This window comes from Channa argus, chromosome 18, assembly GCF_033026475.1.
Source record: "Channa argus isolate prfri chromosome 18, Channa argus male v1.0, whole genome shotgun sequence".
NCBI classification, from domain to species: domain Eukaryota; kingdom Metazoa; phylum Chordata; class Actinopteri; order Anabantiformes; family Channidae; genus Channa; species Channa argus.
In genome coordinates, this window is record NC_090214.1 from 9049248 (window position 1) to 9293159 (window position 243912).

A 243912-nucleotide genomic window follows, 5' to 3' on the forward strand; every position below is an offset into this window, starting at 1 on the left:
ATTCATATCATTCATTTATTTATACAGGTTTTTGTTCAGTTTTTTAATCAGATTTTCTAGACTCAAGAGAACCCTAGCTCTTGAGGCTTAAACAGGTTTGTAGGAAACATGTTTGTTTAGCTTCTTAATTACCTTTCTCAGTGTGGCTGCTTTGTGGACATAAAATATGAGGACACATTTGCACATTTGTTTCTTACCCACCGTTTCTTGTCCCTTTTGCACTCTAATCACTAAACAGCTAAAACTTCTAAAACAGCTATTTGTATATCTGATCATGTCCTGCCCAGGATGCAATGCAAACATCAACAACAACAAAAAAGAAAAAAGTATGTATTTAGTCATAGCATTAATTATCAGTTGCTTTAATTGTGTTCGGTGCCCATCTAATTATTTTGAAGGCATGGGTGTTATAGCAGCCAGTGTGTGGGAGGGTCACGTCAGGAGCTGCAAATTAGGTCTGGGGTCTTTCTGATGAGCCAGGGACGTTAGAGTAGATACCAGAGTGCACCGTGACCAGATGAAAGAGATACAGTGGCTCTCTAATAATCTCTGCTGCAGCATTAGTAACTCAGGTCCTTCCCCTTGCTGTCATGTGAAATCCTGTACAGTACTTTCTTTCTGCTCGAGAGTGCTGCTTACATAACCTGATCAGGGCGCAGAAGGTAAGCAGCATGATGTGCATTGTTAATTGCAGAGCTCAGTTTACAGTGAGGTTTGGTTCTTGTGGATCCAGATGATGACGGTCTGCTGGTTACATACAGAGTATTTTATAATGTAGTGGCTTCGTAAATCAAAATGCAAACTAGCATTTTGCACTAAGCAAAACTGGAATTCCTGAAAAAATCTCTCATCTTTTAAAAATACAGATAAAGGAACGTCTTTCACATATTAACTTTTCCTCAATTTCTTGGCATTTACAGTTTGATAAATTGGATCTACGAGTTTCACGTGAGTTACTAATATAAAATCAATTTCTAAGTATACATTATACGTCATCCAAAAGTTATAATGTATAATATATACAGGTAAAACAAAGTTTTAAGATTCTTCGATACATGTTTCAGTGATAATAAAATATGAATAGTTATGGAATTTATGTTGAAAAATACTGCATAATTTAAACCTAGTGAGAGATTGTAATCTATCATCTAAGTATGAAGTTAACTCATCATCTCGAAGTTAACACATTACTCAGACTTTTAATTATAGAACCAAGGGACTAGCATGACTCAGTTATGGGATTCTAAATTAATATTACATGGATAGTAAGGCTCACATATGTGTGCTGGGGATAGTGGCCTTCATTTCCATTGGTAATCCTCCACACAGATTATAAGAAACATGCTACATCTACAGCATTAATGCGGAGTCTGACTTCATCTCTCTGTAGTGGCATTCTGTCATCCAGAGATGCTGATTTAATTTAAATGTTCTCAGACATCAGACACTGTTTAAATATTTAGTACCGTAACACAAGAGTTCAGTTTTTAAATTGGGAAACAAAACAAAGAAAGTTTCCCTAAGTAAGAGAATCATTTGTCCATTAAATAGTTTTGTGCAAATATAATCATGAGAGCACTCATCTGACCTGACTTATTAAAAGTAAGAATATGGTCAAAATTCACTCTGGTATAAAAGGTTGGTATATGGCTTTTCAAGTTGAGTTCCTCAAGCTGAATGATTAAATCCAAATTTACTAGAATTACTTTGGAGTTTGAGGTATGCAACATCTCAGGCAGACTCTTTTTTATAAGTCTGATTGTTAGTGCTGCACAATTTCACTACAAATTATATCAGGGCAATAACTGACAGAAATTTCATGTCTAGAGGAAATAGAAGCACATAGAAACAGAGTCAGCTGAGAATAGTCAACGCTGAAATTAGCTTTATCAGTTATGTGTAATTGTCAGTGTCTGACTTAATGTATAGAACTTTAGTTTCTACTGCCCTGCACTCCTTTTTTGTTTTCTAATTCTAATTACTGAGTCCAGAAATGCTACTAAAACCAAGCTGTGATTTTGTTTTTCCTTTTTTTCTTGTTTTGTTATTCTCTCTAAACTCTAAAAACAACTTAGTAAAGTCCAAGTGAAACAGCTTAAAGGATGTAAAAATACATTTCTGAGGATGAGGAATATATTACTCTGCTCTTAATGCTGCTGGCAGATGGACTGGGGGGAATTGGAGAAGGGGAAGCTAAAAGTAATGGCAGGGAGCAAGGCCGGAATGATGAGAGTGAGGCCATACTTCTGACCTTGCCTGACTGTCCCACATACCCCGTCCATCACCAGTGGGACTAACAGATGGGTGAGTCAGTGGGCCAGTGCATGGACAGTAAATGGGGGTGACAGCTGACCTGGCAACACTCAGTGGAGATGATGAGGGAGGTTACGAGCAGGGTTCGGGGTCATTCAGAGGTAGATTTGGGATTCTTGGTTAGTTGGAGTTGTTCAGAGAGCTACAGGCCTGTCAGTGAGGTGGGACGTGGCCCTGAATGACAACAGTCCATTTCTCTAGTGTAGCAGACACATGAATCAGTTCCATGGTTAAAATACCAGTGGATGCAGGCTGGAACCGGTCACTTGGTGTCTTCTCAGAAACATTTTACCAGATTCGGCTGAGGGATTAAACACAAACAATATTTACCTGACAGAGCTGCTTATGTAAATGTTTCATTCCAACAAACTGCTGTTTGCTTAAATACATGAAATCGTGCAACAGCTGACTCAACCAGTTTTGTTCATGCTTGAACTTTTAGTTTATTTGTTATTTAAATAAATGTACATACTTACTCACATAGTAATTTTATTCTACTTATTTAAACTACAGGTAATGGTAAAATACCCAACATATTCATTTTCATTCATGGACTACAGTACCTCCTGGTACTTTGCAGGGTACAACCATTAAAACAGTGACTAATTAGGATTTATTTCTTATTGCAATCGGCTGTTGTATTTTAGTTCAGGGCCATGAATCTTACCAGTCATTCAGAGCTAAGCACTGTCCTAAATATGAATAAAAGCATAAAAAGTAGAAATTTTCAGTGCTTAAGTCTCGTCCACTACTTCTTCCTCAGTCAGACAGCCATCTCCTACATTATTGTGAAATAAATAGTACATTTTCATGTCCTTCATTAAGGACGAGAACAAAGAGAAACATTTTTGGTGAATAAAATGCAAGCGAAAGGAAAAAAAACCTCACCTAACTATTCCTGAGGTGCTCACTCTGAAAAAGAAACCCACAGATTATACAGAATGATGCATAATTACATCCCAACACAGTTATCTTTCTTTATACAATGCACCAGTGCTGACAGAAGCCATTTTGAAGAACGATGGAATTAGTCAAGGTCCAACCCCCTCACGTGTTACATCATTCAACAAATTAGGGGAACAGATTTGAAGTTGCAATACTTTGATCTAAAAGGACTTATCAGTAGTCTGCTGTACACATTGGTTGGAATGTGTGCTCAGCTCCCACTAAATCAATTTGTTGATGATGTGCTTCTGTGTGTTATGTGGGTGTCTGTGGTTGTGTGTTTGTCCTCCAGGTGTAACCCAGTTTCTAATTGAGGAGCTCCTTGTTTACACCTGCACAACTGGGGCAGTCTCCAGATAAGTTAAACCAATCAATTAACAAGATAGCAAAGAAAAAAAAATTCTGCCAGTACAGCATACTTCCCAGGACTGTCTCTATCCGAACCAGCTGTGAGATTCCATGACACAGTATTTTCCTAGTCATGCAGGTAACATGGTGCAGTGGACGAGTCTAATTTTGGTGATACCTGATTTTTCCTTTTTTTTTTTTACAAGACCATGAGGTAAATGTTTGCGGATTCAGGAAGCTGTACACAGTGTTTTAGAGCACACTAGGAAATGTTAACATGCTAACAGGCAGCCAAGCTTCTCAGGCTTGTAAAACTGCAAGAAATTCAAACCCCCTGTCAAATTCTGGTTGTTTCCTGGGCTGCCTGCAAAATACTGTGAACTGCTGTAAAGCTACATTTCCACTGTTTTAGTTTTAGTGCTGCTACTGAAGAAAAAGTCTAAAAAGCTGCAATATACGCTGCTTTACATCTTTTAAATACCTGCTCCATATGAATAATGTGGGGAGTGGAAATAGTTTCCAAGTACAGCTTAACCACACCACCAGCATTGCTGTACAAGCTTTAGTTTAAATACAGATTAAAACAAAATGCCTCAAAATAAAACTGTCAGCTGAATTGCAACAAAAAAGTAAAGAAGCAAGTTGGAATAGCTTCTCATTTTCATCCTCATGTGCTTAGTCCACAAACCTCAAGCTGAGGCTATTCCTGTGTCACCCACAGGATCTAAATCCCACTGCAGCCTTTTGACCTGTTTCTAAAATAGTAATTATAAAAAAAGATGGTGCTGCTTGCTATAAATGCATAGGTCATTAAACTGTTGGACTCCCACCTGCTTATTTATGTACGTTATGCAAACATACAGACTGCTGGGTACGTCCATGAGTGGCTGGCCTGTGCTCAGTTTTGCCTAAACATCGGGAGCTTTTGAATGGTATTTTTTTTTTAGTCTAAAGTGATACACTCTTTCTGCTAGAGGCTAGTACACAGCATGTACCATCTAAACACAGAGAAAAGAGCTAAAGACTGTATTTTCAATCATTTGCTGACATCAAACAACACTCTACCAGGCCTGCTGAAGGAAGCAAGGAGGGAAAAGGTCAGGTGCTTCGCTCATTATACCGCAGAAATCTATTTAACCATCTCTGTCTAGGTGCAGCGGACGTTAGCTTGTTGTCTATCAAATTCAATTTCGAGAGAGTCAGAGGCTGCCACGGCATTCAGGTCGAAGCAATTTCCTGAGCAATAAATCTCATATAACCAACCACAGACTGTTTAAAAGCTCTCCATCAGCTAATAACAATGCAGTTTTCCTTTCCATACCCTTGTTTAAGTTGCTACTTGCAGCTCCCCGCCACCTCACTGAGCACACCAACATCAATCAGTTCCATCTGATGGCTCGTTATTGTTTGGCCATTAAAGACAGACAGTGTTCAATACAATCTATCAGTAAAAGAGGTCACGTCTGCAAAACTATGGCATATGCTCCATGTGTCCATACTGGACCTCTTTTAACAGTCAGCACTTTTGGTAGGGGGACAGCAAACCTTGTCAGATTTGCCCTTTAGGCTATTCTTTGCAGGCAACTGTTTTATCAGGAAATCATTATGACAGACTGACTCAAATGTCAAATTATCACAGAAGAGAAAGAAAAAAAATATCCAAAATGCAAATTATTGTAGAAGTGGTGGTTGTGGTAGTGACTGTGGTAGAGATGAGTTTATTTAGATGTTTGCTCTTCAAAATATGGACTGAACATTGTCATCAACCAACCTAAAACAGTGATTTCAAGATACCTATTGACTTACCTATTGGAAACCATAGGCTACAAGTACGTACTGTAAGTACTGGTGATTTTTGATCTGTCAGGTAAATGTGGCAAGTTGCTGAAAGTTAAATGCTGTATTTTTGACAAAGGTGATGTGGAGCAGCTAGAGATAAACACGTGAGAGCATTGTCACTGCAAAGAAACACCAACACCAGTATGGCTACGTGATTAAATGACCAGACAAAAAAGAAAAAAGAAAAAAAGGATTAAGAGTTAAGCAGTATGGCGTTTGAATTTCTCATGATTGGAGATTTTAGGTTTAGGACTATTGAGAAACAAAAGCAAGAACAAAAGCATGAGGTTTATCTCATTTGTCTTCATTTGGTTTTGTCATGTCTTTGTTTATCAGTGTCTTTTGTCTTAGCTTCTCTGTTTTAAAATGGTTCAGAAAAAAAATGCAAGGAAGATGGGAAACCAACAGAAGAGAGGAAACACATCTTTGTCTTTCATGTGTCATTAGTAAAGTTGATGACTCACAGTATGACAGTTGCTGGCTGGGTCAAGTGTCCTGGAAATGGGACAGAATGTGTAAAGTCATGGGATATTGTCCCTAAAAATGAATTCTTTGGGTAGAAACTTTCAAATTAAATGGCCAACATTATTCCAAAATCAGGGGTGGTGGGAGACACTCAAAGAGACCGTCTTAATACCCACCTGCTATACAGCATTTGTGAGTAAAGTCCTGCTTGTGACACATATTTGGCGATTACATTTGTTCGGACACAGTGGGAGTGACTTTGGTAATTAAGTTCCTTGTTCATTCAGCAAACTATGTCTCAGATGTTTGTATTTAAATGTATTTTGTGATCTTTATTTTCACAAAAATATAAATAAGTCCAAAAAAGCAATAAAACAACAATAACTCAAATAGAAAAGAACCGAAACATATCAAGGCCATACAAGGAACAATGTAATAATTTAATTTAAGGATTTGCAAAAATATGTTTTTACCCAAATAAAATATCAGCTGATTGTTGTATGATTGTTCTTTCAATTCGGGCCAGAAAGGTCAACATTGGACTGTAGGGATTGATAAGGTGATGTTTTGGGTTTATATCGTCTCTCTATCTCTTTGGAATTCATTGGCCATTTGATTTCTATAAAAGACATGTTGCTTACCATTGAAGACACAAACTGTCTCATACTGGTTCGGTTAATCAGAAATAATCCAGGGACCATCGGGTCTCAGACCATGTCATGAACTGGAAACTTCTGAAATACTAGCGTAACTGTCTGTTTATCTGACCACACACAAAGAAAAAAACTTCTGGAGGGAAGTTTTGTAGTCAGATGATACATATATCGAGTCCTTTGCCCACAATGACCAGAGGTATGTTTGGAGGAGTAAAAATGAGAACACTGTACCTGTTGTTAAGTATGGTACTGGTAGCATCATGCTCTGAGGCTGTTTTGTTGCAGGTGGACCTGGTGAGTTTTATAGAGTGGGTAGAATAATGAAAAAATAAATAAATAAATAAAATTAGAGCATTTTCAGCATTATCTCAAACTATCAGCTACATGGTTGAAACGTGGATACACTCAGTGGTTCCAACAGGACAATGACCACAACACACATCAAAGCTGGTTGTGGAATTGATAAAAGAGCTTTTTCAAAGTGTGGAGCACAGTCAGATGCATTCAACCAAATGTTGCGTGTGCTTTGTGAATTTGTCATTTTGACAGTGTGTTGCTTAAAAACAAACAAACAAACAAACAAACAAACAAACAAAATGAACCTCATGCACCATACAATTATTCAAAAAAAAAAAAAAAAGAGCCCAATTTAAACATTAAAAGCCCAGTGTTGCCCCGAAATCCATGTCCATGCAGAGTGTATGTCAGCATTTGACCCCAACTATAATGGAACTCAATTTCAACTACCCAGTTTACCAACTTGCTGATTTTGTTGTCAGGCTGGGCAACTTCTGAAACTCTTAAACATTTCCAAAAAGAAGGCTTAGAAGGCTTATTACAACTTTTAAATCTGGCATTAGCTCGAGGTGAGCTACCAATCAGTTCCTTCAAAATTGAAGTCCTTTCCATTTTGCTAGAGCTTGGTCCCAACTGTGAGATTCACTCAACCGCTCAGCAGCCAAACGGACCCAGGCGAATGATTGCACAGTATCCACACACGAAACAAACATGGGTTATTTGTGGCCTGGAAAAGTAGACTTGTCTAGTCTTTTTCAGCAGCAACACACGTGTGTGTCTGCCTACCAGGTGGCATGTGAATGTACAGCTAAGTAAGTGCAGGCACAGCCACACACTGTAATTGAATGTTTCAGCACCACGGAGAAAAACAGAGTGTTTCTGAATATTTCAGCACCTCGGAGAGAGACGGAGAGAGAGAGAGAGAGAGAGAGAGAGAGTGAGACGGAGAGAGAGAGAGACACAGAGAGGCTGGTACACAGAGGTTTCACTTTTCCGTATTAATTCTAAACATGTTTGGAGTCAGAAATATGTTCAGTTCAGAAAGGGGACATGTAATAATAAGTATTCACAAAGATGGCAGCATGCGTACAAATGTGTTGCCTTTATTTTTTTAATGTGTTGATGGACTCAGCACAATGCCCTCGACAACAGGAAATAAAGGAGCTGCTCTCAGCTGAGGAAAGAAATAACAAAAACAAGTTGCTTTTAAGACAGCTTCAGGAAGAAGAAGCTTTTATGAAACATTTGGTCAAACAATTTGCTTTCTCTTTATTGACAGTTGTGTTCCAAAGTCACTGCCTGATTGATGTATTTTGGTGCTCGGCTGGAATTAGTGCTAGTGCTAGTATTAGTACATTGAAAGGTTTTATTCAATCTGGGAGTACTAATAAAAACTGCTTGGTATTAGACTTGGTTGTGAAAATAATTACAAGTGCTGCATTGTAGTATTTGTATGCTGTATGTAATCTGGACAAAGTTTTAAATGTTTTCACTCCATTACTGGAATAAAAGGAAGCTGAATTTCTATTATGTCTTTAGATGCCAAATGCAGCAATGACAGAGGCACAAAAACATGGAAAAATGTGTTAATATGTTTGTGTGCTTCTTGTTTTTCTTGTTCTTTGGCCTTTCCAATTAATTTGTATTTTGCACATACACACAACAAAACTGTCTTGAAGCAATAACATGTAATGAAAATTTGTCAATTTGCTCCATCGCTTGAGGCCTTGGACCAAGGTGTGTACGGCTCCAGCTCTGGACCAGTCTGTCTCCTTCATTACATCGTCAAATACAATAGGCTTTTTTTTTTCTTTAGTAGAATGTTTCATTTCTTTAATTATGTTATTTAATTTGTTTGTTTGTAATTTGTCATGTATTGTCACCTGAGGAAGGTGTTTGCACTGTTATATTTCAAGTAACATTTCACTTTCAGTTGAAGCAGTAGACTACATGTAACATTTGTAGGAGTTGGAAAAGATCCGTTTCAACAGTGAATGAATTAAGGTGTGTGGATGAATGGAAATCCTTTGCTAAGCACTTGGTGCTGAATCCGTTATTGCACGCTAAGTTAAAGACCTGAGGCCTCATTTATAAAATTAAGGGGGCAATCACCAGTAGTGCTAATGTGTCTCTTTGTATTTGTCTGCTGTTAGTATTACTGATTGAGGAAAAATCCATATTTAAAAACACTGTGTGTGAGTTGATTGACTGCTGTGCTTTTACTGGCAGGACTGCAGGGTGACTGCTGAGTCTGTTCTACTGGAGAGAAAACTTTCACATACACTTGTTTCATATTTTGTCAACTACTGTTTCCAATTCAAGAAAAATGAATCTGAAGCATCCATTTCTCATTCACCAACAATCTGATACTAACTCCTTTATTGAATACAGAACTTGTACTTGTAGTGGAGTTTGATGTAGAAAAACTTCTCTTGGCTATAACATGAACCTCTCTAACATATACATACTATTAGGAGAGCTGTGTAAACCACGTGGTTTCATTGTTACATTCACCAATATGTCTGCAAAGCCCCCCCCCCCCCCTTTTTTTTTTTTATTTTTTACTCCTAATTGTTTATCTGACATCCAGCTTCCACCTGCAGCGCTGCTTTAATGATAAACTGGTGAAATTTAAAATCATGTGATTGAGTGTCACTCTCATTCTTTATAACACAACAGCAGCAAATATTTCTTTTATGATCAAAACATGAAGCCATGAAATGCCTGCTGAAAGTCTAACATCGTGGCTCCACCTCATATTTGTCTTTAAAGGGGCGCTTGCATATTGAAGTGATTTGTTGTCCCGCCGTGTGAACACAGATGGATGTGAGGAGTCGAAAGATGTCATTCTCACTACACCTGTGCTGCCGCCTCCTGGACGGACGCGACTCCTTTGCAGCGACTGTACTATAAGTGAACGGACAGCTTATGAGCCCCACTCAGAGCGAGAGAACCACACACAGGGAGCGGGATGGCGAGGATCGTGCTGCTGCACCTCCGCGTCCTTCTCGCGGGGCTCTTGATAACAGGGACCTGGACGGTCCGAGCAAACAGAGGAGCGACATCGGCCGACGAGGAGCGGGACAAAGAGAGCGATGCTGAGACGCCATGTGAGGTGAAAACCGTCACCGTGTCTACCCTGCCCGTACTCCGGGAGAACGAGTTCAGCTTCAGCGGCGGAGCCTCGAGGAACGCGGTCGGAGGAGGGGGTGCTGCTGAAGCAGGTGGTGCTGCTGCTGGAGGAGGAACTGGAGGAGGCACTGGGGGAGGAGGAGGAGGAGCAGGAGCAGGAGCAGGAGGAGGGGGGGAATCCCGACTCCTTTTATTCGTTAGAACAGACCTACCTGGGCGAATTTCCGTAATGGATGATCTGGACAACACAGCTCTCCCCTACTTCACACTCGGTAAGAACTGCTGTGATCCTGTGTTTCCCTTTCATGAAAAAAAAAAACAAAAAAACACTCCAACCATTGTTGTGCATAGGGGGGTGGGGGGTGGGGGGGCACGCACACCGGTGCTGTAGGTTGTGTTTACTTTGAGATTCTGCGCCCATGTGCGCATTACCTGGCGCATCATTACCTGTCCTGCTTGAATCACCTTGTTTGGATCCCAAGGTAACTGTCATCTCCGAAGCACGTGACAAAAGAATCCAGGTAGATGAATCTGTGTATAAAACACCCTTAAGCACCACTGGTGCTGAAGTGACATTTCTCTCACCCTCGACTTTTCTCTGCCCCACTTTCTGTCTGGCTCAACTACTCTGTGGTTAAGCGTGATTAGCAGTTTAAATTTCATGCAGAGTCTCCCTAATGACAGAGTGCAATTTGGCCCTGCAAATATGCATGAAATTGGCAGGTTATTCTCCCTCGAGCACATAATTCATAGCACGCATGCATTGCTGGTGTCACACGGGTTTGCATCGCTGTCACGGTTTGGAAAGTTTCAACCCGAGTTCTGACAAGTCATCTAAACTTCTGTGCGAAACAAAATCACTTTCTGATGGTCTTGAGAATGGCATCGCTGATTAGATGAGGTGAAAGTACCTCTGTGTTACACCACCTCAAAGCATATTTGAGGAGTGGACTCTGCATTAAGGGAACTTGCTTACCTTGCTTTCCTCATGCTTTTCTCACTTATGTCACAGAGTCCTGTGAAGGATTAATGTTCCTGCCCTTGCCCCTTTGGTTTGTATGGGAAGTCAAGCAACTTCTCTGTCCTACTGCATATTGCTAGAAGCACAGAGAATGTGTGGCACGCAGTAATGTTTGTTCAATCCAATAAGCCACACAAGGTGAAGCGTAATTGCAGAATGCTGTGTGCTTTCCAGTCCCCCATCAGTTTCCGGTGTCTGTATTGGCTCAGCACAGAAAACCGGCTCCTTGGCATAGCAAAGATAGAAGAGGTCAGACATGTGGGTACTGACTGAATCCCCGAGAATGCCTCATTACTAGTTTTCACGTTCTGGGTTCCTGTCTTCTTTTGTCTACTCCGTCACCGGCCTCATTTTTATTCCCTGTATGAAGAGCGCAGACTAAAGTGGCTGCGAGGAGCAAAGGCGGGCAGGCAGGCCCAGGGCCGTTGCATTAAGCTGGTAAATCACTTTCTATTCTCATTAGGGACAGCCGTTGACTGGTGAGAAAGGCCTCTCTGTCCTCCCAGTCAGCCAGCTAGCAAATTTGCTGCTTCACCTTTCCAGTGCATGACTGCATGCTGCGGAGGGGGGAGGAGAAAGAGGACATAAATTGAAAGCATGGCATGTGTGGTGTGTGTTCTTTGAGGAGGCTTAGATAACAAATTGTTGGGCATTATTAAAAGAAATTAGGAGGTATTAGGCTGTTTGGCTCAGCAGAAAGCACGAGACATCAAAACAGAGGCAGTTACTGTACACTGGCTTTAACAAGTCTGGCTTTAACATTTTACTGAATGTTGAGACAAGGTTGACATTGAAAACAGTGCGTTGAATTATTTGCTCTTTACTCCAAATGGTGTGTTTTTCTTGTCCTTGAGAGAATTGTTCACACGTGCTGCGGACCACATGTGTGCTCAATAGCATCTATGATAAATCATGGTGGAATTCATGGAAATGCAGGGACATGCTCTCTTTTCTGTCTTCTGTATGTTGAATATGTCAAACTCTTTATCAAACCCTTTCTTCTTTTAGAGATATATACATTTTCAATTTATGTATTATTGCATACTTTTTCGTGGTATCCTGTCTAATGTCATTACACATCCACATAAAGGAAGCAAATGGTGGTGTGACGCCCCCTGTCCCCATTTTATTGTTTATTTTAACTACGTTACAATATGTTATGATTCTGACAATTGCAGTCAAGTCAGACCGTATTCCACACCATAATGCAGAAGGTCATCTTGACAACTTTTCTCTTGACGGTTGTATAAATGGTAGAGTTCTGCATGGAAAACAAAATGTGGCACATAACATTATAAATATATGCAGTGTGATTTAGTGGAACGAAATGCTTGAATTGTATTATGTAGAGAGATTTTCTCCTTTTCTCTGAGTTGCATTTGTTGCATCAATATTCTACATTATAATTTCCTCTCTCCTTTGTAAATATCTGCATTCTGATGCTCTAGGATGCTCCGGAAGCCTTCACAAATACACACACAGACACACACTTGCTGGGCTAAAGCATGGAAATGGTCTTTTCATTTTTTATTTATTTTTGGTAAATATTCATTGTATAGTCCTTTTTTTCCATTTTATACCGATTGTCTGTTGTTTGGAAGCTTTCAGAAATGTATTACTGTGACAGATGAGTGCAGACACAAAATGTCTGAGATAACGTGGACTGAAGAACAGAAAATCTTAACAAATAATATAAATGACTCAGAATTGAATCCAACATTTTCTCACCAACTCTAATCCCAGAGAAATAACATACTAAAACCTTAATGGACCCATTACTGGACACCTGCTTCCTTGTTTTTTTATTTTTTATTTTTTATTGGTGAAGGACAGTTTGACCTCTCAGTCTTAAAATAGCTTCATTGCCATTTCTACTGTAGTAACAGATTAACAGACATGATTTTTTCCTCTCATGTACTCATTACTTTGCATGTGCTGTACAAATTGTGCCACATCACCCAGTGTTTGCCACAATGCTACACTTGAATGACCCGTAGAAAAGTGAATAATGCATTACATTATTAAACATCAGCCGTGTTTCTCTCCATTTATAATGAACAACACTTACTATCATTTTTGTCCTATACGATAGTGAAAATGGCACCACAGAGATTTGAGAATGCTGGCGCATACCTTATTAGCCAAAGGCCATCGCAGCCGTAATGTGCATTGTCTTGCGTCTGTCTTTTCGATGCTGTCAGATGTCCAATTGTTTTGTCGAACCAATGTCAGAGGTGAGGAAAAGAGGGGGAAGGGACAGCGAGTCTCTCCCCACTGTGGCCTGCCGTCTCAGCTTTGATTTATTACCATAAGTGTCATGGAGATTGGATGAGCGGAAAGGGCAGCGCGAAAGAAATCTGCCCAGCTTCTTCCCCCCACCCCTCTTTTTCATATTTGTTTCCTTACTCCTTTCCTTGAGCAGTGTCATGTATTTTGGACTGAAGAAGCTCACAGCCTATATCCATGTTACAATAATGTGCATTTTGTTTGCTGATATGATTTATTGTTTATTGCATGGGGACATTTAAGGATGTTATGCGTTTAAGCCACATTGAGGGAGAGTTAAACTTTTCAGCTTCAGGGTTTTCCTTGGAGAAAACAGTAGTGCTGCTTCACCATCATTTTCTGCTGCTGGATTATCAGTTCACTTTAAATATAGAGTGCTAATGCAAATATGTGCAAAATATATTGTTAATGCAAGCCCTATAGCATCACTCTTAGAAATCCAAGAGAAAGAATTCTATGTTGTTGTGCTTTATCACACAAGATGGTTTTCTTTACTTATTTTAAGTGATGTTGTGGGACTGGGTGGAAATCGATATGTTTAGCGACATGGCTGACTCTGTAAACACCTCATTAGGAGTTCCCCTTTTTGAAAACCTCCAAGCATTCATTGCAGGATCGAAAACATTCAGATACACTCTCCCTCGTCTTTTACCATCTTTGTTCATCAGATTGGACTAAATCTTTACACTTTTCATTTTCCGTGGCTCCTTAGTCTTTTTTTTTTTTGTATCTCCAGCACGTCAACCAGCTTTTCCCCTCTCTCCTCTTCTCCCCTCTCTTCCCCGCTCTATCTTTCTAAGCAGGAGTTAGAGCAAGCCCCGCTTGCTTAGAGATGAGAGATTAAAAGCAACAGAGGTAAAGGGGAAAAAAAATAAAAAATCAGTGCCTGCACCGGGGCACTCTGTTACCTGTGGCACAGACCATGTACACACTGCACTACGTCTCAATCTTATGTCAGGGGTTGAGCTTAGCACTGCAGGACACGCAATGAAGAGGGAACAAAGGTCAACAGCAGAGATGTGAGTTATTACATGGTGTGGAGATGGAGTTTCCTGTCCCATGAGATTTCATGGGGACTTTTGAAAATATATATTTAGGAATACTATAAACAAGCTCCTTCCACTGATGTGCAGAGGGCTGTTAAGTGGGCGCTGCAAAGATGATCCATGGTGGAGCTTGGACAGGACACCAGATGATCTATTCATCATTATTTGACCTGCTATAATGGACCTATAGCAAGCTGTCTATCTGAGATCAATGTTCGAGTATGTGCACCCTTATTTGTAGTGTGAATTCTGTTGATAACAATTCTGTTTATCTACATCACCGCCCTGTCTACACACATTTAGATTTGATCATTGTGTAGTGTTTTGGCTTTAACCATAAAGAAGTCAAAATCTCACACATTAAGGTTCCATTGTCATAATTATGATTGTTGTGTCTGAGTAATGTGTTAAATCGCATAACACGCCCATAGGTGTTAAAAGTTTAGTTTATCCATGCATCCATTATGTTTCTCAAATATTCAGGTCTTTCTCTCTGTTTTTCAACACATATTGGAATTAAACCATACGTTTAAAGTACAGTCGTTTATTCAACATCAATTTGCAGCTAATTGTGGAACTATAACTCCGGCAGTTTTATAATGAGTATGATTTATAAAACACAATAATGAATAAAACCATCTTCATTATCTACTTTGTCTATTGTGCATCTACAGTTTTCATTTTCAACCTGGCAAGATTTTGGTGCATCTGGCCCCTGCAGCCCTAAGTGTAATGGTTTGCATGTTTTACTCTGGTGTGAATACACTAAATGCTGTGTGTTTATAAAGGTTGAATCTGGTCTTTGTTTCAGAAGGAAGCACTTTTAGAAAATGATCAACAGATTGTGAGGTTGCATGGCCTCACCCAAAGGGGAACTTGTGTGACAGGCAGAGAGTGAAGAATCATGCTCATTTAGCTCAGCGCTGAAAGGCCTAAGCGATGCCATGGAAAGGATGAATGACTTGCGGTCACTGACCCGTGCTGGTGGCTATCCTTTGCAGGAACTGTATTTTCAAATGGCTTTATTATTTATTTATTTTACCCACCACTGTCTCCATTCTGTTGCAGTGGGGAATGGCTTTGATCTCAACATAATCATCTGATCATTGCTGAGAGGTGCACAATCTTTGACGGAACGAACAAAGAAGTTTATGTAAATAACCCTAATGAATGCACAGGCTCAGATTGACTTCTCTGATCTCTGAAAGGCAACAATAAGCACAATTGTTCATGCGTTTTCTCTGTTTCATTAATTGGCAAAACAGATCAAAGATAATATTTGGCAAATGAGTTTATGACAAATTTAGTTCATGGTTTTCTTTTCTGTTCATCACTGATTGTATGTTTGCACTGAGTCAGCTAAGATGCAGCTCTTTTAGGTGATTTACTGTAGCAGGCAAAATAAAGTGCTAAACTGCTAGATCCTGATAATGTGTTTACCATTTCTCATCCATAAACATGAGATGTGAGCTCTGTTTGCGTATGTACCGAACTACTTAGTTTGTCTGGATGTACATGTAATTGCAGAATCTCAATGAAATATAAAGCTGAGTCGGAAATTTCGAAATCTGAGCTGAACATGCTGGTTATAGATGATGTATAGTGGATATATGTAGTCCAAACAATTACTGGTATTAACCTGACAGGCCATTAGAATTTCACATACAGTAGGATTCTCTCTATATCATTTCGAGAGCTTTCAGAGATTTGGTGACAAGCCCAGGGATTTTCCCCAATAGTATCATGTCTCTTTATGTAAACTGAAACCAATAGCCTATTTATTTAGACATTAGCTTTGAAAATAGAGACTCTACCCACACCTTTTAGATAATTCTATCCCTCTGCAAGGGTTTGATTGTGACATTCTGCCTCCTTAATGGATTTCTGCTGAGCTTTGTTATAGTACTTACCATATAATGTAGCCCCACTGCATTGTAACTTTCAGTGTAAGTTTCAATTTAGCCCCAGCATTGCTTTATGTGGGTGTCCCTCTATAATTCCAAGGCAACTTATCTTGATATGAAAAGCTGAACTATAACAGCTTAGATGCTGTATCTAACAAGAAAGCATGCTGCGAGCGGATTCCCAAAAGAATCGTAAACTTTTTGCTTGTATACTATAGAGAGGCTTTCTAGTCTGTGCACTGAATGCTTAATTTGACACTGATTTATAAAAGCAATTCCATTTAGTTGCTCTTTTTGCTCCTCGAGCTCCTCTGGTGTGTCCCCTACCACATAATAGAAGCCCCCATGTGACAAAAACTGTTTAATGTATTTGCTCTCTTAGTAAAATGCATTTTTGTAATGCATGCCAGACATTCAGGCCACGGGGAGTTGGTGTGAAATCCATCAACTTGCACGCAGTATACTTAAAACCAAACATGATATGTCAACCTGTTGAATATTTTACAAAGTTCAGATTTGCCTTGAAGATTTGAGATTGTCACCCGTCACCCAGATTGAGCAATTTCATCAAATGAACATGCGTGACCTTTCAAATTAAGCTCTAGTTTGATTGAAGATAGGAAAGAGAAGGGCATTTTCTTTCCACAGAAGTTTCATTGGATAAAGACTTTAATGAAAGAAGAAATCAAGGTTTCCACCAGGTTTCTGAAATGGTTACCAAATAACCACCAGTCTGTGTCTGTATAACGACCAGATACTTGGATTTCACAGAATTTCACTGAAGCTGCACAAAATGGAAGCTATGCTCTGAAAAAGATGAAAAACTCCATTTCCACCATTCTGTTATACAATTTGATTGGTTGTGCTAAGTTAATAGTGACTCCAGCAATCTGTATTTAATATGTTTTTCCTCTGCTGCTTCTATCAGAATGTGATTTTTTTTCCTCCTTCTGCTATTTCACTATTAAGGCCAAGCAAATCAATAGTGATGCATACCATCCTGACGTTTAATTTTAAGAATTGATCCTCATATGAAAATATTGAGACCAAGTGTTTTGTGCTATAAGAAATTGCTTTATATTTAATAAACGTACATTTGTATTTGAGGACAAAAATGAAACAAGTAATTCAGCGCTTATATAGGAACTGTGCATTTTTTCTTTTAGCTGCTTTTTCACAAAGGCATAAAACACACACACAAGCAGAGGAAACACACAGACAGTGACTAACCTGCCTCCTAACAGTTATGTTCCTATGTAATAATTGCAAAAACATTTTTCAAAGGAAATGTAACGTGGAATTTATTCTAATGTAACATATTTTTTGTAGGAAATGCTACATTTATTAACATTACCATGGTCCCAGAGAGATGTCTTCCATGGCCAAAGGCATACAAAGCACACAACCGTCACTCCACAGAGTTCAATTCCTGGGTTCTATGTCTGGTTAGGTTTAAGTAGCAAAATCTATTTGGTTTAGGTTATGGAAAGTGTGTTATATTGTTTGGGAGTTTGAGCATTCAGTAGAATATACGTTCTTTATGACTTCCTTCTTGTAGGGGACACCGTTGAAGGTACGCTAAAAGGTGAAAGTCACAACGAACTACTCTGCTAAACATGTTTTTAGCTTGATTCAGTTGGATAGACAGTTATGACTCAAGCATACAGAAGACAAGTGGAAGCACATCAGTGAAGAAAGTCTATTCGTGACTGTGTGAACTGAATGAAACATAAGCAGAGGAAAAGCTTGGAGAGCAGACAGAGTAATTATGTTTATGGAATGGACTGCTATGTTCCCTCCTTAAGGAGGTGTGTGCTCACATTTGGATTTCTGCTTGGAAGCATCACGTTGCTCAGAAACGTTCATCCTCATGTGAGAGCCAGCAGGGTGCTCCAGAGCAGATGGAATTTCCTTTGCCTGGGCAATGCTCTTACTTGTGTGCGTGCTCTAACCTATCTTGTCGGAGTTGTAATGGAAATGCTGCATACCTGCTGATACTCAGCCAGTTGCAGACTGCTCTGCTCCATCTCTCTGTGTGACACGAGAAAAGTTGTTTTTCAGGAATGGTAGCGCTGCTTACATCTTATAGCTTAGAAAATTCTATGGGGCTTCTGTATTTTTTCTATTTTTCTGAAAACTATTTATTGATATGTTAACTTTAACAATTTCCATGTATAATTAATTTATTGCAAACCAAAGGATCAGTCAGTCATCAGTACAAGCAATTTATTTTCAAAGTCTCTTCACTTCTTGCCAATAACAGAGATGGCAACAAAGACCAATTCAAGCTTTCTGGATTAAAAGGACTAATGTGAATTACAAAACACTCCATTGCCAAAAATAAGATGTAACGTGTTATACTTCATTTTTGTAGCCTCAGCTGTCCATTCCTTTCCCCTTTCCAGTTTTAGCAGTGTTTTATGTTGAAATGTTCACATTTTTTCCACTTATAAATTATTCCTTTGGGTGGTTGATGTTACAAAGTGTCCTTTTTCTGGAAAAAAAAAACAAAAGAAAAAACAAAAAGATATCGCTCTACAAAACACATACGCTGCTGTAATTAAGACCAGTGAGGAATAAGATGGGAGTGATAGTCAACTTCAAACTGTCAGTAAAATGTATCATTTACACACATCCCGGTTCCCTGGACTTCAGTTGCACCCCCACCTCTTAAATCAGACTGTATAAGTGGTCTGTAATGTCCTCCTGCTGGTTGACAGGTTAGATTTCCAGATCACAGGCAGGATGAAAGCCTAGTTTCACGATGTTTGGGCTCCCTGTTTGCTTTCTTTCTCTTGTCATTGCTTCTTTTGTGCACACTGTATTGTTCAGCAACCTCTGATTTTATTCTGAACTTGTCATACTCTGTTTTATTCCCTTCAGCTAACAGAAGACTGTTTATGTTTCAGCAGCTTGGGGATTCAATGTAATTTTTTGACAGACACTTCCAACAAAAATAAGTTTTTCTTATCGAGTTGTCTTCTTTCACCTTGTGCAGCAGTGATGTGGTGTTTATCCTGTAGTACCAATTGTGTACGCTGGTTCATTATCCCTAGAGCAAAGTGGTTAAATAGACCCGACTAACCTAGTTAATGGAATTATTGAAATCACATAAGGGTTTTATTTTTTCAGACATGACGAGCAGTGTGTGTGTTTCATGAAGGAAAAGGAGAGTCATTGTTCATATAAGCTGGTCACAATGATGTTTAAGACCCATAAAATTTGATTCCCACCAGAATTTGCTCTGCACCTTGGAAATGTGCCAGCTCCGCACAGCTCACTACCATCGTGTCCCTGTGCTGTGGTTCCTACAAAAGATTTTAAACCTTTTATCTATGCTGGCGTGTTTGTACCTATTTGCATGTCCTCCAAGCTGTACAGTCTGTGAGATTTTCTTGTAGATAAAGAATGTGCACCATTAATCCCCCCCCCCCCCCCCGCCCAACTGATGGGTTCCCTCCCACAAATTATTGTTATGCTTCATCATGCACCTCTGTCTAACTTCCTGGTGGAGCTAGCTTTATCTGCACAGGGACACATGTTCTAACGCTTCTTTCTTTCCGGTTGTGAGTCTGGATAATATCAGCCCATTGATTTCAAACAAAACCAAATCGTTTTCGCCACTCAGTCAGTAAGATGTGACAAACATTCTGTATGACCTCAGGTTGTGTAGATAGTGTTATGCTCAGCCAATGTTGCTTTGTTAGATAATGGTTGGCTGGTCCAAGTGTTACGAAACAACCTACTAGAAGCCATACTCTTTATAATTTTGCCTGTAATAACATCTTTTGAAACTTGTTTATTGCTGTCGACAGCTTCGGTGTTCAATAAACGTGCACAACGCTGGCTGTGGAAGCCATAGTGTTGGCTTTAAGGTTTTCCAAATTAAAAAAGTGCAATACGTCTCCATGTCATAATCATTTAATAACCCTTTTAAAATATGTCTCAGTCAGTTTCAATCTTGTATTTATTCAGCACAAGTAAAGCTGAATAGAGGTGCTTTCAGCACAACTATACACTGCTTATACAAGGCTTAAGGAAAAATTGGCATTTGGCCTCACACATTGTATGCTTATCCCGAGGAAGCTCATTGGTATGTCATGGCTGTATTGCACTTGCCTCTATTCAGAGACCCAGCACACAGTGTGCATTTTTTTTTTTTTCAGGTATTTTGTCTGGCTTTGGATTAACTCTGATCTAAGAGCAATTACCCTTAGAAGTGTAACACAGCAGAGCATGCTCTCCCGAGGTCACTGGTAGGTGACGTGTCTTCAGAATGGTTAAGAGCATTGTCAAGGTGAAGAATAGGCACGCATGGATTTGCAACCCCTTTGTTTTAAAGCAGGTTTGTGCTGGTGTATCCAATGTTTAGGATTTTGTGTATAGGGATTGTCCATCATCATTTTAATGTAAGAATCTTTAATAGGATGAACCAATTATCTGTAAGTAATGCAGCCATGCGTAGATTCAGTGGTGATAAAACAAGTGCTGATAGCTTACAGGAGCAGAAATGTAGACATATCTAGTGCCATCTGTTTCACAGTATTTCAGAGTCAGAGAGAGAATGAAAAACACATGTAGCATGTCTGGTTTTAATGTTAATGTCATATCTCCTAAATAAATAACTCAGACATCAAGCAATCAGCGAGAAAACCAGGGGGCATATCTTTCTAGCTGCAGCCCAGACGAAGGAAGGCATAGATGGAGATGTAAATGAAGATGACATTTTGTGTCTTTTTTTATTTAATTTTATTAATATATTTTTTTAAATTACCCTATGTTCCAGTTCTAAAAAAACATGTAGAGCTCCATCAGGATGCTTTGCTGTCTGAGTACTGAGAAGCAGGTGTTTGGGTGGCTGATTTTAGATCATCCCAAGCAGGCAGAAAACGTTCATGCACATAAAAAATGATCACTTGTGCATCGTGGTTTTTCTTTTAGATCCATACTCCTATCTGAAGCCGCATCCACAAGACGTATTACTACATTTGCCTTTTCAGCAGTGTCCCCTGTGTGCTCAAATGCCCAATCAATCGGACTGTTAATAAAGTGAAGAAATTACTAGAAATGCGATATGCAGACACATTAAGTTCTAGGAAATTGGATTTTATTTTTTACTTATGACGTTTTATAGCCCTAATGAATTATCGAAATAACCAACAGATGAAGCAGTAATGAAAATAACCAAGTGGAAGCCTAAATCCCCTGGTTAAAATTAAGAAACCAACAACTCCTGCTTCCTTTAAAAAAAAAAAAAAAAACACCGCGAGGGAAGATGATGTGTGACTACTGGCTCTTCTGGTAAAAATATTTTCACATCTTTGTTTGGACAAGATCCCCAAAGGCAGCAGCATATCCGTGTGTGATGGTTAGGACCGTGACTTGCTTCTGAAACCCATTGCCAGAGGGTGAAAATGATATACTGAAGCTAGTGTCATCACTCTATATTCACAACTTCGAAGATTAGCTTTCGAAGAAAAGTGAAGCTAAGCCAAATAGGGGTTCTCATAAGGTGACATCAGACTCACTTAATGGAGTACAGCTCTATGATTTTAAGAGATTCTTCCCATATATAGTTTGTTTTTCTACATTCTATTTTATATATAATTGTAACAGAAACTACAACTGTGTCACCGTTATTTGACCTCTATGAAGTTATGTGAACGTCAGTATTTTTGAGACCTTTGTTCCTTTCATACAGATGAATACTTAGGATTAGTTCAGATCTGCTGCAGCTCGTTACACTACGTACACAACTTCCTGTAAACATATAAAGACATCACTATTGGATCTTGTAACTTAATGGGAAACGTTAATTATTGTAATTAATGCCCATCTAGCAGAAAGCAGAGCAAATGATTACGAGTGGCACGGCCCAACTCATTCACCCAGTGACATGTAATTACTGATTGGATAAAGCCTATAATTTATTTACACATGATTAGCATAATAATATATGTGGAACACATGATGTTTTGTTTTAGTGGAAGTTTGAATAAGCATGAGAATTCTGTAGTTGAACATAATGGATTGTTTCATCTATAGCTGAAACCCTTCAGGACCATACATACCTGTTGTCCTCTGCTGTATGTACTGCTGTCATGTATTACTACCTCAACAAATCTATTCAGTTAAAAACAAATCAGTTTAGACTCATTTGCAAAATTATTCACGTGTTATTTTAAGAAAAGAGACACTTTGGTTTAAGGTAACTAGACAGATCATCATACATTGCTGTGTGCGGTGTGACTTCCACCCATTAGTACAACAGTGTGATCACTGTTCTGCAACATGACCGCAATCAGGACAAATGCACTATTAACTCTGTAATGAGACAGCTCAACAAACAGAATTAATGGGTCCATTCAAAAAAAGGCACTCTCCAGCGATGAACACTTAGTTAGGCTCGTAACTATGGCTGTCAGAGTCGGGAGAATACTCCAGCTTGGCTGAAGACAGAGCTTTATAGATAGATTTAGCCATTTCTTGTTTACAGGCAACTTTGCACCACAAAAACTGGAACTCTGGCTTTCTAATTTATGCATTTTTAAGTTAGCTCTGCTGTGAACGACACACAAAGTTGGGTTAAAAAAATGCAGATCGAAGTTTTTTATTATTAGAAGCATCACTTGTGACTGATGATGTGGTCAACTACAGTTAACTATACATCTAAAGTTAAAACGAAAACTCTGCAACAACCCAGTGATGGATTTATTCTTCAGCACTTTGACTTTTACATCCACTGATCTAATGGGATTTGCCAAACTGACTATTATGATGAAGTAGGCAAATGATTGTCAGGATGTTGCCACTCATCAGTCATATTAATTGCATTTATATGTCATTATTACAGTGTCATAATGGATGGTGTCTGCTCACAGTCTGCCTCTGTCCTCCTTCACTTAATTGAGTTTGAGCCCATGTTTTTTTCTCTCCCAATGCAAACTGCAACTTGAGTGCTGCGTTTTCTGGTGTCTCCATAAAAACCATTGCTTCCTTTGACTACTTAAGGCTATTTGTCAGCGGATTTGAACAGGCTTCTTAGTTTCCAACCTATTGATCCAATGACTGTTAAAGGTCACATGGCTTAAGAAAGTCAACATCTAATATACAGGGATCAAAACAAACATATTTTTAGTGTATTGATTTTCCTTTTTTTTTTTTTTTTAAACTGCAGTGATGCCTCCCAGATTGAAAAAAGGAAGCAGATTGCTTGCTTTCCTTATTTTCTAGGCCATTTTATGACATACTAAGCTAACAATGAGATGCATTCACAACTAAACAATGATAAATACTTCAGAAAGTCACACTGAAGAATTTGAAGAACTCCTGAAAGGTCAGCAGACATTATTGAAGGCATTCAGACAGCTGGCAATGGATGCAAAAATCTAATTAGATCCAAGAAGTTAAATCCTTAATCACAGAAACAATGCAGCATGCCATTAGTGTCTTCTCAAGTTCCACATGAAATGTTATTTTCTGAATGCCGGAGTGTGTACAAGGTTTTTAGTTTCCAAACAGCACATGCTTTAGCACTTTAGCACTGTGATTCAAAGCCGAATAATTTTATTCACTCCTTGTGCCATTGTGCTATTTAAAATGGCTTGCTCACGGTTACATTCCTAGTATGGCGTTTAGCCTGTTTGACTGGCAGACGCCACTTGATTAGTTGTGGGGCCATATCCCTGCTAAGGTCAGACAGATTCCTAATGATGTGTTGTGTGGTTTTATGGACTCTTCCCATGAGTGCTGCATCGGCTACTGTAATAAGCTGTCACTGAGGCAGAGTCACCCATTAGAGGCAATCTCGTAAATGTCCATATTTTCTCCACACATGGAAGTAAAAGTGCTGCAATCATGTCACGATCATGACATTCCAGGGTGGTTTATTTGCCTTGCGAACATTTAACCTTTCCAAGTCAAATGAGCTTGTGAAAATGCACCAGAGATGTCTCGAATGCATGCTCAGAAATATTGTATCAAATGGTAAAACAAATTAACTGTTTATTTTTGACAGTTCCACATTTGCTCATTTTGTTAACTTCTGTAATACGGCATTGTTGTCAGAAAACCCTTAAAAATGTGGTGTTTGCCACAGGCACTTATATTTTAGAGCTGACAGGTTGACAGTACAAAAGTACTGACTTTTTCTTTGTTCTCAATTAAATTACAAGCCTGTTTATGTTTGCGACTTCTATTTGTTTAGCTAATTTCTCACTCTGGGTGATTGGCTCTCATTTAGAAGTCCACAATCAATTTAGCTGGCAAGACCTGTGGTGCTATCTGCTTAGTAATTTTCAATCCAGCATATCTGTCATGTTCTTTCTTTATTACTTTGTTAAGTAGGTAGATAGATTAATGGTAAAAGCAAATGGCAAGAATTTTGAATTTGCAAAGTTATTAATTGTTATTGTATGCGCGTCATCTCACTTAATATAATTAGAAGTCAGATTAAATTTTTTTAAATTAACAACAGCAAAGCATCAAAATGAGGTAAACCATATCGTGTGACCAAAAGAAAGATGTGCTTCTGTCACTTTTTATTTTATTTTTTTTGCCATTTCTCCCCGCCAAAGTTTACAAGGGGCGGCTGTAGCTCAGTTGGTGAGGCAGTCGTCTGTGGACCACAGGGTCAGTGGTTCGCTACGTGTCGAAGTGTCCTTGGGCAAGACACGGAACCTCAAGTTGCTCTCGCTGGGTCAGGTAAACACCCTGCATGGCAGCCACCGCCATCAGAGTGTGATCGTGGGTGTGTGAATGGGAGAATGAGAAGCTACATTGTAAAGCGCCTTGGATAAAAGAGCTGTATAAATGTCCATTTACAAGGTGTTGTAAAAACCAGATCTAAACCCTAACCATTAACAGAAGATGCAAAATTGAGGTTATAGCTTCTTAGAAAGAAGTTGTTAACTGTGACTTATGTTGCTGTCTCATTCCTGATACATATATAAATTAGGGGAAAATTAAAGGGTTCTGTCTTTGTTAGTTTAGCATGGTGTGTGTGTGTGTGTGTGTGTGTGTGTGTGTGTGTGTGTGTGTGTGTGTGTGTGTGTGTGTGTGTGTGTGTGTGTATTTATACTTTATTCAACTCATAGATCTTTACATGACAGATCAGTCTCAGTACACCACAGACATTGTAATACCTGCTTTTTTGTTGTTGTTTGGTTGTTTGTTGTTGTCCTGACTACAACACTATCATATCTGAGGCATATGGCATTTAGAGCTGATTGCGGAACTCAATAGTGCCACATAAATGCCTATGATATCTTCAAACTGTGAGTTTAAACTCGTAAAATTGCATCGTTCTGTTTGAACTTTAAATTAATCTCTAACTAATTACACGCAGAACTCGTTATATGTATACTGTGTACTTAATAGCGCATCACTTTAATAAGCTTTTTCAAGCAGCAATCACAATGACTGTTGCTGCCAGTGGGGAATAGTCTTCATGTTTGCCGTCATACAGTGGGACTTGTCCCTTTTGAAAGTACAATATTTTTGATTTAATGTACACATGACCTTGAGCCCTTAATATTTAATTTGTTTACTTCTTGTTCTACAACGCAAAAGAGTGGACCTGGTTTGACAGTGTTCAGATGCACATAATGTAACATCACGTCTTAAACAGTGGGACGTGAGACGATTTACAGGGTCTAAATTTACAGGGAAACAAACAAACAAAAAAAAGTTGTGTCGGTGGCGTCCACATCACCTTATGCTAACATTTCCACAATGCGATGTGTGACATTTTACAGACGTCAACATTAATAGCTCTGTGACACTACACCCGTCATGGATGATGATGATGATGATGATGATTCATAAGTGTCTGAATTTACTGCTCTCTATAGAGAAATTTCAGTGTCTATTAAAGAGTAGTAAATGAGCAGTAAGGGAGTGCTTTCAGACCTAGGTCTGATTCTGTATGATGAATCATTGTGGCCAGTGATATAAGTCTGAGATGTTTAATGAGGAATTTAAGCTTAAGAAATATGTTTGTACTTGACTATGTTTTATCTAATTGGTGGTAGTAGGAGAATAATCATATTATATAAAAATGGGTGGAAAAATAGTGTATATGTACTGCTGGCATCTGTTCTGCCTATTTATGAGACTGCTACTGGGTCCAAGTAACATTCAGGGACTGACAAGCTCCAACATGTACATCTGTAATGCATGTTTTGTGGATGAAAGTTTCTTTCATGGCTACATGTCTCAGGGACTAATGCATAATTTAGTGGTCTTGGGAAGTGACCTCATCCTAGTTTTGACAAAAAATGAATGATATTGATGGAGGACATCTAGTCTAACACCATATCTACTTTTTTCCTTTTTTTGCACTGATGGACAGGCTTGCCAACACATTTAATTTCAGCATTCCTGTCTCAAATCATTTTACCACAGGACTTGTCTAGCGTTTCATCACTGGAGAGCTCCTTCACTGAAAAGAAATAGGAAACAGAAATTCAAAGTCAGCACTTTTTACTGAACAGCCCATGTTTCACATTGCAGAAAAAGATTATCGGGAGAAATAAAAACCAAACAAAATCAAATGACAGTAAAACTTCGCTTACTATAGTTCTATCTGAGCTTATAGAAGGTCTTATAGCTCATTTTATAACATTCATGTAAAAATCACTTTACTGTAAAGTTGCGAAGGTCCTTTTCAGACTGAGGTAAGCATGTGTAAATCTTGGTTTGTCGAAAACGTTTATCACTTACCCTCATAGTGGTACTTAGTGCAGCTTTAGGTTTTATTTTCTCTTTTATTGTGAAATGAATAATGTAGGTGAATTTTGATTTGTTTCTGCTGTGCTTAGAACATTGGAATAAAATACAGGAAAAAGAAACTGTATTCATTGTTGGCTCTAATGAACCTTATTGACACAGAGGTCTGTGAAAAATTGGAGTTGAGTTGAGTTTTTCAAACATGGTTTTTCAGTACTTTGAATAAACTCCATTGATTTTTTACAGCAAGTTATACTGACAGGTGTTTCAAATAACTACAAAAATACAAAAATAACTCAATTTCTTGATGCCACAAAGCAAGTATGTTTTGTTGCTGGTATTTTTTTTGTGTGTGTGTGTGTGTTCTAGGTGAGGTAACCCTGTTCTCTTTGAAAGGATTTTGTCTATATGTCATGGATTTAGTAAAGATGTTTTAAATCTCTATCAGTGAGACATATCTTAGTGTAATTCATATGGCTATTTTTTATTTTTTTAATTATTGCTTTTTCGCACTTTGTAAGATAGATATATATGTTTCCAATCTGACACTTTGTCTAGCTAATGCACTAGATATAGGAGCTGTCACCAGGATGGATTGGTCTCATTTGATTTGCAGTATTATTTGGGGGATTTTGGACGTCTAATTTGACTCTAAGAATGATTGCTCAAAAGGCAGATAATCTAATGACTTCATCATGTGGAGCACCTGAAAACACAGAGCATCTATTACCACTAATGCATATTTAATCATTTTCTTCAGCCTGCTCTGTGCGGCCTATAATGATCCTGCAATATCCTGGCACATGAACAGCAGGAAACATTGAGATTCCTTAATTGTAGAGACGTGGTTGAGAGATTCTTAGGGATTTGTGTGAACATTTGGCCTTTAAACATTAGAGCTATATTTATATTTATATTTAATATTTGGTATGTATTTTTTTTAAATACTACAACAGGTAACCTGTCCCTCGTGAAGGAAGTGGTTTGTGTGTATTGCCAGTTTGGAGATTTTTCAGTAAGAATGTGTTTGGTAAGCTTGGCCGATCTTAGAAACAGCTAGGCTGTTTAATAATCCAGAAACTTGTGCTTCAGTGGAACAAAATTCATCGCTGTGTTTCAGGGGGAAATATGCTGTTGGGCAAACTGATATGCAGTCCTTTTTAAGATACCAAATGAATTACAATTTTCACTTTTCAATGTGGAGGGAGTGTGGAGGTGGCAACACGGAGTGCAGAGCAGAAGGAGAGGGATGCAGCCAAGAAATCACTGGAGCCAACGGAAGGAAAATTCAAGTGGTCAAAAGTAGACAAGTTGGCACTTGAAGAAAATATGTTGTTTACAATGTATTTGAAATCCAAATTACACACACACAAAGGTATGCAAAATGTTTATCTAATGAAAAAGTTGTTAACTTAAGGTCTTTTCATTGCAGGAAGAAATACTTTCAGAAACACATTCATATTACCCTTAAATTTCCAAAGGTTTGCCTTAGAGGCATTTATCAAAGATATCAAAAATGAATCTCAATGAATGTCATGGGCAAAGTAAAGAGTGTGTGTGTGTGCGCGTTTTTATGTTTGTGAACACCAGCGGCTCAACATGCTTGGCAGAGTAACCGTACTCATAAAGGTCTGAGTCCCCTCAAATCAGTTCCTTGGACTTAAGTTTCCAAAAAAAAAAAAAAAAAAAAGCTGCTTCAGGCTTTACTCTATGCAGCTAACTTAGTAATCCTGCAGTGTGAGAAAGGCCTCTGGGTGCTGGCATGAAAACAGCTGCATGTGTAAGAGTACGTACATTTATTCTGTGTGCTTGGGGCCTCTGGCATCTGTGTCTCTTCACTTGCACTGTGTGCGTCTTAACACTGTGTGCTGTCTAAAGGAAACAGAGTTGCTGGCTAATGACATCTGACAGAGGCCGTCTGTTATGGTCATGTGATACGGTCTCAGAGAAGCAGAGGCCTGTTTAATAGATATGGTCCGACTATGAATCCATGGAAGACAACAGAGGACTCGAAATGCACGGTGTTGCAAGGATGGTGTTTGCTATATGACTTTGTTTTTATCTCTCTTGGCTATTGCTAGCGTGTCGCCTATGTAACATCAAATGCAATATAAACTTACTTAAATGCCCCTTAGATATTTTCTGTACATTTTCAAATAGAAAGAAAACAAACAGCAAAATTTTCATTTTTCCAACCTCATTAGCTACAGATGAAGCAGTTCCTCTAAAATTGCAGGACATGTAGGAACAGAGGTGTAATGTTAGCAGGCAACATTGTTTGTGTGTGTGTGTGTATGAGAAAACGCAAAAATAAAGCTCATATCTTAAACAGAAATGTATCACAGTGTCACTCCAGTGTAATAGAATGCAAGGAAAAACAACAGGCGACCCATCTCGTCACACTTAATTATTACGCTTTATTGGACACACAAAAAAATACATACAAAAGCACTCACGCAGACCTGTGCAGTGTTTCACTCACCCATCCATCACGTACGCCTACAACCCCTCATCTGGAACTGCTTTGACTCAGATACGAATCAATGTACCAGTCAAGTGAATCCAGGTGAGATAGAAATCCACTTACAGACTTGTGATCACAATCAGTGGTGAAGAAACCACATGGAGTCAGATTTACCTTAGCTTCAAAAACACAGGGCCATGGCACAATGGGGGACAACTGTGGAAGGGAAAGCAGAGGAGATTACATCTCAGTCTCTGCGTACTGCTCTGTGGGAGGTAGTGGTGGTGCACAGGAAAGAACACATGGGGTTGAATTCAGAGAACTAACACAGACTGATGGGGGATAGTATGTGGTCGAGGGTGGATGATGGCTGCTAGAGATGTACTGTTAAAGGCACATTCTGACTGATGCATTTAGTGCTGGTGTAGGTGTAAGAAACCTGATCTCAACCACAAAGAAAGCTAAATAAACCGCATAATTTTTTGCTACGAGACACATTCAAATGTCCTAAATGAACACTGGTACATATTATTTTGTGACTTGTGCGAAGAGTGTTGGCACGACGCAAATAATCCTGTTTTAAAGTCAGGGAACATGAAGAGTTATTACTGCCTCTTTTATCATATTTTGGCTTTGTTTCAAATTGCACGTACATGAAAGAGCATTGAGAGTTTGGAACCTGGGGTGTGCTGTCCTACATTGTAAAACTTGACATAATTTCAGAGTAACATGTAGGAAGAGCTAATTGGAAACAGTATGGTAGACGAGACAGATATCATTGGTAAGTAGGGTTTTGAAAGACATTCATTTGGATAACATAAGGGTACATTTGACAAATGCAATACGTCATGTTTAATTACAAGTATGCTGTTGTTTGTTTTCTAGCCCAGACGTAGGCCTGTCTAAGCTCCAGCCCATACGCTGCCTCTCTAAAGGGAAAGCATGTGGAGTCTCTGTACTGTTTTCACTTATGAGCCAGACCACTTAGCCACCTTGGCTAGTGAGGTCTGCTGTCTGCTATAATCAGAGAGTGAGGCAGCGTGAGAGAGAGAGAGAGAGAGAGAGAAGGAGCGAGATCTCTTAAACTCTGTTGGTCATAGAAAATAATTGATATCATGCTGTAATAGAAGAACAATGTAGGACTAAAAAGAACAGTGGAGACCAAGCCAGGAGTTGACAGATTTCTTAGACATTTTTTCGTTTTTAATTTAATTTTATGTTGCAAACAGCTGGATTTTGATTGACACCTTATAATACCTAATACACAATTGACTAATTTCCCTCTTTTGAAAAATCCTGTTGAAGTGGTGTGAAGGACAGGTGAAATGAAAGAGGTGTGTCCTTGTGATCTGAAAATGTCACTACCCTTCATGTATACTGACTTCTCATTGTAGATATTTGAATTTCACCCAAAAGGCACATTCACAATTCGCTTTGTATGCACACATTTGGTTTAGATAACCCATGGAGAGTATTTGAAAGACTTCCTAAGTTGCCCACTTCAGAATCTCATTCATTCATATCCAATCAATGCTCATTGCCCTTATACAACTCCACTCTGAACCTACTGTCTGCTGCTGAGTTGTTCAGGTGAAAGTCTTTGTATGTCAGCACATTTAATATGAAATGTCTATCCAATGCAGACTGCAGACAGGCTGTCTGCCTGTGTCAGCATGGCTTTTTAAGTGCTTAATTATCATGCAGACGTGCTCTTTCCTCATTTCTGCGAAATGGAGCAAGCTGTCAAAATTTCTGTCTCATGAGGCTGTCCATGTGACAAGTCTGGTGGCGTGCATGGGTCAAAACACAACCTGTCGAAAACCTCTTGTTAATCGAAAAAGGGTGACGGATAAGTGAGACAGAAAATGGACTTTATACTTTTATGTACATTAAACAGTTTATATTTAAATATCGCAAAGAAATTCAGTTGTTGTGTCTGCGTAGTGTAAAAAAAAAAAAAAAACGTAGGGTTTTCAAAGCGTAATGGCTTTAGTTCAGTAGTTATTCTGGTCCAGACAAGCAGCAATGGTCCATACCACACTTACAGTAAGAAAAAAATGTAGAATTTGGAAGTCTGCATGGACATGGAAGTTGGCACCTGATCCAATAACACTAGGATACATTTACTTTTCTTACCATCTTAAAATCTGAAAATCTTGAGATGAACCTCTGACATGTGTGCTTCATTAAAAAAGAAATCCCTGCACTGCCATTATCAGGCTCTGGGTAAAACCTACATGAAGCCTTAGCGTCTTTTTGAAGGAAAGAAAACTTTATGATGATATTGAAGGTATTATTGATGGCACTGGTTAAAGAAGTCTCCCTCCTGTTACACCTGGACATAGATTGTGTAAACAGTTCAATTCATCGCTGACCAGTAGACCAGATGATTCAATTATAGTATCTGGACAGTAAAAGGAGTCTATGAACCAAAGCTCCAAATACCTTTAGAGCTTGGGTGAGTGTTATAAAACGACTTTCCAGATTTAGAAATCCTCTCCATATATTGAATTTTCTTCCCCCGTATTTGTCTACTGTCTTTGTGTCTCCACTGCGAGGGGAGCTAACTTAGCTTGAGCTGCAGCCACAGGTCTGTAACGCTGTCTATTCCGGCTGTTTCAGTACTCCAAGGGTAATGTACAGCTTGAAATACACAATAGCACTTTTCACTTAAATCCATACTAGCATCTGCCCTGGCAAAATGGCCGCATACACACAATTAAATGGAAAACGTCCACAGCCTGACAAGCTGCAAATGTATTGAAGTGACCACTGTATAGACTGTGTGTGTGTATTTGTGTGTAATGCTACTACTCTCTAATGAGAGTAGGTATGTTTTCTGTACATTTTTTATCCATGAAGCTGTTTTCTGTGCTACTATGTGTACAGTCTTCTAGGGCTCCTAGTGTGGTTATAGACACACTTTTTTTCCGTTAAAGTCAGAAACATATCATTCTGTCTCTAGTAGCTCTTACCATCAAAACATGTCAGGTAGCCTGTTAAAGATACTAATCTGAGTGCTCCCAGCACCGGTGCCACGCAATACAAATGTAAGCGAGAAAAGTGAAAAGCAATTGAGATATGCACGTGATTGCTGGTGTATTAGTTCTGTTTGTTTCCATAGAGATACAGTTGCATAGGAAATGTGAAACAAGTGATAAGTAAATGATTGCAGCAGTGGCAAAGATGGGTTGGGACTGTAAATTAGGAAGTGACCTCACATGACCATGAGATTGTTAATGATTATTTTCCTTTGGCTACACAAAAGAGCTAAATGAATAGATGTGAATTAATCTTTCCTCACACTCCCAATAAGTTACTATCAGCTGCAATGAAGGGGACTGATATGGAGCAAGAATAATACTAGATACATTGCCTACAGTGAATCTGTGACAGATATTTTCGCAGTTCCTCCCCCAGATGTCAGTGTGAATATTCATAGTAGCCTAGTCTGTCAAGTGGACCTTTCTTCACTCTTCTACATTGCGTGAACTTTTTTCTGATGCTTCTGTCACTTTCTATCAGCCATGTCGCTGTCTGCAGCTTTTCCTAATCTTCTTTTACTTTTCATTTTCATTGTCAGTGTCACTAGTATCCTGAGCTGAAAGCATATACAGTGCAGAGTGATACTGGAACTGGGTTCATATGCTGACTATAAGCCTCTTACTCTAATAAGTATACCATGCCAAGTTAACTCCAATTCTCCACTTATTTATTTAGCTAGAAAGGAGAGGAAAAACAAAAGAGAGGAATTAGGTGGAATTAAGATCTTTAGAGATTTTTATTCATTTCACAAGGAGGTGGACAGGGTGTTGGGGATGGTTGCTAAACAACTACAGTTGGATTATTTGCTATGGATTAATCTATTTTGGAAGAGTTATAGAATATTAGCTGCATCGTATTTACAGTCAGTTTCAATGGTTAAGTCTTCACATAATTACTTTGTTAATTAGATCAATTAAGTCAAGCTTTGAGCGCTTAACATTTATCATTGTATGTAAGATTTTGAAAGACCTAAGTGCAGTTGTTGCTCATTGGAGTATTTGATCTTCACTTCAGAACCTGAGAATGTCCTTTACAAACAGATTTTCATGTGTCCATGTGTATGAATCTGGCCACCTGGATATGTGAGAATTGTTTCCAACACTGGAGCACATTCAAATGCTGGACGGATGCCATCTGATTGAATCAATCTGGGACCATAGTGACTATGGGTGAACATGTCTACAATGTTTGAAATTACAATAGCAACTCAATGTTTTTAAATTCAGCTTGTTGAGTATATTGAAGACTGAGTTTCCTCCTGAAATTACACACCCTGGTAAGCACTTCACATTGTGAAAGCCTCTATAGAACACAGTTTGATTTGCCTGTGTGCCCTTGTATAGTACATGGTAACAGTGTGGCTGTGGAGTACTTTGTCTTAATTGTATTTCAGAAACTTTAGTTCGGAAGCAATTTGCTCATTTGCTATGAACCTATCGCATGACCCTTTATCTGTTTTTATCAGCCAATACATAAGTGCCAGTAGGGACATGAGGTCACTATCATCACCAGACCTTCTTAATATGGTTATAACACTAACGAGAAGGGATGCGTTTGTTACATTTAAGCAACAACATACCTGCAACGTACCTGTAAGCCATGCATTGTGAACTACCTCCAAAATGGAAGTCACTACAATGGGTATTAGACTGGTGGGGCCTCATAAAGAATTAATTTATGTGAAACTGTGCTTCACCTTTTCCCTAAGGCTCATCCGAAACCCCAAACGCATGACCTTGTACTTGTATGGTTTAAAAACTTTATTTGTTTTCTTTAAAACAAACTGTGCTTGGTGATTATCTGCACCAAAAGTCTACAGGGAATTATTATGGTTAACATATGCAGTCTGTTACTATGTCTCAACTCCTTGGTTGATTGTAGTTATGACTTTGCCAGACACGCCATGTCATGAATGAATTTGTGCTGTCTTGACCAATAACATTGTTTGTGTGTCTGTGTTTCAGTCTTTTATTTTCTATGCTGTCTAACACTCTAAAGTGCAACTGTTTCTTTTTTTCTCCCCCAAAATACCAAATCTAGTTTGCTTGAGTTCGATCCAGGTTGTTTGACTGCAGCATAATTAAACTTTTTCCATGGGCATGTGTAAGCACTCATAGCACATTGTTTATGAGTGGGAAAGATTGTCTGCCTTATGGGAGAAAAACTTAGAGGGGACCTGGGGGCTCAGTAGGAGAGCATTGGGTTGGGATACAGAAGGCCATGGGCTCGAATGCTACCCCACCAGGCGTGGGAGGGTTGTGGCAGTAAGGGCATTCGACGCACAAGCCGAAAGCTGCTGATCTTGTATGGGAGAAAAACGTAATAGTGATTTATAGACAAAATGTTTTTCTTCACAAAAAACACAACAAAACCTCAACCTTTCCCTGAGCTTAAGCAAAATCCTTGGCAGAAGCAAAGTTTACTTTTCTGAATTTGGTCTTCAAATTAGATTCCATCACCACATATTCTTTCTCCAGATAACTTTCAAACTTATTTCTGTGTGGCAGCGTGTCATTGCTCTTTGTGCGTATTCCCAATAATTTTATTTGCATCTTTGACAGAGATAAATGGCAGTATTTCCAGTGGGCGAGAGTATGCTTCTCTGGCTCAAACCCCATCCTTCGTGTGGCTTTTTAGCTAGTAGTCAACATAAACCTGTCCACACTCACAAACACACACACACCTTGAGGTAGTCAGGATTATATTATTTCATTTTATGAAATAACAATAATATTATTACCACTATGACACTGGCGTGTTTTTATCTGTAGTAATAAGATATGATAATCATAAGCCTTTTAGGACAAAAATGTATCGTGTTCACATAGTAATGCAATATTCCATGGATTACTACCTTTAACAATATTTAAATTTAAGTATTGTACTTGTTACTGAACACAAGTAATAGTATTACTGTAACATGTTTCTCGTAAGGCCTTACTGCCCATCACTGGAAGTATACTACACATCTCATCATACTGGGATATGTGCTATAAAAACAGAATACATGTCCAGCTATTTCAATTGTGAATCCAGCCATACACACTTGTCAGTTTGCCAACGTCATTGTCTCATGAGTAACAAATTACTTGAATTATGATCATATACACCCGAAGTCACCACCTTATAGTACTGTAGGTCGGTGAGCCAGTTAAGGTGAACATGTTGCACACAGCTGGGGCATGATGCTTTACAGTGCACCGCTGATTTATCTCCAGTGACAGGGGACCCAACTCAGCATGCCAGTTGCATTACCATCATTAATCAGGCGAGACATAGTCATGACCACAGGAAATTAATTAACTCTTAAAAATCAGCAGAGAGGTTCATTATTTATTGTGGCCAATATTTGCAGAATTGTGCATGTGTTGCAGTAATATAAAGCCTCAATTAAAGATTAACTGAGTTATTCAAAGACAGTGAACTTTGGAACCAGAGGAAAAGAAATAACAATCGGAGCGAGTCTGAACTACTGTTTTCACTCATTTTAATACATGACATGAATGAGTTCAGAATGCTGGACCCAATGAAATGGCACTGGTTCTTTTAAAATGGCCAGATTTGGTCCTATTTCCTATTTCTAAATCATTTTAAAATTTGTTTTTTTCCTAGATAATTACATTTGGACAGAAATGCTGCTGTTTTAAGCTTTTAGAAAACAGGTGGTGAAAAACACAAACACAATGCACCTGACCACATTTTGGACAGCCACAGCTGTTGATAAAGTAGTTTTAATAAAGTAGCACTTAAAAATAGTTTCATATTGTTATTATACTGTAGGTTAGTGTGTAGAATGAGGGACACACATTGTGTTTGTTTTGCTTTGTTTTGATTTTTCTTTATTAAAAAAAAAGAAAAGACAAATGTCCAAAAAGCAACAAGGTCTAAATCCTTTCAAAACCAATTGTAGATTCAGTGATTGATAAAGAATGAATTTGGTTTTACTTTAGCTACCACAGCTTGTGCAGCTACAGCAAAGTCTCCTTGTATGGAAAAAAGAAAAAGAAAATGGGTCAGAACAGGGTTAATGAATGTCACAGAGAAGTAATGCACGATGTGGTGGAAGTCTTTCAGCCCTGCAAACAGAGCAGGAAGTTCATGGTTTAGATTTGATACTAAATTGCTAAAGTTTTTATCATCCAAAGTCATATTTGTCTAGCAATTAATCCTTAAATCTCTATAAAAATATCCTGTTGGGTTAACGTAATTAGAAAAGCTGCATATTTCTTTTATGTACAGTACCTAGTAAAATTGTGTAAGTTATAAGTACACTATACACATTTCATAAGGGATTCAGATTTAATAAAAGTACTGACAAAAGAAAAATCGAAATGACTTGAGAGATGAGAAAAGGGTGGCTGAGGCAGTGGGTTGTCAACCTAAACAAAATAATTTGAGAAAAGGAAACTCATATACAGCTATACACTGACAACAAACATATCCCTGGGGAAATAGGAGAGGGAATAAAAGGTCCTCCAAATCCAGGGTTAACATGGTAATGGACAAGAAGATATTAGGTGCCTCAAATGTCAGCAATTTAGAATAAAATGGAAGCTACCACAAGCAACCCATCACTTTGGGTGTTGTATCAGGAGAGACAGAGAAGAAGCCTGATCTGGAACCTTAAAGTGGTTCAGTCACCTGAAAAGAAATTAATCAACTGGCTTCAAGATTACCGATGGCAGCAGAGGTTGTACCCTGGAACCAGCAGCCAAGGGAGGCGTGGACGCGAGACTTTCAGCAATGACTACTCATCATGAAGTTATAACAGATTTATGAAAAAAAAAAATGCCAGGAAAAAAAAAAGCTGCACGTAATTCTCAGGGTTTAGCACTGTGCAGGGCAGAATGGCAGTCTCTTTGGTTCTGTACACATTTTTCTCAGGTTGCAGAATGATAGCCACATGGAAAGCTTGTAAAGAGAAAGTACAATTATTCACTAACTGCATCATAATATTAATATTATTACATAATATTATGACATTTGGTGAAGTGCAACATTTTGCTTAATCATACAAAATCAAAGGTGGCATTTGCCTTTGGACAAACTACTGAAAGAGGAAGGTTACAGTATACTGTAGTGCCAGAAGGCATATGTGAAACATGCTTCATCTTTTGTAAATGGATTAAACTCAGTAATTTATATTTTCAAAATTAATATTATTTCTGCATAATGTTTTTTTTGTCAGAACTGTCTTTAAATCGGTGGTGTCTCAGTTGTACACAAGATTTTTCCTTCACTTTGCTGATTTATGTAATAAAAAAAAGTTTAGTACAAAAGGCACAGCAGTAAACTGATGACCGAGCCAAGCACTCAGTCTTCCTATCCAGCATACTAATGTTGCTTTGCAACAAGCTGATATGGAAGTCATTAAAGCATGCACTATAATAGTAGACATGCTGGTACAGGCTACAGAGCCAGAGAGCAGCGCTTCAGAATCCACTTCCTGTTTAAGAATGATTAAGACCTTCATGTTGGTCACCACAGAGTCTGTGCCAGGCAGAAGATGGCTCCTGCAAACAGCTGGCGAGGTGTCAACCTCACCATGTCAAGTTAGACTAATTCCTGTAAAGGAAAAAAGGCACAGACTGGTTTCTGTTTACCTTAGTAAAGTAGCCAGTACCATTTCAAAATTCATCATGAGGCGAATACATGAGAGACACAGCCAGAATCCAGGGCCTGTATAGCTGGCTAAGTGACATATTAACGCGTATAGTACACTGTATGGTGCTGGAAATAAGCTCAATTGTTTGTTTGGAAACTATTTACTAGAATGTATATCAGAATTAGACATACTCAATTTACCAGTTCCAACACCAATATTGCTTTAGAGAGTCAGGCATACTGCCATTACCACAAAGGTTCCTGATGGGCCAACCAAGAAGAATTTCTTAAGCAGAAACAATTGCTTTTCAAGGGGGTATTGAGAAATTAAGGAAGGTACTGTTGGTACTGGGCCTGAGATATGAGCCTTAAAGAAAACAGAGAAATACTAATTTCAGTCTTTCTATGCAATTTCACATTAATAGCAAGAACAAGAAATGCACTAAAACAAACTTGTATTCAGGTAAAGGGTCTTTTATGCTCTTTTTATAACTACCTTGTATACTGATCTCTGGAAAAAAGGACAATGAATATGCACGTGCATGTCTACATCATACACAGCTCTCGAATGTGGGTCCATTACTGAATCTATTGTCCAGCCAGTGGCTCCAATTCTTTGAGAGTTTTATTGTGAAGTGAAAAATAAAATTCCTACTCTATTGTCAAAACAGTCCTGAAAAGACTTGACTTTGCAATTTGTGTTGGAATCCTGCTGAACTAAGGTCTGAGTGGATTCGCATTTATAGAAAATGGAAAAAGTTGTCTTGGTGGTTGAAGGAGGAGGTGCTGCACATGGCCTTTCTGTTCTGTGTCTGTATGGTCCTACTGTGAACAAAACTAAAAGTTTAAAGTAAGGCTCTGCCAGCATGGGCTCACCCAGATTTGAAGTTGTCCTGCCTCCCCCTGCGAGTTTTGTTGTCCAAGTAGGCGTCTCAGCAGTGGAGATCTTTGATGCTTCAAAGCACTGATTTCACTGAGTAGCACCATCTGCACATGAGCAAGCTAAGGTGCTTCTTCAAGACCTTGCAGGAGGAGGTTGCATTCACACATATAATATAAAGTTTCAATGTAGGGGCAACCCAAACGCATCTAAGAGAGACAGTAGTGCGAATCAAGTAATTAAAATGGTTAAGACAAGGTTGGAGTATGCAACTACTAGAGCAGGAATGCATGTCAATATCTGATATTATTCTGGAGCAAGGTTAGTGAACAGAGGCTAAAATCCAGCAATAGAATGGGGATTTACTGCAGTAGGAAGGTGCCTGAGCCAAGTCGGAGCTGTAGAAAGAAACATCCCATGTGGAAAAACCCCTCACAGGCAACATCCATTATGTATCAAATCCTTGACCAGGCTCCTTATGATTTTATCCTCGTCCCCAACCCCATGGTGGCATGTGGAAGACATACAGGAAGCCCGATAGAAATCCAACTTCTCTTTTGACAGTGTGTTTTCAGTTGATCAAGTTTAACACATCATGATCTGTTGTTACAAGGTTATAATTCCCTGCTTTTACAAGGCCACAATTGTTGCAGGGCCATCATGAAAACAGTCCAGCAAGTGAGATGATCCAGTTCATTAAGGAGGCTAGCAGCTTCAGCTAAATCTCCATCTTCACAATCCAAAATCTCTAATGGTCTGGTTTTAAGCACCATACCGCAAGAAGTGACAGCTTCTGTTCAATGAGGGATTCATTTTGGTCTCAAAGTTACAAATATACAACCTCCAGCTTTAAATGGCTGAGATCCACAGGGTTCATGTCAAAACTATTGAAGCAATCTTGTAGTAAATAATTACCCACAGTGGCTTATCGATGCCCTGTTCATAACTCGTTCGATCATTGATGTCGACGTTGAGTGGCTGACATTTTGCCGTTTACCTGGTATCTATTGACACATGGCTTTCCTCTGTGGGATGAATACACTCTAGCACAGATATGTCTGTTCTGCAAGTAGTTTCTGTAACTTTATCAGCAGAAAACGCTTTCTTTTACCAAACGCCCTGGTGCTTTTCAGACGTGCAACATGTGTCAAAACAGACTGTCATCAGATATTATTAAGTGGGACTTGCAAAGCAGATGAACTGTGCCTGGCCTCATTTACATCTGTAGTAGTAAATACCTCACTAAATTGATAAGTTGCATTCACATATTATTATGCCACAGATGGTAATTTAAATGTTATGTAAATATCTCCCTGATATAGCAGAAGTACAATTACGCTGCATTCATTCAGTGCGGCCCAGGCCTCTCAACTTTACATACCATGAGAGCATAAGCTCTGTTTATTGGTAGCAATATTCACGAGTTTACGATTTATTTGACCTTTCCTCGACACAGTGTCGACATGAGTGCTGTAAGTGTAGTTTATAATCACTGTAACAATGCACTGCACCCTTCCCATTTTACCAAGGTCTCAGCTGAATAAGCCAAAACAAAGGATTAGTAAATCTTAATGTGTGCATTACTACACACAGACCTCCCACTTTGGCACTTGCAGAAAACACCCATTGGTGGACAAGCCTTTATTATAGTAAAATAGAGTGAGAGAGATGTGAAATCAGAATAGGTCTTGTTAATGGGATTGTAGTGTTTTAGAAGAAGCCTGTGCACTCAGCAGATAAGGGGACTGTTTATCCCATTAATGTGTCACTTTAAATACATTAGGAGTAGGAGGGCTCTTTTTTTTTTTTTGGCACTCTGCCTCGCTAATCCTGAAGTGCGCAAGGGACAAAGCATTTATAGATCCACAGATAAAATACAAATTAATTGTTTTTTTAGTGGGTTAATGTCCTGACAAAAAGAAAAAAACAAAAAACAAAAAAAACCCTAAAATATATTTTGACTTATTTGAAGAATCAAATGGCCTTGTTAAAATGTGTATATTGACTTTTATTTTAAATTATTTATGAATGAATTATCACTTGTTAAAAATAGAGGTGTGTTTATGTGCAAAGGCACATAAACAGGTGGAGGCGTGAACAATGGCACACATGACAGATTGTATTTACTGCTAATGAAAGATAATCCAGGTCCCACTGCAATTAGTTTATTCTATTCACACTGTCATAAAAGGGTCCCAGAGGTCTCCTGGGTCTCACTTTGAAAAAAATATGCTATTGTAGTAATTTATTGCTTATTGCACACTTGTATATGTTGTTAGGCAATATAGGGTGATGTCTCACTGTATTTGTGGATCACATGGATCAATAGTTTTGTTAGGTCAGTTTAAATTTATGAATTGTTTTTCTATAAAAAAAAACTTATAGAAAAAAAAAACAGAAAGATGCATTATTATGACTGTGACTTTCATTTAACTTCTGGGATGTTTGTTTGGGTCGGGGTGAAATATCTGCTTCCTTCAAGCCACTGCCACTTTCTAACACTGTTACTGCCACACCTTGGTTGTGTGTACTGAAGTCATAACTCACCTTCTCCTTCATGCTGGGAGGCTCACCGGCGGTGTCTCTGAAAATATGATTGGTTTTCTGTAGGAGGTGGTCAGTGCACAGTCGAACAGCTGCCACTGTGATTGAGCACAGTAGGAGTTAGCATGGGTGTGGACATCAGCGATAAAGTCTGAGTGGCACTGGCAGGCCCTCTCGTTAGCAGCAAAATCTTCCAAAGACTCAGCTCAGAACTTTTAGAACAAGTCTCACTGTCTCAAATCCACCCACACAGCGGTTTTATCTATCACAATTTGAGATGGCATTGCAATCATAAACATCATAAACATTTAGACAATCTGGTTCCTGGTTCTCACTAATGTGTTAAAGACTTACATGAAGTGAGTGCCTTTGAAACAGGCAAACTTTTGAACAAATAGCTCTTATTCATAAACTGATGTAATTTAGTGGTAAGCAATGTCAGTGGTGGCCTTAAACTTACATATTTTATCTTCAGATGTCGTTTGGAGAAGTGTCTAAAGTGGCATCTGTGGTGGAGAGTGCGGTTGGAAGTGAGGTGAACAACAGGTCACCCAGAGAAACAAATGCTGAGTCAACAGAATTTGATTCCACAGTGCTGATTGAGCAAGGGCACTTAGTGACAGCGGCCTACAGTTCTCCCTGTCCTGCAGAAGTCTGAAGCAGTATACATTACTGTGGATGTATGATTATGACTACAGTCTCCTTTTTTTCTTAGTGCGACTTTATTTTAAAGATGCCTAAAATGTGAGATGTTTCTCCCAAATGAACATAGGTATGATTCACAGATGATAAGAAAACAACATGAACCAATGTACTGAATGTTATACTCGAGTATGCAAACATATGCACTCACACACATACACACTCACACACAGACACACACAATGTTATAATTTCTCAGTTTTTAAGTTGAAACTATCAGAAAGGTGATAATTCTACTGTCTGTTTATTATTGAGGCTGACGTGGGCAGTGGCGTCGTGCAAATGTAAAATTCATGGCAGAGCAGTTGTATTGGGTTGCATTAGAATCCACAGGTGTACCTAATAAAGTGGCCAGTGAGTGTATATGTGTGTAATATCCCGCTGCATGGCAATCCTGTGCAAATAACATTCACAATTCTTTGAAATTATGAGGAAAAAATACTCTTGATTCATGTTTAATTGTATTCATTTTCATTGGTCTTTATGTGAATGCCAGCTATTTCATTAGTGTTTGTAATGAGACACCAGGGTTTAATTTAGTTGCATGGGTGTTAAATTGGAAAAGGGAACTCGCCATGCATTTTTGGCTCATCCTGTATTTGCCTAAATATTCCATAGCTCCCATCATGTCATCATACAGTAAATGGTAATGACACAATTAGCATTTGGGGAATGGGAAGACAATTTAGGAGCTAATCATGGATGTATTTTTTTTCTCAGCCTGTTTGCTTTGCTGCTGATGGGCAGCTCCTGATGGCAGTATTTTAAAAAAACAAAATAAATAGAATTTTTCATTGTAACAACTGACAGAGATTAATGTCCTGGAGTTATATTAATATTTTTTAACACTTTTGATAAGTGTCAGACTGATAAAATCCTGCCTGCCTCTTCCTCTCTTTCTCGTTATGCTTCTCTTTCACATACTCTTATCTCTCCTTACTTCTTTTCATTTTGAGCAGAGACATTTCAAGCTAAAAAAAATCAATCCTAATTTATGATATGAAGTACTGAATATAATATGCCTTTTGTGTTGTCACAAGACTTCCATACTGTGGGCGTCCTGTACATATGTGCAGCACTGATGATACCACGTATTCAGGTAACACTGTGCCTTAAGGGTGCCAGCTCTCATCAGAGTAAATCTTGATGACACAGGCTTGTTGAAGAGCTGACAAACTGTCATGGAGCTGTCAGTTTGCACAATCACTGACTCTGCACTGCTATTATCACCTTTATACTGATGAATCCCAACCTTTTGGGAAAGCATGGATATTGCAGAGGACTGCTTATTTATGTGCATGTACCATATGAATATTAGTCAGCTCCATGACAGTATATTCTAATGCAAGAATGTTTTGAGCCCCTGCCTGCTGTCTCTAAGACCTTTGGAGGCAGTGTAACCTTGACAGTAATTATAATTATCGACACCCAGGCTGATTGGGCTATAATTGGTAGACATAATGCTTCAAAAAATGCAATAATAAGGGTAATCGTGTAGTATGGATGGTTTGGTTTTAAAAATCCACCTCCTTTTTAAAATATTCTTTCAAACTGTCAATTCAGTATTTCCACAGACTACCATCTTACAAACTGGAAATAATAGCAATGAGGATTGAATTGAATTGAAAGATGTATTCAGGTAATAACATTTTGGAGAGCCTCCATTGCCAGTGCATTGGGTTTTGACTCTGTGGGCTCATACAATTTCTGTGATATTCTGAAACCTTCAAATGGGTTTCTGATGTGAATCAGAAAATAAGTCCATACTCCAGTAAAATCAAGATGGGTGTGGGCACAGTTTGTCATTGCTCGTGATCAGTGGAGCAACCTTAGGATTTGTCTCTGGGTGACATCATTAGGCTGCTCACCATAAGAAACTACTAATCCCTTCCAATCCAATTACTGATATTTTTTAATAAGCAAAGCAGCTTTCTCTATCAAATCAGGTGTAGGACAAAATAAATTATTATTACCTAGCTCAGTCATTTTAGGATATTGCATAGGCTTATTGTTGCCCTGCATTGCCAAACTCAGGTTGGTTCGGATAATTTAGTAATCTGAGACATTTCTGCTGTTACTGTTTTCTCTGCATCTATAGTCAATAGGTGCCTATAGAAACAAAAGCCTAGAGTTCAGTCATCATGCCCTGGAAGTCACGGACAAGAGCGGATCCAAGCCAAACATGATGCCACCACACAAGCATTCAACACAAAAGACAGAAAGGTCATCAGAGGCACAGCAGCTCCCAGCTCTGCTACTTTCTTACTACAGTCTCCAGCTGCTCAAGCTAACTTCACAGCAACAGCAGACATTTGCAAGCCAATGTTTTAACAGTTTTACATTTATGATAATTTTTAGCTAGGTCTCGATTTCCTTTTAGTTTTAGTTAGTTCCAGCTTGTTTCATTTTTTTATTTAGGTTTTATTGTTTTCAGGTGAGACTGCCCTTTCTGCCAAATAAGATACAATTACCTTGCCTGACCTATATTCTCTCCTTCGTTTACAGAGCCAGGACTGAATATACCTAAAGGTTTCCTGAGCATAAAGAAGAGAATTATGAGGAAAATGTTGTTGAAAATGTGTCATTTGCTGTGGACTGTACCTTTATTGTGGGTATTATTGTCTCTAAACAGCTACTAAGGGGTGGAACTGGCCCCATACAACTGTAGGTAAACATCACCAGTAAGCCTAAACTGGAAATAACTGATTATGGTAAGTGGGAAATGGTTTGCACATGTATAGCGATTTTCTACCCTGTCAGTACTCAAAGCGCTTTACATCGCTTGTCATTCACTCATTCACACTCAATCACACTTACACGCCGATGGGGGAGCTGGATGCAGCTGACACCTCAAGCAACTTGGTTGTGGTTCGGTGTCTTGCTCAAGGTCACTTTGACATGTGACAGGAAGACCCAGGAGTTGAACCACCAATCCTGGAGTTGGTGGATGATGACCTTTACCTCCTTAGCCACAGTTGGCCGGAAAATTATTCAAACTACTAATAAGCATGCTGTGCACAACACATTAACATTTATTTAATGTAGCAAACTGTTGGCAAGAATTAGCCTATTAACCCATATATAAGATGCAAATAATGACATCATTCATTTGGAGTTGTGTTTGGTCAGCCTGATCAATGTACGTACAATATTCAAATCTTGTCTCCACCTTGGGGGAAATTATCTGGCTGTTGCTGGTAAAGTCAAGTTGGTAGGCAGATAAGTGTTGGTTACTAAAAATGGCTTCAGTAAAAAATCAAAATAAAAAAAGCGACTATACCAAGCGGCCTCGCTAACATGACAGTTACATCAGACCTGCTCAGAGCACTTTGCCTTGAGCAGAGTGTTGGATGTCTATTCAGAGAAAACAAACACCTAAACATCAAGCACCTGGTTTTAACATATGACATCTCAATCTGCTAGCACATGTTTTTGTTGAGATGGTTTAATTAGCAATACAGCAGTTCTCTGATCAATCCTCTAGTAATATAGTGGCATTACAGTCACTGTGTCACCTGCAGCTTTTATCAGTATGAGTTTGATTCAGGTTTGATAGATGCGTTATGTTAGATTAAGAAATTACACCCATTTTCAGTTTTTTTTTTTAATCTGGAAAATATATAAATATATAATGTGTTGCATATGTTTTTGCACAAGTTGGCAAGCTGCATGAATTTAGGATGCAAGCATGATTAGGGTTGCTTCCTCTGTGCGGTGGCTTCCAGGCCTTTGTGTTCTTATTTTGTTGTTGTTGGCAACCTCATTTCATCAGATATCCAACTCGGAGAGACAGTGCTAAGTGGAAATCATTCTTTCTAAAAGCAAAATATAAAGATTTTGAGAACTACAGTAAACCTTAAATTGATCTCCGCACTTCTAGCCAAACGTTGAAAGTAATGAAGAAAACTCAAAAGATCTTTGAGAAGACGCAGCTGAAAGAAAACAACAGAGAAAAACACAGTAGGACGTGTTGTGAGCACTTAAATGATCACCTTGTAATAAAAGGTCTGCTGACATTGAGGGTTCAATTGATTTCTCTTACTGTACATCTTAAGCACCTAAAGAAGGGACTTAGCAAAGAGTAAGAAGGCATTATTAAGGATTTAGGAGAATCTTTTAATATCTTTCCCCTGACTATTAAGCAAACGTGACCAAGGTTTTCACACTGTTGTTATCGACTTGTATGGCTTGATTCTGTCAGCTGAATCACTGAATCACTTTTTCCAGCTGCATCATTCTACAAAGAGCAATTTCGAATAAATTAACAGTAAGATCTGACATTTGACTCAAATTACTTGACTACAAAAAAAAAAGACACTGGAAATAAAAGGTAGATCAGAGTGGAACTCATTTAGTTTGCTGCTCTCAGGTATCTCAGGTGGGGTACTGAAGCTTGTGATACTTCCTCTGTTGCTATCTTGTGCAATCGACTCCCCCTTCCATAGAAGAAAATGTAAGGGTTGTACAAAAAGCACAATAAAACAATCAACTTTTGAAACTAAAAGGTTAATAAGGTGAATCCCTTTGGGTCCAACTGATAATTTGCCACTTTTCAGGATTAGCCAAGCAAGACGAATATGGGTACATTTAAAGCCTTCTAACTTTGTATAGGCCATACAAGTGGATTAGGTTTTGTACACTTTACAGTACTGCTTGCCTGTACCGACCCTGCAGGTTGCTGATAATATATGCTGGCAGAAATTAAGTGCTGCTCACAACAGGAAGTGCGGCATTTGATGACCTACAGTTCACTGCAAAACCACACATAGAGTATGTTCACAACACACTTTTCTTCTTTAGGCTCTTTCTGGTCACAGTGCTGAGAACATGTAGGAAAAAGCATAGGCGCATTTTTCCTTTTGCAGTAAAGATCCACGGATTGTTGTTTCACAGTTTCTCAATGATGCATGGAGACATGTCTCCTGGGTATATGAAATGTTTATGGAGGCTTTCCGTTGGATTGGCCTTGGATGGTTTGGGAGACACTGCATTCCTAAAACCTTCAGCTCACTCATACAATAGACAAATACACTTATAATCATGCCCATGTACACATTAATAATGTTTCTCCTAATGAATTACAAGCAGACCTTGAGGCCAAACACCTATATCCCACTAATGTCTGGCTTGGTGCCTAGTGACAAGCCTCATAGCACAAAAGACAAGGACACAGACACAGTCCTTTTGTCTTTAAATAGCATGCTTACTGAGCGTCCTCATCTGCATAACAATTGTACAATGGTAGGTAACAGCTCTAGAAACTCTTGCTGTCCATCCATCCTGCATGCGATTGCTCATATTACTGCGAGACTCACTTCACAGTTTTTCACAGGAAAGTCACTTTTAATTAGGATCAAACTGTCAGTGTTGTGCATAAAGCGAGTTATTTAAAGCCACGTGAAATGCACATAAAGCATGCGAGCAAGGTTTCAAGGTAAGTTTGACAAGTGCTCGATAAGCTCTGTTTAAAACAGTAACATATGGCAGGAGGCAGCTCACTGTTGGCCCGGCAGACAAAACTTTATCTTCTGTCAAGGTGAAAGGTCAAGCTGGGTGTTTAGCTCACAAATTAAACGTACAGAGTTGAACAGCCAGCACAGTTATGGCATTTCCAAAATTCACACCAAAATTTTTACAAAAGGTCTCTTCCAATAGAAGGGTTTCAAAGAGTGGACAAAGATGCCTTCTGCTGAAATAATAACTAAAGCTATGTAGACATAATGGTACTTCATATCATTCATTTATTTTGAAACCAAATGTTTGACTTTTGGCCTTTTGGTCAGACAAAGACACCTGTATTTGGAACTTGTTTTTTTCTCTCTTCCATCACCTTAAAAACAGATATAATTTTATTTAACTAATGTTACTTAAACAGCCATTATAGTATAAGTGTCAAGAGTTCTGTAATTTGAGAAGGATTCTGCTCCCTGCACCAAAGGGCCTTTGGCAGCATTGAGCACCGCTCACACAACCCTCCTGTGACACCCATATCCCCTGACCCAGAGTCAGCGGGTTAATAACCAGCTGCACCGAAAGCCATTTGTCATTTGCTACCTGCCGCTGATAGGAGATGTCAGCGGACGTCTATGCCCTTGTCACCCAGCCACATGACAAATACAGTATCAAGCCTCACAATCTCAGGCTCTCTGAGGCTTCTCAGTTCTCGTCTACTGCACAACCACTCCTACTTGATAGCATTAGATTCTTGTGCCATGATCCATATCGAGATAAACTGGTGATCCCCCTGCTTTTTTTCATCTCCCTTTTCCACTGCCTTACAGTATAAATTGCAGTTGAGTGTTTTTTTTTTTGTTTTTTTAGTTTGCAGATCCCCTCATCTCGCTTGCTTTTAAATGTTCCCAGCTTTCCTTTGATGTTGGATACTTAATGCCAGCTCTAGCCTGGAGCTGAGGGTGTTATAGTGGTACAAAATGCAGCCTGATTTATGGAGGTATGAAAAGACAATGACTGGTGAAACAGGATTTGTACAACTGCTCTCAACGTATTAGTTTAATTGAGCTCGATACAACCATTGTCTTTCCCTTTTGCTGCATAACTTGTGTCTGTCATTCTTGACTGACAAAAGAAAAGTGTAAACAGATATTAACAGGAGCAAGACCTTCCCGTGTGGAAGTCTTTTTGGTTCGAATTGACTCGTGCTTTGATGGAATGCTTGTGTTTGTGAAGCTTGCATCTTAAGATGTTGAATATAGACTGCTCTGACAATAATAGCATGGGTGAAAAGGTTGGAGTCATAAAGGTTTTATCAAAGAACCTAAACAATGCAATGGCCTGGCAGTAATTGCTTCTGAGCCAACTGCACAACTGCATAAAATGAAGCCTAAGAAGTCTGTCCACCTCTTCAAACGTTCAGTGTGTCTAGTTGCAGCCCAGTGTTGGTGTGCGCTCAGAAAGAGCACTGCTCCATCCGTAGAATACTAATTCTTAACCCAGCAGTCACATTTGAACTTCGGTCTTTTGTTCACATTCTGTTTTGATATTTTTACTTATAGATTTTGGTTAGGAAGACACAAACTTTAACACACACAGTTTAAATGTCAGTTTCCCGTGGATTATACGTTGATCTCACAAACTGTCTCCCTCTTATCTCTGTCCTTGTTCTCTGCAGAGATGTCGGGTACGGGAGAAGATATTTCTCAGGTACACTGGAAGCAGCAGTGGCTGGAAAATGGGACACTGTACTTCCATGTGTCTATGACGGAGTCTGAGCTTCTGGCCCAGACAACACAGCCAACACCCCGGGAGCCTGCTCATGTCCTGCATGAACACATGCATCTCCTGCACATCTCAGTAATGGTAAGTTGTACACACTGATCTATACGAAATGTGGCTGTAATGATACTGTTTGTACAATCCAGTATGAATGTATGTGTGTTTGGTAAATGTATACAGAAACCCATTCTATGTGATCATCCTCTGAACTGTAACTGTTGCTTTCAGATGTTCAGAGCCTTCTTCTTCTCTCTGGAATTTCAAAGTTCCAGCATATGGCTCTTGGAAAGGACCGTCATATAATGTTAGACATAATACAACGTGTGCATTGTTTGCGTATACTGTACAAGACAAGGCCCTTTATTTAACTGTATTACAATGTTTGTCACGCTTTTCTAAATTACCCGTATTAGCCACACTCACCATTCCCTCACCAGCCTGGATTAGCTTGTCTGTGCAATAGGCCTGTTTTCTAAAAACTCCACTGGGTGATATGTTACTTTATTCCAAAACTGCTGATACCTTTTATTTTTAACAACCGTTCCATCACATGCTCCAAATTTGGATTTCCCTGTACTGTGGCCCGTCAGCTCCACATGCACAACCAGCAATTGTGAGCAATACTATTAATTTACACAATGGTTAAACTTATCCTTTAAGGTTGCACCATAAAAAAGCTAGATAAAATATATTTATTTGTATTTTTATATCGTGTTAGAAAAGAACGTGTTAGTGCTACTCACATGATGGTTTCTTTTTATTTGTACTGACCATTTACTGATTTTTTAAATTCTTGATCATAGATAATCTCATCCAGTGTTTTTTTTTTTTTTTTTTTTGAAAAGGGAATCACATTTTAGATGATTATTTTACACATTTTGTTTAAAAGAAGTCGTAATCGCTCCTGTTTAATATTGTCTGCGAACCATTCCTGTTTTTCTGGCTTATAGCTCATCAGAGAAGGTCAATTAAATGCTAATGAACACAGCTAATACCAATGACCAATAGCAAGCACTGACAGCTTGCTATTGGTCAATGACACATTAGCGTGAATCCGCTGATCACAGTGATGACATTAAAATAAACTGATGTAGCCATCAAATTTCACCCCTGTTTACGCCGGTGTGATCAGGACTTCACTGTGCTAATTAAGGTGGCATCCCACCATCAGGTATTACGGATCTATTTATAACTCGTGCACACTAATGACTTGTCCATCAGAGATCCACAGTGTGTTGCTGCTCCTGTTAAGCTCTTATTGTTAAGTGTATTGAGACACACACCTCAATTTGATTGTATGCTTTAGAGAAACAAAAACTTATATCCATGCAGCATAACACCATAAGCATGGTTTTAAAACTGAGGCTTTTTCACAGGAAGCTTTGCTACTGATACAGCACGAAGAAACACTAATGACAACGTGTAGACAATAAGTTTGGTTAGGACAAAGAGGTTAATATCTTCAAATGTCAAACCCGTCCAGTGAAGACAGCTACAGCTGCATTGCTTAAAAAGTGATGCACTTGATATATGAATCCCTCCTGTGAGGTAATGTTGTTTAGCTGTTGCTAGTTGGTGGAGTATGTGAGTTTTCTTTATATTTAATCTACAGCCTTGTGTCTGAGTAACTTTCTGCTAAACTGCTGCTTTACAGTAAAACTATGATGTGAAAGGACTTTGTAATGTATTGCATAAAATCTGCTGAAGTGGAAATCTGCTATAGCAGCTGGAGAGTAGTGGAGTCTGGAGTTGCAACAACTGTAACACTGGGGGGTCTCATTTGGTCACACATTGCTCATGTTAATTTGCATTTGGCTGCGTGTTATGCTCCTCTGCTCTATCAAAGCTGTCCTCCTGTAAAATATGACTACTGTACTGTGGGTCCTTTGTACATGCAGGGGAAAACAACCACCATAACCAGATTACTGTGAGGCCATGCTCAGTGGCTGCAGCAAACAAAACACAGACAGAGAAGGAATTGCCAGGAGGTGGTTAAGGTACCGTAGATAGATGGGTCAACAAAGCAAAGAGACACGAGTGACAAAATTTATGTGACATTATGTGACGAATGAGTGAATTGAAGCAAAAGCGCATCCTTTCAACTGCAATGACATTTCGATCCCTGACCAAAACACTTTGTTTGCACAGTTTTTGCTCATTTTACAAATGTATTTGGAAACAAAACTTATTATGCTTGTTACCTTAGGGATTAACTTGGGTCTGTCCTCCTCTCCCACTCTCTGTTAATGTCACTTCACCCGTTCACTTACTCCCCAAATTCCAACTTCTCTGGCTTCAAGTTTTGCACCTATTCTGTTGTTGACTTTTTCTGCCTCACCTCTCGTTGCACATCCCACCACCCCCTCTATTTCTGTCTCTCCCCTCTTCTCTGTGCACCATTTCTTCACTCTATCCACCTCCGTGTTCTCTCGAATCCTCTCACCTCTGCTGCTCACAGCCCTTCCTCCTCCTCCTTCACCCTCCAAACACTTTTGGTGACACCTTATGTGAAGATGTTTGCATAAGGCTGGCATAACACTTTCATGACTATGCAGTGGATACTGACATAAACACGAATTAAACACTATGACTGTTGTGTGCAAGTCTTGTTTGGTTTATGTCATGTTCAGTGGGGAAATTGACGCTGCAGCTTTTAGAGATATGTTTGTCCTGAAAGCTTCACATGAACTAGTACAGTGAAATCATTTTAAACATGACCTTTTTTAAAAAAAAAAATGCAAGTAGTTATTTATTTTTGTTCTCAGCACCGTCAAATGTCATATAAGCATTTGACAGTTAAACAACGTTTAAACCTGCCGTGGCATGTTTATGACAGATTATATCATTTATGTCAAGTTGTCAAAATACGATTTTTTTTTTTTTTAACAGCATCAACTTTGGAATGGATGCCTTCAACATTCAAGAAGTTTGTTCATATCTGTTTTTATGCCGTATGTGTATTGCTTAAATACAACACGTTTCTAAACTTGTACCTTTACTTCTTTCTCTGTCTTTTCACTCTACAACACAAGACTCTGCTTTCGCTGCTCTCTGGAAGAAAATAAATCTTTTTTGGAAAGAGGATTATGGTTAAATTTTGATAATCTTTCATTTATGACCTTGTAAAACTAGTTTGACACCAGTTACTTTCTGGCAATGGGTTTTTTTTTTCAGCACATATTTTGATTAGATTTTTATAGTAGGAACAGCACAGGTGTTACTAATAATGTTAACAATGGCTCTGTTCTCCCCAAGTGTCCCATAAACCGTGACAGTGTCAGTGAGCCAGCGTGCACAATGCCAGGATTCTGAAACCAATGCATCTAAATTGAATTCATACATTATTAATTTTCACATTTACACCCTTTTGTCCAAATGTCTTCTGTGAAGAAAGCCTATTATTTAATCTGGTGGTGTTCTTGCCAGCAGTGTATGATTTCTGACTGTGACTTTCATTAATATTTTTAAAAAATACTAACTAAGGCCTATTACATCTTCAAGTCTCTGATTTAAAGTGCAGCACTGAGTTCTCAAAGTAAAACTAATAGAATGTTGTTTTCCCACTGCTGACTCCGTGTTAAACAAATTGATGTTAGCATTGGCCAGTTCGACTTTTAAAATGTTGCTTGGTTGTCCATTTCAAGGTGTTTACACAGATGTAATATCCTGAGGTTTAAAACAATGTCACCGTTCTGTCAGGGACAATGGTGTAGATCAGCCTCTTCTCAGTTTTCTGCCATCTTTCACACATCAATTCATCGATTATAGGCCAATGTGATACTGTTTCTTCTGTCATTCAGCGAATTGATTCATTAATTGTTTTAGAATTGTTTTCACTTCCCCCATTCTTAGTTGTGTCTCACTGTCTTCAGCTCAAGAAGTAGTACTAAATAGTGTTCCATGAAGGTATGCTTTTTTAGCAGTGCAATTCCCATTTGTATCATTGAATTCAAATAGGTGGAGAGATGTCTGCTGCTCCTGCCCGTGTAGGTTGCCACCTTCATAAAAGAGTTATTGCCATATAACATGCAAAGAAGGAGTAAAAGGGGAACAGTCAGAAGGGGACAGGGGCAGTGCGGTAGGTGTGCTGGTTTGGCCACATGGCCCCAAGGTGTCTCTTGGCTCTATGAGTGAACATCATTATGTCTGATACTGTCAGCTCTGGGCCAGGCTGAAGTGTGAGCACTCTATTCTTCTGGCATTGAGCTGTCAGCTTCTCACTCACTCAAGCAATCATTTTCCCAACTCTCTCTGCTTTTGCTGTCTTTCCCCAATGCTCTCTCTTCATCAAACTGTTTCAACAAAGGCTAAAATGACAATTGAGTAATGTAGCGATCAGAAACAGTTTGACAATAAGTGACTCATGCTTGCAAGCAGTTGATTTGACCCTGTCATCTTTTTTCATCTATTTTATTTTATTTTAACAATTGAACAAGTTAATATGTTTAGTAATTTATTATTTATAGTGCTGACTTCTACATGAGCTATTTTCTTCACTGAAATCTCAATGTGGTCTTTACAAAAAGTCCCTGTCAAGGCTTGCATCAAGAGAAGTAATTCTTTGACTGATTGTGTATAGATTTCTACTGTAGAAAAAAAACTGCTTTATGACAATGCATATAGACAAAAATTCAGTTTACTGCTTAAAGAAAGGTGTTTCTTGAACATACAGTGCACTTAAAACAAGGTTTTTGACATAATGTTGTCAAACAAATGATTAGCATTCATGCTTAAAATGTGTCACAGCATCTATTGGGCAAAGCTGCGGTGACAATGCAGTGCAATTGGCCTTTTCATTTGACAGTGATAATGATTTAGCATTAGTTTTTTTTTTTTTTTTTTTAAACCCGACGCCCTTCCTGCTGCAAGCCTCGCATTTTATCCGGGCTGGGGACCGACACCAAGGTGACCCTTATTTGGGGTGGGATTCAAACTGCCACCTTCTGCATCCCAATCCAGTGCTCTACCACTGAGCCACTGAGGCCCCCTAATTGGCACTTGCAATGATTTACAGTAATTTATGACCAAGTCATAAATTGTGATACACTCTGTGCTTAAAATTACTCCCTCTAGACTTTAGAAAACCATATTTAGTTTTGTATAAAAATGTTAATGAGGACAAACTTTTTTTAATAACTTGAACAAGGCCTGTATGGGAATGACAAATTGTCATTGTGTTGTTCCCTACACAAAATAATTAACAGATTAAAGACATTATTTTATATATTTGTTTTAAGTTTGCATCCATTTCTCAATAAAAGACTACTGTAAAACACAGAATACATTATATTTATTTGCTGCACTTGGCTTGTTTGGTTTTGTACATTTGAGATATGTTGTAGCAGGAGCCAAACCTTAAATGCAAATATTAAAAATAATATTATAGTAATAGTAATATAATCACTTATAGTAATATAAGGAATATAGTATTACTGTAATCTCAGTCTGTGATGAAGAATCTTGTAACAACATTATAATCACAATAGTAACACCAAGTTCATTTTTTGGTTTTGCTTTCATCAGACAATTGCAAAATTGTGACTCAAAATAAGATTCAAAACTATCAAAACTACTTTTTCTTTTTCTTTCCATGTACATTGATTTTTCTGTAGTTCTATGAAAAGTCACTGACACATTGCTCCTTACCCTAACCTCAAGTATTGCAACTAAATACCTAACCCCAACCAATATCATAACTTTCACCTTAAACTAAGTTTAACTTTAATTTTTTTCTGAACCCAAACAGATCTTCAAGTATGAGTGAACTGCAAAATTGTCCTAACAAAGTTTTAAACTAAAATGCATCAATACAATGCCACAACCAAAAATTTGGATGCACACACACACACAAAGTAATAACTTGCATTGATTTTAAACCATTTCAGAAAGAAATTGGCAGCCCTGTGAAATGAAGAAAAAATGTGATTCATGAAATTATAAAGATCTAACACCAGACCATTTGCCTCCAAAAGAGGGTCGGCACTTTCTTGGTTGGATCAGACAGATGTACTTAAGCAGCCTTTAAACAAAGCCCCCATCCCACAGCTACAAAAGATTTCATGAAGAAAAAGCAATTTTCTCCACTCAGTGATACCTTTACACCAGACACCATCCATGATGCACAATACATGATATAATATAGAAAGTTTTTTGGGGGAAAAGAATTATAGGTGAGATATAATTGCATTTCTTCCTCATCAGTACTGGGGATGATATAATGCAGTGGGAATTTGAATATGAAGTTCAGGGGAAACAGCAATCAGTCATATTGTGTATGGTACAGTGGAGAATTTTTCAAAGAAATGGCATGTTTGAGTTCACTGGGAGGACAGGTAGTATTTTACCAAAATGAGATGCAATAAAGGCTGGCAGTTCAGAGCCTTTCATATGCCACATTACAGAGTATAATCATCTATGAGATCTGGGGAAATTCTGTAGCACAGCACAAAATGGAAATTAGACATGTTTCATTGACTATGTGGACATTATGTTAAATACAACAGTTAGCCAATCACCAAAACACAATAAATGTCTAAAAGTTGAAACGCACAGACAACATTTCATTTAAAAAATAAATAAATAAAAAAAACAGGCTGGTTCATTTCTTATAATTGCACATGTGTCTGAGGTCATTTAATATTTCTGAACTCACACAGTGTGAAAGCAGAACTACTATTCTTATCTCTGTCCTGATGGATATGCATGAAGATACAGTGCACTCTACACGGTTGAAATGGCCTCCTTATAATTAAGCAGTCACTGGTGATATATGACAATAAGTGCGGAGGGTCATCGAGGCATTTGAGGAAATTGTGGCTCCTGTGAAGTCAGAGGCTACAGGAATTAATTTTCACCATGCCCTGGCACAAGCAGGCATCATGCTACCGTGGGTGAGGACACTTTCAATTATTACATTAAAGACAAAGTGAGTTACAATTTAATTGCTCCTAGCTTTAATTATTTTAGTCACCTTTTGGGTTGTATGATTTTACACATGCATGTTAATGCACCATAATTACAAAATTAGAGCTAATTGAAATTACTGCTACAGCGTGAGAGACTGAAACGAAGCATCTACAACTGCAAATAAAACAATATTAGAGGGATTTTCAGAACAAGCTAATTGTTGTTCTGTACAATTAATAAAGCTTCTTCATACTGTGTCATTGCTTCTTAGTTTGCATCAATTGCACTGACCTATCACATAAAGGGGTTAAATGGTATCAAGTCTTAGACTTAACAGGCTCAGTTGCCTTATTTCACCTGTGTGTGTAACATGACTTTGTCACACACAACATCAGTAAGTTATTACCTTGCAAAATTGCCCACATGACACCTCTCAAACTAATTGCGTGTTTCCTGATCTTACCAACCCCAGTCACAGCAGCCTTTTACTCTACTGTGTAATGACATTGGCTGGTGAGCAATTTTGAGATTTTAAATTCTTGGTCAGTGGTGTGAGGTAACTAAGTATTGTAATTAAATAAATGTCTGAGGTATATGTACTTTATTTGAGCGTTTATATTTTCTGCTACTTCGTACTTCACTATTTTTTAAAGGCGAATACGGTATAATAATAATATTCATTGACCATCAATGTTATATTAACAACCTGCCTAAAAGTAAGAGAAGTTATTAAAATTATAATTATCAGATTCAAGACATATGAGCATCAAAGTATTGTATAATGCCATATAATTAACAGATGCACACAGTGATTAACACACCCAAATGTTAATATTTATAATCCAATAATCACATAATAATGAATAAGGAATGAACCATCCTTTTTATTACCTTTGCTACTTTAAATATTTTTTGAGCTATTTTTCTTACCTTCAACTAACTAATGTTTTGAATGCAGGACTTTGACTGAGGTGTTAAATTATAAGTTACTGGGCTAGTGCTCACTGTGGTAGTGTAACCATTATGCAACTTAATTGCGACTTCAATCTGTTAACAAACTCCATAAAAATGCTGCGGCATATGCTGGTAAACCACGGACACTGAGCCCGTGTAACCAGACACCTTTGACACATGTGCCTGTTCTAATGATAGTAACAGGATCATTGTGTTTAATGTTTGAGCTCGTTGCAGTTTTAAACCGAATTTAACCAGTTTTTTCAACTAAACAATCGTTTAGTTGAAAAAACAGGGAAACTCTCAGGGAGACATACTGTGTCAATTAAGTGGGAAGTCTGGGCAGAGTGAAAAGTGTTATCTGAATGCTAATTCCAGACAGCTAAGTGTACGACAGTCAGATTCTATAACATTTTGAGGAATTTGAATTGGAAAGTCTTCATTATTGTTATTTGTCCTTTTCTCAGTAAAACTGTAATAAACGCTGGGAAGTTTATGTCAACTCAAGAACACACATGCACACACACATGCACACACACTCACACACACACACAAAATCAGCTGTTAACTGTAGCTTTTGATTTCATTCTTGTTTGAGCATGCTCTGTGTGAACTGCACCGGGATTAAATAACATTCATCAGCTGCAGCATGATTAAAATTATTATGCTAGTTAATGAGCTAATTGGTGTAAAATGCTGGTCTGTCCATTGTTGGGATTGTGTAACTTAAGCAGTGTAGCTTTTTTCTGCTTCTCTGTAAGATGGATTACATGTTCCATGATTTAATTCTAGTTTCTCCACGTTCTATGATACTACAAATACAAAATGCAAATACAAATTATGATAATATGAAGAATATTTTTAATGTAATATATTATTTGTGGTATAACTTTGGCCACCTCAATGTAAAATTGAATCTCTCACGGTTTGAACTCTTGGCACCTGCTAAAAGAAATCTATTTCTTTTTTTTTTTAACCAACAGACCCACACCTAAAGTGATGATGTGCCTCAAGTCGAAAACACATTGCAGCTGCAGCACTGCATTATGTTATATGACACTTATCATTTGATGCCCCTGGCATACATCAGTCAAGCATGGTATGTCTACAGATGACAGATGGATGTCTTTTGTGTGTTATTTTAGAGGATTCTTCACTTGAAGACAACAATCTTGCCAGAACAAATGTTATTTGATAAAACTGGATTTTTAAAAACAGCCTAGAGAGATAGACTCCCCTACACCTGACAGGAGTTACAGTAACTAGGATGGATTTGCCAAATTGAGTATGTAAAAATGCTGCACTTCTGTAGCATCAAATGGCACATTAAAACAGGAGAGCATACTGTCCAAGTGGCTTATAGCTGGTGTCTTTTTATGTCTTACAGTGTCACATGCAGTAAAGTTTTAGGGTTCACTAACCACCAAACATAATAGAGAGTAATATAAATTTAACTTCAATTTAACGAAAGGCCCCTTTTTTAATAAATCCATTTGCTTAAACACAATTTGTAAATTTAAATATTTATTGTTTTCATTCAATTTCAGCTTTCAGAAGTTTTCTTTCTAAATATTTTAGTCTTCCGGTATTAATAGTAACTTCAGAGAATGCTACAGTAGACCGCGTGTTGAATATATATTGTTTTTCTTTCATTCCTTCCTCCCTCAATCTGGCCTGCTGCTGGCATGGTGTTCATCATAGACCATAAACGTCTCCCTAGTAATTCCCCTCAAGGCATCTAAGTCACTAATGTGGGCATTTATGTTATGTTTTCTGGTACAACAATAGATTTGTAAGAGGAATCCTTGTCTAGAAGCTCACACACAGCTCAGTTTTTCAGGAAGGTAAAGTACTTTAACCTGCTTTTAAGTGCTCACATGAAAACAGCAGTTAGTGTCCTCCCCTTCCTGCAACATCCAGTCACATTGGTGTGACCCTGTCATCCACCGGGACACTCTAAATATGCCATATTTGCTGGACTGGCCTCTGGTGTCCCTATTCCGGGCAAAGTTCCCTGGGTTTTTTGTTGGAAGTCATAGTTTCCTTTTTTTGAAAGACTATTTGTCCTCTCACCTGCTTTACCTTGAATGTCCTTTTAAAGACTAATGTCAACATTTTTTCCTACAAATAGAACAAAGCCCTTTAAAAAACACAGTATGATTTATCTCCTAAGTCACTTTTCCCCTACCACAATAACACATGTAATGTCTTTATATATGAGTACATGCAGCAGTACTGTATTTGCAGATGGAAACAGCATGTTTCAGGATTTAGTTCCACCAATAAAGCATAGGAACAGATTTCAACTGTTATCAGACGAGGACAGATTCACCTACATCCTGATCCTGCAGTACGTCCATCATATTTTTAAATGAGCTGCCTCACCGCCTTGTTAATTGTTCCTAACCAGCACCATTAGTGTCATGACATACTGTTGCTGCAATAAGGAAAGAAGGAGTGTGGTATTTCCAATTTTCTCCTTCTAGCTTTACCTCTGCTGCACAGGCCAGTCATCAGTTTATTGACTAACCAGTGTCTATCCTATCTAACACATTATATGGCAAATTACTGAAAATTGGTCTGAAATAAATGTTCTTTCCTTGTTATTAATTTTAACTACAGTAGTAAGTAATAAAGAAGATGGATCTTCTGATCAGTGATCTGTAGGAAGTTATTACTGTAAAGGTCTGCAACACAGTGCACTGAAGAGAGCAAACGACTTTGATTTTTCTAAAGTCCTGTAATTAAAATTAACTGTCCACAAACTGCTTTGTTTGTAATATTCATCATGTATGATTTTTATGCAGTTATAATACTTATTCATCTATCTATACAGGTATTTTCCTCTCACATTGAGAATAGAAAAAAAAAAGGCAGTAGTACACTCAAGAGTAAAAAGTGCAATTTCCTTAATTAGTCCTTGAGGAGGACAGAAGCTTGCTACGGACCACTATTCACACTACACTTCTGCACCACATGTGTGCAGGTCAAGGTGTTCTTTATATGTTCTGCTTGGCCCTGGGTCTGTATCTTAGCTGCATCCATAGGGGAGACCACAGACAGGAAGCTTTCTGGCACGTTTCCCACATGTACTCATTCATGGCTGCTCTGTTCCCAGATTTTAACAGGACACCAAACACATGCTCAGGTGCTCTGGTGCTGCTTCAAGGACTGTCATAATGGCTGGGTTCCAGACTTTTGGTAGTGACATAAGTGTAGCAGACAAAGGAATGTAACCATATGTCACTAACATATACATAGAAAATAATTTTTGACATAATTTTTTTGTCAAAAATGTCTCAGGACTTGAAGTTGGTTATTTGCATATGCTTTGGTTATAACCTAGAGCACGTTGATCCAAAGCCATCTGTGTTTTTTAAGCACAGCATGTAACGGAACTGCTTTGTTGCTCAGTATGCACAAACACACTCTTTCACATTTAGCAGGCGAAATATTCTCCACAAGTGTCATATACATCAGAAAAGTGAGCCTTGTGTTAAATGTGTGGGGTCATGTTTTCTTACAGTAATAATTAAGCTAAATTATTTTAATATTTTCTACATACTTTTTATTGCAAAAATTAAAGTTTAAAGACACAAGTTGGTCATTGTAATGAATGTGCCAACGATTCCTGTACAGCCTTTTTATGAATGAACTGTTGTTGTCTGCATGCTACCCTGCGCACACACAGAGAGAAGGTCATTGATTACCTGCTTTATTGTACTCAATCCCTCATCTCTTTCTGATTTTATATGGTTGTGTTTCATCCATCACTTTTTTGAACTGTTTATTGTGTACATGGTAATAGGTGGCTGAGGTTAATCCCAGCAAACATAGGACAAAAAGCAGTGTACACCTCAGACTGTTTGCCCATCTTTTTCAGAGATGTATACACACACATAATAAGGCAAACATTCATGCGTACTCACAATTAATATTTTACAAATTATCAACTTACCCATCTTTGGACTTTTGGAGACAGAAACTCCACACTAATTGTCCTCAGCAGGTCACTGGATTTAAAATCCGAATCGTCTTTGTCTGAGATGTCTTTAGATAACATTCAAACACTAAGATTGCTTTAATGCCAAAGTTCATTGCTACTGTCAGGTTACATTTTCATAAATGATCAGCAAAATGAATGCATGACTTTATGTGGGAGTTTCTGAGTTGCATGTGTGAAGATGTACATTTGCGTTTACTGAACTTATTGTTCTTGATGGATTCCCCGTGCATTACACTAACTCAAAATATAGTCTACAAATATACTGCACAAGTATTAAGTGCATTTTAATATGGTCTGCTGTTCTCTGAACAGCCGCCCTTTCTAACTGCCATTCAGAGAACATTCCCAGACACAGAACGTGCACAGACATACTGATGTGCAACTCATACACAATCTGGTTGTCCCTCTTTCACACACACGACATGTGCGTGCTTGAATACACAGAACGTTGTAATAGAGCACTTGTTCCGCTGGGCAAGAGTCATGACCAAAGCAAATTAGTTCTCTTCAGATTTCCAGTTCCAGGGCAATTGGATGAGGCAAGAGATTATTTATTGTTTACCTTTGGAGAAACATAACTCATATGAGGGGCTGCACTGCCCCGTCTTTTGTTTTTGTTTTGTTTTTGTCTTTCTTTTAACTTTTTTCTTTTGCTCCTTTACACACCTTTTTTTTTTCGTTTCTGTTGCCTGGGTAACAGTTACTGATGGAGACCAAGAGTTCAGGGAACAAAAGAAAGTCTGACGCTGAAGGAAGACGATTATTGAATAGCAGTGTTTATGCATGCGCTCTTGCCCACTTGTGTGTGTGCATGCATTTGTAGATGCTTGATTGATACAGTTTGATTATGTAATGCCATTGTATAGAAATGATTGTGCATAGTGTTATTTGTAGAAGGGGGATTTAGATTGTTCACAGAACAGTTTGCCTCTATGTTACCTACTTAAAAATACAACTTACTGTAAAAATTGCTGTGTTGGTTGGTGAGTGGATTCCTAAGTCTGATAAATCAAATCATTGTTTGGAAAATGCCAAAGTCAAAGTCTTGATTTGAGCCCCATGAAATTGAACAGTCAGTAATTTAAATTATATATAATGCCATCATATTCAGAGGCGGGGTACACCCTGGACAGGTCTCCAGAAAGACATAGTGACACAGGGAGACATACACAGACACACAACCATTCACAATAACATTTACGCCAAGGGCAATTTGGAGTCACCACTTGTAACATGCATGTCTGTGGTCTCCTCGGAGCAAACCGGAGTACCTGGAGGAAACCCACAGTTACTCACGAGCACATGGAGAAAATGCAAACTCAATACAGAAAAGCCATAGACAGCAGTGTGAGGCGGCAGCGATAACCACTCCACCACCGTGCTGCCCTGTATCACATTTCATATGAAACTGAGTTTTTATTTAAAGTTTTAATTATTTTTTTATTATGTTTGGTTTTGTGACAGGTCCTGCCCTATGTTAATAAGAATTCTATTCATTAACAGCTTAAAGTTTCCCACAATTCATGTTCACTTTTGCAGTTTAGTTGTATATAAATGTAATTTGTAAAACATAACGTAGGTTGAGAAGTATTTACACTTTACGCTTGTCTCAGTAACCTCTATGAATTCTAAAGATAACTCCGCCAAGCTTTGCGCTGAAAGACAAGCAGCTTTTTCCATCATCTCCTCATCTGCTTACATATCTCACTATTGATTCATCCCAATTCTTGCTGTTCTTTTAATCGCCCCTTGAAACACCATGATTAAAGTCTTGGGGAAATTTCCCATTAATGTATATTTGAACTGCTTGTTTTTCCCTCCCCTTACTGTTAATGACAGCAGATGTGTTTTGCTAGCAGCTATTAATGACTCAAGCACCAATTGGGAACATCTGTGCTATTTGAATTGGGCTTGGAAGTATTATTCAGACCTGTGTCATCTATTAGCATTTTCAAAGCAATCTCTATCTAATCCATTATACACTGTATACTGCAGGAATGTTTATTTCTAATTACTCCCCCGAACACCCAAGCCCAATCAAAAGAGGAGCTGACATGTTCCCCACAGACCCTTGTGTTTTTACTCCAGGCCTAACATAAAACAAGTGCCAAAAGAAATACTCTATACTGTATATAACATGAAATATGTGTTGTGGAGCTGCCAGTGAAATGAGAAGACATTTCTGTGATATGAGGAACAGGGGAGAGCACAGAGATGGCGGGTTTGTGTGGAAGAGCATGAGCCGGGGAGCGGGGGTACAAAAGTGAGTTTTTGATTGTATCTGGCACGGATGGACAAAGACTACCTTCCCCTTTAGCTGCTGGCGTTCGCTGACAGGTCTACTCTCACAAGCTGTTGTGGTAACACTTGGCCGACAGCTGCAGATACAAATAAAGGCCTCACTTCAAGCTAAACGACAGGGAATATAACAAGGGCTGAGGCCCCAGCTGCCTCTGATGGAGCTACACAGGCACAAGCACACTAACACATAAAAACATCTATTATCAAACATAGCTCTGTTGCATGCTGCTCTTTACAAGTATGCACCATTGTCCGCACTCTGATGCCTGCGTCTTCACAAAAGCAAAAATCCATTCTCCGCCCCTTTTACCTCTTAGACCTTCCTTTTTTTCAATCAAAGTCACCCCAAGGGCCTCATTGTCCAGGCCCTTATATTGTCTTGTTATCAACAGCTGTACCAAGCCTGTATTGGCCCCTTGTGGCACCACTGCAAATATTGGCATTGACTTTCTAATCACATTTCTTTCACTGAAATGTCACAGAGGAAGGCATTTGTGCTTACAGTTGCCTCAATGTGAAGATGTCATTTATCTCTTATAAAAGCAAATGAAAGAGCCATAACGTAGTGTGGGTGGGGAGGCGGTGTTACGGTGTTGGGGCATTGCAGTCTCTTCTTCTCCAACAGTACTAATTTGCCACAGTAATGAGCAAGCAGCGGTGCATGGTCATCAGGCAATTATATTTGGTTACCATGCAAACAGTGAGCATCATGGGATGTCATTATACTGAGAAATATACCCAAGCCCTATTACTATGGGGGGGGGATTTTACATTATCTAAATGCAGACAATGTTTTTACAATGTGTGTGATTTTTAAAATACAGAATGTATTTTACATTATGTAATGATTTTCATCGAGGGACGAACTCATGCATAGCAAACTGGAAGGCATCGAAACACGTAGTATTTGCCTTTTACCTATTGTTACCTTTTCAATTGCTGGTTATTATTATTATTATTTTTATTATAACTCAAAATGTTTTATTTAATCAAACAAAACTAATGAAGAGATGCTCTTGTGTCCTGTAATTTTTATGGGAAAAACTGTTAAAGACTGTCATTTATTAAATTAGAAAAATCCAAATGTGTTCTGTATAAACTGTATGCATCAGGAAAACAAAAACATTGGCAGAAATGAAAACACATTTATTCGCTTTTATTCATAGGGAAGGTCAAAACAGATTTATTTATGATTACACTTTGAAATGCCCATTATGTGGTATAATGGAAAAATTTTACCAAAATGATTTTGCTGATGAAGCTTAATTCCTGTTCAAGCTCAATGTTACTGATATTTTATAGAGAATACTATAGTAAATTCTACTGTAAACTAAACTAAAAGACACAATTTTGGATGGAAAACATTAAGAATCAGTGAAAATAATTTTTGGTCAGGTTTCTGTGGTGTAAAATCTCTTATTAAACAAATGAGCTATAAGCAACTAGCAAGAGACACATGATAACAGAAAATTGTACTGGAGCTTCGGATAAGTAAAAAAACAACCTGTGTGAATGTGGTGTTAACATTTACACTAATAACAATAATAATAATAATACTAATTATAACTTTTATTTAAAGGGACTTTTCAGGTCCTTCAAAGTTAACCTACACAAAAGCAACAAAGAGTATGAAGTGAAAGGTATGTTGAATCCATAACTGCAAAAACACTGTACGTCACACCCTGAAAACTCAGTCATGTTTTTTGTTTTTTGTTTTTTTTTAATCCCTCCGGGAATTTTTGATGTGATCGCAACAAACCACTGTAAATTCTGTGTAACCTAGCAAAATAAAACGTCATTTAAACATCTCAACATGCATCACAGTTTTTAGGCTGCAAAGTTGGGTATTTACTGTATTGACAAATTTGATCTCATAGAAAAAAACTAAAAAATCTCTCGACCTTGTGTTGAACACATATCTTGTTTAAGGCTTCGAAACCACCACCCCCAAAAAGCTATGGACTTTTAGACAAAGAAAGTAAGTGCATATATGCTATAGATGAGTGTTTATGTTTTAGGACACATTCCTATGCCTATATTCCATTTTGTAGTGGTTTTGTTGATACTTTGCTTAATGTGGACAACAATACATTTTCTGTGAAGACAGACTTTTAAAACAGCACCTTGTAAAAAATTACTTCCCTCTTTACATGTTGCATATGTATAAAGAACCCCCAGTGCAGAACTGAGATGTCATTTATTTCTGTAATCTATGGTATGGATGCTGACTCCATCCTTCACTCTAGGCCCTAAGCTTGGAGATCCTAAAACAGACTTATTGTTAGGCTGACTGAAATATGAAAATGGTGGGTGTGTGGCACAGGCTAAAGCTAGAAAAATCCTGTGAGAAAAGCATTGGGGAGGCAGGAGCGCCACACTAGCAAATCAGCCCTAATTCTCTGTTATAATTCACAAGGCCAGGGCTCAAGACAGCATTATCTTCCCTCAAATCTTTTCCCTGTGTGCGATAGAGCATTGTGGCATGTAAAAGGGGAGGATGGAGAGGTGGAGTAATGAAGGGATAGGACTCAAGGCGACATAAAGGGAATGGGGAGAAGATGATGGAAACATGTATTAGTTCCCATGGTGAGAGGGACAAAATGGAAAGGTCGACCTGGTGCTTTCCAGTTAAGCTGTGGGAGATTTTCATTCAGTTTTCAATCACGATGTAATCAGATTTTATGATTAGGTACGGGCTTTTGGTCAGTGTAATTTCTCTAGTGATTTACATAGCCGGGGCTGTGGACCTAAATGATTTTCCGTTACTTCAGAATATATTATTCCGCTTCGATTCAAAAACTTTACCTTACAAATCGAGTTTAGCACATACTTTTATCATATGCAATTTAAAATACATGCCTATTTATATTACATTTGTTAACAGATGAATACATGATTGAGCCGTATTGCAGAAGTAGTGAAACATCATCTTGGTTTAGTGAGTTTTAAGGTTCTACATCAGCAACACAGGCAGCAATTAACTGTATTATAACTGCATAAATCGTCATTTGTGCAGAAGTTACTTTTGCTATGTGTTTTTTAAAAACAAACTCATATGAACCTAATTGTAGCCTGTTTTAGACGCTGAGACCAGTTGAGTAGTACCATTTTCCAAGTGCCCAGGTAATGGACAGACTTGGTTTCTTCAAGGTGATTTAGCAGTGGAAACATTAACCAAGAGCCAAGTCCTGTCATTCACACTGCGACTTCCAATTGGACAGCGAGAACAGAGAGCAGATGCTAGGGCACATGCCACTTTAACTTCCTGCTGGGAGAAAGAGATAGGAGAAAAACATAAAACACGGAGAAGGAGGAAGGTAAGAAAGAGTGGGAGGATGACAAATAAAAAGATGGTGACAGAAAAAAAAAAGCTTGTGCAGGGAGGTAAAGAAATGCTCTGCCTTGAAAGTCCGTGCCTGACACGTAGTGACAACAGGCCATTAAAGGTGGTAGAGTATTGTATGTATGCATCTGACTGTGCTATTTAACGTGAATGCTGCAAGATATCTGTGTTTTGTTTTTGTTTTTTTTGTGAAACAAACCTGGACATTGTCTGCTGCTTTGGTTTCTGTGTTTGCTTAAATTCAGCATCGAGTATTTTTACAATTGCATTTGTGATAAAGAATACACAGAAGATGGAAGCAATTCTGCCTTCCCTTAGAGCAGGAGGTGGATGGTTACTGGGGTTCAGTGAGCCACTGTCACCACTGTGCACAGATGGTGGTTAAACCACAGAGCATGTGTTGGGTGTGTTGGTTCTGAGTCATGTTGTTTCACTGCAGAAGGGATCCTAATCAATTATTCCACATCCTAAGGCTCTACAGAAGCTATTGAACCAAGAGTGAAGAGTGGATCGATACGAGTGATCATCAAAATTCTTGGCTGTTAAAGAGAGTTTGATGTGGATGGTTGGAGGGTTTGATTGAGTAGTGCTTTCATCAATAAGATGTACATGTATATGCAATTACCCTGCTTGTTTTTTATAACCAGTCCAGCATATACTTTCTTTTCTTTTTAAGGATATGTTACAAACATGATGTTGATACTCTGTTTAGCAATATAAGCACAGTTGCATTACACCTTTTTTAGAAATGTCTGTTGCCTTTGATATTATTGATTACACATTAGGCCTTTTAATATGACACCAGACAGCGGAGACTGTCCTCTTGTGCAAAACCACATGCTATTTGTGCTAGAAGGTGATTGCAGCTATTGTCCAAACTGTAGTGTTTAATTAGACAGAGTCTTGCAGCTGTTGTAATTATGACATAAGCAAAGGAGAAAATGAGTTGATGTGGTAGAGTGAGAAAGTCCACAATAGAAGGAAATTGTGGTGGGTGGAGGGATCGGAAAACACAGGACTTTCCCGTATGAGAAGAACATTTGACTCCAGTGTGAAACACACATTTGCAACATGTGTTTATTGTGGTAAACTCTGGCTGTGTAGAGTTGTTTGCTTCGACTGCACCTTTCCACATTTAGATAAGTTTGGAGCATGTTTACAGTAAAGAAATGTTTTGGTTTAACCAATGTTTCCATGGTAACAACGACCCAGTACAGCAGCTCCCGTGTGTGTAATTTCAAGAGACACACCTGTGGTTACCTGGGACAAATGACCTACACTATGTGGCAGAGATATCTCTATCTGATACTATCTGTGACAACCCAGGCACATTTTCAAAAACTGGATCGGCTAAAATAAATCCACCTGATTCCGATCCGTATTTAGTTTTACTGTCCCAGCTGATTAAGGCTCTGAAGGCTTGCAAACACAACTGACTGTACTGTCTGGATGCCTCTTCACAGACTGACTGCTGTCTTATGGTGTCATAAGAGCCACAGCACAATCTACAGCTCCACCAGAAACAGCTGTATCACATTCTAGCTCCATCACGGTCACTGGAGCTGATCACTGCCACTCAAATGAATGAACGCGACTCTACCAGTGGCAACTAAATATGAATCATTTTGCATTTATCACTTCTCTATACAGAATGAATACATTTACAGTAATGTTGCTTTTGTGGATGGCATGCTGCTCATTTTTGGTTTGAAAATGAAAAATACTAAAGCTACTGCTTTAGGCTGCTTTTTTTTTTTAATAAATAGGCCAAAAAGAGGTGAGACATCTGAGAGATCCATGGTGACAGTACTATTTCTGTCCTCAACAGAAGAAATGCCATCAGAATCAGAGTCTCATGAATTTTGCAGAGATTAGATACAACAGCAGAAATAAATATGTTAAAAGATCACAGCAAAACACACACACTCAAGATGTTGCTACATCATTGCAAGATGTTGCTAAAGCAGACATTGATAAACATATTATGCCAAGTGGTCAAAACAGGCTGAGTTTTCATGAGAATATAGAACACATGCAATAACTAGTATAGGCGATTCTGTGGAACTCCGGGGCCTCTCCAGAGTATAAGAAGTAACTTAAATGTCATACTGTACTCGTTATTAAAAACTAAGTTGAAGGCTCAGCAGGAAATTGCATTGGAAGAAGCTTGTTCAAATAATCTAAGTTCTGTGAGAACATACAAAGTTGACTGACAGATGAAATAAATCAAAAGTCAGTTGTGTCAGCATTTTGTGTTTAATTTTGAACAAACCCCCTTCCTTGAATGTTGTTCCTTCTTTCATTAACACACACTAGAGGCTGTCTGCAATTAATTAGTAATTTAATAACTTTAATTTATTATTAAACATTTACTTCAAGCTACTTCAGTCAAACTTAATAATCAATTCTAATGGGGTTCTACTTGTAGTTTTTGAACCTCTTGACTCGGCTCCTCAGAACAGGTTGATTGGCTATAACCATTATTTGTGTAACCAGTATTTGTGCTCTTACTGCTTTGTGACAACTGTGGCTGTGTGTGTGTATGTGTGTGTGCGTGTGTGTGAATGTGTTCATTATGATCCTGAAAATTAGTACCTGCACTGTAGTGGATGCATATTTACTATAGGGACATTTAATGCTAAGCTACTGTTCATTTGCCTTGTATGGGTGATGTGTGATCGGACATAATAGTGAAATGGTTTTCCATTTTAGGTACCAGCACATACATATACAACACCATAAAAATGTTCTAATGCGGCATATTTACATTACGTCTCCAATTTCTCTTTTATTATATGCCAAATAAGGGCCAAAGTGTTATTTCTCTAATAAAATCCCTTGTTTCCATTTTATTGTAAACATAGGGGCAGTAATATAAGTGTAGCCAAACAAATATGAATTGGCATGTTAATCCCATTCATAAAACTGCATTTAGGTGTTTTATCCAGTGGGCAGCATACAAACCAATATCATATAGGAGGTGTGTGTTTGTATTTCCATTGGCCTAAAGTTTGTGAACATCCCCAAACAATGTGTTTGAAGTCTCATTGATTAATTCAACCTTTCTCCTCTTTGTGATGTGTGAGGGATGTGTGGGTGCAGGTGAATGTTGTCAAGCTTCCTATAACAGTGTATTCACTAAATCCTAAAGCTGCTATTCGGTGAATTAGCTTCAGCAGTATATGAAAACCCAGAGAATCTTAATATTTCCCTTAATCTCAACAAAAAATATGGTTCATATCTGGAGCATGACAGAGGGTTTTTGAAATGCATTTTGCATGTGCAAATTGACTACATTTCATATACAGTACCCATATACAGTATGTGTTGTATACACATGACATAAAATATCTGAATATGCATCATGCCATATATCTAGAATCACTGTTCATATCATATTTATATCAATACTCTGACATTCTAACCTATATTATGTCGTATGGAGCATGGAGATGTAACACTGAGTGATATCTTGTGATATTTTGACATTGTTTTTATTTATTTTTTATTTAATTGATATGAAACATATATGGCCCATATCAAAGGTGTAACTTTGTTATAGATCTAGGTGTGCTGAGTCAGTATTTGCAGATGGGTAATATAAAATATACCATGTGACGTATGCATGACATAAAATGCAACACAAGTCAAGTCAAAGAAAAATCTTAGCTAGATCTTTCATAATATCACAATATTACCCATCAGGACATCAGCTATAACTCGTGACAATGTTGTGATCATATGTGATTGGGTATCCAACCTAGATTTCATCATATATGGGTCATAACTAAAAGTATCTTTTTCATTCTGGATGATTTTGTGCAGTGCAAGTTTTTGAAAAAAGAGAAAGGAAAAAAAACTAATGGTATATTCCTCAAGCATAGTTAATTACACTGCACTTTTATCTAAGCCATAAAAGCCATATAAATGCTCCCAGCTTATTGCTTTCACATAGTGGTGAATATTTCAGTGTAATGTGTTCTGAATGTGGGGGGAAAACTAAATTACTAAAATGTATTGTGCTCATATTCACTAATGTATGATATTGATTTTTCTCAACCAGACCAAAACTGCACAGGTTTATAGTGAAAGCTAGAATCAAGTAGTGTAGTAAACACTGCTCCACTGTGAAACAAACACAAAAAAACACATCTCTCTTTTCCCTTATTACTCACACTGTCTTCATGTCTGTATCACTTTGAAATTCATTTTGATTATTCAGACAATTAGTATTGCTATGCACCAAGCAAAAAGCACAAAAATGCCGCTGTCCTTTTTCTGAAGTAATTTGAAGATGATCACGGTGACTAAATCAGGGTAACAGTTTAATCTAGGGAATTTGCTGGTATTAAGTGAGTAGGAAAAAAAACGACAAAAGTGTTAAATAATTCAGTGCTGATGTCTGTAGCCAAATTCTGCATTCAATCTGCAAAAGAATGAGGATAAGAAGTAAGTGAGAGGGGGTGAAATGGTAACAAATAAGCCTGGCGGAGAAACATGAAAGCAAAGCAGCAACATGATCTGCAGTTGAGAGAAAAAAGGGGGAACAGGAGGGCAGGAAATTAAAGGTAAAAATCAAGGACAACAGGAAATGGTCAGGACATTTACAGTTATGTGTTAACAATAGAAGGATGCAGAGGAAAAAAAACAAAATGCAGAAGCTAAAATAACCTGCAAAGTGATTCAGAAGGGAAATTGGGGCATTATTGGAAAAAGGCAAGGAAAATAATCAATGACTGAAGTAAAGCTACACTACAGAAACGAGTGGAATTATGGGGCTTCCAGCAACTCCTCTCCCCGTGAAGTCACTTAGGACTAAAGCAGCAGGGATTTGTAAGGTCTGAAGATGAACAGAAAACCCATTTTCCCTCATGGCTACATCTGCCACTGTGAATTTATATGGCTGTTGTACTGTAGAGTGGGAGAAAGATGTGATCAAACATGAAGGGGAATGTAGAGTGAGAGAACGGTAATCGAGAGGCAGAGCAAGAGAACAAAAAACGAGAATGGAGGAAAGTGCAGTGTTAAACGGAAGATGATACTGGAAAGGAAATTTGAGAGAAATAAATGAGGAAGTCGGAGAAGAAAGGGCACGAAAGAGAAAACAAATGGGACAGTGGTAATGAATTTCTAAAAACAGGATCCTGTATGTGGTGTGCTATGCTGTAAAGTATGAGTGACTGCACTTTGTTTTTACTTGTGTACCAAGTTACAGAATTTAAATCATAGTTTAAGGAGGGCAATGCACTTTGTGTCGACAGTAAACTGGCATGTTTCAGCACTGCTCAGATGAATAAAGACATCAGCGAGCTACAGAAAAAAAATGTATTTTGTTTTAGGCTGCTAAATGGACAAATATTTTAAATTGAGATTTCAGCAGCTTATCATTTTTCTTTGCTATTTTACATCACTATTTTTCAGTGGCACTGCAAAGCCATGCAATGTCACTCCATTATCACTCTGCTGCTAAAATGAAACATAAGCCTTGGTATGTTTTTGCTATTATTCAGCGGGAATTAATGTGGAAGTGCAGGCTAAGGGAAGTCGGTGGGACTGCATTTCTGCAAAAGCTGCCATCCTATTGGAGATTAATGAACAAGTTTGCTCGTGGTACTCTCTGCCTCCGCCTCTCCTCTCAGCATTGTTTGATTTATGGACACCCAGCAGTGCATGAGTTATAATTTGAAAGGGGTTTGTTTTTCCTCATGAAGATGGAATTTTAAATGTTGTGATGAATGACCCCTTGTGTTTTTATTTATTATTCTGTCTTGATTTAGTTTGGGTGTGAGTGTGTGAGAGAGAGAGAATATGCACTACCTCTGTTCATGCTTCTGTAGCTCAAGTTTGTGCTTGTATGCATATATACATCCACATGTATAATCTTGTGAAAATCACCACGTCTTTAAACAGCCAAGTGCTGACACATATTTTCTGTTTGACATGCATTTGTCCCCTAGTCCCCCCCCCCCCCCGCCCTTTTTTTTTGGGGGGGGGTGATTCAAACACTACATCTAACTCATTGAATGCCATTGTGAAAAATCAAAGATTAAGTCACTTCTTTCCTCCCATCTGTCCCGGCATATAGATTTACGTTATCGTCCAACTGCAGCATGTACGACAGGGTGTTTGATGTTTCCGTGATGGTGAGATACTAAATGAACCATGGAGAAATGTGATGCTCCTTGGTGACTTTGCAGGACCACAGTTAGGGCTTGTGGAAGAAAATGAGGGCAAAACAAGCTAACATGCATTGGTGTGTGTGACACTCCAAAGATAGGAGCCAAGATCGGCACTATCCTACAAGCCTGACTGCTGTGTGCATGTGTTGGTGACATTTTATATAAAACATGAACACAACACTATGGGGGTATTTGAGATGGTTGTTTATAATGTTGTATAGAGCAGCAATAAACCATATGGCGCTATTGGTGTTTATCCTGTGCAATACTTTATGTGAATAATGTTTGCAGATGTTAAGTGTATGTCTGACTGCAGAAGGTCCACAATAAGCTAACAAAGTGCTGATTTTAAGGATTGTAATCTGCCGTACAGCAATTTTATTGTGTGTGCCTGTATGTGTGTGTGTGCCTGTGTTTGGGTATGTGGATGAGTGTGTGTCCATATCCTTCCTACCTTCTAATTACTTGCTTATGTCATCACTGCTGCTGGGATGCCCTGTGTTTCATTAGTCTTCCCTCTTTTCATTAAGAAGTTTCCAAATATTTTGTTAAACTTTCTCACTTTTCTTTGCCTTATAGGAGGACTAGACAAAATCACATAAACAACATAAGAAAAGTGTCTTTGGGTTTCAAGCATCTAAATTCTCATTTATAACGCTGATACAATGCTATATTATATGCAGCAGAAGAGTTAGTGTTCATCAAGTTGCTAGAAACTGCATATGTCTTGCATTCAGATGCTCACTGATTTGTGATTGCTATTGGTGTAGGATGTAGTGCAGGTATTGCACAGGTTTGTGGTGTTTCATCTTTTTGTGTGTAATATTTAATAAGCTGTATACTTGAGCAATGCACTGGTGTCGCTCATCTTTTTGGTCTTAGACTCTTAGTGGGTCATGTGCTGATTGTCAGACCTCTTCAGTAGTCGGAAAACGGTGCTAATTGACATTCAGCCTAATATAACTGGCAGTGAAGCAGTGATTGGAATTATTAGAGCTACTTTTTCGAGTATTTGTGTGATTAAGTGTGAACATTGTCTTTATTGTTCTATTCTCTAAGGGTCTCTTTCTCTCTGTCCTCTTGGTTTTCTCCAGGGAGGTCTCATTGCTCTCCTCCTCCTAATTCTTCTCTTCACCCTCGTCTTGTATACCCGCCACCGGTGGTGCAAGCGTCGCCGCATACCACAGAAAAGCGCCAGCACCGAGGCCACCCATGAGATCCACTACATTCCCTCTGTCCTGCTCGGACCGCAGGGCCGTGATAGCTACCGGAGCTCTCGCAGCACTCACCAGCATGGCAGCTCTGTCATTGGTATGCCGATCCGTGAGACCCCCATTCTTGATGACTACGACTGTGATGAGGAAGACCCAGGTGGACACTCACTTAACTCCACGCCCAACCAGCTTCATAACAAGCTGAATGATGGAAGGGTCCACGAAGACCACAGTGTCATAGGAGGACACATGGACATCATGTGCAAGGATGATGAACTTAAGCATAATTTTGAGAAACGAGGTAGGTTAATTGTCTATGCACACTTTCATACAGAAAACGTTATTAATGATGACATTTTGAACAGTGAATGCAGGCAGTGGAGATTAATTTTGCAATACCTTTACATTTATTGACTGATGCTGGTGCTGTCACTATCATGCAGCTATGAGCATATTAGGAAAAACAAATGTGACTTGTCATAGAAAATCTGTGTTTCTCACTGCAAGTTGTCCTGGTTTTGCAAGCATGATTTATACATCCGCAAAGGCTTTCAGTGCCAGCTCCCCAGATGGCCCAGCCTGGACAGTTCACTTTGGCTCTGGCCACCTCACCCATGTTCTTGATAGCACAGCATGTACTGCATATATTTTATCAAAAATGATCATGTTTGTATGGTTCACTTTATCACATCCTGTAATCTATGATTTATATTATTCACTGTGAACTATACTTCCTCCTTTTTCATACATACCAGCTGTCATAGCCATACATTCGGTATTTCAAGCAGTAATCGAATGGACCATATATGTAATGTATATAATGTTTAAAGGTCAAATGATAACGGCCTTTGGTGTAGTTGAATAAATGTGGAGATTTTTTTAAATGAGTTAGCCGGAGGCCTGCAGCGACACATATTTGGATGATAGTCAAGCTAAAAAATGAATCAAAAAGTCAATCTTGTGATTAGTTATTCTTTTAAAAATGTGAAACAATGTATCTAAGTCTGACAATAGCAGACTACGTAAAGGCATTTAGTGACATCGTCTCTTTTTAAACCTGAGGTGCTAATCTGCAAGGTTGTACTTTAATAATTGAAGGCTGCTGACTGAGTTGAAGGATGGTTATTCATGTTATACTGAATCATGCATGATGTTTGTGGAAAAGCTGTCTTGCACCGTGGTATTTATTTCTCTGCAGAACCACATTTGCTCAAGCAACTTGCATCTGATTGATCGTGTATATTACTACTGAAACACTCAAAGTTGGCTCTAAACAAAATAAACCGACACTATTACTTTCTTCAATTTTCAAATTCAGGTTAACATAATTTCATTTTGTCTTAGTACATTCCTGATTCATGTTTCAGATAGTAAGTCTTTAATTGCAGCTAAGCAGCAGCAAAAACCAATTATATTTGAATATCATTTTATTAGGATCGGCCAGTTATTTGGATGGAGGATGAAACTGATAAAAGGATAAAAAAGAATTACATTTTATTTTAAAACGGGTCTTAAGTTCACACAGCCTCACAGCTCCTAGCCTGGACTGTAGCTGATAATAATTTTACAAAGCCTTGTTGTATTGCAGCCATGATAAAACATGTATAGACTGCCTCCATCCTAATGATTAACAATATTTTCTCTACATAATTCCCTTCAAGTTTCCCACTGCAGGTAAAAGTGGCTCGAGTAATCACCACAATTCATCCACCTTTATTCACAGTGACAATCCAGGTAAATTATTTTTTGACCAGCAAGAAACATTTGTTTGTCTTCACTCCCATGATAATTAGGACATACTTAGATTTTTTGGCCCCATTTTATTTTGTCTGTTGACCTTCTATTTCTTGTCTTTATTCAATACCGTCTCATTACTGTCAAAGCCAATACAGAAACATTTATTTAAATGAAGCGGCCCTCTATTTAAAAAAGGAAACAGAAGACTCTGCAACAAAGTGAGAGGATAAAGGTTAATTTCTGCTCCATCCCCAAGTGGAAATGCAGAATGTTGGAATTAGACACTAGGGGAAAAAGAAGAGAGCCACAGGGCAGAGAGGTCAAAGCTCTCACTCTACAAGCATCTCTCTCGGGCTAATCACAAAATGTACGCAATTGTTAAAAAAGAATAAAAAACATGTCCCCAAATGGCAATAAGTTGTGAGCCAAGAAAATTGGTTTTAAGCAGCAGAAACACACGTGCAAACACACTCTTACATATTTACATTTACATTGACATTTAGTCATTTAGCAGACGCTTTTATCCAAAGCGACTTACAAGTGAGGTACAAGGCAAGCAAAAATCTAAGTCAAGGAGAAAACATCAAAGCAAGGTCCTATCAGAAAAGTGTTCACAGTTCACGAGATACAAGTGCAAGAGAGCAGAAAGGTTTTTTTTTTTTTTTATATTAAAGATTTAAGTGCATAAGAAGATGCGGAAGAGTTCAGTTTTCAGTAGTTTTTTGAATATTGGGAGAGAATCAGCTGAGCGTGCGACTTACACACACGTTAGGCACAATATCCCCCACCAGTGAAAGGATCACTGGCGCTACTTTTATTAAACATGTGCAGGCCTATCAAGAGCGGTGTGATGTAGGATTTAGGATGTAGAATACTTCAAAAAATGCATTTTAAGTCACCAAACATTTGCCAAACACTGTTTACTGCCTGTATAGGCCAATAGCATTTACACTAACAGTGATCCCAGTGGCAACACCCATAAGTCCAATGTGCTTTAAAAACACATACAGTGGGCAGAATGTGCAGCACAGCAAGAGTTGTTGTAGTTTATTTGTGCATGGAATTCTGATCCTGAATGTAACACCATATTTGCTATGTTCTTTTCAGTTACTTTCAAGGTCAAATTGTATGTAGTGCTGTTGAGATGAATGCTGCTCTCCTTACAATAACAATCTTACTCTGTAAAAAAGTGGCTAATTTCAGTGAGATCTTTTGCTGAATACAGTTTTGTGACACATCCTCCTGTCCACTGCCCAAACAATCTGGCATTTTCCAAGAGATGGCACACAAGCCATTTCGTTTGATGCCTCTGCCTCCCCATCTGTAGTCTGCATAAACCAGCAACATTTGAATACAGGGGCGATTAACTCCTGTCCCACCTGTCTTAGCTGCTGGGCATCCCAGATTTCTCCAAATACCAATCATGCTTTATCTGTCTGTCCTTGCTGACAGATAACCCCATTCAACTGAACTCAATAGTGTTATCCTTAGGGATTAGGGCTATGCCTCTCAGGGTTGTGCATGGCATTGGCTTTTGTTACATAGACAACTAAACAAATGAGGCCTATCAATGTTATCATTCACCAAGATTCTCACGTATTTGGGAAGGCAATGGGCAGCATGGATAGTGTAAATCAGATGCATAAAAACCTGTGCAGCATGCAGAAAATCTTGGTCATTGACCAGTGACAGACTGGCAACAAAAAGCCGCCCAGGAAATTGCTATCAAGTAGCCTCAATATGACAAGCCAAATTAAAACTGTCACCACAAGTTTATCTATCAACAAAACATTAATTAACCAAACAGAATGTTTGGTTAATTAATGTCGAATTTGTGCGCAGTCTGTGTTGGGTTAATATGTCAAACAATAGATCTCATTTGCCAAGGTCTTTCTCACTATGGGTGAGTGTATAGAAAGCAAAATAAAATGTCCTTAGACTCTTCATTTATTATATGTAATATTTAGAGTACTACAAAATGCCAACAGGGACAAATTAAAACCATAAGTGGGGGATAATGACTCATAACGTGTGAGCTCCAAAAACCACCTGACATGGATCAGAGCATCTGTTTAAGAAAATCACTAAACGTCTTCACTGACCAGCTTGTACATTTTTCAGGGTTTTGCTTGTGTTTCCCTCTCTCCAATTTACTGTGCTCCTCCTCCATCTAATCTTGGACTTATCGGCCTCAATTTCTTTTTCATCAGCTATGTCCCACTCTTCAAGAGTTGAATGTTCACCAAGAAAGTTAAATGATTTAAAATTTGTTCATTTACAGCACGTGTCTTTGTTCAAAAGTTGTTGGTAAATAGTCATGTCAGCCGCTTGGTGGTGATGCTTGAGTGCTGTTTGTCTGGCTTAATACACACATAGGGATCTGAAACGCCAAACAGATTGTAGCTGCGCAGTAAACTTTACTTCACTTAGGCTGGTTCTGTGTCCTTCACGTCATACATCACAGTCACAGAACTTACACCTCATTGGGTTTTGTTATGACTTGCATAACAAACTACTTACTTTATTTTTTTTATTTGACAGGTTGCTCTTTTCATTTAATTCTGTATCATGTGTCTCCCTCTCAGCCCCATGAGTGCATCTCCTGCAGTGCTTAACAACTGTTATATTTATCATGAAGGAGACACACGTGGGCCCTGTTGAGAGAACGTAGTGTAGATAGTGCAACTTGCTTTGGTGTCATTTTGTCACGGATATCAAAGAACCATGCAAAATGTATCTGAGCTGTGCCTGAATACGGAGGAAATACACAAAGTACACTGCAGTTGAGATTAAATATATGTATAGCCTATATAATGTTTCTGGGGTTTTCCGTGTTTCAGAAAGTTTTCTGGTGAAGTACTACTAACTAACAGCCATTCCTACTATTATTAAAGTATCGGTTTCATCTCTACCTCACACACCTTTTTTCTAGTTGAGGGTAATATATCTCATCCTTACTCTAGTTACAATCAAATGTACCATTTCTCATTGTTAGGAGCCTTGTTTATGCACTGTGAAGGTTTCTTCTCAGCACTGTTATATACAATCAATTTTTCTTATTTACTCAGAGTGTTCGAGCGTTTTAAAAGTTGTGGAGGAGCTGTTTGGTTTAAAAAGTCCCAGCAATAATGGTGCAAATACAAAGGTATTCAGACACTTACTGTAGTCACTTCTTGTTCTGTTAATATGTTGAAAATTCAACTGCAGGTTAAAACCTGTTATAAAGATCAGTGTGAATCTGTGTACCAAGACCATAATAATATGAAATCAAAGTAATTTCAAGTACCAGAAATATTGAGACTGATAATGAGTTTATGTAACACTTTTGATGATTAAGTTGAATTGATTGGTACTTCTTTATTTTCTTTTCCACTGCAGTTCTAAAACATTTTAAAACAAGGTGCTCTATGTACTTGAAGACCTTGAGAAATGTGTCAAATTAAGATACTGTAATACTCCAATTTTGAAAGTGTACAAAATGTATAGTGTCATTTTTGATACATGTGCAAATATTGGGACACTATTGCTGCACTTTCTTCATGTCAGCTACAACCTGACAATCTACAACCACAGAAAATAACAAAATTATCTAATGTGAGAAATAATTAAACATAGAATGTCCTTCTGTTTCTATTGGTGCTTGCTGTTTCTTTTAATGCAATGATAGAATCTGTTTTGATGGATATATGAGACTGTTCCTGCAGGGGGTCTGACAAATCAAATTGTTGAAATTGGCCATGCAGATTGTGATTTTGTTTACTTGCATCAAACTCCCTTCCAAGTTGAGCTATTCAAAGTAGATGTTTGTTAAATTAGAATATATTTTTTTAATAAGTGCCAAAATGTATCTAATTTTGTAAATAATAAATATAGCAAAAGCAATTCCAGAACCCACAGACCAAATCATGGCTAAGATCTCACATTACAGTGCTTGTTTGTCACAGAGTGGAGCCACAGCAGCACAGACAAGAGCTAATGGCAGAAGGTGATAAACAGCTAATGCTGTTCTGAATGGTCAACAACATCCTCCCTCTGGGATGAAATATCCTCAGGCCTCAGGCTCAGTGTGTCTGTCTGAAGCACAAAAGGCAAAGCAATTGTATTGTGGTTCATTACTGTCAACAGTAAAAGCCTACATAATTTCTCCTTGGTCTCCATTCTTTCATTGGTTCCTGGCTAAACGACATGACTAGTTTATATATTCCTGCAGATGTGGTTGATTTATTTATTAAACCTAGTCTTGCATTTGTTTCATTGAGATAACAAACAAGTCTGTAAATTTATAATGTCTACATTAAGGTGTTCACAATTTCAGAGCTGTAAATTCTAAAATAAACTGATCAGGGAATTTTGTTTTCTTATAGTGCAACCAAATATAACAAACGTCCAGAGCTACTTTAGATTTGACTGGATATTCACTTCACACCACTGCTCTGCTGAAGATGTCTTGACCCTTAATTGGTCCTCACAGTAAAGACAAGTGACCCACCCTATTCCCATGAAGAATAAATCTTATGATGTCGAACACACTCTTAAGGGGAGGTGAGCAGCACAATGCATTTAGCTGTCCATGTTCATCCATGTTTACTGACAGTAAAAAGCTGGTTATTCTTCTGCTGACAATAGTATCTCTGATTCCAAAAGTGACAGAGACAAACATGGACATACATAAGAACATAGGGAAGACAGACAGACAGACAGACAGACAGACAGACAGACAGACAGACAGACAGACAGGCAGACAGACAGATATCTTACTACAAAGTTGAGTACAAATGAAACTGTCATTTTGTGTGTTTTTTTTTAGTATGTTCTTTTTTTTTTTGGCCATGTGTGTCTTATTGGTCATTCTGTGTCTGTCCTTGCTCATTTTTTTTGGTCATCATCTTTCACAGCTAATTAAGTGTTTTTGTGTCTTTGGTAATTTTTAATTTCCTTTTGATTATTATGCTGTCAGTTTTTTGCTTGTTTGTTTGTTTTTGTCTACTTTGTATTTCTACTTGGTATTTTGGTCTTTTGCTTAATTCTTCATGCATTTTTGATAATTTTGCACTGCTCCACCCAACCAGGCTCTGCTATGCTCTTCTACCATCTGCTACACTCTCCCAGTCTCTATAGCCCTCTAGGTATAAGTCATCATCAAATTACAATGAAAAAAACAACAACTTACTAATCAAGCAGAAATTGCCAAAAGTTCTCTGATTTGTTAGAAAGGTGAGCAAATGTTTTTGCCACACATAGCAACACTGCCAGTGTTGTTATGTGAGTCTGACTTCACAAGAGGTGTCAACAGCACCTCACACACTTTGGGGAATATTTGTTCTAAGAAAATATACAAAAAGGTAACAGAAATATTATGTACAAGGGTAATGGTGAATTCCAACAAAGTCATTATTACATCATTATCATTATGACTATTCTTGTGAATGCAAAATATTGTTCTGATAGGATTTCTGCTGCAATTACGCATTTCAATATCCAAAAGGCCTCTTCTACCTTTTTATCCCTCTAAGTAAAATTATGTTGTTTGCCAAAACTGTTGAACCAATTTCTGGGTATTTATTTTATATGTATAAGCACTGACAAAGCCCTGGGCACCACATGAAACCCACTGAGAATCTATGGAAAGATATTTACATTTTACAACTTTGAACAGTACATGTGTAACTAAATACTGCTTAAAATAGACAAAAGAAAATTATACAGTCGTACATTTTTAAATGTATGATTGAATAATCATACCCCCCCATGGAGCTACTTCTCACAGCTGAACAAAGGCACACATTTCCCTCCTGACTCTTAGATCTACTATGAATCTGCATGTTATTGTTACTTTTTCATTTTATTTCTAAAACTGAAGCATGTGGGAGGAAACAATCGGGAAAACATAAAACAACTTGACCAGAGAAATTATTTTGTCGGTCATTGATAATCCCTTTTTGCTTTTATCTGAGCCTTCAACAGCGCCCTTGGGGAGATTAAGGTCATGGCAGGGATGAATCATCCTGATTCTTACTTCTGGGTATGTTTACAATCGTTACCGTGGGGAAACCTTGGCCAAAATGTCAGGCCACATTACATATACAGTGTTTAATGATCTCTATGATGTGTGCCTAGAATCTCTCACTAGAAGAGGTTTACACACAAGAGAAATTAGGTAGCATAAAAAAGTGTAGTGTTTCATCATCCACAGGTTTACTCTCATTACCAAGCTTATCAAGTGTTTACTGAGGTCTAATTGAAGTAAAGGCTGGAGAGAAATCATCTAGTGTCAAGCTTGAGATCACTAATGTGACATCATTGATGAGAAATAGCTGCCAGCTTGGCACACTCACGCTAACTCGGTAATGTTTTGATTAATACTGAATCAGGCTTTTCGCCCTCCCCTTTGATAAATAGATGGGAGTTAATTACAGCGACTTCCCATTTTTCCTACTGCCCTGTCCACTGAAAGCTGTAAAGCTGCGTGCTGTCAATAAGGGCAATTAGGTAAGATAAATAAGTTGATTAAAAGATGCACGGGCAAATGTTCCCGAATATCAATGCATGGCCATGATCAAGCATGTAGACTCTATGTTAAAAGATAAACCAACTCAATGAACTTAATAAATGTGGACTGAACTGACATTTTAGGCAGTGCATCATCTTTCTTGCCCACTCCAGTGTGAAAACAGCTTGTGTCAGTTTCATCAATCATAGCTTCTGCAATCTCTAATGCATTGTGTTTGTCTGGAAGTTTCAAAGGAGCACTCAATGAGCAAACCCATCCATGCACAGTACAGAAGCTGATGAGATCATTTAGTGCATAATGAAATATAGGGAAAAAAGAAGTAGCAGCCAGTAAGTCCAGGTATAGTAGCTCATTGAAAAATGAAGCTTTAGTAATCTGATCGAATATGAGACCTTTGTCAGAGGCCTGCATAAAAATAAATAAATAAAAAAAAACTGAAAAAACAAGACATGCTTGTAGAAATGGGCTTGTAAGCACCAAGGCCACATCAGATCAATATGTGTGGGTCGATCACATGCCAACAATCTTTATGAGGCTGTTTTGAAATGTGGTTTGGGCTGCTCACCCACATGTAATGGTCAATATACCCCTCAATGTTTCTCTGCTCCCAGTATTTCAAAGACTTTTAGTTCATTAAACTTATTATGCTACTAATTCAAACTGTTCACATAGACAGTGTCTTTGAAGGGTTTAATCCAATTACTTTAGGGAAGAAAACAGAAAAGAGGGCTAAAGCACAAAAGCAGTAAAACATCAAATAAATAAAATAAACAAATAAATGTATAAATAATAATAACAATAATAACAATAATAATAATAGGGACCACAACTTCATCCTTTGACCTCTATATAAAGGATAGTGTTGGTGCATAATTATAACTTAAATTGTAACTTGAAAAAAATAAAGCTCCATAAATGACGTTTGTATTTTGAACTGAGGTTCTTTTTACCAAAACCATATGTATAATTCAGATATAAAATAATGACCAACTAACCCACAAACAACGACTTTAAATCAGATCAGTGTATCCCACCAGAAATCTAGAGGACCGCTAGACAGACTTAAGTCTCATCCATCAGTGAAACAATATGAATCACAAATGAAGTTAAATAACTACACAAGTAAACCTGCATTATATTAATTATATTCACAAAAATACTTTGTATGTTAACATTGTATTAATGTTTAGTATAAATGTATTTGCAGCTCACTGCTTATACATTATATGTCAACATATCCTTATTATGTTCATACAAAATGTAATGGGGTTGGTTTCATTTTGTAATCGTGTTTTCAGTTTAGTACATACATTTTAGTTATGCTGATACTTTATACAAAACCCAAGAGGGAAGCGATATGGGTCCAGACAGAGAGCAATGGAGAAGAGGACATGAATCACTTTCTGGTCAGTGATAAATGTTGCCATAAGTACACACTGGATACCCGGATAATGCCACCACTCTCGGAAGAACTAAATGATGTCTGAAGTCTGTTTGTCTATTAAAGCACTTTTCTTATCCTGTACCTCTTCAGACTGCTGCTTCATAGCATTATCACCTCCTGTATTGTTGCTAAGTATCAAATATTTAAGAAGAATGTCAACATTGTTTCAGGGTCTTGGGCATTTACACAGAGTGGACTTTGCAGGTTATGCAGGAGTAGTTCCCATCAAACTGGTTTGAGTTTCCTCTGTAATGATAACATACACATTTGACCCCAAATTACAGAGTTTAAATATCAATATTTAAATCTGAGAAATGGTCCTAGAACAGGAAACTTGTTGAGATTGGATGTATCAGTATTTTACTATCAGCTTTATTGACCAAGTAGGCTGACACATTCAAGGACATTGCTTCCAGTTAGTAACTCTCAAGGACAGCACAGTATGTCCAACAGTAAACAACATACAGACAATTTAGGAATAACTGAAAGAGAACAAAATGAAATACACAAGATGAGTCTGGACACACACTTGTGACAACAACTACCTCTGCCTTTAGATGCCACGTAGAACTAGGGTTTTTGTTTGAGCCACCATTTAAATGACTAACCTATTAATTTAGGGGTGGTGTGAAAGAATCCAGTGCTGGTCCTGTTCTCCTCCACCTATCTTTGGTCAATATGCAATTGTGGGGAAAATACTGCTGCTTGTGCTGTATTAAATTAACTGGATTGTTTCTGGGTGTGATGAATTATCTCGGGGTGTGATAAATTGGCACCCTATTGTAATTATATTTGCATAATGTCTTTTCTGCTTCATTTCTGCTCCTGCGTGTGCCGGAAATTTCCTAGTAACACTGTAGCAGGATCTGGAAATAATTATTAATATTTATTGTTGTCTTTGGAATCTGTCAAAAGTTTAACGCAGTTTAGCCACAAAGACATTAATCGGTGTCACACTGTGCAGTCGCTGTAATAAACTTGGAAGTGTCATAAAGCCTCATTAATAATCATAAAAAGAAAATCACAGTCTAACAGCAATTAAACATTTAGAAGTAATGATATTCAGACATGAAGAGGATCTTTTTGTGAAAGAACAGATGTTTTATTTTTCCAGGGAAGGAAGTTAACTCTACAGTAAGCAGGGAAATCCTGTAAGCTTCCATCCTACAACTTAATTACATGTAATTACAACTTAATTATATGTAAGTTAATGCAAACAGTGGGGTTCCCTTGAGCTCAGCTGGGTCTTCACTGTTTGTTCAGCTGCCCCCTGGATGAAGCATGTGAAATGTGTGAGGTGCGTGACTCACCAAAGAATACGAAAATATTCTCCCTGGTGCTCATCATGCATAAGGAGTTCATTTAAACCCCTGCCATGACTCACAAAAGAAATTCCGAAGTCCCGGCACAAGCAAAGCAGGTGGTGTGACTTTAAGGACAGTAGGCATAAGCTTGGAGCCTGGTAAGCAAGTCCTGTTTAAACGTCTGGTAAAAGGAAAACTGCTTTCCCTTTTGAGGTCAAGCAGAAGGGGAGATATGTCTCCTCAAATCTATACACCAGTGAATCACCAATAACTGTAAATCTTTAACAACATGCTTATAAAGTGGCACCAAGGTTCAAAGGCCAGAAGTGGCAAAGTTGTTTTCATTTCCAGGCAGCTAATGGGATGACGTTTCTTTCTGCCTTGTTCTATAAAAGTTATACATCGAACATGACACTCACCCATGATGCATTGTTGACCATGTTTCTGTCTTTTTCTTCTAAGATGGGACTTGACACATGGTCTATGATGCATCTTGAGAAGGGCTGATTGGTAGCCAGAAGATGTCAGGATCTGTTTGTCTGCCCCTTTTTCCCTTTCCGTGCATACTTCAAAGGTATGCGAGTGATGAGAGAAGGGCTTTGCATGCATTTTATTTTTGCATATGGGTTTTTGTTCCCCGAACCCATTCAAGATTGTTTTGAGCAAAATCCGAAGCCACTGACCTCAAATACAGATTTAACAAATCTTAATGAAGAATCTTAGCTTCTGCAGGAAATCTTCCTGTACGTTTTTGTTGTGGGAAATATAAAGAAAGCTTTTTTTTTTTAAAGTTGCTAGCACCATTTCCTTGGCTCAAAGGTTTTACTGCAGGTGCTTCTTGCCAGGAATAGGCTGCACATCATTGTGGCCTTGTTGCCTATTTATACAGAAAAATACATCCATACATTTTAGAGTCACTGTGATGCAATGCCACACCAGGGAAATGAATTCAAAACATCCTAATATCTTGTTCTTAAATCTCATGTCCTGGGCTTACTTGTGATTATCAGTCCAGAGTTAAAGTCTTTGTCTGGAGCAGTTGGAGGTCAGAGCTTGGCCTGCAATGTTCAGCTGGCGCAGCATGAGGAGACACATCCATATTTTATTTTCGCCCGTGGCAAGAGCTGAGCTATAGATAGCACTTTATTCTTGCTCCTCTGCAAACAGCAGAGGCCTTAAAATATACAAGTCGAGGCAAAAGCTAGCAGAAAGGAAAAGTGTCTGACTAAAGATGGGGCATTACATGCTTTCCAGTGGCTGGGAATGACAAGGCATGAAATAGTAAACGTTCAAATCCTGCAGAGAGCGAAAGGAGAATGGCTTCTTTTTTTCTGTTGTGGGCATTTTTCAGTCTTCCAGATGTCTTAAAAGGTTTTGATTAATCAGTATTATTTCTTGTCTTGGCAATTGCAATAGAAGAAAATGCAGTGCCATCCACGCCTTTGTTGCTATGATGGACTAAGAAGGAGACTGTGCAGCCACTTGTTTTAAGTTTGTTGCATCCCATAATTTCTTCTTCAATGTCAGGAATTATGTGCTGTGACTTTCACTGTGAAAAGAATGCCCTCAGCATGGCCTCTTTGGTCATTATTTTAGATAGAGATCTGTTGTCTCCTGAAGTCAAAGGCACAGTTTTCTTTTATTTTTCAGTCTATCCCTCTTGTATGTTGATTTTTCCTCTGTGATAATTTTCTTATCCCCATTATTATGTCCACACCCATGCTTTTTTTTACATTTTCAGCTTATCCTTCTTTATCCCTCCTGACTCACTTATCTGTGCCTCATCCCCATCATCATTTCCTTTCTCTGTCCTTCAACATCCATAGCATTCATTGTCCACTCATCCCCTCCGCACACTGCTCAGGAACTGTCTCCCTCTCTCTCATCCACTCTTCATTCATGTCAGAGTCCCTTGTCTTCTCTGACACTTTTGTCTTTTTCTTTGTATCTGTCGGACCCCTTACTCTCTTCTCATGTACCTGTCACACGTCCAGAAGCAGTGCTGTCAAAGCTTTCCTAGAAATCCAGACAACTCCCATTGAAACAATGGAAAAATTTAATAAATCACAGAGGAAATCAGAGTTGGGGGTGAACCCCCTTTTTCTCCTCATTGATCTCCCCTGTGCTCATTTGCTCCCCAAGCCGTGAAGGATAGGAGCAAAACTAAGGGAGAGATGTGAATAAAGTGAGTGTGTGTGTGTATGTGTGTGCATGGGACTGTGTGCATATGTGTTGGAAGTACGGGCAAAGAAAAGATGTGTTAAAGTGAGTAATAAAAGGAAATGTAATAAAAAATCTGCTGGAATTTAATTTCTTGTGCTCTCAGTTTCTTTTCCTCCTGCAGATTTGCTCCAAATTAAAACAGCAGGGGTTTGTAGGGTCCAAAGATCTACAGAAATGTTCCATCACTTCCCTTGTGGCAATTTCAGCCTCTGTGAATATGAATGCTGTTGGGCTGCTTGGCGGCAAAGCAAAGCGTAGTAACAGTTTGTGGCTGATTTCCAGTTAGAACTTGCATGTGGTGGCTTTAAATTGACAATGGGTATGTCAGTAATATCACAGCATGTTGAGTTTGTTATTTCATTTTTGTTCTGTCTTTGGTGGCCTACCTTTAAGTGGGTATTGCTAGGATGTCTGGTATAGTATTATTGTTCACAAATTCCTTATAAGCTGATGACATTAGCAAATTGTGCTACTGGCATATTTGAAAAATTTCCATTGCATATTTAAAGAGTTTTGGTGGAGTATAGTTTTGCTAAATCGATTTGACTAAATATGCATATCCATATCATTGTGGGGGCTGAGGGGTAGTGCGGGGCACACCTTTCCTTCATAGTGGCTTGCAACAGTTTGACGGGGATGACGTATACAATAATCGCCATTTAATACACTGAAAAGCTTTCACAATAACAACACACATTTTCATTACACATTATAGAGGTTTTAGAAATGTAAAAAAAAATTCAGTATTTTTAAAGCTAGAGCCCTAAACAGCTATTGTAGAATTTGGTAACATATTGAGTGATTTCCTCTTTACTACAGTGCCATATATTTAAAGTCAGAGCATTGTGATCCATCTTACAACCTGCATTGCAAACTGCGTCACCACCTGCCGGCATTGTTGAATAACCTGAAAATGTTTCCTACTGTCTCACTGACATTTGCTGGAAGCCTTGGAGCCTTGGAGAAATAAGGGTCAACACTATTTATGGACACAATGTCAAGGTCAAAGGTTTCAGATTCTGACAGACAGCAAATCCCATAGCCTATATGAGCAATTGTTTTGGGGAGTGAGCTTAGTCATCTGCCCTTTTTGGAGTAGCTACTACTTCAGTATACTGTAGTTTTATTAATTTTTTGGGCTGACAGATAAACAGATATTGATAGATATTGCCATTCATGATGCTGGGTTCAGTTTCTGTGCAGTTATAACTATGGAATCATGGTATCGGATTTTGTCATAATAACCATGTCATTTTAAAAAATGCTTTTGCAAATGAGCTTGGTCAAATGTTTTACCAGTGAATATGGTGGTAAAATGCATGGTATGTATTTGTTCTACATAAAATATTGCTATTGTCATTGGCCTATTTCCCAGTGACTGCTTTGACCAGCCATAGCAACGATGGGGCCCTTTAACAGGAAAGGCGGTATAGATAATGGATGGCTTGATAATGGATGGATTGATAATGCCTTGTAATTGTTTATGAAATCGGTTTTTCCCGTCACCATGAAATAAGTAGTATTGTATACCAATTCAACCTAAAAGACACTGTCAAATATACAAAAAATAAAATCTTACAGTTGGTGTTGGTATTTTGGCCTAAACTTAACTTATTAAACAGACAAACAATTAGTTTGACAGAATATGAATCCAGTATACAGTTAGATTCTATTTTATTGACTGAAATTCTCTCAGCAATGAAGCAATGGATAAGTAATTAGTCCTCCTGTTCACCATGGAGACATGTGTCCTACAGTTATGCGTGTAGGATTCATCATACAATTGTCCCCATTTTACATACACGTGTCTAGTTAACTTGCCTTTTTTAGTGTAGCATGTGTGCATAGCTAAAATAACTTATTCCCAATGTTTAAAATAGTTTTGTACAGTTTATAAAATTGCTGGGCGATGAGGAGCTTGTTATTGCAAAAGCTTTTTGTGTTTTGTATGACTAGTGATGCTTTTCTGTCACCCTAGTGTACCTTTAATAGGGGCACTGAGTACATGTCCGTCAAAAAGCAAGTGGCAGCAGATTCCCCCTCACTGGGACTATATGAGTGAATTCCCCACCAATGAGGTCCCAGGGGAGGAGAATAAGAGCTGCTGAAAGAGAAGAATGAGAGAAAAGCAGATATTTTGTCTTGTAGTTCAGATGTTCACTGTTCCATGCTCTAGACATCTAGACATATAAAAGTATAGACTATAATCATCCTGATTGTGGTTGTGACTTTGGCACCATTCACGTTAATAATAACAGTTATTTTAAATAAATTCATGAAGACATTAAATATTTGCTCAGGATTCTATTTTATGTACACTGCTGTGCTTAACGTGCAGTGTACATAAAATAGCAATGTTCCCCATGGACAGGAAGCACAGAATAAATGAGGAGTGGAGGACTTAAAAAATATGTAAAATATTTTCATAGACCAAAAAACAAGCACATATATTTACATCCACACATAGAAGACAAACACCTGTGTGAGCACACAAACAAGTGCAGGTGTGCAGCTGAACAAAAACAGAAAATGGAGTAGGGTTATCTTCCCATACTGAGCGCTGTGAGACCACCAGGAATAAGTTGACTGAGGCACCATGCTGTTGACATCCACTGCTTATGAGACACTGTTAACACACACTCAGCAGTGATAAGAGACTAACTGCAGATAAGGGAGATGAAAAAGAGAACATAAATGCATCAGTGCTTTAGCTGACATTGAACTCAAAATGAGAAGACAGTGCGGACTTGGGGTCTGGGGAAAAACAAATGTCAGAATGAAATACCCTGGTAGCCGCCTCTGACAGAAGAGAGAAATGGGGTAGACACCTAAATAGTGAGCGGGCTACTAGAGAAAGATTGTTGCCAGAGTCTGCATTTATTTTTGTCTTTTATTCAGAGCTAATGCGGACGGGCCTGTCTTAGGAAAATCTTTATCAACTGTAAAAAGTCTAGTGCTAACATGGTGGAACATCATGTTTGTATTCGATTCAAATGATTGCTGTGCATAAAGCATTTACATATCAGCAAAATAACTGTGATTGTTTAGCGAACTTTATTTGACAAACACACTCCCATCATAGTGTTTCATGATAGTTGAGATTTAAAAGTTAGGTGTGGGTTAGTGAGGAAGACAAAGCTGAATCCAATTCAGTGTCGTGACAACCTTTGGAGACAAATTATATTTGTTTCAAGGAGACAGTGGCTTTATAACACTTCTGTCATCACTCCTAACCTCTACATGGAACAAAGAAAGTGAGATGAAGAGAGTTCCAGGAGGCAATGAAATATGTATGCAGGCATTTAACGTCAAAAATGCTGTTAGAGACTCTTCTCAGTCATTGCAGGTCAAGCTTAAGTGCCAACCACCTGAGCCCTTTTTGTTTGTTTGCCAACCTTAGGTTCCTGAAGTAGCCTGGCACTACCACAAGTTCCCCCAGGGAGTGGCCCTCACTAAACCCTTTTTGAGTGTACGCATTTATTTCAAAGTTACCATTTCAGCAGAGTGTGTTGACACTACAGGTGAAGCCAAGGACCATTAGCATTTAAAACACACAGAAAATAAATGCGGTGAGGAGACTGAATGTGCATAAGCCTTTGGAGTCTTTTACAGTTAAAAATCTAGCGGCTCTACAAGGACAAGATACATTTATTGTGCCTTATAGGGAAAAATATTCAAATTAGAAACTACTCCCAAGGACTTTCACACATAAAGAGGTGAAGTACAGAGATAAATACAATCACAGTCCTTCATAAAATTCTAACATCTGATTATTTACAATTAAAAAAAATTTCCTGTTTGCCTTTGACTCTTGACAAGTATATTTTTCTAACAAATGTTTTTTTATTTTTAGTTTTTTGTCCTTTCAGTTTATCCTGTGAGTTCAGGGTGGGCACAGTGGATCATTTGTCTACATGTTGATTTAGCACAGCTTCCTGACACGACCCATCCAACTTTATACCGGGCTTCGGACAGGCACTGCACAGCTTGGGATGGGGATGGGCTGTTGGGGGTTCACTGTCTTGCCCAAGGGCAAGAGTGGGGCGCGAACTTCTGACCCTATGGTTGCTAGATAGCCATTCTACCACCTGACCCACTGTCGCGCCCTCATTTTTCTAACACATGGTATAAGTGGTAAATGGTAAATGGCCACGAATATAGCGCTTTTACCCTCAGCGCTTTGCAATGGTGCTTTTCAGTCATTCACACAAACACTCACACACTGTGAGTGTGAGGACCCTGTGGTCCATGGACAACTTATACAAACAACAGTAATTATTCAGTCTGTGTCCACTGGTATAGGAGTGTATTTTATTTAGTGACTGATCAGTGATCACTCTTTGCCTCGGTGTGGGAAAAATAAATATATCAAACTGAATTTGAAGAAAACAGGGATGGGAGATGGGAAATCCTAACAAGTTGGTGCCTTAAAATGTGGGGAACTCTGTTTTTGTGTTGTGTTCCAATACATTTCTGTAAGGTGGTAGCAGGAAGAAAGCATTCCTTCAGCAAAAGGTAGATCCTTCACACAGCCAACCGTTGGTTTAACTTCACTTTACAAAAACACTGCCAGGAGCAACCGCTACTGTAGCTGCTGCAGCATCAAAGGCTGTGTGCAATGAAAGCAGCTGCTATTTCAGACAGGATCATGTTGTTTTTATTTATTGTAATTTTAATGGGAACTTTAGTTGACTGTATGATGGCAGAGTTCAGAGCAGGTTCTCTGCCCAATAGGGCAGAATTTATGGCAATAAACATTTCTGATGTTACATGTAGACCAGAAAAACAGCGGAATAAAAAAAAAATGTAAATGTTTGTAGTTTGTGATGTAATGCCTATTTTCTGTTTGTCTACTGGCCTGTAAGTAGAGCACTGATAGCAGTTAAGAGCAGTAAGTAGATGGCATATCTTAAATGAAGCAAAATGGGGCTGGGGTGCTGAGTGATTGATCCCTCACAGCTTTCAGTGAGTTTCGTGTCACTGGGCACTTAACAGCTATAATATGGATGCAGCAACAGCAGTAGCAATCAGACATGGAGTTATACACACAAGACACTGAAATACAAATTACTTTCACATAGTAAAATTATATTAGTGACAATATCCAATGAGATAACCCAGAAAGAAAAAGAAAAATGTATAGGCCATTTTCCCAGAATTGAGTTGCTAGGAGACTATTTGGTTCCAAGTTTAATTTCCGTGAGCTTTATTAGCAAATGCTGCAACAGGAAATTAAACTGGAAACATTTGAAATGGTTATTAGGTTATACCGAAATCACATTGGTAGATGGCATCATCATCTGTGTGAATACACAGATGGGTTACTACCTGCCATTAAAGGTGTTTAATGTCACCAGACTAACATTGTGCTTCAAATAATCAGGTTTAGCCTGAGACCTATTGTGCAAACTACAGTTTAAATACTACAAACAATTTAGCCTATTTTCTGTTTGTCTATAGTTGACACCATAATGGCTTACTCAGTAAACCATGTGGTTCTCCCACAAACTCAATCAAGCTCTTTATCTTTGATCAATTCATGTGGTGATACTATACTGATTTCTTTAACACACCATTACAATGGAAATGCTGTATGTATTGAACAGTGGTCATCTACTCGGGGCCTCATAAACCCCTGTCCTGTTTGTTTTTCTACTGTCCCTCAGTCCACTGCTGATTACCTGGATCAGGAGCCCTCAGTCAATCAGATTCAAAACAAGCAGGACAAGGGCTCTCGAGGAGCACAATTGGTGACCACTAATCTAAGTTAACATCCATTCTTCTGGCCAAAGGGAAGTTTAGATACTTAAAAAAAATAATAATTAAAAACCAATAAATCAAACATGGTTGGAGTTCCTTGGTGCAGCTTCAACAATAATGCAGACTTTGTACCAGACTGTTGTGGTGAAAAGGGAGCTAAGCCACAAGGCAAGGCTCTCAATTTACCATCAGTCTTTGTTCCAACCCCACCTATGGTCATGGGCTCTGGGTAATGACCAAAAGAATAAGATCACGAATGCAAGAGGCCAAAATGAGTTTCCTTCATAAGCTGAATGGGCCTTAGACATCCATAGGGAGCTTGGTGTAAAACTGCTGTTTCTTTTCATCGAAAATAGGCAGGTGAGGTGGTTCAGGTATCTGGAAATAATGTCTCCTGGGTGACTCAAATTGGAGGTCTTCCAGGCACAGCCAACTGGTGGGAGACATGGGGGAGATCCAGAACATGCTGGAGAGATTATATATCTCAACTGGCGTTGGAATGCCTCAGAATTCTGCTGAACGAGCTGGAAATTGTTGCTGGGAAAAGACAGGTCTGGGAAGCCTTAGTAAACCTGCTGCCACTGTGACCCAACTCTGGATAGATGAAGATGGAGATTTATTCATTCTTTGATAAAACACCCCCATCAATTTGCAAGATTTAAGAATAATATTTTATTCACTGCTAGTTCCAGATTAATATGTTTGTGCTACATTGTTGAGCCTGTGATACTGTCCCGTTATCATTAGAAGGGGGAATCCTTTAAAGCTAGTATAAAACGGCTTTGTAATATAACGTGTGGATTGTAAAAATCTGTTCCAAAAACTATCAAAATATATAAAGCATAAAGATTTTTGCCGCTGGTTTTGAGCTTGCTTTTCTTAACAATCAGAGAGTTTCTGTGATTTCTGATTTTTAGCAAGTTTTGCTGCTTTGCTAATTATTGTCATTTCATAACGACAAATAAAGTAAGAGACTGTGCTGCAGCATAGTGGACTATTACTGAGTGGAGTTGGGACAGTGGCTGCTGGTAGGAGCAGAGTGAATTAATTACAATAATTAAAGAGAGAATCTATGTTGTAGTCTATGGTTGTAGAAAACAAGTGTCTATGTGACAAAACACATGTCTTTCTTTTATGTCTGCCTTTCAAAGCCCTTTGGGATTGAAAATTTGGGAAGTAGTTTTATAAATATGTATAAAATTATTGATTTATTAATTTTTTTATACTTGTGGTTAGTGAAACTGTGACAGATCTGTTATTCAGTCCCTCCAGGGTGTTGCAACTGCAAGAATTAATCACCCCCCCCCCGCAAAGTCTGTATGGCCTTGCAATTGAAAACATCATACAATCAACATGTCAACGTGAATCACACTTACAAACGAAAAGGCTGTCTCCAAATCAGACACTTAAGGCCTCAAAAAGGTCCACAAAATCTTAAAGGTACTGGGCATTGCTGGCTCTCCATTTCTAATATCAAAAACAATGTGAATACCTCTGCCTTTTCACTTTTACCTCCGTCCTCTGCACCTCACTCTCTTTCTGCTCTTGCATACACATTGGCTTGCATTACGAGCATCCACTGGGAACAACACATCGCCATTATTCACGGAAACAGTACACCTCACAGCCAGACTGACACATGAAAAGATGCTGATGATTGGTGGGGGTACTATAGTGGTTGGGGTGATGAATGGCCGTATCTTTTGGAGATGGCTATACTGCTGTAAATATAGGGACAGAGCTGTCTTTACAGTTTTCTATGTGATTGTTTGTTCTGCCACAGTTATCCAACTCTGTACTTTCACTGCAGGGTACTTTCACATATGAAACTATAGCCTACATAGAGAAAAATGATTACTCCTTGCAGATTCCATCTATTTACATATTTCACAAGCCATATGAAATAAGGTAATTAACAGAGGTTATGCATTCATATACAGTGTGTAAATAGATACAATTTACATATCAAATGTTTTGTTTAACTCGTTCTGCCATAATGAGCTTAGAATAATGTCTATTCCTACAGTAATTAGTCTATTTGCTGGCATAAATAAGCCAAGGCATATCTAGAAAGGTCAAACCATATGAATTTCCTGTGCCTTTGTTTTTACAGTATTAGTAGTTACTAACTGTAGAGAAGGAGAAGAAAATCCCTTTTTCTACTTCCCTTTCTTCCCCCACTGCCAGTTGTTTTGGAGTCATTCATCAGGAAGAGTGAGACTGAACCATCAGGGGAAGCGTTGGCAGGATCCCTGTAGAGATGAGGCAATATTGAATTGATGGAATTGTTTAAAGGGCACAAAAAAAAATAGAATAGAAGGAATAACATGGTGCTGTATTTTTTACACTGTCTAAATTGGACAGCATAGTGCCTCACGATGCATTTCATATGGTCTTTTCTAAGCAATAATAAATAAACCAAGCTATTTGGGGTTTATGTGTATTTTGCATTTTTTACCTTCAGTGTCTGTCACTCTTCAAAGTGATTTCAACTTTAAAACCTTATGACGTGCCTGCCACTTCAATATTGTGTATCTCTTTTTCTTAGCCATTGACCCAAACACGGAGTCAGTAGAGGATTTGATGCAGAGGTTCCAAGACAGTTTCCGTGTCCCTAACACGCCGACGGACTTGTCTCACTACCAGCATGTCATGCACAGCTCATCGACAGGCCGCCGGAGGGCTCCAAGCCACACCAGAGGTAGCACACAAAGTACAAATGATTATTTATATTCTTAGTGTGTTTTCTTTCACTTTACTGTTTTCATTGGGCAGTGTTTTCAAGCTGTGACTTTTTAAAAATGACCACAACGGAATATCACATTAACGTACATATTCTTTACACTGCTGAGTAATATTATCCGTATAGTAGTTTGCAAATTGTTAGTGCTTTTAATTCTCCAGGTGGCAATTAGTGTCAATTAATGCTGATGTATTCATTTCCGTGTGACCGAAGGGGCATATGCCAGTATCTATGGGGAATTTCGTCTTTAGCTTATGCCTGACCTGCATGTTTTTCTGACAAGCACATGCAAACAAAGCAAAAATAACTAATATTTGAATTTCTGACCTCCAGCTGTCTGTATTACCCTGAGCCAACATGGTACTGCGGAGAAATATGAAAAATGTTTTTCACAGCAATTTTCACAATTATTATTATTATTATTATTATTATTTAAGAATTTGTGCATCTTCATTTCATATCTCGTTAGAGATATAAACGTAGTAATATGTAAGTTGTTTTTTTTCCTTTGCTTTTACATGACGTGCCTCGTGCAGACACCAAGGCCCGGCGCATAAAACTCAGTGTACATTCACAACAAATTATTAACTACTGCTTTATGAACTACTTGACCCATGCATCCCTTACAGTTTAGGATGTTGTGTCTCTACCAATTTTGAGACCATGTTCGTTCCCTTGGCCTCCCGCAGTTAACACTACGTGGTTTAACTTCACATTTTTGTAACCTATGCAATAAAAATTTTACATAGTATTTCCTTATAATTGCCCTCAATTTACTCTTTGCGTTTTCTATGTCATTAAAAATCAAATCATAGTTTCATACTGAAAAACTGTGCTTTGCATAATGCAATGTGGCACAATGCACTAGCCTCTACCTAAGCATAAAGTCTACTCGTTAAAAGAAGCAACTCAGCAATTTTGCATCGTATGCATTCTTAAATAAAGTATGTGTTTATATTAATATTGTCTTTTGCATGAAATTCCTGGGAACAAAACTCAACATTACAGTACATATGCACAAAATAAAGAAGAATAACCTTTCTGTGAGGGTGGAGGTTAAAAGAGTTAATAATTTTACTATCTAAAACACATCACCATGGTTTCTACCTACCAGAGTTAACTGTAAAATATAAAAAAGAGTGCATCTTGCTTCAACTTTCTGAGCAGCTAATGCCTACAAAATTAAAACCATGCAGGTCAAGCTTCTCAAATCTCTGTGAAGGACACTGCTGAGAAATGTCCTTTCTGAGGTCAACAGTAAGGGAGTCTCCTTTGAGGTCTTTAATTAGTTGTGAAGTTTTGTCCACTGTGCAAAAGCATAGCCAATACTACAAACATGATAATGGGACAAACACTTAAAGTGAGGAGGAAACTCTATTAGTGGGAGTGAGGTTAAAGGGGAAGTTAATTGGTCAGACCCTGAAGGTTAGTGCTTGGTAAGTGAAATTAATGCATTGCTGAATTCCTTGCGTTTGGCAGGCAGAGCCCAGGAGGAAAGTGGATTCTTGCTCCTTTTACGCTGTATAATAGCAACAGTTCTTCTTTTTTTCCCCTTTGCCACTGTGTATGTTTTCTTGTTAGATCCGACCAAGGGTCTGTGCATGTGGCGGCAAGATTTTTCTGCAATGCTGTCACCAATACAAACCATTGGCAGTGTCACAAATACTTTTGCAAAATGAGCTGTGGGCCATATTATAGACAATATAGCTCACTAATACTGTGCATGAGAGAAGTCCATGTCATGTAGGTCTGACTGTGCAATAAAGAGAAGCAGAGTGGAAGACATCGTCTCTGAGCTTTATAAGAAGTGACAGGAGGTTTTTAAGCAAAGCTTCAGGAATTATTGTCACTGACATACACGGCATGAAATATGTGGGTTGGTCACACTAAAGTCATAGGTTTTACCATTTTCACATGTATTTTAAAAACATCTACTTGTAATGACAAATCCTGCTTACACGGAGGAGTAAATGTTAAATGTGTCCTTGCAAACATGGTGCAGTGTCAAAGGAATTACACTTAAAAACCCCAAATTAGCTACTTCAAAGAATCTCCTTTTTTTTTTTTGCTGTGTCCTTCTTGAAAGAGGATGGTACCACAGTGATTCTTAAAACACAGTACGACACATTGCTTTCAACCATAAAAGACTGAACCTGGGCTTTGGTTCCCAAAAGCTCCTCAAGGCCCCTTTCAGACAATGTTTTAAAATGTGTGAAAAGAAACAAAACAAAAACAAAGCCTTTGTCACGTATTTGGGTGGGTGAGTGCATTTAAGGAGGCCCAACAAAGTACTGCAGCCTCGTGCTGACATAAAAAAGTTGGAGTTGGTGTTTGTAACATCATCCAGTCATGCTTAACCCTCCAGTTGTGTTCTGGTCAAATCTGACCGATTTACAAGTTTCTTTTCTAAAAAAGTTTCATCCGTTTGTCATGAGGTCATTAACATATGGCATCTGAATACACAAAATAAATATGAAATATTTTAATTAAAAAATAGTGTGTTTTACAGAACCTGTATACACCAATGCTCTATACATATGAAACAGAGGTCGAGTGCATTTCTACACTCCTTTCCCACACCCCAACACTCAGGTGGTTTTGAGCAGAGATAAACCACATGTGAAGCTCTGGACTTGAGTGGACCCCAAAGGAGGAGGAAGAAGAAAAAGAAGACCCAGCTACAGTTGTGGTCTCCTCTCAGTCCAAAAATGTCTATTTTTCCTGGATGTCATCTCCACCTAAGAGAAGAGGTCGTCCCCAGAGCCAACACGATATGTGTGTACACCAACTTTGTGCAACATAAGAAAAAAAACACAATCTTTATATGCCGCAGATGTGGTGTATTTATTTGCAAACAACCTGCAACGACCTCAGAATATTGCCCAACATGCTCATGAGAAGACACAACTGAGGAAGTCAGTTTTGACTAGGAACACAAAATGGGTTATTTTGTGCAACAGATTAGAACATTTTACTTTAAACTTTACTTTAAAAAAAGTGACTTTGGCAAACATTTTAGTAAAATACTCTACGATAAATAGTACAATGTATTGTACACTGTAAGTTTTGTCCACTGTGCAAAAGCATAGCCAATACTACAGACTTAGTATTTGTTATAATCAAAATAAAATCTATATAATGTTTTTTTTTTTTTTCATTAAAAAACAAGTGGTATGAGCTCAGTTAATTGAGACCTGCAGGACATACACAGCAAATACAAGTTCAAAACTTGCAATGTTCTCAAGAGCTGAAGTTGATAAAAAAAGATCTGCATGTTAGCATTCTAGGTGGATAATCTTTGTGAATGTTAGATTTAGTCTTTTTATCTCAAGTTCATGGAGATCAAAGAACAAACAGCTGCCACAATGATAACTTTCCAGAGATGTTACTCTTTATTTGCGGTCTATATGTTTTTGAACACACTTCAACCCTCTAACTGGACTTAATTGTTTGTATTTCAACGGTTTTATGTCACCTTGACTTATAGCTCCGTGCATTGTTTTGATGCAAGGGACAGCACCTTAATGTAGAATGTCTGGACAACGCCTAAGGCTAAGGTTATCTTTGCCCTATTGTACATCTATAGAGTAATCTTATCTAAACCTCACAAATCGGCCTCTGCAAGCCAAGTCCCCCCAGACTTGAGTAACAAGGTAGAATGATGCTGCCATCAGCTTGGTCAGTTTCTCATGTTAGTGATGGCTATTGTCCTCAGAATGAGAGTGGGTGTAGGAACAATAGGTTCTGTGCAGTTATGATGCATAGGGGATCCATCTGTGCTTGACCCAACACAACAATTTTTTAAATCTTTACTTTTTTTTCCTTGAAGCCCGAGAGATGCGAGAGAACGCACGCCATAAATAGCTGATTGGACCATTATCCCAAACCTGTGCTAATAGTTTACTAAGGAAAACATATTAATTAAGTTGAATTTGCATTTGCAAAAATACAGGAAAAATACAGTAGCTCAGCTTGTGTCAGCTCAGCTAAACCCTGCAGCTGTTCAGCTTCTCCCGGTGTCCACAAGCCTGCTTATTGTAATTTTGCTTTGTAGAAATGTTCCCTACTTCCCCGTCAGCATGCACTGCCCTAGTTTTTTGGATCAAATCATACCTGGAGAAAAAGGTGAATGCACAGATTTTGAATTTATTGTCATTACCTTTTCTTTTAACTCTGGTGTCAACAGAGTTTTTGGTACCGTGTGGCTACGGTGGCTAGTTTATCTAGAGTTTCAGATTCAGCTACTATGGAAAAATGTACAGAGTTTAAAATCAGTTTCTTGTTTCCATGGGACAACAAGATGACATAATCCTCCGAGTGATGCGATCTGGAGGCATTTTTGAGTTAGAAGAAGAGCGATATATTAGTTTAGGGAAGTCAGAGGGAAGTTTAATGGCATTAATTTACATGTTGTACCCAAACTAGATCCAAAATAAGAGAAGACGACCTTTAAAGGATATCAAATTACAGAAGGGAAACAAACAAAAACTGGCCTTAACTAACCACAGTGATAGTCCAGTTATGTACAGTTTGTTCAAATGTGTGTTTTATTGCTTATCAAGTGGATTTGGATAGCAAAATAATTTAATGAGTGTACACTTTGGGTTTGTACATTTCAGTGCCCTAAAATAGTGCTGGGAGTTCTGTGGTATGAATGCAAATAAGCCATGTGCAAGGGTTAGGTATACAGTTCATGTTGTTTAACTAGTGAACAGCGAAGATAAAACAGCAACAGCAGTTATATGTTAACTGAGAATAAAAGGACTCTTAATGAAAAAGACTTAGCTCACTTGGCTATATTATTTTGTTTTGTGAGGTTTTCAACGTAATGTAGGCTGCTGCTTTACAGTGTGAACAGCTTGATTCTTGAGTCTCTTGCAGTTTATGTTAGGCCCTTTTAATGTTTAGCCAGGAAACCTGACAGTATCGTATTTGGAGACGGGTTAGACAGCTAGGGAGTGTAGTTCAAAGGTGTCCCAGACACACAGTATTTACTTTTATCATGTATCAGTAGTTTCTAAAAACAGAAATATATTTTCAAAGCTAAATCTGAACTTGATGAAGGCAGAAATCTAAACTGTCTTAAGCCGTAGAGTTGAAAGGTGCTGACCAATACAAAACAAACACTTATCAAAATGTATGAATGGCCTTAAGTAATTTTTTCTGCATCCTCAAACCAGATAAATTGTATATGGAAGCCTCTGAGAGCTGAAACATTGATGAACTGTCATGAAATGAATGAACAAAACATGGCTTGCTTGAAATTCCAGCTATGCAAGTTGAACATGTCTTTGTAACATTACAAAGTGATGTGGCATCATCCAGTAACAGAGGCTGCTGCAACTAGTGCACTGCATGCCTCCCAGTCTTTAGGTGCTTTTTTAGGTTCCTCATTACCACCTCTTTGACTGAAGTGCAACATTCACATCTAGTGCGGAAAAATGCTGCTTCTTCAAGATGCATACATCTGGCTTAATGTAATAGATAGTAAAAGCAATCTTATGAGGAGTTCATCTGGGTATGTGGCACATAAAATCATTTTTTATAAATGAAGCTTGTACTGTAAATCCACCGCCACATGGCAGCTGTTGTTTAAAGGATTTACCAGGATGGTGGGGTCATTTATGGGGACCCAAACTGGGAACATTGCCTCATGTTGACAGCACAATAGGCATGATGCCAGCACTCGGCCACGGTTTGAAGGTTATTCAGTTTTCAGAAGAACTGGTGGGAAGAACAAGGAGTTAAGCCCATGGACCACCTAATCAGTGAGCTGGATACATCTATGTCAACCTCCTCTGCTGAACTTGGGTCCGGTGTAGAAGTTCATTCTGTACTTATTTTGTTTGGTTCTGGGAGTGGCTGTTTTTGTTGACCGGAGATGGACGTTCCTCTCTTCCCAGACCTATAATCAGCATCTAGAAAACAATAAAGTATTTGTTAGGGATAGAGTAGAGTTGCTCTCTCCCATAGATTATGTTTTGTGCTGCCGTACTGTAGCTGCTGAGGTGCTGAGCATTTGTCGCTTATGACCTGAAGTTGAAAGATAGCGTCCCACTCATGCTCAGTGTATTTCAGATTGCTGTGAGTATTAAGAAGTTACTTTCTTGTTTCATCCTACAGGTATCAAGCCGCAGATTATAAAGTGAAAGAAATGTTCCCAGCCACCCAAAACTGCCACCAGAAACCACTTGCAAAAGAATTTTCATACTTGTGAAAATCAGGATTCACAAAGGACAAGGAAATATCTGTGTGCAATATCTAGTAGTAAGAAACAAATGTACTATTATGATAACTATGTCACTGTTGGTGAATGTAGGTGCCATTTTGTGATCTGTTTATATGTGCCTGTTACTGTGGTAACCATAGGTTACCTGCATATCTTTTGTTTGGCTAAAAAGTTGTTAAAATCTGAGTTAGAAAGGATGGAAAGAGGCCCTAGCTGTAGAAATTAAATTGCAATATATGTAGCAAGCAACATTTATGAAACACAATATTTTATAATCAATAAGAACATTAAGACTATTCCAGTGGCTTGAGGCAAGATCTGCTAATATGCATGCCAGCAAACAATCCGTATAGTCAAAGCAGCTTCTCTCTCCTGACCTACTATGGCAGCAGCACATGCTGTGGTGACACTCAGAATCACCATAGAACAGGGTCAGAACACAGATTCCATCTCACTGAAGCGAAGGCAGGAGGTTTCTGCATAAAAACAAAAGCAAAATTAACACTGGATCATGTCAGCTTCACACTGTTTATAATATATTTACTGTTTTATGGAATAACTGCTCTGACTTCAGACAAGGGTGAATATATGCATTTTATAACAAGCGGCACAACACTTACTGTATGTGCAGCATTAAACAGTGATTTCTGTAAAACTAGAAATACAAAATTTAACCATAATTTCTCTGCTGTAGCCACCATTCCAGAAAGACTTTGAAGTCACAACACATTGTGGTTTTGTCAAATATTAAGTTTTGTCCTTATTTGCATGCACCTCTGTGCATGCTATTCCCTGCTGCGGTATTAATGCATTTCCATGTGATGGCTAGAAGCTGTGGTAGTGGTTTGATGTGTCACAACGAATACTTTGGCTCATTATAGTGAGGATAACCTTATGGTTATTATCTAGCTTTTCTTATGTTTAATTGATGCTTTGAAGTAGCACATGAAAGTAGTTTTATGCTGTCTTATGTGTGTGTGTGTGTGTGTGTGTGTGTGTGTGTGTGTGTGTGTGTGTGTGTGTGTGTGTGTGTGTGTGTGTGTGTGTGCACGTGAGCACTCCATGGTTCTTAAATTCGTTCTGTGCTCAGCTCCACTTTCAGCAGTACTCAATCTTCACTGCAGACAAAACACAGTGATTACAGCTGTGGGTCTGCAGCCCCAGGCCTTCTCTACAACAGGCCATGTAGCTGATCTACTGCCAAGTCAGAGGAGCTTGTGACTTTGTTTTTCTATGTGTTTTGTGTGTGAGGGACCTAGAGAGACACAAAAAAAGACAGAGAGAAATCGCACAATTATCGATCCATCATAACACTGTCCTTTTAGAGTAGAATACAAATAATCATCAGTTTGATACACAAAGTTATTGACTACAATATCAGCCTTGTTAAACATTTTATACAAAAGTTTATTTCACACTGATTTACATATCTATGGTTTTGTTTGGGCTGTTGGCAAGAAGGATCTCATCACCTGTTTTTTTATCTAAAATAAAAGGTCATAAAGTTTTATATAAAACAATTTAAAAAGAGATGAACTTGATATATATTATATTGATTTAAACTACATTTGCTTAGGTAATGAAGTTCCAGACTACAGAGCAAACTCACACCAATATACTAAAGATATCCCAAAGCCGATACCAGTATCTTGAATCACGTTTGGTGGAAACTGTGTTTATGTATGAACTGTCTGTCTGAAATTAGTCTTCCAGCTTCACCCCTGCCATTTGTGCAAGCAGTGTCTGCCTGTAATTCAGTGTAGGATTGCAGGATTTGCACACAGTGTGTACTAATGTGTACTGAGCATCTGTGGCATAAGCATGCCTTTGATGATGAATTATGTTCAATCTTAGGACTAAGTAATTTTTTATTTGTTACTGAAGCTTGTGAACATGAGCTAAGCTAAGAACTGTTTCTGTTCTTGACCTACCAAATTTTGGAGGTGGCAGACTGTGCAGAACTGGGCCAAACCTGCAGGAGGCTAATTCTCATACCACCAGACTAAGTCAACATTGAAGAATTGATTTAAATACACAATACTATACACTTTGAGCTAAAATGTCCTTAAATATATTGTCTTTAAACCAAATTTAGGGCTGTTTTTTAAGATTTCTTAAGACACAGGCATCCTGTCAACTATCAAATGAAAGCTACAGTAAAGATGTTTTTATTAACAGACAAAAGGATTTTGTAGAAAGTTAGAGAGAGACAGCATGCCTTTGTACTTTGGAAATTGCTTTCCTTTGTACTAAATAACTCAGAACAGTAACAAGAGCAACTCATTACAAATCTAAGGTACACAGATGACAACAAGAAGTAAAAAGGGACCAATTACCTCAGTGGTTTAGAGAATTTCTTAAGCTGGAGGAGACCAATGACACACAATCTGAGGTGAGATTAAGCTCAAAAGCGGTGACATGCATAACAGAGATGTGTCTGTGTGGTCAGAGGTGGTAGAAGAGTTACCTCTTCAAATTCTTTACTCAAATGTACCTAAAATGTACCTAAAGTACAAGTACTCCACTTGCAATCAATCCATTGCTGTTGATAACATAAATGTGAAAGTCTTGTCCAGATGTATTTAAACTTTAAATACAAAAATAAAGCAAAGTTATTGTAAATATCAGGAATAAGGCCCAAAGTTATCTATGAACTTGGCGTGGTACAAAAATGACACAGCTGGTAAGGCCCAAGCAGATTTTAACCAATCTATGTACTAACAGGTGGTAATGCATAATAATACAGAACAGTTTGTTAGCTGATTAGATTTTGTAATACAAATGTTTATTTTAAAAAAAACTATCAGAGAAGTGTGTCAGGGTTTGAGGATGGCTGCTGGTGTTGACACGTGGAAACACTGTAGAGCAAACAGCCGTGCAATTTGGGATTATCCCCTACCTCAGGCAGCCATGACTCTCCAGTCTGGCGAGGAGGAGGGTTACGGAGCAGAAGTCGTCTTTAAACATAATTACTGGCAACAGATACATTGTACATTTAAGTCGTTTTTTAAAAACTAAATAGGAAAAGTTCATGCAGTTAAAGTTCCTGCTGGCAATTTCAGAATGATAAAGCCGACCGTATAATGTGTTGGTACTGTTGGGCCCTAACCTCAGTGCTTGATACACTGATTCAAAAAGTCTGGGGCTACTCTTTGACGTTGCCCACAGCTGAGGGTATTTCTACTGTATTTAGGTGGTAGGTAACTTTGGGGGTGGGAATGTTTTCTTTATATGATGTATTGGTATCGTAGCATTAGCAAAAAAAAAAGTGTTATAAATGATAAAGAAAAAGTTATATATAATTTAGGGGCTTATTCAGAAATGTACGCATTACATGCAGAAATCTAGGCCTGTCAGAATAATTATGTTTTTGAACTTAAGTTACAATATATGGACATAATGTTGATCATTTTTGCTGACCTTGAAATTGTTCTTCGTGTTTGCATTCTTATGTTTACATGAAAAATGAACGTCTCGTCTTGTCTTTGTGTCTGAGGCCGCACAGATTGCTCTGCACCGAAAATGTTTACCATTGCGAGATCCCTTGTTTTTGCTTTAATTGTTGCTTTAATTGTTAATTGTTAACAGTTGGCTGATAGGCATTTAATGCTATAAAATCTATCGATAATATATCTATCTGTATAAAGAAATTATTGTAAAAACAACACCGAACTTTTTATGTGCTGCAAAAATATTAAACATAAGGAGAGTTGTCAGAAATGTAAGCAGGCAAAATACATTGTCTAAATTAAATAGATGTCACAACAGGCCAACACAAAACGCGAATCGCCCTGAAAAAGTTGTTTGGCTATGTCCACCTTTCACATTATATCTAAAACAATTGTGATGTTTCTTTCACCTTAGAACAATTTTAAAAAGCTACTGACCTTGTACTCATTGGAGGCCTTTCACACATCCCTTTGCTCTTTTGTGAATTTCTCAGAATTCTCTTTGTTGTTGGAATTACCTTTGTGTGTACATCACTCATAAGATATCCGTAATGTCACCAAATGGATTTCATGGATACTTTGTCAGTACCATTATAATAACAGGCTTCCTGCAGTGGTTGCCTTTTCATTTTAGGATTGCTTTTAAGAGTTTATTTTATTACGCCCCAGCATGAATTATCCATTACTAGGTCTTACTCTGACCTTTTAACTCCCTTTGAGACAGACAGTAGCAGACTGTCATAAAGCGAGATCCACCATCTAGCGAAAATATGGAGCAGAGCAACTGAGAAGCCTGCAGAGAAGATATTATTCCGTAATAATGCATAAGTTACAAACTAAGCAACCAAACCTCACCTAATGGAGTTTTACAAATGACCCATCCATTTGCTTCCTTTTGGTAATGTTGTCCTGTGCAGAGAGCCAGGGTTGCTGGCTGAGAGCACCTGACAACGCCTATGCTTTTTTCATTGATCTGCTGGATGCTGAATGGACATGAGCAACTGGCCCACTGTTAAACTGAATTCTAGCCAATGTAAAGACAACGATACTTAAAGAGGACACAGTTGTCAGTAAATAAAAAAAAAAAAAGACTAATAGGCAGGTTGGGGGCAGTGCCATGCTTTTTTTTAATACTCCAGTTTGGATGGGTTCAGTGGCAATGTAGCTATCCTGTGTTATCTATCTATCTTATACTGCTGTATAAGCTGGCTGATAGCAGGTTAGAAAAAAAATGTGCAGCAGGTTGCCAGAGTCCTTTCCAGCAACCGCATATCTAAAACTACCTTTCACTTTATCATGTCCTTATTGGCTCCAAATTGGTGGGGATGCTCTAATGCAGGAGAGATAAAATAAAAAATATAGAGATGAGTGTACAAATACTGAACTCGCTTAAGTACAAGTGCCAAGCGGTGCCTTGTAAAGTCTCCCACCTTCTCAAGTCTTTTCTCTCCCATATAACAGGTAGCTACCCATAAATTTAGGTTGTAAAATGTGTTGGTGGAGCTTATATTGTGACGCCCTCTGTTATAAGTTTTCAGCATTTTGTTGTTTATGTGTATTAAGAATGTGCTTGTGTGTGTGTGTTTGTGTGTTTTTTAAAAAGACAGCGGAGTAAAACGTTATTGATTGGGATTATTTTGGATAAGCAGGGAGAGCACTGAGACTCTGGAACAGAAGAGAGAAATGGCCACTGTGACATTCCTGTGGACTTTCTGCATCAATAAGCAGTTTGTTCTTAAAAAGGATTGACCGACTGGGACAGACAGAAAGCAGAAAGTAAATTACATGTTACACCTCCTGAATCCCATCTTGTATTTCTTGGTTTCCCTGTGCTTTATTTTTTAATCATTCAAACACATTGTACATCACACCTGCAAGATTCCAATTTATGCATTTGGTTATTATCGTGATTTAAAACAATAAGATTAACAATACTATTAAAATGACAGAGGCCTTAGTGGTAGTTCTCTCCAAAGTTTTACTTTGAAATCCACTTAGGGGAACCTGCCTTGGGTGTAACCTGACTCAATGAAAACAACTTTGCATATTTGCTTATGCAGCCTCTCAGATGCTGTCTTGTGCATTATAAATGCCTAATTCTCATTCTCTCACTTTTGTATGAAATGTAGGCGCTAGTTAGTGTTGAGTTTGAGTTGGAAATATTTAGCTTGCTGATGTCAGGCAGCCTGACTGCTGAATGCAGCTGTGCCTTAATGTGATTACCAGTTGCTGGGCCATGTGGGGCCTAGTGTTGCTGTCAGCTTAATTTACTCACAACCATTGTCACAGAAACAGGCGCCTCTGCAGCACGAGTGTCTGCATACAAAAGCATATACACTGTACAGTAAACACACAAGCTGACATTTAGGTGTATGTCAAGCAAACTAAGTCAAGGCAATTAATCTTTCTCAGAGTCACAAAAGTCACTGAGGTCACTAAAGTTGTGAGTCCTATGCAAACATATGCATGCACTTAATTAGAGAGCAAGGACACAACCTTTTGCCAACATATATATTGGCACATATAAAGTCAGCTATGGCACTATTACTATTTTCCTCTAATACTGTCATGCTTTCACACACCTTTATTTATCCACATGTCTGCATAATAATAGGTGTTGTTCGGGAAAAGCTACACTTAATGTTTTCTTTTCTCAAAAGGATAAATATTGTTTGGCGGCTATGGCTGTCACAGTTAAAAAAAAGTGTTTCCAATGAGAAGAATTCATAAATGCACAATAAATCACACACACTGTACTTTATACAGTACATGATGCATAATGAACAGTAAGGCTACCTTTCAAATGGGCAGTGCACATTAAGGAACCTGTGTTAAGAACTTTTGTCCATCAGAGGAGTGTGTGTCCCGGCAGCTTGACTCAGTGGAGGCTGTTCTGCAGCTAACCTCTATATAATATTTTAATTTATTGTAAAATCCATACGCTATAAATTTCAGCCTTTCCACTGCCATACAATTTGGCACTCACGTAGAGTTATTGCATCAACCAGACCAGCATTCAGTGCATAATTCATATACAGTGCTACCAAATGAATATAGTTACCGTATGTGTGTTTGTTTGACTTGTCTATCAGTATGACCTGAACATAACAGCAGTTTCAGCCAATCACTTCTGGCCATAGCAAAGTGGATCCGCTAAAAACAGGATAGGGAACAGCTAGAATTCAGGATCAAATTATTTTAAATGATTTGTCAGTGAAAAGCATCCTGTATTTGCGTATGTAAAACATTTTTGCCTGACTTTGCATTTCAGACTCAAATTCTTTGATGAGTCATGATAAATGAGGAAAATAAGCCATTTGTACCATTCTGTGCACCCAGCTGTAATATTGCTTCAGTACATCTGAGGCACAAATTCTTTGACATCTGTATTTGCACAGAGCCTCTTCCAAGCTGTGTAGTTTGGTACATTAGATGCAAAATGTCCATCAAACCTTCCCTGTGAAATAATCAGATGTCTCATTTTGTGTGACTAACAGTACAAAAGCAAACAATAATTTGTTTGTGCTGATTATTTTACACAGGTTTACAGGTTTCAAAAGACTAAGAGCTAATAACCTAAAATAGTCACATTTCCACAACTGGACCCAATGACTTCTTAGAGATTTGAATAATTGATATACATGCACAAACACACTTTCTTTAATTAATTGGAATGAAGAATACTCATTTCACCAGCCAATTCTGCTCTAGCTGGCTCTTAACCATCCCTCGCTTTATTACAGTCATGTCTTTCCGAGCCTCTCTTGTTACTACGACTACAGAAAATATTGGAAATTATTAGTGCAACTGGAATATTATATAGAAGCACAGGTCAAAATGTTCTGCTTTTCCAGATATGTCCTTCTTAAATTTGCAGCCTTGTTCTAACCTTAGATGAACTGTCCTTACTGGCTACAGTAACTAGGCTGGTATTGTTCTTCTGGGATAACTGACTGTTAAAACACTTAAGTCATGTGTAAAGAATATTTTTTAATTTTGAGTTCTATTTCCTGAACTACACTTTGGGCTGCGTTTGTGCCATGATGATGCATCCACAACACCCACCTATCACTACTTTGGTTTAGATGGCCCCCCAGTAAATAGCTTGGGTCCAAATCTGGGTTTTCTCTACAATATAAAGTCCCAGCACCTAAGTTTTTGCAGAGCACCTTGAAACAAAGAGGTAGGCAGCCAAAATGAATAACCTGTCAGTCAACAATCACATAATTTGTCTATACTGCCAACTCAGGATGGTAATTGGTGGTTATGGAAATACAGTAGTTGTAGGACAGTTTTACCAAACGCAAGTACTGAATTGAACGCTATAGAGTAGACACAGCAGAAATTGTGGAGTGTAAATCTAAAAAAAAAAGAAAGTGAAACTCAAGTGGAGTTCAGACTTTTTGCTCCCTTAATTTTGATCCAAGATTTTCAGAAGATGATTAGCTTTTACTGTTAAGTTTGAACTTGTCACCTCGCCCCACTGCTTTCCTGGTAATCAACTGTTAATTGCTACAGGAAACCGTGGAAAATAGTGTACTTCCTTCTCTCTCCTGTAGACTTTTCTTTTGCTTCAACTCATGTCTGAGTCTTTTCTGTGTGTAACAGTCAACATTAACTAGTCTCTGTGCCAGTCTTACTTTCTCCTTTAACCTACTTTAACACCAAATCACAACTCTTGCTGTAGCATATTGTGACATCTCATTCTCTGTTTGCCTGAAGCTTTTGTTTAGCTGTTTTCTTTTTCTTTCCCTTTTCACCTATGAATGTGCTCCCTCTAACTTTCTTGCAGTTAGTTCTCTCCGAGGGCTCATTTCTTTATTAGTCAACCTATAAATAAACATCCATATCCAGCATGAAAATTGTGAGATTATGAGGATGCTTGGATTTTAGAAATAAAACTTAGAATCAACTAATTGTTGTTTTTTTAAATAATGTTGATGACAGTGATGGTTGTTTAGGCATAGTTTTGTTTAGCAGTTCTTTTTAATTTTGTATTTTTTGTAGTCAGATTCCTATGAGATGTGCAATGTCCTTTTTTTACATTATGCCACAGTAAACACTGGAACAATTCCTGTCTGTGACTAACTGATATGTCACAGTCTGTCACACCCTGCAGTGTCGTTCCTTTTCGCCTGCATTTGTAATTTGTATCCTGCACAATGCTATCAAGTAAAGTGCGACTTCACTGTCTGAGAGCATATGCATTTTTTGCACACAAAAACACACTGTTCTGATCTGTGAAGAAGACTCTTATTGGTTATTGGTGTTATTTGGTTTATCAAAATGAAGAAGTCAGCACAGGTGTAAGGAGGAAGACTGTAATGAATAATGTATCATTTTCAGAAAGCATTGCACCATTTGAAAGCACTGAATGAAATTAATTGAGATGCATTTATTACAGACGGCAGATTGACAGATGAGGATATGACAAAATGATCTAATAGATTTTAGGGCTGTGAGAGGAACTGTAAAAACAAGATGGGTTTACTCCAGTAATTGAAATTTGTAGTACAGTAATGCTGAGTTTAGTTAATAGTGTCCTGGGTGTTTTTTTTGGACTTCTGAAGGCATTACTGCAGTCGGAGAAAAAAAAAGATCAAGACAGAGGAGAAAGAAATGTAGTGAAAAAGCAAGGAAAGCCGTGAAATAGAAAAGACCTAGGGCTAGATTTCCAAAGACTGTTGCACCTTGTTTCACATTTATTCTTGTGTGTGTTATTTATCAAACCCATGCTCCCGCCTGGAAGCACAATTCACCTGTCATCTGGATCACATAAACACACAGTGCCTGTCAACATGTCTTTTGTCTGATCAGCGAAATGTTACTCTATCCTTTATGCATATATTTGTGGAAGGATCATGCAAATGACAGGAAGATATAAGTGTTGTTGACTTTATATTTCTCTGGATTTACCATCCTTCACACAATTTCTGAGTGTCTCTGTTACTTGCAAAAATGTGCAAATTGCTAAAGGCCTGTTTAAAGAATGTCATTAAAAAGAGGATGTAACTGACCAGTTTTCTGTTTAAATGACCACAAACGAAAGTTGAAGACACATCAAAAAATGTCCAGTGGTGCTTCACTAAACAACTGCTTTACAAGCAGAATAAGAGAGCAATAAATGAAAGCAGTATCTGAGCATTTTATAATACCAAACAAAGAGGGTTCAGAGAGTTGTGACTGTGTAGTTATTAAACTTGAAATTGATTTTGATGTTCACTGAGCTGCTAATGCACTGTGACAATTGCTCTCTTGATAATTCATTTAGATTTTGGTGGCAGTTTCTTTATAAAACCAGCCTTTTTCTTAAGTACATCCCACGTCAGGTTTCCATTGTTTTTTTTGTTTTTTTATCCCTATGGTTTTTTAAAATTTCTAGCATGTCTCTTAAATTATAAACTGCGGTCTTACTGTACATATGTTTTTGCGCGGAACCTAATTGCAACCGGATTACATTGTCTATTAACATAATGAGGATTAGTTGTTGATTTGCATAAATGGCAAGTTATAAATACAATACTATCCATAAAATGTTTTCCTGCCAAAACATTGGATCATGCTGTACAACATCAAGTTTGTGTTAAACTTGTTAAAGTTATTTTTGCAGCACTAGGTTAGAGAAATATTTAATGGTGACTTTAAACACATTTACTCTATTTACTTTTAAACAGAACCCTTCATAAGCCAAAGGATTTTTCTTGCCCCAGCTCTATGGTGAGAGTCATGTGCTTTGTACACCTGCCATCCACCTCAACTACCTCCTGGCAACTGTGTTTCTATTAATAAATGTAGCGCTTCATTTATAAAAAATATTATGTTGTGTTAGAAACTAATGTACAGGCAGGGGTTCAATGACACACAGTATGTTAAGATTCTTTTTACATACAGTCTATGTCCCCTATCTCTGTTTTGTCACATGAACTTACAGTGCATAAAATTCTTTGGTTTTATATGAATACACATCGCAGTTATATGAGATCAGTTTTGATCTACAGAAAGAAACAATTTACTTTTCTTTGTGTGAGTTTTTCCTTTAATCTCAAAAGCTTTTACTCCTCCTCTCAATGTCTTTGAAGGTCCAAATTAAATTTGAAACTAAGTAAGAATCGGGCACACCATCCAGAATATTAAAGAATGCATATTCAACAATTAGAGAATATAGACATTTATGACGCTTACATTCAGCTTGGTGGCTCAGAGTGTGTGTAGCAGAATGCTTGTAGCCACTCTTGCTGGCCAAGAAAGGTTAGTTGGAATTATGATTGTAATTAATTATGATTTACAGAACCAGGTATCTAATTAATCCTAATTAGTGCTTGCACAACAGCTCATTTGTGAACTGCATATTAAAGTTATTAGTTATGACAACACTAGGGTTTATGGAAGTTGATTCAAAGTTTGTGGAATACTTGGTTTTACCATGGGGAGTTTTCTAGCCTTGCAGTTTGATCCAAATAAACAAATTCCTTCTGGGCCTGTGTTGGAATATTAAGCTGGTCTGAGCACCCAGAAGCTGTGCCACTACTGATCACAAAGATTGCAGTGTCCTGGGAAAAGTCATGACCAGCAACAGGCTGGCACACATGTGAAACCTGTTGCACTTGTGCCTAAATACATGTATGTTATTCTATAAAAATGACATAATTTATTATTTAGCATTTTAACAGAAGAGTTTTATTACTAAATGTGTCTATCTTGACTGAGCAACACTGTAACATGTTGGTACACATGATAATTCCTATCAGTAGAATTAAAGTGTAACACAAGCAAACTCCATTTTGCTCCATAATTTCCAAAATTATAAAACTAGTCTACATTTAATAGTCTTTGTCAGTGTGTGTACCTTTTGAGAAATCATATCTGCAGTCAGTCTTAGGGGTCTTGGGGGAGTCATGGTGTTGGATCTTAATTGCCAAAAAGATACGTGGTCCTAAATCAGATCTAAATCTGTCTTAGAAGGCTGGTGTAGATGTCTAGTTGGGTATTTTAACTGACTTTCTCCAACAACCGCAAGAAGTTTGTTGATGGTTGATGGAGTTTTTGTTTTGAGTCACATTCAAAGTTGAGATGCTCACAGCTGGAGTTTTTAGATCAGATCTGAAGCGCCTTTGCACTCCTTAATGATCAGAGACCCCGAGGTAGAAAACAACAACATAATTTCTAAGAAATGCTTTTTTTGAGCAGTGCATTTAATGGAGAGGTAATGGCTGAGCTGGTGAACATTTTTTTTTCAATAACGGACGTCAGAATAATATTTAGAAAAGAAAAATAAGTCCAATTAATATATACATAGAATAATGGGCGTGTGGTGTAGGGGTTTACTAAATGTTCTTTTCTATAAAATATGCAAAGTTTTCTTTTTATTATGTTAGGAATTTAATTGCCTTCCCAGGTACATTTTCAAAAGGAGAACCTCTGGGGGAACATATCATAGACAAAGTGTGTGCGTCACTCTGTTATTCAGTACATGAAACCTGAGATGTAAAAACTACTTTGAACAGTGTGAACAGTTAACACTTTGAAGCTCATCTGTAAATTTGTCTTTGAACTTCCCTTTTAACGTGTTTGTAAGACTTTCTGTTTCTCTTCCTTGGTCTGACTTTGTTTCTGTCCACCACCTCTCTGGGCATGTTCTAACACGATGCATAAATTCAGAACCAATTTTCCACCACATTGCCTTGGCTTCACTCTCCAAACATTGCCAGACTCTCACACTCCAAATCGGACTCAACTCCCAACCTGTTTAAGTTCACCAGACCGAAAGAACGACTGCAGCTTTTTCTATGCACTTTTTCTGCACAGACTTAATAGAACTTTTAATCATGACTAAAATCTTTATGGCACAGGGAAATTCTTATGGGTTATGATTTAATGCTTATGAAGTGAGTAGAGGAGGCGGTTGAACCTAGCACTGCTCAGTATTTGCCCAAGAATTATTTCCAGTGAATAAGGTAGAGGAAATACAGCACATTAAAAGGACCTGGTAGTGTTAATGTTGTGGTGGACAGGGGGCAGCATGGGGAAAGTTTTATGCTGGCTATGATTGACAGATGTCAGAACACAGCAATAGACTACTTTCAGGATGAATACATCAGGCTGACAGTGTTGCTGCCATTCTATAGGCTACTTAAAATCCCTCTAGCTACAAGTCAAAGACAACTTTGTTTATTTGCCTCTATTTCACAATACCAGCTTAGAAACATTTCCAAAGGTTTGTAGTATCTATTCATTTCTGACCCTGAAAAACTCCCCAGTGCTTTCATATTACACAGTTTTGTAAACAGTATCAAGATTTTCAAAAAAGACAAATCTCTGCCATTTACAGTTATTGCAGAACACAGCAGCTCAGCTTGACTGATAATTGAATCAGTCGCTAACTTCTTTGTTAGTTACCGTCTTTTTTTCTGACTGTTACTGTCTTTTGGTGTTGTCATTTTATATTTTAAATCATTATATTGAACTCTCCCTCAAGATAGTTTTCACACACTGTAATAATCCTTTTCCAAATGCAGTCAAAACAATCCGTTGCACCTCATTGTTTATACAATTAGGCCGACCAGGACCTTTTTAACTGGCAACCCTGAGGAGTATCGTCTGAATCTGTAATCACCGCTGTGAGGTTAAGGTTACTGCCTCTAACACAAGAATAAATATTTGTGCTATTATAGACTGGTCCTACACATCCCATTGACCAGGGTATATAACACACTAAGTTATTGTACATTATCTTTTTCCATGCCTTGTAATTTTAATTTGCTGTCAACAGATAAAGCATTTCTTCTCAGACTCCCCTTCATAGCTGGGAGGAAATCATTGATTTTCTTTCTGTCCTCTATCCCTTTTCTACTCTGGGAGATTAGGAAGTGTAATCACCGTGATCCTGGGATTATACAAGGAAAGCAAACGTACAACCACGTGGAAATTAGATGGATGCTATTAACAAAAAGTAATTTCTTTAGAGTTTTACTCGCTCTGTTATAAGCTATGAAAAAAAGTTGTATGTGATTTTAGTAATAAACTAAATTCATACTGTATAAACTAGATATCAGTAGATGTATTTGCATTTATTACGTTTAAATTTATCTTTCAGTGACTTATCACAGCAAAATTCTTACAATTATCATGTTTTGGCAGCCTCTGTGCATTTAGCAAGGATGGGTTTTGATGTAGCAAAGCAGCAAAAATAAAACCCCTTAACTCTCACAACCTCGTTCTTAATCTCACCCTGACTTTAACACAAACATGCATAAATAGACACACACTCTGGGGATGTGACCCAGTATGATTAACAAATTAAGCTCCAGAGACTTGGCAACAAAGGACAAATTATCAACAGTGGCTAAAAGATCAAATAAGGGGGGAAGAGAGAAGAGTGGAGAAGTGAAAATCTAACTTCCCGCTTGCCGAGCTGTACAGCAATGACACTGTGAAAGACAAATGGGTCAAAGAAATCGTCTTATATCTACTCTAATATTATGGCAGCTTCCTTTTGAAATAATCTACATTGTGGCAACATTTGAACATGATATTATGGCAGCTTGGGTCTCAGGAAACATACCAATAAAATGTTTACTCATCATTTGATGAATCGGAAAAATTACACGGACAGTTTGTTATATAAGTAGAGTATCAACAGCATATTAATGGAAATCACATGTTTGTGTATGTCGTAAACTATTGAGGGGGCATGGTCATGAAAACCATAGGAAAATGAGGAAGCGAGCGGAAAATGGTTCCATATGCATTAGGGCAGCTCCTGTTGTAAAGATACAAATAAAATAAAACGTATAGAAATAATACGGTAAATATTCAGTTCAGGAAATTGTAATCATGTCTATAAAGCATTTCACTGTAATTATCTATAATAACTCTGGTTCACATCTGTCTGTAACATTCATACTTACGCTTTTAATTTAGAGGACAAACACACCTATCAACTAATGTCGAGTCGACGGGGGTCAGCATGGAAAAATGCAATGCTGGTTATGATCAACAGGTGTCAAATGACACAGTGCATTGCAGGTTACTGTGTTGGGCTGACCCCGAGTGACTATGACATTATAAAGTAAAGGAGATTTTCTCCCTTAAAAATAAATACATTTTTAAAAATTCTATAGATTTAGCATTTGAAAATAAGCAGAATTTGAAAATGAACAGAAATTAAATTGTATTAAACCCCTTTGGTGGCATAATCACAATAGGACTAGTTTCATACACAGAATGTGAGAAAATTTTCACATTGAATGAGATTTCTCTTCCCTGTGTTGCACATTATGTAGGTGTTCTAAGTGCTAGTTTTCTGAAAAACTGGCTGGTTATTAAGTACCATATTTTTCAACATAACATTCTAAAGTAGCCATTGATTGATTGATTGATTCTCCTCCTCTTTCTGTCCACCCTTACCCTCTTATCATCTCATTGACAGCAACTGGAGGTGTATTTGGTCCTCAAGGGGAATCAGGGTCAGAGCCTGAAGATGACAGTCAAATGAAGTTTTACACAGAGCAGCACAGAGGACGAAGGCGCAGCAGGAATGCAGGTGTGCTTCTTTGCATGCTGTTGTAAATGTCTTACACTTTAAGCATTAACTTGCTCGGAAAGGACCCTTCCCAGCCACTGCTTGGCACTGAGAAGGCAATAATGTAAAAAGGGACTAAAATACAATTGACCATTTGGAAAACAAATGAAACCCAACTTTGCTCGAGCTGAATATAGAGAGGAATTATGGAAAGATGGCCTATAGCTGAGTGAAATGAGGCTAGACATTTCTGGAATTGTCAGCATAGCTGAAAGTAAGAAGGAGTCATGTACGTTCCCAGTGGGGTTTAAAGTGCTGTTCCATAGCACAGCTCAATGACACTCAAAGATATATGAGCTGATGTAAATGGAGGGTCGGTGATGAGCAAAGCTGAGTCAAATAACTTTGATGGGAAGTATGATTTTTACTTCCCTTCCCACAATGGGATATGTGATAGCGAAGACGTATGTGGATTTTGCATTTGTGTATGTGAGTAAATGACCTAGAGAAAGAGCAACACAGAGAATCCTGCTGTGGATCCACATAAGTATCCATATAGTGATTGAAAAATAATGGAAATCAATGTTCTGATATATTCTTAACTGTGCCTAAAGTGTACAGACATGAAGTACTGTGTCAAAAGCAGAGGAAAACGTCGACCTTATACATAAATGTATTATTATGTTTCTCAGAATTGTGACCTTTTCGGCTTTTACAATTTATTGCCTTGAATTTCTCCTCTCAACCGTCACTTACAATCAGACTTGAGCTTATTTGGGGATCTTTGTATGTTAGATTCCACATAAAGAGAGACTTTTTAAGCGACAGCTTCTCCTGTACCCCTATGATGAACTTTGTGGTGACTGTTCAGTTTCAAATCATACAAGAACCATTGACAAGGTTCTTGTTCAGACTGCATGGCTTTGTCCAAACGGGCCCCTGGATTTTATTGGATAAAGCACTGTAGGTACGCAACTAGGAAAAATATACAAAGACATAAAACCCAAGCCTGTGATCTGAGTTAAGGTTTCTCTGAGGATGGATAGAGAAAAATAAATAATGGAAATGGGAAAAAGGAAGAATTGCTATGTTAAATTTGAGCTTTTAAGCTTTTTTTTTTGTGTGTTTGTTTTCGAGTTTTTTGTTGCTCTAAATTCGCTTCTGTATTTGTCTACGTATGCTGTTTGCCGGTGTGTCTTAGTTTGTTCAGGAGCACAACTGGGTGTTTGGTTTGTGGCCATAAAGTAAGTGTTTGCCATCGTGAGTGTACATGCTTTTGTCTGCTCAGTAGGCTTTTATAGTAATTGAGGGACCCCTTTCACAAGCCCGGTGACACCACCCACACCCCAGATGGATTAGCTGCTCTGCCACTTTTGCTGGAGACAGCTGTTGTTCTTGTCCCTTCACAATATCAGTGACTGTGGTAGACATTTCATTCTGTATGGGTGGTTTCATTATCCTTCTGCATCTCGCTACCTCCGGTGCCGTGTCGTTTCAGTTCAGATCATTTGACCATTTGCACATTGCATCTGTGATTGCTATAGTCAGGTTTTAGCTGAACAACCACAGTTGTTGAATAATGTAAAATGTCTGATTTTTGGAATTGAGGCACACACTGATCTAGTAGCTTAAATCAACAAACAGCATGTTAGTTCAATATACATCACTGCACCAGCAAGAGACTTTGCTGAAACCAGAGCTCTTCTGTTTAAACTAGGAAACAGGAATAGTATCCCTGACTTTTGTACCTAACCTGCACAGTGCAGCGTGCACACTGGGCAGCTCTCTACCTACCAGCTTTTTATACCTTTTTCTGAGCCCTGCACATTGTATGTTTTCATACAATAAATACATAAAATAAATAAATACATAAATACTACCTGTAATTTTGAAGAAGACTAAAACCTTTGTTAATAGTTCAAATGTATGTTTCCAAACAAGCACGTTCGCTTTTACCTTTTCCATCTCAAATCCCAGAATGTCTCCTTTTAACATGCCAGCCTCTCTCCCATGATAAATATCAGCAGACAGAGGTTAACCGGCTAATTTGATTCTCTATATTCCGGCTTGGAAATGGGAGCCCTGACAGAGGCAAAGGGCAACCAAAACAACCAATCTATAACCCTGTCAGTGGCAATGAGATCATATATCACACCGGAAAATGATTCTGGGCTGTTCTGAAGAAGCCTTTCTATTCTAAGTCATATTTTACCTACTCAGGCCAAACTCAAACCTGGGTTAGAGTCATAAATCAGGAGCCTAATTAACTGTATTTTCAAGGATTTAGGGAGGCTTGGAGGCTGTACTCTATAGTTTCACCTATGCATAGTGGTAAAGTGGATGATTTACAATAGTCTTCGCTTTGTGTTACATGTCTGTGCTGTATTGTGTACCTGTGTGCAAAAGTAGAACACTGTCGGTTCTGTCAAGGCCGTTAAAATACACTCATCTGTTTAAGCCTCTGTTAAGCTGTTCATCCTATTTCTTTTCTCTCTTTTCTCTAATTCCAGGCTACACACACAGTCCTCTAAATAAGGTCACCTTGACGTTGATTACCATCAGCACATGTGTCATTGCCATTGTCTATGCTACTCAGGATTCCTGCCCCCTCACCGTCAAGGTTACCCTCCATGTGCCGGAGCATTTTGTTGCAGACGGTAAGTGCGACACATTCATCAGATCAGCATACACAACTTAAGAAATACCCCCAAAATGGCCGCGTTTACTCAGTTAAGTACTCAATTACTAAGCTTAATTGAAACTATGAGATGTGAAAACCCCAGAAGAGCTCAGTTCTCCCAAGGTTATGTATTAAATTGACATTGAGCCTTTGCGTTAAACATAAAAAACAACGGTCACAAACAAGAAACCCAATTGTCAGTCAGAATTAAACTTGGTGAGGAAGATGGTAAAATCAGTTGTCAGTCTGGGGAGCGATTGTGTAGTATTATATGCTGTAACTACCTCAGCCATATGAAATGTTGAGCTTTGTGTTTGCTAAGCAAAAGTTTGGATTTGTGTAGCTTGTTCCTATAATAGCTGCTATCCATTATGGTCCACATTTTTGTTTTCCAGCCATAATTGGATACAGTTGTCCTTCAAGCAGCATACTGCAAGGGTGATTGTCGAGTAGCTCCACGCTCTTGTTGAGTGGTGAAAAATATTATGAAATTTATGTGTTTTTTGTTGTACGGACGAACAGCTAATGGACCCGGGATGGCTCGGCATGCATTCCCTGTTTCTATTTACAAATGGCTGGCTGTAAAATTTCCACCCCTTCAACCATGATTTGTGGTTTTCAATTCAGTGCTTTTCAGTGTCAGTGTCCCCTCTGCACAACTGAAAAAGTACAAAAGATACACATCCATCCAACAAAAAAGTTAATCATGTGCTGGAAACAAAAAAAAGGAGCAAAAATCAGGACAATAAAACCCACACACTGAAAGCTCCCATTGGGGGGAAAAAAAGATTTATTATCACCACAAACGACTGAGTGACATTTTGAGCCATCAGACTGATGAAAAGCAGTGTGCTGAAAAAAATGATTGTTTTTTTCTTTGTTTTTGCACAGGGAGCTTTCAGTGTGCAGACTTTATTACAGGAGGTTGAGGGTTGGAATACCAACCCGTTCTGTGGTTTCCACTTTTACAGATGACATGACACAATGTTCTGTTTAACTAATATGACCCGTTTTCTTTTATTTTATTCATGCCATTTAACAAGTTCGCTGTGTGCACTACAAAAACCAATATGTTCCACAGCCTAAATTTTATCAAGGAAGAAGATTTACCAGAATAGAACCCAGACTCAAACATTTTAAACAAGAGGTAGTTGGTATTAGTTTTATATTTATACTCTTTAATTAGAACAATAACAGATTTCCAAAACTAAATGTAAATTTAGGATAATGAAGTAAATAGACATGGGTGTCCTGGCAACTACTTAGAGAAGTCTGTTTTCAATTCCTTATTGGCAACAGGATAATTGTAAATTGGGTTCATGTATTGGCAGGATACCACAGTATAAATCGCACTGGGAGGAGAGAGAGGCCAAAATGGAAAATGTGCAAGAAGTTAAGTGAAGTAAAAGAGAGTGAAGAGCTGAGGCAATTTAACTAATGATTGCCATATCTCTGAAAGCAGTGCATTCACATATCAGTCGATCAGGTGCTCTTGCCGCTAGGGCCTCATTTCTAGTCCGCCCACACACCCACAATTTGTGGACCCATGGACACAATAGGAGTGGAACAGTGCACAAAACTTCCACAGAATATTCTCTAACTATATACTGTATACAAAGAGACGAATACCTGTCATATAGAGTAATTCAGCATGAGGCTATATACAATAAACAAACTTTGAGTCGTTTTGCAGATGGACAATGGCATTAGTTTTCTCCTTACAATTCTAGCCACGTTAATCAAATTACATACAAAGTTGCAAACAGTATCTTTGAGTAAACCCTATTTTTCATAATACCACTGATTATAATTGTCCATTTCTGGTCTACAACTACTGATTAGGCAAATTTTCACACAAAATGTTTTGTAAAAGTTTGATTGAGCTTTTTTTTCTTTTTTTTTTTTTTTTTGACCGGATGTTCAGTTATTACTTTTTTCAATCAAATGACAGACATCAAATGTTTGAATTTAGATGAAAGTTTCCAAATATATTCATAATCACCAGAGAATTAATTATTTTGATTGTGATGAATTTCCTTCTCCTGTTAGTGCCACTCTCAAAACAACACTACAGGTAAGGGTCGTAGACTAGGAAAATCATCTGTTCATTTTTCGAAACTCTTTTTTCCCCGTGTGTCACAAACTGGAACAGTTTGACATGAAGGAGCTATAATCAGACATTAGAAACTTTCAATGTTCTTCTGAAAACACTGTTCCATAACTGTATTGGAATGGGACACCTGACGCAGAGCAGATGTGATAAAAGGCAGCTTGACTAGTCCAAACAGACTGACAAGAAAATGGAGACTATTATGGTTACAAGTCATCACATGATCACATATGAGCTGTTGTTTGTTAATTACTCTATGTACTGGAGAAATAATGAGCGATGGGAGGCAGCTGAGAAGACAAGAGCAAGGTCAGACATCAGTTGGAGCAGTGAACTGAACAGAGGTGACTAGTAGACAGGTGAGACATGGCAGCAGATGGTAAACACAAAAAGCCAAGAGGTGAGCGTGCAGCAGGAAGAACTGGATAGCAGTCGAACAACGGGACCGTTTAGTGGACATCAAGCCAAACTCAATGCTAAATCACATATTAGTGGAATTAAATTTAGATGGTCATGCGTGACAGGTACCTTTAGATTAGATATTATAAGGTTATTATTTAAAATTGTCCAATTTATTTATTTACTTTAAGATTTTCTTTAAACATCAGATGTAGTAAGGGGACACAGTAGTAGTTTGGTAAATGAGTTCAAATTACACCACGAAGGTGTTGATAACATTTGCCAAATGGACGAATGCATAATTTATAAAAATGTAATACATAGTTGTGTGTCTAATCCCGAAGCCCTATTGTCATATAAACACAAGACAAAGCAAGTGCACGTTAAAGTGCGGAAGGCAATAACCAAACATTGTGGAAGCTGTTTAAACTTTTCTTGTTCTGCCTTGTTTTGCTTTTGGGGAGGGGCAGTTGGCGAGCTGCTGGGTGTCCACACTTTTAATGATCACTGCTGCCATGCCACAGATGGGCAGCTCTTCATATTAGTTGAAATAAGATTAATCCAACAAAGTAAATTTCGCTCAGGCTCTTACATTTAGTTCACGATATGCAATGCACAATCGGCAGCAATCAAGAGTGTTCTTATCGCTCAGGAGGGGTTTCTTTACTGGTCTCACAGAAACCGACCCATAATCCAACAATTGCCTTCTCGCTGTGTGAACTGAAGCCATTAGACTTCTCCACTCCGTCAGCAAATGAGGGCTACTGGCAGCTCTGTTCACTAAACTGCAGCACTGCAGGAAATGGCCTTGTTACACTCACCTTTGGTCAGCCTGACCCAGGAGATGCTTTTAGCGATGCTTTCTGGAGAATTCTGTGTGTGTGTCAGCCTTCTGGCATTTTGGTTGGTCTTAAATACTGTACTTCATTTTCAAAAGCAACAACAGCTATCTTTCTCAATAACTAAATATTCCTTGACATTTGCCAATTTATAAATATAAATTATACATTTGTAACATTATAAATATTAAATGTATAAATGAATGGCTCTTGTACACTGTTGCCCACAAAGTTGGAATAAAATATTTTTTATCTAATCTCATGAAAATATTGTGACATTGTGATTTATTCTTGCTAGATAAAGCGTATATCTTTCCACACATATCACATTGAAAATTAAACCACAATTCACCTTCTGCCTTCTGCTTAGCCGAATAATGTCTATAAGAATTGTAAGAATTATTTAAAGGCAATACACCTTTCATCTTATTGGTCCATTCAGTTTAAATGAGTGGGTCCGGCCTGCTAGGTAGTCAAAAATACAACTTTTACCATACAGTATGAAGGCTTTTTTGTTAGCTCGGTTTGGGTTAGACTGTCTCAGTGGTGTTTTCGCGTCAACTGAAAAGAAGCAGCTGGTGATTTTATGTGTGTAGGAGGAGGCAAACTGCAGTTTGAACTATTAGGAGTTTGTAACTCCCAAAATGTTAACAAAGAAGAAGCAACCAGAAGAAGCATAGATGAGGTTCGGAATATAACTTTATCTGTTGCACAATGTAATAGCTAAGCATTCTTTGTGGGACATTTCTCTCATTGTGGGAGCATTTTACTGCAGCGCACAGGCACTGTACCATTTCCTGTGACTTAGATTTAATTGCTGGCTACATTCCAAGCTTTTCCATCTGTATAAATTCTCTCTTTACAAAACCCGCCTGTAGAATATTATCACTAACTTTTCTGTTAAAAAGAATACATGTGCAATTCCATTTTAATCTAATGGTTGCTTTGTGCCCTGCATGTGTATTAAATGTATTATTTTTCAAATAAAATTAAAATCAGAAATATTTACTAAATCTAGAAGCTTTGGTACACTGTGTACACATAATAAAGCTGTAAAAGACTAGCTGTATTCACCAGAGAGCTGAGGTACAATCTCCTCACTGCTCCCTTTGGAACCAAAAGTCATTGGCATCAATTAGGGATAATCTTGTTCAGTGATCAGAGTTTAACGATTGGTCTGGGAGCAATAAGAAAGAAAGGTAAGTCAGCGTCAATGAGCATTTACTGATTGACTTGTGAAACCCTTTTAGCCCCTCTACTGCAATTACCAAGGAAATCCCATCAATACACACATTATAGGTCTTAATTTTCTCATTTAAATTCAGTCTGGTCAGGATGGGAATTAAAATTACAGTGGAAACAAAAGAATTAGCTACTTTCCAATTGATTTTGGAATAGAATCAGGAAGTAACCTCTTAAAAATGCCGAACAATCAGGTATTTGTGTGTTTTTTGATTGTGTTTTCTTTTCTTTTCTTTTATTCCAAGCAAAATAATTGTATCTTGTATTTTTTTTTTTTTTTTTAGGAAGTAGCTTTGTGGTGAGCATGGGCAGCTTCCTGGATGTCTCTAATTGGCTAAACCCGGCCAAGCTAACGCTTTATTATCAGACCAATTCGTCCACACAGTGGGTCCAAGACTACTGTGGCCAGAGGACCACTGAGCCCTGTGAGCAGATTTGTAACCAGGATACAGGTTAGTGCATACACAGCATCTGCAGACACGTGTGCACACCGGGCGCCATTTGTTGAGCCACTTCACCCATTATTAGATTTTTTATTACAAATACAGATACCTGGTTCTTTATTTTGTCCAATAACTGGTAAGCAATTTGGTGGGTTCAAAGAAGCCTAACACAAATAGAATGACGCAACAACTGGTCCATATATTTACTTGAGATCATACATGAATGTATATACAATATATGTCATTTATCATAACAGCCACATGAAAAAGTTCATTAAAACAAAATAACATAAATATTTTTGTGGAAAGCTTGAAATTCATAATCTGTTATTCATATTAGTAACATTGACCTCTGAATGCAGGTTAGAAACATAATTTCAAAGACATATTTTAGTATGACACAGCTTGTTGGGATTAGAAAAAAACACGGCATTTGATCCTCTTTTTGTTCTGATAATTGCAAGGACTTATACCCAGAATGAGGAGGAAGAAAGGACAGCACTATTTTCCTACAGGGTTAGTCTCATAAATGCATTGCAGTGTTTCTGAATTCAGAAAATGTTATTAAAGAAGCTTGATGGAAATGCTTTATGCACTTCTAAGGTGTATGGTCAAGGAAAATGGGAAGAAGGTGTTTGGGAGTGGTATTATTATAAAGGGGGTATTTCTTTGCAGTAATAACATCATTAATAAGAATGTAATCAAAGTTTTGTAAATTTTACAGTAGCTCATTGTTACCTCACACCTAAGCTCATGAGACTCGGAATCAGTCCTCCAGCTCATCCTCTCCCTGCTCTTAAAGAGCCTGGCTTTGCTCTCTACACTCTGCCTTCATGTAGTTGTAGTTATCAAATTACAATAAATAAGAATGCCAAAAAAATTACTACTTGAGCAGAAATTGTTGCTCTTTTCTGATCAGTCAGAAGGCCGAGCCTTGTTTCTGCACTGCTGCCGATGCTGTTCAATGAGTGTGTGTCATGGGAGGCTGCCACTGCTCTTTTCTATCTTAAGATGAGTTTCTATTAAAAGATATGTGGAAAAAAGTTGCACACTGTAAATTTACATGTGATCATACAGTTGAAAACTAAACACAAAGGTGGTCATATACAGCATGTTGTTTTTCTTAATAGATGCCTGCAGTAACTATTAATTTAACCCTAGCTTTCTTCTGATTCCACCTCCATTTGGTACAAATGAATGAGTGCATTATGTTTTAAAAAAATTGGAATTACTGTATGTTGACAGTCAATGATTCTGCTTGGTTGTAAAGGTTATCTAAGCAACAAAACCAAGCTTTTAGATGGAGTGTGTCGGCTTTGCTGATTCACTTCTTGGTAAATGTAACAGTTGGAGAGAAAGCTTAGTGTATAAACCTAGAAAACAACATTGCAGAGTGTAAGCAGAAGCCCACAGTGCCTGTTGCCCCACCCAGATAAATACCCACCAGTCACCAGGGCATGTACACAGTCAGCTCACACAGTTTTGCATCTATTTGTACTGACACTAAACCAACAAAAACTGAGAGTGCAGCATGGTGATGTTTATCTTACCTTGAGTGGTATAACTCCCTTGTGCAATACTTGCCCAACTAGATAAAGTCTAAGCACATTAGACTAAATGACATCTGTAATGCATAGAACATGCATGTCATCCTGGTCAAGGGCAAGTTGATGCATAATGTATTAGAGCTCCTGACACTCAAGTCATTTAGTACACATGTAGATGCTATGCGTTTCTGAATCTGTGCGGATCTGTGTGTGTGTGTTGGTCTGTGTGCCTTTATCGGGTCAGTAATAAGATCAGGAACAATCAGCCTGATGTAGAAAAATTAACTTTTTTTAAGATAATTAGTTAAATGTGGAAGCAAAAAATCAGAGAAAACAGTGAAACTGGTTGGGCAGGTAAAATGTGTAGGTCTCCTGGATAAATTGGATTGTTAGCATTAGCAGTTGTACACACTGCTGAGTCTGAAAATAGCTAAATCTGGACCTGAAAAAAAAGCTGCACAGTAAATCTTCTCTACATCTGTCTCTTCTGAATCTGCTGATTCCAGACAACATGGACAGGGATACTGAGAAATGACAGCCTTATTGCAAAATCCATGTTGCTCTAGATTAACCACAAAGGTGGAAAAACATGTAAAGTTTTGTTCAAGTGATTTAAGTTAAGTTGTATTAATTTAATACTGCAGGTTAATCTACACTTTCTGCACTAAAATGTACAAATCAGTTTAAAATTATAGTATTTTTCCTAAACCATGGCACAAAAACAGTATAAAAAATATTTCTGCAAACAAATTAAGCCATTAAAAAAGAAAGAAAGAAGAAAAAAAAAAGCACAAACAGACTAGATCCAGCAGTAATAGTTGCAATTCAATTTTGGAGTCATTTAGCCATTCAGATCTTAGTACATTCAGCATTCTAACTATATTAGCACTTCTGTCTCCCCAGGTCTTCGTGTCTCTTCTCATTTATTTCTTTTTTCATCTGTCGTTTTCAGCAGCAAGAATATTTGATCAGTAATTGCCCTCAAGTATGTTGTATCTCCTCAGGGCAACCACATCCATCCGGCAGCAAAATTAAAGGTGTTCTTCAAAAGCGCCTTTTTCCATTACTGTCCTCATGCATTACAAGACCTGCAAAATAGCTCTCAACAATAGAATACAGTTGTTTCTGAAGGCAGCATACCTGAAACAAAAGAAATTGTTTCATCTATAGTCACATGTACTGTATTTCAATTCCACTAATAGGGTTGTGAAATTATGAGGAGTAAATTGCATTGGGAAAACAAGTCCAGCTGCACCGTTCTCTGTGCATAGTGCAACAATAAGCAATATCCAAATTGGTGTCTTTACCTTTTGACAAGTGAAGGAAAACATTGGCTTGGGCAAGTGTTGTTCAACATGCATTTGGACTTGTGATTATTAAATGTCACTGGTACAATGCATCTGTACTGTCTAAAAGCTACATTTGTGAAAAACCTGTGTGACATCATGATTTAGTCATCACACTGTCTTCCAGGGATCTATGATAAAGTTAGTTTTTAAGTTGTTTGTTTCAAAACCAACCCACAAAGGGTATTAGCTGGAACTAATCCATTTTTGTAACTGGACATTGTTGTCATTTGCCTTTGAGTAAGGGATGCAGTGCTTCAACTAAATGTAAATATCAAACAAGTAATACAAATGTAATATATACTTTACACCTATAGTAAAACCTACCTCATTCACATGGTTGTGTGGGGAGCTTCCTGTTGTAATAAAAGCTGGTCTAGGTCATGGTGACAATGTTGCCTGTAGGTTGCTGGACAAAGGTTATAATTTAGTTTGTTGTTATAAAAGAAAAGTACAAACTACACACTGTTCAGACATTTGCAAGCATAAAATGGCAGTGAAAGCCATTTTAAGTGGTTTGCATTGCTGTCTACTGAGAGTGTTTTGTTTTTTTATGCTATTTCAGCTTCCAAAGTCTTTATGTAAGTTTAATATTGTGGCATTAAATTCTTTCTGCTGTCAATGATAAATACATACCAAGTTTCCTGTAGCCTGTGCACAAATACACAGCCAGACACACTTTATTTCATTTATTTATTTTTGTTTTGTACTTTATAATCACAAGCATTTCACCAAGTTATTTGTGACTGGGTAGTCAATTATCTGCTTTCCTTGCTACATAACCAGCTGAAGGTCAGTAAATGAATAGCCAGAGTTAACGGTTGGCATTGCCAGATTGCTTGGAGACTTTAATAGGACATTGGTTATGGCTTCCTCTGTATTAACCAGTATGGCAAGTATAAAAGGCACTTTAATTATTAAACTCCTATTTCATGTAATACATCAACATTTTTATGGTTTATTAAAAACCATATAAAATCATTAATTGTTTATTTAGCAATAATAATGCGACTCATCATTATTAGTATAATAATAAACAACTCATATACACCCTAGTAAGGGGGAACAAATAGCTGCAAGCACCTTTCCATCTATCACTGTAACTAACCTAATAAAGACCCCTTTACATCCTTAGGTGCCTTTGTTTTCTTCATATGAAATTATGCCTCCCTAGCTCCTTGAACCTCACCTACATGGAACAGAAACTACTGGGGTGTCAACATATAACTCAGATTTATCATTTCCTTCAACACATTTGTAATTGCACACGCACGCACACACACACACACACACACACACACACACACACACACACACACACACACACACACACACACACACACAGAATACTCATGAGAAAAAAGAAAACGCATAAGGAAACTGTTGTGCTGAATCTGCCCAAGGTCTTTGTACACAAAGTGTATACCAAGCGTAAATATGCATCAGGAAAACTGTCCGTGTCTTCTATAAACCATGAAATGTGAAACTCACCCACGAGGCCACAGCAAGATGCCAGAAATCATTATAAAGAATCGTGTCATTTATGCAAGAGGAAGAGAGATGATGTGTGGTCTCGAGTGATTGCCACTTGAACCATTTTACATTCCTGGATCTTAATTTAGAACAAAGGGATGGTAAAAGAGAGCACAAAGGAAAGAGAGGAGGATAATGTGGCCATGGTGGTGAGTAAACAGTGACAAATTTTACTGGTAATCTAATAGTGCTGATTATAGAGGAGGATCCTATCCCCCTGTGCAGTATCAGGTTGTGTGTCTATGTCCAAATCTGGATGGAATGTAACAGAAATTGGACTGAGTAAGCAGAGTTAGATAATTGTTGTCATCAAATGGCCATTTCCAATCACAGGCAATTAACTCTAAATTAGGCCTACAACATGTTCTAATCTGTCAACCATAACTTTTGGCATCACTGAACTAACCCAGTCACTCCATGTGCTCAGGTCCCCGACATACATGAGAACCTTCCAATTGTATTTGCAATCTGCTTAGAACCAACATCTGATCCATCACGAGAGCAAAGGGAAATAAGTAGAGCTCACAAGACACTTTAGTGGTGACATTTGTTTGAAATGACAAGTTCAAAATGCGATGCCAAAATATGAATTATCACGAACAAAGTAATAAGGTTGTAGCACATGTGCACATATTTTAGTCATGAAATCATAACAAGACAGTGGAGATAGATGAGATGATTTAAGTGGACTTCTAAGACATTAGTCAAAAGATAGAATTAAATAAAAGAACACATAAAAGAAAATGTGGCTTATAAAAATGAATAAATCAGTAAATCACCACATCAGATACCACTCTAAACTCATCACATTAACAGACTGATGGCACTGATATCTAGGTAACAGCAGCCAACACACGCCATTAATGTAAAAACAGTGCAGTTTATCCAATGCATTAGCAGCTCACTGAAGTTCAGATTTAATGACCATACAATCACGACTCCCCATCCCCTCCTTGTGTGGTGCCTTTTTCTTTTGAAGAAGTATTTTTATTACCTTATTTAACCTGACTCCTCATTTTCCTACTTTTTTCTTACCTCCGCTGTCACTGAGAATTAAAAAAAGTTTTGGTTTTTAACGACAAACCTCCCTTGTAATGTGAGTGAACTGCATCTGAACCAGGTTCGCATACACAGAAAAACTGTCAGACAAAACTAAGGCTTGCAAGTAAAGATTAGTTAATCCAGCGGAATGTGTAATCAACCAGACATATCTCTTCCTGTTAATGGCATGATCCCCCCCCTTAAATGCATTTGCATAAAGGAAAGAGCCACACTTTCCTGATTACTTGCAAGGTGTGTCTCAGATTACAGGCATAAATGTTTTTCCAGGCTGGTGAACTTTGTTAGAAACAAGGCGAAAATAGACTTTGTCAACCTTTCCCCCTACGGCCTCTAAGCTTATGGTGATACTGTACATGAACTATACCTCTCCTGGCCAGGCAAGTAGGAGATTGTAGATCGTGAAATATGCAGAAATGTAGCAGATTGCTGCATATTTAAATCAATTATCCACACTCCCTTGATGTGATCACACTTTTCTGCCCATGTTAAACATTTGGCCATTGCGTGTATGCAGTGTATGTCCCTGACTTGTAAATTAGGAGCGTTCAATTTTAAATAGCACAAAGATGCCTCTAATCTCTGATTCAAGGGATAAAGGCTGCCACTGTGAATAAGAGAACAGATGTAAGTTGCAAATTTGAACTAAATTATTAATGTACACTCACTACCCACTTCATTAGGTGCACAGGTGCAATCGAATGCAAACCTGCACAGCAGCTCTGCCATGAATTCAACTTTTTACAATGTTGTAATTTCACAGTTTTTGCTTTAAAACTGTCACGAAGGTGATTGTCATACTGTGTGTTTATTATTGAGGTCATACTGGGTGTTGGAGTTATACTGGAGTTAAGAGGTGGCTCTTATGTTTTAGCCACCCTGTTTAAAATGAATGAGGGGGCCAGTGAGTGTGTGTGTGTGTGTGTGTGTGTGTGTGTATATATATATATATATATATATATATATATATATATATATATATATATATATATATATATATATATATATATATATATATATATATATATATATATATATATATATATATATATATATATATATATATATATATATATATATATATATATATATATATATATATATATATATATATATATATATATGGTGATACATGTGCATATGTGTGTGACCTTTCATCACACTGCAACATCACAAGAACTAAACTAGAATGAGACAAGAGACTCCTCGTGATTCAAGATGAAACAGGAGGGGACATGTTTGCCTTCCACTTATGATCAAAGCTAAAACTAAAACAAAAACTTCAAGTTTGCTGACTTTCATTTTCCAGTCTTACAGTACTTTCCCTTTGATGCATGCTGTTAAGATCAAGACCCACTATGTTATTGAAAACAGGTAAATCAAAGCAAATCATTAAGATGCACCAGTCACTTATGCCCACCAAAATAATTACATAAAGTAATCAAATATCACCCAGATCTAATGTTTCTATAATTTCCATAATCTTTAATTGGGTTTTCTTTCAATTACATTAGGTTTTATGTTTGACCTACAGTAGATCTCAGGCATTGTCCCCAGCAAATCAGAGTTATCTATGTAAATCCTTCTCCTTGCATATGTAAGAAACAAAATCTCAAGTTAGGTCACTATTGTTAGCCCAACCACTTAAAGCCTACTAATGAAAATGCCAATTCTCGCCTGCAGCGGACATAAAAGAGAAAGAAAAGTGCAAAAAAGTTATTATTTTTCTTCACTGGAAACATGTGACTTGACTGCAGATTTGCAAGAAGACTTTTATTAAGTACTGCCTCTGGCAGTCAGGAAGAATTAAATATAGCTAGGTTAAATGTGTATGTACAGAGAAGCAGTGGGAAAAGGAGGCATGCATGTGCATTTGTGTGTGTATTTATGCTGTGCTTGAAACATAGACAGGATACATGTTTGTTTGCCTGGGAGTATGAGACAAAGATTTTCCTGCAAAACAATGCATCAGCATCAGATGTTTCAGCAAAAAGGCTGTTTAGCATCTGTAGTAATTCTGACTGTTTTTACTGTCAGGAGCAAATGGGAAGTAGTGATATTGTTTTAGAGCCAACAAGTCAGCAAAGGGGTGGGGGTCGGGGTGAACGGATGGATCAACAAAATGTCAGATATTAACTGCTCATATCATTGTTCCCTTCCCCTTTCCAACAGTGGAGACTGGTCTATAACATGAACCAAGTGGTTATTACTGCAACCATGACAACGAAGGACATTTACTCACAAGAAAGTCTTACCAAAGCTTAACCATTGTTGTGCAGCATCAAAAAACTTTTTTCACATTTTTTACAACTGTGATAGTGGAAAGATGTGATGGACAAATGATCAAATCAGATAATGTCTATGTGTTGTTCTGAAAGGCCATGGTAGCAGAGTGGATTTTCATGGACTCAAGCAGGTTACACTCAGCTTTGTTGAGCTTTATTAAGTATCACGGAAATGGGAAAACTGGTTCCCAAACTCAGAATAAAGGATTAGGGAGACTTGGTTTCCACAGGTAGATTTCTGTCAGAAAATGCAGATTTCGCTGCCATGTATACACATGACCAGGTTTCTAATGGGCTTTCTCCAACTATACATGTGTGTAACAAAAGGCTGCAGACAGTAACATGCAGCCGAGTGAAGGTTGAATGAAACAAAAGATGCCTCCACAAAGTCTGACAGAAAATGAATACACAAAAATCCCTCTTAGAAGTCAAAATAAGTCACTTTCCCCCATGGATCTATTAAATTCAAACAATTCCCATTGCGGATCAGCTACATGTGTCTGGTAAGAATTATTCTGTTATGGATAGAAACCAATAAAAGCTCCTCAATTAAACAATAAAAATACATTCTCAGTATGGTTGTAACAGCTATGCTGGAATCTCCGTCCTCACTATTCATCTAGTATTCACACTTAGTATTTATATTTTATTTATTTGTGTCCACATTTCAATCTAGAGCCATTTCAAGAGCTCTCACTTCTCATGTAGTCAGGCCACGTGAAATAGCCACAAGCAAATAAAAACATTTTGTTGCTTCTCTGTGGCTGAATCCTAGAGGTGCATCACTTCATGAGAGACTCTTAAGCCTATAAAGTCATCCAATAAATTATTAAACACTAGGTGATAAAATGTGAATTGTGTTTCCTGGGTGGCCATTACACATTTTTCCAGTGTTATGCCTCGAGATAGGTCAAAAGAGAGCAGCCAGTAGCATTTATTTTGGGAATGGTGCTTATAAAAAGGTTGGTAATGTTATCAGGGACTTACAAAGGCTTCCACTCACCTAAAAAGCAGAGTAAATATATATTTTTTTAATTGTTTATTTACCATAATGTACTTAATGCTATAACGGACATTTGTTTTCATGAGGAGATAGAATCGGACCTCATTTTCCAAACCAGTGTTTAATGTTACTTAATTATGAGCATGGTCACAATTTGTGTGTTTTCATTCCGTGATTTTTCTTTATGATAATTTTTAAAGAAAGAAGGAAATGGGTTGGCATGATGCATCCATCCACCTACTATTCTAAAGGCTTAATCTGTTAAGATTTGCTGTGTACTGGAGCCAATCCCAGCTGTCTTTGGGCAAACAGCGGTGTACAACCTTGATGGGTCACCAGTGTGTCTTAGGACTGACACACAGAGACTGATGACCATGCACACTCACATTCACATCTAAGGGCAACAGTCAGCCTGACACGCATGTCTTTGGACTGTGGGAGGAAACCAGAGTACCCAGAGGAAACCCACACAAGCACGGGGAGAACATGCTGCCAGCCAGCTGACCAGGAAAACAAATGTCAAAACATATAATGTTGACACATATTTCACTACTCACCTGACACTGTGGATAACCAGTCAGAGTCAGTATTATGACTTACTGTGGCTGCTGTTTGGCAAGCACAATGCTTTACAAGGGACAGTGGGCAGCAGTGCTGCACGGCTGCTGGTCGCCAGTAAAGCTGCTGAGCTCCTGTCTGAATGTTTCTTGCTCATTCTGCAGTGGGAGCTGTCCGGCCAACTGAGACGAACTAAGGGGTGATCTTGATTCTCAAGGACAAAAACATCTCACTGAGCATGCTAAGGACTTAAAGTGTGTTACTGTGTGGGAGAAAACAGAATCCTACTCACTTTCTGTCAGATCATAACTGAGAGAATACAGTATGTCCACTGATTCTAGTGGGCATCAGTGGGTGCAAATGTTTATGTCACTTTGCTGCTATTTTTCAGAGGTCTGTCGTAAAGACGTCACGCAACAAAATGTACTGTATGCGAACCTGTGCTTAATTTATTAAGTGAAGTAATTTTCCGTTAGTGTACTGTGATACAAAAATACATTGTACAACAACCTCATCTTGAAGGTGTGATGATAAACATTTTAAGAGGAGGACTGCTAGGTTTGGGAGAAAAAAAGCAAATCAGGAAACAGCCTTGTTAATATTACTGCTCTCATTGCAAATATGGCTTATTCACTGGAAAATTAGACATCAGGGCAGCCTCCTTTTTGAATTCTATACATATCTGATGAAAGTGCAGGCCAGGGTCACTTTCATGGTAATTTATTCAGCTGCTGGAAACAAATAAATATCGGCCTCCATGCCCCTTCTTGTTCTCTCTGTCACAGGAGAATGCAGCTGTCATGAGGGATTTTCCCCTGACCCTGTCCATAAACACCTCTGTGTTCGCAGTGACTGGGGTCGCAATGAAGGGTAAGTACTGTCAGCTCCTTCCAGTCATATCTAAAACTTGACTTGTACTCGAATGACCTTGTGGCTGGTTTCACAGTTTCTACTCCCAAATGCATTAAAGCACAATGTTACACAGACTAAAGGAGAATTTTTCGCCGTGATGGATCAGCTATCTGGAGCAGGTTTCAAGTCTCTGCAAGTTGATCTTCCAAGTATTTAAATGAATGGAAACCAAGGCAGAAAATCAGTGTGCTAATGTACTATATGCTTACAAAAATGGTCACAGTAATGTAAAATATAAGCAATTTGCAGTTAATGGACTGAAACATGCAAATGTACCTGTATGGTCTTTTAACTTGAACAAGTAGACTTTGAAGAGGGAATCAGAAGTACAGATTGAAGGAGGGGAAGGTAGGAGGAAGGTTATAATGTGTAATGAAACAGAACAGCAGTGGAGGGCAGAGAGCATAAGAGTGATGGATAAAGAGACAGATAACAAGGGTGCAGTACAAAATAGACAAATAATGGGGACTGGCATGATGGGGAGAGCAAAGTAAGTCGAATCAGCCATCTTCTGGCTCTGACCTTGTTTGCCAATTAGCTGGTTTGCCCAATCAGTGGTTCATTTGAAAGGTCACATTGTTATTCAGCTCCACCTGTCGTCTACACGAATCACTCCAGTCGCAAATCACAGTTGCCATTCACAGTTTTCTCATAGTATAGCAGTACTGCTATACTATGAGAAAACATTACCTGTGTAGGGTATGTTATTATGTACTACATACCATTGTCTGGTATGGAGTTGTATGTACATTATGTGCTTTGATTTAATGTTCCCTCTTGTCTGTTCTCTGTCAAGTCCTTGGCCGTATGCTAACTTGGAGAAGGGCTATGATCTAGTTACAGGAGAACAGGCCCCAGAGAGGATCTTCAGGTAAGTCCTTCACTTCTGTTACAGTAGCGTATCTCATGACAGTGCGTCTTTTGCTGACCATCTGTGACTCACATTGGGGATGAATGTGGTGATCTTGGCATTTGTTTGTTTGTGTGTGCGATGGCACATGCAGATGAGCATTCTGCAGATACACATAGACACAGTTGGCTGGACACACAAAGGCACCTTTTGCTGGGAAGAAGTTTCACCCATGGGCCGTCTTGTGGAGAAATAGCCCAAGGGGCAATCATGCACAGACTCCTTTCAAATGCTTTTACTGCCATTTTTGTTACACTTCTCATTATTGATAGGGTCATTGTGTCTGACATTTTTCAAGAAGTGCATGGCACAAAGGAGCCATTCACTATCGCCCAGCTGTTCCATTAAAAAAAAAAAAAAAAAAAAAAAATTATAATTCAGTACTTTTTGTTAAATTTGTATTTCCTATTTTTGCTATGCTTTCTCTGGAGTCTGTCCTTTTACCCCTTTTTAATGAAGCCAGATCAACCTGACCTTGTGTTTTACACACATTCACTTTTTTATACAAACAATCCCTCAATTAGGGTACAAAGCCGACTGCCAGGCTAAAATTTAGAATGCTCGCTTTGTTATCAGTAATTATGGACTATGGGCCCAGCATTTAAACCAAAATCCCCTGTGAATGGAGACTTTTTTTGTTTGCAAAAAATGTCAAAAAAAAAACCCAACAACAATTGAATAGTTTCTAATACAGGAAAAGCTCATTAGAAAATCAAAAATCCTATTATAGTTACCCATACACACAACAAGTAACCATTTGTCTATACACCTTTAATATGTTATTGTGTTGAGGTCACTTCTGTTTAGTTGTATCTCTAAAGTGAGCTAAAGGTGAAGCTTTGGTTGTGTGAAATCTGAAAATACGTGATTTCATGCTCGCAGCCCTTCCATTATGTAGGTAAAGAGAGGCTTTTGTGGTGCAGCAGTTTTTCTCCTCTTCACATTGACCACAGTTAACCTCTCAGAATTAGTCCACTCTAAGAAATGGACACTAAATTCACAATCTTTGTTGTGCACAAAAAGAACGCATTACATCTTTTAGCCGTCCATTGCCCGTTAAAAGAGTTATACTGGAGATGGGATGGGAATACAGGCATCCACACCCAGTCAGGCGGAAGCCAAATCTCCTGCTTCAGTGAAGTCTACAGTTAGTAAGGAAAGAAAACTGAAACACACACCTACACACATACACACATCTACGCAGCTCAAATGCATTCAGTGTACACACTGATAGCAGACAAAGTGAGTAAAGATGCTGCAAGTGGAAAGCTGAAGTGCGTTTCAATTGAAAGGTTTTTATATCAGTGCTGTGTTGGGAATGGTAGGAAAAAGACTGCATTGCTCTTCAGCTGGTCAGTGTTAGTGTTAGTATATTAGCAGAGAAAAGAGGAGCTTCATTGTAACAAGGATTGGTTTCACAGATGGGGAGCTGTGTTGGAAACCTGCCTCTAGCTTTTTTTTTAATGCAGGAGACAGTGAGTGAAAATCTGCCTAAACAGAAGGCATGAGGGCTACATAAACACTCGATTAGGTGTAATCTATGAACATTTTTAAATCATGTTGAATTTGTGTCAGATAATAAGGGGAAGTATTGCATTTGGATTCTTTGAGTCTAGTTAATGTAGCGGCAGCAGTTTAACTTGAAGGTTTTTAATGCTGAGCTTTGGCAGTCGAGGAAACACTGTTTTCCCACATCTTGTGCATAGAAAACAATGTTTGACAGTTTGAATGTCAGCAACATTTGACAGTGGACAAACTTATATCATATTACAAAGGTGTGAAAATGTATTTTGTGAAATGTTTTATGTGGGAGTTAAATGACTTTAAATTAATTTTAATTAAATGCGATGCCATGATTTTTGACATGCAAAGTGCCATTCAAGCTGGATTTCTAGATTTCTGTGCGTGTGTGGTCCTGTCACGCACCTGCCTAGACAGACTTTGGAAGCACATAATGCAATGCATGCAGAGCAGCAATGCTATGTTTGGGGCCTTAACAGGTGTTGATTTTCCCCAGTGACAAATCCGAGCATCCTGCAGGGTTTCCTGGGGATAATAATCTTTACTCAGGAGAAGCATCTCTTGCAAAATGAATAGTGTAAAAAATTTACACCAATGTGAACAATGGTTCAAAATGCACACATCACATGCATGCTGAAGCGTTGTGCTGTGTCAAAAAGGAAAACAGTAAAGGAAAATGATTTCAATTAATTAATTATTTCCAATAATAATTTAAATGCCGGGCCACCACAGACTTTTCTTCTTCCAACAGTTTTATGCAAATAGCTGTTAAATTCCGTACCACACAAGCTTGAAATTATTGGCCGTGAATTATGTTGGCTAAACATATTCCTTTGACTCTAACATCATAGCTTGAATCCATTTTAACAATGAATAATGTGAAACATTGTTTTTAAGATAAATAAATAAATGCAGTGAAAAGTGATTATTTTGGTTTAAATGTTATGATTCAGATTTGTTTTACACAGTTATTTTAATCTCGAATGTAAAGAACTTTTGTAGAATTGCAAAAATGATCTATAGAAAAAGACCAAATATTGACTCCTTGTGACCAAGACGCTGAACAATGTCATTGCTCTGAGTGCAAGGAGTTAATACAATGTCGAAGAAGATTCTCAGTTACCCAGATGAGGTTATCTGTAAATTAAGACATGGACATCTTGAACTTCATCCTTGTCACTCTGAGAAGTTTCACTGTTCATCCAAGTAGCTTTAGTCTGAGGAATGTTGGTTAAGTAAGGTCCCTGGTCCCTGGTGGACATGTGAAGTGGTCTTCCTAGGGAATGAATGAATGAAAGGGCAGTGAGAGGCCTCTACCTCTGTTCAGTAAAGGGTTTTCCAATGAACATGATGGCTTCTCTTCTCTTTAAAAAGATCTGTCTTCTCTGGCTATACCGCATGCATTAGTGTCTTCAAACGAGTGTCCTTCAGGTAAAGATAAACTGCTGATTCGGGTCTTGAGGTGTTGCTCCTCCTGTATATTGCTCCAATGCAGAGCTCAGAAAACTGTTCACTGCATTTAAGCATGTACACTATGTTGCCCTTCTGGTGCAATTGAGAGTCTATTGTCTTCATCCAGACTCAAAGAGCAGGTGTTTCTGTAGGATTATTCACCATTATATTCTAACTCGCCCTCGAAACTATTACTTTGTTGACCTAAGAAGCCTATTTAGATCAGCTGAGAAAAAAATCTATGCTAAAGACAAATTTAGATTCTTCAAGTGACTTTCCTCAGACTGAAGAAGCTACTCGATGAAAAGTGAAATGATTCAAACTAACAAGAAAGGAATTAGGTTGCCATGACTAAACCTCCTGATAGAAAGAAGACAGTACTGCCCATTAAAGAGTTTTTAATCTTGGAGTTTGGCTCCTCACCACACATTTAAGCCTACACATTGCAGTGTGCTCATTTCTTCAGCAGCTCCTCTCTACACTTACATATGTAGAAACTCAACATTATTTTGTTGAATGAAAAAAGTGACATGTGTAACTAGTTTGATTGACATTTGTGTCTTGTGGTTGTGCCAACACAGATCATTTTACAGCTTGGGCCAGGGGTTGTGGCTGCCAGTCAGCAAGAGCTTCGTGGTGCCACCGGTGGAACTGTCAATCAACCCCATCGCCAGCTGTAAGACGGACGTGTTGGTTACGGAGGATCCAGGGGAGGTCAGGTCAGTCTGACTCAGCACAAAGCCCCCCACTTCTGTCACAAGCGAAACTGCATAAAGGTTTCTTTGCTGTGTGGTCTATATATACTTATAGTTTCACTGACACAGCCATACCTTTAGTATTTTGTATCAAGGAGTGATTTAAATCCAAATGATTATGCAAATGTTCACCATGGTTTTAAAGCTGTTTTCATCACACTACTGTTCATGTTGACTATTTTAACTTCAAGAGGATTTCATGCTGTAGGCACTCCCTGCTGTATTTATCAGGCATTTATAGGGAAAGTCATGGCTGTTGTCTTATCACTGTTTATACAACTGGTTGACACTATACAAGCACATTTTACAATTAATAAATGCAGGTAAGGTATAAAAAATAAAGTATACTGTTTGTACTGTTATACTGTTAATTTTAAGCCCATTTCTCAAGAAGTATCAGTAACATACAGTAAACTATGTCAGTGTCAGAGCATCATCTCCAAATTAAAACACCCATCACTGCAGCCTAACATGGGTGACATCAGTCTGGGAGGTGATTTTCCATTTTTTGTTTTTTGTTTTTTTCTCATTTCTGCATAAAAGTTGTCACAATGTGAAAGAAAGAATAGTAATGTGATACAATTTGTGAATCACTGCAACACATAATTTATCTCTGTCATTACACAAAAGTTTGCACCACCATTTAAACATGCTCATCATCACAATTCATGCAACATAATATTCATGCAGTGATGCTACAACTTTTATTACAGTTCTAAAAGAATCAGGTTAGACTAAGAACTTTCTGCAAAAATTATCTTGAAATGAGTTTTTTTCCCTTGTACAACTGCTGAATATGAATTGTGTCTTTCAAAAGCTACAAAAAACCAAAACAAAACACAAGAATGACAAACACCCCCCAATGCTTTAAACAGAGAAGTGTTTACTCCTAAATGATGGCATTTTCCAAAAAATGCAACATTTCAAGTTGCTTTTGTATCTGCACCTCTTAGTTTTTCCCACTCAAAGCTACGACTAGATAAATCTTTGGAATGCGCTTAGAATGCAGAGATGCATCTCTCACGTTCAGATTTCAGGTGGCCCCGAAAAGAAAAACTTCCCACTGCGGGAAACCAAGGATGTCAAAGGCAAAGCAGATTTTGCTTAATAATAATCATCATCCTTGTAATAAATTCTTTTTCTTTGGAGTTACAGCTGTTTAATTTGGATGACTTTTACATGGTCTGTTTTGTCAGCGGGGAATATATCTCAGATCAGGGGTCATCAACCTTTTTATTAGAAGTCCACAGATTAATTACAAAAAGGTCAGAGGTCTGGGACAAACCCTTGCCAGTCTCATATATTTCTAGAGAAAAAGTGCATTTGTGTGTCATCTTTCTCTTGAACAATATTCCTTCTCAGCATTCATAAAGGTAGCACACACCTAAATACATAGAAGCTTTTGTTCACCCACACAAACAGCTATGTGTTATCACACACTCAAATATTATATTCTCATGAAGGAACATGATTCTCGGTAAGCAACGCTCAATTCCAATTTAAATATAAACACATTTTGAAAAGTTGCCTATGTAACATTATGTGAAACATAATGTGCCTTTATTGGTTCAGACAGCTGATTAAGCTGGAAAATGACCCTACACTGTAAACAAGTACCCAGACTGAATGAGTGGTCACAGCTGAGCTGGGCTTTGTGCCTTCTGATAAGGTGCTCTACCTTGGCAACTCAGTGTATGTGTCACGTGGAGCTGTGTCAGCACCTAGATTAACCCAAAAGAGGGTAATCATAGAAGTACTTCAGTGTGATGTCCTCATTGTAAACAGGCTTTTAATATTGTACACCGTGTTTTACCACCACAGGCTCTCATGAGCTACCTCAGTATGCTGAAACTAGGACAGGTAAATAGCCACTGCACTGAAAATCTATCAAAACACATTTACTGAGAAAATGGTCTCATTAGTGTATCTAACTGATGGATTCCTCAGAATGTTCTTTGCAAAAGTCTAACAAGTAATTTGTAGTTCCGAAAGCCTGCATCATGATAAACAAAATGCTGAATCCTCGTGTCCAATGTGAATCGCATAAATTGTTTTGCAAATGTCATACAATACTAAAAAAAAAAAAAAAAAAAGTTTTCGCACGCCTTTTGAAATTTCCTCAGGCACACAGAGCCCCACAGGGAGTTGTACACATCTTCTTATTCTGACGTAAATGGAATTACAGCAGGTCTTTTGATTAATTAGCCAGGAGGTGTCATATATTTTGAAATGTCGTAAGTGATGATGAGCTTTTAGCGCAACAACAGTTTATGGCAACTGTACACACAGCGACGCAGCTTTCTGCTACATGTTGATCTCATCCGATTCAGAATATTTATGACTCAAATCACAAAAGACTGCAGTCTCTTTACTTAGCTAAAAGGGAAAGCAAGCACTGCTTTTGTGCATTTTTTGTTTTTGTTGATTGTCATTTAAGAGCCACCATTAATGCATGAAACATAGATCTTACTGGGTTACAACACAGCTGCAGGTGCAAATTGACCACTTCAGCAGACAGTAAAAGCTCAGCATCCATTTACTCAGCATCAGAGGAGCTTCAATTGAATCCGACCAAGTTAGGGGATTCATCAACAAAAGGACGTGTCTTCATACTATTTACAATATGCTTTTTATATCTGATATGTGTGGAAATGTGACACATTGACTATTAAACATTGTAAAGATTTCTACTCTTGTTTGCCAATGTGACTTGAAGGATTCATCTTAAATGACCAGCAACAGGAAGTAAATAGGATCTTTGAATAGAATTGAAATATTAAATGCATATTGTACTACTGATTAAAGTCCCACTTTAGTTGGAGTAATAAGTTAATGTTCTGTATTTGGTTAATGATTAGTTCCTGTAACACAGGAGGATCTGTCAGATTTTCATGAATAATGCAGACAACTCATTATCCAAAGCATTTCTGTGGAACAAAGTCCCATGAGACCTTATGGCGTTTCTAGCTGATGCACTTTCCCAGAGTTTATGCCGGCATTGATGTAGTCAGTGAGTCATGATAGACATGTTGATGTGGGAAGTGGTGAAATGCACTATAGCTGTAACTTTTGAAACGATGCTTATCCCCATGTTACCTCTGCCCTTTTGGGTGACTGACAAGACCTGATGAAAATTATTCTATGAAAGATAAGTGAGTGTCAAGGTTAGTTTCTCCAGCTCAGCTTTCAAATGAAGGTATTTAGTTTTTGATACGAACATCACCCAACCTCACATTGATCAGTCTTTCATGATCTTTTTAAATAAGCTGCGTATAAAATTACATTCAGTATATATATTTTTTTCAACGTATTTGGCATTGCTAAAAAAAAAAAGACCTCTTTATTCATGCATACATCTGAGTTTCCCAATTTCCTGTGGTGGTATCTAGCCATGCTGATGAGTTTAGTTCTGTTTGCCCAGTGGAATTAAATTGAATTGTACAGTTTGGACCTTTGTTTCAGATGCATTTGGTGAGAACTAATGTCCTCTGTCACTTCTACCTCATGGTTGTAATTTTTTTCAGCTGCTGTTAGTTTAAAACATTTATTTTGATAACGAATTTATATTTGTTTCTTATGGTCGTGCAAATCAATGTAAGAAAAGGCAGTTCTGCCTTTCCTAAACTAATATTTCTTTTCCTGAAAGAAAATAAATTATGATTTAGGATACATTTAAAATACAGCCGGTTGTGGGAATGTTCATTTGTCATCACTTTGCTTAACCAGAGTACGCAAATATCACTTCCCTGCTTCACAGGGGCAAGTGTGCAGAGCTTATTGAAGCTTAAAACCAGTGTGAAAAAGAACACAGTGCCTCCCTGATTTCTCTCTAAGTACATAGCTTCTGGATAACGTCATCTTGACACTCAGTATCAAGCTGCTAGACTAAAGGGTTACCGGAAATCAATTTTTCTGTTATTTACCTACAAAATAATAACTCAGCCTATGTTTAAAATCACAAATATCAATCCTAAACCTTTGTTCCCTTCATCTACAGCATCTGTACACCTGTATTACTTTCCCTGCATAGTCTCTGACGTTATACCAAATCAATGAAGGTTCCTATCCACAATATTATGGCTTATTTAAATGCAACAATCATAATAAATGCAGCATTCAGCTCCTAGTTCGGGTGTATTATTACCTGTATGAAAAGTATAGTTTTGAATGTTGACTTGATTAATTTTTAACTTAGTTGGGCATCTACATAAATGGTGTCAAACTTCCCTCTTTCCTTCATGAATAAAAAGTCCTCTGGATGACATCATATGAAGGATTTTTTATTTTTATTTTTTTTCAGTTCTGGTGACATCATCTGGCTGTAAAGAGGTTGTTGTCTTGAATGAATGACTGCTCTATTTGTCTCTCTGCATTTCTGTGAGTGGTGAAAACCAGGTCTTAAAATGATGTGATGCTTGTGCATTGGCCTCCAGTAAAGACTTGCATTGAGTTACACTTAGCTCAAAGAAAACCCTCACACACTTAATAAGTTCTACATTTAGCAGCAGAACTTTTTTTTTCCGAATTCAATGCAAAAAAAAACCTGATGTATTTTTTACTGCGCTCAGTGTTTTGTCTACTTAACAAATCAATAAACAGGCTGGTGTCTTGGTAGTGCAGAGAAATAAGCGCCCATTTGGTACCTCCAAGCTCTTATAACTCATGGGATAAAAGCTTAACTTGCACTTGTTTAAAAAAAGTGTTTCCTTACAACTGGGTTTACTTTTGGCTCTGTGTATATTTTGTCTTTTCCTTAATATTAATTTTATGAAATGCTTATATTGAAAACATTAATTCTCTGACTCTGCTCAAGACAGTATGATTAAGAATCACTGAATCATATCCAAAGTTAGTCTTGCTGTCCTACTGATTTTTGCTGAACCTAAGCCAATATGTCAACCAACACTTCATCAATATCACAATATGCAATGATTCATTCACTCCAAACTGTGCACCGGGACTGGCATTTTTGTCAATAAGGACCTGTTACTAACCCTGTGTAATGGGTGATTAATGACCTCACTCGCTGTGATCAAGTGAACCACCAAAATGTCTCATTGCCCACAGTCCAATGCAACTGCATGAGGCTGACACCAAGAAAAATGTAAGTACATAAATCTTCTTCCCCTTACTCCAAATTTCCGTCAAAAATGTTTTCTCTACATCAAACCCAAGAACTGATGTATCAATCTTTATTTTATCACTTAGGTTTACCTGCTTTTTTCACCCACTAGATTTTCCCTTTGTGATTATAGCAAGCTTAAAGAAAATGCACTCTATTCAATGACAAAAGTGCTTGATGAGAGTCAGCATATTTGTGGGGAGCTGGAACAAGAGCATTAATCAAGTGCCGTGGTAGACCAATAACGGGCTCTGTAATCACGCTGGAGCAGCGCTCTAACTTTGGGCAGCGTCGGCTGGTCATTCATCATCTGGAAAAGCAAGAGGCAGAGAGGGAGATTAATAACAAGTACATTAGTCAGTGTTTAGATGCAACCAGTGTGCGTCTGGGTCAAACAACAGAGTCACAGTGCCAAAAGAGATGATCTTGATTTCCTTATGACAAGGATTTGATTCTCTTGTTGATTTGGTAACAGTGCACATTGTTTAACCAACATTGTAGAGTGATGTGTGCTTTATTTTTCTACATATACTGTTTTTGAACTTCTGTTAGAGAGTGAGAGGCAAACTTTGTTGAATTATTTCCATGTTGTGTTTAATGATTGAATATTTTTCTCAATATTTAAAAAAAAACTTTTCTATCTATACTTAAAATTTCTTCAGCATTTGTTTTACCAATTTCCTCCCTGCGGAGTCTCTTGCAACAGGCATCTTGCAATTGATTTTTTTTTTCCTACTTACTTTTTCCTCTATCCAGAAGTAGAGTCAGTTAGCATGCACCTCACAGCTGAGTCAACCCATTACTTTTGTCTGCCTCACCTTCCCCACAATCTGTTTTCCTCTGAATTAAGGAGTCATTTGTCAATGTTTTGAGTGCTTGGCAGAAAGAATTGATGCACAAAATGCCATGTGTTGCCTGTCTAATTCAGAAAAAATGAGTTTCCAAATAAAGAGAAGAAGAAAGAGAAGACATGGGACACTAAGAGAATGAGCCTTTTTTAGATGTTACAATACGGTGCATCATACGGTTGTGACTTTTCTAAGCAAGGGCACCAGCTAGACGCACTTAGAGAACTATAAAATGAGCTTAGACAATGACCAACGTATAAAAAAGCAAGCTTCCTCTTTCCTAATACTCATTTGCACATTTCTGTGGTGGGATCATAAGCTAAACCACACAGCTTGTATATACAATAGACTCTAAAGTCCTTCAAGATCAAACCACCTCAATGCTAACGTATGTCCTAATCAGAACCATTGATTAATAGGGCAAAAATTTAAGTTCCATTTTAGTTCCTACAAATGACATGATGTTTGGGTCAGACACACAATCCTAAAGCTGCACTTCCTTAAAATAAATAGTTTGATGGTTGTTTGAAAATGATAGAATCTGCATATGCAAAGGAACCAACACTTTTTACTCAGAATAGATCGCTTTTAATGAATACGTTTCTTTCACATGCTCATCCCATCGACCTGATGCTAGCACATGTTGATTGTGTTTGGGTTGCCCTCTGAACAGTTCAACAGATCAACCAAAGCATCTTTCAGAGTCCATGTTAGGTGAAGCTCATGGTATATCGAGAAGGCCTCCCATAAGTTCCTTTTTACTAGTTCCTAATACTCTCGTCCTCAATGGGAAGTGCCTTCCACCTCCAACAACAGAGGTCCCCAATGAGAAAGGGTGTTCTGATTATCCAGGACGCAATGCTTCACAGAACTCCTGATCCCTATTAGCTGTTTAAAGTCGTCCTTCTAAAATTATTCACAATTCTGATATTGCAAAATAGATTTGGTGATCACAGCATAAACCTCGTTCTTTTACTAACATGCGTTCCTGCTCCGTCGACCTTAAAAATAAATATGCACATTTTGTTTATTAAACATACCATTTAACTACTCTTGAACTCAGTCACTCCGTGTCAAATTTAGGCGAATAATTTTTGTAGCTTTAGGATTCACAGTGCGTGACAGCTTTCCATCCATTGTTGCCTAGCAACTAAAAACGAGCGCATATGCGCAAACAACAGTAATAGTTTTTCTCTCTGCATTACGCAGCCACATGATGGTGATCCTCTCATCCACCGGGAGAAAGTCCAACTGTGCAGCAGCCAGTCGGTGATTTGTCAATAGTCCTACTACCGCCTGGCACGTCTCACCATGGACAATTCCTGAGTAGGAGAGAGACCACCATCTATCAAGGAGTTTGGTTCCAGAGCCAAAGCTGTGCATAGAGGTGAGCCCAACTGCACTTTGTTGGTACCTCTCAACTTCACGCACCAAATCAGGCACCTTTCTTCCGAGTGTCCACAATGACTCAATCCGCTCCATTCCTTCCTTTTGCGCAGTCGGTACTGCGATGATTTTTTACCTTTTGTTTTGAGGGTCTTTGGCTCTGGAATAGCGGACCAGCTTGTAGTCATTAAGCCGATAGTTAAGGGGTCACTGAAATCCACCACACCACCTACCACACCTTTTATGAATGTTTTTATGTTAGGTTGCTAATGTGTGGGATGAGCTTTCATAGTATCAGGTGCTTTGTGAGCCATTCAGTGCCAATTTATTAGGGAGATATGGTCAAGCACATACATGAATGTGTCCGTCAGACCCAGACAAGTATGCACTATCTCCCTTCTCCGGCATATGATATTCTTAAAAGTGGAACTGAGGTCTTAAGACCTTTTAGTTTGGTGATCACCAATCATGGGTTGGCATTTCCATTGTAATGAAATGAAGATAAATTTGCTGTTATCTTTGTGGTGCAAGCTTGCATTAGTTTGGAGGTGATGGTGGCAGTTGAGGCATCAGCATGGCCAATTCTATGGCCCATTGGTGAAGAACTTGCTCACCAAGATTGCTATTGCAGCAGCCTGCATTTTGTTTTAAGAAACAGGGTAAATACATCTGCCACTATGGTTGCTGATACACTTTATTTCTGACCTATTTCATTGAGAAAATAGAACCAAAACCAAAAAGAAATTACATTGTAGACATGGTTGATTTGATGGGTCTTGGTGGCAACAATAATCATCACTTCTAGCAACTATCAAAGTGATTATTGAAAAACAGTCTTTTCACCATTTACTTTCATTTTAAGGATTCAGGGACAAAAAGCTCTCTTACTCCATCCTGTGGCTAGAAATACAAACCCAAAGAACATTGAATAAATATAATTAAACACATGAATTGGAGATACCCTCCAGTGAATGTGGACTAAAAGGTTAATTTCCCACCCGCTTACAAATGATGTTTATTTGGCCTTAAGAACAACATACATCTCCCCAAATGCTTAACTACAACAGAGCAGTGCATGTGACCCGCAAAATAGTTAATTGTAATATATTGCCTGAAAAAGTGTATTTAGTGGTATGAATTGGTAAATTGCTCTTGCATACTGGAAATTACTGGGTGACTTCAATACTATTTATGCTTAATGAGTTTGCCATAACTATAAAAACAGTGTCTCATGGGTACACTAATGCATTAATAATCTACTGCAAACAAAATATTGCATTTTATAAGGTAAATAAAAATAAATACATAAATAAATACAAACTTTGTAAATATTATTTAGATTCTACACACACCTTTTGTCCTGTTTGGGTGATGTTATTTATATCTGAATTTAAATGAAAGCTTAAATCAGATGGACCATGGGCAAAGTTAATTAGGTGGCCATTAATAACCCAAAGTGCAAATAGCTACACGGCTACCTTATAATGAAATTATAGTAAACAAAAACAAATGCCTGAGTCCATAAACCAAATAAAAATATTCACATGTTGGTCTAATTACTTGTCTGGGCTCCTTTGTTAAACCTTTTTTTATTTATTATTTTTATATTCATTGTGACAGCTTCGACAGTAAGTGATTAGCTATCCACACTGTCTTTTGGATTTCGTGAGGGACAAAGTCCCAGTGTGCAGTCAGTGAGCCATAATACTTCACCACTCACACAAGGAAGATGTGCCAATTATTGACTGGTCCGTTATAAATGTAACATGAAAACCGGATATTTCATAAAAGAATCCCTTGCTCAGAGCAGTGTGCGATATTATACAGCATTCCAAATGCTGATCACACATGTGCAGGCTCTCTAAACTAATACAAATTTTAAAACATTCTTTTTTATAATTGAAAAGATAGGTAGACATTATCTGCCTGTGTCTGCTTGCAATACACACCTGCTTATATTAATAAGACATGCATTTTGAAGGTGATTTTGTCAATGCTGTGCATGGAGCATTCCTACTATTTTGATAAATTTTAATGCTTTGCATTTCAACTTTGCCTAAAGCCAATGACAAGGTCAAAATATTTCACGGTCTACGCTGAGTGAATAGGAGTTTACTTTTCTCTTTTTGCTTGTTGAAGAAACTTTGTGAGATAAATTACTTTGTAATGATTTTTATCCACTGTGAAGAGCGCCTATTTAAGGACATTTTAATCAAATTACCAGCAACATAGACGGGTTTTATTGGCTCAGGTTACCTATTTTGGTGTCTTCTGTAAAACAACATCAAAAAAGTACTGAACTATGAAGAGACTAAGACACAAAAACATTTGCACAGCGGTAGTGGTAATACTCAAAAATTCTCCTTGCTCAGCAGGCCATATGTCTTCAGATCATTCAAGACATTGCTGCTGTTTGTACAGTCAAGTCACCCTCACAACACACTGTGGTCCCTGTGGTCCCATTGCAAAAGATGGTGTTTTTGTTTTGTTGCAAAGAAAAACACAAGACCCCTTCATTCACTCTGACAGTAGGCATGTAGAGCTCTGGGTATGGACATGGTTAAGCATGCTGAAGTGAACACAGCAGCTGAGCTACCGTACACAGCACTGGTCAAGATGAATTGTGCACACACGTGCACACACACGCACAGAACAATGGATGTCTGTGGAGATGTAATGCTAATATAAAGAGAAAAACTCACACACCTTTTTCGGTAAGGTTCTGGGGAGTGCAGTGACGATCCACTATAAACTGTGAACTGTAGTTTTGTTATCAGTTCATTTAGTTTTTGAAATTTAATATTTAGTTCTTTATCTGTCTGCTAGTCTAGTCTCCTTTATGTTTGCCTCTCTAAACAGGATGCTTTATTTGTCTTTTTAACTTTCTCACTTTGGATAAAGGGGTCAGCCAAATGATTAACTGTGATTTTAATTGTGTGTGTTGCCCACATTTCACTTAGTCATCAGATGTGCTGCTTCCAGACTGTCAAAGATTCAAAATCTGTGACAGTTAGTGGAAACACTCTTTAAAAGTCTGAACTAGTCTTCAGTTTTGTCCCCAGCTAACTCAGCGCACAAGAAGCAAACAACATGCAACATAATAAGTCACGTAATACTGTAAGTTATCACTTACTGGTTCAACAATGAGAGCAGCAATTGGGTGAACAGTGGGTTAAACCTTGTGGCACAGGCACAGAGCCCAGAAGAAACCAGTGTACACGGAGGAAACTTACCCAAGCACAGGGAGAACATGCAAACTCTGGCCAGCCGAGTTTCGAACCAGGGACGTTTCGTTGTGACACAGCAATGTGGACCTCTCCACTTCAAAAAAATCAGATAAATAAAATAAATAAAAATACTTTTACTTTGCTGTTTACCTTTCATTGTGTCTGTTTCTATTTATTTTATATTTATCCGTATGTTTATGCTTTATTTGTTCTTAGTCCTTTGTCTTGGATTAGTCCTGACATGAAAAACATGTCCAGTTAATGCCAATGTACTAAATAGTATAAGATGTGATGCATCATGAAGCCCTGGAAGTTTCGCATCAGAAAAACTTTTAAAGCAGCTGTTGTAAAAATGTTGTTTATTTTAAACTAATTTAAACTACTGTTAGAGGTTTTATTAAAGTTTACCTTTGCACTGCAAATCGGAAACTGAATATAACGCTCACAGAGAAAACCAGTCATGTACAGAAAAACAATAAATTAACTTATTTGTGTTCATTAACAACTACATTATTTAGCTTTTTTACCCTTTTTATTAAAAGACAAAACACTTGCCTGGACTAGCACACATTACATGTAGTCATTAATTCTAGTTGGAAAGGTGAAAACCACCAAACATCACAATTGTGTCAAATTATAAGCAAACATCAATCACTTCTTAATTGCAGCGAGGTTATGAGAGACAGCTCTCCAGGTGGTGAGGGATTATGTTTAGCTTTTTAAGCAGCATCCATTTTCACTTACTATTATTTGTACTGGTATGTTATTATTTACACTGTACACATTTACAATTTACAGTAAAAAGCATCTGCCTTGTCTTGTTCAACGTTTTTTTTCCCTTTCCTTTTCAGAGAAGAGGCCATGATGTCCACATATTTTGAGACAGTAGAGGACCTCCTGGCATCTTTTGGGCCTGTTCGTGACTGCTCCAAAGATAATGGTGGTTGCAAGAAGAACTTCAAGTGTGTGTCTGACCGACAGTTAGATTCATCCGGCTGCATGGTAAGTGTACTCGGAGGCATATGTACTATTTTTTTTTTCTACATGACATGCTGACCAGAAAAAGTAGCATGTGGTAAGTGTACTGTCCTGCAGTGCAAGGAGCAACTTTATGCAGATATGCTGGGATGCAGTTCAGCTAAAGTTGGGGGAAAGCCAATCAAAATCAAGTTGATTCCAGCAAAAAAACAAATAAAAAAACAGAAGAGTTTTCAAAAGTTTTCAAAAGTTGCACAGTGTTAGCTTTACATGGTTACGTACAACATGTTTTTAACATGATGATGTAATGTAATGTAACATTACCGGGACAGAAAAAATGAGCAACTTGTAAAAACAAATCACCTCTGTGACCTATGACAGAGACCCCAGAAAACAACTGTCCAGTCAGAGCAGAGGATGTAAAGAGTTATTGTGAGTATTTGTGTGTACTTGTGCATTGTGGTGTTTGTGGCGATAGACCTACTGATAAAAGGTGTAGTAGTTCCACCTGTCAGCCGGGCCTGCTGTCAGCTGAACTGGTGTTGAGCTGTAGCTAACTAGCCAGCAGAACCCAGAAGAATTTGACAACTGACTTCTGTGGGACAGCAGACCTGTGCCACCACGCACAGGTCTGTTTGTGCCATGTCTGCATTAAAGCTGCTACTGTTGGCTAATGTTGGCTACATGTTACCCAGGAGTGTGCAACTCACATTTCACAAAAGTTCAGGAACCATAAAAAAGAAGATCCTAACAAATAATAGTTTAATGATGTAAAGTGCAAATAAAACATAAATGACTGCTTCTTTTGAAGATTTAAACAACATGCGTAAATAATTGAATTCTCATTTTTTTAAAGCAGTGTTATTTAATATGCATTATAAAAAAAAGTTCTCTTTCTCACACACCACCGTATACTTTCACTCCATCAGACATGCACACGGTTGGTTAGTGTATAAAAAAAATGTGCCAACAGCAGAAAAACAAATTGAAACAAAAGGAAACAAATCAAGGATCCACCTGACTTCATTGTGAGAGTAATGTTCTCTGCATTACATGTGGGGAACTTTGAGGGTTATATCCATTTACTTAAGTTGTTTTGATCCAACTTCATATGAAATGATGCTCTCACACACTTCAGCCAATGACGCCTGTCAACTGATACCTGGCCTAGCTGACTCAGGTAGTGGCTGGAGGTTGCATTAGCAGATGCTATCATGATACTATCAGTCTGTGGCACTACTGAGTGAAGATCAGGATGCTTTGATACTGTAGCAGCCTTCAGCTTATCTGCGTTATTGGGTCAGGTGTTTCTCATTTTCCTTTTGACAATACCTCTTAGATTATCTATAGGGCTAAGGTCAGGCTGGCCAATCACGCACAGTAATATATTGGTCAGCAAACCAGTTAGTGATCATTTTGGCCCTGTGGGCAAGTGGAAAAGGAAATCGGCATCTCCACAAAACTTGTCTGCTGACAGAAGCACAATATGCTCAAAAAATCTCATGGTAGATGCTGCATTGACTTTTGGTTTGATAAAACCCAATTCACCACCAGCTGTGTAAATTTCACACTGGACTTGGACAACTTGGACTCTGTGCCGCCCCACTCTTTCTAAATGTAATGCAACATTTACTTTTATCTGAAAAGAGAACTTTGGACAAATAAGCAATGGTTTACTTCTTTTTCTTATCTCTGGTTTAGGGGTGGCTTGATTCTAGGATTGCAACAGATAATTCAAATAATCTTTCTGTTCTGACTACATGGATTTGAGACAAAATAAAAACAAGCCTAATTTTACTGCCTTGCTGTATTGCTTTGCATGTGACAATAAATCAAAATATTTTTTTTGCATATTGTAAACATTGTAAAAGTTTGATTTCTTTGCAACAACTAAAGTAACACCACTCATAATAAGTGCATATTGGGCTGGGAACACTTCCAAACTACACTCTGCCTTCAGGGACATCTGAAAGCAACAGTTACAGGGTAATGGTAGCTGATCATTGAGTAACACGGCTTCTGTGGAGACACAGTGATTTTCTTTTAATGTGAAGCCTTTTTTTTTGGTTGTCTTCACCTGCTGCAGCCACCATTACACCAGGTTGTTGACTGTCCAAGCCAACACACATGTAGTTGTCCCTAGGGAAATGGTGAGAGCTGGCATTACTGTAATAACTGCAGAGAGCTGCTGGCAGCACTGCTGATTGGGAATAATAATCTCGATTTGTCAATGAAGGCATTTTTCATATCGTTCGACTCTCGCCTCACTCTACTCCTTGTGAAGCTTTTTTCTTCGTACTCCTTCATGCAGCTTTGTTTGGAAATCTTCATTTTGGTTGATTGTGCACCTTTCCAAACTTCCAATCTTTGTTACAGCACTCTCCCTTTTCAGTGAGGATCTTTTGTGGATTAATGTCTTTGTTGAAGATGTTTGACAGCTGTCAAGTCAGCAGTCATCCTCACAGTTTTGTTTGTGCGTACTGAACTACACAAACAAATATACAGATATAGTTCGACTTGTCCCTTTAGGGGTTTGGCATATGTCCTTCCTGCCCCAACCCTCCCATTTTATCCAAGCTCGGGACCGGCACCAAGGTCGCCCTTGGTGGCTGGGTTGGGCACAGCATTGGTATGTATACTATATGAATAGTAAGAAATATTTCAATATTTTGTGATACAGGATCTTTCATTTTCATGAGCTGTAATACACTCATTATCAATATTTCACTTTACCAATGCGTAAAATAATTTTAATAGATATTCAAATTTAGTTAAGGTATGCACTAGTACATTTGTAATTAGGTTGTGATACAGTTTTTAAGGTTGGACAAGATTTGTGGTGTTAGGTGGTTGCAGCTTTAGCCAGAACCGTCTATCAGAATTTGTTTCTTCTCAGGCCGTTTTCACAAAGGTTAGCAGTGCCGAAGTTAAATTGTTTGTATCTTGAACTTTCTTTCTCCACTTTCACTCACTTCTTTTGTTGGTGTGTCTGGAGGTGAAGCCTGCGGAGCTTCTAGTGTTTCAAAAACATGCTTTAATTTCAGCTATCGCAATTTAAAATTTAGCAATCTGCTAAATTGCGATATTGATTGAAAATCAAATATTCTTCAGCCCTAAAATGTATGCAGTGTATGAATTGCACTGATGTAATAACCAGTGTTTGTGCTGCTCAGAAGTTACTGCAGAGCAGCTAGAAGACTGATAAAGTAGTGAAGTGATAAATTTTTTAAAAATTCATTTCCATAATCACCTCTTTTTATTGTTTCTCTCCCAAGATAATGTCACTCATTAAATTTGCATGCCATCTGCTATATTTTTACTTGGCTTTTGTGATGTTTCCTAGCAATCCATAATATTTCGTGCGCTGTTTACAGCCATCATTAATATTCTTTGGCATTATGCTCTTTAACTTAGCGTATGTATGGACACTATGTAGCCTGCGGTTAGAAGCTATTATGATTCATTGAAGTGCATGCCTTTGTATTGATTCCTACACCGATTTTTACATTTTTTATGATGCTGTATACTTTAACCTTGTTTAAGGAACTGGACAGTATATGTACAGTAACTACATGTTTAACATTTACCCAATTGGAAGCCATAGGGAAACAGAAATCCCCATGTGAAAAACTACAACATATTAAGTTTGTAACAGATGTAACAGCATTACTAATACTAATATTCTTTTTGTCCATTTGGATGCTACTATTATGTTCCATCTATTTAATTCCTCGACCGTAGTTTAACTTTAGAGGTAACATTGTAAAATCCAGTGCAAAGGTTTTACTTTTGGCATGTTTACAAGTGTGGGGTGACTGGAATCTTCTGATGCCAGGCTTTTGACAGCATGGGGCGGGCCTGGGTTGTAAAGTAATTAAATTGATGAACCATTCGAATTGCTGGAGGATGGTTTGGTGAGTCATTAACAGCTTGGACGGGGCCATAAATCGACTGGTCTTTTTGTTGTTTGTTTCGAGCAACGACGAACTTAAAAAATAAAAACACATCCTACATTATGCCACTGTGCTCTCTGTTATTTTTACTTGCACTTCTCACAAATGATGAACAACACTTTATTCTTGACATCTGTCATTAAGCAGACGAACTTATCCAGGCCAACTTGTAGACTGAGTTAAACACATACAATATTGTGTTGTTAAAATCTGCAGGAACACGCTTATTAAATAATTTCCTCTTTTTCTGTACAGATCAACATATTCTGTCTATGCCCTCTAAAAACTCATCCCCCACAATTTACTTCCCACAGTGTTACCATGACGACATCCATATTCCCCATTATTCATCACAACAAAGACAATTTTCAGCAGTGACATATTCAACAGTTGATGCTGCTTTTTTATGACCAAAGTAGGTTTGTTTGCTTATATGCTGCAATACCCTTTTAACCCAAACATGTTATATAAAAAATATAAGAATTTATATTTTTTATGTTGGTTTAATGTTATTCTGCTGTGCCACTCAAGGATAATTTATGCATATGAATTTATTACAGTTAAGTAAAAAATATGCATGAAACACGATTGTGCACTGAGTCACTCTTCCCTTGGTAGCACAATTAAATGTGGTGAATGTGACATTTTAATGGCTGCAAAGCTTTACTTAGTTTGCCCTGTTAAGAGTTATGTAAGTGGCGCTAATTAATTTTCTTACCAAATTCGTAAATGCAGTATTTGAACATATGTCAGTGTGTACTACCACATACTTTCTGTGATCTTATACAAATTGTTTATCTAACCCTTGTCATTGTATGTTTGCATACTGTAAAGGCTAATTCATGTTAGCATAGTTCATAACAGAGGTTCCAGTGATGTTTTATGCATTTGCACAGTGGTAGTTGAATTTGCATCTTATACAGCATTGAAATGTAACACTGAACAAGCAGTTTCTCATTCTAACCATATCTGCCCTCAGATGAATCCTTATTAGACCCTGAGGTGGAAAGTAGTGGACAGTGGAGAGAACGTGTATAAAATATGAATGAGTATGTGCTAATAAGGCTTTGGATTGTTGTCAAACTCCATCTCACCGTCAACCCATGGACATATGCTGGCATGCTTTGTTAATGCATCCCACAAAATGTGTAAGTGAACAGATATTGACATGAAAATCGTTTTGGTTTTCTACCACAGCTGGCCATCAGCCCACATGCAGAACCATATTTCACAACTGCCAAGGAATGAACATTTTCTATAAAGAAAAAACAGGGCAGACAGACTTGTGTCTTCTGCCTTATTCAAGCTTTTATTTCCTCATTTACAGGTATAAACAGCTGGGTAAGATTTAGTTTCAACTCGCACTTTCATAAAATATAAATGTTGTATGAAATATTACTCTAAAATCCATCTGTGTGTGGCTGATTAAAACACACACAGCATGTCTGACAAAGCTTTAAAGATTACCTCAGATGATCACAGACACAGTGGTATTAATTTCCTTTCCTACTCTTTTAGGTTGGTGTTATTTTAACCATCCTTGTCAGAGTGGATGCGAACACAGAGCAGTGACATGCCACACGGAGGGCTTAAAATCCATTATCAGAGTCAGTCCCTCAAGGCTGTCTGCTGCTCTTAAGACAGTTGAAATGCATTTGCAATAAATTAAATTCTAGTCAGAGCCAGTGCTGAAGTTTTAGAGGCATTGCTTATTCCATTTTTGCCTGTGTTCCCTTTCCGCTGCCGCTGAGCCAGAAGATGACAGGTGGCTCATTCGTGCTCGCTAACCTCGGCTTATAACAACAGCTGTTCTAAGCTCAGGTTAGCAATTTTTAGACAGGTAATGTTTTGGGGCTTGCACTGTCTTTTTTCATTGCTTGAATCATCAAACACCAGTTGTGTATATTGTACAGTACAGTAGCAGAGTGCTGTGTAAAACTACATATTGTTATGTTGTTTACAGTACTGAACATTACAAGCTGCATTCAGTTCTTTATCACGGTCATTCTGTGAAAAATAGGAAAAAGTCAGTGGAAATATTTCTCTTCTATTGGCTGTGATTAATGGCTGAAAGAGAAAGAAGCAATGAAAGCATAGAAAGTCATCTATGTGTTTAGTTAGATAATCCTAGATTTAAAGAAGAAGCCTCACTAAGATCATGATATTTATTTTAGCCTGGTAGATCAATGGGTAGAGCAGCAGGATGGTATGCAGAAATTGCGGGATCAGCCTACCCACCAGGTGTGTCCCTGAGCGAGACACTCAGTGCCAGCTTCCCCAGGCGCTGCCTTGTGGCTGCACACTCCTCCCCCCAGGGGGGTGGGTCCAATGCAGAGTCAGAAATCCATTGTCACATATATATACATTGTGTATATGTGCTCAATGAGAATGAAGGTTGTTCTAAAGAGAAAAAAAAACTTTTTCAGTCGAAATGTGTACAACAAAAGCAAAACCATCCAATTCCAAAACTCACTTGTTTTGTTAGTGTAGATTTTAGCCAGGATGTGGGTTCTCCTGTAACTGGACCTTCCAGATACAGGTGTTTTTTTTTTTTTTTACTACTACTCTTTAAACACATTTACTGCACTCCAGTGATTTCCATTTAATTAACTGTGTGACTTTGGAAACACTTGACTGCACCTGTGGTGAGGTGAGTTATTTTGAAAGGTTAATACTTATGCAGTTATTTATTGTAGAGATCTGTTTTCACTTTGACATGTTTTTTTTTTGTAAGAATTTTGTGTAATCAATTAACCATGATTTACTGTTGTAATAAAAGATGAAAGCTTCCAAAGGGATGAATGCTTGTCACAATTCAAACTCCCATGTTAAATTTAAAGTAGACACATCCATTCCACATAAAAAACAATATGTAAAGTTATAAAATATTCATATTGGAATAAGTGAGTTGTCTAATCTAATTTGCATGAGTGTTAATATTTAAAATTATTTTGCCAAGCTCAGTTTTGTATGTGGCACACCTGCATATGTTGTAAAACATTGTGTGATTTTATAATAACATGCTTAACCCTTATGAGGAAGCTCAGATAATAAGGCATATTTCAAGTTGAGCCTCACATAGCTTAGATAGAACATCTCCATCTACATGTACCTTATGTGATGTAGAACATGTATTAGACAACTCTCTGGCTACATTCTAATACCAGACAATGTGGTGACAAGATGTGCATCTGAACTAACCCAACAGGAAGCTCAAGGAGACAAAAGCTCGCCATCACCCAGGGGTTGCCATAGTTATAACACTGCAGTATTTTTTTATAAACCTCTGTTGAACAAAAAGATGCTTGAAACTAGGGTTTATGCTATTATATTTTTTATGTCGAGAAAAAAAAATCTATTCTGTCTTCCTAATGGAAGTACTCAGAGGCTGAGCAGATGGTAGGATATTAGTGGCATATCTTTCATCAGTTGATGTCCCCTTTGGGACATCTCTGGTAAAATTGTTTGGATGCAGGGTTGGCAAAGATGTATTTTTTTAACTTCATGCACAATCCAAAATCCTTCAAACTTCTGTAGTTTAGAATAGTTTAGAGAGGACAGATATTATTGTCTCCAAGCTCATTCTAAGACACTTGTGTATTCTCCTGGTATGTAAGAGTTTATTAAAATGTGTAGCACACTTCAGAAGTCAGGAATTAAATGATGAGTTGTCAGTGTGGAGCCAGATTATCGCTTGGTTGCCTCTAGTTTGCATAAAGAGTCAACAGGGAGGATAAATGGAAACTCCACCCAAACAGAAGTTTTGTGCAAAAACCGTCATCCCCACATCCCTCTGCCCACCATCGTCTATATGTCCCCACAGTCCCGTGTTCCTGACAAGTGAGCATCATGCTCCGCTGCACAGCTCAGTTTACCTAATTACCTCGGAATTTCATTGCTTTATAGTTAAATTCAAAATACATTTTAATAATTCTTTGATCCTTTTGCACAGGCCCTTTTGTAAATTCTGGATCATGTGTGTTATTTAGCGCGGAACAGAAGTTCACATTACACTGCTGCAGCCAATAGTGGGAATTAAGAACTGTCCACAGTGGAATAGAGTTCAGACAGGCATTGAGGATATTAGCTAATATTTTCATAACAGTCCAATTAAAACATGACATATTTTATTAATATAATCAATTATAAGTACAGTCACTGATTATCCAAGGCTCTTACAGTGAAGGAAGCAGCATAGCATAATTGTGTCATAACTTACAAATTTAAGGCAAACCTCCCCTCCATGGTGGGTCCAGTATCGTGTGTATTATTTGACCAGATAACTTCTTGAAATAAAATCAGTCCCTCCTAATTTTGGTCTGGCTGTATTGCGAACCAAAGCAATAACAGAATGGACTGTGATTGTGACAGAATACTCATTTGCATGGGCTTATTCTCACCTAACAGGTTAGATACCCTAAGAAGGAGTGGTGATCCAATCTAGTCCAATGTATATCTGTATATTTTCTGCATCATAGGCTTATTTCAGAAAATTCAGAGATAGTATACACTTTTAATCAGTATGTGTTACTGTAACTTTGACAATGCTGTTATTAAATCTCTCTCTATTAAGAAAGTTTATAAGTTCTATATTTTCTTTCTAAACACACACCAAAATCCTCATCAACAATCCATGTCTCATTGTCTTCCTCAAAAAAAGTAATTATTAACAACTTTCGTGATCAAGCTGAGATAGTGAGCCGCAGGGTCTGGTGGAGTCACAGAACAAACCAGTCTTTTAGCTTCAGTGTTGTATTGTCGCCACTAAATAAAGATACACCAGACAAAATGGTCTGTAAACAAAGTCTTGAGCGTGTTGAATGAGCTCACCCTAATTAGCTGAGCACATGCGGGCAGATTTTAACTGCAGAGATGTGAAGATGAGCGTTCAAGATTAAAACATCATGTTTGTGCAAGTGAAAGAAAAAAGTGTCATCTGAAACGGTTCCTCACTTCTGAAAAGCCTTTTTTAAATGAGAGGTGAAACATCTTCATGAATTTCAGCTGCCAGCGAACAAGCACCTTTGTAATGAACCTGACCCGGGTGAATCTCCACAGACAAAGTGCTGCATATTTTATGTATGTTTGCATAGAAAAGTCATTCGCACAAAAAATTTGGAGGATCAAAATCAGACAAATTAAATCTAACTTTCTCTATTAAGACTCATTTTGCCTTTGGGCAACATCATTCTAAATAGCTAAGGGAAAAATGGGTGTTTTGTGTGTGAAAATTAAGAATTCAACCAAAAGTGGCAAACAAACAGCTGGGATGAGACTTGTAGTCTCTCACTGGGGACTGTATCACGCCCTCACATTTTTTTGGTTTTATTTATAATTTTCTTTTTATGTGGGGGGGTTGGGGGATTCTTGCACCAAATTTAACTCATTTGAGCAGCAGTGAAGCTGCAGGACATGCAGCTCTGCACCTCCAAACCAAATTAGGCTGTCAAATATGCTTTTAGAGTATTTGATTCTCCCCCCTCACTTGTCAGTGTGAGTTAAAGCTGCGCCCTTTTGAAGACTTTTTTTTTTTTGGATATGTATGCTGTATGCACATCATGTGTACAAAATATCGTTTCCTTATTTGTCTCCATTGTTTCCATGATTTCTATAGCCATATTGTTGTTATTTCCTAAGGTGGCAGTGGAAAATGAGTACTGATTGTAATAGTCAGTAAAGATTAGTATGACTATTTCGTCTTTGTCTGAAATGTTTCATGGCCACTAAGTATAAACATTCAGCATTTACATTTTGACAAGATCATTAAGAACAGAATTCTTAATAGATTATGCTCAGTTACTGATTAGAGCTGAGGGCACTAATGGGTGATTAGGAAAATGAATAGCATTCATTCAGAATGGAACTTTTAATTTGTCGGGGTGATCTATGTGCAGTATGTATTGTGTGGGGTGATATACACATGGGCCACTGTATTTCATCCACATTTACATTTTTCTTTAATTTCTTCAAACCTGCTTAGCACATACTTTTAATCTCCCAAGTATACTTGAAAGTGAAATAGCACCTCTCTAGGATATAGTCCATCACAGTCCATCAAGTTTAATGTAGTTTTTTCCATTTTAAAGTCATATAGTAAAATTGTCGTTTTTGTTGCTACTTTTAAATATTTCACATAATAATAATTAATTGCCAAACTCTGGAATTTTTGTTGTCAATGAGTGATCGACTGCTAAGCTGCTAATCCTAGTAACAACTTCTCCGTCAATAAAATTCAGCTCTTCAGTAAGTGTATCACATCCCTTGGTCTGTCTCATTTTGCTGCCATGGTAGAATCGCTGCACAGAACTGAGTGAAATTCATTTATCTGAAATGCAAATCCTCCCCTTCACCAGCCCCCCTGTCTTTGGAGAGTTGTCCGAGCAGAAAGAGCAAGTAGCGTGGTGGGCTGTGCTAATGGCTAACCTTAGGTCCTTTCATTCAACTGCAGAGTGCTGCATGACAGTTCTGAAATACAGACAGCTATTCCCACGGCTTAGCCTCTGTGTGATGAATGGTTCTAATCTTGTTCTGCTGAGGAAGTTACATTCATGAGCTACAGTAAATGGATCTGAAACTGGAGCTTTTTTCCATTAAATGGTGAACATATGGGACTTTGTGCAGAGCACATGTGTGAACATTGTGTAATGTTTATTGCACATTCGTCCTTTTTTAATGTTTGGCAGTTATTTCTGTAAGAGATTAAAATGCTCTGCACCAATTTGTTTTGTAAGGTCTGAAAATATTTAGAGTGGTATATAATTTGTGTGAAAGTTCCATTCATCATATCTTATGAGTATGTTATCGGAGGATAATTAATGAGAAGTCATGTAAAGCTCATGATTGGAGAGACAGAGTTCAGCCGAGATAGTGTAGGATTTTAAATCACAACGTTAATCATCAAGTAAGTCCAAACCATCAAATCATAATACTCAGAAGTCACCCCTCCCTCAGCAAAGATGACAATTACTTACTCAGGATCCATATATTCCTATAATTACTTTGGAAATTTTGGGGTTTATGTTATAGAAAAGTACAGGCAGGCTCGTTGAGGCAAGAAGTAAATGTAGAAACCTCTGTGAAGAGAAGCCTGACCTGAGTGTGAAAGTATTCCACATGTCGAAACACATCATTTATTAAGCTTAAGGTGGCTTCCTCAGCTTATGTGCCTGTTCTTTCTCCAGTTTGTTCCCTGTCTGTATGAAAATCTCCTCATTGATCATTTTCACAAACGTTTTGATAGCTGGAGAACGGATGTTGCTCTGGGGGCATTCTAGGCTTTGGAGGTTTCACATTCAGGCGTGGTGTGCTTGCCAAGCAGTTTGAGATTTCACTGCTCATAAGGTGCTAAAATGTGTTGAACCTGAGAAAGGCGCTCCAAGCACCCAGCAACAGATGCTGTCTGGAAATTCAAATCTGACAGAATAGAGTGCTATCTGGCAGACTGGCTTTGTCAGCTTTGTCAGGATATAAAACATAAAATTAATACTGAAAAGTGTGCAGTGGAACTGCTGTTTATTCAAACAAAAAAACATCCATTCAGCTCATTTTCTTGCTGCCTCTTGCACTAAACTCAATAAGTTTTATGCCTTTCCAAATATTATCTTGTTTTTCTGGCTCAATCACACCCTTGTAGTTTCTCAGTTTTGTTCTTTAGATTCCTGACTTGATTTCCCTGCCTTTATTTCCATGTCTCCATGATGTAGACTTTAATAAAACCTACTAAATAAGGCAATAATTGCTTTTGTGACCTTTGTTTTATTGCAAAGTTAAATCTTAATATGTTTGCTGCAGATTTCAGGGAACAAAACAGAAACAAAATGTATAGATATAAAAGATTTGTTTCTCTATACGTCTATATTTAGTGGGTGGTTTGAACAAGGTGCTGAAGTACCAAAAAGATGTCCAGATGCAGCATTCATTGAATAAGTAACTGCAACTTACTGTGTGTGTGTGTGTGTGTGTGTGTATGTGTGTGTGTGGGTGGGTGGGTGGGTGCATGTGTGAAAACACTGCTAACTATGACAGCTTTTTGCTGCTGACTTGCTGCAGCAGTGTTGAAGATCTTTTACCGTTTCATTCAGCCATTCTTGACTTTCTGTACTTTCTATTTCAATTTCTGTTCTAGATTCTTGTGTTTGCACCCAACCTTGCAGTCTACTGCCTTTTTATGGGCACTGGTGTGTTGTGTACCTATGCTAACATTGCCATATTGACTCGTGAGAACAACATGATTCATCATTATAAAAAAAAAAAAAAAGGTATGAATTTGCAGAGCACATCATGAATCTAATATTAGATTGTCCTACCATAGAGCATTCATGTTGTGTGTTTATTAGACAATACTGTACTAATAAAACTATTCATATCTGGCATTAAGACACACAGTAAAATGTTAGGGGGTATGATGAGATATTGGCTCTCTTCCCATAAGCCAGCAGCACGTAAAGCATTTGTTTTACCACATACGCTGTACAGATCAAGGTGATAAACAACTGTAAGAGATAAAAGGAGGATGATGTTCAACACCTTTATACCCAGGAGGCAGAAATGTTCACATACATTTTTTTTCTCTGCATCGGCAACTCCAGTGAAAGTGAAGCATACTCCACCTCCCTGTAAGTTACCCAAGCGCAGTGAATAGGTCAGCAAAAACCACCTTTGGGTATCATTTTCTGTGTCACTCAGACTTACATGTTATCTGAAGGCATTTGACCACCACTGCTGTTATAGCTCCTATTTTTTCTGGTTCCAAAGGCTTTTTCTTTCTCACACTTACACCAATAAGTAGTAACAAATTGGTTATTTTCCTTGGAGAAGCACTATGCATTCTTTATTTTTATATGAAGCAGAAACACAACAACGCCCACTGACAGCATTTTACTGTACTGTATGCCGTCGTGCCTCTTACACCCACAATCAAATTTTACACAGGAATCACCAATGAGTCAGAGTGGCCTTCAGTGAAAGTGGTTAACAGTGCTCTACAAACTGTGAAACAATCAGTTTAAACCAGCAGAATTGTTAGATAAATACCCACAAAGAAACAATACAACAGCACTAGAAGCTTAAAGAAAAGTGATGGGCTGTTAAAAATAACACATTTCAGCATGTGGCTGATGAGAGTTGGAATTGATTGTTGAATTCTATCCCCCAGCAGGGAACATTTGTCAAATTTTTCTATAATGGCTATAAAATATTCAGTTACCTTACTGTCTATGCATCCATCTCTATACCATTGAAGTGAATGGGAAATGAGTGCCGTTTTTTCCTCCATCTGATGTCTCACCCCAAACAAGCTTTTGGATGTGTCTCCTTTATTTAAGTCCCCACTGCACCAATAACCCATATTTTATAGATTTGTAGTTCCTAAACGCTCACACGTACCTTCAGCTTGGTGCTGGTACAACCTGCAATAATAGTGCAGAACACAGTTTTTTACTGTAAAATCACTAAATGAGTGCAGTGAAGTGTTGAACAAAATGTGTAGCTCTTGTCATTTCCAATAAAAGGTATTCGATTGTAGTTTTAGGGGTTGATAGTGCTGTCTCCACCCCTTGGTTCCTCCGATTACATGGTTATCTTGCATTTGCCAGGAGCTCCAGCCCTGCACTGCATGCTGTGCGAAAAGCCTTTTTCACTCATTTATGTTTTGCACCATAACATCACAGTTGAGTAAATATTACAGAAAGTGTTTTACTTTATGATAAAATACAGAAAACAGCTAGATAAAGCAAAAAAAAAAAAAAAGAAAAAAAAAGAAAGGTTATTACTCACCAAAGTGCTGTTTAAATGGAACAGGCTGTTAGAGTGTTTAAAAGATGTTAGTGGCTAATTGTATAAGTTACTAACTCCTGCTCTAAGGGCTCCTGCGATTTTTTATGACAACACTCCATTTTGTTGCTCATAACACATACGCTGAGCCAGCAAAAAAAAGCCAATTCACTGAAGCCTTTTTGTTTACACTTGAGATTTATTATGCAAAACAAATCAACAGTATACGCTATTATGAATACTAAAAGTTAATAATGTAAGTAAAATGAGCAGCTGTGTTACAGAGAACATCTGCAGTTGTTGCATTAATGCCTAATTAGTATTTCTTATGTTATAGGAAATATAATTCAACAGTAAATTGAAGGTCTAAAGTTAGAAAAAACTTTTTCCTTTGTGATTTTTGTTCAGGCTGTGTACACACAGGAGCTGGTAAATGTGACTGGTCTTGTGTCATAAAAAGTTTGTGATGAACCACTGCCTTTACCAACAGTCTCTTGAGTCTCAGTGCTCTTAATCTCCCATGTACCGTGTGGATTACATTTCTCCTGTGTTTAGAATATCGAACACCACTCATTCACAACCGTTTATAACTTAAATGTCTTCTAATTTTCTCCAAATGAAAATTGATATTGGCCCATAGACTAAATTGCTTGCTTGTTGTTCTGGGCAGCGTTTCCACTGGTAAAACAAAAAAACGATCACACGGCCTCACTTTTCCATCTGTCATTGTGGTGTCTCACCAGGAGAGTATAACACATGTGGAGTTTTGTTCCTCACATGAAAGTGCCTCTCTGCTCAAAGAGTGAGTTGGAATGTAGTGTTTATTCTAAGTTAAGAATTGGCAGTGTTTCCCTCTTATTCACTAAAAGACTACCATGATTTAAAAAAGAAATCTGTCAAATAAACAACTGGCATCTTTCATTCTTCAATCCTTGAGAGCCTCCTGCCTTGAAACTTCTCCTGTCTCATCTTACTATGTTTGTCTCTTCAAGTGCTGCCTGATCCTGATTAAAATGCGCACGCTGACCTCTGTGACTTTCCCTCTTCCTCTCTCTTCCTAATCTATGCTTTCCTCCTAACCCTCTTTGTACATCTTCCTCCCACCACCTCTACTTCTGTCTCTGCGTCTCTTTTCCTTGCAGTGTCCTGAGGGGCTGAGGCCAATGAAGGATGGCTCAGGTTGCTATGACTACTCCAGGGGCATTGACTGCACGGATGGCTTCAATGGAGGATGTGAACAGCTGTGTCTCCAGCAGCTTGTGCCCCTTGAAGATGACCCTAGTTCCAGCAACGTGCTCATGTTTTGTGGGTGAGAATAACTAACAGTGAAAAACAGAAAGGTGTGAGTGAGCAGGCTAGAAATAAAGCTGCCTTGTGAAATTGGTTCCCGGAGTGATTTTTCAATCAAGATATTCTTTTTCCAGGAAATACCTAGATAAAGGGAACTAGTTTTTTTTACAGTAAATAAGTACAAATTGGTCATTAGTTAAACCACGTCTTCTTCTTCTTTTCCTTTTGGCTGTTCTCTTTCAGGGGTCACCACAGCGAATCATGTGCCTCCATCTAACCCTGTCCTCTGCATCCTCTTCTCTCACAAACGAACTTCACGTCCTCTTTCAGTACATCCATAAATCTCTTTTCATTAGTTGAACACGTGATGTAGGATATTTGATGAAGATCACATTAAACAGTGTGTCTCATATGCACAGAGGGTTATTTCTGCCAATTGCAATGGTATGCTATGATCAATAATTTAAATGTAATCTTAAAACGAAAACACTATCGATAGTATCCACATCAATATTGTATGTACAGTGTATTGTCTGCAGGTGGTTTGAATATTTTAATGCAGGCATTCAAAAGATTGGATCATGCTTGCCGCACACTCTCATCGAGGTGATAATAGAATATGTTGACTGTGGAAGCTGTGCTCATACTTTGATCGGTGATACAATGTCTCATTCCAACAGTCTCCTTTCTTCATAACTAAGGGATTTAATATAAGCCATGTCCCACACTATAATAACACCACTACCTCATACACCAGGTAGGATGGATCAGTGGATTCAGGCTGTTGGTGCCATGTTTGTTAGGGGTATTGTAGAGATCATGAACCATAATAATTCTGTACTTTCAGCTTGTTCCTAGAACTGCTGATTCTGTTTTGCAGTGGGGTTGGTTGTTGTGATACTGATCTGGTTACCAAGTCTAGATCCAGAAATACTGATACCAGATTATAAATTGCTGAAGACACTATGAACATGAACATTTGTATATATAAAGCTCTTGGGAACTTTCTGGTGTCAGGCAACTGGAAACTTTACAGACAAAGCAGACTGACAGGTGAGAGATATTAAAATCGTCTTTGAGATGTGCCGGATCAGCAGTGTGAATTGGCATAATTTTACCCAGGATATTAAAATATCTAACACTATGAACAGGCCAGTATTAAAATGTGATTTGTAGCATTGTCCATTTTCTAATATATTCAGTACTAACTAAGTTGGACTCAAGGTTAAATTAAAACTACTTTGGAAGATTTTTTTGTAAACAAAAAACATCAATATGATGCCATCAATGTCCATATTCTTTGTGACATAGCTGAAGTAGCATAAATAATCAGTGTTGAAGAGTAAAATGGGTCAAGTCATGAAGGAGGAGGTAAAACAAGCAGGGCTGCAGCCCTAAAGGAACATGGGTTTCCCACCTTTGTAATGGCCAGCTGCTTGTTAAGGACTGTAAAAACAAATGGACAACATTAATACAGGAGTTAATACAGTGGACTTTTCCATCATGATTTCAGAACTTTTAAACCCACACTGCATGGCATAGCTATGGGCTGCTCTGTGACTGAGTAAACTGTTGGTTTAGCTTTGGCTTTATGCCACGAGAAGACTCTGCTCCACCAGGTCTGCTGCCTTCTTAGGGCAGTTCTCCTCTCCACTGAGACCTGATCAGCTACATACGCCTGAACCTCAACATCAACTAACAGCAGCAGATACTCAGACAGAGCTGAGGCAATGTGATAATTGTCACTGATTGCAGTGTCTGCTGAATTCTGCCCCACTGGTATCTGCTTCCAGCAGAGCATTTGTGTCTGCAATCTGTAGAGAAATGGCAAAGACTGTACCTGTATGTCGCTATGTTACAACAATCAATACATTGTAGACAAAGCTAGAGCATGAGTCGAATTGATTAAAAACTAAAATTAAAGGCTCCACCAACATTTTTGACCAGCTAGTGCTTTTTTTTTGCTGGGTTGTTGATGTCAGTAGTTTAGTAGCACTGTAATTTGTGTAGTGATGGTAGTTTTCTGTTTTTGGTTTTTGTACTTTGTTGATTAAAGTAGCGCAATGGTTTCACAGTGTATCTAATATCCACATCACTTGCATTTAGTACCTTCACTTCATTTTCATATATTTTTCCCTCTTGCTCAGGTGCGTGCAGGAATACAAACTAGCAGGGGACGGGCGGTCCTGCCTCCTGCAGTCAGACAACTGTGAGGGACCCAAATGCCCAAGGCAGGATGTCCACTTCAATGACACTCTGTTTGGTGAGATGCTGCATGGATACAGCAACAAAACCCAGCAAGTCAACTTGGGACAGATATTTCAAATGACCTTCCGGTAACTAATGTACAAATACACACGTTTTACACGTACACAGATACGCAATTATTATACAGCAATTATAGAAATTATTAATTTTCTTTTGAAATGACATTTATTCTTTTACTGTTGTGATTATAGAATAAAGGATTTTTACATTGTAGGCAATCATAGTTAAAATCTATATTCCTCCCTATATTCTCTGTGAAAAAACATTGGTTTATTTTTTCCATCCACCAGTTTAGATTACAACACTGTCTTCTGCTGAGACTGTTGTTTCACATCTTAACTGTTTACATTTTTCTGTCTCTCCAAAGACACATCACAAGGAATAATGGTTGACTTTTCAGTTTTGGGTTAGGAAAGATAGAGCGGCCTGAGATCTCAGTGGAGCAGCTCTGAGCTTCAGTAGTCAGGGTTTGCTGTTGGGCTGCTGCATCTGTGTTTGTACAGATGTGTGCGTGAGAGAGAGAAAGAAAGGGGGGATGGGAGAGTGATGGTTGAGTAAGGATTGAGACTTATCCCAAAGGCAGTTCTTCCCTAAACTGTCAGCCTTCAGAAAACCTGGCTAACTCTGATAAGTCACATGCTGTTTGAGGTGAAGAGCTCGTATAATCAGCAAGAGGCGATGAGGGTCTATCTTTGCACAAATACAGTATGCACAGAAAAAACATTAAAACATGCTCAACCATATCTTACTTTCTTTCATTTAATAACACTCTGTCTCATACACACGCACACATTATATCAACATAGTTTTTCAAGTAACCATGAAATGCTTTCCATCTGTTCCGCCCTGTAGGTCACGATAGTTTTGCTTGGATAACCACAGCCACATGATCTTTGTGCTGTAGGTCCTCAGCGTCGGGCCCCTCATAATATGTTATGAAGCAGGATTCCACTGTATACATGGCACATTTAACTGTGTTAATTATTGCATAATTTCAGACCCTGAAAGATTTTGTCCGAATGTATCGAGAACTTGTTTGACCATAATCAAATTTGATAATATTGAGCTCTCCGGAACACTTTAGTATCTGAATGGTCAACACGCATGCCACAGTATCTATGGTTCTAATCCAGCCTGGGATGTCTTTGCCTATCAGACTCCCACTCTTTCCTGTCATTTCCTGTCTGCTTCCTCACCGTCTGCTCTCCAATAAAGGCCAACAATGCCTTAAGAATAACCTTCTCAAAACATTTATAGCGGGATATTTTTGTATACATAAAGGCCACCGGAATGATGATGGGGATTTTCAGTCTGCAGCACTGGAATAGGGCGTTTATTCTAAAAAGTGCAGAAGGAAGAAAAGACTGCCATTAAAGAAAAATCACTCTGATCACTCTGGAGAAGCTGCTAATTTGCTTTTGCAAAGTTTTCTGTAGGAAATGTACTATAATTCCGGTACCGTTTGTAGTTAGCATTTAATGTTAGTACTCCACAGAAAGTGCATAAAAAAGCTTTAGGTTTAATGTTATTTCATCCTTAATATAATGTATTTCAGATGTAGTTTAAATTTAAATTTGTTATGATTTTAATATAGAATAGCATCTTCCTGTTTCCTTGAACATATCTTTTGTATACAGATGCCCTTAACTACCCAAGAAGAAAGAGTCTAACTACTGCATGTAGTGATTAGCGTGAGTTGAAAGACACCAATAAACCAATAAATAAGTCTGTATCATAGGGTTAAATGCTAATACCTGTATGTCTTTCAGAGATTTTAACACTTAAGCAGAGCAAACAGAAAAAAGCCTTGAAGGTTACTGTATATTGGTTTATCACTTGTCATATCAATTTTGTACTAAAATATAAGTCTGAACCCCTTTTAGTATGAGCTAAAAGATTTGGGGGGAAATTATACATCATAATACACAGCATAATATTGGAGCCTATTTCCCAAAGGTTTATGGGACTAAACCCGTTGGCAAGTACAAGCAGGGCACAGCTTGGCAGATAAAACAAAGAAATTCAAATGGCTTTAAGAATTTTAAAAGTTGGGGATGAAGACCTTACTTGAGCCATTTGCCCTCAAGCAGTGGAGAGCTCAGTGGGGCTCCAGACTTACATCAAACCATGGCCAATAGACGGATTTGCAATGAAGCCAATGCTCCACTGGGGTTTATCATATTTTTAAACTAGTCCAACACCTTGGCAGTCATGAGACTGACTAGAAAAGCAATGACATATCTGAGTATTCAGGGAAAGGTGCAAAAAAGAAGATAGCATAATGAACAAATCCTAAATCTGTTCGGGTAATTATTTTTGACAGATATGTTTTTGTGATGAGGCAGTTTTGCATACCTAATATTATCATAATTAAATGTTTGATCAGTTTCCCCTCTGAAATCAGTCGTTTTGTTATCTGTAGGCTAAAGCAATGCGGCTACATCGCATGTCTCTGTACATTTACACTTACCGTAAAATACAGACAAACTAAACGTTCTCTTTCCCACCTCAGCAATGATTTTATTACACCTGCGCAATTTGCACCTGCTCCTAGAAGCTAGAAAAATTTCCATGCTAATTGCAAGATGCATTCTCAGCCACACTCATCATGTTCCCTGCAGTTAGGGACACACTTGGCTGATTACATGCAGATAACAGGAAAAGTGCACTTCCAGGCTTATGTTCCTTTTTGGATAAATAACACACATGTATCCGGGTGCGGAGTACATCTGAAACGAAGCGTGAAAAGCATTTATGGAAACCAGGCAAGAGATGGGCACCAGTTATTCTCTGAAACCATGATTAAACTCAGCGCTAAATTTTTTTTTGGGGGGGGGGGAATGTTTTATTTATTGTTCACTGGTAGGTATTTTGTATTCAGCTCCATTGTGGTTTTATTTTTTGTTTTATGAGTTTAATCATATTTATTTAGCATTATGAAAGTCATATTTTTCTTGAGCTATTCATCATTTGAAGTCTAACTAGACAAGCTAAGCACACAGGAGTATAATACTTGACTCCCTGTGCCTCTAATTAAACATGTGTATTACTGCATGTCATCTCAGTAAAGTGCTCATTCTGCTTAACAAATCCACATGTCTTTTGTCAAAAGAACAATAGCTTAGTCTTCCGACTTGCTCCCTTAAGAACCTACCTCACACTTAGTACATATACTCTATATATTTTTAGCAACACGTTACAATTGTTGTCCTCATCATTTCCTCCACTCTCCTACTTTGATATGCAGATGTAAATCCTATTGCACAGCTCTGCATTCATTTCTTCCTCCACTGTCTACTGATTCTCACACCTCACACCAGCTCTTTCCTCAAAGTGAAATATTCAGTATCTAAGATAAATTATGTGATTTAAATCAGGTTTACACACATGTGATTTATGAGTGTTTATTTCATATACATTTTTAAATCAATCCCAATTGCATATTTGAAATTGCCATGTAATACAATGCTGTGCATGCTTTAGGGTGATATAGATACATGTGTTAATGCAAATTTCACTGCTGAGAAAACTCTTATTTTAACGTGACTGCAATGTTACTATATATAATGATATGAAAACAGCATCTGCCCAACAGACAGTAGATATGGGGTTATCTAATTTTCATTTGTAAATATTTTCCTAGGGAAAATACAGTGGATGCTGTCTAATTACAAGACATGTTTTTATTTTATTATCTTTTTTTAATGCCAGCTCTTTATTTTCAGGTTTTCAAATGCTCACCAGTCTCATCATCCAAGTTTGATGGAAAAAAAACACTTTCTTTTTACTTCCCCAATTTCTCCTTAGAGCCCTATTCTTTTTATTTAGTCATTTGCACTCTTATAGGTAGAGTAATGACATCCTGCCAGTCGTAGAGACATGTGAATATGCGCACACACCCACACATACTCACAAACCAAATGACAGTCCCTGGAGAGGAGTGAATGTGGATGTTGGAAGGGTGGTTATAATCACCGTCCATCAGTCCTGAAAAGGTACATTTTGTCACATGAATCACATCACTTCATCTAACTGAAAGACACACATATGTGCTATACAGGGATGTAAAATGAGAGTGGCAAATATAGCAGACAAGAACCTTTCAGTAGTGGTGATTCAATAGAGAGAGACATACAGTATAGCAAGATACACACACACACACACACACACACACACACATAAATATATACTGTTTGATGCAGTGAGTATTACACACTATTTAAACCATGTAGAGGAGAAACAAATAGTCCTATTCAAAAACATCATGCATAAACATGCATAAATGCATTTTTAGAAGAACAAACACGACCCATAAAGGCACAGAGTTCATTAGACCAGATCCAAAATGTGGTCGACCTGAACAGACCCCACTAGACATGGAATACAAACACTGACAGCACGATGCACCACCAACTAACAAGCAACTGCGGTGGGAAAGAGCAGCAGCACAGACCATATCACCTTTCCCTGCACTCCACAGTTCAGACTCTTTGTCTCACCTCAGAAAAGCACATTTCACCACATCATCAGAAGTGATAAGTCCACATGGATGCTCTGCAGTGGTACAAAGGACAATCCATCTATTTTAGTATATTACAATTTACCATAAAACCATAATGAGAAATAAGTCATATTATTATCAAAATACATGTGTCATGTGATCCATGTGAAATGTTTTAAATAAATATAAAACTCTGTGAACAGTTGTTTGAGATAAATACCTTTTCACACCCATCTCCCTGAGGGCTTTGTCTTGTCCACATCAAGCTTGTTCATCTTGCGATAGACAGGTGCAGTTTCCTGTTTTCCTTCCCTCTAAGCAGTTGCACAACAATAATGAATCTCAGTGAATCACTGTGAGAAGTTGTGACAAACGAGACAGTGGTTGGGAGGAAAAAGTTTCACCTCTTTTGCGAAGGTGATTTTGCCACCTTTGTCACTCTGACATCGAAGATATTTTTTCTTTTTTTTAGAAAAAAACTGAAAAGATAGCGTGAGAAAGAAAGAAGACAAACTGCTTTTGATAGGCACTTTACTAACTCCTCATCCCTGCTCACCTCTCAAACTAAGACGACACCACAACATGAATAATTTGTGAATCTGGCAGCCCACAAGGCTCACAGGCATAAACACAGCCACATTTCCATGTTCCTGTGTAATTTTCAGTAATTATCTCCTTGGTGCACACACGGTAGCATCTACTGGGGAGTTGAGTCAACACACATTAGAAGGTAATTTCTTCCCATGTAATGAGTAGCCATGAGACAGTGAGGCAGACTGCTGAGGTGAAAGGTTAAGCTGATAAAGGTTGATGATGAGAACCATCTTAATTTTGTTTCTAAAATAAGTGGCCTGCTTGCCCACTTTTTAAGCTGCCAACACTGAATTTAGTGTTTACCTTTTTATACTCGCTTGCGTGCAGCACATGCTGTGTGTGTGTGGGTGTGTGGGGTAGATTTGTGAAATCCTGCAGAGAGATTTTTTTTTATAAGGTAGCTTCTCTAAGTAATTGGAACACTGTTTCAAATCTTTAAAAAAAAAACTTTTGCAAAGACATGCAGGCATTGAAACACTAATGATTATTATGATAATTAGTTAATAGGATTGCATGGGTTAAAGCCAGTCCTGCCTCCGGGGCAACATAATCAATGGATGATTATGCTAAAATGCAATGCACAGACTACAGACCTTAGCTCAACTCTAAAATCATGTATGTAGGTTTAGGCAACAAAAGCAATGTGGTTAGGTTTAGACAGAAATTTAGATTTTGTGAATGAATTTTCTTTCTTTTTCTCCATCAAGCCAGACCACAATCTTTCAGAACACTAAAGACTGGTACAGGACAGTTTACTGCAAGAGTACAGCTGCTGTGTAATGTGTTATGTTCCGTGGAAGAAGTTTTTCTATAACTGAAATAATCTCTGATGATGCCATCAGTGTAATCACTGCTCCGGCTTGAAATCAGTACTGCATTACAAACAGGGTCGCGACACTCAGTTCTAAACTACTCTCATACACTGTACTTAAACTTTAGTAGAGAACTTACCTTTATGTTACAGTTTCATTTTTTCCACTGTGTTCAGCGAGAGAAGTTGTACATTGAAGATACTCACAGTAAGACAGAATCAGCTCATTTATTTTTCACCAAGTGAAAGCTTGGTGTGGGAACTGGAGATACACATACTACTCCCTGTGCTAGAACCACAAAGCAAAGCTGTAAAATCCAACATCGTTGGAACATTTTAAGGTCATTTTAACATCAGATTATTGTCAGATTAAACCTATCACTCAAATGCTATTCACACCTAATATTTTCTGTGCGATAACATGAAACACGCTATAGCTTAAAATGCAGAGTTACCTGTTCCTACTTATGAATCCTATGAATATAATAATTTACAGTAAAATGTTGTCTTATGTAGATGTAAACACATGCATAACATTTTGCATGAGCGATGCTAGTTCACATGCTCTGGATATCCTCTTTATCATGTGGATACTCCGGTTTCCTCCCACAGATGCATTTTAGGTTTATTGGTGACTCTAAACTACCCATAGGTGTGAATGTGAGTGTGAATGGTTGTCTGTCTGTGTTGGCCCCGAGACAGACAGGAGACCTGTCCAGTGTGTACCTGGCCTCTTCCCCATCAACAGCTGGGATAGGCTCCAGCCCATTGCAACCCTGAACAGGATAAGCGGTTACAGATAATTGATGGATGGATGTACATGTCAATACCTGTTATAAAATAGGTTGGGATATTTCATTTCAATTAGCTTCATTTTTTTTTCTTTTTATGAATCTTCCCAACAATAAATAGACTTTTTTTACTTTGTTTTATATGCATACTACCTTTCTTAAGTAGAAAGTCTCGATTCATTGAATCCTGACTGAAATATTTTGCCCCTTGAAACAAGTAGAAAATATTTTGTATACGTTTCTGATCAATTAACATATAATTTAACAGCTAACCTTCCTTCACATATTACAGAAGCTGGCTTCCTGGAAAGTTTGGTTCTTATATGCATATTGATGCCTTTACAGAGGGAATTTAGCAAAACGGCTGCATGTGTAAGATGAGGTTCTTAAAGCCTCAGTGATTCCTCCATCTTTGTGAGTCAGTAGACATAAGGTAAGCACGTTTGGGAGATTGCACAGGCTTTGCATGTGTGTGCTCAAACATTTGTGTGGGTTTGTGTTTACCTTTGTGTGGGTATGTGTTTTCTTGTGTGAGTCAGTGCACATGCATATGCGAGTGTGATCATTCCCGAGGCAGTCACTCTCTGCTCAATAACTCACATGGCAAGGCAGGACCTAATGGACCCTAGCCTAATATCAGCTAATGTCAGAGAGGCTTATAGCTGGCTACCTGCTGTTTGACTGAAGAGTGAGAGGGAGAGAGAGCTGGACTGGTAGAGGCTGTGATAAGGGCTGAGAAGGAAAATGGATTGGGAAATAAATGGTAAGAGAAAAGGCTAAATCAAAAGAGCAAAGCTTTGCAAAAGTTAGAGAGTGAGACACTAGAAGAGAGTAACTGTGAGAGAAATGAAATAAGACGGAGGAAAAACATATAGCACTACTGCAATAAATGAGGCTTAAGCATATTGAACTGTGAGGCAGTAGTCAGACATCAAGCACAGCTGTGAGGGAGGGCAAGGAAAATGCAGTGTAAAATACAGGAAGTAAAAAAAAACCTCTTTAAACATATGTGTCATAAAATTAGTCTGGTCAACAGGAGGGGGGACAGAATGAGGAGGCAGAACAACAACTTAGACTTTTTGCTGTTGACTGTAATGTAATATGTAATTATGTACGTTTCTACATTCTATTAGCTTATGTTAGTCCAACAATTGGGGCTGATATTCATCTGATTTTATTTATCAAATACTTATTTTGTCAATGAATTCAGTCCTAATAATATTTATAGAGATATGAAGGATTCTGGAATATAGTACCATCACAGACAGAAATTCATGATTCATTTTTGATATTGTTTGCCACCTGTAGTCCAGTCAAAATAGTTTTTCATTGTCTATTTCAACTAATATGGTAATTAATCATTACAATGAAAAGGCATTTACATTGATTAAGCAGCTCCATAATTTCTCCACTGTGAGACTTTGAAATCACACAATGCTCTGTTGTATTATGCAAATGGTTTTTGCAAAATTCACTTCCAACTTACTTCTTTAAAACTGTTACTTTGTGAGGTTTACGTTTTCTATGTTATATAAACTATGTATTGCAGCTTTGGTGCATATCAGACACAAGGACACAAGGACACTGATTTTGTGCATTTAGTCAGCTTAGGTGGTGATGCTATTGTTGTGCTATTGTTGTGCTCGATTCTTAAATCTCTTGCATGTGCAGCAGCCGGTGAATCAATACCACTGTAGACTAGAGGGCGAAAAATGAGAATATGCTGGATAAAGCATTAAACTCTCAGAGTCTGATCAAGTTGCCTCACAGGGGGTTTCTAACTATGCCAGTTCACCAAAATGGCTTCCACTGCCTCCCGCTTTTTTCCGAAGGGAGACTACATGGGGTAATTTGTGGAAAAGTGCAAAGTCTTGAATTAGTGGCTCAGTGTTTTAGTATCAAATAATGAACTACTTCTTCTGCATTTAACCGCAGGGTGGCAGTGCTTGTAATTTTGTCTTCCCTCTGGACTACTATCCACCTCAACTCTTCCCCTACTCCATGCTTTTTCTCCCCATCCCACTGCCCTGCTTTTCCAAGATTGTTGCCTTGTGCTGTAAATTTACTATCCATACATTATTCATAATATATAGAAGTTCTGAGCAGTTTTTCAGTTTTATTCAGCTGTTTAAAGTTTGCTACATATTCACCCACACTCACCTCTGAAAGGCCCTGCTATAAAGTGGCAGCTATAAAATTACCATTACTGTGATTTTGGGACTACAAAAAAAAAACCCAGCCTTTTTTTCAGTTAGTCATATCACACTGATAGACAAAATACCAGATAACATAATGACGTTTAATTACTGTTTCATGCCATTCATATCTCAGTAATTACACAGTAATAAAAGAATACACACAGTATCTTTCCCCATTACTGCAGATGAAATAGAAAACCACAAAGCTGAGAAAAGAAATTGAGACTTTTAAATGTCCACTGAGTGTCTTTTATGAGTAAGGATGGCAAAAAACTAAACCAGGCTTTTACATAAGTGGGTGTGTTCGGGTAGATGAAGGATGTTGACTGTGGTGATGGATGCACAACTTGCTTACAAAGATACACACACCCGCTCTAAGTAGGTAAAATCTCAGAAAAACACGTGTGCATCAAGGTCTTTGATGTGAGCTACTTCTAGTCTTTATGCTGCTTGTGAATTTCTCAGTTCATAGACACCTTTCTGGCAGCATAAACCTTGAAGAAGCAGTTTTTTCTACTGTCTTGATCAAAAAGACATAAAATAAATAATCGGTTGTGTCTGTTGCCTCTTGTGTTGTCTTCCATTGACAAAATGCAAAACGGTTAAACTGCTCTGCTCTCATGAATGCTGTTCAAAATTAGGAAGAACCTTCCATTGTCTGTCAAAGTCTTGAAAGCGCTGCTCTGTTTTCAGTGTGATGGCACGAGAGTCTGTCAGCAACTGCTGGTTCTTCGTAACTTTGTGGTGTCTGTGAGGGAGCGAGAAATAGACAAGGGAGGCAGAAAGAGAGGGGGGAAGATAGAGAGAGACGGGAATTGTTAGGACAGATAGACGCCAATGGGGAGTTTAGAGAAAGTGAGAAAGTGCAAGTGGAATAATAAAAAGTAGAAAAGCAATGGCTCTAATCAGTTCCACAGTTAGCTGATCCGCATGCCCCCTCAGTCATTGCATTACCAAGCTTCATCTCTATGGTAATGCTCCTGGGCACCAGAGTTCATTTCCACAATTTCCTAAGGCAGGCCAACAGAGATATCAAGGTACAAAAAACTAATGTCTATGCGCACTCATGCTGTATTTCAATTGTATGCGTGACCCAAGGGAGTAAACGTGAGTTTGAGTGGTTTGTGTGTGTGTGTGTGTGTGTGTGTGTGTGTGTGTGTGCGTCTAAAGAGGATAGCGTGAACAAAACGATGAGTAATGTAATACTGTACAACCAGAAACACTTGTAACACTTTTCATATCATCTCACTCAACATGTCCCTGCTCCCCTGCACCGACGCTTTTCATTTTACTAACTTTTCTGGCTAAATTTGACTTTATATGAAACATGCTATGTTTGTAGTGCATCTGACAGGCACCAATTTTTGCCTGCTGGGCAGTAATCCTTTGACTCGTTAGCCACACTGAAGCTCCCATTCATACAGCCGGACAATCACACAGTCACTCACGTACATAATCAGAAGCTCTGTAGTGCATTTTCCATCAGAGGCGGTTTCATTGACAGCTTCAAATCCCAGGCTTAATCAATATTGGCCATAAAAAGTCAACAGTTCTCTTTCTCTCAGTGGAATCATTTATCAACTGAGCTGTGGCTGCTGCTGTAATAAGAGATTAGAACACAAGTCTCAAGATAAGCATCTTTGATTGTTTTATTACAATACGAATAAGCCAGTTTTTGGATGCTGTCCTTTTAATAACACTTTAATTCTTCATCTGGGGCCTGTGCCCTGGATGACACCGGGTGCTTTATCTTTGTTATGACTCATCCAACAGGCCCCACTCGCAAGTGTTTATTCAAATAACAGATATTACAGCTATTAAGCATATTACATGCAACTGGATCAGCTATCCACTCCAGCCCTCATAAATCTTTGATCGTGCAGTCCAACAAATTGGTGGATGGCTCTCAAGGGCAAGCGTGGCAGCGTTTTCTAAGCAATAGAGAAACGACAGGAGGAGAGCCAGTTGGATTGATTGATGATGTGAAAGTACACATTTAATGTTTAATTCAGAAATTATATGGCATACTAATATCATTCAGCTACATTCATTTAATAATGAATGTAAATGTCAAATCTCCTCTTTCTTCCTTTAGTTGTTAAAGTGTCAATTCTCCCAAATTTTACCCAATATGGCTCAAGTACTTAAACGGGGTGTCCACTAACCTGATTGACCTGCAGTTCCATTCCTAGTTGCGGGGTGCGACTGTGGCTCAGGAGGGGAAACAGTAGTCCACTAGTCCCAGGGTTGTTGGTTTGATTCCCGACTCCTCCTGGCACAAGTCAATCAAGACACTGAACCCTTCACTTGTTTCGATTGAGTACAGGTCAGCAGCTCCCTCATCAGATTGTGAGTGTGAGTGGGTGAATGAGAAGCAATGTAAAGCACTTTGGGTACTAAACCATTTACCGCATGACCCCAGGTTTGTCCTAGTGAATGTGTTCCTCACTTGAAGGTGGCTTTGGATAAAAGCATCTGCCAAATGACTAATGCATGGTGCAAACAAGATGATTATCAGGCCTTATTTAATTTTAAATGTGGAAGACCACAGACATAATGGCTTATTTAACAGTATTAACACTGTAATGGTAAGAACGTGCACACCAGATGATTCTGTCAAGATGCAGCATCGCACACTTAAACTCAGAGTGACAATTCCAGGACTCCTGTGATCAAATGTATATATTTAGAGCAAAAGAAACATGGAGGCAGACCATCATCGATAGCTTGTAGCACTTGTGTGTGCTGCACTGTATGTTTTGCTTTATGGGTAATGGTATCGGGTTGAACTAGGGCAGAAATGTTTGTGGAAAAAGAACAAACTGTTTGCATGAATAACACTAGAAGTTTAGAACAGAAAAGTGTTGTAGGTGATCCATCCTTTTAAATAATTGAGTAATGGCAGGAATAACACGGATAACAATAAACTTTGGATTCAAACTTAAATGAACATTCTAGACTGTGTTTTCAGTTCGTCGCTGTTCATACTGCATATTGTGTATATTTTGTGATGAAGATAACTGTTTTAAACAAAGCCCTGTTTCTTTTGTCTGCGCAGCCTTTTGTTGCACGCCTTTCTTTCAAATGCTGGGTAATTATCCCATTTAGGGATGAATCCAAACAGCATGGCAGCCATAGAAATTACAAACATGCTGTGTCATGCTGGATGTCACATTTTCCGTTGGTTGTTTTCTTGCTCTCGTGTCTATGTGGAAGACGAAGATTGGGGAGGGACAACTGATGAATGCACACCACATGAACATAACTGGCATTATGCACTTGCAGCTGTGCCATTGTATATTTTAAAAACTATTAAACCATTTGTGGAATAGTTTTTTTTTTTAGCTTAATATACTTTTTTTCCAGTATGTAGGCAAGTCAGGAAGTCTACTGATGCCAGCATCACTTTTTTCTACTTGGAGGCACACATGAAAAGCTGAAACAAGACCTGGTCCAGTTTTTGACCGTAAAAGATTGACATTGCTGTGTTGTGTCTGTCAAGCGAAAAAATGTCATTCTTTGTGTCTGTATTTCAGACAAAAGCATTTCCATCCGTCCCTCTGGTCTTCCTGGTCCTTTACCCTGACATTCTTTTAGCTTCTCTTTCAGCTTGCTTCTCCACAGCTGCCATGAGCTCTCTAACATACCCTCCCCACACCACGATCTGCATTGCACCGGATCTCTGTGGCCGCACACATACATATCAAAGCACTGTTGTCAGCCAACAAGCCCATCAAGGCCACAGCACCCCATCTCTTAGGATCACGATTCAACCCCTCAGCCTCATGCTCAGCTTCTGCCTCATTGTCCCTCTCTTCTCTGTGGTACAGTAAACTGGCATCTCTGTCCTGACTCTTCAACCCTTCATCAGGTTGGACTCTTTTCTCTTTTTTGCATCTTAGTAGAGAAATAATCTTTTCACCTTAGTTGGAACTTTAATGACTTCCCTTCTGACACATTCCAAAAGGTCTCTTCTGCCTCCAGCTCACCTCAGAACTCAGCTCAATGCCAAACCTGACTCTGCATCTGTGTCTCACACACACGCATATAGATATACACATAAGGCGCAGTAACTTAAACATACAGGAGGAACAGTGGTGCTGTTCCTTTGGCACAGAGAAAGAGCAGCATCTAGTGGATGAAGAATATATTTGTCCTCTCCCCTACCTTCCCCTTAATGAGATGAAGTGCACAGACTCCTTAATTGTACACACAAACACATACACGCACACGCACACACAGTATCAGAAATTCTCTGTATGTTGTATTATGGACTGTGTAAAAAACTTTAAATGGGAAATATTTGGGCTTCACCTCCAACATTTGTAGTTCAAACAGCTTTTGACTACTATAATAAGTTTTGAGGATTTCAAGAACAGTTTTTTATTTGACAAGCTCTACCACTATGGCTGTTAATGTATCTTATTTGTAAGAGTCACTTTAATCCACTCATTCTACACTGTTCCACCCAGGTCTTCCTCTTCCACCTTTGCTACGGTCTGCTGCACTCCACCAGACTGTTGAGTGCCCAACACTCAACAGTCATCATTATGAAATTGTAATAAATACGAATGCTCCAAATCATACTAATTAGGTAGAAATAATGGAAATTCAATGATTGGTTAGAAGCAAATATTTTCACACTGCTGGAAGTTTAGTTTTGTGAGTCACAACAAGAGGGTTTGACAGTTTTTGCCACATTAAGATAAGTTTTAGTGCCTATTGTCTACCTAGTGAATCTGTGAATTCCTGTTACTTTTAAAGGGCTATTTCCATGTTCAGCTTTCACTTAAAAAGGTTACACATGTTCTATTGGCAGCTGAGCCAGAACAGAAACTCTGATAATCAGAATATAGCCTTTGTAAGCTTGACACCAAAGATTTAGATTTATATTCAATACATATTTCCCAATGGGAATTACAGAGTCTTTGCAAGTGCTTGACTAAGTCCGCTAAGACAACCTCTACAGTAAGGGAGAGGAAACAAGCATCCTGCACTTTGCTGAAACAGTTGGCTTTCCTAATTGTTAGGGGATGTGTTCGAAGTCAGGAGGATCAATCATGTCTGAATGCACATATGGTACACTTTCTAAACTGACAGGTTGACTGTGTTTTTGAATGCCAGTGCCAGTGCTATTCAAAGTTCTTAGCAACATCTCACATGCATCATTATTGGTGTTTTTTTTTTTTTTTTCAGGTTGGTGTTAACCTCATATTTAGTTGATGAATGTGAAGGGAAAAAAGACAAACAAACAAAATAATGAGCCCAGTGGTGGATGTGATTTTTCCAGTGTAGTCACTAGAGAAAAGCACTATTATGCTATATTGGTATCAAGATGAGTGTTGAGGTTGTAGATAATGAACTGCGATGTTGTGCACTGTCAGTGCAGTTGAGATATATGGTGTGTCTGATCAGTGCCTCTGCCTGAAGATGAGATTTCTCCATGGACATTCTCTCTAAACAGCACAGAGGGCCAGTTACCAAGGACAGTGTTTAGATAAATACCGCTCACAAACTGACATTCACAAATATACACACTCAAACATATGCACGAACATAATTGTTCTTGCCTTTGCAACTTGTAGACAGCCCTCATTCCTATTATATTGCCTATTATAGACTCAAATAGACAGAAGCAAAGAGAGAAGCACAACAACATTTCTCTAAATTGACTTGCAGATAGCTCTCATCTGCGCCTATCAACAGAATGCATGCGATTTGGGAGGACGGAGCAGGTGTAGCCAGGTAAGTGAATAAAAGATGGAAGCAATTCAGGATGCAGAAAAGCAAACCAGCCAGGGTTACCGCTTGGGGCTGGGCTGAGCAAACAGCGAACAATTGTTACACTCTATCCAGGGAGGAATACTGACATTGACGTCTGGCTGTGAAACACACAAAAAAACTATTTGCATATGAGACATGAGCCCCAGTATGCTTTAATAATAGGATGTATCTTTACTGCGTTTGAATTGAAATAGTCCACACAGATGGCAGGAGGAGACACACAGACTGAAAGAAAGGGGAAGGAGAAGTAAGAGGGAGTGAGAGCTTTAATATATATATATATATATATATATATATATATATATATATATATATATATATATATGCATGAACTGTTCCTGAATATTTGTATTCATCTCACCAGATATAATTTTATTATAGTCTAGACTGTGGAGCTTGGGCTTTGGAGATTTTCATTCAAATGGTAAGAGTTTGCCACTTGTAGACTCAAGTAGGATAGGAGGCCCGTTTGGCTGGGAGGCAGCCCAGTGTCCACTGACCTTAATGAACACACATGGGTACTGAATGAAACATGAGTAAATACACAGTGTTGTCTGGCAGCTCCAGACATACTGCAGGTACGGTATGTGTTCCGGTGAATGGGATGTTGTTAAGTACACGTGTGTGAGTGTGAAGGGAACTTGTTGGGTAAAATAATTGGTTGGGTTCATGGGTTGACTGTAGTTTGAACCAGGAGTAGGTCTTAATGTAAAACAGCAACAGCATGGTTTTTTTGTTGTTGTTTTTTTTTTTTACTTGGCATGACATTGGTGAAAGACTATAACAAACAGTGTGACAATTTAGGAAAAATATAAAAAGTTGGGAATGGGGACTTGATCTCTGGGTCTCCAGCACTGCATCTAAAACAGACACAACTCTATACAGGAACTCACCGCATGGACTTAGGAACTCCTCTGACAAGCACTGTCAATCAAGGTAATTTGGTGCTTGTAGATAACCAAGCTCCTTTAAATAGACTGAGGCAAAGTGGCAAATCGCCCTGTGTTCATAGAAATCAAAATTTGACATTTATTTGTTCTTGTCTTTGTCTTCAAGCTAAAGAGGAGAGGGAAGAAAAACAAAGGCAAACCACATTCTGCACATACACCACAGCGTGACTCAGTGGTCAGAGTCTGAGTGCTAAACTGGTCCTTCCGCAGTCCAGACCTGTCACCCACTGAAAACCTTTGTAATATTAGGAAGTGAACTCGAGGCCCCAAATGCTCAAAAAATAAATAAAACTAAAAATCCTATATCAAGCAAGAATGTTAGTTTTACCAAACAATTACAAAGTGCTTCGAAAAAAGAAAGAGATGCATTATTACAGTATTATTACAGTAGTAAACATGTTGCTGTTCTACATTTTTGAGTTGTGTTCTTGGCATCAAATTCAAAATGAGCAAATATCTTTAAAAAAAATGCAATTTCTTAGTTTTAATGTTTGTTTTTGTGCTATTTTCATTCCAAAATTGGTTTCAAATATTTATAAAATACGTTTTCCACAAGTCCTGTGTAAAAATGCTGTGAAATTATAAAATTAGATTTAACTTAAACTGTATGTCTAATGATTTAGCATTAATGTGAACTTAATGTTACAGGGAAACCACATGTGTAACAATGATGACTGATGGATGGTTTTTCCACTATGTGTCAGTAAGCAGTATGAGCTGGCCAGCACACAAAGTTTCTATGACATGGATAAGTTACATCTGTGTTACACAAATTTGCTGTTTGTTGAGTCAAGTCAGTCTTGTCAATTTGTTAGTTTGACAGTAAGATGTGTTAGCCACGACTGGCTAGCAGCTAAATCATATTGTTATCATTTATGTAAGACAGGGACAATCTGTCTCGAAAGACAAGCAATTGAATTGGTCTGTTTTGGTTGTACTTTTGCTGATAAATGTCTCTTCTTTTAATGAGCTGTTGGTGGAATTGATGCTTCAAGCCCCCTCACCATCACATTCACACACACACACACACACACACACACACACACAGAAACCACATAAACAGAAGTCTTGACACTTTTTAACATAGATACCATTTCACCTCTGCAAAGAAGGGATGCAACAACAATCAATGTTTCTTCCTCAAGGTTAGAGGAAGGGGAAGGTCATAGATTTCTATATGCACTCTTCTATGTGCTGTTTTGATCCTTTATATTAGATTAGTTTTCAGTTTTATCTTTCAGCAACTCTGCTATGAACTATGAGGCACATCATACTCTGTGCATAGTGTCAAGGATTTTCCACATCTGGCCTTGGAAATCCACCATCTTGGTCCACACACGTCTGAAGGTTTTCTGAGCCTCTGAGTGTGTAGCTGGCTGATTTAATTTAGCAATCAATATATTTTCGTGAACATAAGCCACAGTAATTTTTTTTTTCACTCTACCTCCATCCTCTCATCATCTGCCCTTGAGTCAATCCTTCCACCCCTTCATTGTAACATTGAGGCTGTGATTACGTCTAACAGGCTTTGTGGTTAGAGGAAGCAGAAAGAGAGACAGAATGAGAGGTACAGGATGAAAAATTGATATCAAGAAGAGTAAAGCTACCCTTTCCCTGAGTCGCTGTGGCACAAGGTCTGTGCTTTGAGACTTGGTCCCATAAAAGTGGATTATGTGAAATGGGAAATGGGTTGCTGCAGTTTGCCATGCTCTCAGAATGCAGCAAGACAACTTATCTTTTTGACAGGAAATGAACCACAGATGCTTTGATCCGGCCAGAACAGTGTATCTGCTGAACAAAAATGAAGCTGAACATATAAGATCTCTCTACTTGTAGGACAACTGCTTTTTTACTTTGCATGTGATTTGAAAAGAAAGATTGTGAAGCATGTTTAGAGCTAATATGTATCAACTCTGTGTGCAATCACGGATTTTTTTTCTTACTTCTTACTATTCTGCAGTATGTGGGTTTTCTTCTTCTCCCCATCCACATTCTACAGTTCTTATTACCACTCTTTCTTGTACTTATCTTCTCAAGCAGAGAAAAGCAAGAGATTCCAAGAGGTCTGTTCTTATCAGTGCTTGCAGCTCTTTGTTCTACCCGCAAATTGGGGGAAGCAACTGTTTTCTTTTTTTGCCGCCAAGCTGTACAGTACACACAAACACACTCACACACACACACACACACACACACACACACACACACACACACACACACACACACACACACACACACACTTTGAAATATTTTGACCTTGTACTCATGTTAATATTGTTTACAACCAGCTAGGAACTCTTTAATTCTGTTGCTCACAGATAGAAGGAATTACCATGGTTACCGTCAGGAAACGTACACCACGATGTAAATGTTAAATATTTATTCAATTATATGCAACCATAAGCCTAAGACCTTTATCCAGGCCTCTATGAAGCAAAAACTGCGAAATATCCAAGCAGCTTGATGGGAAACCACAGTAGTCCACATTGCTGTAATTGGAAATATTTACTTTGGAACTGTTGTTGAGCGTCTCGAATTTGTAGCTGCTTTGCTATTAAATACAACCGTTATGTTTAGTTAATATGTGACCTTTTGTTACTGAACAAGAATGTGTGAATGTACATAATTTGTACACAGTACCGGAACCTTTTGCCTTGTTCTTCCTTTGTTTCTCAATCTGTCTCTCTCAGGGACAACAACTTCATTAAGGACTTTCCACAGCTAGCAGATGGTCTCATGGTCATCCCCTTACCAGTAGAGGAACAATGTCGTGGGGTCCTGTCAGAACCCCTGCCCAACCTTCAGCTCCTCACAGGTGAGGGTGTGTACGCTCAGCTTGAAGACAGGAGCTTTTTCTTCTCGACTGGCCATCTTACCGATTTATTTCATTTTTCAGTGACAGTTCTATTGTCTGTGTGTGACCCAGTCGTTGTGTATTTCATAATAAATTCTGACATCACTAAAGCCAATAAAAAAAACTAGTCCCTGATAGTTATATCTAAGATGAGCTTTAATCATAGACTCCAGTGTTTCAGTCTATTTTAGTCCAGATGAGCATGGTTGTTTGCACCTGAGATAAGATTTATATACAACAAACCTGGTTGTTCTACTGTTATAGGTAGTTGTTGTATAAATCATAAAAACAAAAATGACAGATTCCGGCTGGTCTTCTGTTGTATCTCAAAAAATCATACATCCTATAAGAATCATATACACAAAGTTTTACACATACTGTATACTGTAAAAGCTCACACATACAGCCATATAGGGACTTGTGAATTTTTCCACATAACCTTCAATTTAATTATTTCATCCTTTTGTTGACTGTTCCACCCTATCCTATGGGAGACAGTGTTAAACATTTGGCTTCAAACCTGCACCTGCACCTCTGCTCCCTAATCCATCCATTAGCTAAATTGGCATTTGCTGTAAAATGCTTTCTAAAGGTACAGGATCAAGGTTCCCGTAAGAGGTTTATTTGTTTTTTTCACCCTTGCACTTCACTTTTGTGGCTTAAGTTCTAAACTGGTGTGAAACTTTGGTAATTGAATTGCAGAGAAAGGCAAGATTGCTCCCACTTCTAACGTCAGCAATCCAATTGGAGTTCAAGCTACACTATATATCAGCCATTGATCCAGGAGCAGCTGGCATATGAGCTGTAATAAAAAATGTTTTTAGGGCAATAATGGATAACAATGGATCTGTATTAAACTGTTCAAATGAAATGATGAAATATATTTATCTATTCATTTATTTTAAATTACTGCTGCCCTTTATGAATCTGAGCTATGGTAATTTGTTTTAAATTGTATCTGTTGACATTTTTATATATCTCCCTCTGTCTTAGTTGGTCTCCGTGTTCCCTTTTTTCTGTCTTTTTTAGGGGACGCTCAATTCAGCGAGGCAGTGGGCTACCCCATGGTCCAGCAGTGGAGAGTCCGCAGCAATCTGTACAAAGTCAAACTCAGCTCCATCACCTTATCTACAGGTCTGTGTCTGACTAATATGACGGTGATTGCAAAGCACAATGAAGCTCTGATCAGTGCTAAGAGAAATGTTAGACACTATTCCCCCATCTCCTTCTTCACCTGCTAGGCTTTTCCAAAGTGCTGAAGACACTGTCAGCAGACAGCACGCGTGAGGAGCTCCTGGCTTTTCTCCAGCAATATGGCAGCCATTACGTGTCCGAAGCCCTGTATGGTTCTGAGCTCAGCTGCAGCATCTACTTCCCTAGCAAGAAGGCCCAGCAGCAGCTCTGGCTACAGTACCAGAAAGGTGAGTGCACTGACAGGCAGGGGAAAAGGTCAAGATACGTGAATGCAAAACTGTAGAGAGATGAATGGAGATGCCATCGTTACATTCAGGATGCAGACGATTGTAAAGGGACCTCAAATGCACCATGAGTCGAAGAAGAGCAATATTTACTGTAATTTAACAGGAAAGGGAGAGCAACACTTTGGGGAATACAAACTAAACTCGATTAAGCCCAAAAACATCATCCTGCCTCAGTTTGCTTTGTGGTTAAAAAGCATTATAAGCCCCATAAATTGAATTTAACATCGAATTTAAAAGAATCCCAAAAGGTTTTTGCAGCACTATCCTACTTTTTTTCATGTCGTGTTTATTTGTGCTGTCAAAAAAGATTTTCATTTGAGTACAGTAACGTTGATTGGCTCCTGGGTTTCAAAATAAGTAACATTGTATTTTCTCACTTGCACAACATTAACTAGATTTTAGGTAAAAGTGGACCAGGATTGTATACACACACACACATACACACGTAACATAAATAATACAATAAATGTCTTTAAATATCAACATGCTGTTTATAAGGCAACATGATCTGTATGCCAGAGGAATATGATTTCATTTCAAACACCACATGGTTGTAATGTTAAGTAACTATCTACTAATTGCTAAAATCACTTATATTCTAATATAATATGAATCTAAGTATGTTATAGAGTAATAGATATCAATGGCCGACTCTACTATGTCAGTTTCTTCCATTTTTGTTATTTTAAGTGCATGATGCTGACAATACCACTATAATTTAACTTGCGTTTTCATATCAATGCATTTGTATTTTTTATTTAATGATATGAATATCTCTTCCATAACTCTAAATTGGGTTTTCTTTTATAAAGTTTTAACTGTGCACTGTATGAATGTACTTGACAAAAGTGAACACAGAATTAGAATGGTATGAAAAATGCTTTAGATCTTTTAGTTGTTTCATAAATGTTTATTGCACTCAGATTATCAACAATACAAACATGAATGTGACAACACAGTGATGACTGCATTGTGTTCAACACAAAGTGATATTCACAACCTCCAAAGAACATAACACCTGAAGGACATGGGAGTTTGGTTCATAGACATATTGCAATATTACAATCAGACAGTATAAAGAAAAAAATAAAATAACGAAGAAGTATGCAATAACTTCTCCCCAGAGTCATATTACAAAACATATTCAAATGACGTGAGACACTTGGACGTTCAGCGCACTGACACAAGGACACTTGACTTTTTTAGTATTTTATGCATTTTTCAGTCACTGTAAAAGTCTCAATATTCTCTAGTAATGACTACTTCTACTGACACTTAAAGTGAATGCACTGAAAAAATATGAGTTTATGCTTTAGGTTAACATGCAGATGAGAGCTTGAATCAAGATCCATTTAGTGCTGAAATATTATGTGGTCTACATGGAATAAAACACAAACAAAAACAAAAAAACAAAACACAAGAATCCAACTGTGACAAGCCTCACCTGATACCTAAATCTCAGTTCCATTTTTATCCCAACAGGTTTGCTTATGTAGAAATACTAAAAAAACTTGATTCTTAGATATGTATATCATATGTTGCGGTTTAATAGGGCTCCAGGTGCAAAGTTAAGGTCAGCTTTGTGAAATTATTTTCAAAATTGAAACTGGGGCAGTATGCTGTTATTGTGGGAGCAATCCTGGACTGGAAGAAACGTATTGCCTCCGAACAGCCCTATTTACTATGTATAACCTTATAGACATAAAATATTTAACATACAGTAATATTACATGGGTTTCAATGATTGACTTGCTACCCCATGTTAGGCCACTGAATGTTTTGATTAAAGGTGTCTTTCAGTGATGTTTTAGCTGAACTTATATTTCTTATGCTTTATATGGACTTTATGAACTTTCAGCCATGTTGCATGATAAAATGATACATGATGAGATGATGGTTTCATGTGAAGTGACACTAATACTAACAAGCCAAACACAGTGTTTGGCTGTTTTCTTTCAAATACCTACCTACACTGTAAATTGACTAGAGTTGAATAGCAGCCTGAGGGAGACACAGCGACTCAGAACTACTGTTCAAGAGCAATGCAGCCAAGTTTGCTGGATGCTGGAATTTTCACTCACTATCCCATAACAGCAGTGATATTGCTGAATACTCTTGCCAGTACCTAAAAACACAGACCAGATGGGACTGTAGTTAGACTGTGGTGGGATAACAAAGACAACAGTCTGTAAACAATATTCAAGATGTCAAAGTAGGTTGTCCCCTTACAGTTAATATGGGTGTGGGTGGTTGGGCTATTTAGTGTTGGTTGTACTGGACAGTTATCGTCGGACACACCTCGGTCTGATGATTTGAACAAACAATTTTGGTGCGACGTATGTGGCGCTATGGATGAGGCTTTGGCCAACAGTGGATCAGTAGATTTTAAAACTATATTGAAGCTAATACACTGTTCCATTAAGTTCGCAAGCGATTACTCAGGTTGTTGTTGATCTACACAGCCTAGCTAAGTACAAAAAAAAAAAAAAAAAAAAGGATAAGGAAGTTAGTCTAATCAAATTTTGATTACACCAAGTCAGCTAACCTTAAAAAAGTAAAAAAAAAAAAAACTCATCACCATACGATGTTTGTTTTTTTTGTTTTACCATAACGGGCCTACACAAACACTGTCCGGTTGTCAGTAAAAATGTTAACCTTAGAAAACAACAAAGTATGATCATTGCCTACATTATCATCCAGGTTTCCTCCACAGCACAATGTTTATGATTGTGTAGTTCAAACCTCTTTCATATTAGTAACTTGTGTATAATCTTCCCTGAATGCAATTCACTGAATGGTGGCAGGTATGTTGTTACCATTACTAGCTCACTGTACAAGTCCTTTATACTTTAAAGCTGCCAGCTGCATCTATCAATGTCAATCTGTGCTGCTAAAACCTAACACAAGGAAACTGACATTTCAATAATAAAGTGCTTCACAGGCCAAAAGCCTTAGTATAGTTTATTTCATATACAAATACATGTTCATTTCAGCTTTTTCCTCCAGTATTTGTTGGAAAGCTGGGCCAAATCAGTGAAAGCCATGCATCAAACCAGTCAGGTTGAATAGTGGATATGGCAGCCAATAATAGACTTTGTGTCTGCTTTAGAATTGACATCAATAGCTTCTAACACTTATTGTAAAGTGATAACTTGTGCCAGTATCTTTGATGAGAATACATTGCCGTTTGTGTTATTATCCATTAAAATCACCAGGCAGCTTACATAGCTGTTTTTTTAATTAGGCGATAATAAATTAAGATCCTTTAAATAGACCCAAACCAAATAAAGCATTCATTCAGTAAATCTAGGAAAGCTAGAGTGAGAACTGTAAAGTGACAGATAACTATGTATTTAACTTTGCCAAACTTACATACACACCAACTCAGCAATCAAATAGATTACACAAACATACTCTAAGAAGTGGAGGAATGCCTCCTCTGAATGTATGTGTAGACTTTCACACAGTGGTCCCAACAATCTAACACTAGTAGCTGGCCTTTCTGAGTGGTGGCTACTCCTACAGGGCAGGTCAACCCTTCCTGGATAAGAATTTTGAATCCACCATCTTTGGGAAACTGAAGGATTTCTTTCCTACCGCTGTCTGTTACCAGCAAGTCCCCATTGACGTCCACACACATGCCAGTGATACAGCGGAAGTCCTCTGACTCCGAGAAAAAATGGCTGAGCTGTTTCCCTAGCTGGCCATCGGTGCCCACTGAGCCAATGGAGAAGCCGCCCTCCAGGTGAGGCTCATTTTGGCGTTTTTCGAAGTTCAGAGCCAGGCCCTGTGTGAAATAGACTGTTCCTGCTGCATCACACGTCACAAACTTTGGTCGCACAGCAGAGCACAATCGACTGTAGCTGACCACACCCACATTGCGGTCCACTGCTAGACACCACAGCTTTCCACCTTCTACGTCTGACACCACAAACTGGCCTGAGGGCATTGCAGTAATGCCCCAAGGTTTAATTAGTTGGTTTTTGTGGCAAGCTACGCAGTGTCCATCCATAGTGTACACTTTAACTGAGTTGTCGTAATTGTCAGTGACCCCAATCAGACCTTGAGGAGTGACAGCAATGGATAATGGGATGAGATTAGGCAAGTCAGCCCCAAGGAAGCTCAGGACAAAATTGTCAATGCTACTGGCATTGCGGCGAATTTCACGCTGAAAACCTTTGCGATTAAAGATCTGGATACGGTAGTTGCCACGGTCAGCCACTAGCACCTCACCTTGTGGTGTTACGCAGATGCTGACAGGTAAATTGAACATACCAGGCAGAGTTCCTTTACAGCCCATCCTTTTGACAAACTGGCACACTGGTGGCCCTGCACTTGCTCTCGCTCCTCCAGGTGATCCCCCACCTGCATCCAGGGACTTTGATTTAAAGCTGGCTGGTGAACCACAAACTGTCTGATCTACAGCAGCAACCATGTCAATATCTCGGTAAAGATCCAGCGGAGCCCCCATTGCACCACCAGTAGCCCCAGCTGGCCCAGCTACATCCTCTGCATTGCCCTCAAGTGCAATCTCTATCCCACTCTCCTCATCGTCTGTGTTCACAGTAAAAGTATTTGTGGTCAACTGTCCCACTTCTACAGGCTTCGAGTGCTCTGTTTTGACGAGCTCTGGCTCTTGCAGTTGAAACATAGTGGGCAAGCTGCTCCTCAGATCCAGCTCTTCTTCATCACTGCCTCCACTATCATCCTTTAGCAAGGCGATATCAGTCTGCCTAATCCGCATTGTCAGATAATCGCAGCGAGACACGACTTTTACCTCTGCAATGTTAAGGAGATAGGTCTGCTCCTCCAGGACCTGGCCATTAAGCTTTTCCACCTCTGCTATAGAAGCTGTAAATGTTCTTCGAGACTTGCCAAGTTCTTCTTGAAGACGCAGATCAGCTGTAGTGTAGTCCTGCTGCACTGCTCGGTACTTCAGTCTCAAAGACTTGGAAATGTTATCAATAGCAGTTTTTTTCTTCTGAATTTCACCCATCACATCACGCAGAGCAGCCAGCTTGCCACCCAGTTCTTTACGGCGCTGTTCGGCAGCCACCCTAATCAGTTGGACTGAATGGCCTTGATGCAGATGACCTTCCCCTTTACAAAGCTCACACAGGACTTCGGCACAGTCATGGCAGTACTGTCGTGGTAAACGGCTGCAACAGGACTTGCACATTAAGGCAGCAGCAGCAGCAGTACAGGATGTAGTGCAATCTAAGATCTTGAGCACAGTGAGATTATCGGCTAGCTGGGAGATGCTGCTCATACGGGAGACCTTGCTACAGAAGGGGCACCGCACACCATTGATAGTATTGGCCAACAACTTTTCCAGACACTGCCGGCACACTGTGTGACCACACTGCAAAAGTTTGGGTCTCATTTGTTCCTGGTTGTAGGTCTCCAAGCATATAGGGCATTCAAGAACCTCCCTCATTAGATCCGCGTCCAGGGGGGAGCATGCTACTGCCATTATGGGCCTTTCCTTGGGTGGAAAAAAAAAAAAAAAAAAAAAAAATAGTATTAGCTTTTGTAGTATTTTACAATTTTGTGTGAAATTCTATGGGCAGTAAAGATTCAACATTCAAACAACTATATTAATCCCAGAAGTAAATTAATAAATAAATAAAAATGCTATTACCTTACTCACTTAAAACCCATTCAATTTGCTGGTTTGCTTGTTCAATTTGCTGTGCCTCTGAAATGTGTTTTGTACCTGTATTGAAAGCAGCACACTAAACATATTTTAGCTTGTCAGATTTCTCTGGGTCTTTTAAAAAAAGACAACCAACTACAGTTTACACCAACCAATAAAGTGCGCATATATATGGGGGCAGGCTGTAGGTTGTGTGCTAAGTCAATCAGATTCTCATCTAATTAAGAGGCAGTGGTTGTGTCTGGTAATTGGCACAGGTAACAATATTCCATCAGTTAAGAGAAATTCATACATTCAAGCATACATTTAATTAAACCATTGAATGTCTATTAGCAGCTCTCACATATGTTAAGCAGATGATCAAGCTCTGGCTAAGCACAACAAGCCAAGTTAGCTCTACACTGTTTCGGGACAGCTAATTAGTTGCATCAGTTGAAATAAATATACAATAAACCTAAGGCAGAAATTAATGTTTGGGGTTGCTTACATTAAAAAAAAAATGCATAATGACTTAACTGGCAAGTTATCAACTGGAAAACCATTCACTTAAAAAAAAAAACTGTTAAACGTCGTGTGCTTTATGAGGACGTGCTACACACGAGGCGACGCTAACATCTCTGCAAACATATTGGAAAAGAAAACGAGCTTCAACAAAAAGACAATAATAATAAATGTCAGCTCACGTTAATATAAAAAGAAGGTTATTTTTATCAGGGAGATCATTCGCGATGATAAATTTGATGCCATCGTTAAACCGACTCGCACTTATATAGATTTGCCACCAATGTCTCATGTTGATTAAAAGCTGTTGAAGCTTCTAGCGGAGTCTCAAAAACGAACTCACTGTTACATGGCGAGTTCCAAATTTTTGATAAATAAACCTGAGGCCTCTCCACAACACATCAAACGCTAACACTGCCCTCAAAATACAACGCGACAATGTCGTTTAACACAGACAGAGGTGAGTTTGATGAACGTGCATTAAAAATAATATATGAAGCTCATAGTAATGAGCCATTATTGCTCTGAAACATACCTTTTCTCCAACGTTAGCAGTAGAAATGCCTTGATGGGCGTAATGTTTCTGCTACTGCAGCTGTGAGACTGCAGTGTTTACGACGTTACGTGCGCGCTAGCGTCGTGACGCAATACGTACAACTCTGAGCCTGAAGTTTATTTGATTGGCTGCGTTGTGGGTTTGTAATACATCCATGGAATTGTTCAAATAATCTCATGGGATTGAAAATGATGTGCGCATTATATTTTAAAAATCAAAGTGACTCACACTTTTATTCCCAGCATTCATTTACTCACTTAGAACAGGAGGGGAAAAAAAGTTTGAAATTAGGTTTTAAACTATTAATTTTAAGGCAAAGCATCTACTCCAAATAACTTGTTTTTTTATGCTGACACTGAAATATGCTATAAGTCATATTTTTCTGAAACAATATATACTTTCAACAGTAAGACACTGTCACTGTTTGTGTCACAAAGACACAAATGAGCAAAATGTATTAACTTCACTGAACAAGTAAACAGACCTGTAATGCTGAAAATGTATCCTATAGATGTAACATGCCCATATCTTATAAATGCATTTCGAAACACAATCTGAAAATAGTTCAGGTTGTAAACATATGCCAGTAATTACAAAGAGAGACCACTAGATGTCAGAAGTATACTGGAAGATGGCCACGCAACACCAGTGAAGATGAGTAAACAATTTCACAAACAAATAGGTTCTAAAAGTGTGGAACATCTTCTCAGCTACACAACATATATAAACAAGGTTTTTGTATTAAAATTATTATGTCCCACCCTTCCTCACTTTATTAATATTTATATAAAAAATAAGTCATAATACTTTTAACAGTGCTGTTTTAGGCAAAGCAAAACCAGTACCAACTATATCTAACAACATGAATTAAATTGGACGATATCTGACACCTTTGCTGTTGTTGCCTGGGAAACATAACCCTGGCCAGAGGGGATGTGTCCCTGATGAGTAATTAAACTGCAACCAGTTAACAAAGAAATTTAAATTAACTCTTTGTTAATTAAAAATTCACAAACAAATAGGTTCTAAAAGTGTGGACTTTTAATTAACCCTTTGTTAATTAAAATTTCAAGACCAATGGATGGGACATTTACTCCATCTATCCCTTCACTATGTTTGATGACAGGCAATGTTGCACAAGCATCACACTTGTTCTGTACAAGACAAGTTTACAGGTAGAATGATAGGCCACTCTCTTAACAGCACAGAGGTACATATGGTCCAATTTAATGTCTCCTCCACAAACAAAACAGGTTCACTCCAGCCATCTCAGAGGAAAATTCTAGGTTTCTAGGTTTACCTAAATTAGGGACAACAACATTGGGCATAAAGGACCCATGTCAGTTTGTTTTATTTTGATCATCTTTAATTCTCTAGAAATAGGTGCCAAATCTTTCTTAAAATGCAGTTAGTTTTGGGTGAAATTAATATAAGAGATGGTTTAGATTGGCTATCCATAACCTGAGCTAAAGGGCTTTATTTTAAGAACTGGGTGATGGCAACTCATTTCTGTGTCTGTGTTGCCTCAAGAAGTGAATGTAATTGGGCTGTTGGGCCACCCCTTGAGCCTGTTTACATACTGCTGCAGTTACCACCCACTCCTTCAGACAGACAGACAGCGAGTAAGCCACAAAGACATACATAAATAGATGTATGCACAGACTCACTTCTCTCTCACACACAAATATACACAGCAGGGTCCTAGCAACAGTTAAAGGCATTATAGCCATGTTTTTGTTTCATTTTTTTATTTGTTTTGTTTTGTTTTGTTTTGCTTTGCTTTCTAGGAAATTGGAAGTTCCAGCACCCTGAGGTGAAGTTTGCATTATAGGACTGAATGTTGTTGTACGTTTCTTTTATGTTTATACAAGTATATTTTAGATTTGATCCATAAATAATTTTAAGCCTCCCCTACCACAATATCCTCTGACAAAAAATGTTAATGAAAAAACTTGTCTTAAGTTAAAAGCGGCTTTATGTATTAGGGTATTGTTTGTTTTCACCCATTACATGTTTTTGTCTAAAATTGAAAACTCATTTGAGATTCATTGGAACAAAATATTTTTTGTGCTATATTTGCATGATTGAAATGTCACATCAGCTTGACATCAAAATTATTTTTCCCTATAAGCAATATTAGCTGAAAGTAGCCCTTAAAAAATATCCCCACCTGTCTTATGTTTCTCACAGCGCTGTCAAATGTCTGAGGGTAAGGTACATGTTTGTGTTTGAGAAATGAATGCTTTAAAGTGTACACATCCTTTTGTGTCTTGGGTTAACGTATTTAACACATTTGTTGTTGCAGGACTCCAAGTAAAATTTCACATGTAGATACATTTGCACTTTTTGGACGTTTCTTTTTCTGTCTCACGCCATCATTTATTTGGGGTTGAGAACTTTATGATGCCTTTTTGCTTTAGAGAATATTTTGAAGTACGTCTGATTTCACTGTCATTAAAGCTGTTAAGCAGGAAATAAGTCATGTAAAATATTAACCTTAATTAGTCTAAATTAGCCCATCTTAAAAAAAGTCAAGGGCTTTTCCTGCTGTTTCATCCACTTCCCTCAGGATTGTAGTTGTTATTTCAGTCTAGTTTTTTTTTTTATGTGCATATATGCACTCATCTAAAATTGTAAGCATTGGTAATCTCATCTCCTCTGTGTCTTTGTGTAGCTTTGTAAATTAAACATTTGTACCTTTATATTGTCTCTCAAATCTGATGCTAAATAGTAGTTTCAGCGGTTTTACAAGTGGAATAATACATTTACAGTAGAGATACACTTTTCTCTTACATTGTTGTTTCTCCACATGTAATACTGCCTGATGATGCATCACGCCTGATAATTTTAACTTTAATTCACTTTTGTATCACCAGAAGGCAGACTCTGTCACTCATTTGGAGACCTCACATTAGTGCCCTGTTTTTGAACAAATATACACAAAGGCACATCTGCTACATCGGCCCAGAAGGCATATTTGCTTCACTGTAACAGTTGGCCCAATGTGAAACTCTCTAAACTCATGCATTGCTTTTTTTAATGAGATTGAAATGGATAAGAAGTAATTCATCCATTTCCAAGGAGAACTACTGATAACTGATACTCAGGATAACAATGAAACTGTATTTATTTAGTCCAATATCAGAAACCACAAATTTGACCCATGGGACTTTAAGAAGTCAGTTACTCTCTACGCTCCTGTTCATTCTTTTATCTAGAGAAGTTGATGACACCAACAGCAAGTTAATGTGAAAGGAAATGCAGAGGTTTAAAGTGACTAGAGAAATGTGACAACCCAATTTTTTATGTCTTAAATACACAACTACAGAGACAAATACAAAGTTACAAACAGTTCCCTTTTTATTATAAATGGTTAAATTTAACTGCTAGGGAAAAAGGAGGAGGGGAAGTGAATGTGCAGGCAGTGGTCAGTAACAAAAGAAAACCAAAAACAGGAAAACAGGTATTTAAGGCTGGAACACTATGGCTGGGGTGAACAATAGACAATCTGGCAGAGGGCAGAGGGCAATGGGCCAGTATATTGTATATAATAAGATGCTAATTGGGAAACAATGAACAGGTGAGCAGGTGGGTGGGGAGGAATCAAGTAACTGGTAATCCAGAAACGCCTGGTAACTGCAGGACAGCTGGGCATGGCTGTGGCTGTGACATCATGTGCAGATTCATATATTGTCCTATGAACAAAAAACATTTAAGGATGAAAGTAGAGGTTAAACAGTTTTTAAACGTCTCATATGCTGAAGACACACTGTTTTCATTCATATTTCGAAATACATTTTTATCCTATCCTACACAGAGGCAACAGACCAAGGGGTTGGTGGGCGGCGAGAACTGAAGTCAGTTCCCTTCATCAGCTACCTGTCGGCACTTCAGAAAAGCCAGCTATTGTCTGATGACATGGTGAATGGCGTGGAGATTCGCTGTGAGGAGAAGGGCAGCTGTCCGGCTGGGTGCCACCTGTGCCATCACCAGGTTATGATGGGGGGTGTGTCAGGGAGAGGCCATAGTGGTAACAGCAGGAGCGGAGAGCAGCCTTCCCCCATCCCTGTGCTTCTGGAAGTCAGTCGTGTGGTGCCCCTCTACAGTCTGGTCCAAGATAACATCACCAAAGAGGTGAGAAAACAGAGTGCATGCAGGTTGTCTGTGCATGTCTGCTTGTGTGCAGAAAGAAATAGTGAGGCTGAGAAATTCATCATATAACCAGAGGAACACAAAGACATTCAATCAAAAGATCTGAGGCATCAACAGACACATCCACTAAAGTGCAATGGCCTCCAAAAATCTGTGAACACACCGAAAATTGGTGGTATTTTCCTGTAAACCTGGATATAATCATAAATAGAGAATTTTAAAACACACGAAGTCATGGATGTAAAATTCTGCACTTTTTGAATTAGAAGAATGAGAATCTACATATTAGTTCTGTTAAGGTGTAGGAGGAATGTGGCTATTGTTCAGTATATTTTATTTATAGACAATCTCATGGAATGTGGTGGTGGTGTAACCCTCTCATACTGTACGTAGCCATTGTGCTTGGAAACGTTTAAGTGAGGCAGTTGTAAAATATTACCTCTAGATGGCATTCGTCAGTTAACTTTAGCCACTGGAAAGGAGCACTGTAATACAGAGGGCATAAAAAGATGACATCATAGTTTTCTCCTCTTGTGGAGAAGTCGATGTGTGTATATATATATATCTGTGTGTGTGTGTGTGTGTGTGTGTGTATACACACACATACGTACATATGTATGTGTGTCTAAACAAACATCTGAATGTAATGTCAGCTTAATGACCACACGTTGCGGTTATGATTCATCCTGGAAAAGAAGTCTTTAGATCTTTGTGCAGTGAAAGTTAATTGTATCAGATTACTTTTCCATAAGGTAATTTAGGAGGGTCCTCTGGCGTCACTTGACATTAAGTTTACCATATTTTGCTTTGTTTAGACTTCATCTTGACATTGTCTTGCTACCAAACATCCGGTGCATGTCCTCTTTGTGTGTAAGCCAGTGCCGAACTGTTTGCAGGTGACTCACACCCAACACACAAACACACGCATCCACACACCATAGGGAGCAGACTGGTTCATGCTCTCCCCAATCAAGCATCTAATTACTTTATCTTCTGAATTTACCGCAGGCACAAACAACAGCCACACACACATGGGTGCTGTATATATATATGTGCTTCGTGTGTGTGTATATATATATATATATATATATATATATATATATATCTTCTCATGTGAGCACACAAAAAAAGCACCCAGTACGTGACACCCATAACAACTATAACAAGCACCATGGCCCCGAAGCAAAGAAGGCACAATCAATAGCAGACAGTCCCTAGTGGGCCTCATCAATAGCTAAACGTGAGAAAGACTAAAATGTCTCTTTTCCTTCTCTCCCAAACACCTTGCTATCCATCCGTCTTTCTCCCCCTACACAACCCATGGTCTTCTGGGGATGTAGTGAGTGAGATGTATGAGGAGAAGGAGAAGGGGTAGACTGCAGTGGATCGCTCTGGCAAGCCCTTCTGAGGTAGCTTGAGGCAGGATTATTAGCTTCTTATTGATGTCATCGACCTCTTGGGAGGGAGGGGAGTCCATCACTCTGCTCCTTTTCCCCCTCTCTTTTCTTCTCGTAGCCACAACGGCTGCTGCTAGTCTGAAAGGCACATACGTATATTGCATTAGAGATGGGTGACACAACAACCTGCCTCTGTGTACACGCAACCACTCATACTGTCTCGCTCTCCTCCTTTCCCTCTCTCTATCTGTTTGTGTGTGTCTTTCTCACATAAGTTTTTGCTTGAGACTATCTTTCTACTTGGCTGGGTCTATCGGGAAAGACAGCTGCCACGTTGAAAAAGCTTTCTCAGCGATGAGGTTCCTTTTTTTCAGCTTAAACTCACTGAAGCAATCAAAAAGAGACTTAGTTGTCCAGGATATGATTAGGTAAACTGAGGTCAGACCTTTATGTGTATACCAATTTGTATGCATGTGTTAGTGTATTCCCACTATCGGCTCCCACGTTTTCTTTGGCTCCTCATTTCTCAACTACCTGCATCTTTCGATGGCATCTCCCTGGCTGCTTGACTCTTTGACAGGACATGTCATGTCCCTTTCTCATCAATCTCTTCATTATGAAGCCACAGGGGGATTGTGTTGCAATCTGAAACTATCCCTTCCTTGAGAGGTCCACTACTAGGACAGAAAAAAACAAACCAAACAAAAGACTAGCATTGTTTGCCTTATTCTTACCTTTCTTTGTTTGAAGGAGTAGGGGGACTCAAGTATTTCTTTATACATTTGCCAAGTACTTAACCATTGACAAGATAAAGGTTTGGGGGAAAAATACCTGATCTTATTAACTAGTACTGGATGTTACCTGAGTAATTGCATGCAAAAAAAAAAAAACCCAAAAAAACATGTAGTATCTGCCCATTCAGTTATTCAGCCAAAATATTTTAGTATTTCCCCAAGCATATGAATGGTGAAGGTGGTATTTAAAGCCGTTTTAATAGCTTACCATAATTTATGTTCATTAGGAAATAAAAGGGAAATAGCTAAATTAAACCATATGATAGTAGTTTAAAAGGAGCATTTTCTTACTTTTCCTTGTTTTTACTATTTGAACTGACCATTTAAAAATGCTTAATAATGTATGGACATTTTTAAAAGTTTTATTTTTGCTCGATTTATTAACGTGTGGGAATTTCTGTAGAAACGTATGCATATTTCTCTCCCTCACTTGGTAATGCAATCATCATTTGCACATTTGTACATACAATTATGTTTTGAATTTGGAAGGAAAGGTTTGAGGTTTTTTCTCTCTTTGTCTTGGTATTGAACACATGTGAAGTTATTATGTTCTTGGGCTTGGCTTGCTATAAACCTGGTCTTGACTTGAATTCGACTGGAACTGGTCTTGGAAGTGGCTTGGGCTCCACCAAGGTGGTCTTGCTTTCAGGCCTGGTGTGTGCACGCAGATACACACACACACACGCAGATACTCCCATGTTTTAATGCCAGAGAAAAATACCTCAGTAGATAAATAAATACACTTACACCGGTGGAGCTTGCCAGTGGCCTTATGTACTGTGTTGCAGTGACTGAATTACGGCAAACCTTTTGAACAAATTGGTTGTGAGTCTAATGGCTCAGTATGCCCTATATCTTGCAGAGTAGCAACTGTCATGCTATCACCATAACCCACTTCTGCAGCCTCTCACACTGACGTCTCTCGAACTGTTTCAGTGGTAGCAGGAGGGGCTTAGAAGCAAAAGGCCACAGCCTATAGTTACACCAAAAGGTAGCAGCAGTATTCTCTGGATTGCATCCCCTACGTTCTGCTTAACTAATCCCAGCCATTGCACAAATCATTAATACACCTCTCATACCTTCCCTACTTCCTTTAAGCAGGGCCAAACTACCCCACTGCTTAAAAAGCCTTCTCTTAAACTCCTCCATTGTTGAGAATAACAGACCTGTCTCTCTTCTTCCATTTATGGCCAAGACCCTTGAATCAGCAGTCTTTGATCAACTCTCATATTTTCTTTGTCAGAACAACCCCCTTGATGACAAACAGTCTGGCTTCAAGAGCTTGAACGTAATATTCTGCAACCCAGCATTATCTGACAGGTCTCACAATGTAATCCACACACAGAAAGAAAACATTTGTAGTTTTGATTTCAGGAACAGGATTTCAGTACCAAGGAGAGCGCAAAGCTCATTTTAGCTCATTAAAATTATTATTCTAAACTTGTATGGCCTTTATGTAATATGTCCTAGTAAACCTATGGTCCATCAAACCATAGTTATCACAGCTGTAGACTTGTCCGTTCGGCTACAGACTAAACAGTGTAACAGCCGAAACCTACTGCACTGCACACTATCACATCACACCCTAATAATTTCTTATTAGTCTCATCGGACAATCAATAGTTCAAAGGGAGCATCCAATACTGCTCCATCCTGTCCTTAAATAATAATCAGTTGCATTTATAGACACTAAACTAGGTGTTACTTGACACTGTTAAACCCTTAAGCACATAAGAAAAATAATGCCCATTCTATGGACATTCCTATGGTTGGTTCTGTCCTAGAAACTGACTTGGATGGTTATTTTCTAACACAATATGATTGCATCTAACAAATATGTCAGTTACCTTGCTGGAATTTTCAGGTCAGATTAGCTTAGAACATTTTCCAACAGAGTTGGTACACCTAAATACCAGTACCTGCTGTTTGAGGGTTTTCCAGTGACATACCAATCCCCCATCAACCTCTGAGTGAACCAAGCCTCCAGCTGCCCCCAGTGTCCAATTTCCTGGAAGTACAACTTCAGATAAGGTTCCTAGAAGCAGTCCATTGGTTCATTTGTTAACACCATTATCCCTGAATTATTGGAAAGGCCACATAAACAAATTTGTGCGTGCTCTCTCACACACACACACACACAAACTTACATACACATGTATACACACACACACACAAACACACACACACACAAACACTTAGGTCACCAGCGGTGGTGTCCTGTGTATGCTGACTTAGACTCTTTACCACCACTGGTGATCATCTTATAAATCAATACTGTGGGCCAGCTGGCTAGTGTTTTCATGTATTAGCCTCTGAAGATGGACAGTAATATGGTCAGCTTAGACTAGACAAACAGATTAATGCATTGAAGAGGTCACAATGGCCTCTCATGCCTTCTTGTAAGTCACGACAGGCTTCTATGAAAGTGAAAGGACCAAATATTAGGCCATGTTGGTGCCAGTGTTTCTGCAGGATCTGACTGACGTCAAGACTAGAAATTTACAGCTGGAGTTGCTGATGCTCAGTGGCCTAACTGTTCCCTGATCTTGTCTTCTGTTCAAAGCAGGGGGTGATTACATTTCAGCTCAATTTGTTCAGTATCGATAAGGTCAGTGGAGATTAATCGTGGCATATTTGTGAAATGGTAGAACCATGTGTTATTATAACCAAAGGGGACATCACGAGCTCCTGAAAGCAAATCTGTCAAGACTGCACAAAAATTGTGTTACACAGTCAGTGCTCAGATATGACCTTCTTGGTTTAAAACACTTGCTTCACAAAAATGAAGCATAAGGGAAAGAGTTGGTTTCCTACCGCTATCTTCCCAACACAGAATGAACTATATATGGATCTATAGCATTCTGGGAAATGCATAGCCAGTAAAGTATAGAGTATCCTCCTGTTTCAGATATGACTTATCTAGTAAGTGCATCAAACATAGAAGTACCGGTTATGGATCTTATAATGTATTTTTATAGGGTTTTCCTTACTGACCAAAACCTTTTTTTTTCTTGCACCAGCAGAACATGTTGCTGCATTTACCACCACATACATGTTTTAGTTAACCATCAGTATTCCACGCTCTTTCTCCTCATCTCTGTTTTACCTCCTGTGTCCACCACCCAACCCCCCACCACATTCTCCAAACCACAATTAGATTCCCTGTTTACCCAGTGGAGACTGAATTGCATTACTCTTCAAACATAAACATGGCGGTAATCGCTTTGTCTATTTTTCACATGTGTAGCCATGCAATCAAGCATGCAGACCCATATGGGTTTTTTCTAGGAATCTTGTGGTGGTAAACGCATGGCGGTCCTGTGGTCTTTCTCTCTTTTGCCCCTAGCAGCGGAGGTACTTTCTTATATTTGGTTTTTTTTTATTCTTTTTTTCTTTCTTATGTGCGTGCATAAACCTTGAGTCCGGGTTTTTCTTGTTGCCTTTGTCTGTGGCCTGCTTCCCATTGACATGAGGTGGCAAGATCCCTGCTGTTGTTGTTTTCTGGCAGCACTTAGCCACTTGAGTACAGGCAAGCGGGGAGAAATGTAATAACCTTTTTCTCCTTTTTTGGTTTTCGAAGGGGTTATTACAGTTTGTGGCTATGGATTACAATGCTTGCCTACCCCCTGTAATTACTGTTCATTCAGCAGGCTCATTTGGAAAAGCTTGTATTGGAGGGTAAATAACTGGAAAGCCTTGATTGCTGAAAGATTCTGAGTCTGTCCCACAGGAAGGTGGGGAATGATTTGAGAGCTGTGAGTCTCCTTTTTTCACACATTTGTTTCCTTATTCATATGATTGATTTTTTTTTTCTTTTTTGTCCTATTTCCTTTGGACTTTGAAAGCCTCATCTTCTTTTTTTGCTCACTCTTTCCTATTCTAATGCTTGTTTGGGTCACTTTCACTCTCGAGATCCTTCTCCTTGAGTGAAAGCAAGTGGTATTGGAAGAAGTCAGTTCCCATGAAAATCTGTTGAGCCTCCTTTACAACTAACAATGCAGTGTTGTGGAAATGCTAACATCAGCTTCTGGGTGCATACCCTGACTTTTTTTTTTTGGCCAAGCTGTCTGCCTTTCTGGTCAGGAATATGCCCAAAGTCATCTCAAATGTCACTTCCACTAAGCAACACACTGCCTAAGTCTTCCTTGGCATTTCTCTAATAAAATAAAACAACCAACAGTGGAAATCAATCATTAATCGGAATGTGTGCATGTTTGCGTGTGCCCATGTGTGAATACAGCATGTGTGTGGTTGTCTTCAAGATGTGTGTGGTCTCATCAGTTCCTTTGCTTTCAGATTAGTGAGTGACACAGTGTAATGGAAGTAAGGAGTGGCCACTCTCTGCTTTTTGTTGGATGCCTGGCACCCAGTGTTTAGTGCAACGTTTCTGCATGGTTCCAGTGTCCTATTTTTGTGACCATGATCAAGCACATCTCCTAAGTCATCTGCATAAGGCAGCGCTGCCAGCCAGTTAGAGGACATAAATAACCGAATGCTCCATTGATCCACAGTGTGACAGGGGGAGCCAGAGTGCTTGCGAACTCCCTTGAACTCACTGTCTATCATGCCTGTGGCTTTAGGGAAAGCCCTGACATTATACTTTATTGCTCTGACGGTTATATTGGCATTTTGCTGTTTTTTAGAGGATGACTGAGCTTCTGCCTTTGATTTTTCTTTCGCCCGTTAATGAAGCAGCAAAGGGAGATGTTAGGAGATGATGTCATCTCCTAACATCTCCCTCACTACCCGCCCCTTTCACCCTCTCCCCAGACAGACCGACAGCAGCACTAAGAGAGCAACACACACACACACACACACACACACACACAGACACACACACATATGCATAGAATGGAGGAAGTGGGGAGTGTCACAGCTTTCATACCTCCATCATAAAAGTCACAGTGCATCTATGATATCACAGTGTAAGCTTCTCAGAGTTAGTGAGATGTTCCTGCCTTCTGGTAATTGGGGATGGTAGGTATGAAAAGGTCAATCTGTGAGTGTGAGTATGTGTGCGAACGAATTAATGAATAAATTAGAGTTTTATGCCACTACGTGGCCCCTCCCCAACATGATTATAAGACATGTATGCATTGTCAAATTTGAACAATTCAATATTTTCTTGTAAATAAGTCCTTCCATATGGCTGTTCACACAATGATACATATATACATATACATACATACATACATACACACACACACACACACATATATATATATATATGTGTGTGTGTGTGTGTGTGTACATATACATACATATACATAAACATGACTTTGAAAATTTCAATTGATATCGTATCAAAAGATATCAAATTGAAATTTCTGATACGAAATTGACTTGCATTTCTGAAATAAGATGCCACTTGTCTCTTTTTCAAACAGCCTTATGAGTCAATGTGAATCATTCCATCACCTCAGTCATAACCTTTGTACCCTAAAACAAAATAGCATAACATTTCCTGTATAAAGGGCATTAAAAAGCCAAAAGACAAATTTTCCACATTTTCAGTTTTATTCTAAATCACATACTCAGTAAATGTGGTTTACTTCCTCCAAATATACTGTACATACTATCCTATTTCTATATAAAGAGACAATATACCAGCTATCATTTGAGCACACACTGTATATCTTTCTGTTTTATTTTGATAAATTAATAGGCATAAATTAATAGGTATATCAATATATCAAGGTGCTCTGCAGATTTTGATGGTGCTAATGTATCATCTTTATATTTTTATTAACCTTTACAATTTTTCTCCAAAGTAAAACCAAAACTTAATAATAAGGATCCCTGATTTTTCTGAAGCGTATTCCAGTTTCTTTTCATTAAAACACAACCTCTATTTTACACACCAATCAGAAACATGATCTGCATATCAGGTTCATTCTCAGCCATCTCAGCCACGACATCATTAGCATACAAAAAGATAACGTAACTTTGTTTCCCCACATTTAACGCCACAATTTAGTGATTTAGCTGCACATTTATATACAGAGCAAATAGTGTTGGAGACAAAGTATCTCCCTGTTTTAACCCAAGGGGCCTTTGAAACCACCCAGTATAATACGCATTTATTTTATCACATGCCTCAGTCCCAATAATAAAGGAAAGTAAAGCCTTATAGGATTTCACATTAACACCGGATTTGTGCAGTCTAAATGCTAGAAGATGTGTGTGTGTGTGTGTGTGTGTGTGTTTTTCTACCCATAATTCTATCTTTGTGATACCTTCAATGAGATAATCTATCTGCAAAGAGAGGACTTCTTGGCCATCTCTTAAAGTAAGGCTGAGGTTTTACATATTAGTGCCCATGGTTAATTATGGGGAGTAGGCAAAATGAAATGAATATACAGTAATTAGTGAAAATCATCCTTTGGACAGTATGAGGGTGTATGTCTGTGTATGCTGGAATATGGAGGACAGTGGTGGAGAGGGTGGATGCGATGGTAGATGGGGGTGGGGTAAGCGTAGATGGACAGGGAGCGCATGTTCCAAGAGATAATTGCATTTCTCTCACCTGTTACCCTTTACAGGCCTTCAAGAGCGCCACAATGAGCTCATACTGGTGTGCTGGAAAGGGCGATGTCATAGATAACTGGTGTCGCTGTGACCTGAGTGCCTTCAGCAAAGATGGCCTGCCCAACTGCAGTCCCCTCAGGCAGCCAGTGTAAGTGTGAAGTGACACCATGACACATAGGAATTCATGCACAAGAGAGATTTCATGGATGCATGCACTGATGCACCATGGGCACACTCACATATGCACATGGGCATGCACACGCATAGACACTCACCTGTCTCTTCAGACTCTGGAGGCACTTGAGAAAGTTGTAGAAACAAGTACAGTCCCCGAAGTTCTAATAACTGTCAGTCAGCCCTTACACCCCTCTGAACAGAACATGCTCTCATTCAAGGTGTCCTAACAATACCCCTGGGGCTTTTGTGAGTCATACATCCCAGCTATTGTTGCCCTCAGAACTTTTAAAGAGAAACAGGAAGTTAAAACATCAAGGCTTCAGGCCTGCAATGAAACATTTATTGAAGAATAAGAATTTATAAAAGTTAAATTATCGTTTTATATGTTCCAGAAGGGGCAACATTTTTTGGCACCTCTCTAGAAAAAACTTTCAAAGTTAAATAAGTCGATAAAATATGATTGAATGTGAGTCTATCGGAGCTGGGGTTCTTCAGAGGTAGCACTTAGCAGCTGCCAGTACCTTTGCATTTTAAAGTGTAATCAAGAATAATTATTGAAATTCAGTTTTTAAGCTTAAATGGACAAGACATCTAGATAAAGCCTTTAAATTTGAACATTCACAATTTAAGAATTCCAGAATAGCTGCTTAATAGACCTTGTGGTGAGTTTGTGCTTAAATCTTTAGAAATACTTTACAAAGCAAAAGTATTGGTGTTTGTGACATACACATTGATATTTGAGACAGGGTATTCTGCACAAGTACTTTGAGATGCCTTCATGACAGTTTTGTTTGTGGATTGTGGTTGTGGAATTGGAGAAGAAGGTTGTGGTTACACAACTAGGGTTTTGGTCAGGCTCTGCCTGGCCCCACGTCTGCTGGCACGAAATGGCAAGAAAAAAGTCACTGCAGTCAATTCCCGGACTTAGGCCAGCAGCAGAGTATAAGACAAGTAAAAACCTGCAGGGTTTATTATTATTGTCTATGAGGATGAAACAGAATGGCATGTGTTTTATGAAAGATGGATAACCTACCTTTCAAAAGCCATTGTCACAGACAGCTGGAGGGCAGACAAATGGAAATATTGTTCTTTTATCTCCTTTGAGGGATTAAAGAGGGAAAACTGCACAGGGAACACTGCTGGAGAACAGGTGGCATCAGAATGTTGTTTTGTTCAAAGTTTGCCATCTTGTTGTCCACTAAAATACTGGCAGAAGTGTGACAGTTTGTGCTCCAACACAACAGTGACCACATGGTATTCGTACTGATCTGCTGTTGCACTGGGCAGACATACACACACACACACACACAAACACACCCACACACACACAATTTTATGTGAAATTTCAGATGCAGATAAAGACAGTTGTGTTGTGTTATACTTGTGCTGTGATTTGCCTAATTTTAATATGTGAAACGCTGACTTCTGTGCATTGCTTAGTTTGCGCCTAGCTCCTTACCTGGAGCCCTCAAGCACAATGGTGGCACTGGAGTGGATGGATGTGGAACCTCTCATTGGCTGCAAGGTTTCTGACTACATCATCCAGCATAAACGAGTGGAGGACCCTTCAGAAGCAGAGGTCTACACAGGTAGAAAAACTATATTCTACAGCTGACTTAATTTATCTTTTTGTCATTGTGGTAGTTTATTCGCTTATTTGGGTGAGATTGTTTACTAGTATTGAACCACATTTATCACCGTCCATGCATCATGTACTGTTCACAGGCATAGAAATTAGGTGAATTAAAATCTCAAAATTATCTGAATTGTGATGATCTCATGAGTTAATAATATTAACACTGCAAGTGATTCTGGAGTCAGATCTCATCATTTCAAGATGCAATGAAGACATGAAAATGGGAAAATTATAATGACAGCATAAATGATAAAGTAAAACAACAAATCTATAAAAATGTGTTTATTGAGGTATGAAGACTTTGAGCAGAAATTAGAGTAAACCAATAAAGTAAATTGAGAACTATTGATAAATATGTTCGAAGAGTTTACATGTTAAAATGCAATAGTAGGAAATGAGATCAAAGTTTTGCTCTGGCCACAGAACAGAAGGAGGAGCTTAGACAGAGGATGGAAGAAGATGATGTATGGCAATTTAGCAGCTGCCATAAATGGTGCTGACCATTTTGCATTCGGGCTAGGGAAGTGGTCGTGGATTTGATGAGGGACTGGGGTGAGTCAGAGGAAGGGTGATAGGAATTTAATAATATTGGCGAAATGAGGTGGTCTGGATGAAACTGGCTTTAGTCATTGGGAAGCATGAACAGGCCATCCATCACCCCTGGGAGTAGTGCTGATGAAGCGTGGGCACCAGCGAGCAAAGAGAGGGTACAGACAGCTAGACACAGGCATGCTGGCAGAGGTGAGGTAGGAAGGGGCAGATGGTGTGGGTGACTCACTCTGCTATGTGCCAGTCACCACTATAAATCATGTCACAACGGACAGTATAATACAGAATACAAGTCATTGTTTTAGTCTTTGTCTGTTTCTCTTCCCTTAATGTGTGTCACTCTTTGTTAAATTTGAGTTGCGCTCACATTATTTACTCTGACCCTGGAAAGTAAAAGCAACTTAATAAAGTGCATTGATACTGTATGTGTAAGTTCATGTATATGTCCCCGGTAGTGGAAACATTATGAACAGTATGGGTAATGCATCTGGGTAGCCCCGACTAACTCTGCAAGTAGTGAAAACTGCAGCTTCTCAAAACCTCCATTGTTCCCCAAAATGTGGGGATCAAGATTGCTGATACAAACTTGGAAGGAACTAGAGGAGTAGATTTATGAAATAATAGCAGCATCTTAAAATGACGAGATCTTGTTCTCTGGACTCAGTCAATAAAAGGCCATAGTGTTTGAGATGTATCATTTTCTCACACTTACTCAGACTTATTTTGAAATTATTGGATTTATACTCCCTGTACCCATTGCTGGTTTCTTATTTAACCATCTAAGAGAAATAGTAGTCTGTCTAATGAAACCAAAAGCTGACATGCATAAAGTCCAGGTTCTGCTCCCTGTTCACCTTGTGCATACATAGTAACAAATTCATCTAAGCTCAGTCATTTCTCTGCACTTTTCTTCTCAGCAGTGCTGCAGACAGATATATACACACACATATTCCCTGTGGGTGCCGCCAGTTAAACCAGTCTTCTAACGCTGGCCACTAAGCAGCTATAATGGAGCAGTTTGGGGATAAATTTGCTCGAGGGCAACTTGGTGGCTGTCTGGAAAACAAGTGTTTCACCTTAATTTTCCCTATTCAGATTTTCCAAGACTGTGTGATGATTTGAGCCAGTGAACTTGTAGTCAAGCCTAACATCTAAGTATGGGTAGGATTATTCAGATTGCTGGTGCAATATGACGTGTTTAAAATTTTAAATTATTATTATTGTGTTTTTGCACTTAGATGTGTTGATGAATGTTCAATAATAAAAACAACAAAAAAGGGGACAGGATAGTGTTGGTATACAGTTGCAAGCAAAAGTTTTACTCCCCCTTTTTTTTAAATGTCAAAAAGAGTAAAACTAAATGTTTTTGCATCAACATCATTTTGAATGCACATCCAGCTAGTACAAATGTTCCTTAATCTGACATTAATTAACCCCTTTTTAAAAAATCCTTCACCATCTTTTACTTCTGGTGATGACTAGGTGCACATTATTATGTTAGGTTTTTGGGTTAATTGTGCTTTCCAATGGCATGTTGGGGGATACAAACTTAACCCTAAACCCTAAACATAATAACAATGCAATTAGCTAGTACAAATGTTGATTTATCAAGTTAAAAAAATTGTGGAAAAAAAAACTTAAAGTAAAATTAAAATTAAAATTGTAATTTTATATGCAAAAGTTTGCATCGATCCAAATAATTAATAAAAAATGAACTTTATTTCTGGTACAATAACCATTGTTCTAACTGAATGTGCATTAAATGTTGTATTGACAAAAGTTTTGCTCCTTTTCACATTTCAAAATAAGGGGATGCAAACAAAAAGAGATGCCTGGGCTACAAAATGTGCTGGGGCAAATTAAGTGTCACAGAAATCAGAAGACAGATGAGACACAGATAAACCTGCTATCTTGGATAGTTGGGACTCATCAACACCATCAATTGCACCTGCATCCATGTGGTAGGATTTATCCACAGAAGCTATGGCAGCATCCTCATCCATTTTCAAGCTAAAACACTGCTTCAGGCTGGTGTCTGAGCGAGAGGAAAGATAAACAGTCAGCCACGCCATTCAGCCATGCTGAGCATGAGTCACACATTTAGAGCACACACATTCAGCCATGTGCACACTCATACAGATGGCAGACAGAGACTGAGTGTAGAGATGCAGACACTTGGATGGAGCCCTCACTGGGTTCCCAAAGCTATGTTTCTATGTCAGTGCTGTCTAGACTAGAATAGAAGAAGAGACTGTATCCCTTCTGAGCTAGATAATTGCAAGGTAAGTCACACAGTATGACAGGAAGAATAAATTGATCTTGATTTTCCAGCTTGAAGATTTCCACATTGGTTTCATTTGGTTTCTCTAATTGCAAGACACCTTCCCAGGGCTATCTGAGTAGCCAAACTTAATGGTCTACAGGTAGATTTCAACTGGTAGTGTATTATTAATTTAAGTGTTTTAACTTGCAAACTTCCCGGCAACATCAGCATAACAAGAGTCATTCAAAAATGTCATCACGCCCATGGGAATACATGGGGATAAGTTGTCTTTTCAAACGTCTAAAACCCTATCAGCCCTCTAGTTATCACAGCAGATGATGACTTTATCTGTTTTGGAATGCAGAGTTCACTCACAAGCGGGGTGACAGTTTTTCTTTATATATTATTTTATGTTAAAAAGCCGATTCATAATATGCCACCCTTTTAGCTCGGGTTTTTCATCTGAAACAGCTTCCTGCATGAATGGAGGCAATCAGAGTCCTTGAAAATCTTGACACTGAATGATATCTTCTTCCAAGCTAATATACATAAATGTTGCTGATGTGACTCCCTCTTGCTTGACGTAAATTCTAGAAATGATATCATGCCTCAGCTCAAAATATAGCAAACTGTAAAGCTGCACATTTTCTAGCAGTGGGCACTAGTGCTAAGTGGAAAAGTCACGTCAAAGTTTGCGCGTGTTGTTGGGTTAAGCTATAAAACCTCCAACATTATAATGGGTGGTATGAGGTTCAACCATGTTGGCTTACTGGCTGTTTCTAATACTGTCTGAGGCCTCTCCCTGCAATTTGTCAATTTCTAGCTCGTTGTACTCTGGATTTTGTCTGATTCTAAATACAGATTATTATTTATTACATTAGATGTGACCTTCATTGCATTTGACGTGAGGGCACCAGTATATTGTTAGCTTGCAATGTGACTTCTTAAAATTACTCTGACATGCACCAGAGTTCGTCTTAACGCACACGTTAATAGCTGTTAATCAAAACAAGTTGTCTGCTTGCTGCCACTTGAAAGTCTCCCGTGTAAAAGCCAGGGTTTCTTGTTCCCCTTCCACCTTCAAAACTGTACTACTGCTGGAGCCCAGCATTTCTGCAAATGCTGCTGTTTATTCATCATACTGCATGGAAGGTAGAGCGTTTATAAAATATGTGCCATATTAAAATGCCCTGTTTGATTTGCTGAACATAATTTTATGAAATAAATTTTTGTTTTTGGTATTTCAATTTTCTTTAAAATTTCAATGTCCACCCAAACAGGACAATTTATATGGATTTTGTCAACCAAGACGATATATGGCCATCGAGTCTTGCATCTATCAAACCATTTGACAATGAAATGACAGGTTAGAGAGTTTCACCTGTGGTCATAGTGGCACAAATTGAGAACCTTTTTAAAATTTGGCTCCACACTAATAACATCGTCTTTGAAGCTCTATTTGCTTTGAGGACATACTGGGAATTCCTGCCATCATGCAGAGACGGTATCGCTAAGTCAACCCAGTCCTACAGTAAAAGCCCACTCATGCTGTTTTTTGAAGACACTTAAGGGTTTCACAGCCGTTGTCCACTTTTCAATGAAGAAGGCAGACAGAAGCCACACATTGGGGTCTCATAGTATCAAGCATAACCATGACAGACCATGGGGAGGCTGTGATGATATCAGTTCAGAACAATCAACCAATCCTCACAGGGGCATTAAAGGTGAAATGAACAATGGACATGGAAGTCTAAAGAGTACCACACTTATTGAGGATTGTGCTGAAATGGACAGATTGGCGTCGCACTTGCGAGATACAGTTACAAGCAGTTTGCAGTTTTTGGGAACTGCTCAAGAGCTTCTATCACCCTAGCAGAAAAAAAACCTGCTTTTACCTCAGCTATAGTCTGTGTGCTTAACATATGCAAGTGATGCAATATTTCCATTCACTGCTGAAGAGCAGGTGAAGCAGGGGCTCCCACTGGCATATCTATCCTGGTTTTGCCATGAAACCTAACAGTGGGAGTGAGAGTAGTGCAGACACTATCTTTACTGCCAAGATCCAGGTCCTCAGGATTAGTGTAGGAGAAGTCAGAACACAACAAGTGCCAGATGTACAAGGCCAGTAAGGCAAGAGGGGCACTGAATCACTGAGATTCAGCGTAGGTGAAGATGAGATCATCCACGATTGCAGTTAATCATCTCAATTGCGGGTATTCAAGTGTTGAAGAAAAGCAGATGCACAAGTGACTTTTAATGGCCATACACAGTCTCCAAACATTGTAACTCATCATGACTGGCAGGGGAGGTCAAATATAAGTTCTAGTGCCCTGCTTTGCACTTGTGTACTCTGTTAGAGGGCAAAGATTATTAAAAACCAAACTATAACTGAAGGAAACCTTGATTATCAGTGGCGTTTAAATCATAAAAATTCCCCTTTACTTCACCCCTCCGTGTCTGCTCACCTCTTGGGTTACACGATATGGAGAAAAAGTCAAATGAAACCCTGCTGGTGGTGTGTCTGCCTGTGAATATGATTCAACCAATTGGCCATTGCTATAGGGAAAAGCATCATATTCTGGAAACCCTATCTGTAAACTGCATTTAATTGAGTATTATATTATTTACAGAAAGCTTCATAGTATTGGGTACAATGGAAAGCATATAAATAATATAAAATAAAAGGGTTTATGGTTGCCTTAATGTGTTTACCACAGTAGTATATAGATAGAAACACTGATCAAAACACCTACAGTGCTTATAATTATGTACAATTTCAGAAGGGAATAGCTGTCTGAAGTGTCATTCTGCTTGCAACTACTCCATCCCCCTCCTCTCTCTACTTTTTATTTATTATCATTTTTATGTTACAAGTAATAAAGTTGGCCTATGAAGTTTAGTATATTATACTTGATCTTTCAAACTCATTAACACACTTGGAGCCTTTGACCTGGTGTAATGTATTTAACAAGCCTATTCTCCCCTTACGATTTCAGTCGCATGGAGGGTGATAGATATGCTCAAATGAGTGATCCACTTTACTGGGCCTTATACAGGCCTCTAGATGGCACACCAAGGCAAAGGCAGCAGTCACAGAGAAGCCAGTTAGAGAGGCAGTGCTGATGTATTAATGTGAGGCTCAGCATTACTCCACAGCAATAGGTCAAACCAGCTGTGATATGTAAGAAGATATTGTCGATCAAAGATGATATCAAGAAATTTGATACGAACCTTAAAATGGATAATGGAACATCTCTAGAAGTAGCTTTAATACCTGTAACATCCAAAAATACGTGACAAAGCACCAATGCATTAGCAGCCACATGTTGTGTAAATGATACTATATTGACATTGAAAGCATGTCCTTATAATCTGGGCTTTAAATCTGTAATCAAATTACAAATATCAAACTCTATTTATAAATGCATTTGACATTTGTAACTAGGCCAATAACAACAGACTCACCTTGTTCACTTAAATTGTAATCACCTAAGTTACCAGATAATCAACCTCCACCATTTAAAACATCTACTTTGGAACTTGGTGAATGCTTTGTGCATTGGTTGCAACTGTGGATTGTCATGAAAGGATACGAGACTGTATTTTGACTGCATGGGAATAATTAGTGGCTTACCTACGCAATAATGTCAGACATGCTTTAGCTCTGTTTCCTGTGTACCTCAGTAGGAGTTCCCAGAAAACAATAACTGAAGGCGCCAAAAACGTAATGAAATTTGTCTAATTAAATGCGTATCCAAAAGTATTCCTTATTGGCTGAATTCAGAAAGCTTCTGGGTTCCATTATTGTATTTTTACAATTCTTCTATTGTCTCATCAGTTGCTAATTTGGGTGGCTTGTCCTTAAATCACAGTTATGCTGATGTGACACTTTTTGTGAAAGCGCTCATCAGCGTAGCACTGCGCTCCCCACAACTCTCACACAAATGCACACACTTAGCGCTAATTAAAAACCTGTGAGTCTCTCTGTTTAGCATCACAGGCACTTGATTCTGTGACACGAAGGAAGAACTGAGGGCAGGGACGAGCAGGAGAATTACAAGGATTGGCAGAAATGGGAAAGTGAGAAGAAATCGTACGAAAATGTGGAAAGCCACAATCATGTGAGACGAGGAGAGAAAAATGGCACGAAACAAAGGAGGAGTAGAAAGAGAGATCACAATGTAGAGGAGATGAACCGGGACGCAGGCACAGCAGCAATGAGGGTTACACAGCAATGATGTCATCTCATGCTGGCACTGTTGGACTGAGAAACAGATTAGCCATTTGATCTTTGCACTTATTTTAGTTCCAGTTTTCTCCTCCCAGCTCACGCAGCCAACCTACTGAGATACATGACATTTGGATCTTCATCTGCTTTTCTTTGCTCCTCTGTCACATACCTACATACCTCTCTACTTTCCTCATGTCCCCCTTTCTTCTGCGATCGGGGTCAGTGGCATCCCCCTCCCCTGTTTATGTAACAGCTCCATTATTGGTGAGACCAAGAATGCCCCCCAATGCGTCGATAAGCCCTGATTCAAAGAGATTGAATTATATGGAGATAAACGTTGTCCTTGAGCATGGCTGCAGATAACAGCTTGGAGTGACACAGCTGACTCTCTTTGTTTTGTTAATTAAAGATGACCTCATCGCTAAAAATGGACGCTGTGCACCTCCTCGTCACGAGCTTCGCCATCAGCAGATTGCAGATTGCAGGCAGGGGGCCAAGGGCTTTCTGCATTCCCATTCCCTTTTTGCTTCCTTTCCCATTTTGCCTCTTCACACACATGCTTAGTCTTTCTCTCTCTCTCTCTCTGTCTCTCTCTCTCTCTCTCTCTCTCTCTCTCTCTCCACCATAGGTTTAGACTTTCCCAATTAATTTTATTCCTAATATTACAATAATCAGTCCCTCCTTGTCCCTAATGTAAACATGGAGACATAATGCATGTTCATCTGACTTCTAACTCGCATTAATGGATTTGTGCTGGAGTTGCAGTTGAGACAAGATAATGAGTCTGCCCCTCAGTGCCTTTGTTTTCATTCATCACTGTGTTGTCGAACATTTTGTCCCCATCAGTCAAGAGGATACTAATGAAATCTTTGTGTATTTTGAAGCAATGACAAAATTTATGATGGTACCTACTTGATCTTTGTTGAATTTAGTACTAGCTAAAAATCAATTTTAAATGCATTAAGCATTAAATTGGGATTGATTAGTCTCACTTTTCTATTTGGGCCATTGAAAACATATAAAGTAGTAGAAATAAATAATAACTAAGGATTCTTGCTGCATTAAAATACATATAAGGATCAGGAACCCTGCTTTGTTTGACACTAATATAACCATTGTCTAGACACATTCTACTGCTGATACAATATGCATTAATGTTTTGGCTACTCAATTTAAAATAAGTGAGGGGGCCAAAACATTAGAAACACCTCTTCTCATATTGCACTACAGTTCCAATCCACCAACCACTTCAACCTCAGAGTAGAGAGTAGAATTATCACCTTTCTGACAGGTAAAAACTGAGAAATTATAACATTGTAAAGGTGGAATTCACGCCACACCCACTGTATTGAATCACATTAGAATGTACAGGTGTACCTAATAAAGTGGCCAGTAAGTTTACATGCTTATGATATATTAGCCATAATAAAGAAAACAAAGGTATCACGCCATGTTAACTGACTCCACCTTGTTAGGTACAGTATGTGCTTAGGCTTTTATGGTGGGTGCAATGACCTGCTTTTGTTTTTTTTGGCTGAAAAGCTGTTTAAACCATTAAAAGTTGATGGGGCAAAGGTAAAGGGGCACCCCTTTACTGACCTCTATATCTCTTTTTACTCTACATTTTGCCAGCACCTCAAAGTCAGGAAAAAAACAAAAATGGAAAACAATAACAGAGACAGCAGTCAATGGAGAGATGAGGAAGTCTTTATGTAGCCAATACATTAATAGAAAGCCCACATTCGTACTGACGGATTCTTTCCCATAGATGTCACCTAGAAATTATTTCAATAAAAAAAAAAAAAAGATTTTATTTATTGTTTTGGGCATTGGGAACATCTATTACCTGATAGCGAAAGCTTTACCCGAAGCCATAAAACTAGGGCGACAAGAGAAAACCACCTTTATATTTTATATAAACTTTTACACAGTTTTACACGTAAACACACAACTACACAGTTGCATCTCCAGTTGCAATCCAGTGTGAGACAGGCAACTACCACCCACCCTGTAATTGTCCTCCCAGTGTCTATACCACAGAGCCAACTTAAGCCATCATAGCCCACCAGTATTAGGGTACAGCAGGTTGAGAAGGGCAGTGCACATCAACAGCAACATCAGAGTAAGACACAAGCTAACAGCCTGTCAACACGTGCAGGTCTATTCTTAGTGCTAAGCACAGACCCTAGGGGAGCCTAAGCCACAGTAAAAGCTGGGGGCAGTAAAACAGACCACACATGGGTCACATCAAAATGGTAGACATGTACCCAGGGGGCCTTTAGCCCATGACAAACCACCACACCTGACCCAATTTCTTGCTATGCAGACGGTGCAAAGATGGTCAACTGTCAAACAGAAACGTCATTCACAGGATGTCTAAAATATATGATGAACAGATACATATTGATCACGTTGACACTGAGCATGACACTACAACAGCAGAGAGTGGAGAATTATTATGTTTACATTTGATGAGGAAAAATAAACCTTGTTTGTGTGACGCACACTTTAGCTATGACCTCACCTGACCTTGTCTCTGAAATATCATCAGTTCACAGAGTCACATAAATATTATTGTACAGTGTAAGACTGACAGATTAACACTGAAATTAAACATTAAACATGTCCTAGGGTACGATTAAATTCTTGATTAATCTTTATTTTCTTTTTTTCTTTTGCTTTAACATCTGCTTAACTGATGTTTTCATTCAGACCCATATGTTACTTAGTGTCTAATATCACATCTCATCTTTGATTGTGTTATGGCCTGGGTGAAAACTCAATTATTGTTAGCTGGAAGGAAGTGCATTAATTTCAGATGACCGTAAGGCTCAGACATAATATTCTTATTACTTCTGAAATGAATGTGTTATCAAGATGTAAGTGTTCCACTTGTATTACTTACCCATTTCATCTGACAAAACATTACATACATACACGTACATCTTATTTTGGTAAAAGTTTAACAAATTATTAAAGGCTACAGTTGACGGGTTGGTTTGGAGATTTAGTTTTTATTTTCTTTTTTTGTAGAAAATAGGCATCAGTTATTGTAACTGTTCAATAAAATGACACGTTTGTTGATAATTTGTTTAATGTAGGACAATAATTCCTACAGGGGGAACTTATTATAGCATTTGTTATATGTCTTGTATATTTTTATCTCTTTGACACTATAGATACTGTAGATCTCAGCTTGATGTCAAATGCAGAAGTAGATGCCTTCTCAGACTACAGTCCATGTTGCCTAATGCTGAATTTGACACTGTATATCATTGTTTAGTTTAGTTTAGTTGTACATAAAAAGCAACATGAAAACAGCAAAAAGAGACACAAAGGCATGGAACAAATGTGGCTAGAGAGGTCAAGAAGCGGCAGGCTTTTACTATGGATCTTAAGGAACTTGTAAACAAAAAGCAAGCGGAACATAATGAGTCATCAGTTAAAAAACAAAACCAAAAAAAGCATCAAAAACATTATGCAAAACCTACCCAGGAAAAAAACTATAATATAAATTATAACCAACTATACATTCGAAGTCAAAGGTATTAACGGCTTCTTTTTAAAACTTTCTAATGGAAACAAGATTTTGGCCCTTGGGATTAACGGTTTTATTATAAACAGTCAAAACGTTTTTTCCCCAAAACTTCTCATTAACAAGTATTCCTAAGAAGCAAGTGTGAGAAACCCAGGCTCAACAAATCCCCATACTATACTGTTTTCCTTACTATACTTTCTGCTCTTTCCTGTAAATAAAATCTAAATCAAATGTTTTCATGTTTAACGAAATCTTATCTAATAAAATCATGTTACAATTGTCTCTATATCCTCAATAGCATCAATAGCATTTTTCCACACTACTTTCCGCCCAAATACCTTTTAAACTATTGACATGTTATTAGTGCTAATGTACAAATATTAGCGTACAATAGACACCATAAACATTACAGTTGAACAAAAAGCAGCATATTAATGTAAGGTTGTCATTGTAGCCATGTTAGCACGCTGGTTTTTGGGATAAAACAAACAATGAGCAAACAGCTCCTGTATCGTACCCCGATTCTACTGTCATGCTTATGTTATTTTAACATGCATTATTCTCTTAGTTTTGAATTGTGGCGAATCATTTGTTACATTTGTTACATTGTGCTGTCATGTAAAAAGAAGGTGCTTGCAACTTAACAGGTATCAGAAATGACACAAGGCCTTTTACCTTCCATGCTCAGGCCAACACAGGAAGACTCTCTGACATTAGTCCTTGTTACACAACAGTGAAGGATAATGCAGAATGAGATAATGTCTGCATAAGTGCAATCCACAATACATTTGAATGTTGAAAGAATTAGAATTCTATCTTAATCAACAAAAAAAGGAGGGATGTTCAAATTCATATACTTCGAGATTAGAAAAACTATGTGCAACTAAGCCTGTTTGGTCAAATCCAATGATGCTTAGTTTCTACCTCTATATATCTGTCACGGTTACCATTACTGACTCCAACTTCCACAACCTTCCAAACATGAACACTTACATGTGCGCGTTGTTTTTTTTTTCTTCTGTCATTTTTTACCTTGAATTTCCTGCCCTGGGGGTCACTGTGTGACATTAGGGTCCATGTGACAACATGTGTATACCTGTGTAATGTCAAGTGTGTGTGTGAGAGAGAGGCAGAGGAAGACTGAAAGGTGATGTTGTGTAGGCTCAGTGTGGGAAGTTGAGGATTGAGTGCTGACAGTTTAACAGTCCAGGCCTCAAGAGGGTAAAGAGAAACGTGATTTCAAAAAGAGCATAAACATTATAATTTCAGATGAGACTCAAATTACTTTTTAGGTACATGAAATCCAGCCGTTATCATAGAACTCCACCAAATACTTAAAAATAATATTCATTTTCTCAGCAATTATTGAACAGGAAAATTTAGCTTATATGTAGTTTATTTTTCCTCTCATAAAGTAAATTTTCTCTCAATTGGGAAGCAGTAAATTGAAAAAACCCTGACGTGTGAACCCACTGACCTTGAAGATTTTGTAGTACATTCTCTCTCTTTCACACACACACCACTAATGGCTGCAGCAATTACGCTCTGCCTGAATTCAGTAGTGTAATTGAAATGATGTGTCGGGGGTAACAGTATAGTGAGGCTTGGCTTTCAACATCAGACGAAATGCCACTGTGCAAACACCATTCTCCAAATCCAGGCACACGAGGACAAATACAGGGAATCTGGTTCTGTTTGTGTATGTTTGCCTGCATGTGATTGTGCATATGGAAATGTCTTTGTGCATAAATTCAGTTATAAAGTGTAAATAATTATGTTGCGATTGCATGAATTAGTTTATAATCCCACTGTTTTGCTTCTATTTTCCTACTCTTTGAACTCTCCGTTCACTTTTTGTTATTGCCCTTTTCCCGCCTAAAGCTAGTATTCCACTGAATGTTGCTCATGAAGGAAGAATCTCTTATTGAATTTCCCCTTCTGTTCCCTCCCCCTCCTTTTTTTGTGTTTTGTTATTTGCCAAGATTTTTTGAGAGGGGCTTTCCTTGCCTTTTTAGAGAATTTGGGTCAGTCTGGGTCAGGAACTGTTGCTTTTGTGGTGCAGCAAAGCCCTTTGAGACACTGTATATGATATTAGTCTGTACAAATAAACTTAACTTGACTTGTTTGCAACTACATCACAGTTACAAGGACTGAATGTGTTTGAGTCAGAGTGGTTCTCTCTGTCAGTCGGCCTCATCACATTCCCATGATTTGCTATCATTTGTTCCCCTCCCTGCTTACTAAAAAGGTCACCTGGCATTTAACATGAGGTTTTAATTGCCATGTAAGCTGGAGAACACGCAAAATGGCTTTTACCGTAATAGAATTTCAGGGGCCTTAATTTTTGCCAGCTGTTTTCCTTTTTGGCTTCGGTATTGACAGAAATGTTGACGGACCACAGGCCTACCCATGAGGAACCCCTCAGAAGGGTAGACCTGTAAACCCTTCTGGGTGGGTTTAAATATCTTCTATTCAAGTTAACTGATTAGATTTTGATTATCATTACATAATTCTAGATAGGTATGCAGGCATTTAAGAGCTACCACCTTGGAGGCGGAAGATGACTCAACGTCTTCATTACGATACATGTGCTGCAACATGTGAGCCAATGTCTTGTTAAAAACACTTGCTGTTTAGCAGTTGAGTCATGCAATTACTTTGCTTGTGTGAATACTCCACATTCAATTCATCAGCTTAACCCCCCCCCCACCCCACAGTTTCCCTCAGATACACACACACACACACACACACACACACACACACCACTCATCTTGCGCACCTTTCCTCTCATATAATACTTAAATAAGGCAGTGAGTGCTGTAAATATTTGTACTACAAGTAATTTGTCATCAACATACATAAAATGTCAAGATTAGGAAAATAAAGTCATGTATTGGCAAGTGTTGTGTTTTTTACATGTGTTTAGACCATGTGCTGCTGATTCATAAATTGCTGTTATGCTGCAAGTGCTGCTGGAATTTCCTTTTGCACTACTTTGAATCAAGTATGCACTTAATTATAAAAGATCGAGAGAGCGAGACCAGTGCGTAACACTTTAGATTACAGCCCGCAACTTACAGGGCAAGTACAATGCGTTTACTGTGTACTTATAGGTAACAACAGTTTACCTCCTATGACCTATCGATACATATTTGTTGTTACTTAATAACAGTAAGCAAACCTACCTATCTTGTGATTTTTTATAATTTATCGATAAGTTGTTTAGAAGACTAAAGTTCAACTGATTTAAATTGGTTTTTCATGCAATAAATTAAAGGCAATAAAAATTAAAGCATGGTTGCTATTTATTTTCTCAAAAATCTATATATCTAAACCCCTTTGTTACCTGTTGTTATACAGTAGGTACAATAAATGAGGGCTGTAATTTAAAGTGAAGCCTCTTAAACTCTTCTTATCTGCAGTTAAACATCAACTATCATGTAATTACTTAATAATTACCCCTTTACTATAAAATATTTACCCTGTAGGTATTTCTTTTATTCTCATCTTTTTACCCTGCTATTCCCCGCAGTTTGCTTATTGTTATAATGTAACAACAAATATGTATCCATAGTTACTGTGGAGGGACACCGTTGTTACTAATAATAGTACTGTACTTACCCTGTAAGTTGCGGACTGTAGTCTAAGGGTTACTGACCAGTGCTATATGTTTAAAACCCAAAGCCAAGTTTAAAAACATTAACACATTAGTTAATTTCAAATGCTTCAGAGAACAAATTTGGACTCCTTAAAAGTGAAAATGCTCAATTGTTTCGCTTTGTAACATATGTTGCAGCTCAGTTGAAAAACTGTTGTTATTTGCTTGTATAGATAATGCAGAGTTTTTCTTTTATGAAACAATTTTAGGTGACTTTCTTGTAAAGCAGCCATGTTTTATATGACATTATTAAAAATGTTTCTGGATTCAGTTTCCATTACTTAGAATTAGGTGCTACTTGAAAACTGACATTTATACTGTGTTTGGAAAATACCATTAACAGTACAATGTTTGCTTAATAAACTTATAGTAAATGCATAGCAAGGTACAGCTTTCAGCTGTTACGAAAGGGTTTGACTGATGCAATGGGTGGATAAGGTTAGCTAGTATGAACTGCTGAGTCCTTAAATTGATAATTATATAGTATGCCCCAGAACTGAAGACTAAAACCAAAGACAAGCTTGTGGTGCTCCTCTCTACTAAAACCTGACAGACCTAGTTTAACTGTATAAGTACACATGGATATTTCCATGTCATTTTTCGGTAACACATTAGTTACTGTACAGTCACAGACACCAAGAAATTCATATTTGTATTTATATTTTCTTTGCTTTGCATCCCCCAGGGAATCATAAATCAATTGCACGTTTACAGGACAGCAAGGACAGCAAAGGTTTCTTATGAAGAGATTTTTGACCAAAGGGGATGTTTTAGGAAGAAGCAAATAAAAATTGAGTAAATTAAGTCTTTTTTCTGTCATCTTTTTTGTACACAGAGTTACATTATGTTCAGGGTTGCCAACGTCTGAAAATGAAAACTTTGGTCATAAAAGAAAACTTGGTTTGCAAGTTAAACTCTGGTTTTCTGAATTTAAGACAAATGTGACTCATCATAAGGGCCTGGAAAAAAATCCAGCCCCACAATGATTAATATTCAATATATATGTCAGAGAGAACAGAAGTGTTTGCAATTTTGAATTTTGTCAGTCAGAATTATGTCATAATCACATACTGTAGATCAAATCTCTTCTACTCACTTACAAGTGGCTACTCCTGAACTGTACTACAACCACTCATCAGCTCCATGATTTATCCTGATTATCAAAACATCCACTGACATCATTCCTCTCTGTGGCCAAATCCAAAATCATAAAACACCAGAGAACTCACTGTACTTATCCCCTGTCTTTTTCATTGTTTGCCTCTTTGTCTGTCTTGGCTCATTTTCTCTTTCCTTCCCTCCTTTTGTACATGCTGTTTTAGCACTTGTGAAGTAGCAGAAATCTGGCATTCAGTGGGCATTCCTCTTGTGGCTGCTTGTAATAAAAGGTGGGGAATAGCCTTGAAAGGCACAATGAACATAGGTTGAGTCAGGTCAACAGTCAATCTTTAATAGATCATTACGGATTATTTCTACAAAAGATCAAGTGGTCTGTTAGGGATAATTTATTGTTCCACCTAGTTTTGGTGTGCTTACATTCTTAGGACACTGATTGCAAGAAAAATAAGAGAGCCACACATATCCATGTGTGCTCTCCACACTTTGTCCATGGTTTTCAGACAGGGAAGTGGGGGAAAAAAAGAGTTATCAGGCTAGTGAATGGCACAAAAGGTTGATTTACACTTCTGAATCCCTTTTAGAACTTGTTGAACTAACTTACAAACAGTTAGTTTTTTTTCTTGTCGTTCAAATGTTTTGGAACGCTAAGACTTTTTCTTCTGACATTTGTCCTTTGTCCCAGCTCTCTAGAGGATGCTGGTGATATCCCCAAATAGTGTTTTTGCATTTTTTTTTCTTTACAGCTCTCACAGGACTCCTGTCATATGCTGTTGTTATCTTTAACTTTCAGTGCGCATGTTGCTTGGGACACCAGTGGTTTCTTTCTTTTTCAGGACATTTCAAATTGTAGTAAAGGTATGCAGTTTGTCCAATGCCTTTGATTGTTTTTCTTCTTTCTGAATAATGAAAATAGCTTGATTGTTTCTTATAGACAGCTATTTGGTTTCCATGTTTATTTATCCTTTTTAACATCATACGCAGTCTTCACAGGTGAAATCAAAGCTAAGGCCAAGATGTATTTAGAGGTATTTATTTCTGACCAATCAATCTAATGGCAAGTATGTATTCCAACATGATTAAAATTATTTCCCTAATCTTAAGCAAGTGCCTTTGAGTTCTCCAAAATAAGATCATAACATAAGCTAGATTACTAGACTATTGGGATGAGACCGCTTTTTAAACAAACCTGAACTCCAGATAAGTCTATTGAAGCCAATAAGGGTGAATAATGTAATGACCCAAGTGTAATAAATGTGCTGGTTACCACTACATCATTAAGACCCAATCAACAGCAGCAAAGTTAAGGGACAGAATGACATCCAGGACAGTGTGACATTCACAACACAAAGACAATGAGGTTAAAAAAAGAAAAAGTTGCAAAAGTGGACATGATTTTGTCTGTAGTGTCTGGTGATCCTGGTTTCTGTGATCCAAATGAGTACTGTAGCAAAAAAATAAAATAAGAATTGCCTCCATATTTCTCAAATGGAAGAAGTTTGGCACAAACAGGAGCTTGTCGCCCCGCCAAACTGAGCAATCCGGGAAGAAGGGCTTAGTAAGAGAGGTGACCAAGTACCCAATGGTTGCTCTGACTGAGCTCCAGAGATCATGTGTGGAGATGGGAGCAACATAACGACATTGAAAAAGTGAGGAGTGTTTAAAAACTTTCTGTCAAAGAACCTTTTTACCTTTTACCAACGATAGTAATCCTAACACCTCCAGTGCTTGAAATGTATAAACCCCAGGACTGAACTAGATGATAGTGTCTCTATTGCTAAAGTTTACTTTTGGTAATACGCAAACAGTATGGACTTTGTCGAACTGTGTTTAAAACTGACATTGTGTAAAAGCCAATCTGTGTTTAATTGTCTTCACTTTGAGGAACAGCTTATTCAGTGATTATTAAAACATATATAAATACTGCACGCAGGTGGTCCAATGGTTTAAAATGTGATAACTTTGGTAAATGTCAAAGGTTTTAGGAAAAGGTAACAAATGACAATGTCGGCTGAAATACTCCATAAACATTTATGGATGATTGGCCCACCACCTTAACAAAAACATTAAAATAGACATAAACACATATTGCTATGGACAACTTATTTTGCTGCCCTAAGCAGCTTTCAACAACAGGATATACAGTTTCCAGTGTGAGATACAAGTTTAAAGGGGAAACCATCAAAACAACATTGCAGCAACGGTGCAGAATTGTGTTTGGGGAAACCTCCTATACACAGAGATCTTTCTGTGAAAAGGTCAAATCATTAATTCATGCAGTTCTTTTTCCTCTCTTTTGCAGCTTTCTCTTACCATCCCCTCGTGCCCTACCAGCCAGGTTACTCCCTATGTTTATAAGTTGGCCCATGCATTATAAGCTAAGCTGCCCTTTAGATCATGTAGAAATAGCTGGAAATCCAACCATTTGAGAGCTTTTATACTATTTTGACAGCTCCCTCTTTTTTCCATCACCCCCATGAACACTGGAAACTGGTGGTATGTGTATGTGTGTCTAAATGAACAAGTGTGTGTTACTCGCTTTTCCCGTAAGTTGACATGAAAGATATTTCACAACTTGTGAAGCAGAGTTTTGTGAGACGCTAAGGTGCTCTGTGAGATATCATTGTAACAGTACCACATGCCCATAAAGGAAAGAAATCTTGTTTTCTTATAGTTGTACAATGTGGTGTGTATGGGTTTGTGCCAGTAAAAAGTCATATTTAATTCAGTCTTGCGCTTGGTGCTGGAGAAACGGCTCCCACTGGACCAAGCAGAGGTGAAACTCACACCAGAGACAAATAGCACAATCATCAAGAAAGTGCTTTTTTTTCCTAAATGTAGAAATTCATTCATGACTAATTTCATGTTTGCACCATTATTTTCCTGTGTTGACACATGTGGTGGAACCAAACATGTGGTGTTTTTTTGTTGAACTAAGAACAATACTAGATGAAAGATAATGTTGACAGATAAGCTTGCTCTTTTTTTTCTCTTTATATTGAGCAAAAACTAAGATTGATGATAAAACAAATAACTATTTTCAAAGTGACGATTTAGCAAGTTCTTCTTGTCATTCTCTTCTTCTTCATTGGTATCTCTCTAACAGGTGAGGTTCTAAGCTTGATGGATGATCTGTTCTCTGGTTTGGGTTCACCCTGTGTTGTTGCTGGCAGGAGGAGTGGAGACCATCCTCACTCTGTGCTATACTCAGTGGTCTTCAAGTGTCTGGAACCAGACAGTCTGTACAAGTAAGTCTGCTGATGCTCTTTGCCAAGTTTTGAGTCAATCGAGTAAATGATTTATTGTGACTGTTTATTTCTTCACAGTATGAATAAACATGAGGCATAAATTGTGTTGTGTTGTACTTAGTGCAGAAATATTTTCTAGGTTCATGCACAAGTCTGTAAAGTAAGTAAGGTCCCTATTTTCTATTTCCTCTTCACCTACAGCATTCTAAGACAATTTATTGCATGCTAATTACTTGATTCTTCTTTCTGACCACAATTTTATGAGTTCGTTGTTTCCCTTAACCATATAAAGACGTTTCATTAAACATTATGTTGTGGTCATGTTTGCATCTTTCCAAACAACAATGACTGGGCAAATGTCAGCAATACCACATCCTCCCCTGGGTGTCTACAATTCCCACTGCAAATGTTATTTTGTTACAGGGGCTGGATTTTGTTACCTACTCCTGAAGAGCAGCTGGCTTGAGTTAAGGGAAAGAAGGGAAGCATACATATAAGTTAGCAACAAACACATTCACGAAATTGAGACTATAGCCTCAATATTGTAGATGCTTCTGTTTATGAATGTTCTTTTAAGTTAGAGAAAAAGATTTTGTTTTAATGAGAATAGAAGGGGCGGGGCATGTAACTAACCAACAAACTTTACTTTAGGTCATTACCATTACAGTCATCAGTCATTCCTGTAGAGGGCTGTGTATAGTGGTCCAAAGTAAGAAATCAGAAAAAAAGAAATATTGTCATATAAATAATAAATATTGAGTTTCGTTACGAATAGCCATGAACCATTTACAAAAACTTTTCAGACTTTAGAAAGTCACCATTTTAGCACTATTTAACGGCCACCACTCTGTGGGTCCATCACCTGCAGGTATTTGGCGACACCCCTTAGGGGGCCAATTCCTGTAGTATAAACAATTCCTCAATTCAAATCAATAGTAAAGGCTGTTTTGTTTTGTTTTGTTTTGTTTGTTTTTTTCAGAACAAATGTCAGTGTCTTACCAGGACTATGTATTGGACTTTGTTTGTGGGTCTGTGTGCACATGTGTAATTTATCTGAGAGTAGCCAATATTTGAAAAGATGTCCTCCTTTCTGTGATGCAAGAATAAACAGAACATAAGATGACAAAATAATCCTAGCATATAACCCTGTATATAAATAAATGTTTTAGGCTTCCACTAATAAAAAAAAAGGAGTTGCATTCCCTACTACAAGGCAGTGTTATCTTTGTTTAGGCATTCTCCACAGTGTTGTTATTCTCTGATAAGTGCAGAATTTACGTCGGAATTACGTCTGAGGGCACATCTGTTTGCAGCCAACTCTGCTTGTCTTAATCAAGAGTCTGATAAGACCTCTACTGGTATTGGCTTTAAACTTGAACATTATTATTGCTGCTATGGAGCTAATGCAGTTTGCTCTGTGAATAGTTACACACCTCATTTCCAAAGTTATTTTCTGAAAATAATGAGTGATTACTGATATACTGGATACAATGTAACATTTTTTGTGCTACAACTACAACTGATGCCAACTGCTCAGATGTTAAATGTACTATTCCAGAACTGCTTTCCTTAGAGAAAAGTGCCCTACCTCTCAACATCCTGGTTGACAATGTTGCTTTTAGCATCATATTAGTTGATGGGTTTTGTGAATTCAGGCAGATAAATAGTGGAAAAACAGTCTAGTCTCAGTAAATAGCCAAATCTGTTTTAAAATGCCAGTAGACAGTAATACCACAAGTGTGCATCAGAGGAATTGTGTTCTCCTTTCTGATTTTTATTACAATTTGATAAACTGCAAAGATTACAACAATGACATTTTGGCTTCCCTTGACATACCCTGGATCCTCCCTGAATTGTCTCAGTCCCATCTGCCCTGCATCTTTCTCATTCATCCTCAGCTGCTTTTAATTGTGCTAGACTATTTAGGGCAGCGTCTCCAAACACCCAGTTTGTCTGAATTATCATATTTCTCGCCTTGCTCTTGGTGTGTTAGCAGCCTTTCATCGGTCAAGGTTTCTCAAAGTTTCTTAGCCAATGTTCAACATTCTCAGGCCGGAACACATCATTGTTCAACAGCAGTTCACCACCAAACAATTCAACTTGTTCTGACTGAATACGTTTATTTATATTATGATTTAAAACATTTAAAACAACTGGCCACAGTTGTTGGAATGCTAGTTGTGATACATCTTGTCATAGCATTGAAGGTACAGAGAAGCCCCCGCACATCTGCCGTCCACCCACAATGATGTTTTTGCTCGTGTGTCTTGATTTCAGCAGTTCTCTGTGCTGTGTGGGTGGTTACAAACTAGGTCTTACTTAGTATTATGGTAATTAGAAGGAACCAAGAGAACAAATGTTGGAGCATTGGTCAACAGTTTCACAAGATAAAGCCATTTGCTCCCATGTTCTGCATCAAATATCTATCTGTGTGTACACACAGTGAAGTTCCTTCTTAAATGACTATTAAAGCCCTTATTCCACTCCATCACTGAGGCAACTCCATCTGTGCAGCATAAGCTAAACTGATGCAGGGATGTGTCAGAATCACTGAAAATATGTTCTGCTTTTGGTGGTTCTGGGATTGATATACACACAAATGTGTTTTTCAGGTTGGTTTTCTCAATGTATTTTACTGTGATGCGGATATAATAGTTTCTACTACAATTTTCATGTAAACCTTTAAAGTAACTCTTGAATTTATATATTTTTCTACCTGGTTTTCTATTTTAATATAGTATACAGTCATACTGTATATGAATGTTGAATAAAAACATAGAGTAAAGGCATCACAGTCAGACAGTGTGATTGTGATGATTATGATGTCAACTTTATAGCTTTCAGTATTGTTGCAGTGGTCTGTTAATTTCCAGAAATATATGGTAATGACAGAATTTAATAGAGTTTAGTCATTCTTTCTTTGGACAATGGGGTCTTGAGCTCGTTTTTCTAATATACTATGAGCAGTTAAATTTAGCGCACTTGCACCAGTGTGACGTCACTTAGATCTGAGGATTTCAAAGTCATGAGATACTGTGAGCTGCCACAAATTCTTCAGCCAGTGAAAAACAATTCTATGGAGCTTTGATTGATTCGTGGACTGGCTCGACTGATGTGTGTCCAAATGTTGATGTCATGGAACAGGCATTCCCATATTGCCTTGGCTTCTCTCAGCATGCCAGAAATACTGCCCTAATTGATCCTCTCTCACTTTCCCTCCCTCCTCCTCTCTTGCTCTGTCTCAGAGCCATTTCTCCACTGGCTCATTAAATTAGAGGACAATGGTTACTCATCCCCTTGCATAAGTGGGTAAAAAATGTTTTTCTTGCAATAACTTCGTAATGAAAAGTTGTTATTTCATAGTCCAGCTATTTTTGTAAAAACATGTTTTTGACATCATGCCACTTTAATTTATAACCTACCATTTATACATTTTCTAAAATTGTAGCTTGTACCCCAAACTTCAATACATGGGTTAAAAATGACCCACATTCATTTCCTACAGAATTTCAAAGGAACCTCAGATTCTTTGACTGTCAGTAATATATATTCTGTAGACCACACAGGCTATAACACATACTCTTTTACACAGTAGTCATGAAGGACAAGCAGGCACATTTCTGAGTAAAAATAAAATGAAGCTAACATCACAGTGCATGTACTGTGTGTGTGTGTGTTTGTCATTCATTTCTATTGTGTCGAAGAGTATGTTTTTCTTATAATCTATCATCAAATTTGCCTATTTAATAGTTTGCTAAACTAGCTAATTATCATAAATGAATATATTGCCTGTGTGTGTGTGTGCACGCGCCCAGGCATGTGTGCATTTATTTATATAGCTACATGTTGATCCACAATTTGCTTGTCATTCAAAATATTCAAGTAGCAAAGATCATAAAGTCCACAGTCTGTGTGGGAGATGCTGTGTGCAATGATCACAGCCAGAAACAGGTAGTTTGTCACAACTGCATACAGTGATGAGACAAGAAAAGAAGAGTTACCAAACACACACAAACACACACACGCATATACCCTCTCATGCAGGGTGTAAGAAAGTACCTCAGTTGGTGAGGCGGTCATCCACGGACCAAAGGGGCAGTGGTTCAATTCCCTGAACCTCCTGGCTACCTGCCATGTGTCCTTGGGCAAGACACTGAACCCCAGGTTTCTCCCAGTGGGACAGGTGAGCGCCTTGCGTGGCAGCCACCACCGGTGGTGTGTTAGTGTGTGTGTGAATCGGTGAACAAGAAGCAACATTGTAAGGCGCTTTGGATAAAAAGCGTTATATATGTAAGTGGCCATTTTTAATATTTACAAGCACCCACACACGAAATGGATGTTGATATTGTTCTATTGCTGTTGTGTAATTTTCTTTTCAAATTTTCAAAATGTTTAAAAAAATACTAAAAATGTTTAGAAAGTGAAAAATACTAATATTTCAAACATTAAATCATTCTTGTGCGGACAAAAATATAATACAAAATATAATACAAATGATTATTTTTACAAGATGACAGAATTGCCATAAAAACACATTGATTCTAACATAGGTCAATTTTGACCCACTTATGGAAGAGTGTGCGGTCCAGTCACTCACACATCTAAGGGAGACATTGTTAATTTACACAAACGTTAATCTGGCATTTGTCCACTTCTTTGTTTTCTAAGCTTTCAAAACTATGGCACACAGACAAAACCAAGCACTTCCAAAGGAGCCATGTGCAGCAGGACAGCCTTGGAATAAATGTGAGAGACAGGGAATTAGAAAGAGGGGATAGACAGAGGTGGGATATATGTAATAGAAAAACTGTGTGTGTGTTTGTGTGTGTGTATGGCTTACCAATTCTTTTAGTTGATATTTTGACATTCTCGTGGCAGGCCATATTGTGGGCTGGTTCCTTTGTTCTCTCAGGCAATCTTTGTCATCACTGAGTGCCTTTACTGACCTCAGACACCACACTGTGTCCACCAGGGCCCCATAACTGCCATCAGTGTCCATGAATGTGATCCATAATACTGTGAAGCACTGCATGCATGCCCATAGCTGTTTTCCTAGGCATTTTCTTTAAAATGCCGAATTTCCTAGCACGGTGAGCATTTTATTCTTCTGTTTTTATCTAAACAAAGTATCAGTCTCTAGAGTAAAGTCTGAGAGTCTTAACCTCTTGGCAAAAACAGCATTATTACTGTATATAACAGTCTTGTAATTGCTGTAGGAGCTGTGGAAGGGGAAACGGGACCTTTCATTGATGCCAGCTCTTTAAACAACCAAAAACAGCAATTAAAAGCTGGAGAGCTCACGTCCTGGGACCCAAACAAAACTTTTACAAAATAACTTGATAAAACTCCCGCCTTATTGTGCCTCTGCTCCCCTCCTCTCTCCCACCACATTGTATCCATTTGCACGTTATGTGGCCACATAATTTAAACAGTGTGACTGTTACATGCCGGCATTGTTTTGCTGGGCAGAGGAGCCAGCGTGGCTCGTGCATCTTTTGTGAGGTTCTTGGGGATCGCCGCATCCACCCTGCTGAATAACAAGAGCAGACAAAGTATGTGAGCAATGTCCAAACAGGTCATATTACAAACAAAACAATCATTTGACAGCATTGGGACAGCTCTTATAAAGCACTGCTTTTTTAAGGCAAGGGGTTTAGTAAGAAAAGCAACTGTTGTATAACATTTGTGTAACAATAATAATTTTTTTTCTTTTCATTTATTTCTAAAAGTATTTAGCATTGGAATGCCATCTAAACTGTTCACTTTGTCTCGCTGTGTTTTGTGGTTTCCTTTTTGTCATTCTGTTGTTTTTACAGTGGTAACTATTTGGAAATACTGCTGAAAGCTTGCAGTTTTTCATAACTAGTTGCAAACATTTCTCAATACTTAATTCACTTTTTCAAAACTTCTCCCGCAGTAGGACAAACAGTGCTTGTGGACAAAAGGATGATCTTTTAATTTTTCAGAAAATAGTTGCACACAAAACAATTTTTACACAACTGGGCATCATTTAGGGCATGTTTCATTATACTGATGGGTGAGCGTAAAGCCGTGACCCAGAGATAATATTGGAAATAGTGAATAAAAAAAAACCCATTGATATAGCATTGATAAGTTTAGCTAAGAGGAGAACCCAGAGAACAACGATGGTAAATAAATAGCTTTGCATGTTGAGAGTGGCAGCGTCCCTCTTTCTCCTTGCTGCTGCATGGATACTGATGGCTTAATCTTTGCCACCCTTGATTCCCCCCCCCCCCCCCCCCCCCCCCGCCCCACTTTTTTTTTTTGATTCAGTATGACCAATTCCTCTTTGTACTTTTTGTTATTCAAAAGTACACAGATTGGCATTTTCAAAAGGCCACCAAAAGGTCATTTGTTTTCCATTCGGAGCTGTGTGCCCCTACAATACTTGAGATGCAATACATTTCTCCATTGTGTCTCATCTCCTATAGCAGTGTCTTGAACTGTTTGGTGTGGTATCTTATCAAGGTACTGAGTGGTCCTGAAGTCTGTCAAGGAACCCACAGCATCGTGATGTCTGACATTTTTAAAGAGAGGAACTTTGTCCTTATAGAGTTCTTGGAGTCAAGCCAGATGCCCCTTTACTCATCTCTCCTCTACCATTGTGGTGCTGGCTGTACTCATTTTCGGGTATAATTAAATACCGCAGTCCCTGTCTCCTTGTTCACAACATATTAGCTGAAGAAATGTGATGGTGAAATAAATTCTCCTTTAGAGACCACTCGAGCTTGTTACCCTCAAATCTATAAAAGTTTAGCTCAGGTGCTATTGCTGAATGAAGGGTTAATAATTACACAATTATACTAATTGTGTCATCAAATCTGAATAAAAATGTCAAAAGTAAAACATTTTTTGATGTGAATAAAAAGATGTTGGCCACAAACAATGAATGTATTTCTTTTTCTACTTTTTTTTTTTTTTTTAGGTTTACTCTGAATGCGGTGGATAACCGAGGGAGTCACTCTGAGTCGAGCTTTGTTTCAGTACGGACATCCTGTCCGGTAGTTGATGACAGTCGAGCAGAAGGTACATTCACCTTTGGACTATTTACAACTGTGAATTCTTCTTTTAGTGCTTATTTCATCAGCTTACATCATTACATTATTGTGCATAATTTACCTAGTAAAATGGTACTTTGGTAATGGTAAGTATCCCGTCTTCTACCATCAATTTCTACCATTTTTAACTATGTGCATATTCATTTTTGCTGTACCAACATATTAATTCAATCTTTATTAATATAGCGCTTCAAAGAACAAGCAGGAGTTGACCAAAGTGCTTTACAACAGATAAACAAAATATCTAAGGAAGCCATTACAAAAACAAAAAGGCATAAAAGTAAGATACAAATGATGATAAAATGATAAAAAACAATATTTTAAAAAGATTAAATAGTTTAAAAACATACAACAAATGTCCTCAGTACCAAGAATCAAAAGCCAGCTTGAACAAATGTGTCTTCAACTTGGATTTAAAACATGCCAAATCGGTAAGCGGATGTCAGGTGGTAATGAGTTCCACAGTTTTGGAGCAGCAAACGCATGATCTCCCCACCTTTTACACCTGGATGTCGTAACTTCTAAAAGAAGTTGACCAGATTTACGAAGTAGTTTGTCATGTTTGCGAAAAACTATTAATTCACTTAAGTAGCGTGGGGCCAAACCATTAAGAGCTTTTAAAACAAACGACAGCAGTTTAATATCTAATCTAAAGTGCACCGAAAGCCAATGGAGTGAGTAAAAAACCAAGGTTATGTGTTTGCGCTTAGATTGTCACACACTTTCATCCGATTATCTGCTTTTGTCACTATTATTCATTTCTTCTTTCCTTTCTTCATATCTTACTCCAGCCTGTTGTCTTCTTCCCTCTCACAGAGGTAGCAGACAAGGTGTACAACCTATACAATGGCTATACCAGTGGCAAGGAGCAGCAGATGGCCTATAACACACTGATGGAAATCCCTCCTCCTCTGCTATATAGAGTCCAGCACCACTACAATTCCCACTATGAGAAGTTTGGAGACTTTGTGTGGCGTAGTGAGGATGAGCTGGGCCCCAGGTTAGATGATTTGAATGATGGCAGTGTTTTCTCTCTCATAGTTATTTTTAGAATTTCTGGTTCTGTCATTCAAGGTCATATTTTGTCTAACCCCATTCTTTTTATATTTTTTGGCAATTTTTATTTGGCTTAAAGTCTGGCCAGTTTAGTATTGTATTACCACAGAAACGCATTAACATTTCTGTCCGGTTTTGGTGTAGACCAAGAATGAGCGTTTCTGTCAAACATCGGAACTGTTTTTAAATGAGATATCAACCAAATGATTTTAGGCTAAATGAAAATAGAAATGAAAATAAGTCACATGGTTATGTGATTGCGAATGCACAAATCGGGAACATGTCTTGACTGATATTAGTATTTAAAGCAATGCACCCAAACATGAAAGAGGATAAACCTGAGAAGTGTGGAAACTTGACAACATCAGGGCATTAAATGCAGTCAAGCTTCATTTTTTCCAGTCAAGCTTCATTGCTTTTTCTGTCACGGTTTGTTGTTTGAACTTCCACAGCCAGCAGTAGCCAGTTGTAAGCTAGCATCCATAGTGAAGAGTCACAGAGAAGATTATTTGGGCAAAGCAGGTATAATTAATACGTAAGTGTTAAAAAGTAAACAGCACTTATCAATCTTTTGATCATTTGGATTTTAGTTTTACAATAAATTTTAACTATTTCTTTGTTTCAGGAATGAAATCTAGTCCCTCCTGGATTTTCTGGACGTTATTATGATTGTTGTGGCCTATAATGCCTGATTTCACAACAACTTTTCTCAAAGAAATTGTGTTGCATGTTGCAATGTTTTTTATGATGTTTGAAAGTGTGAAATTGCACAAAATTCACTGGGGATCATTAAATTCCTAGACGGACTGGAAATTGTATAAATATTCAGTCTGGCCAACCTTCTATCTATTGGAATCCAAGTTATGTTAACATTAAAATTAATACTTGGTTGCTCAAGATATTAGTTACTTAGGCTAAGGATTTTTATGTTTAACAGTTTAATTTAGTTTTGTTTCTTTCTAGAAATGTCTGTATTTTTTCTGAGTTTCCTGTTCTCTTGTTGATGATGTGTTGTTTAGGATCAGTTACAGTCATCCTGAGGTTTCTTACATAACAAAAGCTAAAGCTGTCTGAATGGTCCTACCAGAATCAGACCATTCAGCCATTACTCCTGGGATTGTCTGCACCCCATCTAAGCAGGAGCACTGTTGCACAATTGCCCCCCCCCCCCTCCTGTCTACCTCCTTTGCACCTCCCAAAGTGCTTCTACTGGAAAGCAAGTGGGCAAGGTCACCATGAAAACTCTGGGGTTACAGTTGCTCCTCACATTACCATGGTGATGCCAAAACAGTGTTTGACAGCCAAGCCAAACACTAAAATTGATAGTCAGCTAACACTAAGTTAACTTCAAACTCCATTTCCTCTTCTTCACATAAAAATGTCTCTCTGTGTCCACACCATGCCACCACACCATACCCTCACCCATGACCTCCATTGAAAGCTTGTGAGACATTACGAAACCATGGAAACAAAGTGAACCTTACGTACTAACAAAACTGCAAGGGAGGAAGTATACACAATACTTTTGAAAAAGTATAAACAAAAACTTTTATGCATATGAGTCTGAAAAGGAAGTTGGTCCAGAGCTCAAGATAGAAACACAGTATCTAAAGTTATAACCTAATGTTTTGGTTTGTCCACCCCCACTGCCTGGAAGCACTCCTTTCAAGCCATAAATAATATATAATAATAATAAATAATTGTGGAATATGTTTGGTCTATAGGAAGATTCTGCTACTCTCTGACTGGTGAAGGGGGGTGGGAGGCATGGGTTGGCCACTGGAAATTAATAAGGGGACTGGGGTGGTTGGATGGTGTGTTTATGTATGTGTGTTTGTGTGGGTAGTTGTGTGGGGGTGATTGGTGGGGGGGCTTTTGGATGAGCGAGCAAGGATTATTTACTGCCTGAAGTTGGCAGGGTTGAGCCTCATTGGGGTAATTTACAAGCAGGCTCTATTGGTGGTGCCTTTTAAAAGGTAACGGAATGGCCAAGTGAAACGTAAGTGCAGGCAGCTCTCCTCCAGGAGCCGAGAATCCCAGGAGCCCCCACATGTCCACCAACAGGGTTACAACCGAACACAAGCTCCTTTCAAATAATTGTGTAGTTTTCTGGGCGTGCTGTGATACATGGTTACAGCTTTTTACCTTTACTCTAAACACAACTATTATCTTGTACCGGAGTGAATTTTGTATTTCCACATCAGTCTCAGTGACTTAATTTCTTTCTTTTTTTCTGAGCCTGGCTTTTGTGGTAACGTAGGATTCAACTGCTTACACCAAACTCTTGGACTTAGTTGCAGCAGTTGCCAACAAAAAAGTTGCAGACATAATAGTATACGTGTCTTTTTCCCCTTTTTAGTACTGGCTTTCTCATCTTGAATGACATTGTGTTGTACCTAGTTCACGTGCTTGCTTCCCCCATTGATTATGTGTTTGGTATTCTGTTGTTTCAGACGTAAGAATTTAAGGGAAATGAGAAATTGCCCCCTCTTTTAGTGAATAAGTGAAAAGGATGTCTGTATTCCTTGGTTAACTAAAGACAGATGTTGATGCTCAACAGACACTGCTTTTCAAAACAAAAGGAATTTTGCCCTTGTCCGTGTGTGTTTTCCTCATTTTTGTATTTATATGGGCTTAGCAGCCTCAAATGCTTTTACTTTTGGTGTCTTTTTTGTTTAATGTAATGGAAGTAAGTGTGCTAAAATGAGCTGACCTTACATATGGCTTCTTCATGTCATAAACAGCAGCTCTGGGCTGAGAGTGGGAAATCTTAGTTTCACTCCCTCTTATGTACAAAATCAGAACCTGAGAATTCAAAATGTCAACGATTGTGGTGCTTTTGACCTACAATGGTGCAAATAAACTCCACAAATCCCCTGGAGGTGCAAATGAAGATACAATGCCATGTTTGTCTTCTTTCTTCTCTTGTTTTCAACTTCTTTTCCAGAGGCAGATTTGAGCTTCTGCTGCGTTTAGTATAACAATCAATTGGTGCAGTAAAGTTGACATTTTTTTCCATTATTCAAAACATGCCTTATCGATTGCTCTTTTGCAGCAGCACACGCATGCCTCTTTTTGTCTTATGAAATGCCTTTACAATTTTGTGATTTTCATGATTAATATAAATCAGCTTGAGGTTTATACTGTGTGCTGCATCAAGCAAGGCAGGTTTTACTTCCTGGATTCATAAGTGATTTAAATGAATAATATATTTCACAACTGCTTTTAAGTTCTTACATTTTTGAATAAAACACATTCGGTTTGAGGAAGAAAGAGCTTTTATTCGTGTCTTAATGTTGACTTCACCATGGACGTATAATGATAGTAGGATTTGTTATTGGCAGCTATTGTGACAGTGTCGATCTTTGATATTTCTTGTTTTTCCTTTGAATAGAAAAGCCAACCTGATACTTCGAAGGGTAGAGAAGATTAGCCATTACTGCCGGTCCCTTCTGCACAGCACCCACATCCAGAGCCGCACCGACACCATGGCGTACGTCTACTGCCGGAATGAAGAGGGTCGACCTCCCAGTAACACTTGGCATGGCTCTTTACATGAAAGCCGCACCACCTGCATGGAAAAGCTCATTTCTGTGCAGCGCAACACATACAGCAACACCAAACTCCGATGAGACAGGAGTTTGAAGACAAGTGTTGCGTCTTTTTAATTTCCTGCAAAGTAACATCATTTATTGATGTACCTCGTCACTCCACTCTGCAGCAGGTGTCTCTCAAGTGACTGGTGTATTTTGAAAACCAGGAGAGCCTAAAAAACCTCAGAATTCACTGGACATCGTGTTAAAGCTACCGAAAAACATATTTTTGTGTGGCCTACTTTTATTATAAGAAAAAATGAGAGAAAAAAAAAAACATGGAACATAAAGATAGAACTGCAAAATGCCAGTGAAGGCACATATCAATGACAAACTGCAGTGTGAACATGTAAAATATCATTCAGCCAAGAGGAAAAATTGGTTGACTTAAATACTTTGAATGTAATATTGTAGTTCCTTTTCAGTGCTTTGAAGCTTTCGTGGGACACTTATAGAGAGAGAAAAAAACATCAAAAGCATAACTGATTTGCCTTTACTATCTTCATTTGAAAGGAGACAATGCGTTAAAGCCATCTGAAAATCACTTACTTGTTTTTAAGTTCTACTATTAATTCAAACATTCAAGCTTTGCTTCATGAATTTAAAAGAAGTAAGTGAGAAAATATGTAGTTAGTATTGTATTACATTTGGTAGAATCACTTGAAGTAGCAAGGCTTTGTTTGGTGACAGGTTTAAAAAAAAAGGCTACTACCAGCCTGTTAAAATTATGCAAAGACAGAGCGGATGCCATTTAAACATCATACTCATTCATAGGCTTTTCATAAATCGCTGATCTCAGTGCTAAATCTAAGAAGCCTTTTGTCACTTCCCCTTTTTTAGTTTTACAGCACCCAAAACAAATACTATTGAAAATATGTTCTAATAACTTAAGGACATATTTCTCAGAGTATAAATTGATCTGTAAGCAGGATAAAGCTTTTGCCACACCAAAGTTTTTTACTATTTAAAATGAAGGAGTCTGGCAAAACTTAAAAACATGACAAAACTTACAGAAAAGAATTATTTGGATGCTGTAGCTAGATTTGGCAATTAATCCAAGCTCATGTAATATGCTTCTAATTTCATAAGTTACAGTTGAAATGAAGCTTTTGTCATGACGGCAGAAGTCATCGACTGACAGGTTCTTTGACGTAAAAACAGATCTGCTTTAATATGCAAAGGACAGAACCAATGTTAGATGTGATAGCATAGATCCCATATCTACAGTAGATGTGGTCACATGGAAGAATCAAGTTCAGAGGTGAATACGATTCTGGGAGTAGAATCAGATAATTGCTATAGATGTGCATAGAAAATATGGCATGTAAGATGGGCTAATATTTAATTATAAGGAACGTTTTTCAAGTGGCCAAACAATTTATGTTGGAACCAGCTGTAAACATCTGAGGTACTGTAACACTGATTGTTGGGATCATCGGTGGTCCTTTGAAATCCTCTTATTTTTCAGTCCAGTGTCATACGTTCAAAGCCATGGATATTGTTTTGATGAAGATAAACAATGCCTTTTTTTAATACTTTCATCTCAAGTTATACGAATTGTAATAATAAATTATTATATTGTAAATTTTAAATTGTAAAAGAAGACATCTGTAATATTATGTCGCTTTGATTGTCTTTTTCTGAAGAATGTGAAATATTAAACATGTATATAAAATGAGAAGACTTTTCTTTCATCATTAAAATATAATCATTACGTCACATTATTTCGTTTAAAAAAATCATTCTTACCCGAAGCTTTTTTTAAACCTCACAAAATATTTTAACAAACATAATGAAACCCCAAACTGCACATGCAGATGGTTTCCTCGTGTATTTACTGATCTTCTGTGAAGTTTGCCCCAATTTCCATGAATATTATTGGTTGTTTTCCACCTGGTAGTTATTTTCCTGGTGTGCATCAAAATGATTAAATTTACCTTTAAAAATACTTTACTTTAGTACCACATACCTTTCACTTTGCATCAATACTTCTTCCGAATGCAGCCCATTAAAGGCAAAAAAGAAAAGTCCATCTGTATCAAAAAGTGACTCGATTATCTTTTTTTAACCAACTTTTTAACCAAATAATAACTGACTGAATCATTGCAACAGCAGGTTAGTTAATAGTCAATTTGATATTCTGGTACTCAGTTTTCCTACACTTCCTTATTTACTCTTGAGTGCTCTCTGTGTGGTGTGTTTACGTGATATCACAAGATGGGTTGTTGTTGCCTCAACTTGAAAGTGTTAACATATGTTGTAACACACACATCCAAAACCAGTTGTATTCCTGACTTCAAAATCAATGAACTGCAACAGAAATTATTGGCTTTTACAACAAGGGTAACTGTAATTTAATACTAAAATATCACTGTTCTGTGTTAAGACATCTATTGTTGATGATGAAAAATACTTGGTAGAGGTCATACTCTTATGTACAGCATGCATACAGCTAGAGAGGTGAATATTTTTGCACGTGTCCGCTTGTTGGTTTTCCCACCACAATGACTCCAGACTACACCATTGCAACGGATGATTAAACCTAATGACTTTGACGATTCACAATGGCCATACTTCATCATAAGCGATGAGCACTACTGTGCCTTTACCAATGTGTCAAACTGTTTGTCCAACATTTTCATTCATAACAAATATTCTGCAAGCATCATGGCATTGCCATCAGCCTCAGCTGAACTATATGTTTAGCACTAACTAGTTAGTCTAATCGTGCTGACATGACAGATTATAGCTGTGATAGTGTTTACCATAAACAATATCTGCTTAAAATCAGCATGATAGGAGTGCCACCCACTGCGAGCTGGTTCTAATCTCATGTCTTCTTAGTCTGGCTAACATTGCTGTAGAGAGTTTAGTCTTAGTAATATATCAGATTTTATACATGTACAGCATCCCAATCATTAAAAATAGACAATTGTGAACACTTTTTTTACACCTTTTTTTTTTTACCAGCTTGCATTTTAGTTCCAGTGATAAAATTAACCTATTGTATATGCAGGTAGGTGTAAGCAGCTCATGCCAACACGCCCATGTAGCAACATAGAGAATAACGTAGTGTTGACTTTAATGATAATTAAGAGGGCAACCTTAATCTGGCATGGTGTCGATTGGCTGATGTGCACAAATGTCTTGTGTGTCCCACCTAAACTGAGACAGACCTCCCCGAAGAAATCCCCGAAGTGAAATTGCGAAATATCACAGCAATATTTGGATCAGAATTAATCAGCATCAATGCAAAATTAAGCACAGATGGAAATGGCTGTAATCAGATCTCATGTTAGTAAATGTAAAATGCAGTGTCTCTTCTTTCCCTGCTTTTACCAATTTAATCCAAATTATTCAGTTGAAAAATATTTTCATTGAGGTGGAAAGGGGGAGGGTAATCAGTCACTGAACTAACAGACAGCTACCCCCTATGAATTACTCTAATTTCTATCATTAACTATAGGTGGCTATGCCCCTCTGCATGTGAGCTGCTCGGAAGCATTTTCT

General features: G+C 38.2%; 2 protein-coding genes across 7 annotated transcripts; one reads left to right on the forward strand and one right to left on the reverse strand.

Annotated features, from left to right (window-relative positions):
* Window positions 1-9626: 9626 nt before the first annotated feature.
* Window positions 9627-242043, forward strand: LOC137103714 (astrotactin-2-like). Of its 2 annotated transcripts, XM_067484309.1 has the most exons (23): window positions 9627-10267; window positions 49349-49536; window positions 74236-74656; window positions 95883-96035; window positions 117184-117297; window positions 119787-119933; window positions 124831-124998; window positions 135106-135190; window positions 136029-136103; window positions 139697-139834; window positions 151305-151455; window positions 166298-166464; window positions 168593-168781; window positions 187030-187154; window positions 188223-188327; window positions 188435-188614; window positions 199205-199521; window positions 208273-208406; window positions 209876-210024; window positions 228533-228674; window positions 235621-235721; window positions 236570-236753; window positions 240204-242042. In XM_067484309.1, the coding sequence occupies exons 1-23, from the start codon at window positions 9835-9837 to the stop codon at window positions 240439-240441; spliced, it is 4104 nt and encodes a 1367-aa protein (XP_067340410.1). In that variant the 5' UTR covers window positions 9627-9834; the 3' UTR covers window positions 240442-242042. The 2 variants fall into 2 exon arrangements, with proteins under 2 accessions (XP_067340410.1, XP_067340411.1); XM_067484310.1 differs by lacking the exon at window positions 117184-117297 and having other exon boundaries at window positions 240204-242043.
* Window positions 190158-195486, reverse strand: trim32 (tripartite motif containing 32). 5 transcript variants are annotated; one of them, XM_067484314.1, is made up of 3 exons: window positions 195367-195463; window positions 194325-194409; window positions 190158-194159 (listed from the first exon to the last, which is right to left on the reverse strand). In XM_067484314.1, the coding sequence occupies exon 3, from the start codon at window positions 194145-194147 to the stop codon at window positions 192090-192092; it is 2058 nt and encodes a 685-aa protein (XP_067340415.1). In that variant the 5' UTR covers window positions 194148-194159; window positions 194325-194409; window positions 195367-195463; the 3' UTR covers window positions 190158-192089. The 5 variants fall into 5 exon arrangements, with proteins under 5 accessions (XP_067340415.1, XP_067340413.1, XP_067340414.1 ...); XM_067484312.1 differs by having other exon boundaries at window positions 194316-194409; XM_067484313.1 differs by having other exon boundaries at window positions 194316-194390; window positions 195367-195443.
* Window positions 242044-243912: the final 1869 nt, after the last annotated feature.

Bases quoted from the DNA above. Each gene is read 5' to 3' on its own strand.
- trim32 (XM_067484311.1), bottom strand. From the start codon at position 194,147: ATGGCAGTAGCATGCTCCCCCCTGGACGCGGATCTAATGAGGGAGGTT.
- LOC137103714 (XM_067484309.1), top strand. From the start codon at position 9,835: ATGGCGAGGATCGTGCTGCTGCACCTCCGCGTCCTTCTCGCGGGGCTC. The intron at 228,675-235,620 runs GTAAGTCTGCTG...TTTTTTTTTTAG, and splicing joins GAACCAGACAGTCTGTACAA to GTTTACTCTGAATGCGGTGG. The intron at 236,754-240,203 runs GTTAGATGATTT...TCCTTTGAATAG, and splicing joins GAGGATGAGCTGGGCCCCAG to AAAAGCCAACCTGATACTTC.